The sequence below is a fragment of the Symphalangus syndactylus genome, chromosome 18, assembly GCF_028878055.3.
Source record: "Symphalangus syndactylus isolate Jambi chromosome 18, NHGRI_mSymSyn1-v2.1_pri, whole genome shotgun sequence".
NCBI lineage: Eukaryota > Metazoa > Chordata > Mammalia > Primates > Hylobatidae > Symphalangus > Symphalangus syndactylus.
In genome coordinates this window covers 71602307-71848272 of record NC_072440.2, presented here as the reverse complement: position 1 = coordinate 71848272, position 245966 = coordinate 71602307, and the positions used below count along the sequence as shown (strand labels likewise).

The 245966-nt window shown below is 41.7% G+C and overlaps 2 long non-coding RNA genes across 3 annotated transcripts; one reads left to right on the top strand and one right to left on the bottom strand.

Moving 5' to 3' along the window:
- Nucleotides 1–68082: 68082 nt before the first annotated feature.
- On the bottom strand, nucleotides 68083–222561 carry LOC134733594 (uncharacterized). Of its 2 annotated transcripts, none has more exons than XR_010117223.1 (5): nucleotides 222430–222561; nucleotides 113138–113259; nucleotides 103205–103289; nucleotides 100310–100445; nucleotides 68083–68311 (listed from the first exon to the last, which is right to left on the bottom strand). It is a non-coding gene; the product is annotated as an uncharacterized lncRNA (long non-coding RNA). The 2 variants fall into 2 exon arrangements; XR_010117224.1 differs by lacking the exon at nucleotides 68083–68311 and adding an exon at nucleotides 93198–93225.
- On the top strand, nucleotides 107432–111187 carry LOC134733597 (uncharacterized). Its single transcript, XR_010117227.1, has 2 exons — nucleotides 107432–107533; nucleotides 108807–111187. It is a non-coding gene; the product is annotated as an uncharacterized lncRNA (long non-coding RNA).
- Nucleotides 222562–245966: the final 23405 nt, after the last annotated feature.

Sequence of the window (245966 nt, the reverse complement as noted above, 5' to 3'; positions counted from 1 at the left end):
GGAGGTTGTGGGGAGAGATGCAACATGATCTGACTTATGCTTTAAAAGGATAATTCTGGGTGATATTTGTAGTAAACTCTGAAAGCTGGGAAGATAAAAGCAGAGTGAGCATTTAGAAAGCTCCTGTGATAATCCAGGAGAGAAAGATGGTGGCTTAGACCAGGGCCATTGCAGTGAAGCTGGTGAGCAGTGATTAAATTCTGGATATATTTTTAAGGTTAAATTGACAAGGCATACTGATGGGGTCTGAGAGAAAGAGACCAGTCATGTATGAGTCCAGTGTTTGCCATTTCCTGAGAGTGTATGCTCTCTCTATTAGAATGTAAACTTACAGGGTCTGAGTTCTTCATCTGTTTTATTCAATCCCAAGTGCCTAGAACACTGCATAATACATAGAGGAACATATATATTTAATGAATATGAGAGAAACTGGCTTGAGAGTGGGACTCAAGAGTTTATCTGTCCTTTTTTTGAAAAAAAATAGAGCCTTGTTAAGGTAAGGAGATTAGATTTTTGTGTGAGTGCCACAGGAAGCCATTGATAAGTTTAAACAGCAGAAGATCATCTAAGTCTTCTTAAAAATTGAGATATAATTCATACAACATAAACTTTACTGTTTAAAAATGTACTATTAATCGGTATTAGCATTTCACAATGTGTGCAGCCATCACCACAAATTCCAGAACATTTTCATCATCCCCCAGCAAAAAACTCCATGTTTGCTAAAAGTTACTCCCCATTCTCCCTTCCCCTCAACCTCTGGCAGCCACTAATTTACTTTTGTTCTCTGTGGATTTGCCCATCATGGTGTTATGTCATTTTAAAATATATTCTCCCAGTCTGTAGCTTGTCTTTTCATTCTCCTAAGAGTGTCTTTTGAAAATAAATATTACTAATTTTGATAAAGTTTAATTGATCGATTTTTAAAATGGATCATGCTTTTGGTGTTGTAGCTAAGAAACCTTTCCTTAACCCAAGGTCACAAAGATGTTTTGTCTATATTTTCTTCTAGAATTTATATATTTCACATTTAGGTTTGTGATTCATTCTGATTTCATCTTTTCATATGGTATGAGGTATAGATCAAAGTTCTCCTTTTGCATATGGATGGTCAGTTGTTCCAGAACCATTTGTTGATCTGAGTTGGTTTTGAAGAATAACTAGAATGTCATCAACTAGATAAATGAGGGCAGAAGCAGCAGCAGGGACACAATCATGGTGGTGGGAAGGGGCAGAGATTGTGATTAAGGGACTATAAGTTTTGTGGCTGGCTGGCGAGTTACATGTGAAATGAGAATGGTGGGATTTACGACTTCTGAGGGATACAAAGTCCAGACCATGGAGAACCTAGTACACCCTGGTATTTTTCTGAAGTGTTAGACTTGGAAATGTTCTTGGAGATTACCAATTTACTTTCCTTCCCATTTAAGCTATGATCTTAAAGGGGGGTGACTCATGTTCTATTTTTGTACAGGACTAAGCCCTACCCAGAGGGTGTTGACTAATAGATCAATGCCGTCCTGGAGAGAGGACTCTAATGGCATGGTGCCCTGTCTGACCCAGTATTTTCATCAGTGCCTGGGATGAGGTTAGGGGAGGCACTTTCATCAAATGTGTGAAAGACCTGGATTTAGGAGTGAAGAAAATGTGTTGAGTGAGATAGTCAAGATCCCAGAAGATGTCAGCAGCTTAGAATTTTCATCAAATTTAACAAGAAGGCATTTAAAAAGGCTAATTGTTAAGTTTTATGCTTGGATTTACAAAGCAGCTGAATAAACAAAGGATTGGGGAGTCAAAGCTGAGCAACCCATCACAGTGAAAACATCACAGAGGGAGGAGCATCTAAATGGATGAAAGCCCACATGAGGAAAACTAGGATAATTTTGCTCACCACTGGGAGAAGGCCAGGGTCCTGATCTGCTATTAAGTTTATGTATTAGTCTGTTCTCCCCCTGCTAATAAAGACCTACCCGAGACTGGGTAATTTATAAAGGAAAGAGGTTTAATTGACTCAGAGTTCCACAGGGCTGGGGAGGTCTCAGGAAACTTACAATCATGATGGAAGGGGAAGCAGACACATCCTTCTTCACATAGTGGCAGCAAGGAGAAATGCTGAGCAAAAGGGGGAAATGCCCCTTATAAAGCTATCAGATCTTGTGAGAACTCACTATCGCAAGAACAGCAGCATGTGAGTAACCACCCCCATGATCCAATTACCTCCACTGGGTCCCTGTTATAACACGTGAGGATTATGGGAACTACAATTCAAGATGAGATTTGTGTAGGGACACAGCCAAACCATATCAGCTTAGATCTGACAACACCTGAAAAGCATTCTATTTTAGGGACCACAGTTTAAGATACATGGCTGCCAAATATAGACTCTGGAGCTAGACTGTCTAGGTTCAAGTCCCAGTTCTGTTTCCTGGTGGCTGTGCAACCTTGGGCAAGGTCCTTAACTTCTCTGTACATCAGTTACCTCATCTATAAAATAGGAATAACAACAATGTCATGGCTTGCTGTGAAGTGGCAATGAGTTAATGTATAAAGTGCTTAGTATGAGCTATGTAGAAATTAGCTAGAATTATTATTTGGTTACCATTTACCAAAAACTCAATTGTGCTGGACTCTATAATAAATATTCTTTATATATTAGGTCTATCAATCATCACAATAATCTTACAAAGTAGAGATTTTAACCATATTCTATAGATGAGGATGTTGAAGTTCAAAGGCCTAAGCATGTAGCCCATTCACAGACAGCCTTGAAATTATACTCCCAGAACTCAACTCCAGGTTTGCCTGGCTTCCAAACTGATGCTTCCCACTACTACATTGCATTGTCCCTTGAAGTTGATTCCAAGGAGAATGATCAGAATATTGAAGGGTTCAGAGCCATATCATAAGGAGAAGTTGATGTGAAGAAGGTGGCTAAACGTGGAGAGTAGATGCCATGTGTAGGAGGAATCAGACTTGTTTGGGGTTTAAAAAGTCATTATCTACTGAAGATAAATTCCAGATCAATTTAACAATCATATCCTCTAGAGATGGAATGAGTAGCTTCATGCATTAATGAGTTCCCCATTGCTGGAGGTGTTCAAGAAAAGGTAAGTAGAATTCAAGCACAGGATAGATGGTTGGAGTTAATGTCTTTTGAAGCTCTTAGAATGCTGTGATTGTCCATCCCTGTCTTGGAACCCTAGTAGAGGGCATTGTGAGGGTTAAGAAAAAAGTGCTCGTTAAGCATGCCAAGATCTGAAGAAGAAGTGCACTATTTTAAGATAAACTATTATTATAACTCTATATGTAATTGCCAAGTAGATAATGGAACCAAGAATTTGCTAAATTCATGTACATAGCAAACTGTGATAATTTCTTAGACCAAAGTGTTTATTGCAAGTGCCCATGTATTGCAGTTGATAATTGCTATTAGATTCTATGCCTTAATACATAGCAAATTCTCAAATTATTTGGGAGTTTCAGAAACAAAGTAGAACACAAACAAAAGCAATCTTGCTATGCATTTGGAACCTCCCTCAAGAATTTCCCAACATATAAATGCTGAAATTCCTAGTGATTAAGCAGAAATTTAATTACGAGATCTGGAAAAGGGACCAAGTTGTGGCCTCATGGGGATTGGTGATGCTCCTATTGGAAGTTCTGGTTTGGGAGAATGGACTACGGTTCTTGTCCGTTTCTAGTTTGCTTCTCTAGCCAGTGACGTATTGGCATATTTTTGTCCAGTTGGGCCAATGAGGCTTAATTGCTTGCTAATTTTGTACTGAATTGAATTAATTTCAAGACCAAATTAATTAAAACAGATGAAGCTCCCTTCATCTATTATTCATGAGCTTGTTAGAACAGGAGGAAGCACATTAGTTGCATTAAGGATACTACATTGTTTTAATGAACTTCTTTTTGGTGCCCATTAATGGGAATTTTGAGGAACCCAACATGGTTTCTTTAATGTGTGGCTGTGAAGTGCTCTGGTTTGCTTTGGTAAGTAACAGATGCATGTGGAAATGGGTGCTTTGAAAGCCTCGTGGACTTTAGAAGGTAAGATGTAGGTGTGTATGGAGTGTGGGTGGCAGAACTAAATACCAAAGGAAAGTATCTCTGCTGCAAATGAAACTTTTTAGCTGGTCAGTTTCTCTGTGCAGTTGGCAAATTACTAAACAGTGTACAGAGGCTTGCAAGATAGTTGCAGAGGCAGGGAGCAAGGAATGGATTATGTTAGTGAGAAGGAGAAGGTCTGGTTTATTAAATTCACCATTTTAATGTTTGCTGGACGCATGATTCTTGGTTAAGTCTAACATGCAGTAAATGCTGAACTTGATTAAGGTTGTATTCTGATGACTGATGTGGCCCATTCTTGCTACCAAAATCTTGCCTCTAGGTGGTTGGGTACACCCTGTTGAGATGCCTATTTAGAAATTCACCCAGAGGTGGCCTTTTAAAAGTCAGATTTTAATAAAACAAAATAAAATGGCATATTGGGAATGACTGAATGCCTATCCTGTAATGAGGAGGCTATGGTGAGGTTTATGTAGTTAATATTAGTAGGCTTCTATACCACAGACTGTAAATGTTCTGTCAGACGCTCCTTGTTATTCCTCACCAAGGATGCAGCAAAGACCCAAGGAATTCGTCTCTGTCCTGGGTGATAACCACACAGCCTAGTTGCAAAGTCTGAAATGAGGGTCATGATCTATTCTAGCGAACTGCGGAGGTACCAGTCAGCCTTGGGATGGTCTTGCGAAAATATTCTTTGGAGTGCTGGGTACCTGTCAGGCACTGGGCCAGGTACAAAGTTGAGCATGACAAGGTTCCTGTCCTTGGGAAGACTAGTCTCATCACAGGATTTTCCTAAGGCTGGGTGAAAGGGGAGGAGGTAGGGAGAGTGGCTCAGCAGTGTGTCATGGGATGGATGCCACTCCACATCCTCTTTCCTGCCAGAACCATAGGTGGCTGACGTCTGGACAGATTCTGCAGATGAGCCCTGATTTCAAATATTCTATTCCTTCGTCAGGCATAATTAGTAGATTATGATTTAGAAAATATGCACAAAGTAAGAGCAATGGGAGTCGACGTTTTCTGAACATCTACTGTGTGCCAGACATTATCTTATTTCTGGCCGGGCGCGGTGGCTCACGCCTGTAATCCCAGCACTTTGGGAGGCCAAGGCGGGTGGATCACAAGGTCAGGAGATCGAGACCATTCTGGCTAACACAGTGAAACCCCGTCTCTACAAAAAAATACAAAAAAATTAGCCAGGCGTGGTGGCGAGCGCCTGCAGTCCCAGCTACTTGGGAGGCTGAGGCAGGAGAATGGCGTGAACCTGGGAGGCAGAGCTTGCAGTGAGCTGAGATTGTGCCACTGCACTCCAGCCTGGGCGACAGAGGGAGACTCCGTCTCAAAACAAACAAACGAACAAAAAAAGCCACATTATCTTATTTCTTTCTCATGAATACAGTGCGAAGAGCCAATTCAGTTTTTCTAGCAGCCTGTGTTGCAGATGAGCAAACTGAGGTCCCTTGAGAAGTCACTTGTTACCCACATGCCTTTTCCACATTGATGTAGAATTCTGAAGTTCAAAGCAGCAGTAAGGAATGAATGATGTCGAGGTGAAACGGTGCAGGCTGGTGAAAAGGAAGGAGGGAAAACGAAGAGGAGTGTAGCCGTGTGTCTTTGGTGGAGGTGGAAATGCTGCTCCAGATTTTGAAGCAAGGGGGCTATTTCTGTCCTACTCCTGGGGAGTTGAGAGCCTTCAGGAAAGGATGTGCCTAATTGGTAGAGGCGTGGGTAGTGAGGAAGAAGGAGATTGGGGAAGATGAGACTCTGTGGAATGATTCTGAAGGCTCGTCTCCCACCTTCATTAGCTAGACAGATTCAGTTGCTAAGCAAGGACCTGAGAGGTGGGGAACCTGGCTGGAAGAGGGGGAATGTGGCCGGGAGAGGGGCAGAGACAAGGGCGAGGAGAGTGAGACCACAAGGAAGGTGGAATCCTGAGGAAGCATGGAGTCAGGATTCCAAGGTGACATAAGTGCATGGCTGTCATTTACTCTGAACTTTAGGAGGATTTTACCAGTATTTAGAGAAAAGGTTTCCATAGTCCTATCTGCTTATTAAGCAAAATGATCCTTTGCTATGTCTATCTTGATACATTCTCATAATAACCACAATGGCTAGGACTTTGGAGCACTTGCTATCTGCCAGGCACACAATCATGTAGTTCTCCCAATGTCTTACTGAGTATTATTATGACTATTATTAATGTGGTTGCTATTGTTATCCCTCTTTTACAGATATTGAAACCCAAGCTCAGTAATAACACAGAGAGTAAGCAACCCTGGACATTTGATGTAACCACTGAGAGTTACTGTCTTCCTCCTGGGACCTGACCTATCCATTCTCCTCACTCTGATTGGCCTATGAATCTGTCATTCATGCCGAACAACAGATTACAGTAATTGGAAAACCCCAAACAAGAGTGCCATTTATTTATTCATTCAGTAAATACTTATTAAACTTCTCATGTGCACCAGGTAGAGTGAGAAGCAAACAATCCATGGTCACTTCCTTCACGCTGCTTACAACCTGAAGGAGGAGACAGACACATTGCCAATAATCATCATCACATAAATACATCCCCACAGGAAATGCTCTACATATCACATAATGAACAGGTGTACTAGGGAGACTGAACCAGTCAGAGATTCAAGGGAGATGTCCTTGAGTCAGTGATACATGCTGAAGGCAGCAGGTGGACAGGAGATTTTTAGGTGACGGGAGCCAGGGGAAGGTCTGGTGGTCAAGATGGTGATTCCACATAGAAGCTACAGCAAGGGTAGAGGCCTGAGTCGGGGGGAGGCAGCAAATGTGAAGATTTAAGACAGGTTCCAGTGGCCTGAGAGCAGAGAGTGAAGGGGAAGGTGGTGAGAAGTGTGGCTGCAATGTAGAGAGGAACCAGCCCACCTGGGGTTTCAGGGCCACACCAAGACATTTTACTTTTATTCTCAGAGTAGAAAGCCACTGGAAGGCTGTAAACAGAGGCAAGATAGAGATGCTGTGCCTGCTTGTGGGGAGTGGGAGTTGAAAGGGGAGCTAAGTGGGTGAGGAGTGACCATTGAGTCCAGATTTAAGATGGTGGCATCACAATAAGGATGGTGATAGTAGGGTGGAAAGAAAGGGTTGGATCCAAGAGATGTGGGCATCATGGATGCCTGGCAAGGAACCACAAGGCCACACTTAGGGTCCATAAGAGATGGTTGTGTTGAATGCATTTAACATGCAATGGTGGTACTCTCTATTGGATGGAAAGTTAACTTGGACCCACTAGCTTTAAAATACTTTGGTGACATAGAGGTGCCGGGTATTTGTTGTCAGAAGGAATTTCAAGGAAACAGATAATTTCTGCTGGGTGGAGGGAGAGGAAAAAGGAGACTGCTTAGAGTACTTCAGTATTGGCCATTGGTCCTCTGGTTGCCTCTGCTTGCTTTGGAAAGTAAAATGAAAGAATGGCAAGACTCACCTTCCATAAAAGACCTGGCTTTTGGTGTAATCTGCTGGTAAGTGGCAGAAGTCACTGGGTAGCTTTGGGTACATTATTGCCCATTTCTTGCCTTCTGCTTCTCCATTTGTGCTGTGAAGCAGACTGATGATATGATCTCCAGTGAGTCTTACCTTTCTTAAGAGTCAGAGGTTTCCTAAGATCCACCTCATCCCACCAGTACATGTCATGTGACAAAGTGTCACAGCCTCAACCTAGAGATTGGAGGTGGTGGAAGATATTGAGTCAATAGTATACAGACAATATCACTATTTTTGTGAGTCTAACTTTTTATAGTAATAGGCATGTGAACACCCCAAATAAATGGCATAGTGTACCAAATGTTAGGTTTAACCCAATTTTGTGCACTAAGGTACAAAATGGAACAGAACAAATAAATAACACAGAAAAAGACACCACAAGAAGTGTAAAGCAACAGAGAAGAATGAATAGTCACTGCTAATAATGACTTATGGTTTAAAAAGAACATCAACTTCTCTGAGTTTTGATTTCTCCAACTGTAAAATTGGGATGAAAATGTTTACCTTGCATGGTTCCTGCATAGATTACATGAGATAATGAGAATAAAGTGCTTAACTTGGAGCCTGGCATATGGCATGACTCAGTAAATTCATCCTTTATACAAATCTTTATTGAGCACTTACTATGAATTGGGAAGCATCTTAGACCCTGAGACAATGAAAAAGATAGAGGAGGTCCTTATTCTCATGGTGCTTCCATTTTAAGTGGGGAAAGAGAAAGAACAAACAGATATGCAAGGACACATAAGAGAATATAATAATGCTATAAAGAAAATGAAGCAAGATGATGGGGCTTTAAGTTGGGTAGTCATCTCTGACTTGAGTTTAAGTCAAAACTCAAAAGACAAGAAGGAGGCAGTCAGGCAGGTGTGAAGGAAGTCACCACCATCTCCCCCACCAAGGCAGTCAGAAAAGTCAGGCCTTAGACCCAAAGCCTGGGCGAGGGAGACCTATTGGAAGAGCAGAGGAAGCGCGGGGAGGATGAACAGAGTGAACAAGCAGAATGAATGGAGAGAAGACAGACAGTGCACCTTGCAAGGTCACACTAGGGAATCTGTGTCTTATTCTGAAAGCAATGGGAAGCCATGGAGGGTTTTAGGCAGAAGGGTAATCTAATCTGTTTATATTTTTAAAAGATCACTCTGGCTCTTGTGCAGACCCTGGAGTGCAGCAACAGTAAAGGTACAACAGGGAGACCAGTGAGGAGGCTGTGGTCAATAATTTGCACAAAAGGGCATGATTATTCTTCTTCCAGTCTCCGTGTCACTTACAGAGTGACTTTTCAGCCATTCTTGTCAAAGGATAGAGTCTGTTTCTCCATGGCTTGAATTTGTACTTGCCTTGTTACTTTCTTTCTTCAATGGAATGGGGCAGAAGTCACAGTATACTCAAGTGTAGAACTCAAGAGACCTTGCATGCCTTCTAGGAACTGACTCATCCACCAGATGTACAAGCCTGGGCTGACCTGCTAGAGCAAGGAAAACCAGGTGGAGAGAGGAGATATCTCAGCAGAGGCCGTCTGAGACCACCCAGCCCCAGCCTTACCCAGAAGCCACATGAGTGAGCCCAGCAGAGACCAGAAGAACCATCCAGCTGAGCTCAGCCCTGATTACTGACTCACAAAACTGTGAGCTACATAATTGGTTTTGTTCTAAACCAATAAGTTTTGGCTGGCTTGTTACATAGCAAAAGCTTGCTGACATAGGCTGCTGAGATTGCCCAGGTCTAAGATGATGATAACTTGGATTACAGAAATAGTGACTATGGAGGGATGTAACATGATTTGGCATATGTTTTGGAGTTAGTGTTGAAAGGATTAGATACTTGATTGCCTTTGAAAGTGAGAGAAGAAGATAAAAAGAACAGTTTAGATGAAGAGAGCAGCAACCAATGATAACATGGTCTTCAGGATGAGAGTTGGAGGGTGACCCTAGATGGTTTTCTAATTTGCTAATTTTCCAGAGGCATAAATCAAGATAGAATGGTTCAATATCAAACATATCCACTGAGTACCTACTATCTGCTAGGGCCTAGTGATATTAACAATAATGGTCAACAGTTATATAGTACATTCTGAGTATTAGGCACTATAATAAGAAATTTACATCTAACTAATTTAATACTCGTAATAAGCATATGAAGTGGGTATCACTGCTATCTGCATTTAATTAAGAAACAGGAAAGGAAAGGTTTAGTAACTTGCTCAGTATCTCATAACGAGTAATTAACAAAGCCAGAATACCAACTCTAACAGTCTGACTTCAGACTCAGACTATTAACCACCATGTTTTGCTAAGAAATAAATAGGCTGAGATTTTCAACTCAAGAAGGTATATTCTAGTGTAGGGGTGGATATGTAAAGAAAGTGATTCCATATAATGTAGTGTGTGCTATGATATGGTGCTTTAGAATGGGAGTGGGCACATTTTGTCTGCAAAGGGTCAGAGAGGAAATACTTTAGGGATTGTCTGCAAAGGGTCAGAAAGGAAATAATTTAGGGATTGTCTGCAAAGCTTCAGAGAGGAAATACTTTAGGGATTGCCAGACATATGGTCTCAGTTACAAATAAACTTTGCTGTTATAGCATGAAGCAGTTAGACAGAAGGCAAACAAATGAGTGTGTCTGTGTTTCAATAAAACATTATTTATAGAGACAGATGGCAGCCCAATTTGGCCTACAGGCCATAGTTCATTGACCTCTGCTTTAGTGAAGAAAAAAAAAAAAAAAAAAAGAAGCCCCAATCCAGATTAAGGGAAAGGAATGAGGTCAGACAAGGCTCACTCGAATTTCTACTTAAAAGGCAAGTAATAGTAATCCACGCAAAAAAGTACCTTGAGTAATTTGCTGAGTATTTCACAGTGAGTAAGTAACAAAGCCTTTTGAGGCAGATGGCAGTACCAGGCTGAGGGCATAGCACATGGAAGTGCACAGAGGGGTACTGGGAAGTCCATGGCAGGAAAGGTAGTATTACTGAAGCACAGAGTGTCAAGTGGAGCACTGGGGACTTGAGTCTGTAGGAGGAAGTGGGACCCAATTGTTGGATCCTCTGGTGAGGCTTAGGGGGAGGGTGGTGAGGATCGCCATGTACCAGGAGAGTGATACTCTCAGGTTTTCATTTCTTAGAAAGTATTCCATGTAATAATATGGGCTGTGGATGGGGACAAATCTGCAGAGGAAGCAGAAAGACCAGGACCCACATACATGAGTGGAGGAGGGAGGATTAGGTGGGTGACATCACATAAGAAAAGGGAGAAAGGAGAGAGAGAACATTAAAAGAGAGAGAGAATATGAAAGGGAGAAAGCAAGGGGAGAACATTAAAAAATGCAAAAAGGGTAGGGGGAGGGGAGAATGAAAAATCACTCAAATCAAACCCACTTTCCCTCACCCTCCTACTTCTCTCTGTGTAAACAGCAGGCACTGCTAGGAGAAGGCATTTGGCGGAAGAGAAATGCCCAATTGTAAAGGGGTCCTGATTTGCCTGTAACTTAAACATTTGGTTTTATTTCTTTTTCTGTGGGTGGAAAAGCAAACACCAAGGCCCTACTGTGGCCTGAGGAAGCAGGCAGGCTTTAGGGAAGAAAATGCTCTCCGGAGGGGCTGTGAGCTGGAAGAATATGCAAGGGCCCGTCTGTAGGCCCAGCCTTGCTCAAGCTGAGAAACTGAAGGGACCTCTAGGATCTGCCGCCAAAGGGCAACATTATCCCCAATATTTTAATTTGTCTGCATGGGAAATAACATTGTCAGCAGCCATGTGTTCAGCTGTAAAGGACAATTGTAACTATACATATCTACATATCTAAGTACTGCCAATGGGGTCATAAAAAGTAACCAGGCATCCTGGTTTTAACAGTTGCTGAAGAAGAGCTCCCTGTGGAAAGTACCTCTGTGGCTGCTGGCTGTCTCTGACCGGAAGCACACACGGACATATGCACACCCACCATCATTTTCCAACCACTTGCATTATTTGAAATCTGATTGCCTCCTGTTTGCCAGAAAACCCACACAACTTGGGTCAGGAAAAGAAATTTTTTTTTTGTCTTTTTTTTTTTCGAGACGGAGTCTCGCTCTGTCACCCAGGCTGGAGTGCAGTGGCACGATCTCAGCACACTGCAAGCTCCACCTCCTGGGTTCACGCCATTCTTCTGACTCAGCCTCCCGAGTAGCTGGGAGTACAGGCGCCCCCCACCACGCCCTGCTAATTTTTGTATTTTTAGTAGAGACAGGGTTTCACCGCATTAGCCAGGATGGTCTCGATCTCCTGACCTCGTGATCCACCCGCCTCGGCCTCCCAAAGTGCCGGGATTACAGGCGTGAGCCACCGCACCTGGCTGAAAATATTTTATTATTATTTTTTTCTTAAAGGTCCTAGATTGGGTGAAAGTTGTATGTGTTGGGAAGAAAAATCAGCTACTTCTCTTCCCTGTAGACTGAGTATTTTGTTTGTTTTGGGGAGTGTGATTTCTGTTTGTGAGTTCTGGGATTGACAAACCCCATAGCAGAAATGAAGGCTTGGCATTTAAGGGAATTGGCATCTGATCCACCACAGGTTGCAGGAAAAGATGATAGCTACACGCCCTTCGATTTACAAATGCCCCTCTCCTGCACCAGATACTGAGGCTACATGGGTTTGCAGTTATATGTCACTCAGCTTCTCTTTGGCTCATAAGAAATCTGTAGGTGTTCAGCAGAAAAGAAAAGGTTAAGCAGTGCAGCATGTTTAAATTACCCAAAGCACTAGAGTTATACTTGCAGAAGGCCCCAGAACCCCAGCGATAAAATTCAGAAAGGGAAATCTCTGATTCTGATAAGCTGTACAACTTTCCCATAACAAGCGAGGGGTGGGCAAGAGAATGGGTGGGCAGAGAGCATCCTTCAGGAGCTGAGTGCTCAGCAGAGGTCTGAACCAGGAACTTGTGGGGCAAGTTCCAGACCAGTCCTCTGAGCTGGACCAGGGTAGGCCATGGCTTCTGCCTTGGCAGGCAGTTCTTGAGGCTCCCCTGATGATCTCAGGAGCTCTAAGGAGGGGGCTGAAGTGAGCAAGCACAGGGTCTACCAGGATTTATTGGAGGCTTCCTGGATGTCCAGTACTTTGTCTCTTTCATTTTGTTGAGTCTTAATTTATCCCATTGTACAGCTGAATAAACTAAGACTTGGAGAAAGCAAACGGCTTGCTCAATAGTACGGAAGAAAAGGAACTGTTTTACATATTGTTTATGGGGAGGGAGGAAATATGCTTTTTATTTTAGACCCATCTTTGACTAAACCCTGCCCTCAGGCTGAGAAATAGGCACTGGGAAGGCCAGTTAGCCAACACTGGCTCTTTGAACTGGTTCCAGCCCCTGGCATCCAGGGGAGGTGAAAAACAGTCATTACCAACTGTTGGGTACTAGCTCTGTGACTATCCCGCTATAAACACTGTGGGCATTAGCTCATTTAATGAATCCCCATTGTATAGATGAGGAAACCTGGTTCACAAGTGTTAGATGTGTCCTTGAACAGTGCTCAGTAAAAATACAATAGAACTTCTAAAAATAAAAAACATCATTATTTCATGATCATTGGCTAGATCCATTAATGATATGCATATTTTAATTTTATTTTTAAAATTACCATACAGTAAAATTGACCTTTTTTCTCATACAATTCTATGTATGACATACATACATCTAAAGTTATATACTTCTATGACTTCTAGCAAATATACAGATTTGTGTAACCACCACCACAATCAGGTTACAGAACAATTCCACCAGCCTCAAAACCTCCCTTCCGCTATTCCTTTCTAGTCACACCCTTTCCTATCTATAACGTTTGTCAAATACAAATCTGTTCTCCATCAGTATAGTTTTGTCTTTTCAAGAATGTCATATAAAAGAAATCATAGTTATCTTTGAGGCTGACTTCTATCATTCAGCATAATACTTCTGAGATTCATCTAAATCATTGTATGCATTAGCAGTTCATTTATTTTTATCTGAGTAATGCTCCATTGTGTGGATAAACCACAGTATGTTTGTTCATCCACTGAATGGCATTGGGATTGCCTCTAGTTTGGAGGCGATTATGAATAGAGAAGCTATACACACTTTCTTTATGAACTTTTGAATCAGTTTATTTATGCTCAGAATTGTCTGAGCATAAATTTTCATTTCTCTAGGGTGTGTAGAGAGGAGTTGGATTACTGGGCCATATGGTAATATATGTTTAAGTTTATAAGAAACTGGCAAACCATTTTCCAGAATGGATGTGCCATTTTGCATTCTAACTAGTAATGTTTCAAATGTCTAGCTTCTCTGCATCATCACCAGTACTTGGTGTTGTCAGTATTTTTAAAATACTAGCTGTTATAATAGATATATAGTGCTATCTTCTTGTGGTATTGTATTTCCCTTATGGCTAATGATGTTGAACATCGTTGATGAAGTGTCATTCTAGTCTTTTGCCCATTTTAAAATTGGGTTTGTTGTTGAGTTTCACAAGTTCTTCATGTATGCTTCATGCTACTTCTTTGCCAGATAACATCACTTGCAAAGATTTTCTTCCAGTCTACAGAGTGCCTTTTCAATCTTTTAGCAATGCCTTTTGCAGAGTAAAAGTTTTAAATTTTGATAAAGTTCAATTTGTCTTTTTTTTCTTTTATGGATCATGCTTTTGGTGTCATATCTAAGAACTCTTTGCCCAACCCAGCACACAAATATTTTCTGCTATGTTTTATTCTAAAGGTTTTATGGTCTTATGTCTTATATTTAGATCTGTGATCCATTCTGAGCTAAGTTTTGCATATAATGGGAGGTATGAATTGAAGTTCTTTTTTGCATATGGATATTTGGAGTACCATTGAATTATCTTTATACATTTGTTGAAAATCCATTTGCTATATTTGTATGGGTCTACTTCACAATTCTGTATTCTAGTCCATTGATCTATATGTCTATTCCTCCACAAATACTATACTGTCTTGATTACTGTAGCTTTATTAGAAGTCTTAAAATCAGGTAAGGTTACTACTCAACTTCTTCCTTCATTTTAAAAATTGTTTTAACCATTCTAGTTTTATTGCCTTTCTCTGTGAGTTTTTGAATCGGCTTATCTATCTACAAAAGGTCCTGCTGGGATTTTGGTTGAATTTGTGTTAAGTTTATAGATCAATTTGAAGTTAAATGACATCTTGACTATGCTGAATCTTCCAGTCCATGAACACAATATGTCTCTCCATTTATTTAGGACTTTGATTTATTTTACCAGCACTTTGTAGTTTTCAGCATACAGGTCATATATGCGCTTTGGTAGATTTATAATTATATACATTTTTAGTTTTCTTCAATAGCGCCCCCAAAGACTGTACTAATTTATCTGTCTACTAGTGGTTGAGAGTATCTATTTCTCTACATTCGTACCCACAGTGGATATTGTTAAAAGTTTTAAAAATTGTTTTGTTTATTACATATCTATTTTAAAGTGATTTATTTTGTTGGGTAGACAGAATTGTCTTCCTCTAACTTTCTTTAGATCTATCCTGCTGAACTTAGAGTGAGTGTCCTGAACACAGAGCAAGTGGCAGTACCGTATTACACAGTTAACTCCTACCTCTTCCCACCTCAAAAGAAAGGCTGCTCTGAGCCTAGCTTACCATCTTTTTAACTTTATAAGGAATGAAACTGACTAGTTTTGAGATGAGCACTTTGGCTCTGAGGTTCCCTGAGATAGTTCAGAATACATGAGCTATGAATTGATTACTGGAATCAATCAAGTTGAATTTCTAGCTCTGCCATTGACTTAAGACATGAACTTGAGGAAAAAGCCTTGCTATCCAGGCCTCAGATTCTTGTAAATTTAATAAGACTGAAGATCCAAAGATTGTTCTAGTCTGTGGTTCTAATTTATATAAATGACCAATTACACTTCTCATGTGAAAAATAAAGAAATAGAGGAATGAAGAAAAATTAAAAATAAAGAGAGTAGAGGAAATTCCTTAAAGGATAAGCAGCATACAAGGTCTGATTTCTGTGTTCCTAGGAAGTGACTGGTTGTCCAAATCAGCAGTCACCCCTAGGGAGCCTTCCTGGGAGGGAGTGGATGACGTCAGTCAGCTCAGAACAAGTCCAAGTGTCTGATGACCTCCTGATTGTGCGTCAGAAACCCTATTTGCACACTCAAAGATAGCTGTGGTTAAAAAACTTTCTTAGCCATCTTTTCAGTATTGTGATTATACTTCCTTTGCACAATAGACCAATAAATGTGTTAATCTTGTTGATTTCATATGTAAACGTGGCTTTTGAAAATGCCAGTTTACTGCAGGCAGCAGGTGGTAAATAGAAAATAGAAGAAAAAGATAGTAATTTTTCAGTAGAAGGATTGGAGGTTCAGAAAGGTAAAGACACTTGCAATCCCACAATTATTAATTGAGGCCTGATTAAGTGGAAGGTGCTGTCCTGGGTGCTGAGGAGTCAGAGATGAGCAAGTCATCTTTGTCGCTACCATTAGTGACATAAGAAATGTACAAAGAGATAAAGTGGGGAAACTTTTATGCACACTCGGGTCTGTCAGCCTCTAGCATCACTTTAGAGCCTACTTAGCCGTGTTGCTTTCAGTATCTATGACGTGTGGCTGAGAACAGGAATTTACCATTCTGCTTCTAGTGAACCCCAATATTTCCTAACCTAGTAGAAAAGTAGCTTTGTCCTTTTCACTGACGACTAGGCATTTTATTATAAAACTGTTGCTGTTATAATAACACTACATTTATCAAAGGCATTTCACATACTAAAAAATATTGATTGTTTGACAGTCTCTAGTTTAACTTTTCATTTTGAAATAATCATAAATCTGCAGGAAGTTGTGAAGACAGTAGATCAGTTCCTGTGCTCTTCACCCAGTTTCATAAGCATATACATATATATATATATACACACACACACACATAAAGGTATGCATTACTACAGTACATCAAAGTCAGGAAACTCACATCGGTACAGCATGTGTGTATAGTTCTGACATTTAATCAACTGTGTAGATTTGTGTAACTACCACTGAAATCAAGAGACGGCATAATTCCATTACTGTAACTGAGTAGTTTAGCTTCTAAACACATTTTTTTTTTTTTTTTTTGAGATGGAGCCTCACTCTGTCACCAGGCTAGAGTGCAGTGTCGTGATCTTGGCTCACTGTAACCTCCGCCTCGTGGGTTCAAGCGATTCTCTTGCCTCAGCCTCCTAAGTAGCTGGGACTACAGGTGGGTGCCACCGCGCCCAGCTAATTTTTGTATTTTTAGTAGAGGTGGGGTTTCACCATGTTGGCCAGGATGGTCTTGATCTCTTGACCTCGTGATCTGCCCGCCTTGGCCTCCCAAAGTCTTAGGAATACCGGTGTGAGCCACCGCGCCCAGCCCAAAACACACTTTAAAACCTTTTTTCTTTTATCCTTTCTTTTTACTCTCAAGATGTAACCTTGAAACAAAATCCTTTTCTTTAGTCTTAAAACGTAGCCTTGAAACTTCACTCCCTTCCCTTTCTCACTGTGTACTCCTTTTACCCCAGGCATATGTATCTAATTGCATCTTTGTACCTAATTCTGTGCTTACGTAAAAGTTCCAGGGGCTAATCTTGAGACAGACCAAGCATGGAGACAAAGCTGAAAAACTGCAGAGATTACCCCAAGGTGGTGAGTCAACAACCCGGTCATTGTTACTGATCCCAGCCTATGCTCCAGGTGGACTAGGGCTCAAGGTGGCCACTGGAAATAGACACACGTTACAGGAAAGGGGTCAGTATCCAGACCCCAAGAGAAGGTTCTTGGATCTTGCACAAGAAAGAATTCAGGGCGAGTTCATAAAGTGAAAGCAAATTTATTAGGAAAGTAACGGAATAAAAGAATGGCTACTCCATACACAGAGCAGCCCTGAGGGCTGCTGGTTGCCCATTTTTTTTATGGTTATTTCTTGATTATTTGCTAAAGAAGGGGTGGATTGTTTATGCCTCCCCTTTATAGACCATATAGGGTAACGTTTAGACCATAAAGGGCAGTTGATGTTGTCATGGCGTTTGCAAACTGTCATGGCACTGGTGGGAATGTAGCAGTGAGGACAACCAGAGGTCACCCTTGCCTTCTTGATTTTGGTGGGTTTTAGCTGGCTTTTTTTTTTTTTTTTTTTTTTCTGCAAGCGTTTTATTAAAAAGGTCTTTATGATCTTGTGCTGACCTCGTATCTCATCCTATGACTTAGAATGCCTAACTGTCTGAGAATGCAGCCCAGTAGGTCTCAGCCTCATTTTACCCAGCCCCTATTCAAGATGGAGTTGCTGTGGTTCAAATGCCTCTGACACAGAGACCTTGTACTCAGTACCCCTACAGCATACCTCTCATTCCAAGTTCCTATTTTTAATCTCCTCTCCCCAGCCTAAAGTTTGAAGTGGTTTCTCAGCCATTCCTTACTATCAGCTTTGGAAATAAAGTCACTTTCCTTTTACTGAACTTCATCCTTGTTACCGGCTTTGCAAGCGGCAAGCAGCCAAGCCTACTCTTGATTACATTACCACAAAGACCTCATGCTCTCCTTTGATGGTGACCCCACCTTCTTCCCCACACCATGCCTACCCCCTGGAAACCCTTAATTTGTGTTCTAACTGTAATTTTGTCATTTTGAGATTGCCATGTAAATACAATCACATAGCATATGCTATTTTTAGATTGGCTATTTTTCATTAAACATAATGCCCTGAGATCCAGCCAAGTTGTGTGTATCAATAGTTCTCTTTTTATTTCTGAGTAATATTCTATGACATCGATGTACTGCATTGGTTTAACTGTTTTCTTATGGAGGGACGTTTTGGTTGTTTCTGGTTTTTGGCTATTATAAACAAAGCTGCTATGAACACTTGTGTACATGTTTTTGTATAAACATATATTTTCATTTATTCTGAGATAAACATCCAATGAGTGTAACTGTTGGGTCACATGGTAAATGTATGTTTAGCTTTGAAAAGAAACTGCCAAAGTATTTTCTTAAGTGGCTGCACCATTTTACACTTCCACCAGCAATGCATGAGGGATCCAGTTTCCTCATATCCTTGTCAACATTTGGGACTATCACTACTTTTAATTTTAGCTGTGGCTAGTGATAGTGAACATCTGTGTTTGTTCATGTTGTTTGCTTGCTTGATTACTTGCTTTCTTCCTTTTTTTTTTTTTTTTTTTTTGACAGAGTCTCACTCTGTCACTCAGACTGGAGTACAGGGGCAGGGGGATCTTGGCTCACCTCAACCTCCTCCTCCAAGGCTCAAGCGATTCTTGTGCCTCAGCCTCCCGAGTAGCTGGGATTACAGGCATGCGCCACTACCACCTGGCTAACTTTTGTATTTTTAGTAGAAACGGCATTTCACCATGTTGGCCAGGCTGGTCTTGAACTCCTGACCTCAGGTAATCCACATGCCTCAGTCTCCCAAAGTACTGGGATTACTGGCGTGAGCCACCGCATCCGGCCTCCCTCCCTCCCTCCCTCCCTTCCTCCCTTCCTTCCTCTTTTTTTTCTTTTTTTTTTTTTTTTGTTTTTGAGACAAGTTCTTGCTCTGTCGCCCAGGCTGGAGTGCAGTGACCTGATCAGGGCTCACTGCAGACTTTACTTGGGATTTTTAAATTATTGTGGAAAGTTTTTAAAAATATGTTCTTGATAATAGTCTCTTGTCAGATGTGTAGTTTGCAAATATTTTCTTCCACTCCATAGCTTATTTTTTATCCTCTTAATAGGTCTATCTCAGAGAAAATGTTTTTTATTTTGATGAGATCAAATGTATCAATATTTCCTTTTATGGGTTGTGCCTTTGATGGTATGTGTAAGAACTCTTAACCAAGCCCTAAATCCTGAAGATTTTCTTCCATGTCGTCTTCTCAGAGTTTTATAGTTTTATGTCTTACATGTAAATCTATGATCCATTTTGAGTTAATTTTTTATAAGATGTGAACTTTAGGTTCTTTAGGTTCAAGCTCATTTTGTTTCGCTGTCATTGAATTACTTTTGAACCTTTGTCGAAAAGTAGTTGGCCTTCCTTATGTGAGGTTATATCTGGGTCCTCTAATATATTCCATTGATCTGTATGTCTTTCCTTCTCTCAGGACCACACAACTTTGATTACTGTGGCTATATAATACATCTTGAAATTAGGTAAAGTAAATCCTCCCACTTTATTCATTCTTTCAAAATTGTCTTAGCTATCTTGGCTCCTTTGTATTTCAATTTCAGTTTCAATGGAGGAATAAGTTTTTTTCAACAAATGGTGCTCGAGAAACTGGATGTTGATAGGCAAAAACAACAACAACAACAACAACAAAACCCAAAAAAACCAAAACCTTGACTTAAACCTCATAATTTACACGAAAGTTCACTCAAAATGTCAAAATGTGTCACAGACTTAAATGGAAAATATAAAACTTTAAGAGGAAAACATAGGAAAAAAGTCTTCAGAACCAAGAGTTGGTGGAGAATTTCTAAAATTTGACACCATAAACATGATCCATAAAAATAAAATTTGAAAAATTGAACCTTATCAAAATTAAAAACTTCTGCTCTGCAACAGATGTGTTAAAGGGATGAAAATACAAGTTACAGAATAGGATAAAATATTTGCAAACCACATATTCAAAAAAGGCTAGTGTCTGTGATATATAAGGAGCTCTCAGAAATCGACTGTAAAACAAACAATTCAACTAGAAAATGGATAAAACATATCAACAGACATTTCCTCAAAGAGGATGAACAACAAAGAAGCACATGAAAAAATATTCAACATCACTGGCTTTTAGGGAAATGGAAATTAAAACCTTAGTAAGATGTAACTACACACCTATCAGAATGAGCAGAATAAAAAAATAGTGACAACATCAGATGCTGGCCAGGATGCAAAGAAACTGGATCAGGCGGGCATTATTGATATAAAATGTATATCACTCTGTAAAGTATCTTGGCAGTTTATTATAAAATTAAACATGGAAATTCCATTTTTTGCATGTTGACCTTATAGCCAGCATTGTTGCTGAATTCTAATGAGCTTTAATAACATGGCTGTAGGTTATTTTGGCTATTCTACGTAGAAAATTATTTCTTCAAATTATTATTCTTTGTGCATTTCTTTCCCATTCCTTCATCTGGCACTTATTTTTTTCTTTACATTGTGTTAGGTAAGACCTCCAGGACATGGTTGGACTGGGCAGAGTTACATTTCAAGACCTGAAGAGGAGCTTTCAGGGTGGAATGTGTTAGTCAGCTTCCCACTTTCAGATGAGTCAGGAAGGAAGGGGAGAGTTTGTTGAATTTCTTTATTGCAGAACTTAGAGAGAATCTTCTAATGTTTCATCATTAACTTGGAGATTTGCTGTAGGGCTTTGCATATACCTTTTAAGAGTGTAAGAAAGTTTTCTACTCCTAGTTTTCCAAGACTTATTTGTTCTTTCGTAAATTGGTGTTGAATGTAGCGATTTTTAAAAACCATCTATCATGATGATCAAGTTTTTTCACCTTTAACTTGTTAATGTGGTAAAATAGATTGTTAGATTTTGTTATGTTTTTGTGTTTTGTTTCATATTTTGGTGGGACTACCTTGTGTTCTGGGCTATGAAAGTATTCTTATAGAATAGTCTTACGTTTGTTTCTTCCAAGACTCAGAGGCTTCACTGTTTCTAAACTAGAAATTTTCTAAGCTAGAAAATTTTCCATGAAATTCCGACTTTGGGATTCCCTTACCTTGTGACAAGTATAAAATCTGACCCTCTCTTCACTTGTGGAGTAAACTTAGACTTTTGACTTCAAGGGGGATTCTTTAGTTCTCTATTCAGACAGGTAGAAGACAGTCTTCCTTGTAGAAGACAGTCTTCCTTGCTGCTTTCTTGAGCTTATTCTAAGCCCTATTCTTCTAATCCTTGTGTATTTATTCTCAAGTCCCTAGACCTTACTCCTATATCTGGAGTGAATGATGCTGTACCACTATGGCATCAATTCAAACTCTAATTGATACCTAATTCAAACTCTAAATACTTGGACCTTGAGCTATCTCTTTGTTTCTAGAACAAGGAATTTCCTATAGGAGGAACTAAGTCAGCTCACTCTAACACATTCATAGAAACACTCTTCTTACAATATTTTTTTCCTGGAGGAAATATTTTTTGATTTCCAAATTGCTGCCATATCATAAGAAAAATATAATGTAAATATAAGGTGAATCCCTCTTTAGAGGTCCTACTAGCTACATTATTGGGATATTAGTGCGTACCTGGTGGAGTGATTGGGATGATTAAATAAAATAATGCCAGGTAATAAGTTTATTTCAGTTTCTGGGCATGGTAGTACTCAGTAATTGTTAATTAGTATTACAATGATTCAAATTGTTCAGTCTATCTAGAGGCACCTACTGCTCCATTAGAATAATGTTTATTTAAATAAACTTGTAGTTTTAGGATAGTTTTAAATTTAAAAAATAGTTGCAAAAATAGTAAAGAGAGTTCCCAAATACTCCTCACCCAGTTTTTCCCATTGTCCTATCCCATTCCCATTTTCCCATCTCACATTACCATTGCACATTTCTTACAACTAAGGAACACAGTGGAGCAGTACTAAACTCAATATTTGATTTAGACTTTACTGGTTTTAACTTCATGCCCTTGTTCTGCTCCAGGATCACATCCATGGTACCATCTAACATTTAGTTGACAAATTTCTCTGGTCTGTGAAACTTGCTCAGTCTTTTCTTGTTTTCGATGACCTTGGTGGCTTGAAGAATACTTATTAGGTGTTTTATAAAATGCCCCTCAATTTCAATCTGGGTTTGTCTGATGTTTTGCTCATGGTTGGACTAGGCAGGGTTACATTTTAAGACTGGAAGAGGAGCTATCAGGATGAAATGTGTTAGTCAGCGCTTCACTTTCAGATGAGTCAGGAAGAAAGGAGAGAGTTTGTTGAATGTTACCCCCAGGGTAATAACATAGGGAGGTCATCCAGTTAATTTTCCAAGGATAAAAATAGAAATAGCTACCACATATTTAACTCCTATTGTGTTATGTGTATGATTGATATATCTATATATAGATGTATAGATATCTATGTTTGTGTTTATATTTATATCTATATCATTTCTATATATCTATATATACACATAAATGAATATACATACATTTATATCTACATTTATATATACATAAATGTGTACATATAATATACATATATATAAAAATAAAATAATTCTAAGTCCTAAAAAAAAACTCATCCTGGTAAATGCTATTTTCATCTTACAGAAAAAAATGAGTATATTTGTACATTCTTGCATGACTATAAAGAAATACCCAAGACTGGGTAATTTATTAAGGAAAGAGGTTTAATTGACTCACAGTTCTACATAGCTGAGGAGGCCTCAGGAAACTTACATTCAAGGAGGAAGGTGAAGGGGAAGCAAAAACCTTCTTCACATGGCAGCAGGAGAGAGATATCTTGTGAGAACTCACTCACCATCAGATCTCATGAGAACTCACTCATTATCATGAGAGCAACATGGAGGAGACTGTCCCCATGATCCAATAACCTGTCATCACTGTTTTTCTGTCAACACCTGAGGATTACAATTCAAGATGAGATTGGGGTGGGGACACAAGGCGTAACCATATCATTCTGCCCGGGCCCCTCTGAAATCTCATGCCCCTTTCACATTTCAAAACCAATCCTGCCTTCCCAATAGCCTTCTAAAGTTGTAATTCATTCCAGTATTAACCCAAAACTTCAAGTCAAAAGTCTCATCTGCGACAAGGAAAGTCCCTTCTGCCTAGGAGCCTGTAAAATCAAAAGCAAGTTAGTTACTTCCAAGATAAAATGTGGGTACAGGCATTGGATAAATGCTCACATTCCAATGGGAGAAATTGTCCCAAACAAAGAAGAAATAGGCCCCACGCAAGTCTGAAATCCAGCAGGGCAGTCATTAAATCTTAAAGCTCTGAAATAATCTCCCTTTACACCGTATCTCACATCCAGGTCATGCTGATGCAAGAGGTGGGTTCCCACAGCCTTGTACAGCTCCACCCCTATGGCTTTGCAGGGTTCATCCCCACCCCTGATGCCCACCCTGACTGCTTTCATGGGCTGGCATTGAGTGTCTGCCACTTTTCCAGGGGCATGGTGCAAGCTGTCAGTGGATCTACCATCCTGGGGTCCTGAAGGAGGGTAGCCCTCTTCTTAAAGCTCCACTAGGTAGTGCCTGTGTGGGAACTCTGTGTGGGGGCTCCAACCCCATATTTTCTTTCCACACTGCTCTAGCAGAGGTTCTCCATGAAGGCTCTGCCCCTGCAGCACACCTCTGCCTTGACATCCAGGCATTTCCATACATCCTTTGAAATCTAGGCAGAAGTTCCCAAACTTCAATTCTTGTTTTTTGTATACCTGCAGGATCAACACCACATGGAAGCTGCCAAGGTTTGGGGCTTTTACTCTCTGAAGCAACAACCTGAGCTGTATCTTCCTTTTTAGCCAAAGCTGGAGCAACTGGGATGTAGGGCACCAAGTCCTGAGGCTGCACACAGCAGAGGGCCGTGGACCTAGTCCATGAAACCATTTTTCTCTCCTAGACCTCTGGGCCTGTGATGGTAGGGGCTGCCAAGAAGGTCTCTGACATGCCCTGGAGACCATTGTCTTGGTAATTAACATTCAGCTCCTCATTACTTATGCAAATTTCTGCAGCTGGCTTGAATTTCTCCCCAGAAAATGGGTTTTTCTTTTCTATCAAATCGTTGGGCTGTAAATTTCCCAAGCTTTTGGGCTGTACTTTCCTTTTAAACATAAGTTCCAATTTCAGACCATCTCTCTCAAGTTCAAAGTTCCACAAATCTCTAGGGCAGTGGCAAAATGCTGCCAGTTCTCTTTGCTAAAGCATAGCAAGAGTGACCTTCGCTCCAGTTCTTAAGAAGTTCCTCATCTCCATCTGAGACCACCTCAGCCTGGACTTCATTGTCCATATCACTATGAGCATTTTGGTCAAAACCATTCAACAAGGCTCTAGGAAGTTCCAAACTTTCCCAAATCCTTCTGTCTTCTGAGCCCTCCAAACTGTTCCAACCTCTGCCCATTACCCAGTTCCAAAGTTGCTTCCACATTTTCAGGTGCCCCAATTTTCAGCAGTGCCCCACTCTCTGTGGTACCAATTTATTGTATTAGTCCATTCTCACACCACTATAAAGAAATACCCAAGCCTGGGCAATTTATAAAGGAAGGAGGTTTAATTGACTCACAGTTCCACATGGCTGGAAACTTACAGGGAAACTCACAATCATGGCAGAAGGGGAAGCAAGGACTTCTTCACATGGTGGCAAGAGAGAGAAGAGTGAGCAAAGGAAGAACTTGTCAAACACTTATAAAACTATCAGATCTCATGAGAACTCACTCACTATCCAGAGAACAGCATGGGTGAAACTGCCCCTAGGATCTAATCATCTACCACCAGGTTCCTCAACACTTGGGGATTACAATTCAAGATGAGATTTGGGTGGGGACGCAAAGCCTAACCATATCAACGAGGCTCAGGATTTTTAAGTGATATCCCTGAGGCAGCCCCACTAACAGGTGCTTGAGTTGGGATTCAAACCCTCTCCAGCTGGCCTCAGAGCCGGAGCTTCTTGAACTGCGCTGCACTGCCCCCTACTGGCTCCATTCTCTCATCATTGTTGATTAAGGATCACAGAGGTAAGAACTCTGTAAGAGGTATTTGTACTTAAGTTTTTTATTTTTTCTCCTGTTTTTCCTTTGGTGGTCAGTGGTAAGACTCCTAAAACAACGAAAAAAGAGCCTATGAGGTGCTTTTAGAGGCAGTCTGCAGGGAGAGTGCAACTAGACCTTAGCATATCTATTCCCCCTGGGGAAAGAGTGGGAACTTGCAGCTTTACGGGTGGAGGGAAAGTATTTGAGTCCCTGGAGACAAACGGGCACCAAGCCTGGGACTGAAAAGGGACCCGGGAGCATCTATATTTCTCAGCCACTTACCAAGGTGCTTTTTGGAATACAACTGCTCATAAGTGTTTGATTATAAAATAATGATAATATTAATAATAACGGTGAACTTAATCTTTTCCCCAGTGAATCTATACTCATTCTGCTCATTTTCCTTTCTTTGTTTATCTCCTCTGGGATTGCTTTAGTGACAGTCCCTACCTCTCTTTACTGACAGTCCCTACCCGTCTCAGGATGGATGGAGTGCTGGGCAGGACCGAAACATTTACGATTATCCACTTATTGATTCGCTTCCTTAAAATTTGCTCAATCTGATGTCCTGATGACTCCCTTATTAGGTTCTGCTTTGGACAGAATTACTCAACCAAATTGGAATTCATGGTTATTATGAACCATTTCCAAGACATCACTGAAAAGCAAGTCAAGAGCTGATTCTTGCCTGCTTCTGCCTGTTAGATTTTGGATCAAGATTCGCATCCCATGTCATGCCCATTACTGTGAGGTCGTTGCTTTATTTATGACCTTTGCTTGGTGTGTTGCAGTCTATTTCTATTGTTGTATTTTCACCAACTCATACAAAATTCTTACTCTCACCTTGCACGGGGGTGGAAACTGCATGTCTGTGTTACTTTATTTAGCAGATGCCTGCACCAATTACAATTCCACTGGCTTTTCCTTCCCCCTTGGACAAGGTGGAGGAGAGTGAGTAAAATCAGGACTTTGTGTTTATTTTTAACCAAAGCCTCCTTAAAGCTTAAAAGATATCATCTCCTTTCTCAGGAAGCTGGCAGCTGTCTGGCCCAGGGACACAATTACAGCTTTGTCATTAAGACTAGAAGCCCTGAATTGATACCTCTTTCTCCTCTATTCAGCTTATGCTGATGCAAACTCATTTACTAGATCAGCATGGAGGAGAGCATAACCTCTTTTGAGTGCTGAGAAGTGGGAGTTCAGGAATGCACTTATGTCAATAGGGAATCACTCTGCATTGCTTTCCCCAGAAGTTCCTGGATTTTTATCTTGCTTGTCACCTGCAAAAGAATCCTGACCCCTACAGACACTTAGTTGTGTGGATGTCAGTTAATGTGGTTTGCTTCCGGGCAATGAGAAGGCAGTTCTCTAGAGTGGAAACGACATAGGGACTGATCGTCCTAAATCCTAGGTCAGCACCATCACTGGCTGGCTGTGTGGGCAAACTACATTATATTTTGGAACTTTCATTTTCTCACCTATAAACTGGAAGTTAGAATATTCAATTCCCAGTGAAAAATACTCAGTATACTGCTTGAGCATATCCATTGCTATCTTAAGATGATTTAAAACAAAAAACTATAAACTTTTGTGTCAGGCCTCTGAGCCCAAGCTAAGCCATCGCATCCCTTGCGACCTGCACGTATACATCCAGATGGCCTGAAGTAACTGAAGAATCACAAAAGAAGTGATATTTAAATGGCCCGCTCCTGCCTTAACTGATGACATTCCACCACAAAAGAAGTGAAAGTGGCCAGGCCTTGCCCTAACTGATGACATTACCTTGTGAAATTCCTTCTCCTGGCTCATCCTGGCTCAAAAAGCTCCCCCACTGAACACCTTGTGACCCCCACCCCTGCCTGCCAGAGAATAACCTCCCTTTGACTGCAATTTTCCTTCACCTACCCAAATCTTATAAAATGGTCCCACCCCTCTCTCCCTTCGCTGGCTCTTTTTGGACTCAGCCCGCCTGCACCCAGGTGATTAAAAAGCTTTATTGCTCACACAAAGCCTGTTTAGTGGTCTTCACATGGACACGAGTGAAACTTTGGACTATGCTGAGGCACAGACATTTGGGGAACAGGCTTGGACCTTGGAGTTAGACAGACCTGGTCCAAGATCTGATTCTACCACTTATTAGCTTTATGACCTAAACAAATTGCAAAAATGTTGAGACTCAGTATCCTTACTTGTAAAAAACGAAGAATTTTATGGAATACATAGCATATGTACAAAAACTATTAATGGTTTCCCCTTTGTTTGACCAGGACCCTGACCTTGACTATCACTTGTACAGGTCATTTAACATGGCTGATGTTTGGTCATTTGAGAAGGTGGTCATGTGGCTTGGTATTCTTAAGATAACCAGGCACCTGGAGATATTTTTTCCTTTTCTAAGTTGTTTGTGTGTGTGTGTGTGTGTGTGTGTGTGTGTGAGACACACATATATACAAATGAATATATACATTTATGCATATGTATGTGCATGTGCAGATATTTGTATGTGCTTTTCCTTTTTCTTCCAAAACTTTTTTCCCTTTTCTTCTTTCCATCTGTGATCCACTATTGGCCATGTCACAGGTCTTCTAGGGACCTCAGGGTCAGCTCTACCATTTGTAACTATGAAGATTGCCATCCAGTGCATTGAATAGGTGGGCTAAGTTTGGGATGTGCGTCTCTCCACTGCCCCTCCAAAGACTCTAAATGCTCTGGAGATTTTGAAATCCCTACTTCTTCTATCATTACTTTCATGCGCATCCGTGTGAAGAGACCACCAAACAGTCTTTGTGTGAGCAACATGGCTGTTTATTTCACCTGGATGCAGGCGGGCTGAGTCCGAAAAGAGAGTCAGCGAAGGGAGATGGGGTGGGGCCGTTTTATAAGATTTGGGTAGGTAAAGGAAAATTACAGTCAAAGGGAGGTTGTTCTCTGGTGGGCAAGAGTGGGGGGGTCACAAGGTGCTCAGTAGGGGAGCTTTTGAGCCAGGAGAAGGAATTTCACAAGATAATGTCATCAGTTAAGGCAGGAACAGGCCATTTTCACTTCTTTTGGGGTGGAGTGTCATCAGTTAAGGCAGGAACCAGCCATCTGGATGTGTACGTGCAGGTCACAGGGAATATGATGGCTTAGCTTGGGCTCAGAGGCCTGACATTCCTGTCTTCTTATATTAAGAAAAATAAAACGAAATAGTGGTAAAGGGTTGGGATGGCGAAAATTTTTGGGGGTGGTATGGAGAGATAATGGGCGATGTTTCTCAGGGCTGCTTCGAGCGGGATTAGGTGCGGCGTGGGAACCTAGAGTGGGAGAGATTAAGCTGAAGGAAGATTTTGTGGTAAGGGCTGATATTGTGGGGTTGTTAGAAGAAACATTTGTTATTTAGAATTATTGGTGATGGCCTGGATATGGTTTTGTATGAATTGAAAAACTAAACAGAATAAGAGAAGGAGAAAAACAGGTATTAAAGGACTAAGAATTGGGAGGAGCCAGGACATCTAATTAGAGAGTGCCTAAGGAGATTCAGCATAGTCCTGCCAGCGAAGATTATTTATTTAAGAGTTAAGAGTGGCAGTTTGGGGATAGCACCAGGACATATCAGCCGTGATGGCTTGGAGAAACAGTGTAAACCGGCAGTGTAAACAAGAGCCGGGCATGTATGAGTAGTTGAGAACAGTGAATAGAAGTATGACTAGACAGAAGATAGTAGGGATGACAAGTTTTTTTGGGCACAGTCCCTGTTGGTCTGGCATCTGGAAGGAGACTGGGGCCTAATGAAAAAGGGCATCCATACAGGAGCTCAAATGGGCTGTACCCTGTAGCATTCTGAGGACAGGCCTGAATTCTGAGAAGGGAAAGTGGTAAAAGTATTGTCCAGTCCTTTTTAAGTTGGTGGCTGAGCTTGGTGAGGTGTGTTTTTAAAAGACCATTAGTCCGTTCTACCTTTCCTGAAGACTGAAGACCGTGAGGGATATAAAGGTTTCACTGAATACCAAGAGCCTGAAAAAATGCTTGGCTGATTTGACTAGTAAAGGCTGGTCCGTTATCAGACTGTATAGATGTGGGAAGGCCAAACTGAGGAATTATATCTGACAGAAGGGAAGAAATGACTGCGGTGGCCTTCTTAGACCCTGTGGGAAAGGCCTCTCTACTCATCCAGTGAAAATGTCTACCCAGACTAAAAGGTATTTTAGTTTTTGACTCAGGGCATGTGAGTAAAGTCAATTTGCCAGTCCTGGCAGGGGCAAATCCCTGAGCTTGATGTGTAGGGAAGGGAGGGGGCCTGAATAATCCCTGAGGAGTAGTAGAATAGCAGATGGAACACTGAGAAGTTTTTTCCTTGAGGATAGATTTCCACGATGGAAAGGAAATGAGAGGTTCTAAGAGGTGGGCTGGTGGCTGGTACTACAGCATAGCCTGCCTTTCCTGGTGTGTGGCGATTAGGCCTGCTGGAACTACTATCAATAAACCAAGTGTGTTCAGGGTGAGGAACAGGAAAGAAGGAAATATAGGGAAATGGGGTGAATGTCAGGTGGATGAGAGAGATACAGTCATAGGGGTCAGGTGTGGTATCAGGAATAATGTGGGAGGCCGGATTGAAGTCTGGGCCAGGAACAATGGTAATTGTGGGAGACTCAACAAAGAGTGAGTACAGCTGAAGGAGCCGGGGAGCAGAAAGTATATGCATCAGGTGGGAGAAAGAAAATAGATTCTGGAAGTTATGAGAACCGTAGAGAGTGAGTTGAGCATAGTTTGTGATTTTTTGGGCCTCTAAAAGTATTAAAGCAGCAGCAGCCGCTGCATGCAGACATGAGGGTTAGGCTAAAACAGTAAGGTCAAGTTGTTCGGACAGAAAGGCTACAGGACGTGGTCCCGGCTCTTGTGTAAGAATTTTGACCTTACTAACCATGCCTAGGAAGGAAAGGAGTTGTTGTTTTTTAGAAGGGATTGGGGTTTGGGAGATTAGCCGGACACAATCAGCAGGGAGAGCACGTGGGTTTTTATGATAATTATGCCGAGATAGGTAACAGATGAGGAAGAAATTTGGGCTTGATTGAAGTAATGGGGGCTGCCTGTGAAGCCTTGCGGCAGTACAGCCCAGGTAATTTGCTGAGCCTGATGGGTGTCAGGGTCAGTCCAAGTGAAAGCGAAGAGAGGCTGGGATGAAAGGTGCAAAGGAATAGTAAAGAAAGCATGTTTGAGATCCAGAAGAGAGTAATGGGTTGTGGAGGGAGGTATTGAGGATAGGAGAGTATTTGGGTTTGGCACCATGGGGTGGATAGACAAGACAATTTGGTTGATAAGGCGCAGATCCTGAACTAACCTGTAAGCCTTGTCTGGTTTTAGGACAGGTAAAATGGGGGAATTGCAAGGGGAGTTTATAGGCTTTAAAAGGCCATGCTGTAGCAGGTGAGTGATAATAGACTTTAATCCTTTTAAAGCGTGCTGTGGGATGGGATATTGGCATTGAGTGGGGTAAGGGTGATTAGGTTTTAATGGGATGGTAAGGGGTGCATGAGCGGTTGCTAAGGAGGGAGTAGAGGTGTCCTATACTTGTGGGTTAAGGTGGGGAGATACAAGGGGAGGATGTGAAGGAGACTTTGAACTGGGGGAAAAGGTGGCAATGATGTGTGGCTGTAGCCCAGGAATAGTCAGGGAAGCAGATAATAAAGTGTCTCGGCCTAATAAGGGAACTGGGCAGGTGGGGCTAACTAAAAAGAAGTGCTTAAAAGAGTTTTGTGTAATTTGGCACCAGATTTGGGGAGTTTTAAGGGGTTTAGAAGCCTGGCCATCAGTATCCACAACAGTTATGGAGGCAAGGGAAACAGGCCCTTGAAAAGAAGGTAATGTGGAGTGGGTAGCCTCCATATTGATTAAGAAGGGGACGGACTTACCCTCCACTGTGAGAGTTACCTAGAGCATCTGTGATGGTCCTATAGGCTTCCGAGGTGACTGGGCAGCGTCAGTCTTCAGCTGCTAAGCCGAGAAGATCTGGAAGGCGTCAGTCAGAGAACCTTGGGCCAGAGTTCCAGGGGCTCTGGGAGTGGCTGCCAGGTGAGTTGAACAGTCCGATTTTCAGTGGGGTCCTGCACAGATGGGACGTGGCTTAGGAGGAATCCCGGGCTGCGGGCATTCCTTGGCCCGGTGGCCAGATTTCCAGCACTTGTAGCAAGCTTCTGGAGGAGAAGGTTCTGGAGGAATGCCTGGCTGCTGCGGTTCAGGCGTTTGGAAGTTCTTGTGTGCTGGAGATGTGGCTGGGGTTTGTTTCACAGTGGAGGCAAGGAATTGCAACTTTTTTCTATTGTACACCTTGAAGGTGAGGTTAATTAAGTCCTGTTGTGGGGTTTGAGGGCCAGAATTTAATTTTTGGAGCTTTATTTAAAGTCGGGAGCAGATTGGGTAATAAAATGTATATTGAGAATAAGACGGCCTTTTGACCTTTTAGGGTCTAGGGCTGTAAAGCGTCTCAGGGTTGCTGCCAAATGAGCAATGAACTGGGCTGGGTTTTTCATATTTGATGAAAAAGAGCCTAAACCCTAACTGATTTGGGAGAGGTCAGATAAAGAAAAAGGAGCATTAACCTTGACTATGCCTTTAGCTCTAGACACATTTTTAAGAGGAAATTGCTGGGCAGGTGGGGGAGGGCTAGTCACGGAACAAAACTGTAAGCTGGACCGGGTGTGAGGAGGGGAGGTGATAAAAAGATTATAGGGTGGAGGAATGGAGGCTGAGGAAGAATTGGGACCTAGCTCGGCCTGGCGAGGATCAGCCTGGGGAGGAGGGGAGAGGTCAGATGGGTCCGTAGAAAAGGAAGATTAGAAAGACTCAGCGACGCTTGGGGTTGGGACTGAGGGGACAGGCGAGAGGGAAAGAAGGATTTGGGAAGATTCGCACTGGGAACAGAGACTAGGGAGGAAACTGTGTAAAAGAATGCCTGGATGTCAGGCACCTCAGACCATTTGCCCATTTTTCGACAAAAATTGTTTAGGTCTTGTAGGATGGAGAAATCATAAGTGCCGTTTTCTGTCCACTTAGAGCCATTGTCAAGTTTGTACTGGAGCCAAGCAGTGTTGCAGAAGAAAATAAGACGCTTAGATTTTAGGTCAGGCGAGAGTTGAAGCGGTTTTAAATTCTTAGAACACAGGCTAAGGGAGAAGAAGGAGGAATGGAGGGTGGAAGTTTGCCTATAGTGAAGGGGGCAAGTTTAAAGAGAAGGGTAGAGACATGGAGAAGGGGGTGGGGAGCAGCGTTGGGGCTGCAACGTGGGTGAGCAGCGAAAGTAGGCGTCTCCGCAATTGACTTGCCACCAAGGGAACGTGGGTGAATGATCAAGGCAGGTGTCCTCATGGAGATCAGAAACCAATGGAACGTGGGTGAATAATCAGAGAGGCGTCCCCGCAATGATTAGACACCAAGGGCAGGCTGCCTTCCAATTCCGTGACCAGAGTTTTGGGTCGAAGGATAAAATGTGTCTCCTTTGTCTCTACCAGAAAATGAAAGGAATTGAAATTAAGAGAAGGGAGAGATTGAAGTGTGGCGCCAAGATTGAAACGAGAAAGAGGTTGAGAGATAGAAAGGTTGGAGAAGAGAGTAAAAAGAGGCCACTTACTGGATTTGAAATTGGTGAGATGTTCCTTGGGCTGGTCGGTCTGAGGACCCGAGGTCGTAGGTGGATCTTTCTCATGGAGCGAAGAGGAGGACAGGGGATTGATCTCCCAAGGGAGGTCCCCCGATCCGAGTCACGGCACCAAATTTCATGCACGTTCATATGAAGAGACCACCAAACAGGCTTAGTGTGAGCAACAAGGCTGTTTATTTCACCTGGGCTGAGTCTGAAATGAGTGCAGGTGGGCTGAGTCCGAAAAGAGTCAGCAAAGGGAGATAGGGATGGGGCCGTTTTATAAGATTTGGGTAGGTAAGGGAAAATTACAGTCAAAGGGGGGTTGTTCTCTGTTGGGCAGGAGTGGGGGGGGGTCACAAGATGCTCAGTAGGGGAGCTTTAGAGCCTGGACGAGCAAGGAGAAGGAATTTCACAAGATAATGTCATCAGTTAAGGCAGGAACAGGCCATTTTCACTTCTTTTGGGGTGGAATGTCATCAGTTAAGGTAGGAACCGGCCATCTGGATGTGTACGTGCAAGTCACAGGGGATATGATGGCTTAGCTTGGGCTCAGAGGCCTGACAATTACCAAAGGATGAAAATGTAACCTTTGCAATTCTGGAGCAAGGATGTGAGAGAAAAACTCAACTTCCTCTAATTTCTTGTTCTCCAAAAACCTCCTTACGTGCATTTACCTGCTCCCGCCTCCCATCTCTGTATGAACCTGGCTCAGTCTTGTCACCACGATGCCCTCAGTTAAAACCAGGGGATAATATGGTCTCTTATTCCACATGAGGATGTTGGGCGGTACCAAATGCGATGTTACATACACGGGGCTTTCAGTGTGTGTCATGTGTTATGTGTGGAGCAAGTGATGACTCCTTACCCCTTCCTTTATTGTTCTTGGCTTTCCAAGGACCTATGGAGTGAAAACAAAGACAGTTTCATTGCGTGGCTCTTCTGCACTAAGCACTTTCTCACAACAGGGCCTCTCATAGCAGCTGTGTGAAGCAGGCATTGCTCTCCCAAGGTTATAGATGAAGAAACTGAAGCTCTGCTGGGCGACTTGGCCGAGATCACACAGTTCACACAATTACAACGTGGCAGAGTTGATGTCTCCATTAGGTACTCTGAGCATGGGGCCTGTAGCACACAAGCTGTTAAAGAGCACTTAAAAATGTGAGACCTGAGAAACAATGACTAGCTCGAAAATAGCAAAAGAGCGCTGTACAATCAGAAGCAATATTCATTTAGTTAAATATTTATGTCAAATGACATTAGGTCAACTTGCCCATTGCAACTTTACTGTTCAGTAGTTTAGGTCTATGTGAATTATATTCATGTGGAATATGGGTGCATATTACTGGTTTGTTAAGCTGTGAGATACAGGAGACAGGGCCTTCAAAAGCAAAGGAGCTGAAAGCCTGGGAAAAGACCGAAACAGCCTGAAGTGAGACTCAATCCTCCAGCCTCATCCTTCCCCTCTGTTTCTGCCTCTTCTGGAGTTGAGCTAAGTCACTGCTCTGGGTTTTGTCTGGTCTGTGGAATGAGTAAAGGTGTTTTCAGGTTTCTTTCTAGGGCTCACAGGTGAGTTTGGACAGTTCTTCATCTGTCCACAAAGCAGTGACCATTTTCATTTTTTCTTTATCCATGTACGTCGAATGCCTGTTCATCAGGACACATGCTATGCTAATTAAGTGCCGCTGTGTGCTTCTGCTTTGAGAAATTGTGATTGTCAGTGGGACTCACTGGATTTCTGCCTCCTCCTCACAAGAGGTTGTGGACCTCCAGCTCCCACTGTTGGGAGACCTAGTTGCTCTCTGTGTTCCACGCCACTCTACATTGCAAACAAACCCAAGGACTCCTGCCTACTTTGCCCACCAGTGACAACCTCCTTGCTTTTCTGGCTAGTTTTATTGGCAGAAACGTGCAATTTATTCCCCAGCCTGGGCACCGCCATCTGTCATAGTGTCTTGTACCCCAGCAGGGGACTGAATAGCTCACTGGCTCACAACAAAAATTAGGTAAATAGAGAGCCCTGAGTGGGTGAGGTGGAACATTTCTGCACACATGGAGCTGCACTGAGGATAGGAGCTCTTCACACACTTGTGGGGCCCATGGACATGTGATGGTTGCACTGTATTTCCTCACTGAGTGTGTTCTTCCCCCATATTGTTCTAACTATGTCTACATCCCTTTCTAGAGCCTTCTATGTCACCACATTAAAATACACCATAGCCGGCCAGGTGCAGTGGCTCACGCCTGTAATCCCAGCACTTTGGGAGGCCGAGGTGGGCATATCACGAGGTCAGGAGATCGAGGCCATCCTGGCTAACACATTGAAACCCAGTCTCTACTAAAAATACAAAAAAATTAACTGGGTGTGGTAGCAGGTGCCTATAGTCTAGCTACTCGGGAGGCTGAGGCAGGAGAATGGCATGAATCCGGAGACGGAGCTTGGAGTAAGCTGAGATCACACCACTGCACTCCAGCCTGGGCGACAGAGCAAGACTCTGTCTCAAAAAAAAAAAAAAAAAATACACCATAGCCTTCCTGCAGCAGAACCTGTGGAATTCCTTGGTGTGATCTTCAGTCTGCCATTATCCATGGATCCCACGGAAGACACATTTATCATAAGCTTTGACATTAGGAAGATCCATGTCCAATTATACCTTCCTACCTAATACCTATGTGACTTCAGGCAATTTTACGTCTCTGGGTCTCAGTTTGTCCCTAGAATGAGGATAATGGAACCAATTGATGGGGATAGTGAGATAATTTATTCACTCATAAGACATATTTTGAATGGCTACCATGTAGGAGTTAGTGTTTCCATTTTGCCCATGAGGAAATTAAGCCTTACTTAGATGTTCTGCCTCGGACACGTGGCTAGTAAGTGAGGGAATCTATCTGGGCTGATTTATCCATTAGCATTTTACTCAGTACTGGGGACTCAGTGGGATGCTGGGATGTGGTTTTTGCCCTGATAAAACCTATAGACTAAATAGGGGCAGCTTCTGTACAAATAAGCTGATTAAAACCTATAATGTATGTAAGGAACCTGGTTCTATCCTGATTCAAAGTAGGTATTATTACTTTCTATTCCCTTCCTCTGCTCTGCCTGGATGTCACACTGTGCTTTTTCTTTTTCTTTTTTTTTGTTTTTTTTTTGAGACGGAGTCTCGCTGTGTCACCCAGGCTGAAGTGCATGAAGTGCAGTGGTGTGATCTCTGCTCATTGCAAGCTCCACCTCCTGGGTTCACACCATTCTCCTGCCTCAGCCTCCAGAGTAGCTGGGACTACAGACGCCCACCACCATGCCCAGATAATTTTTTGTATATTTAGTAGAGACGAGGTTTCACCATGTTAGGATGGTCTCGATCTCCTGACCTCGTGATCCACCCGCCTCAGCCTCCCAAAGTGCTGGGATTATGGGCGTGAGCCACCGCGCCTAGCCCATTGTGCTTTTTCTTAATCTTTTGTGCTTTTGAATTTTGCTTATGCTATTATTCCTTCATCTTCAGAGGCTCTCTATTGTGGTTTGATTCATCCTTCAAGGCCTGTTCAAATGTACGTCTGTGAAGTTGTTCCTAAATTGCTTGCTCAGGATGAAGCCATCTGGAAGGTTCTGTCACATAGTTAAAAGAGCATGAGCTTTGGACTCAGATGGGCCATATCAGATCTCAGCTCTACCTGTCTGTGTGATCTTAGGCTTCTTGCTTGACCTCTCTGGCCTCAATTCCTTTTCATAAAATAGGAGTAACAATGGTGGCCTCATAGGATTTTTGTGAATAATAAGTGAAATAAGGCTTACTATGTGCCTGGCATTATGGATGGGGTACATAAATGATTTACTCCCTTCCCTTCCCTTCCCTTCCCGTCCCTTCCCGTCCCATCCCATCCCGTCCCGTCCCGTCCTGTGTGAATATAGCTCACTGCGGCCTCAAACTCCTGACCTCAAGCGATCCTCCCACCTCAGCCTCCTGACTAGCTGGGACTACAGGCAAGCACCACCATGCCCAACTAATTTATTTTTATTTTCTTTTTTAAATTTTTTGTAGAGATGGCATCTTGCCATGTTGCCCATGCTGGTCTCAAAGTCCTGACCTCAAGTAATACTCCTACCTCAGCCTCCCAAAGTGTTGGGATTACAGGCATAAACCACAACACCTGTCCCTTTTCTTTAACATATATTTATTTTATTATTCTTTGATTTATAATGACATCACAACATCCCATTTCTACTTCTAACTAGGGTCAGGGTGATCAAACATCAATATACCACGAAGTGTGAAAGTCAGACGGCTTCCTCAGTAGCACGTAAAGCTACTGTCTTCTTTTTTTTTTTCTATAGTAGGAGGGCAGAAAAAGGTGAGAATTGAGCCTAGGACTTAATTACTAGAAAAACAGAGCCCCAGGGAAGAATGTCTTCTCAGTCCAGGCAAGGCTGTTTTACCAAGGTCAGGCCCTGACTGAGAAAGAGTGAGACACCAAGACTGGAATGGGAAAGTCTTCAGGATATCACACATAACCTCCATATGAAAAAACCTTGATTCTAAGCAGAACAGATGAGCAAAAAGTGGCATGTATGTTGGAGGTTATGTCAAGACAAATGCACCCTAGAGGTTGAGATTATCCCAACTAAGTTTCAGGGGATTCCTACATCAGGGAACTCTTTAGGAACATAATGATCTGGTGCGTGAAGGACACCCTCTTCAAAATAAAGGTTAAACTGTTGCATTATGTCTTTCCCACTATTAGGGAGCAAGCATAATGCCTGATAGGCTTTTTTTTTTTGCTTCTGGAGGCAGTATGCTTTACTCCTGGGAACACCGTTTTAGTGAAACCCTGCCAGTCTTGTGTTAGTCCACAACATTCTTGTGTTAGCATTTACCACTGAAGAGCCATGGCACAACCAGGTAGACAGAATGACATGGCCAGGAGTCGCTGGCCAGGTAGTCACTGTCCTTTCAATACTGGCACAGTGAACACAGAGATGGAGAAGCCATGATGGCTCGGATGGAGGCTACAAACGGGCTCCCACTTCAACGTCAAGGTTGATCCAGCCCTTGTCATGACTGAATGTTCACTCTATCAGCAATAGAGGTCAATGCTGACTACCTGATATGGCACCAGTTTTGGAGGAGATCAACCAGCAACTTTCTGGCCAGTTGATTACATTGGACTCCTTTCACCTTGGGAAGGGCTGTGATTCACTTTGACTGGAATTTACACTTGTCTATGTTTGCCTTTCCTGCCTCCATGACCTCAGCTAGCACTGCTGTCTGAGAGCTTGCAGAGTATTCTGCCTATCGTTAGGAGATTCCTGTAAGCAACCCGCTTATGGCAATGGAAGTGTAGCAGTGGTAGAATGACCATGGGATACACTGACCATGTGACATGATACACTGCCCCAAATTTGCCCATCAGTTAGATTGCTGACATGGCCTTTTCAAATAACCACTGATGAAATGGCTTGGACATGATATACAAAGATGGAACATAATCCTTCAGCATGCACTATATACCCTAAACCATAGATCATTGTATTGTGTTGCATCCCCAGTGGGCTGAAGACATGGGTCTGAGAACTAAAGGGTGAAAGTAGAAGTGACCCCATTTAACATCACACCCAGTTACCCACTTGGCGGTTTTGTGTCTCCCATTCCCATAACTCTGGGGTATGTGGGTTTAGAGGTTCTGTCAAAGAGCAGGAGAATTTCCACCAAGGCACAGAGAAAGAGTTCCATTAAATTTTAAGCTTTGGCTGTCACTTGGTCATTTTAGGCTCCTCATGCCAGGAAGCTGACCGACAGGTAAAGACATCACCTTCCTGGTGAGATTTTACTTTGGTGATCAGCAGGAAGTAGGTCTACTGTTTCACCATGGAGGCAGAGAAGGACATGCGTGGTAGCAGGTGCTCCACTGGGGCATCTCTTTGTACTCCCTTGTTCAACTTTGATGGCAAATGGACAAATGCACCAGCCATGACCTGAGGACACAGTGAGGCCACTAGACCAGAAGAGGTGCTGGCCAGAGGTGAGGGCAATCTTCAATGAGTAGTAGTTAAAGGAAATGATAGGTGTCAATTGCAGCAAAAGCTCCAGATTCAACAGTAGGTTCTGTAGTTTCTCCCACTAACCTTCTTGTGATGGTTAATTGTATGTGTCAACTTGACCAGGATGTGGAGTGCTGAGACATTTGGCTAAACATTATTCTATATGTCTGTGAGGAAATTTCTGGACAAGACTAGCATCTGAATTGGTAGGCTGATTGCCCTCCTTGATGTAGATGGGCATCACCCAATCAATTGAAGACCTGAGTAGAAGAAAAAGACTGAGATGGAGCTCTGCCTGCCTGATGGCTGAGCTCAGCCAGGAAAACTGGCATTTTCCTGCCTTTGGACTTGGACTGAAACATCCGCTCTTCTTAGGACTAGAGCTTGATGGCTTTCAGACTGGGACTACACATTGGCTTTCTTTGGGTCTCCAGCCAATTGCAGATCTTGGGACTTCTTAGCCACCATAATTATGTGAGCAAATTCCTTATAATAAATCTCTCATTCTCTGTCTCTCTCTCTGTACACACACACACACACACACACACACTCATATAAGTATATACATGTATATACTATATAAAAAATATATATATGCTTTTAAACAACAGATCTACAACTATATCTCTATAACTTATCTAGAACCAAGATAAATGGCAATTTAATGTTGTAGATTGAATGTTATTGTCACCCCAAAATTCAAATGTTGAACCCAATGTGATGATATTTGGAGATGGGGCCTTTGAGAGGTAATTAGAGTTAGAGGAGGTCATGAGAGGCCCTAGTCTGATGAGATCAGTATCCTCATAAGAAGAGACACCGGAGAGCTTTCTTGATTTTCTCTCTCTCTCTCTCTCTCTCACACACACACACACACACACACACACACACACACACACACACACACAAAGGTAATGTGAGCACACAATGAGATGATAGCCACACACAAGCCAAGAGAAGAGGCCTCAATAAAACCTGCCTTGCCAGCACCTTAATGTGGGAAGTCTCACCCTCCAGAAAAGTGACAAATTTCTGTCATTTAAGCCACCCAATCTGTAATATTTTATTGCAGCAGCCTGAGTATATTAACACATTTCTTTTAAGTTTCTCCAGAGAAGAGAACCACCAGAACCATGCAGAAGCTGTTTCCAGAACTTATTATACTAAGCATGTGTATCTCATCTGAGCAAGGGTGGACTGTAGTGGATACTGTGGTGTGCTGCCCAGGGCCTTTTTCAAGACTGAGGCCATCAATTAGCCAGTTGCCAAGAATGTTGAAAGAGCTCAGCTGAGTTTCTCTTCAAAAATTGCCCTCACCAGAAGTTCATGTCCTCACTTAAGTTTATGTCCTTTCCCCAGGGGCGTCCTTTATCCAATGATCATCCCAGGACCAGAGCTCCCTGTGGGAAGGGCTATGCCTCTGTTGTAACTGTTCCAGCTCAGCTTCTCCCTCAGACCCATCCTACCTCCTTGGTCCCCCACAGTTGATCCCAGGGGCACCCTCCCGTATGCTTTCTGCATACAGACTTCCATCTTAGAGTTTGGTTACTGAGAAACCGGGCTTAGAATATAAATATTACAGATATTTTATTATGTTTTCTTTATATGAAATTTATAGATAATATGCCTACCTCAACACACAAAAAAACTTTTTAAAATGTTCCCTAACTATAACAAAGAAATAAAAGTAAAGCCACGTTTAATAAAATCATAATGCATTTAGTATTTAATAAAGAAATAATGTCTCAGGTAAAGCTATATCAGAAGATGAGAAGCTCGAGCCATGAAATCACCATGAATTTGAGGGAACTGCGATTCAGAGATACTGTTTTGCTAACACCTTGAGAACACTGCCAACAGTCCTGCTATTGGGGATATTTTGTGAATTAGCTATCAACTCTTGGAAAGTTCTGAACAAACTAATGTTATAAAATATTCTCTTGATTTACATGTAATTGTACTGGATAGTTCAGTGTAAAAATAGGGCAGAAATAGCTATGTTTTTATGTAAAACCAAGAAAGGTTTTCAGCTAATTATAAACTTTTTTCCTTGTGCAGGATTGTCTGCCAGGAAATTTGGAGGTTGTGAGAGTTGTGGGGCAATTCTTGGTGGATGGAGCCAATGTGAGCTCCGCAGAGCACCTAGCAGACCAAGTCCTTGCCTAAAAGTGCACCCATCATTGAGACAACAAGAACCACTCCCATACATTTCACCTATGTCCTCCATATGCTCTGCTGCAAAGGAAGGCCAGTAGGGAAAAGGAAAGGAAGTAAATTTTGAATAGTAGCCCCTAAACTGCGGACTTGTACTACGACCTTATGATGGTCAGTGGCAGGACTCAAACTTGAACCCAGGCCTGTGGGATCCAGCCCTAGTGCTTCTTCTACCATGCCACTCTCCTATTTGAACTTCCTTAGGGAAGGTTAGGATGAGGAAATGGCATGCAAATGTGGTGCTTTTTAGAGCGAACCCTTCCCAGTGAGCCTCAGGGGTCACACCAAGGCCGTTTGAAAGGCTGCCACATGATCTCTGCTAAATTAATAGCTTCTATTTTGAGCATCATGATTGAGGGGCTTTGGCACCAGCCTCCTTTTTTTTTCCTGCTTTTAAAGACAGGCAGCCAGGGTGCGCAAGTTTAACTTTTATGGTTTGATAGCCTTGTAATTGGTAATTAGTTGACTAAGGCTGTGTTTTAACAGTTGCAGAGGCCATTTATGGGACCATTATTCTTTGAAGACATACATCTCCTCCCCTCTATTTTCTTTCCTCTTTCCTGTTCTTCTGAGATTCCCTCCTTTCCTTCTGCACTTTTCTTAATTAGACTGCCCTACTTATCATGTGAAGATGTAGACCATAAGGAAAAAGAGAAAGAGAGAATGCACTTCCTGAAACTGTGCCTCCTTTCTAGTTCTTGCTTCTTGCCACGTTGACACTACAGTCCACGTCTGGGGTATGCAGATAATCCCCTTTACCCTGTGGTATCTCTTTGGTAGGGGAACAGGGGGCCATATTAGGCTATGGATTGCAAAGTTAGTCATAGAACTAATAAACAAATCCTCTCTACAAGAGTTTTTCCTTTGTAAGAAAGTTTTCACTTGCCTACTAGTTTAAGTAATGGAAGGGCTTATTCAAAGGCTATTGAGTAACTCAGAATATTAAAGTATTTGCTGAACAAACAGCTAGCAGAAAGGACAGGAACTAGGGGACGCTAGGACACTTCAGCATTAGAAACACATGAACTGGTTCCAAGGGTGGCTGACGTCAGATTACCAATGTCAAGCACCTTCTGACTTTGTGCACCTTTGCTTAAGACTCAAATTCCACCTCATTAAGAGATGCTGATTTTCCTAGCTACTGTCAAGCCCACTGCTCCAGGGGTAGGGATGAAGGTGTGAGGCATGGAGTGCAGCCTTGTAATTGGAAACCTCACCAAAACCACCTGGAGGAAGGAGGGGCAGTTCTTGAAAAGGAGGCATGTGCCAGACTAAAACCACAAGTATCCACCAGAGAAACCTAGAACTTAAAGATTATCTTTTCTACTTGTCCATTTGATGCTCAAGAGCCCACTATGTGATCTTGTACTAGATCACACCAGTGATAGACAATGCAATCATATTTGAGGCCACCCTCAAATGAAGCAGCATGGGAGAAACTGCTCTAAAAGAGAACCGAACTGAAATTCACCTCCATGTAACTTGTTCCTGTTGCTCTTAGCACATTTTCCTGGAGCCCCACGGATCAAGTCAATTCAGTCATTCTCGAGATGATGCTTTAAATATTTGATGGCAGAAATCACATCTCTGTGGGTTCTTTCCCAAGCTTAAACATCCTTAGTTCCTTCAACCATCTTAGTGGGTTTTGGCCACTGGATATGTGCATTATTCAATTCCAGAACTACACATCTTTCTTTATATAGTTGCTTAATGCAGATTCCAATTTGCAGAGAATACATTCAACAAAGATTTACAGAGTCCCTGCTTTGGGTCAGAAATTGTACTAGATGCTGGGGATATACATTGAGCAAACATAGACCTCTCCTCTCTCCCATTATCTGGATCCTGGTCTAGTGTTGACCACCTTTCCCCCTCACATGTTCTTTCCTTCTGTGAGTTGGGCTGGGTGGGAAAAATGCAAAAGGTAACAGGATTATTAATTATCTTCACCTCTCTTTTTCCCCAATGCTAGAACATGCCAATTTATCTCCTTGGTTTTCAATAAAAATGGAATTCTTTATTTTACAAATATAATGTGTAACTAATATTTGTTGAGCATCTGCCATGTGTTGGACATGAGGCTGGAAAATTTCATGTATTTTATCACTCATCAGAAGCCCCTTGGGAGTAAGTATACTGGCCTACGTTTTATAGATGAAGTAACTGAGACCCTCAAAGGGTAAGTCAATTGCCTAATGACAAGCTGATATGTGGGCACAACCATATCTCTCTGATTTATCAAATAGGAAAAAATCCTTTGTTTTATGCTGCTGGAATACCAGCTTAGATGACGAGACTGTAAACCTCTGGAAGGAAGACACTGGCTTATTCATCTCTGAACTCCTACTACCTGGCACACATTATCCTGTGTGATTGGATAATCATCAGATTCTTGGAATCAGAACAGACTTCTGAGGACTTGGAGTCTATTCTGTATTTTATATGCATTCCAAAAATATGGCCTCACTACACCTGTCTTAAATATGTGTAGTTCTTTCCATAGGACAGGCTCCCTTATTCCATTCTTGTTCCTTCTTAGGTAATCTATTCCTACTCCTGGAAGGTCAGTTCCCTATCTCTAGTTTTGCCTAGCAAATACCCATTCATCTCTTCAGCTTCACATCAAATGCCACCTCCCCGTGAAGGCTTCCTCAGCTCTCTGGTTTAGAGTTCCTGATCTCTGCTTCCCACAGTGTTTTTCACAGTCCTCCAAGGTACAAATCATCTTGCTGTGCTGAATTGTCTTTTGGTTTGACTGTCACTCCAATAGGCTGGAAGTATTTTGAGGACAGGAGCCATTTCTTCTTCTTTGTATATTCAGCACCCAACATAATGGGTGTCACATGGCGGATGGTCAATTAATATTTGTTGAATGAATAAATGAGTAATATGTCTTGGAATTGATAAAAAAAAATCCAAGAACCATAATATTGTAACTGCAAACTTCATTAAGTTCTCAGTGTCAAAAATCAAGAAAACAAGAACTTATTATTTTGATTAATTTCCAGGAAAACAGAAATCATTTTATTAAACAATTCTGTACAGTAAGAATGGAGATCAGTAAAACTATCACTCTCCTCCAGAAGCAGATACTGTACAACGAGCTTTTGGGGCTCTGAAGAAAATTCTTCTATAGAAAAAAGCGTGATTAGTACTGCTGATAAGATTTATAATCATACTGTCACTGTTTATGACTTAAATAATTATCTAACAGTGTTTCAAAAACCTGAAACTACCAAGCAAAGGGGTCCTAATGTGAATCGTCTCTTAGAGAAAGACAAAGTCCAAGGCCAAAAGGACTGTTTGGTTGTCTGGTTGTTACGGTTTTCCTCCTTGGATGTCGAGAAGTTTAAGGAGTTAGAAAGACGAGCATGAAGTAGAAATTCAATCTGATTTGAAACTTGTTATTCTTAGCAAGACAATTCCAGATAGCAAAGCAATGAATCAATCAAAGCCAGCTCCCTCCCTAAAAGGGGAAGCTCATATCGTGTTATTTTACATTTTTCTCTAGAAAGAGAATCTTGTGTATTTTTGTTTTTCTTACTCATGTAAGCTGTGCATGTGAAGCTGTGCAAAGAAAATCTGAATAACATATGTCCAGTTTTCTAGAAGTTTCATTCTTTCACATAATAAAGTCTGCCTACAGATCATTGGGATTGGAACAAGTGTGAAAATGATATCTTTTTCCCTGCAAAAGGATCTATATAATAATAGTTGTCATTTACCACACCCTACTGTGTGCCAGGTGCTTTCCAGACATTGCGTATTTAATTCTCACCAGCCAGCCCCTGTCAGTAGTGTTAATCCTACACTGCTACCACCAACATAGAACACTATTATCTTACGCCTGATAGAAGGCAAACCCTCATCTCTCAAAGGTCTACTCACTGCATAACAATCAAGACAAGTCTCTCTCTCTCTCTCTCTCTCTCTATATATATATATAGTATTTTTTTAATTATACTTTAAGTTCTAGGGTACAAGTGCACAACGTGCAGGTTTGTTACATATGTATACATGTGCCATGTTGGTGAGCTGCACCCATTAACTTGTCATTTACATTAGGTATATCTCCTAATGCTATCCCTCCCCCCACCCCACAACAAGCCCTGGTGTGTGGTGTTCCCCTTCCTGTATCCAAGTGTTCTCATTGTTCTATTCCCACCTATGAGTGAGAACCTAAGAGTGTTTGGTTTTTTGTCCTTGCAATAGTATGCTGAGAATGATGGTTTCCAGCTTCATCCGTGTCCCTACAAAGGACCTGAACTCATCATTTTTTATGGCTGCAAAGTATTCCATGGTGTATATGTGCCACATTTTCTTAATCCAGTCTATCATTGTTGGACATTTGGGTTGGTTCCAAGTCTTTGCTATTGTGAGTAGTGCTGCAATAGACATACGTGTCTGTGTCTTTATAGCAGCATGATTTATAATCCTTTGGGTATATACCCAGTAATGGGATGGCTGGGTCAAATGGTATTTCTAGTTCTAGATCCCTGAGGAATCGCCACACTCTCTTCCACAATGGTTGAACTAGTTTACAGTCCACCAACAGTGTAAAAGTATTCCTATTTCTCCACATCCTCTCCAGCACCTGTTGTTTCCTGACTTTTTAATGATCGCCATTCTAACTGGTGTGAGATGGTATCTCATTGTGGTTTTGATTTGCATTTCTCTGATGGCCAGTAATGATGAGCATTTTTTCATGTGTCTGTTGGCTGCAGAAATGTCTTGAGAAGTGTCTGTTCATATCCTTCGCCCACTTGTTGATGGGGTTGTTTTTTTCTTGTAAATTGATTTGAGTTCTTTGTAGATTCTGGATATTAGCCCTTTGTCAGATGAGTAGATTGCAAAAATTTTCTCCCATTCTGTAGGTTGCATGTTCACTCTGGTGGTAGTTTCTTTTGCTGTGCAGAAGCTCTTTAGTTTAATTAGATCCCATTTGTCAATTTTGGCTTTTGTTGCCATTTCTTTTGGTGTTTTAGACATGAAGTCTTTGCCTATGCCTATGTCCTGAATGATATTGCCTAGGTTTTCTTCGAGAGTTTTTATGGTTTTAGGGCTACATGTAAGTCTTTAATCCATCTTGAATTAATTTTTGTATAAGGGGTAAGGAAGGGATCCAGTTTCAGCTTTCTACTTATGGCTAGCCAGTTTTCCCAGCACCATTTGTTAAATAGGGAATCCTTTCCCCATTTCTTGTTTTTGTCAGGTTTGTCAAAGATCAGATAGTTGTAGATGTGCGGTATTATATCTTTCTTTTTTTTTTTTTTTTTGAGACGGAGTCTCACTCTGTCACCCAGGCTGGAGTGCAGTGGCACAATCCCGGCTCACTGCAAGCTCCGCCTCCTGGGTTCACGCCATTCTCCTGCCTCAGCCTCTCCGAGTAGCTGGGACTACAGGCACCTGCCACCACGCCTGGCTAATTTTTTTGTATTTTTAGTAGAGATGGGGTTTCACCATGGTCTCGATCTCCTGACCTTGTGATCCACCCGCCTTGGCCTCCCAAAGTGCTGGGATTACAAGTGTGAGCCACCGCGCCCGGCCGATGCGTGGTATTATTTCTGAGGGCTCTGTTCTGTTCCATTGGTCTATATCTCTGTTTTGGTACCAGTACCATGCTGTTTTGGTTACTGTAGCCTTGTAGTATAGTTTGAAGTCAGGTAGCATGATGCCTCCAGCATTATTCTTTTGGCTTAGGATTGACTTGGCGATGCAGGCTCTTTTTTGGTTCCATATGAACTTTAAAGTAGTTTTTTCCAATTCTGTGAAGAAAGTCATTGGTAGCTTGATGGGGATGGCATTGAATCTATAAATTACCTTGGGCAGTATGGCCATTTTCATGATATTGATTCTTCCTACCCATGAGCATGGAATGTCCTTCCATTTGTTTGTGTCCTCTTTTATTTTGTTGAGCAGTGGTTTGTAGTTCTCCTTGAAGAGGTCCTTCACATCCCTTGTAAGTTGGATTCCTAGGTATTTTATTCTCTTTGAAGCAATTGTGAATGAGAGTTCACTGATGATTTGGCTCTCTGTTTGTCTGTTATTGGTGTATAAGAATGCTGTTGATTTTTGCACATTGATTTTGTATCCTGAGACTTTGCTGAAGTTGCTTATCAGCTTAAGGAGATTTTGGGCTGAGACAATGGGGTTTTCTAGATATACAATCATGTCATCTGCAAACAGGGACAATTTGAATTCCTCTTTTCCTGACTGAATACCCTTTATTTCTTTCTCCTGCCTGATTGCCCTGGCCAGAACTTCCAGCACTATGTTGAATAGGAGTGGTGAGAGAGGGCATCCCTGTCTTGTGCCAGTTTTCAAAGGGAATGCTTCCAGTTTTTGCCCATTCAGTATGATATTGGCTGTAGGATTGTCATAAATAGCTCTTATTATTTTGAGATACGTCCCATCAATACCTAATTTATTGAGAGTTTTTAGCATGAAGGGCTAACAATTTTGTCAAAGGCCTTTTCTGTGTCTATTGAGATAATCATGTGGTTTTTGTCGTTGGTTCTGTTCATATGCTGGGTTACATTTATTGATTTGCATATGTTGAACCAGCCTTGCATCCCAGGGATGAAGCCCACTTGATAATGGTGGATAAGCTTTTTGATGTGCTGCTGGATTCGGTTTGCCAGCATTTTACTGAGGATTTTTGCACGATGTTCATCAGGGATATTGGTCTAAAATTCTCTTTTCTTGTTGTGTCTCTGCCAGGCTTTGGTATCAGGATGATGCTGGCCTCATAAAATGAGTTAGGGAGGATTCCCTCTTTTTCTGTTGATTGGAATAGTTTCAGAAGGAATGGTACCAGCTCCTCCTTGTACCTCTGGTAGAATTCGGCTGTGAATCCATCTGGTCCTGGACTTTTTTTGGTTGGTAAGCTATTATTGCCTCAAATTCAGAGCCTGTTATTGGTCTATTCAGAGATTCAACTTCTTCCTGGTTTAGTCTTGGGAGGGTGTGTGTGTCCAGGAATTTATCCATTTCTTCTAGATTTTCTAGTTTATTTGCGTAGCGGTGTTTATAGTATTCTCTGATGGTAGTTTGTGTTTCTGTGGGATCGGTGCTGATATCCCCTTTATCATTTTTTATCGCGTCTATTTGATTCTTCTCTCTTTTCTTCTTTATTAGTCTTGCTAGTGGTCTATCAGTTTTGTTGATCTTTTCAAAAAACCAACTCCTGGATTCATTGATTTTTTGAAGGGTTTTTTGTGTCTCTATCTCCTTCAGTTCTGCTCTGATCTTAGTTATTTCTTGCCTTCCGCTAGCTTTTGAATGTGTTTGCTCTTGCTTCTCTAGTTCTTTTAATTGTGAAGTTAGGGTGTCAATTTTAGATCTTTCCTGCTTTCTCTTGTGGGCATTTAGTGTTATAAATTTCCCTCTACATACTGCTTTAAATGTGTTCCAGAGATTCTGGTATGTTGTGTCTTTGTTCTCGTTGGTTTCAAAGAACTTTATTTCTGCCTTCATTTCGTTATGTACCCAGTAGTCATTCAGGAGCAGGTTGTTCAGTTTCCATGTAGTTGAGCAGTTTTGAGTGAGTTTCTTAATCCTGAGTTCTAGTTTGATTGCACTGTGGTCTGAGAGACAGTTTGTTATAATTTCTGTTCTTTTACATTTGCTGAGGAGTGCTTTACTTCCAACTATGTGGTCAGTTTTGGAATAGGTGTGATGTGGTGCTAAGGACAATGTATATTCTGTTGATTTGGGGTGGAGAGTTCTGTAGATGTCTATTAGGTCTGCGTAGTGCAAAGCTGAATTCAATTCCTGGATATCCTTGTTAACTTTCTTTCTGGTTGATCTGTCTAATGTTGACAGTAGGGTGTTAAAGTCTCCCATTATTATTGTGTGGGAGTCTAAGTCTCTTTGTAGGTCTCTAAGGACTCGCTTTATGAATCTGGGTGCTCCTGTATTGGGTGCATATATATTTAGTATAGTTAGCTCTTTTATGTAATGACATTCTTTGTCTCTTGTGATCTTTGTTGGTTTAAAGTCTGTTTTATCAGAGACTAGGATTGCAACCCCTGCCTTTTTTTGTTTTCCATTTGCTTGGTAGATCTTCCTCCATTCCTTTATTTTGAACCTATGTGTGTCTCTGCATGTGAGATGGGTTTCCTGAATACAGCACACTGATGGGTCTTGACTCTTTATCCAATTTGCCAGTCTGTGTCTTTTAATTGGAGCATTTAGCCCATTTACATTTAAGGTTAATATTGTTATGTGTGAATTTGATACTGTCATTATGATGTTAGCTGGTGATTTTTCCCGTTAGTTGATGCAGTTTCTTCCTGGCATCGATGGTCTTTACAATTTGGCATGTTTTTGCAGTGGCTGGTACTGGTTGTTTCTTTCCATGTTTAGTGCTTCCTTCTGGAGCTCTTGTAGGGCAGGCCTGGTGGTGACAAAATCTCTCAGCATTTGCTTGTCTGTAAAGTATTTTATTTCTTCTTCACTTATGAAGCTTAGTTTGGCTGGATATGAAATTCTGGGTTGAAAATTCTTTTCTTTCATAATGTTGAATATTGGCCCCCACTCTCTTCTGGCTTGAAGAGTTTCTGCCAAGAGATCCGCTGTTAGTCTGATGGGCTTCCCTTTGTGGGTAACCCGACCTTTCTCTTTGGGTGCCCTTAACATTTTTTCTTTCATTTCAACTTTGGTGAATCTGACAATTATGTGTGTTGGAGTTGCTCTTCTTGAGGAGCATCTTTGTGGCGTTCTCTGTATTTCCTGAATTTGAATGTTGGCCTGCCTTGCTAAGTTGGGGAAGTTCTCCTGGATAATATCCTGCAGAGTGTGTTTCAACTTGGTTCCATTCTCCTCATCACTTTTAGGTGCACCAATCAGATGTAGATTTGGTCTTTTCACATAGTCCCATATTTCTTGGAGGCTTTGTTCATTTTTATTCTTTTTTCTCTAAACTTCTGTTCTCGCTACATTTCATTGATTTGATCTTCAATCACTGATAACCTTTCTTCCAGTTGATCAAATCGGCTGTTGAAGCTTGTGCATTCGTCACATAGGTCTCTTGCCGTGGTTTTCAGCTCCATCAGGTCCTTTAAGGACTTCTCTGCATTTGTTATTCTAGTTAGCCATTTCTGTAATCTTTTTTCAAGGTTTTTAACTTCTTTGCGATGGGTTCGAACTTCCTCCTTTAGCTTGGAGAAGTTTGATTGCCTGAAGCCTTCTTCTCTCAAGTCATCAAAGTCATTCTCTGTCCAGCTTTGTCCCGTTGCTGTTGAGAAGCTGTATTCCTTTGGAGAAGAGGTGCTCTGATTTTTAGAATTTTCAGTTTTTCTGTTCTGTTTTTTTTCCCATCTTTGTGGTTTTGTCTACCTTTGATCTTTGATGATGGTGATGTACAGATGGGGTTTTGGTGTGGATGTCCTTTCTGTTTGTTAATTTTCCTTTTAACAGTCGGGACCCTCAGCTGCAGGTTTGTTGGAGTTTGCTGGAGGTCCACTCCAGACCCTCTTTGCCTGAGTATCAACAGCGGAGGCTGTAGAACAGTGAATATTGCTGAATAGCAAATGTTGCTGTCTGATCGTTCCTCTGGATGTTTCATCTCAGAGGGGTATGTGGCCATGAGAGGTATCAGTCTGCCCCTACTGGGGGGTGTCTCCCAGATAGGCTACTCAGGGGTCAGGGACCCACTTGAGGAGGCAGTCTGTCTGTTCTCAGATCTCAAACTTTGTGCTGGGAGAACCACTACTCTCTTCAAAGCTGTCAGACAGGGACATTTAAGTCTGCAGAGGTTTCTGCTGCCTTTTGTTTGGCTATGCCCTGCCTCCAGAGGTGGAGTCTACAGAGGCACCAGGCCTCCTTGTGCTGCGGTGGGCTCCACCCAGTTCGAGCTTCCCAGCCACTTTGTTTACCTACTCAAGCCTCAGCAATGGCTGGTGCCTCTCCCCCAGCCTCCCTGCTGCCTTGCAGTTTGATCTCAGACTGCTGTGCTAGCAATGAGCAAGGCTCCCTGGGCGTGGGACCCTCCGAGCCAGGTGCGGGATATAATCTCCTGGTGTGCTGTTTGCTAAGACCATTGGAAAAGCACAGTATTAGGGTGGGAGTGACCCAATTTTCCAGGTGCCATGTGTCACAGCTTTGCTTGGCTATGAAAGGGAACTTCCTGACCCCTTGCACTTCCCAGGTGAGGTGATGCCTCGCCCTGCTTTGGCTCACGCTCGGTGCACCGCACCCACTGTATGGCACCAACTGTCTGACAAGCCCCAGTGAGATGAACCCATTACCTCAGTTGGAAATGCAGAAATCACCCGTCTTCTGCATCACTCATGCTGGGATCTGTAGACTGGAGCTGTTCCTATTCGGCCATCTTGGAACCACAAGACAAGTCTTAAAACCTAAGACTGCTCATGCTGCTTCTCTGCTAAAAACCCTCCAGGGGCTCCCCATCTCACACATTAAGAATGGCTCCCTTTACTAGGGAAGTTCTGCAGGACCTTCCCCCTGCACCACATCACCTTTCTGGTCTCATCTCCTGCCACCTCCTCCCTCTCACTCTCTTTGCTCCAGCCTTTCTGGCCTCATTGATTCTCCTCAAACATACCAGGTAACCTCTTATCATCTTGCATGTCTTCATCTCAGGGTCTTTGTGCCTGTTCTTCCCTCTGTTTGGAATCCTCCCCAAGATCTCCACATAGTTGGCTCCTGACTCCTTCAATCTGTGTTCAAATATTCACATCTTCATGATACTTTTTTGATGACTACATTTAAAACTGGACCCCTGTGGTACATATTCCTTCAACTCTTTCTCCTTTCCTTATAGTTTGTATGATTTTCTTATTTATTTTGCTCATAGCAATCTTACTCCCCACCTCCACTGTCTATTCATTATATGCACTAGAATGTAAGCTCCTTGAGGGCAGGCACACTTGTGTTTGTTTTCTTTACCTCAGTTGCTCAGCAGATGACAGTTGCTCAGTAAGTATATGTGCAATGGATCAATAGGGAAAACAGGCTGAATGGGGTTAAATAACTTGGCCTATGTCACACAGCTATTAATATGGTTTGGATTTGTGTCCCCACCCAAATCATGTTGAATTTAATCCCGAATGTTGGAGGAGGTACCTGGCAGTAGGTGATTGGATCATGGTGGCAGATTTCTCCCTTCCTGTTTTCATGATAGTGAGTGAATTCCCACGAGATTTGGTTGTTTCACACTGTGTAGCACCTCCCCCCCCCTTTCTCCTGCTCCAGCCATGTAGGACGTGACTCCTTCCTCTTCACCTTCCGCCACAATTGTAAGTTTTTTGAAGCTTCCACAGCCATGCTTTCTGTAGAGCCTGCAGAGCTGTGAGCCAATGAAACCTCTTTTCTTTATAAATTACCCCATCTCAGGTAGTTCTTTATAGCAATGTGAGAATGAATTAATACAGCTATTAAACAAGGGTGCAAGGAGTCTAGCCCCAGTCTGTCACAATCTGGAGCTAATGCTGTTCCCCTTCTGCAACACTAAGTCTGCATCTCTTTGTGGTCAAAAAGAAAGAAGATTTAAAGGTTTGGACATATTTGAACTGCTGGAAACTCTTGTGGGCCTGGTGGTGTATATCAGGCTTGGTGAAAAAAAACACAATGGTAAAGACAGGCCTGTGTCTCCACTTTCTAGCTGTGTGACCACAGCCAAATTGTTGCACTTCTCTGAAGTGCAGTTTCCTCATCTACAACGTGAGGATGGTTGATGGTACCTGGAAAATGAGGTCATTATAAGAATGAAATTATACATTCAGTGTATACAGAACAGGTAGAATCAAGGTAAGAGTACCATAGTTTTAGGTTATTACATTGTGAAATGATAAAAGTTATTAGTGCTTGAGTGTTCTCAGATTTTCTACCCCTTTCTGGTTATTAAAAGGAATGCTAATTTGGTCCAGTTCACTCTTTCTCTTCTCCCCATATCACTCAATGAAAGAGACATCCAATGTGTGTATTTAAGTTATATGTTTCTTGCATGGGGTTCAAGACATACAAGCAAGTGCTACTTGAAATTACAATTGACCCCTGAACAATGTTAGGATTAGGCGTATCAACCCCCTGTGCAGTCAGAAATCTACATGTATATATTTTGTTTTCACCAAAAGTTAACTGCTAACAGCCTACTGTTGACTGGAAGCCTTGCTGATAACATAAATAGTTGAGTGACACATATTTTGTATGTCATATGTATTTTATACTGTATTCTTACAATAAAGTAAGAGAAAAAATGTTGTTAGAGAAAATAATGAGAAAACTATTCATTAAGAGGAAGTACATCATCCTATAGGTCTTCATCCTTGTCGTTCTCACACTGAGTAAGCAGAGTGGATGAGGAAGAGTTTGTCTTGCTGTCTCAGAGGTGGCAGATGTGGAAGAAAATCTGCATATCAATGGACCTACACAGTTCAAACCTGTGTTGTTCAAGAGTCAATGTATTTTTAGCTGTTTGAACTCTGCTCTTTCACTGTTACACTGCCCCAGAGTCTAAGCCCAATAGGATTTAGCTCTATAAGAAGGACACTATATTATTAAATTTTTTCACTGCCATCTTCTCTGACAGAGCCTGGTCTCCTTTATCCCTAACACATTCCCCATTCTCCATCCAGATTGTGTTAGATTTCACATTCCATCAGTTTTGTAAATAATTAACCACTTCCCTTCACAGCAAGCTCACTGCCTATTACTGTGAATTATTTACAGAAGAAATTCTGACTTGAGAAACCAAGATAATGGCACAAGTTATTTATGTAAAAAGAATGTGAGTTTTCTCAGACTTCACTTCTGCTTTCCATCTTCCCTTATTGCAATTCTTGGTACTTGCCCAGCACTTTGGAAGCATTAACCAAGTCAGTTTCACAGTTAATCTCTCATAAAAATGGGAGAAGTTACTGTCCCCATTGAACAGAGGGATAAAGGGATTAACCAGACATAGAATCTTGAGAGGATGCCCTTTCAAGACCCGTGACCAGAGGAATCCCTGGAGGGGAAGACCAATTTCCTCTATAACTTCTTAAGGTGTAGTGCAAATGTACCTTATATTTCAATTTAGTTATCATTCAGGACAACAGAAAAGATATAAAGAAATTTTCTGCTTGCCTTATACATGCTACTCATAATGACAAGAGGAATTTATTCTTGTCAAGCTAGTTCTTGACCCCTCTTATAGTTTTAAAAGACTACCCTTAGCATTTTTCTGTCCACACACACAGGAGAAGAGTTATATAAGGACCACAAAATGACTTCCATTGTCGAAATCCTTCCACGTCTCTAAGTATTGTTCTCCATAGTCTATCCCTCATCCTCATTCTGTTGCCGAGATTTGAGAGGTAGAAATTAATTACACTCTTTTTTCAAACTGAGTTCAGAACAGGATGAGAAATAGATGTCAGACAACTAAAGGGGAAAATACCACTTTCATTATGGATAATGGTAAATTGGAGACTGTGTCTTGGATCTGCAGCAACCTTCAGGCATTCTAGTTTTTACCCCTGATTTGAGACTTCAGGATGGTGCATTCAAGGGAAAGTTGGGGTCTGTGAAGCTGTCAGTCTTACCCAGAATAGCTGCCTTAAGCCTACAGAGGCTGAAGAGTGAGACCAAAAGAAAATGAGCTTTGAGAACTGCCACTAGAATGCAGGTGTGCGTCCATGCCCCATGCTGGCTGCAGTGCAGTAGAACATATCCAGTTTGCAGGCAGGTAGGTTAAAGAGGGGGACCCCAATGGGACAGATCCATATATACTTATTTATTTTTACTGATGTCACCTATCAGATAGTCATCACTGCACCCAGAAAGGAGGGGTAGAAGAGTTACTTAAATCCCGGTTCACTACAGGAGCAGAAGTTTCTTCATGGAAACATGGAGGCTAAGAAGAAAGGTGACCTCTAATGTCCCTCTTAAAGATTCTGGCCCCAGACCATAATGCTCAGACCAACTGTTTTGGTCAAGACTTTTGTGGTTGCAATTGACAGAAACCCCAACTCAAACTTGTTTAAGCAAAAGGGACTATAGTAGCTCATCAAACTGCCAAATCCACTCACTGTGAACATTAGGAGATGAAAGGCTGTCATTGGAACTCTGGTTTTTTCCTTCTCTCTTGACTGTTTTCCTTTATTGTGGCACCATTCTCAGGCAAGATGTTGGCTTGTGGTAACTGGATGGCTGCCAGCTTCCATCCCCTGAGTGATCCTGGTGGGGCGTGGGGTGGGGGAGTCTGTCTTCTTCAACTGCTCCAACAAACAAACTGGAGATGGGTTTCATGGGCCTGGGTTGGGGCATGTGCCCACTCCTGAGCCAATCACAGTGGCCATGGAGATGAAATGCTTTGTGTGTTAGTCAGTTCTTTCATGGCTATAAAGAAATGCCCGTGACTGGGTAATTTATAAAGAAAGGAGTTTTAACTGGTTCACAGTTCTACAGGCTGTTTAGGAAACATGACAGCATCTGCTTCTGGGGAGGCCTCAGGGAGCTTTGACTCATGGCAGAAGGCAAAGCAGGAGCAGGCTGTCTTCATGTGACCAGAGCAGAAAGAAGAGAGAGGTAGGGGAGGTGACACACACTTTTAAACTACCATATCTCACGAGAACTCACTATCACCAGAACAGTCCCAACTGGGGGAATCTACTCCCACGATTCAGTCACCTCCCACCCAGGCCCCACCTCCAGTATTGGGCATTACAATTTGACATGAGATTTGGGCAGGAACACAATCCAAACCATATCACTGGTTGGCTGATCCTGGATCGTATGCTACCCCTCCATTGGAATAAGGATGTAGGAAAAAGCTTTATCCAAATCACATGGACTAAGATTAGGGGAAGTGAGGAGTCCTCAAGAAATATGGGGTGCTATGACCAGGAGACTCAGAAAAAAAATCACAGCCCTTTTGTCTTTTCCCTGATCCCTTTGGATTTTTTTTAAAAATAAACTTAATTTTAGTGTAGTTTAGATTTACAGAGTAATTGTAAAGATATATTCCATGCTCAGTTTCCTCTTTCATTAACATCTTGCATTACTATGGTACATTTGTCACACTTAATGAACCAATACTGATACATTATTATTCACTGATGTCCATATGTAGTCCGATTTCCTTAGTTTTTAGTTAATGTCCTTTCTCTGTTCTAGGATTCCATCTATGATTTCATATTGCACTGAGGCATCCTATCTCCTTAGATTCCTCTTGGCTGTCAAAATTTCTAAGGTTTTTCTTTGTTTTTGGTGACCTTGACAGTTTTGAAGAATGCTAGTCAGGTATTTTGTAGACTCTCCCTCAGTTGGGATTTGTCTGATGTTTTTCTCTTAATTAGGTTAGGGTTATGGGTTTTTTGGAGGAAGACCACAAAGGTAAAGAACATTTCTTATCACATCCTATCAGGAGTACATGCTATCAACATGTCTTGTCGCTGTTGATGTTTACTTTGATGTGACATAAGGCAGCTTTTATCAGGTTTTCCAGCTGTAAAGGCACTCATTTTTCTATCTTTTCATACTGCACTCTTTGGCAAAATGTCACTACACATAGTCGGCACATAAAGAATGGGAATTATGCTCTAACTCCTTAAAGATGCAGCATCTGCATTAATTATGGAAGACGTGGAATCCTCTGTGCAGGAGACTTGTCTATTCTCCATTTATTTATTAGGTTGGTGCAAAAGTAATTGCCGTTTTTGCCATTTATAACTGCAATTACTTTTGCACCAACCTCATTTTTATTCAGTCACTTATTTATATCACTATGGACTCATGGTTTTTTTTTTTTATACTTTGGGTTATAACCCAATTCATGTTGTTTTTACTTTTTGCTCAAATCATCTCAGCTTTGGTCACTTGGGGCTCTTCTTTTTTTTTTTTTTTAAATTGGCTCCTGTGTCCCTATGGTCTACTCCATCATTGTATGTGTTTATTCACTTCTTTGCATCCTGGTATGGCAAGATGCTCCAGTCTCATCTTACATATTTACGTATTTCTTACCCGAATCCTACAGTCAATGAATTCCCTAGAAGGCCCTGGTTCCTTTTATGGTAGAATGGTTTTAGAGACCAAGATAGAGGTTTGATATGTGCTTGTTGCTTCTAGGCCCTTGCAGCTGACAGAGCAAGGAAATATATACGTATGTACTAACCAGTGTATATATGCATATCGTTAACTATGTCTTTATGTAACCTTATATTAAGCTAAAATACTCATGTGTAGGACACTGGTCTGGGACCAGATGAATCATTCTAGCCTTCTCCCCTTGCTTGTCTATAACCTTTCGCTCCAACAATAAAAAAACTTGGCTTCCACCATTTGCCACCCATTTATTAAATTGTTCAATTCCCGTATGAATAGACAGTGGTTTCATAATTGTTAACCCACCCTCCCTTTGGGTTTGATGCTTTGCTTATATTCCTATTTACCTTGCCTTTCCACTAGCTGCACTATCCAATCAGGTAGCCACTAACCACTTGTAACTATTTGAACACAAATTTGAATGAATTAAAATGAAATACAATGAAAAGTTCAGTTCCTCAGTTATACTAGCCATATTCAAGTGCTTTATTGCTACCTGTGGCTAATGGACAGCATAAATATAGTACATTTCCATCATTGCCTAAGATGCCATTGCACAGTCTAGAACTTGCCTAATGCTGTGTTCTTCTGCTGCATGCCTGGCAGCCAAAAGCCAGTTCTGTTTTCTTTTTCTTTTTTCTTTTTTGGTGAGACAGAGTCTTGCCCTGTTGCCCAGGCTGGAGTGCAGTGGCATGATCTTGGTTCACTGCAACCTCCGCTTCCCAGGTTCAAGCGATTCTCCTGCCTCAGCCTCCTGAGTGGCTGGGATCACAGGCATGTGCCACCATGCTCGGCTAATTTTTTGTACTTTTAGTAGAGACGGGGTTTCACCGTGTTAGCCAGGATGGTCTCAATCTCCTGACCTCATGATCCGCCCGCCTCGGCCTCTCAAAGTTCTGGGACTACAGGTGTGAACCACCGCACCCGGCCCCCAGTTCTGTTTTCTTAGCTTTGGCTCTTAGGTCAGATCTGAGACCTCCTACATATCCAAGGAGGGGAGCTGAGACACCATATGCTGAGAGCTGCATGATGAAGATACAGGCTCTGCCCTAAAGAGCACAGCACTGTATGATGGAGGCATATACAAGCTGTCAAAGCTCATAGCGAAGCCCGAGAATGAGGCTGGGAGTTTGAGAGAAAGCATCTCAAGGGAGACTTGAGCTAGGTCTTGAAGATTGCGGCTGAGATTGAAAACCTGCCAAGGGCAGGCCTGGGGAACGGAGTAGTGTGTGCAGTGTATGGGGGGTACGGGTGCTGTCAGTGCCATATTTGCGGAATGCGGCGTTGGAGAGTCAGTAGGTTTGGAAAGGTGAGCATGTTTTGGAACATGGAGAAAGTGGCAGGGCATAGACTTGGAAGGTTATCTGTGGGTAGATTATGTCTTGCAAGCAATTTGGGACTTTATAATGAAGGTTGTGGGAGTTAGTAGAGAATTTTAAGCTGGAGAATGATGTGTTTTTATCTCTATTTTAGAAATATCACCCCGGTGGCTGTAGGATATTGTTTTGGGAGGTGGAGCTGGAAATAGAAGATATGGTTAGCATGCAGGGAGAAGAGGATCCAGGTTTTTTTTTCTTTCCAGTTCTCATCTCCTTCAACCTTCTTGTCATTCTTGCCACCTCCTACTTCTTGAAACTCTAACCTTCTTGGATTTTCTTGACAATCTTCTCTCCTAGTCTTCTCACTTTCCCTTCTGTTTTTCTTGAGTATATTAGTTTTCCGCTGCTGCCATAACAAATCACCAAAAATTTAGTGGTTTTAAACAATACAAACTTATCATATTAAAGTTCTGTAGTGTAGAAGGTCTGACCCATGCCTCAGGGAGCTAAAATCAAAGTGTCAGTATCATTATTTCCTTCTGGAGGCTGAGGGCAGAATCTGTTTCCTTGCCTTTTCCAGCTTTAGAGGCTGCCCACATTCCTTGGCTGGCCCCCTCTTTCTTCCTCAAATCCACTAATGAAGGATCAAATTCCTCCCAGATTGCATCACTCTGACTTCTCTTCTGCCTTCTTTTTCCACTTTTAAGGGTGCTGTGACTGCCTTGGCTCACCCATATAATCCCAAACAATCTTGTAATCCCATCTGCAAAGTCCCTTTTGCCATGTAAGGTGACAGAGTCACAGGTTCCAGGGACCAGGGCATGGGCATCTTTGGTGGGGGCACTATTCCACCAACCACACTGAGCATTTCACAGACTGTATTAGTCCATTCTCACATTGCTATAAAGACATACCTGAGACTGGATAATTTATAAAGAAAAGAGGTTTAATTGACTCACAGTTTCACAGGCTATAAGGAATCATGGTTGGGGAGGCCTCAGGAAAATTACAATCAAGGCAGAAGCCAAAGGGGAACCAAAGCACATCTTCACGTGACTAGAGCAAGGGGAAGAGAGAGCAAAGGAGAAGGCGCTACACACTTTCAAACAACCAGATTTCGTGAGAACTCTATCACATGATGGCAGTAGGGGGACGGTGCTAAATCACCAGAAACCACCCCCGTGATCCAATTATCTCCCACCAGGCCCCACCTCTAACACTGGGGGATTATAATTCAACACGAGATTTGGCTGAGGACACAGAGCCAAACCATATCGCAGACATTTCTGGAGTTCTTCTCTAAGTTCACATCCATCCTTGGCTTTTTACACTGGTCCAGCTACTGGACTCACATTTAGAATCTGTTTGTATCTCTGTGTTCAATATTTGGAAAAATTCCTTGTGAGGAAAGGGAAAGTTTGTTCTGTAGAGCTACCAAGGATAGAAGGAGCATACAAATGGTGGTAGGATTGGTCCCAGCATTGGAGAGCCCCCACATTGCCTGGGCTAGGGAACATTGTCAAGTTAACGGTCCAGCTTTGTGAGGGAGAAGAATAATACCTAGAAGTCCACACCAGGCAGAGTCCATTGTGCATCTCAAAGGAGTCAGGGAGGTGGCAGGAGGTCAAGGGAAAAATACCAGTATCAGAGGAATGGGTGTGAGCAGACAGAGCTGCTCACAGGAGCCAGAGCAGAATGAGCACAGAGAGAGCCATGCAACTTAGAAGGACAGTTTGTAATTGGATATAGACCTCAGTTGGGGCAAATTAGGACCCCACTTTTCCCAGAAACAGAGATTGTCAATTTTTTTATGGGAACAGACACGGGGAGAATTTTGGCAGAGTGAAGCTTGCTTTGCAGACTGATTTCCTGCGAGATCAGACTTCATTAACAGAGGTGGCTACCTAGAACGATAAAGATAACTATTACTTCTTTTTTTTTTTTTTTTTTTTGAGACGGAGTCTTGCTCTGTCGCCCAGGCTGGGGCATAATCTCGGCTCACTGCAAGCTCCGTGTCCCGGGTTCACGCCATTCTCCTGCCTCAGCCTCTCCTGAGTAGCTGGGACTACAGGCGCCCGCCACCACGCCCGGCTAATTTTTTGTATTTTTTAGTAGAGACGGGGTTTCACCGTGGTCTCGATCTCCTGACCTTGTGATCCGCCCGCCTCGGCCTCCCAAAGTGCTGGGATTACAAGCGTGAGCCACCGCGCCCGGCCCAACTATTACTTCTTGAGCATTTACCATGTCCTGGGCCCCTTATGACCATTATCTCCAGTCTTCACAGCAATCCTTTAGGCTATATTTAAACAATGAGGGAATTGAGACTCAGAGAGATAGAAAAAGGGGAGCCAAGATTTATATAAAGGTCTATATAATGCGCAAACCATAGCTCTTTCAAACACAGTGCATTGGAGGGAAGCAGCTGGAAAGAGACACAGGGAGGTAGTGATCCACTGAAGACTAAAATCCTTGGACCCCCAAGGCTCTCTTCTGCTGTCATCCAGGAGATGAAAACTCACACACAGGAGTGTGCCTGAAGGAGGCTGGTGATGATGGGAGAGGGCCTGAGAACTGTATACGGGAACTGTTCTGTGCGAATTCAGTTTGGTATAGAGACAACTTGGGAAGAAACTGTTTTCTTTTTCTCAAAAACCTACAGGGAAGTAGATTTCTGTCTCTTAGCGGGAGGGCTCTCGCTATCCTGTCTCTTCAACTCTGGGTGAAACACTGATGCTGATGGCATATTGCATGGGGTGTCTGCCCTCTTTTCGAGAGTTCTGCAGGGCTTGTCTGAACAGTTATCTGTTCAGGTGTGATCCAGTGAGGATTCAATCCTGAAGGCAAACTGCACGGGTGCACAGGTGCCTGGAAGATTCCTATAAGTCTAGGATTCTGTGAGTATGGGATTTTCCTTTCTTTGTTTGCCTCTCCATTACTTGTCCACTTCTTAGAGCTCTTCAAACCCTTTTTTCCAGGGAGCTTTCCCAGATCACTGCAGTAAACAAGATATAGCCTCCTTTGAAGGTATATATATTTTTTAAATAGATGAGGGGCCAGTACACTTTGTAAAGGGTCAGGTAGTAAGTGTTTTAGGTTTTGTGAAATAAGTGGTTTATTTTGCATCTACCTAGCTCTGCCACAGTAGTATGAGAATAGCCATAGGCAATACTCAACAATGAGATGGTTGTGTTCCAATAAAACTGTATTTATAAAATACAGAGGGACTAAATTTAGCTTCTGCAGAGTCATTTGCTGACCTCTGATCAAGACCATTTGTTCTGGGAAAAATGATGTCTTGTTTAGAATTGTCTCTAGCCATAAAGCAATGCATTATTATTTGAGTCTTTAATTACTCTTTATTACTTTTTTCATGTTGGGTAAGCCCTATTTCCTTCATCAGATTAGAAAACAATTTAGGGCAGAGGCTCATGATCTTTCAGTAGCCTCACAAATCTACCATGATGACTCCAGCTCCAATGCAACTTAACAAGATTTATGACTTTGAACAAAGAGTCACAGAATCATTAACATTTATGTAGACTGGCATGAACTACAGAAATGAATGGGCTCCAAACCCACTTTCTTAGATGGAAACCCTAAAGCCTGGGCGAGGGCTCCATCTTTCCCAACATCTCATGACACGTTAGAACCTGATCTGCTGATGTGTAGGCCAGGGGTCTCATTCTGCACTGTTGGGGAACCCTGGCAGTTTATTCTGCACCAGGAAATCACTCACTGTGGGCCTGCTATTTTCTAGGCAGAGAGCCAGGATCTGGAGATCCAGGGCTGAGGGAAGCTCTGCATTCCCTCTCAAGACATATGTGAAGTTGAAATGGGGGAGTCAGACATGCCATATGCATCATGCCCCTCTCTGTATGTGCAGCCTTCCATGAATTCTACCATGCAGTTTGTTTCATTGAACAGTACTGCGCACAGAGTTCTCTTAACAATAATGGTCACACTGTTGGTAGGAGTGTAAATTAGTTAAACCATTGTGGAAGACAGTGTGGTGATTCCTCAAGGATCTAGAACAAGAAATACCATTTGACCCAGCAATCCCATTACTGGGTATATGCCCAAAGGATTATAAATCATTCCCCTATAAAGACACATGCACATGTATGTTTATTGCAACACTATATACAATAGCAAAGACTTGGAACCAACCCAAATGCACGTCAATGATAGACTAAATAAACAAAATGTGGCACATATACACCATGGAATACTATGCAGCCATAAAAAATGAGTTCATGTCATTTGCAGGGACATGGATAAAGCTGGGATCCATCACTCTCAGCAAACTCACACAGGAACAGAAAACCAAACTGCATATTCTCACTCATAAGTGGGAGTTGAACAGTGAGAACACATGGACACAGGGAGGGGAACATCACACACCAGGGCCTGTCAGGGAGTAGGGGACAAGGAGAGGGAGGGCATTAGGACAAATACCTAATGCATGCAGGGCTTAAAACCTAGATGATGGGTTGATAGGTGCAGCAAACCACCATGGCACATGTATACCTATGTAACAAACCTACATGTTCTGCACATGTATCCCAGAACTTAAAGTAAAATATAAATAAATAATGGCTGCTATTGATTAGGAATTTCCACATACCTGGCACTGTATTAATTCCTTAGAATGCATTTAATTTTCTTTCTTTAGATGACCTCAAGCCCTCTTACCACAAACATATTAAAATGTTAATTAAGAGAACACACCGTGACACACACATATTCTCCATTAAGTGTGTGGCTTCATTTTTTTTTTTTTTTTTTTTTTGAGACAGAATCTCGCTGTTGCCCAGGCTGGAGTGCAGTGGCACGATCTTGGCTCACTGCAGGCTCCGCCCCCCGGGGTTCACGCCATTCTCCTGCCTCAGCCTCCCGAGTAGCTGGGACTACAGGCGCCGGCCACCTCGCCTGGCTAATTTTTTGTGTTTTTAGTAGAGACAGGGTTTCACTGTGTTAGCCAGGATGATCTCGATCTCCTGACCTCCTGATCTGCCCGCCTCGGCCTCCCAAAGTGCTGGGATTACAGGCGTGAGCCACCGTGCCCGGCCATGTGTTGCTTCATTAACTATTTTATGGCTTACAGGCAATGGGAATTTCTGGGTGACCTCAGTCAGCTAAAAATTATTTACCTTAATGACGGGAAAAGTGAGGCTTTTTCAAGAGTGATGCCTCTAGGCTTCACAGTGTTCTGGCAGCTGAGACCCCTGAGGGCATACTCTCTGTAGTGCCCTCAGGCGATGGGTTTTGGAGAGACACACTCTTGCTTCTACGGAAACAAAGTCCGCTCCTCACCTCTCAGAGCTGAGCGCACATACTAATTTCTGCTATTCACACAGCCCCATCTTCTGATGAAATCATGTATTAGTGATATGATTTTAGCCATTGCCAGACCAAATTCCCATTGTAGCTTGGTAGATGAACAAAAAAATATTAAGTAAACTCTTTTAAACTATCAGCTCCACTTACATGGTCTGGCGTGATAGGCACTTTAGTGACTGATCATTTATTTTTCCATAAATAAGTCTTCCCATGGTGTTTGTAACACAATATGCATACAACTGATTTTCTGTAAACTCCTCAGTCACCATGCCTAGATTCAAGCCAACCGTTTTCCTGTGTCCACTGGGATGCCCATAAGTTAGCATCTGAGCAGAGAGAACAGAGGGGGAAGAATCGGTGACATCAACCAAGAGTCTGTTTCCTAGAAGCTGCATACAAAACTGAGTTGAAGTCTGTTACAACGCAAGTTCTAGGGAAAATATGACATTCATCCAGCATGACAGCATGGTGCATTTTATAAAAGTACAATCACATTGAGCTTGCTGGGGTTGACCTAATCAGACTAGGCAGAGACATGTGAGGCAGAGAATTGGAGGTGTGTTTATTTCACTACGGAGAGCAGTGGAAAAATACAAGGAGAAAGAACTAGATGCGGAGGGCCAGATTCTCGGCTCAGATTTGCTGCTCCAAGTAGAGTAATTTGGGGCAGATTATTTAATTTCTCACAGGAAAGATGAAGGAGCAGTCGAGAGAGAGAGGCAAGCATTAGATACTTTCTCTGATATTCAGGGATTCTCTGGAATCAAGAAACATCTCCTTGATTCTGAATCAGACCATGAGACATCCTGCAGTGGATTCAATAATGCCCCTGCCTGCTAAAAGATATGTCTCTGTCCTAATCCCTGGAAACTGTGAATGGGATTTTATTTGGAAAAAGGTGTAATTAAGGGTTTTTTTTCACAGATATAATTAAGAATCTTGTGATGGGAATATCATACTTAATTACTTGGGTGGACTCTAAATCCGGCGACAAGCATCCTTACAAGAGAGAGACACATGGGGGAGAGGCAATGTGAAGATAGAGGCAGAGGTTGGTGTGATGTGGCCACAAGCCTGAGGATGCCAGGGCAGGCACCAAAACTTGGTGAGGGCAAGGAAAAGATTCTCCCCAGAGAAACAGAGAGAAAGGCCCTATTGATACCTGGATTTCCAGCTTCTGGCCTTTTGTTTTAATAGCCACCCCAGCATACACCCCAAAGACATGGAGAAGGAGGCACCTGTGCCAGGAATCAACTGAAGCAGTGATTTTTCAAAGTCCATTTTTTTTCTGCTGGAATGTTCTATCCAGTCTGCTTTGGACAAGAGCACTGGATAACTGAGCCCCTGAAACATTTGAGCATCAGAGTGGCTTTGCTGTCTCCCCTTCCAGGCAGAAAAGAATGCCATTGCCCTTTTCCTCCATGGTCCAGAGCAATGGAAAGATAATCGGCTGCCTGCTTCTGCCCCCACAGGCTTCTGCAGCTGCGCAAAGCTATCAGGGGAGGTAGCCTTTCCCACTAAGGCAATATTTTAAATCAAGAGTGTGGCCTCCAGAAAACTCTCCTGACAGGCCTGGTTCCTGACCCAGGTGGGAGCTCTGGATATCGATCCTCTGTGACTCTGCAGGTAACACCGTGACAGATCTGTCCGCGTGCTTTGGTGCTGAATGTCATGTCTTTCTGCTCTTGCTTTCTTGTCCACATGTCTGGTCTTTGGGTATTTTCTTTTTTTTTTTGAAACAGAGTCTCACTCTGTTGCCCAGGCTGGAGTGCAGTGGCGCAGTCTCGGCTCACTGCAACCTCCGCCTCCCAGATTTACACCATTCTCCTGCCTCAGCCTCCTGAGTAGCTGGGGCTACAGGTGCCTGCCACCACGCCTGGCTAATTTTTTGTATTTTTAGTACAGATGGGGTTTCACCATGTTAGCCAGGATGGTCTCAATCTCCTGACCTCGTAATCTGCCTGCCTCGGCCTCCAAAAGTGCTGGGATTACAGGTGTTAGCCACCGCACCAGGCCGTCTTTGGGTATTTTCTTCCTTCCACAGTGGGATGGAAGAATGAGTGTTAGACTCTTGGAGAAGTCAGCTCCCAATCTAGCTCCGCCCCTTCCCAGCTGTGTGCCCATGGGCACCACCCTTAATCCTATGGAGACTTTGTGTCCTCATCTATGACATGCAGGAGAGGAGACTCACTTTGCAGGTCTGTTGATGATTAGGAATATGCTGAAATAATTGAAGTGAATATTTACTGAATGTTTCTTATGTGTCAAGTCTGTGCTAAGTACAAGAATTATTTTGTTTAATTCTTACAAGGATATTGAGTTAGATTTGACTGTTATCTCCGGTTAATGTGAGAGGAGACACGGCCTAAAATAGGTTGAGTAATTTGACGCAGCTTAACCAACCAGTGTGGGGGCAAAGTCAGACTCATACTCAGGACCGTCTTACATAAAACTTACGCCCTAACCCTTATGCCATATCGCCAGCGGTTGTGTGAGTAAATTTGCTTTAGTTGCATGTGTTATAATCTTAAGATGGCTTCCCCCAACGAGTCTCTGCAATGTCCTGTTTTTCCCTTTTTGTATTAGTGTAGGGCAGGGGTTGGCAAATTATGACCCATGAGACAAATTTGGCTCACCACCTGTGCTTGTAAATAAAGTTTTATTGGAACACAGCCATGTTCACTTGTTTACAAATGGCTGCTTTTAGACTACAACAGCAGAGTTGCGTATTTACAGCTGAGACTCTCTGGTTTGCAGACCTGAAAATCTGGCACTTTACAGAAAAAGTTTGCCAACCCCTGGTGAAATGGGAGAAGTTCCTTTGTCCCCCTCGCAGGGCATGCGATAGGGGTGTGAGGCGCTTCTTTGGTGCCCCACTGCTCAAACTTCTATGGGGAGCATGCACACGGACAGGCTGTGGGGCTCCGATCCCATGGCAGCGTCTAGGGTGAATGCTTACAGCTCCTGAAGCCCTCGTGGGCGTTTGCTACAGGGTGCTCTTTTAGCCGTCAGTAAGCAGCTTGTGTTAGCTCAGTTAGACCCTCTGCTTATCGGAAGGACAGAGGGCTTTCTGTATCTCAGGGTTCTTGCTTAGATGTACCCGAAGAATTGGATCACACGTGGGCTTGGAAAATGGGTGCAAGATTTTATTAACTGGAAGTGGCTCTCAGCAGATGGAGCAGCCAGAAAGGAGGTGGTTTTCCCCTGGAGTCAGGCCGCTCAGTTGCCCAGTTTCTCCTCTGACACCCCCTGCCTGGCCCCGCCGGCCAAACTCCCGAGTTGTTCCGCTGGTCAATGGCCTGCAGGCCTACAGATGTCGTCGGTGTGCTCTTCTGCCGGCGTGCTCCCCTTGATGTTCACCCCTTTTGTCTTCTGCTTATGTGTTCCTCTCAACATCCAGCCGCTTGTGTCTCTGCCTGCTAGGGTCTTGGGGTTTTTATAGGCACAGGATGGGGGTGTGGTGGGCCAGGGTGGTCTTGGAAAATGCAACATTTGGGCATGAAGGCAGGCGTGCCTGTCCTCACCTAGGTCCGTGGGCACTGGCCCCTGGGGTGGAGTCCTTGCCAGGGATCATGCCCTTCCCTTCTCAGCACTTCCCTGTCCCCCTTCCGTATCACTGGGGTAGGGGAGAGAGCATGAGCTTGGAAGTTAGGAGGAACTGGGTTCAAATGCTGACTCTTACCATTTCCAGCTCTATGACAGTGGGCAGGCTCCTTGAGCTCTCTGCTCCTCAGTTTCCTCCTCTGGGAAGCAGGTAGGCTGGTGGCCATCTCAGGGAGTTGAATGAGAATGCCCAGCAGAGGGTCGGAACAGAGGATGGCAATTCCTTTCTGTGTCTCCTTCCTTCTCCTCTCCCTCACTGTTGTGTCAAATGTAACCAAGATCACTTCCTGGCAGCCTCCTCTGCAGCCTTCTCAGGCTGTTCTCCAGCTCCCTGAAGGAGCCTGCTTCATAGCTTCCTGGTCCTGGGTGGTCTGCAGGCTTCCCCACCCAAACCCTGCCCTGCCTGTGCGTGACTCCTGTTCACATGGACAGACCTGCCCCTGACCTTAGGCTTCCAAATCTCTGAAAGGTCCAGGGCCCTTCTCTAATGGAGAATTGGACCTGTCCAGCCTGGTCCAGACGTCCCTCCTTCCGAGCTGTGCAGAAATCTGGCTTCCCCACAGTGAACAGGCTTCAGATTCTTTAAAACATACCGCAGCTTGGCCCCTGTTTTCCTTGACTCTCTGCCAAACCTATTACATGTGTCTGAGCAGCAAGGGACTGGAAGAATTACGATTTCCATTTGGCTTCTGCGGCCGCTTAGTCTAATTTGTGCTGGCTTTGAAGTATAGCGATCGCTGTTTTAGTTGTTTGGACTTGGGGGCTGTTTTAAGTCCTGTTTCTTTCCTCCCCCTTTCTCTTAGCTCTTTCTCTTTCCGGGATGGGGCTGCGGGAGAAGAAATAAAAAGTGAAAAAAATTGAAGCTTAGCTGCCACCATCAGACACCCCTCTCCTGCACAGACTCATTTGCTCCAGCACCGGATTTCATTAACTGAAGGGCTACATTGCAAGCCAAGGCACAATAATGAGTTTGTAGCCACTCAGAACATATGGAATGTTTTTGCCATTAGCTCCAATTCTTGACTTGAAAGGGGGTGTGAGCAGGGCAGTTTAAACAGCATTCTATCATCAGCATGGGGATGCATGAAGGAGCCTGGATCTCTTCTCTTCCCCATCACCTCCCTCCATGCTGCAGTCTCTGCCAGCCCTCCCATGGGAGAACACAGCCATGGGAATGAATGCAAGTTCATGGAATCAAGAACCAAAGGAAGTTGCCAATCACCTCTTGGCTGCCAATTCCACTCGGATCTCTTCCATCCTTTTCTACTTGACTTCTTGGCAGCATGTGACACTAGCGACTACTCTTCCATAACCTAGAATGGGTTCTGAGATGTTGGTTTCTCTTGCTTTTCTTCTTACCTTTCTGGCAGATTCTTCCTCTGTCTATATTTGCAGGTTCGTTTGTACATGTTTAGAAGCATTCTCATTGCTATCTAAGTTGAGGGGATTGGGGAAATCAAAATAAGATAACTACCACAGGACTTTCCAGTTGCTTTCCTAGCTCCCGTGTCTCTCTTCTTTTGCTCTACCTCCCTCTCTTTCTTCACATAGACTTTAAATGCCAGTTGCTGGTTGGGCATTGGAGGATGAGGGGCTATAGCTGCTGGCCTGGAGGACCTCATGGTCTATGGGATCACTTCACTTCCCTCTCACACTCCACTCCTAAATTTTCCAGCAAACACATGTTTCTGGGCTCCCAAATAGCAGAGACTAATGCGTTTTCCAAGTTATCATCTTTGGTTATGGAAACTCTCCAATAGAATGGTGTGAACCCGGGAGGTGGAGCTTGCAGTGAGCCCAGATCCTGCCACTGCACTCCAGCCTGGGCAACAGAGCGAGACTCTGTCTCAAGAGAAAAAAAAAAAAAAAAAAGAAACTCTCCAATAGACTCTAACCTAATTGGAGTTTAGGATTCATGTCAGAAATGTAGAGACAAGAAGTATTTTATAACCAGTAACTCACTTACTAGGAGGTCACAGGGATTCACAGAGGGGATGTTACTTATTCAAGAACACGCAGTATGGGAGTGGCTGGTTCACAGCATTTCCCTCGGAACATCCTCCCGAACCACCATCCTCATCACAAATGCATACTTTAAGAAGTGGAAAGAATTCTCTAGCAGATGCTCTTGGTGCCCTATGCAGGTCCCATCTGCTTGGCCAGTGCACTCACCCTCCTCCCCCAGCTACTGCAGCTGTTGGTAGCTAAGGGCTTTCAGCTGCTGTGTTCTGTGGAGGCTTAATCTTGGCTGATGGAGCCCTTTCCCTAGGGATGCCTGGGAGCTCAAGCTCCCCAGTCACCATGAAGTGCAGCCCATGACCAGGGACTTTTCGTGGGAATAAAGGCCCAGCTGTCTTGCATTTGGGCAGGAAAACCTCCTTGCTGCAGTTTATGCTTAGGCTTCCAGAGGAATCAGGCTGTCCAGACTTCTACTGAAGCCACGTTGCTCCTCCCTACCTTGTCCTGCTTCCCTCGCTTCTCTCCAGGTTCCTCCCCCATCTCAGGCCCAGCTTCTAGGAAACCTGCTCTATGACGATCACCACCACCTCAACTTATTGGGTGGGCCTCATCTCTGAAGTGATAGGGTTGGCCAGCAGCATGGCTGCTGAGTTGGTGCGAGCAAAATACATGTTATCATGGTCATCTGCATGGCCCAAGAAGTCCACATGAAGAGGTGGACTCCAGCCCTATCTTCTGAACTGAGAAAGCACCATAGGTCCTTAAAAGATACAAGAGGAAGAAGTGGGGGTTATTTCCCTGGCAGCCAGAGGAGGAAGAGCAAGTGGAAGCGGTTATAAAAAGATGGGATACCACTGCAGGAACATGAAGCACTGTCTCTTTTCTGCCAAGTGTTACACTGCATGGACAAGGCAGTTTAATTTCCTCCAGGCAGACATAGTTTGGATGGCATGAGGCAGGTTAAGTTGCCTTTATCTGAGAATCACTCAGAATTAAATGACAAGAAGGATCTATATTACAGAAGAGAAAAAATAGTCTGGATTGGATTCAAGCGTTTTTCTTTCTCATACTTCTCAACTCACATCTATCCAAGAACGCAGGGATGCTCACTGCTGGTACATTCCAGCTAGAGTCAGTGTGAAGAAACAACGTTTACGGGGGACTTCTTTATGTGCAAGGGGCTAGGCTAGGGAGTGAAAACGTAGTTTAATGAGAAAGACGCATTCACACACATGGTTTCCAACATTGTTTAAATGGGAAAGATTTTTTATTGGAAGGATCTTGTATTTCACTAGCATCTGTCCTTTGAGTAGTTCCATCTCCATTGCTGACTCCTAGGTCCAAGCTTCATCCTTTCTTCCCTGAACCAGAGCAATATTCTCCTCACTGGAGAATATTGCTCTGGTTCAGAGCCTTGGCACATCCAGTTCGCCTCTTTTCCCTTCCATTCCAACACAGTGAGATTTTACAAATGTCAACCCCATGATGGTGCTTCTTTGTTCTGAGCTCTTTACTGGTCCTCATTGTCTGGATTTCTCACCATCACATATAGGGCCCTACTTTTATCTCTCTCCACTGTTGCCGTTCCTGTCTTGACTCCACCACATTGGCCTTTAGGAGCATGCTCCTTCCTGCCTGTGGGCCTTCCTCACGTGCTCTTCCCTCTTCCTGGAACTCCTACTCAACTTCAGCTCTCAACTCACCACACTTCCTCAGGAAAGCCTTCTCTGCCCTTCCAGAGCAGGTCAGCCTCCCCTTTATAAGCCCTTATGTTCCCCAAACTTCTTTGTCACATGGGTGAACATTACTTATTGACTAAGAAATGTGTATTTGGGGCCGGGCGCGGTGGCTCACACCTGTAATGCCAGCACTTTGGGAGGCTGAGGTGGGCAGATCACCTGAGGTCAGGAGTTTGAGACCAGCCTGACCAACGTGGAGAAACCCTGTCTCTACTAAAAATACAAAAAATAAATCAGGCGTGGCAGTGCATGCCTGTAATCTCAGCTACTGGGGAGGCTGAGGCAGGAGAATCGCTTGAATCTGGGAGGCGGAGGTTGTGGTGAGCCGAGATGGCGCTATTGCATGCCAGACTGGGGAACAAGAGTGAAACTCTGTCTGAAAAAAAAATGTGTAATTAATTGGTGGTTTGTCTGTCTTATTTACTGCTATATTCCCAGAGTCTGTCACAGTGCCATGCATGCTATAGGCTGTCAATTTATTTGATCAATTATTGATTTAAAATTGATGTTAAATCAGACAAAATGATCCTATGGCACCTATATTTGAGCTCTCTCCCTCACTTTCTGTCTCTTTTTTTTTCCTATAAAATCCTTGGGCTAGTATGTCATACATAGCCTGATAATAACAGTAGCACCAACCATAAATAACATTTGTTAAATTCTTTTAAGTTTCATAAAATACCTTTGCATGCATTTCAAAAAGCCTGTGAGGTAGTTAGTATGTCCACGTTACAGATGGGAAAATCAACACCCGGTAGAATATAGGTAGTTGGCAGATGCTGAAGGTAGCTGTGCCATGTATTAGCTGTGGGGCCTTAGACAAGTCAGGGAAATTTTCTAAGCCCTAGTTCCTTCAGGGGCAAATCAATCTTTTCCTGAGTATCTCCATAGCACCTCTGCCTATCCCCATCATGGTGAGTTTCATATTGTATTTTAATTTTTCAAAACATTGATCTCTCTCCTACGCCAGACTCAAAGCACTCTGAGGCCAAGGATTATGTATTATTCAATGTTGCATCCTGGATTCCATACAGTGTCTGGCATACTGTAGGTCCTCAAAGTGTTTACTGAATAGGAATCTAATAAGATGACATGGGGAAAGCACTCCAAATCATGATACTAACATGGTGACCACTGAATCATCAGCATGGGGCAGGAAAAGATCTTCAGCTTTGGATTCAGGCAGACCTGAGATGGACACAGACTGCTCCTCTGATCTGCTGCCAGGGCTGCTCTGATGGTGAAACCTCATCGCTTGGCACATGAGAGGGACTCAATATGGTGTGGCTCTATTATCTAAAATTGCTGCTTAAACTTAACTTGCAAGGTCCAGTGGCACAGTATGTCTCTGTGATTTGTATGGAAACTTCTAGGTCCTCGATTCATTAAGAATCACTCAGAATTGCTATTGATGGTTGCTGTTACTGTTATTACCAGGCTTTGACATACCAGTCCAAGGATTTTGTAGGGAAACAAGGAGACAGGGATGCCTTTGAAGGCTGTAATTGCAAACTTGAGTCACCAGATCATCCCCTGATTGGTTTGTCTCTTAATTTTGACTGTGTATGTCGAGTCATTTTCACTTTCCATTGAGCTACTCAATTAAACCCTCATATTTTCTCACCCAAGAGATGGGCAGTGATTGAAAGCTGGCGACAAGCCCATATTTCTCTGCCTGTTATTTTCTCATGTATCTCCTAGGAAATACTATTCGATCTGAAGAAGTACTTAAGGAAATATTAATGTTTTTCTAACAGTTATTTATCTGTCAGTATCTTTCTCCATTTCTGTGTACTTGGTTAGGATAGCCTTATGGGGTCATTTGTCTCTCAAGCAACCATGGTGTGTGTGTGTGTGTCTGTGTGTGTATGTGTGTATATAGATGTCTCTGTGGGCATGCATATATGTATGTGTTTCTGTGTGTGCATGTCTGTATGTGTAGGTTTGGGGGCAGTCAAGAGTGAGTGACCGTGGGTCATGACATAAACAAGAATCAAGTAATGGCACAGTATTATTAGTATTTTTTAAGTCTAATTTCAATTGGTTCATGTGTCTGGGCGACATTTGTTTACACAGCCTTGTTATTTATGGCACATGGTGAAACTGGGCTAAGAAATGAATTTACAGCCTGGAATGAGACAAACAAATCTTGGTAATAACGTCTCCCCTAACAGTCCCATTAAGGGCCCTCACATCTATGGCTTAGCTATGTTTTGCTCAAAACACATTCTGGGGTCTTAAAAAGCCCAAGCTTCATGGGAGGCACTTTTCTTTCCACACAAACTCTCCTTTAAATGGAGTTCATCTCCCAGGCCACTGTCAGTAACCCTCTCAGTATACGCCATCTAAAACTCCTAAATCAAAGGGGTAAATGGTATGAACAGAACATTCATATATGAAGAAATGCAAGTAGAAATTGCACACCCTGGAAAATACTCAACCTTGCTGGTTATCAAAATAAAATATGGACATTCCATTTTATCTCTATTTTTTTATATATATTTTTATTATACTTTTAAGTTCAAGGGTACATGTGCACAACGTGCAGGTTTGTTACATATGTATACATGTGCCATGTTGGTGTGTTGCACCCATTAACTTGTCATTTACATTAGGTATATCTCCTAATGCTATCCCTCCCTCCCTCCCTCCCCCAACCCCACAACAGGCCCTGGTGTGTGATGTTCCCTTTCCTGTGTCCAAGTGTTCTCATTGATCAACTCCCACCTATGAGTGAGAACATGCGGTGTTTGGTTTTTTGTCCTTGCAATAGTATGCTGAGAATGATGGTTTCCAGCTTCATCCATGTCCCTACAAAGGACATGAACTCATCATTTTTTATGGCTGCATAGTATTTCATGGTGTATATGTGCCACATTTTCTTAATCCAGTCTATCATTGATCAATATTTGGGTTGGTTCCAAGTCTTTGCTATTGTGAGTAGTGCCTCAATAAACATATGTGTGCATGTGTCTTTATAGCAACATGATTTATATTCCTTTGGGTATATACCCAGTAATGGGATGGCTGGGTCAAATGGTATTTCTAGTTCTAGATCCCTGAGAAATCGCCACACTGACTTCCACAATGGTTGAATTAGTTTACAGTCCCACCAACAGTGTAAAAGTGTTCCTATTTCTCCACATCCTCTCCAGCACCTGTTGTTTCCTGACTTTTTAATGTTTGCCATTCTAACTGGTGTGAGATGGTATCTCATTGTCGTTTTGATTTGCATTTCTCTGATGGCCAGTGATGATGAGCATTTTTTCATGTGTCTGTTGGCTGCATAAATGTCTTCTTTTGAGAAGTGTCTGTTCATATCCTTCGCCCACTTGTTGATGGGGTTGTTTTTTTGTTTTCTTGTAAATTGATTTGAGTTCTTTGTAGATTTTGGATATTAGCCCTTTGTCAGATGAGTAGATTGCAAAAATTTTCTCCCGTTCTGTAGGTTGCCTGTTCACTCTGGTTTTAGTTTCTTTTGCTGTGCAGAAGCTCTTTAGTTTAATTAGATCCCATTTGTCAATTTTGGCTTTTGTTGCCATTGCTTTTGATGTTTTAGACATGAAGTCCTTGCCCATGCCTATGTCCTGAATGGTATTGCCTAGGTTTTCTTCTAGGGTTTTTATGGTTTTAGGTCTAACATGTAAGTCTTTAATCCATCTTGAATTAATTTTTGTATAAAGTGTAAGGAAGGGATCCAGTTTCAGCTTTCTACATATGGCTAGCCAGTTTTCCCAGCACCATTTGTTAAATAGGGAATCCTTTCCCCATTTCTTGTTTTTGTCAGGTTTGTCAAAGATCAGATAGTTGTAGATATGTGGCATTATTTCTGAGGGCTCTGTTCTGTTCCATTGGTCTATATCTCTGTTTTGGTACCAGTACCATGCTGTTTTGATTACTGTAGCCTTGTAGTATAGTTTGAAGCCAGGTAGCGTGATGCCTCCAGCTTTGTTCTTTTGGCTTAGGATTGACTTTGCAATGTGGGCTCTTTTATGGTTCCATATGAACTTTAAAGTAGTTTTTTCCAATTCTGTGAAGAAAGTCATTGGTAGCTTGATGGGGATGGCATTGAATCTATCAATTACTTTGGGCAGTATGGCCATTTTCACGATATTGATTCTTCCTATCCAAGAGCATGGGATGTTCTTCCATCTGTTTGTGTTCTCTTTTATTTCATTGAGCAGTGGTTTGTAGTTCTCCTTGAAGAGGTCCTTCACATCCCTTGTAAGTTGGATTCCTAGGTATTTTATTCTCTTTGAAGCAATTGTGAATGGGAGTTCACTCATGATTTGGCTCTCTGTTTGTCTGTTATTGGTGTATAAGAATGCTTGTGATTTTTGCACATTGATTTTGTATCCTGAGACTTTGCTGAAAAGTTGCTTATCAGCTTAAGGAGATTTTGGGCTGAGACGATGGGGTTTCCTAGATATACAATCATGTCATCTGCAAACAGGGACAATTTGACTTCCTCTTTTCCTAATTGAATACCCTTTATTTCTTTCTCCTGCCTGATTGCCCTGGCCAGAACTTCCAGCACTATGTTGAATAGAAGTGGTGAGAGAAGGCATCCCTGTCTTGTGCCAGTTTTCAAAGGGAATGCTTCCAGTTTTTGCCCATTCATTATGATATTGGCTGTGGGTTTGTCATAAAAAGCTCTTACTATTTTTAGATACGTCCCATCAATACCTAAGTTTTTGAGAGTTTTTAGCATGAAGGGCTAATAATTTTGTCAAAGGCCTTTTCTGTATCCATTGAGATAATCATGTGGTTTTTGTCATTGGTTCTGTTTATATGCTGCATTACGTTTATTGATTTGCATATGTTGAACCAGCCTTGCATCCCAGGGATGAAGCCCACTTGATCATGGTAGATAAGCTTTTGCATGTGCTGCTGGATTTGGTTTGCCAGTATTTTATTGAGGATTTTTGCATCGATGTTCATCAGGGATATTGTTCTAAAATTCTCTTTTTTTGTTGTTTCTCTGCCAGGCTTTGGTATCAGGATGATGCTGGCCTCATAAAATGAGTTAGGGAGGATTCCCTCTTTTTCTGTTGATTGGAATAGTTTCAGAAGGAATGGTACCAGCTCCTCCTTATACCTGTGGTAGAATTCGGCTGTGAATCCATCTGGTCCTGGACTTTTTTTGGTTGATAAGCTATTAATCATTGCCTTAATTTCAGAGCCTGTTATTGGTCTATTCAGAGATTCAACTTCTGCCTGGTTTAGTGTCTTGGGAGGGTGTATGTGTCGAGGAATTTATCCATTTCTTGTAGATTTTCTAGTATATTTGTGTAGAGGTGTTTATAGTATTCTCTGATGGTAGTTTGTATTTCTGTGGGATCGGTGGTGATATTCCCTTTATCATTTTTTATTGCATCTATTTGATTCTTCTCTCTTTTCTGCTTTGTTAGTCTTGCTAGTGGTCTATCAATTTTGTTGATCTTTTCAAAAAACCAGCTCCTGGATTCATTGATTTTTTGAAGGGTTTTTTGTGTCTCTATCTCCTTCAGTTCTGCTCTGATCTTAGTTATTTCTTGCCTTCCACTAGCTTTTGAATGTGTTTGCTCTTGTTCCTCTAGTTCTTTTAATTGTGACGTGAGGGTGTCAATTTTAGATCTTTCCTGCTTTCTTTTTTTTTTTTTTTTTTTTTTTATTATACTTTAGGGTTTTAGGGTACATGTGCACAATGTGCAGGTTTGTTATATATGTATCCATGTGCCATGTTGATTTCCTGCACCCATTAACTCGTCATTTAGCATTAGGTGTATCTCCTAATGCTGTCCCTCCCCCCTCCCCCCACCCCACAACAGTCCCCGGAGCGTGATGTTCCCCTTCCTGTGTCCATGAGTTCTCATTGTTCAATTCCCACCTATGAGTGAGAACATGCGGTGTTTGGTTTTTTGTCCTTGAGATAGATCCTGCTTTCTTTTGTGGGCATTTAGTGCTATAAATTTCCCTCTGCACACTGCTTTGAATGTGTCCCAGAGATTCTGGTATGTTGTGTCTTTGTTCTCATTGGTTTCAAAGAACATCTTTATTTCTGCCTTCATTTCGTTATGTACCCAGTAGTCATTCAGGAGCAGGTTGTTCAGTTTCCATGTAGTTGAGCGGTTTTGAGTGAGTTTCTTAATCCTGAGTTCTAGTTTGATTGCACTGTGGTCTGAGAGACAGTTCGTTATAATTTCTGTTCTTTTACATTTGCTGAGGAGTGCTTTATTTCCAGCTATGTGGTCAATTTTGGAATAGGTGCATTGCGGAGCTGAGAAGAATGTATATTCTGTTGATTTGGGGTGGAGAGTTCTGTAGATGTCTATTAGGTCTGCTTGGTGCAGAGCTGAGTTCAATTCCTGGATATCCTTGTTAACTTTCTGTCTTGTTGATCTGTCTAATGTTGACAGTGGGGTGTTAAAGTCTCCCATTATTATTGTGTGGGATTCTAAGTCTCTTTGTAGGTCTCTAAGGACTTGCTTTATGAATTTGGGTGCTCCTGTATTGGGTGCATATATATTTAGGATAGTTAGCTCTTCTTGTTGAATTGATTCCTTTACCATTATGTAATGGTCTTCTTTGTCTTTTCTGATCTTTGTTGGCTTAAAGTCTGTTTTATCAGAGACTAGGATTGCAACCCCTGCCTTTTTTTTGTTTTCTATTTGCTTGATAGATCTTCCTCCATCCCTTTATTTTGAGCCTATGTGTGTCTCTGCACGTGAGATGGGTTTCCTGAATACAGCACACTGATGGGTCTTGACTCTTTATCCAATTTGCCAGTCTGTGTCTTTTAATTGGAGAATTTGGCCCATTTACATTTAAGGTTAATATTGTTATGTGTGAATTTGATCCTGTCATTATGATGTTAGGTGGTTATTTTGCTCGTTAGTTGATGCAGTTTCTTCCTAGCCTCTATGGTCTTTACAATTTGGCATGTTTTTGCAGTGGCTGGTACCAGTTGTTTCTTTCCATGTTTAGTGCTTCCTTCAGGAGCTCTTGTAGGGCAGGCCTGGTGATGACAAAATCTCTCAGCATTTGCTTGTCTGTAAAGTATTTTATTTCTCCTTCACTTAAGAAGCTTAGTTTGGCTAGATATGAAATTCTGGGTTGAAAATTCTTGAAGAATGTTGAATATCGGCCCCCACTGTCTTCTGGCTTGTAGAGTTTCTGCCAAGAAATCAGCTGTTAGTCTGATGGGCTTCCCTTTATGGGTAACCTGACCTTTCTCTCTGGCTGCCCTTAACATTTTTTCCTTCATTTCAACTTTGGTGAATCTGACAATTATGTATGTTGGAGTTGCTCTTCTCAAGGAGTATCTTTGTGGCATTCTCTCTATTTCCTGAATTTGAATGTTGGCCTGCCTTGCTAGGTTGGGGATTTTCTCCTTGATAATATCCTGCAGAGTGTTTTCCAACTTGGTTCCCTTCTCTCTGTCACTTTCAGGTACACCAATCAGACGTAGATTTGGTCTTTTCACATAGTCCCATATTTCTTGGAGGCTTTGTTCATTTACTTTTATTCTTTTTTCTCTAAACTTCTCTTCTTGCTCCATTTCATTCATTTGATCTTCAGTCACTGATACCCTTTCTTCCAGTTGATCGAATCAGCTACTGAAGCTAGTGCATTTGTCACATAGTTCTCGTGCCATGGTTTTCAACTCCATCAGGTCCTTTAAGGACTTCTCTGCATTGGTTGTTCTAGTTAGCCATTCGTCTAATCTTTTTTCAAGGTTTTTAACTTCTTTGCGATGGGTTCGAACATCCTCCTTTAGCTTGAAGAAGTTCGACCATCTGAAGCTTTCTTCTCTTGTCAAAGTCATACTCCATCCATCTTTGTTCCATTGCTGGTGAGGAGCTGTGTTCCTTTGGAGGTGAAGAGGTGCTCTGAATTTTAGAATTTTCAGTTTTTCTGTTCTGTTTTTTCTGCATCTTTGTGGTTTTATCTACCCTTTGTCTTTGATGATAGTGACATACAGATGGGGTTTTGTTGTGGATGTCCTTTCTGTTTGTTAGTTTTCCTTTTAACAGTCAGGACCCTCAGCTGCAGGTTTGTTGGAGTTTGCTGGAGGTCCACTCTGGACGCTGTTTGCCTCGGTATCGGCAGTGGAGACTGCAGGACAGCGAATATTACTGAACAGCAAATGTTGCTGTCTGATTATTCCTCTGGAGGTTTCGTCTCAGAGGGGTACCCGGCAGTGTGAGGTGTCAGTCTGCCCCTATTGGGGATCACCTCCCAGATAGGCTACTCGGGGGTCAGGGACCAACTAGAGGAGGCAGTTTGTCCGTTTTCAGATGTCAAACTCCATGCTGGTAGAACCACTACTCCCTTCAAAGCTGTCAGAGAGGGACACTTAGGTCTGCAGAGGTTTCTGCTGCCTTTTTTTTTTTTTTTTTGGCTATGCCGTGACCCCAGAGGTGGAGTCTATAGAGGCAGGCAGGCCTCCTTGAGCTGTGGTGGGCTCCACCCAGTTTGAGCTTCCCTGCTGCTTTGTTTTCCTACTCAAGCCTCAGCAATGGCAGGCGCCCATCCCCCAGCCTCACTGCCGCCTTGCAGTTTGATCTTAGACTGCTGTGCTAGCAATGAGCAAGGCTCCCTGGGCGTGGCACCCTCCAAGCCAGGTGTGGGATGTAATCTCCTGGTGTGATGTTTGCTAAGACCATTGGAAAAGTGCAGTAGTAGGGTGTGAGTGACCTGATTTTCCAGGTGCCATCTATCACAGCTTTGCTTGGCTATGAAAGGGAATTCCCTGACCCCTTGTGCTTCCCGGGTGAAGTGATCCTCGCCCTGCTTTGGCTCACACTCGGTGCGCTGCACCCACTGTCCTGCACCCACTGTCTGACAAGCCCCAGTGAGATGAACCCGGTACCTCAGTTGGAAATGCAGAAATCACCCGTCTTCTGCATCGCTCATGGTGGGAGCTCAAACTGGAGCTGTTCCTATTCGGCCATCTTGGAACCACCCATCAAATGTCTTATTTTGAGAAGTGTCTGTTTGCACACTTTTTGATGGGGTTGTTTGTTTTTTTCTTGTAAATTTCTTTGAGTTCTTTGTAGCTTCTGGATATTAGCCCTTTGTCAGATGAGTAGATCGCAAAAATTTTCTCCCATTGTGTAGGTTGCCTGTTCACTCTGTTGGTAGTTTCTTTTGCTTTGCAGAAGCTCTTTAGTTTAATTACCATTTTATCTCTATTATATAATAAAAAATAGTAGCCATTCAGATGACCAGTGCTGGCTGGATAGTTACTTTAATGGCATATTTATAGACTATACAGCAATGCAAATTAGTAAAACATTTTTTCAGGGTAATTTGGCAGGAAATATCCAGAACTATAACCTGCTTCATACCTGTTGGCCCAACATTTCTCCTCATCGGCATGGAAAATGAACAAATAATTCAACGAAAGAGGACAAATTCCTGACGTGCCTGAAACTCTTTCGGGCAACATTATCTACATTATGTAAAACTGAAAATGCCTTCCGACAGTGAGAGAATCATTAAGTAAGTTTATGTAATCATTGTGTAGTCACTCACTGAACTATTATAAGGTTATTAAAAAAGAGATTATAACGACTAGAGAAACAATAAAAATGTACACAACATAGTGTTCAGAGGAAAAAGAGGAGACTAATCTATGATCACAAATATGTTAATGCATATGACAAAACTAGAGGGGATAATTCAAAGTGAGTATCTTTACAAAAAGATTATTGTATAAATATGTGTTTTCTGTGCTAGTGTGCTGTTTAGAGGTGTACATGTCTGTGTCAAAATAACACATTTTCTTTTCAAACATTATTTTTGATATTAAAAATACTGGCAATGCTGAAAAAGGCGGAATAGCATGGTTGTTAATAGTTGTGGAATTAAACAAGTAATGAAATCTTAGGCACATACTGGTGTTGCAACCTTGAGAAAATTATTTGACTTCTCTGAGCCTCAGTGTCTGCATTAGTAAAATGGAAATAAAAATACAACTTGCATTTGTGGACTCTGGTGGGGATTAAATGAGGCAATGTGCATAAAAAATTTACTGCAATACTTGACATAGCTAACTTGCAATACCTTTTTATTGTTACATGTATGTGATGAATCTCTCTGTCTCTCAAGTTTTGAAAAACATAGAGATTGACTACATGACTTCCATTTCATCACAGATCATTAATTAAAACCAATCATGGTCATCCCATCTTCTTGCCAGTAATTGATCCAGGCATTGATATGTGAGCTAATCCTAGTCACTGGGGCTTGAGGGGAAAATCATAAAAATAGTTGGTCTATTTTCTTCTTTTGGCCATTATCACATCTAGAGGTAACACTTGGACCTGTGGCCTCATTCATCTTCTGAGGATGGAGCCAACACTAAGAATGGTAAAGCAGAGGGTTAAGAAGAATCTGGGCTCTAGATGACATCAACGACCCTTTGGAACAGCAACACTAAAGTCCACCCTACTATGAGTCTTCCAAAGATATATGATGTGTTTTCTTTATTAATCAGTTTGAATTAAGGCATTTATATACTTGTAGTCAAAAGTATCCTGATATAATCATGATACAATGGATATCTTTTTTGGGGAGTCCTAGTCCTGAACTTTAATGATCAGAAAATTAATTAACCTAATAATGTCATCCTGCTACTGTAATGCCTGCCTTTCATTTCTATTATCACTGAACTCCAGACCTCTCTATGAACTTCAGACCTTTCTATGTACTGTCAATTTGACAGCAACTCTTGGATGTTTGAAAAGACACAGCCCAAACTTAACATGTTCAAAACTGGACTCAGGATCTATGTGCTCTCTTTCTCTCCCTCTCTCTCACTCTGTCTCTCTCACTCTGTCTCTCTCACTCTCTCTCTCTCTCACACACACACACACACACACACACACACACACACACACACACACACACACACCTTTCTCCCATCATTCCTTGTTTCAGGGAACATAACCACCATCTATCCAAATACACAAGCCAGACCTCATGGTCCTGACAGATTCCTTTCTCTTATTTGTTGTATTCAATCTGTCACCAAATCCCAATCCATTACACTTCCTAAATGTTCTTGAATCTGTCCACTTCTCTTTGTTTCCCCCATTGCTACCCCAGTCGAGCCTGCAATCATCTTTTACTTGGCCATGAAAAGAGCCTTATGATAAGTTTCTCCCCATTGACTATTTCTCCCTTCCAATCTATTCTCTAATCAGGCCAGATATATATTTTTTTGAAATGCAAATCCAATCATGTCACCTTTCTGCTTAAAGTTATTTACTGTCTTCTATTTGCTGTTAGAATAAAGGCAAAAAGGTTGAGCATAGTCTCAGGGACCCTACACGGGCATAGAGAGAGGTCCAGCCTCACTTTGATTCAAATATCCACCCATCATTTTTTCCCAGCCTTGGGAAAAAATTTTTTCTAATTTCTATATGCCATGTTTCTATCTTCAGAGGACTTGTACGTGTTGTTTTCTCAGCAGAGAAAGATTTTTCTTCCTTTTTATGCCAACCTAACTTGTATTAATATTTTAGATCTTGGCTCAACTGTCATTCTTTTTATGAAGAATTTCAAGATCAAGTCAAATCTCCCTGTTATACACACCCATGTGGCTCCCAATTGGCAAGTAAAGGTCACTGCAATTTTGCATTTATTTGCACGATTGTGTGATCAAGGTCTGTTTTTTCTTTGGTAGACTGTAAATTTTTATTGCTTACCATACTCTCTACAACAAGTATTTGCTGAATGATCAGTGGATGAATGAACATTGTCCCAATCCAGACCCTTCATATTCATATTAGGAGGTTAACAGCCATAGCCTCATGTATTAGTTCATTTCCATGCTGCTGATAAAGAAATGCCCGATGTGGTGGTGCATGCCTGTAATTGCAGCTACTCAGGAAGCTGAGGCAGGAGAATCACTTGAACCTGGGAGGTGGAGGTTGCAGTAAGCTGAGATTGTGCCATTGTACTCCAGCCTGGGCAACAAGAGTGAAACTCCATCTCAAAAAAAAAAAAAAAAAAAAAAAAAAAAGAAAAAAAATGCCTGAAACTGGGAAGAAAAAGAGGTTTAATGGACTTACACTTCCACATGGCTGAGGAGGCCTCACAATCATGGTGGAAGGCAAGGAGGAGCAAATCATGTCTTAAATGGATGGCCACAGGCAAAGAGAAGAGAGCTTGTGCAGGGAAACCTCCTCTTTGTAAAACCATCAGATCTCATGACACTTATTCACTGTCACGAGAACAGCATGAGAAAGAACCGTCTCTATGATTCAATTACCTCCCACCAGGTCCCTCCCATTACACATGGGAACTGTGGGAGTTACAATTCAAAATGAGATTTGGGTGGGGGCACAGCCAAACCATATCACCTTATAAAATGGTCTTTGTTTCTCCTATACTTTGACCCTTCTATGCTGTACCAGTTAACTCTGAACCATTACTCTGATTGCAGGTTTTTTTCTGCATAAAATTACCCATTGGTTCTCCATTGCCTAGAGAACAAAGTGTGTTTTATTCCCAGCCCACGTTTTCAACCCTATCTCCTAATTCTACTCTTCCTACTGCCCCAGTGCTTTTGTTCTTTAACATGTGGTCACACCAAACTACTTGCTATTTCTGACACTGTTGTCCTTCCTAGCCTTGTTCATGCTGTTCCCTCCAATCAGAACCCCATTCTACCATCACTCCCTATCAAAATGTTATCCACTTCTAAAGTCAGAATATGGGCCTTCGGCTTAAATTTTCATGTAATTCCTTTGATTAGTATTAACTTCCCCTTTCTCAGTACTCTGTCTATGAGATATCAGGCACAAAATTGGCTGATACTGATAATATGTCTTAACTACTACACCCAGAGGTATCTTGCATGACACTAAAAGAAAACAGATGTATGATCCATGATTCTGTGCAATAAAGAATCTTATTTTTAACTTCAATCCTGGGATAGGCTGTATTGGTGTTCAGATAATTGCTACTCTCCCCTGGGAGCCTGAGTCAGTGTAGGGCTCTGGAATTTGGGATAGTAGAGAGACAGGAAGGTGGGAAAGAGGAACAGCCATGCATGGAGATGTGAAGTCAGCCGCAGGCACATACTCTTGTACTGTTGTGTTGCTCAGCTGTATCTCCCAGCCACTTTCCTCCACTACAGGACTCTTTGGGTCCCTCCCAAAATTCAATGTTCTGTAATCCCCTTTAGGCACAGAGGAAGGAGTTCTTGTCCTTGACACACAGTTATTCTTCAAAACACATTTACCTAAGTGAAAATAAATGCATCAATGTAAAGAAAGATAATACCAAGTAAATGGTTGTTCGTGTTGGCAGTGGGCAGATGACCGAGGTCTGAGAAACAGGGCCACACTCTGTAGAGCTGCCCACAGATAATTCTGTCTGTCAGCCCTCAAGCAGACCTCCTCCAGGCCGCCTGGCTAGGAAGCGTTTGAAAGAAAATTAAAGCAGCCACTTGCCATTTTGTTGTTCACTTCTTTTTAATGGTTCTTGAGTTGTTGACTTTTCTCCCTTATAAATAAGTGGAAAATGTCCTGAGCTGATGGATAAGACTTGATTTCCTCTCCTGGGAATTTACTAGACAAACAGGCACTGGTTGGAGACTTGGAAAGATAGAAGAAAGGTAACTTTTGAAAACAGGGAAGTAGAGATACTGCTGAGAATGAAATGCGAAGAAAGCAAGTCAACAAAGCAACCCCTCTCTTCCTCAGACCTTCTTTGCACAGCAGAAAAATGTAAATCATGCCACTGTCTTTTCAAATTAGTCTTTTAGATCTTTGCTTTTAAAAAAAGAAAAATCCTGTAGTTCTCCACTAGGGAATGTAATGCTTTGGACAAAACCTTTCAGCCTTGAGCAGAGAGAGGAGTGCCTCTATCTATTTCTGGGGGAGAGCAGCACTGTTTGCAGAACCAGCATTGAGCCCAGTGAGGGGGGCTGGCGAGGGTCTGGAGCAAATTACAGTGTGTGGACAAGCCTGCGGCCACCTGGATCTCTGGATAATAAGCACTGTGCCAGGGTCTTTAATTGCTTTCTGGACCTGAAACAAAAGCTTCAACCATCAATCTGGCTATCACCCCAACACCTCATGGTGCTAACCCTTCAATTACCCTGTCGCTATGTGCTACCCACCAGATCATTAACTCCCATGCGGCTTCATGCTGCATATTAGGTAAATTCCCTGTGATCCTATTCCAGTGTTTCTCGGGTGAAACTGGAGCGTGGCTCTCATTTTGGGAGGGATGCATTAATTGCATCCTGGGAATGATGATGAAGGCTGCCTGTCTCCAGCCAGGCTCTGCTACTGAATGTCCGGGGCTCCTGATTCACGGCATTATCTGTCTATAATTGAAGGGCTTACTACCCACTCTGCCTATCCACAGAATATAATGAGATGCTGTGGAAAACTACTGAACATTTAAAAGATGTGCACCAATGCAAGGTTGTGGGCCCGTTGAGAGATCAGAATTCTTTGTTGTGTTTCCTACCCCTCTCCTCGTACTGTCTCCGAAGGAGACTGAAGTTCAAGGTCACTTTTTGGGAGAAAGTGTAGAAAGAAGGACACATGACAAAGCCATTAACACTTTGAGCTCAGCATCAGGCTGTTCTTTTCTTCTTTCTCTTTCAATTCTTCTTTTTTCTCACAAAGCAAGTACTATACAATGAACCCGGGTTTGCTCTTTCGGGGGCAGTTCTTCACCCTGAGAACCCCAGGACTACCAAGAACGGCGGCATTAGTGATCCAGGTAACCCGGTGTTGCACTAGTAAATGTTTCACAATGGCTCTCAGGAAAATAAAACAAAACAAAATGTCCTGATTTGTAATGTTTTTACAAATTTCTGTATTTGTGAATACTCCCTTTAAGGCCAATTTCTTGCTGCCAATGTGATGTCACTTATCAAGGGCTGAATTGTGTTCCCCCCAAATTCACGTGAAGTCTAAACCCCTAGTACCCTAGAATGTGGTACTAGGGGGTTGAAGATAGGGCCTTAAAAGAGGTAATTAAGGTAAAATGAGGTCATATGGGTAAACTCCAATCCAGCATGACTGGTGTCATTGTAAGAAGATTAGGGGCCGGGAATGGTGGCACATGCCTGTAATCCCAGCACTTTGAGAGGCCGATGCGGGTGGATCACCTGAGGTCAGGAGTTCGAGACCAGCCTGACCAACATGGTGAAATCCCGTCTCTACTAAATACAAAAAAATTAGTCAGGCATGGTGGTACATGCCTGTAATCCCAGCTACTTGGGAGGGTATGATGCAGGGGAATCGCTTGAACCCAGGAGGTGGAGGTTGCAGTGAGCCGATATCACACCATTGTGCTTCAGCCTGGGCAACAAGCACGAAACTCTGTCTCAAAAAAAAAAAAAAAATTAAGACACAAACACACAGAGGGAAGACCACTTGGAGGCATATGGAGAAGATGGCCACCTGCAAGCCAAGGAAAGAGACCTCAGAAGAAACCAACCCTGCCCGACACCCTGATCAAGGACTTCTATCCTCTTGCATGGTGAGAAAGTAAGTCCCTATTGTTTCAGCCACCCAGTCTATAGCATTTTGTTATGGCAGCCCTGGTAGACTAAAACATCACCAAATGCAGAATTGGGAAAAGATGGGCTCCCTGGTTCTCTTGGACCATAGGAGCTGGCTCAGGCACTCCAGCCAGGCCAGCTCTCTTACCCTTTTGTTTCCTGGCATTCTTTTCCTCAAGCTCATCTTTCCTGTCCACTGAAGTGGAAAGACAGAGAGCAGAAAATTGTGAGTGCATCCAGAGAGAGAAATGGGCAAAAAGACAGCTTGATCTGCTCTGGTCCTGGCCTTGGGCCCATAGCCTTAGGGCTTTCTGCAGGCTGGCCCAGCTCACCAGGATTGGGGTTTGACTTAAGGTTTTGGCTCAAAGTCCCAGTGGTGCTTTGCTTGAAACAGCACAGGTGGGTAGTTGTGGAAGGACAGGATTTAAGCTCAGGATACAGGGTCCCATCCCCACAGGGTCACTTACAGAAGTGGGGTTTTTAATAGGTGCAGTGATGTACTTCAATTACCAGGACAATAATTGCGGGGGAGTTTATGTTCCCTTCCTCTCATTCATTTCTACTTATAATATGAGCCTCAGCTGCCCAATACTGTCACACAAAGGGACATGTGGAGTACTCCACACAAGAGCCCAGGATCATACTGTGATGCTAATATTCCCATTAGGATAAAAGTAACAAGCTGGTCAATACATATAGATTAGGGGATCCTCCAAACAGCACTGATACAGGGGGACTTTGTCGCCATCAGGACAGCCTGAGCCTCACATGCCTGGGGGCTGCTGGGTAACTCCCCAAGTCAGTCTCTTTATTTAGACACCCAGTCTAAGATTTACAGCTGTGACAGGTTGTTCAAGAAATGTCTGTGTTCACACTCACATTAGCGTATGTTTCTTCTCACATGAGAGACCTGGGAATTTGGGAATTAATTTAGGTATACCTAGATTAAGAATTATTTTAAAAATGTATACATATTCTTATATATACACATACATATATTCATATATATTCTTATATATGTATAAGCATATATGTATGTAAGAATGTATATATACACATAGGTGCATACACATTCACACACCTATACATTAAGGATCATATATATAATCCCATGTATTTATGAATTATATTTAAAATATAATTAAAGTGAAATATTCTTAATCTTGGTATGCCAAAATGAGTATATATGTTTGGCAAGGAAGTGAGTTCCTTTGAATTTTGGCACCTGACTCAGTTTCCCTCTATTCTCCATGACTAGATTTTATCCTGGTGACTTCAACCCCCAACTTTTCCACCTGATAGACCCTGGATCTCTTCCATTTCAATGACCTTGACCTTCAAAAGGCTCTAACTACCCACACTTATGGCAACATTCTGGATATTTTTTTTCACATTTTCTTATTGAGATGTAATAATTCACATGTAAAAATTTTACCTTTCTTGGAGTACAGTTGTGAGTTTTGACAAGCAAACATGGTCAAATAACCACCACTGCCATCAAGATATTGGAACAATTTCATTATCTCAAAACATTTCCCCTGTACCTCTTTGTAGGTAACATCTCCTCCTCTGGACTCTGGCAACCAGTAATCTGTGTTCTGCGCCTGTGGTTTTGCCTTTTTAAGGATGTCATACAGATGGAATCAGACAGTATGTCGCTTTTTAATGCTGCCTTCTTTCTCTTAGTGTGATGCATTTGAGATTCATTCATGTTACTGCATTTATTTTATGGCCGAGTTGTATTCCCTTGTATGGATATACTATAGTTTGCTTATCTGCTCACCAGTTGAAGGACATTTGTGTTCTTTCTAGTCTTTGGGAAATAATGATCTCAGAGCTCTGACTGTTAACATACTTTTATTTTAAGTTGCCTTTTTATTATTTTTTAACTTTTAAGTTCGGGGTATATGTGCAGGCTTGTTACATAGGTAAACTTGTGTCATGTGGGTTTGTTGTACAGATTATTTCATCACCCAGGTATTAAGCCTAGTATTCATTCGTTATTTTCCCTGATTCTCTCTCTTCTCTCACCCTCCATCCTCTGATAAGCCCCAGTGTGTGTTCTTCTCCTGTATATGTCCATGTGGTCTCATCATCTAGCTCCTGCCTGTAAGTGATAACATACAGTATTTGGTTGTCTGTTCCTGGGTTAGTTTGCTAAGGATAATGGCTTCCAGCTCAATTCATGTTCCGGCAAAGGACATGATCTCATTCTTTTTTAAGGCTGCATAGTATTCCATGGTATATATGTGCCACGTTTTCTTTATCTGGTCTATCATTGATGGACATTTAAGTTCATTCTATGTCTTTGCTATTGTGAATAGTGTTGCAATGAACATATGTGTGCATGTGTCTTCATGATAGAATGATTTATATTTCTTTGGATGTATACCCAGCAATGGGATTGCTGGGTGGAATAGTATTTCTTTTTTTAGGTCTTTGAGAAATTGCCACACTGTCTTTCACAATAGTTGAACTAATTTACACTCCCACCACCAGTATATAAGCATTCTTTTTTCTCCACAACCTCACCAGCATCTGTTGTTGTTTTGACATTTCTGTTATTTTTCTGACATTTTAGTAATAGCCATTCTGATTGGTGTGAGATGTCATCTCCTTGTGGTTTTGTTGGTGGATCTACCATTCTGGGATATGGAGGACGGCAGACCTCTTCTCAAAGCTCCATTAGGCAGTGCCCCAGTGGGGACTCTGGGTGGGGGCTCCAACCCCACATTTCCCTTTCACATGGCCCTAACAGAGGTTCTCCATGAGGGCCCCACCCCTGCAGCAGACCTCTGCCTCTGTACATCCAGGCATTTCCATACATCCTCTGAAATCTAGGCAGAGGTTCCGTTCCCAAACCTCAATTCTTGACTTCTGCACACCCATAGGCCCAACATCACGTGGAAGCCACCAAGGCTTGTGGCTTGCACCCTCAAAAGCAATGGCCTGAGCTGTATGTTGGCCCCTTTTAGCCACACTAGGATGCAGGGCACCAAGTCTGGAGACTGCACAAAGTAGAAAGGCCCTGGCCCTGGCCTGGCCCATGAAACCATTTTTTTCTCCTAGGCCTCTGGGCCTGTGATGGGAGGGGCTGCCATGAAGACCTCTGACATCCCCTGGGGACATTTTCCCCATTGTCTTGTTGATTATCATCTGGCTCCTACTTATGCAAATATCTGCATCTGGCTTGAATTTCTCCCATAAAATGGGGGTTTCTTTTCTATTGCATCGTCAGATGCAAATTTTCCAAACTTTTATGCTGTGCTCCCTTTTAAACATAATTTTCGATTTCAGATTATCTCTCTCAAGTTCAAAATTCTATAGATCTCTAGGGCAGGGACAAAATGCTGCCAGCCTCTTTGCTAAAGCTAGCAAGAGTAACTTTTGTTCCAGTTCCCAATAAGTTCCTTATCTGCATCTGAGACCACCTCAGCCTGGACTTCATTGTCCATATCACTGTCAGTAGTTTGGTCAAAACCATTCAAGTCTCTAGGAAGCTCCAAACTTTCCCACATTTTTCTGTCTTTTTCTGACCCCTCCAAACTGTTTCAACCTCTGCCCGTTACCCAGTTCCAAAGTCACTTCCACAATTTTTGGTATCTTTATAGCAGTACCTCAGTCTCAGGAAACTTACAATCATGGTGGATAGGGAAGAGGCACGTCTTACGTGGAGGCAGGTGAGAGAAAGTGAGCAAGAGCAGGGAAACTGCCTTATAAAACCATCAGCTCTCATGAGAACTCACTCACTACCATGAGAACAGCATGGAGGAAGCTGCTCCCACAATCCCATCACCTCCCACCTGGTCCCTCCCTCAACACCTGGGGTTTATATGGATTCCAATTCAAGGTGAGATTTGTGTGAGGTCACAGCCAAACCATATCACCTTCTAAGCCCTTCACTTTTCTTACTCTAGCACACTCTTTAGGCTGTTTCATCCCTGCTCCCATGTCTAACCACCGTCTCCAGGCTGATGACTCACAGATCTCTGTTCTTTTCACACAGAACTCTCCCATGAGCTTCAGACCTATAAAATCCACTGCTTATTAATAACCACCACTTGTGAGTTTTATGGGCATCTAAAATGCAACATGTCAAAAAATTAACTTCTGTCTTTCTCTCCAAACTGTCTCTGCCTTTTCATGCTCCTCGTTTCAGTGATAACACCCATTTAACTGTCAGCCAAGCACAAAATATAGCAATCATTCTTAACTTCGTCTTTTCCTTTCTTTTCCACATGCAATTAGTTACCATCTCCCATAAATTCTTCTTCTGAATATCTTTAAATCCTATACTTTCTGTGTCTAGTTAGTTAAGGCTCTCATCACTTCTTGGCTAGATTATTACAATTACCTGTAACCAATTAACCTCCAGATCATCTTCCACACAGTAGCGAAAGGGATTTTTCAAAAACACAAATCAGATCTAGTCAGTTCTTTTCCTAAAAATCGTTACTGGCCTCCCGCTTACCCTAACTGTTATGCAAGACCAACAACCCCATTCCCTGACCATCACTCTTTGCCTATCCAGCCCCATCTCTTTCTAACCACACTCTAGAACTATACTTTAGCTACAATGAGCCATTCCATGTGTCTTAGCCCTATACAGTCAAGTTCCCATTGTTGGAGTTTTTCCACATGCTACATCCAGAACCTGGATTACTCCCCTAGTCTCATCTTTCCTTCCTTCTATTCCACTCTTTCCCAATGCTCAGCCAATGTGTCTCTCCTCCAGGAAGTCCTCTTGGAATCCCACTCAGCCTGGTTAGTGGGCCTCTCCTGTTGCTCCCGTGACACTCCATGCTTTCTTCTACTGCAGCACACATCACATTATGTTATAATAGTCTTGTTTCATGATAGACACCCCTGTCCAACTCTTTAAAACCTGAGTCATTTGTCTTATTTTGCTTTATTTGTCTTAATCCTAATTCGGTGAGAACGACTGAAATACATCCATAATTCCCTTGGCACCATGAGTTGAAAACCTATTAAAATTAAAACATAAAGGTTGCCACATCTATACTGTCAGTGGGTGGGATGACTTCATTCATTTCATAAGCGATGATTATTGCATCTTCACTATGTGCAGCGTTTTTATGGAACAGGCACAGGTTTTGTCTTATCTCTGTGCCAACTGTGCTAATGTCTCCTCTACTTTCACCATTTTTATGTCCTTGCAACTTTTCTTCAAAAATTCAACCCCAGAAGTTTCTCAGCACTTCATTCATTCATGCATTCATTCCTAACTCTCCTTTCCTGCAAAGAAGTCATTTAGTATGCAGTTGCTGACACTCTTCTTGGTAATGAGAATATGAGGATATAGGATCTAACAGAAATCTGGTCTTATAGAACTCAGCAGGGAAGACCAGTTTTTTTCCAGCCACAGGATAACCTTCCTCAGACTTGGGAGGCCATGCCGAAGAGAAGCATAATTCGTGCTCAGTGTATCAATAATGGCTTAATAATTAATACTTCCACATACATTTTTTTCTTTTCTTAGAATTTCAGCCAGTAAAGGTGCTTTAAGGAGAAACAGAGTGTTTGTAGTTTAGAGGTCTAGAGAAGTATTTCATTTGGTTAAATACATAAATAAAATAAGTGTAAAAAAGGAATGCTTAGTCAATGGTGTGAAGAAGTATTAACATCACAGAGTGAAAGCATTGTGACTTGAGCAAGTCTGGACTATGACTCTATCACAGAAAGTTCAATCACAGAGGTCCTATAGCTCAGCATCTTTTTGTAAAAGGTTAAGTGACTTGCCCAAGGTGGTACAGACAGTATAACTGGTTAGTGATAATGCTATCAAGTGGGAATAAAAGACTGATAAGAAACAGCTTCCTGTAATAATAAGCTAGCTCCTCCAACCCACCTTGGAGCCCTTTCTACAAACTGCTCAACGTTGGCATTTGGGGCATGAGACTTCACAACACTCTCCAGAATCCTTCCACAAACTTTTGCCTCCTGATGGATAGGAAGGCCTGGTTTGCCTCAGAGAGAGCCTTAGTTGTTGGCCGGGTCTGACTTGTCTGCACCACATGTACACAGCACTTCTCAAAGCATGTTCCTAAGACCACTAGCATCAGAATTCCATGAGATGCTTACTGCAACTTCAGATCCTGCGCCCTAACCAAGGTCGGATAAATCAGAACTCTGGGATGAAGTTCTGGAGTCTGTAATGTTTTAAAACACAAAAGTTTGAGAAACTTTGCATTCTAAAAGGCAGGCGATAAGCCTGCCTTTCCCATGCAATCATTCGTAGTGGATTCAGGCAGAACTGATTCTTAACTATACCATCTGGGAAGCCTTGGACAAAGAATTTAGTCTCTTTGAGTCTCAGTGTCCTCATCTGTAAAACCAGGGGAATGGCCATACCCATTTATTCGTCATTCAGTGAGACAATGCACATAAAGTGCTTAGCACAGAGTTGGCCACACTCTGAGTGTGGAATAAACTTTTGTATTCTGCAGAATGCAGAATCCATTTATTTATGAATGATCCCCGGAGTGGTGGCTTGATCCTTACCTAAAATAGAAAAAAAATCCTTAGGTTACTGGAGTCTAGGTCTCCTACTTAGTCAGGAAGGGTAACCTCTAGAGAGTCAATATGATATTGGGAGAAGGGCATAAGGTTTGAAATAAGAGAGACTTGATTTCAAATCTTGACTTTGTCAATTACTAGGAATGATTATGAAGGTCAAATGATACAGTAATTACAAAATGTCTCATAGAGCGTCTTACATTTAGGAGGCACTCTCTTAAATGGTCATTATTATCTTGTTATTATATTATCTTGCCTGTGATCCTTGGCAAATTGCTTAGCTTTTGGGATTGTTTTCTTCATCTGTAAGGTGGGAATTATAATGTATCTAATCAAACAGATACATGGGATTCTCATTCCTTTTCAGGGGGAATAGAAACCAAGTAAATGCGAATTAAAACCACAGTGAGCTATCACCTCACATCTCTTAGATTGGCTATTATCCAAAAGCTAAAAGAGAACAAGTGTTGATGAGGATGTGGAGAAAATGGAATTCTTGCACACTGGTGGTAGGAATGCAAATTAATATTATCATTATGAGAAACAATATGGAGGTTCCTGAAAAAACTAAAAATAGAACTACCATATGACCCAGCAATCTCATTCCTGGGTGTATATCACAGGAATGAAATCAGTATGTATATAAGGAAATGAAATCAGTATGTCGAAGAGATATTCGCACTCTCATGTTTCTATTCCTGAACGACCCCCTACGGTGTGTCTACATTTTCTCTCAAACATCTCCTCTTCATTAATATTCCTTCTTCTTCCTGGCTTATGGGAAGACATGCCTGCATTGAACTGTTTGTTTATGCTGAGCTGGTTTGATACCCTAGCTATGACCTGATGGTATTAGGGAATGGGAATACTTTGATATGCTACACACATGTATTTATTTTTCTTTTTCCTCCTTAAAAAATTGACAAATTAAAAAAAGTATATACTTATGGAGTGCAACATGATGTTTTGAAATATGCATACATTGTGGAATAACCGAATTGAGCTACTTAACATATGCATTACCTCATACACACCATTTTTTTTCGAGGGAGAATATTTAAAATTTGCTTTCCTAGCAATTTTTTATTTCAATTACAATACATTGTTATTAACTATAGTCACCATGTTATAGAAGAGATCTCTTGAACTTATTCCTCCTATGTAATTGAAATTTTGTGTTTTTTGACCAATGTCTCCCCAATGTCCCCGCCCTCAGCCCCAGTAACCATCATTCTACTCTCTGCTGCTGTGAGTGCAATTTTTTTAGATTCCACACATATGTAAGATCATTCAACATTTGTCTTTCCATGTCTGGCTTATTTCTCTTAACATAATCTCCCCCAGATTTACCCGTGTTCACAAATAACAGGATTTCCTTCTTTTTAAGGCTGAGTTATATTCCATTGTGTATATAGATCACATTTTCTGTATCCATTTATCTGTTGATGGACACTTAGGTTGAGTCTACATGGTGACTATTGTGAATAATGCTGCAACAAACACGGGAGTGCAAATATCTCTTTGACATACTGATTTCATTTCCTTTAGATATATACCCAGGAATGGGATTGCTGAGTCATATGGTAGTTCTATTTTTAGCTTTTCAGGAACCTCCATATTGTTTCTCATAATGATTATATTAATTGGCATTCCCACCACCAGTGTGCAAGAATTCCATTTTCTCCACATCCTCATCAACACTTGTTCTCTTTTAGCTTTTGGATAATAGCCAATCTAAGAGATGTGACATCTCACTCGGGTTTTAATGCACACTAACTTGGTGATTAGTGATGTTGAGCAAGAATGCTCTTATTTAATACAAAGTCACCAAAGATGAAGAAATAAAAAGAGATTAAAATATATCTGGAAACCAGGAAGTAAGCAGAGAGGTAGGCAATGTCTTCAAGGGCTCAAATCCAGCAAATTTCCACTGACAAATCTCTCTCTCTGGATCTCAGGTTTTTCATCTGTAAAATGAGACTATTCTACTTGGAGGTCCTAAGGGACCTATTTTTCTAAGTTCTGATCTTTGAGGTACCAAGCTGCTCCATATGGTTCTGGAGTGCTTGCTGCCAGGAGGGCAGAAAGGAGAATCACCTGCCGCCTGGCAGGGTCTACATTCACATTCAGCTACTCTAGGGGCTTCACCAGAGACTCGGCAGCAAACCGGGAGGAGACTAGGAAGGCCGAGGGAGCTAATTAAGAGCTCTTTGATTGATGAGGAGCAGGGGTGGGCCCAGGGGGTGTCATGCATTTTGCTTTTCAGACTTAGAATTGGCTCTAATGAGAGACCTATTGGATCTGAAGTGTAGCTTCTCACTATCCTCTAGATTGTCATGGGAAGATCTCCTAGGAGCTCACAGAGAAGGCTGGGGAAGAGATTATGTGTGCAGAGCTTCAGGCTGATAGAAGAACAGCAAGTTAGCATTAGCTGAATGGTTCTGCGTAGCAAATGCACCTCGGTCTCTGGCGGTTGGGTGGGCACTCCTCCCAGACTCTGATTCAGTTACGAAAGACTGGCGTCTCCATCCTTGTAGCAGCTACAGGTCTAGGACAGGATGTGCCTGGGGTGAGAGGGCTAGCCAGGGCACCCGTCTGAGCATCAAGTCATAGCCTTCCCTTCAACTGGCTGTGCTCGCCCAGTCTCATAGACAGGCTACCTGCTTCCATTTCCTATTCAACACATCACTTCTCAGCTACAGTAGCTACTGGAGCTACTGGAGCTCTATCGCGAATCTCAGGCTCCCAACTCTTTTACTGCCTCTTAACAGTCCCTGGGTGACCTGGCCCTGCCGCTGGTATCTTTGCTGATGACTGTCGTAAAGGCATGGCATACTCACTGGCTCTGAGTATCACACATCCAAGGGATCAGACCCATTGGCCTAAGTTGTTGAGCTCCTGCAGATAAGGTGTATTAGACCACAGGATGCCAAGGGGGCTGACTCCATGCTCTGCTCCTTCCTAGACGTCTTCCTCCCCTTCCCCACTGGGGTGTGCTGTGCTCTTTCCCACACTGACTGTTGCTGGTCTGAGCTACGAGGGTATTCGGTGCTGGGTGCAAGGGCTACAATGCTGATGAGAACAAGGCCCTTAGCTTCACTGGGCTACAGTCCACTGGGGGACTGATATGTTCACAATTGACCAGAGTGTGACTTGAGGCAGAATGGCAGATGTAAAAACAAATGTCCTGGGGGTCATGGCGAGAATGTGGAGGGCAGAGAGTGGTATATTCTGGTCAGGGATAGTGGGGCTTCTGCTCCGTTTGCCACCGTCTCTGCCCACTCTTCCTCCTGCTCACCTTGCCCCAGGTGTGCCCCTTCCCTGCTGTTTCTTGAGTACACCCAGCAGGATTTGCATCCCTAGTGTCTGTGTGCGTCCCTCCTTTGTTTCATTCAAGTCTCTATGCAAATGTCAACCCTCTTATCAAAGAAGTCTCCCTTCACCTCTCTGTCTACAGGAGTTCTGTTCTATCTCTGTTATGTTCTGTCACCATACACTGCTTATTCTTTCTAGCACATTTCACTATTTGACATATGATGGATGTTTATTTGTATATTTATTTTTTGTTTCTTCCAACTAGAATGTGAGCTCCATCAAGGCAGGAATTTAATATCATTTTCTGCTGAATCCCCAGCACCTGGAAGGGGACCTGACACATTCTAGGGGCTAAATTGATACTTGGTCAATGAATGGGTGAACAATACAAAGGCTCCAAGCAGATAGTAGACGCTAGGCTGACCTTGACAAGTGGGTGGGATTGAGTTGGGTAGGCATTCCAGGAGGAAGCATTAGCCTAGGCACAAGCATGGGAGCCAAGTGCAGGAGAAATACAGCTGGTGAAAGGTAATTGAAGGAGGAAGAAATGAGGGTTGGTGGCCAAATAAGGAAAAGAAACTCTCACTCACTTTGTGATTGTTTTGGTCGCCCACCCATCCACCTCTCTCACCTCCTCTTCTCCTCCATTCCAAACACTGCATGTCCCTCAAGGCTCAGCCAGAGTCTTACCTCTGTAATAAACCATCAGGCACATGCTTTGACATCTCATACATTTTGGTGACAGTCCTGCCTTTGTCACTGACAAGCTGTGTGACCTTGCAGGCAGTATTTCTTCTTATAGCCTGTGTGACTCTTACAAGCTGTGCCACTCATGTAACTGCTACCTGCTCTCAGCATTTCAGGTTTACTTCATTGATCATGAACTTTTTTAGGACTTGGCCCCAGTTTTACATCAGCATTATGAAAAAGCAATTAAAAACAACCCCCAGGATTAGGAGAAATGCAGGGGTGAATCTGATTTCTGGTTCTACCCCCTGTCTAGCTATGTGCTTGGGCAAATCACTTAAACTTGCTAGACCTCAGTGTACTTATCCATAAAACTGGAGTTAAAATACTGTCTTTGTGGGGTTGTTGTGAGGATTAAATACAGTTCCATTTAAAGTGCTTAGCACAGGGAGGTGCTCAAAATAATGAGATCTTGCCTCCCTCATTGTTAGTTCTCATTCTTAACCCTCCCCCCTGCCAAAGGTATCCGAGCTCCCAGCAGCGTGAATCTTCCCAAATGGCCAACTCTACAACTCCCCATAGGACCTATACCAACCCAGGCATCCAGGGTTCTTGATAATTAATGGGTTGAATTTTCAAGCAAACTTAACCTCTCAGAGGAGATCATAAGCCCCATTAATAAGAGGAGGCCTTCTCAGGTCTCTCTCTTATAAAGCAGCCTCGAGTGTCATGCAGAATTCATCATGACAATCCAAATGAGATGGCAAAAGTATGTTTCCATTTGAAAACCCCGATTATCCATTTGCTAATGCAAGCTGGTGCTGAGGCAGGGGTGATATTTTTATTTATTTGTGGTTCAGTGTTTGTTCTTGTGATGAGGTGCTTATCCTTCTTCCAAGGGCTTTTTGGAGCCCATGGCACATTGCAGTTTTTCTAGTCTGCCTTTCTTCCAAAGCACTTGGGAAGGTGGATGGAAGAGAAATGTGATAAAGCAAGTGTCTCTGTTTAGCTGGTAAATGAGGACCAGAGGTTGTGAGTGGGGCCACTTTGAGGGTGAAAAAGGCCTAAATCATCCTTTTCAGTTACTTGCCATGAAAATACCTCACCTTCTGATCACGTAGGTCAATGGGAATTCTGTATCTGCAGGTATACCCTGAAGAAAGTACTTCTTTCTTTCTATATTCACATAGTAATAAATCATAATACTTACTGAGCTCCTTTTATATTTCAGGTACTGTTCTAAGCACATTACTTGCATTACTTCATTTGAACGTCATAAAAATATTTTTAGATAAGTATCTTTGTTATCACCATGTAACAGATACAGAAATGGGAGCATACAGAGGTTAACTTGCTCATGGTCAGTTACTAAATGGTGGAGTTAGGTGTCATAACCAGGCAGAATGGCTTTAAAGCAGTGCTTTGAACTGTAGTAATTTATTAATATTAATACAACATATTGATATTTATTATTAATATAGTAATAGATGTATAAACAATTGACAGATAGTTTAATTGATAGATGATTGTGGCCAAGTGTGCGTTTAAAGAATTTTTTTATTGATATATAATAGTTGTACATATTTTTGGGGTATACGTGATATTCGGATACCTACATGCAATGTGTAATAATCAAATCAGGGTAATTGGGATGTCCATCACAAGTCTGCCATGGGATTCTCAATTCATTTTTTTTCTTCCTGGCTGCTTGGCTCAGACTACACTTCCCAGCATCCCTTGCAGTGAAATGTAGTCAAGAGACCAGATAAACCAATGGAACAGGAGTAGAAGTAATGCGTGCAGGCCGGGCGTGGTGGCTCAAGCCTGTAATCCCAGCACTTTGGGAGGCCGAGGCGGGCAGATCACGAGGTCAGGAGATCGAGATCATCCTGGCTAACACGGTGAAACCCCGTCTCTACTAAAAATACGCACACAAAAAAATTAGTCGGGCGTGTTGGCGGACACCTGTAGTCCCAGCTACTCAGGAGCCTGAGGCAGGAGAATGGCGTGAACCCGGGAGGCGGAGCTTGCAGTGAGCCGAGATCGCGCCACTGCACTCCAGCCTGGCGGACAGAGCGAGTCTCAAAAAAAAAAAAAAGTAATGCGTGCAACTTCTGTATTCCATGGTTAATAAGCAGTATTCAGTCCTGGACTTCGCCTGTTTCCTCCCACTGATTGGATATGGTTCACAACCGGGTTTGCCTCAGAAGCCTCACGTTGAGGTTCTCCCACCCCAGCCTGGTTCCCATGCTGCTGCCTACCTGCCTTGCAGTGTTCTGGGAGAGAGTCGTCAATTTCCTGGCCCTTTACGTGATTGAATTGTTGAGTCTCTGTTATGGAGCCCTTACTCCAACTAATATAGTGACTTTTTTCCCCCTTTCATAGAATGAAATAATTTTTGCCTTTAAAGGTAATCCAGACTAACTTTTGAATCTGTCACCTGATAGAGCACATGCTGAAGACCTTTACTTGTAGATGGCTGACTTCCTACTGAGTCTGCCTATTCTATATTTAAAAGCTCTATTATTAGAATGTTTTCTAAAGTTTAAATTCTAAGCTAAAATGCAATTCACATGCATGGCTCCAGTGCTCCTTGAGGCCATATAAAACAATTGTGATTCCCTGCCCTACATCAAGAGCCTTCTATTTTCTGAAAACAATAGTCATGTTCCATAGATGCTCTCCTGGGCTAAGTGTTCTCCATTCCTTCAAGCTTTCTTATAACATTGTTTTGAGGTCCATGTACCTACTTCTGACCATACTCCTGGGTGTCTGTGGTCCTTGAAACATAGTGATTCAGGACAAATGCCAACCTTGCTACACATGTGGTTTGCCCAGCTTGGAAAACAACAGAATAATCACCTCTTGTTTTCTTTGCCTGCTTGTTTTCATTCTTCTTGATATAAATTCAACAAACTTTCCATGTGTTCCATGATCTTCAGAACTTGCAGACATGGTTTCGGTATATGCTAGGCATGGCTGATTTACTTTGATCTTTCTGAGGCCTGCACTGTCTTATTGTCCTGTCTGAGGAAAACTGATTTTGGGACACAGGTTCAGGACTTACCAAATATCCCTCTTTAATCCCATACTGTGCCATTTACTTCCCACACTGTCCAGGCAACACTGCTCCCTCTTGATCCTGCCATCTGATATTTTTTCCCAGGAAGATGATTGAGCAGTAGAAAGAGTTTTGACAGCCTCTAGAAAATAATAAATAAGCTTTAATTTGTCATTCACCAACCCCAACACTGGCAAGCCCCATACCACATCATTTATCACCAACCTAGTATTTAGTTTATGTGCATAAAAAGAACATTTTTAATACCAGAGATGACTTACTTGACCTTGCAAACTGTGTTACTTAGACTATTATTGTATTTAGTGATGGGTTATTAAAAAAATCATGCCTTATACAATAGAACACCTTTAAGTCTCTAACTTAGGTTTGAATAATTTCCTGATAGGTAGTAAAGGAAACAGTTCAGTTAATCAAAATTAAAGATACTTTAGACAGTCTGAATGGAATAAACGGATGTGGCATATGAGGGTATTAAAAGTGTCCACAGAAGAAAGAACACTTTGAGATTTCTCTTGGAAACACTAATTTCCTGTATACTCTCCCTCTTCAAGTTTATCTCTATAATCTATTTCATCCCACTGTATGTTACTCTTTCTCTCCATCTCCCGTTTCCCATCTCCTAGCTTTCTCTCCCTCTCTCTCTCTCTCTCACACACACACAGACATAAGGATGGCCAGAAGGTTGTTCTGCATGGCTACTTTCTCCATACATTTTCAGCTTTGCTTTTAGGTGTCCTTGGTGTTTCTGGTTAGGTATTCCCTGGTAACTCTTGTGACCACTGCCTGTTCAGATCTGACCCTGATGATTCTCATCCCTGGCCAGGTCATTTCTTGGCTTCCTAGTAGAGTAGAGGGTGACGTCTTCATTTCTGACATGCACAGACGTTTTATAAACTTGTCACCTTCCCTGGAACTACTTGGGAGTCAAGAAGATTCAGTAGCTCAGTTACCAAGACTGAGGATGCACAAGAAATAGATAAAAAGACCCAATATTCTATTATTTCCAGGAAAACTGAAGAGCGATTGGTATAGGAACAGGGTGAGATAGGTGCTTTTGGTCAGGGGCTGCAGGCATATATGTTCTGCGAGGACAAGTGTCAGTTGGCTGAAGCTGCTGTAACAAAATACCATAAACTGTGTGGCTTCAACAACAGCCATTTATTTCTCCCAGTTCTAGAGACTGGGAAGCACATTTGGTTCCTGGTGAGGGCTCTCTTCCTAGCTTGCAGATGGGCACTTTCTTGCTGTGTCCTCTTGTGGTGGAGAAAGACACAGCTCTAGCCTTTTCCTCTTCTTGGGCACTAATCCTATCATAGGGCTTCCACCCTCATGGCCTCATTTGACCCTATTCCCAAAGGCCACACCTCTTAGTAGCCTCACAGTGAAGTTACAGCTGCAACGTAAATTTTTGGGACCACAAACATTCAGTCCATAAACACAAGAAAAATAGACCTGCTCTTTTTACATCCCAACTTGGAGTCCCAGCTCTGCCACTTACTAGCAAGAAACATTAATCCTCCAAACCTCAATTTCTCCCTCTATAAAATGGGACTCCAAGAATTTATGTTGGAGGTCTTTGTGATGTATAAATGCTCAGGACATGTCACTTCCTATCTATCTATCTCCTTCCCTTAGAAGCTAGATCACACTTCTGTTCATCATTTGCTTTTGAGTAATAAGATATACTTTGCCAGGTTAGGCTTATCAGTAAAGTTTGCATTAAACTGGAAGAGTTTTGAGGCCAAGTGTGTGGATAAAAAAAAACAACAACAAGATCTTCCCAGTGAAGCTAATTAGAAAAGAGGGCAGCGAGCCCATTTCCTCTGTAAATGCAGTCTCTCAGTATCCACTCAGTATCCTCTTAAGTCTTACCAGTGATTTCATAAATTTAAGAAATCAGTGATTAGAAAATTTGAGTGCAGTTTCCCCACCACCGCCCCCCCGGCCCCACTACTAACAAGTTGGGTGTGAATGAAAACTGGGCTTTGTAAATGCCAGGAACAGTCCATGATGACTATGTGATGTCCTTAGTAAAGATTTGTCTGTTGAACATATATTTACTTAGAACCTCCATGTGTTGCATTTTAATGTGGAGGCTGGACAGTCACAATTTCAATGGTGAGTAACATAGGGTGCCGTGGCTTCATTCATGCTGTTCTCTCTGCCTTGAATATCCTTCCTCCTGACCCCCTTGTCTGCCTAGAAAACTGCTATTCATTCAAAATTGTTTATACATCATATTCTGTCTGATGCCTTCCTCATTCCTCCTAAGTATAATTACTCCCTCCTCTGGGTTCTCATGGTGTTTGCTCATAGTTTCATTTTAACATTTATCACACAGGTCTCTAGGCTTTTGTACAGCAGGGACTGTACCTTAATAATTATAATTTTGAGACCTTGTATGAGTCTCAATAAACATAGTGCTCAGTGAATGAATGAGTGAAAGAATGACAAATCTCTGTCCTAGAGAACTCAGGTTCTGGTAGGGAAAGAGCATTTATATTTCATATAGATTCTACAACAAAAATAAATGGCAAGTTTTATTATGCACATTTTACAGATGGGAAAACTGAGTCTTGCAGAGGTTAAAAAACTTGCTAAGGTCACACAATGAGTAATTAGAGGATTGGGGATTAAAACTGAAGCCATTATTCTTCCCACTTCTCCATGGACACAATTAACTGTGATAAACTGATCTGAGGATTCTGGGAGCCATGTGACCTAAGAAGAAATCCACATTCTGCAGAATTGAGAGTGTCATAAGAAGGTTGTAGGTTCTTCCAGGACTGGGATAGATGGAGGAGGCTCAGAATGGAAATTAAGGAGGTGATGGCCTCTCACTGATCAGAAAATTGAGACTCAAATGGGACTTGGGATTACCTGAAGCAAGGCCATCCACCTCCTGAGGCCAGCTCTGCCAAATTCATCCCCCCCTTCCCCCAGGGGTGAGGGCAGCCTGAGAGACCTGAGAAGGAAGGAGAGATCATATTAAATCCAGAATATCTATTTGGTAGAGTGGAAATGCCCTGATGTTTGATCCCATTTACTTGAGTAAGACTTTATATCCAGGCATCGCAGGTTTTAAATTACATGTCAGAGGCAGTTTTGCTCTCTGGATGTGACAGGTGGGGTTGTCCTTCAGGCAAGCCAATATGAGCTTAGTGCTCAGCCTCTCCCCGTCTCCACGAAGGGAGGCTTCTTGGTTTCATTCATTCAGTAAACCTTTGCTGAGCATCTCAGCATGGCCAGGCCCTATAGTAAGGGTTGGGCATATAGACAGGAATAAGACCTCTTGGTCTTAAGAGGCTCTTAACATGATCATACTAACGGCTACTATTAATATGTTGATTCCTTCAACATGTATTTGTGGTGTGCTTCCTCTGTGCAAGGCACTGGATCAGGCACTTGGGATCTATCAGGGAACAGGATAGACAAAAAGCCCTGCCCTGTAGCAGCTTATATCCTAACGGGGAGAGAGAGAGACAATAAATAATAAACATGATAAATAAGTTAGATTAAGAATGTGATAAATGCTAATGAAAATGGGAAATAAATAAAAGGACAGGGTTGTAGAAATTGGAGTGCTGAGAGTGAGAGAGGGTTGCAATTGTGAATAATAGGGTGGTAGGATGACACCTTGTAGCTGATGGCATTAGATGAAAAATGTGAAGGGGGCAGAATGAACCACAGTGATATCTGGGGAAAGTGAAGCAGAGGGAATAGCTCTCACAAAAGAGCTTGGATGGAGTGTGCCTGGTGTGTGTTGAGACACAGCAAGGAGCTCCCTGTGGCTAGAGCAGAGTGAGTGAAGGAGAGAGTAAGAAAGGAGATTAAGAGGAAATGGGGGTGGGCACAGCCTGTGAGGCTCTGTGCACCACTTCCAGGCTGTGGCTTTGATTCTGGGTGAAATGGGGAACTGTATAGAGACATAGATGTGCTCTTCCTTACAAGGGGAGAGCTTCACTCTCAAATTCCTCCACAGATTGGGGCAGAGAGACCAGGAAAGAGGCTGTTGTATACTCCAGGTGAGAGACGACAGTGACTAGGTTAGCTTGGAGCTGTGGAGGTGGTGAGAGGTGGTCAGACTGGGGACTGCAGGCATCATGCTGTGCAATTGATCTCAAAAATGCATTTCTTCTAACTGAAATTTTGTAGTCTTTGATGTTGGTCATTGAATTCTTAATATAACCCCAGGAGATAATATTTTTCTTTGTTACTGATGAGGAAACTGAGGCTTAGTTTCAGGCCACTTGCCCAACCAAGGTCATGCTACTAATCAATTGTAGAGCTGGATCTCAAACTCAGTGTCCTTCTGGGATGAACAGTACCATTGGTGCCATTGGTTGACCAGCCTGCGTTGTACTGTATCAACTGCTAAGCTGTGTTGGGACAGAATTTTGGGGGCAGAGGCAGGATTTTTCTGGTAGTGACAGTGCATTTGAAATCTGGAGGGTTAAAGAAGCACATCCCATTAGTGTGGGTGGGTGAGCATGAGTACTCGATTCCAAAGGAAGCCCAGGCTCTACATCAGAGTTAAGGAGAGTTGGAATCAGAACCAGAGAGTGACAGAGGCAGGAAAGGAAACCAAGGTGTGTCGATGCCTCCAGAATATTCTGGTCTTCATAGCCCAGCCTCTTCCCCGTCTGTCCTCAAAAACCTTCCAGGGCTACATTGGTGAGTCTGACGCACAGAGTTAGACATCTTATTTTAAATTATCTTCTATATAATCCCATTGGGAGGTCAGCAAAATAGTTTTTGCAGGTTTGGGAAGATTTCCCAGAAGGAAGGGTGTTTTCCAAAGCCCACTGTATGCAACAGGCAGTTAATAGGAACCCAGTGGGACTCTGAGGGCCCCTGAGCGCCCTAGCCCAGAGCAGGTAAGTAATAAAAGGTAAAATAAATGTCCTGTCCACATCTCCGTGCCTTTCTCAGCTTTGGCTATTTGTTTCCATGGAAGGGAACTTTTTGTTTTGATCTTACTTCTGAACACGAGGAATTGAGCGGAGCAAGGATGGAGCAACCCAGAAGGCTTTCGTGGCCAGTCCTATTTATAGAATTTTCAAGGTAAAAGGACACTAAATTACAGTTCTCAGCTGATGCATTAATCTCTCCTAGCAATCCTGACATATAGCCTCTTCTTGCATGCTTTCAGTGATAGAGAACTTCTTAGACTACTGATCGTGAAGAGACAGTTTACAGTTAAAAGCAAATAGGCTTTGGAATTAGATATGGGAAAAAATCCTACTGCCATTCAATACCTGAATCTCTTAATTTTTTAGCAAGTTCCTTGATTTTTGGAGCCTTAAATCTCCCATCTGTGAAACAGAAATGGCTTCCCTTTCTAGTAGGTGGTTGTGAGGATCAAGCCAGGCAGGATAGTTTTATGGTCAAAAAGCCTGAGCTGAAGGCAGACTGCCTGAGTTCAAATCTCTCTTCTGCTCAAAACCTGAGTATTTCTGAGCGATTTACCTAAACTCTCTTAGGTCTCATGTTGTTTAACTCTAAAATGAAAGTCAGAATACGGTATTACCAAATTCATAAGCAGGCTGGGCTGCTGCCAGTTAATACATCACCTGGATGTGCATTAGCAAAAGGTTTTCCTTCCTCTGGGTGGACACAGCTCCACACCTGCACTCATGATTTGTCAAGAAGCATGCCTCTCAGCCAAGTGGACCCTTTCTGCAGAACATGCCTGCATAACAGTTCACAGTGACCCTGCCCATGGTGTTAATTCCTGTGAGCCACCCAGAACATTGATTCCTGTAATAAACATTCAACATTAGTAGTTATAATCATGTAAAAGTAAAGTATCATCTCCTAAGACAGTCCATTTTATTGTTGGAGAGCTTGGACTATTTTGTCCTATATTGTGAGACGAAATCCATTTTCTAACCAGCAGATTTCCAGATTTCCACACCATACTCTGTGGCTTCATAGATGAAGTCTAAGCTCTCTTCTGCAACATCACCAGCGGCACTGTTCTTCTTGTTCTTGTAGAAAATTGTTGTTAAAAGGTCCCCAATTCTCCACCTCTCTCTGTGGCCTTGGCCATTGGACTTTGCATCTCCTTTGGTCAAGAGTTAGAATCCACTTTCTCATCTCTTGAATCTGGGTTGGCGTTGTGACTTAGCCTTTTGTGCTTCCATTCTTTCTTGGAACTTTGCCACCACCATGTGAACAAGCCCAGGCTAGTCTCCCGGGTGATGGTGGACCCATGAGCCACATATCTCCATTGCTTCATTGATAGCCAGGCAGATGCCAGACATGTGAGTGAAAGCATTCCAGACCAGCTGTTCCCCCAAATGACTCACTAGATGACCACAGATACAACAGCAAGGCCAGCTGAGATTAGCCAAGCCTGGCTCACAGACTTGTGAATGAAAATCAATGCTTACTGTTGCATGCCTCTGAAGTTTGGGGGTTATTTGTTATGCTGAAATGTTGGGGCACTAGATAACTGATACAGGTCTGGACTTATTGGTGGTTGTGTCCAAACTATGTCCTTACTGCAGATGGAATTCAATCTAGTCCCTGTGATTAATATTTTCCTTTCTCTATGTCCCGCTGCCCACCTAGCTCTGCCCTATCCCTGCAGCTAAAGTGATTATTTGCTCCCCACAATTCTTTCCCTGCCACCTCCTGGATGAGACAGTGGGGGAAAGACATGTTCTAGAGAAACACAGCACTGGCCCTGGGGCTTTCTGTCGGCTGGTCTCAATTTCAAAGGACATCTTGATTCTGGCACCACCACACACAGTGCTGGGCTTAATGACATCTCAGTGCTCCCACTGGAAAAACCCTGGTTTTTCCAAGGGTATATAACTTAGCTATTATGACTCAGTCTAGGGTAAAACTGGGTGAACAAGCCTTCCTGCCTGAAGGTGATTTTGATTTATAAATTATGAAATAAATCATCCTGAGCTTTTATGTTTTTGGGGGGTTGGTTTGTGTTTTTCTCTTTTGCTCCAAACTTCCACTGTAGCTTTCTGGCCTTGGGATTATTTTTCACTTGGCTGTCTTCTCACCCGAACTGTATTTGTTTTGTAAAATGACAAATCACCCCTGTATGCTCCAGGCCAGAACCTGTGCTGGAAGAGCATATGAGCACAGAAGAAGTCAGAAGTAAAGCAACAGAGGTTGGCTTCACTTCAACAGTGGAGCTCAGGGTTCAGCAGGTAGAAGAAAAGGAAGAATTCTCAAGCCATGTAGGTATGAGGACCGGGTTTGAATACACACTTGCCTGATGCTTAAGTCCCTGCTGTAGTTGATGTATTTTTCTTATTATGCCTGGGTATTGGTTTCCTCATTTAAAAAATCCCTCTAGAGTTGTGAAGACCAAACGTCTTAAACCTGCAGTTCCCAACCTGTGGGTCAGACACTTCTCCATGGCTATGGGTTTATTGTTTGGCGGTCTACAGTTGTCTGTAGAATAGATAGATCTGATGTCTCACAAATTCATATGTTCATTTTTAAAAAAATATATAAAGAATCACCAATGCACATGTGAAATGCTTATGTAATTAATAGGCATAATTTCCTTTAAAGCATCTCCACCTTCATCATAGATTGTAGCCATTAAATACCTTAACAATTAGTGAGTATTAAGTACATCACATCTATCATGGAGGAGGAGATTGGTTACATTTTATTCTAGATTATGTGTGAAGGAGTCTCTGCACATGAAACCTTCAGGAAGCAATGTTCAGATATGAAAAGAGTAAGGGTGCCTGAACATTTGGGCATGGGGAATGTATGTAGGACAAAGTATTTTCCTCTTGGGGATATTGACCAGGTTTGTGGATAGGAATTAAGGTGGGTGCAAAGGCTGCAAGCCTAGGAAAGCACTACCAATATAGTCAATGGCAGGATCCTGATTGACTGGGAACCACAGCCTCCAACCATAATTATGGTGACAGCTATCCACGTTAAGGAAGACAAGTTATCAGTCCAAAACAGGACACAGAACTGGGAGAAGGTGACAGTCTAGCTACTCATTGGAAATTGCCTGTACTGAAGGAGGGACACAGTTCCCAGAGGGCTATGGTTTAAGCAGACATCTCTGCAGAATGTGCATCCTCAGCCAGCCTGCTGTCACCTCACTCATCAACACCTTGAACCTCCCTCTCCACATCCTTCCATGATCCCAGCAAGTCATCAGCATGCTGATCTCTCACACCCGCTGCTTCCTAGTCTCCGGGGATCCTTTCGTCACCCAATGTCAGCCATCCACCATTATGGCCCTGCTGTTTCCTGAAGCAGAAATTTAAAATTTTAACACCTCACTTCCCAACCACAACCTCCAGTCATTTCCGTTCTCATTCACATTCTTTTCTCAGAGCCTTCTAATCTTTGACCTTCCACTTTCTTCCTATCCATCAACCTCATCTTGCCTTTCTCTCCTTTTCAAGCCTAACCCCCATGACCCTTCGCTTTGATCTCTCTTGCCAATATTTTTAATTTCCTATCCTCATTCTCTTCCTAGCTCATCAGCTTATCAAGACCTCCACCTGGGATCACCCATCATTCTGCCCTTTCGAATTCTGAGCTGACATCACCTCTGGGTATATCAATGAACCACACAGACTCAGCCAACAGAAAACCATGGAGAAGAGATCTTGTTATCACTACTGAAATTTTGATTTTAAATGGAAAGTTTGTTTTGAGCCAAGAAAAAGCTGGTGAGAGAGAAGCAAATGAACCAAGTATTTGTTTATGTACTTCACATTACAAGGCTGGTTAAATGATTTTATTCATTAGTAATTAGTCTATTCAACAGCACTGTGAAGTAGGTATTATTGCTCTCATTGTTTATATTAATCAGAGTGACACTAGGAATACTGCTAATAATGGTAACTTGCATTTCTTGGGCATTTTCCAGGTGCTAGGATCTGTGAACACCAATGTAAATTTCACTCAGATTTGATTTTCAAGTACAGATGAGGAAATTAATGCTCAGTAAGTCCATGTGACTTGCTATTGTCAGACAGCCTGGGCTTGGTCAGCTGATTGAAAAAACAGTGGGCTTTGCATAATGCTATGCTGCTATAGGTCATGGGGCTCAGATTGTAGAAGAAATATGAAATATTTACAAATGTGAACCTGAAAGAGCCAGTTCTTCAAGATGAATCCCAAGAGCCTGAGCCGAAATTTAAAATAGTCAAGCAGTCATTTGCTAATTAGAGGTCACACATATCTTTTAGTTCCCAGATAACTCATTCCTCCGGTTTAACCCTGGGACCTTCAGAACTCCCAAATGTCTAATTTGGGAACCAACCAATCATAGCTCACCTGCCTTGGCCAATCAGGGATCAGCTATATCAACCAATCAGAACTAAGCAAGTTTGAATGCTTCATTTGCATAAATGAAGCTGATTGGGAACCTGGGTATGAATTTTCTCTATAAAAGCAAAACTCTCCCTTTGTTCTCTGAAAGGCACCTTTCTTTTACATTGAAGGTTGTATCTTCCCAGTTCGTAACCAATTCTCTGGAATAAAGTCTCTTTCCTCAAAATTTCTTTTTAGAGAACTTTTGTTCACATGTGCCCAGGGTAACAAAGCTAGGAAGTAGTAAGCTTGGGAGTTAACCCAGATTGGTTTAGTCTCATATTGCTTATGTGGTCAGATTCACCAAATTGTCTATTGTTTCTTCAGATTTTCCTTTTGCTTTTACCAAAGTTACACTGTAGTAAAGTAACTGCTTCCCTTTCTCTCAGAGTAAACTTTTATACGGCCCCGATATTTATTGGTGCTTCCAACACATCCTATTATATTCTGCAAATCACTATTTGGTGGATATTTATGAATTCTCTACAAATGGCTTGTATGTGAAGACCTCAGTCATGACCTCAGCCTGGTGGGCACCAGTTCCACTTTCTCAGAGCAGCGGATTCAGGGGCCAGCGTGGCCTCTGTTTGCATCTGAGGGTGGGTGGCCTTGAGACAGATACCTGGGGTGACAGTGACTGCTGTGGTTTCAGTCCATTTCTTGGAATATATCCTGCCTTCTCCAACCAGTGGACTCCTTGTCCTTCCCTAACAACCCTGTCTCTAATATTTGTGTGACTCTGGGTCATAGTTCCTTCCGTTTCATGTATCATGAATGCTGTTTCTTGACTCTTTGCATGTAAAAACTCACTCAAAACCTGGCTCAAATGTTACATATATTTTCTGGGTTTTTATAGTCCTTTGACTAACTCTTCACCTTTCTTCATGTGGGCACAGTTTTTTTGAAGCATACAGTTAGTTGAGGAGTGTTTGTGTCAGTCTCTCAACTTCAAATCTGCTACTAGCTATGCAATACTGAGAAGGCCACTTAATCCTTCCATGCTTATGTTTCTGTGTTGATAATTTTGGAGATGATATTTACTTAATGGCTAAGAATGTTATGCAGCAATGTTGGTTGTGAAAGTGCTTGGCAGATTAGAAGGTGTGGTAGTCACTGTTGGGTGGCTGATCCAACCTTTATTCCCAATTCTTTCCTCCCTGGCTTCCTTTTACCCTATAGGCTAGAAATGCTAAATACTCACTCTCCAGATTCCTTTGCAGCTAAGGCTGGCTATGGAACCTAGGAAGAACCAAAGGAGCACACACGGAAGTCCTCTGGGAGGCTCTGCACAGTTCTTGAAGTGAAAGCAGTTATATGACAGCAATGCAACAAGTTAACACAAAAACAATGATCTCTAGCCTTTTTGTCATGTGAGATAACTAACGTCTTTATCATGTAGGCCACTATTATTTGTGTATTCCATTACTTGTAGTTAAAAGCATTCCTGAGAGTGTAGATTCCCAATAAGTGTTTACTGAATATGAACCTGTATTGCATTGTGAGTCTTGGGGGCAAAATTCAATAAAATTATCAATCATCTCTGCTCTCCACAGTTTTTGGTGTTTGTGTCAGTTTCTCAATGTCAAATCTCTGGTACTAGCCAGAGTACCAAATCTCTGGTATTGAGATGGGCATTTAATCCTTCCATGCCTCTGGATTGTTACACAGTTGGGCTCAAAACATGTTGAGTGGAATTATATTCTCTTTCTTCTTCCCAGTTACAAAACCTGAGTACATCTAACCAATCTCCCTCCTTCTAGTCTTTGCTCCAATCTATCTTTTGTACAGACACCAGACTGATGACAACATTTTCTTTTCTCTAAATTCTTCAATAATTCCCCATGGGTTTCACATTAAAGTAAAAAACACATGTATAAGGTAATCAAGTTTCTCAACAACTTAATTCTGATCTACATTTTCAACCTCACCTCGCATCGCATCTTTACCTCCTCAGTGCCACACACGCTTGTTTTTTTTTAATTGTCCTTTCTTTAAGCAGGCATATTCCCACATTTTTCCCCCCAACTTAGAATACCTCTGCCTCTTCTCTATTCATCCCAACTACTTCCTTTAAGGTAGAATGAAGCTCTACGATCATATCTATTCATCCTGACCAGCGGGAACACAGGCTTGCTTTAAAAGGGTAAGATGGATAGGAGAGACATTAAAAGAGAAAATCAATGGGATGTGGAGGCTGATAATTGAGCCAAAACGAGAATTCAGCCTGATGAAATAGAAAGGGCCAGTGAATCAGAAAGGGGCCAGTGAATAAGTTCATACATTTGCAAGAATTTTTAAAAGGCTACCACTAAATCTACTCACTCATTCCAGCAGGAATAAATCACCAATCACCACCATGGACTTATATCTTGCAAAGCTATGGAATCAGAAGCTTTTTGTTTTTTGGAAATACACATCTCAGATTACTAAACTGTAACTGTTGTGCTGAGTTTCCACCTGGCCAGAGCCCTTCCTCCCACATGGCTCCAGAAAAACATGATGAAGAACCATATCATCCCTAATTGAAAAGTTGTTCTTGCACCTGCGAGTTGTAAACTTTCTGCTTCAATGGGGGCCATGTGCCCGTTTATGTGAGGGCTGCTAGAAATACACAGGCACACAGGGCCAGCCCTTGGCTCCTGCAGTGTGTTGGTTGTTTACTGTCATTGCTCAGAGGGGTGTGAGTGAACATATGCACATTTTTGCTTCTTTCTTTCTTTGGGGAAAGGAAGTGAAGGCACCTGAGCACATAAAACTGCAGTCCAAGTTCACATACAGAGAGCGAGGGAAAGTTCACCTAAAGCAATTCATGTCTTTTGTGGTCAGAAATTCATTTGGAAGGGAAAATTTCAGGAACATCAAACTGCCAAGCAATTGCTCTTCTGTCCAAAAAATGTGTGAAAATGGCATTAAGTGTGTTAACAATGGGAAATGGAAAGCACCAATACTTAATAAACAACTGTGTGCAAGGTGCTTTGCATACTTTCTGCTATGGTTTGAATATCTGTCTCCTCCAAAATTCATGTTGAAATTTAATCCCCAATGTGGCAGTATTGAGAAGTGGGACCTTTAAGAGGTGATTGGAACATGAGGGCTCTGCCCATATAAGTGGGTTAATCCATTAATGGATTAACAGGTTATCATGGAAGGGAAAGACACACTTGAGCTCATATGCTCAGCCCCCTCACCATGTGATGCCTAGGGCCACCTTGGGACTCTTCAGAAGAGTCCCCACCAGCAAGGAGGTCCTCACTGGATGTGGCCCGTCAACTTTACACCTTTCAGCCTTTAGGACTATAAGAAATTTGTTTTCTTATGAATTACCCCATTTTAGATATTCCATTATAAGCAACAGAAAATGGACTAAGGCACTTTAACTGAGAAAGTTTGTGATAAGCTTATCTTTGTGATAAACTGAGAGGAGAGGAAAGCATTATACTTCCCATTTCATAGATTTAAAAAGCGAGGCACTGTGAGCTGAAGTCTTACCTGGAGCAAGCTGGTAGAGAATGGTGAAGCTGGCTTTCATACCCATGACAGGCAGATGCCCCAGTCACTTTCAGTCACCCAACTGGTAGACATTGAGGGCCCATAATGTGCCAGGCACCAATCTACAACACATCCAGAAACATATGAGACTGATCACAATGTGTATAACCTTAGGAAATCAAAGACAACCTGTACAAGTATTTGGCATTTGACTGTGCGGTTCTTTAGGCAGAGATCATGGTCCAGAGGGGTTAATTAACTTTCCCAAGGTCACAGAGCTAGTAAGCAACAGCATTTGAACTCTAGTTTATTCTGGCTTCAACTCCATGCCCCTTTATTGGATGCAGGACTCAACCTGCCTGCTCCTCAGCCAGTAGACTTGTGTCTCATTTCTGTACCACACAGCCCTTTCCCTCAAGGCTCTCCCAAGTCTAAGCTATATTTTCCCATGTTTCAGCCCTTCACTGCCTACTGGGTGGTTATTAACTGATTCAATAAATTACTCTGTGCCAAGGTTTTAATGGGTACCTTAATGTCATGTGGAGCCCAGATAGCATATTTGCATTTTAACAGCGGCTTTTAATTCAGACCCATTCACCGTAGCTTAATTCAACAAATGCAATCAGGGTAGCTGTGTACAAGGCACTTTGCTTTGTGCTATGGGGATGTAAAATAGAAAAGGCTCGGAGTTTCCCTTCAAAGAAACCCCAGGCTTTAGGGCAGGGGTGGGAGGGAATGTAATAAGAAACCTGAATACACAGAAAAATAATGCCAAGTAAAATTTTAGAAGCATGTTTTAGGAGCACAAGGAGGATACATTTTGGCTTAACCCAAATAAATGACTAAAGGATTTGGATTAAAAAAATAAGGGCCCTTGTCTCATAACCCATGAAAAAAGAAACCAAAATCCAAGTTCAAAAGCATAAGACAGGAGTAATCTAGCCTCACAGAACATGTGTCAATGGGACCTAGGGACCAGAGGTTCCCAGCGAACTACCATCAAGAACACTACAACGGCCTCCTAATTGGTTTTTGGCCTTCAGCCTTGACTCTTCTGATCTATTTGCTCCTCTGGAGCGACCTTAGAGAAACTCAGTTCTGATCATTATCCTTCTGTTTAAAACCCTGCAGTTACTTTCTGTTTTTGTTAGAATAACACTGAACCCTCTGGACAAATGTGAAGTGGTTGCACAAGTAAGTAACTAAAGCTTCAGTGTGGGGTTCTGTTCTGGCTCATCCATGCACAGTTACATGACACCTAGAATATTGTGTCCATCGTGGGTCCTGTGCTGTAAGAGGGATAGAGACAATCTGAGTACATGCAGAAGATTCTGCTAGGATGTTGAAAGTGCTTAATTTAACTGGTGTCATAGGAGGAGAGATAAACAACCAGTAGATGTTTGAATGAGAAGACTAAGAGATGGGACAGTGTGAGGGAGTGCAAAGACTGAAGGGTTAAATTAGGCCTTCAATTAGGCCTGAAAGAAGAAGGGAGAGTCTTGTCCTTGCTCATCTTAGAAAGAAGTACCAAGGTCAAATGATAAAGGTTAGAGAGAGTAAGACTGTGGCTTCATCCAAGAATGTCCCAGAGATCAGAGCTGCTCCAATATGTGCAGAGAAGAGTATTTTGAGACAGCAGTTGAGGGTTCTTTTTCTGATACCCCAGACTCACCTTGCACAACCAGACTTGCTTTCCTACTGCTATTGCGAATGTGGCCTAGAACCAAGGACACAACTGAGATCCTGAATGGATCTGAACTTCCAGAAGAGCCAGCAGTCTTGAAAAACAAGACTTTTATTATTGTTGTTGTTTTAAGAAATAAAGTTTAAAAAAAAATTCTGAACGCTTAGCTTTGAATATCAACAAGAAAGTCTTTCTCATGGAATTTATGCCAGAATCAATAGTTTGGGAAGAAAACATGATGGCATAAGAGCTAATCTTACCATAGTTCATTAATACATTTATTCAGGAAATATTTACAGAGCACTTACTATTTGCTAGGCTTTATTCTAGACACTTGGAAAATAGAAATAAATAAAGATTCTTACCCTCATGGAACTAGCAACTGGTAGGGTGGACAGACAGCAAAAAATAAACTTAAATCCTAAGTTAATAATGTGCTGTTTAGAAGCTGAGAAGATCTATGGGGAAAATGCAGTTGAGTGAAAGGATCAGGAATACTGCCTGGAAGGGAGTTGCAAGTTAAGAAATGGTGGTCAGCGTGGCATTCATTGTGAAGCTGAGATCTGAGCCACAGCTTGAAGATGTGGGGGTCAGTTGTTTGGATAATTGAAGGAGGAGTGTTTCAGGTGGAGGAAATAGCTGGTAGAAAGGCTGAAATGCAAGAGTGTGGTCAGCACGTTTGTATTAAAGAGGAGCGAGGAGGCCCCTGTGGCTGGAAGGAGCAAGTGAGGAGGAGAGCGAAGGAGATGAGGTCAGAGAGGTAAGCAGGGGCCAGGGGAGGTTTATTAAGGGCCTTATAGGTTAGCAAAAGGACTTGGCTCTTTCTCTGAGGGACATGGGGAACTACTGGAGGGTTTAGATCTGAGGAGTGATGTAATCTAACTTAGGCTTTAATAGTGTCACTCTGGCTGCAGTTGAGCATAAACTGTAAGAGACAGAGAATAACTGTGGGGAAGCCAGTTAGGTACAATTGCAATAAACCAAGCAAGAGATGGGCTGGGCATGGTGGCTCACACCGGTAATCCCAACACTGGAAGGCTGAGATGGGTGGATCACCTGAGGTCAGGAGTTCAAGACAAGCCTGGCCAACATGGCAAAATCCCCTCTGCACTAAAAATACAAAAATTAGCTGGGTGTGATGGCGTGTGCCTGTAATCCCAGCTACTTGGGAGGCTGAGGTAGGAGAATCGCTTGAACCTGGGAGGCAGAGGTTGCATTGCACTCCAGCCTGGGTGACAGAGTGGGACTCCGCTATGGAGATGGGAAGATGAGGTCAGAGCCTGGAGGTATTTTGGTCGTAGAGCCATGAGGATTCCCTGATGAACTGGGCAGATGTTGTGAGAAAAAAATTAGAGGAGTTGAGGATAATTGAAAGGTTTTGACCTTAAAGTCACTCTCCATGGAGATGGGGAAGACTGAGTGGAGGTGAAGTTAGAGGGGAGAGATTAGCAGTCCAGATTTGGACAATTTAGGTTTGAGTTGCTCATTAGACCTCCACATGGAGATGTTGAACATACAGAAGTCAGGATTTCAGGACAGAAGTCTGGTCTGAAGGCATGAATATGGACTGGGTTTACAGAGAAGTCTTCCTTCACCTTACCCTGTAGTTGCATTCCTAGAAAACCCAATGTATAATAAAGCAATGTTAAAAAAGGTATTTATTTGGAGTTAGACTATCTAAGCTCAGATCTTTATAAACAGTGAGAGAGTAACACAGGACAGAGAAGGATTCTTTGTGTGGGACTATCTCCAACATTGCAGGGCAACCTGTATCCCTGGCTCCCACCCAGTAGAAGCCAGCTATTGCCCCCAGTCATAGTGACAACTACAAAATGCTTGTGTACATCTCCAAAATATACCCTGAAGGGGTTGTGGCATTTCCCTGGTTGAAAATCTCTGCTCTGCATACTCTTCTCCAGGCTTTAAAAACAATGTGTACACTGGTGGCTCCCAAATCCATATTTCCAGGCTGGATCTTTCTTGCATGTTAGAGCCAGTAGAATTCTAGACACTTCTGCTTGAATGTCTTGCAGGCAACTCAAGCTCAACATGTCCAAAGCTGCATTTATCTTATCATTCTGTGTCCCTACCAAATCTGATTCTTTTTCATTTTTCCTTAATGTTGTGCACCCAGCCACCTAGTTGCCCAAATCAGAAATTAAGGCACTGTATTCTTGGCTATTCCTTCTCCCTCAGCTCTAACCCCTAAATCAGTCAATCACCAAGTCTCATCATTTCTACCCTCTATAGCTCACCAAAGCACCCACTTTCCTCCAACCCTGCTGTCATTATCCAGGTCTAGCTTACCATCTGGAACACCACAACAGCCTTCTAACTAGTTTCTTGTCTTTAGTCTTGATTCCTTCTATTCATTCTCTCCTCTGGAGAACTGGGGTGAGCTTTGGGAGGTTCAGGTTGAATCATTATTGTTCTGCTTAAGAGCCAGAAGTTGCTCTTCATTAGCTTTAGGATGAACCGCAAACCTTTGGACAGTTGTACATTCTTTCATCTACTCTTCCGCCTGCATTGTATTTGGGTAACTCCCAGTTATCCATTATTCTCAGCTATACATATTTTTCTTCAGAAGGTATTCCTGATTGCCTGATTTCAAGTACGGGTTAAAATTCTATTTTAAACACTTACACACTGTTCATACGAGTGTAAATTAGTTCAACCATTGTGGAAAACACTGTGACAATTCATCAAAGACCTAAAAAAGAAATACCATTTGACCCAGCAATCCCACTACTTGGTATATACCCAAAGAAATAGACGTTATTGTATTGTAAAACAGGATATTATCCAGGAGAACTTCCCCAATCTGGCAAGGCAGGCCAACATTCAAATTCAGGAAATACAGAGAAAGCCACAAAGATACTCCTCGAGAAGAGCAACTCCAATGCACATAATTGTCAGAAACACCAAAGTTGAAATGAAGGAAAAAATGTTAAGGGCAGCCAGAGAGAAAGGTCGGGTTAACCACAAAGGGAAGCCCATCAGACTAACAGCTGATCTCTTGGCAGAAACTCTACAAGCCAGAAGAGAGTGGAGGCCAACATTCAACATTCTGAAGGAAAAGAATTTCCAACCCAGAATTTCATATCCAGCCAAACTGAGCTTCATAAGTGAATGAGAAATAAAATCCTTTACAGACAAGCAAATGCTGAAAGATTTTGTCATCACCAGGCCTGCCCTACAAGAGCTCCAGAAGGAAGCAGTAAACATGGAAAGGAAAAACTGGTACCAGCCACTGCAAAAACATGCCAAATTGTAAAGACCATAGAGGCTAGGAAGAAACTGCATCAACTAACGAGTAAAATAACCAGCTAACATCGTAATGACAGGATCAAATTCACACATAACAATATTAACCTTAAATGTAAATGGGCTAAATGCTCCAGTGAAAAGACACAGACTGGCAAATTGGATAAAGAGTCAAGACTCATCAGTGTGCTGTATCCTGGAAACCCATCTCATGTGCAGAGACACACATAGGCTCAAAATAAAGGGATGGAGGAAGATCTACCAAGCAAATGGAAAACAAAAAAAGGCAGGGGTTGCAATCCTAGTCTCTGATAAAACAGACTTTAAACCAACAACCGTCAAAAGAGACAAAGAAGGCCATTACATAATGATAAAGGGATCAATTCAACAAGAAGAGCTAACTATCCTAAATATATATGCACTCAATACAGGAGCACCCGGATTCATAAAGCAAGTCCTTAGAGACCTACAAAGAGACTTAGACTCCCACACAATAATGATGGGAGACTTTAACAACCCACTGTCAACATTAGACAGATCAACAGGAAAGAAAGTTAACAAGGATATCCAGGAATTGAACTCAGCTCTGCACCAAGTGGACCTAACAGACATCTACAGAACTCTCCACTCCAAATCAACAGAATATACATTCTTCTCAGCACCACACCGCACCTATTCCAAAATTGACCACATAGTTGGAAGTAAAGCACTACTCAGCAAATGTAAAACAGCAGAAATTATAACAAACTGTCTCTCAGACCACAGTGCAATCAAACTAGAACTCAGGATTAAGAAACAATCGCTCAACTACATGGAAACTGAACAACCTGCTCCTGAATGACTACTGGGTACATAACAAAATGAAGGCAGAAATAAAGATGTTCTTTGAAACCAACGAGAACAAAGACACAACATACCAGAATCTCTGGGACACACTTAAAGCAGTGTATAGAGGGAAATTTATAGCACTAAATGCCCACAAGAGAAAGCAGATCTAAAATTGACACCCTACCTTCGCAATTAAAAGAACAAGAGAAGCAAGAGCAAACACATTCAAAAGCTAGCAGAAGGCAAGAAATAACTAAGATCAGAGCAGAACTGGAGATAGAGACACAAAAAACCCTTCAAAAAATCCATGAATCCAGGAGCTGGTTTTTTGAAAAGATCAACAAAATTGATAGACCGCTAGCAAGACTAACAAAGAAGAAAAGAGAGAAGAATCAAATAGATGCAATAAAAAATGATAAAGGGGATATCACCACCGATCCCACAGAAATACAAACTACCATCAGAGAATACCATAAACACCTCTATGAAAATAAACTAGAAAATCTAGAAGAAATGGATTAATTCCTTGACACATACACCCTCCCAAGACTAAACCGGGAAGAGGTTGACTCTCTGAATAGATCAATAACAGGCTCTGAAATTGAGGCAATAATTAACAGCTTACCAACCAAAAAATATCCAGGACCAGATGGATTCACAGCCGAATTCTACCAGAGGTACAAGGAGGAGCTGGTACCATTCCTTCTGAAACTATTCCAATCAATAGAAAAAGAGGGAATCCTCCCTAACTCATTTTATGAGGCCAGCATCAACCTGATACCAAAGCCTAGCAGAGAAACAACAAAAAGAGAGAATTTTAGACCAATATCCCTGACAAACATCATACAAAAGTCCTCAATAAAATACTGGCAAACCAAATCCAGCAGCACATCCAAAAGCTTATCCACCATGATCAAGTGGGCTTCATCCCTGGGATGTAAGGCTGGTTCAACATACGCAAATCAATAAACACAATCCAGCAAATAAAAAGAACCAATGACAAAAACCATATGATTATCTCAACAGATGCAGAAAAGGCCTTTGACAAAATTATTAGCCCTTCATGCTAAAAAATCTCAATAAATTAGGTATTGATGGGACGTATCTCAAAATAATAAGAGCTATCTATGACAAACCTACAGCCAATATCATACTGAATGGGCAAAAACTGGAAGCATTCCCTTTGAAAACTAGCACAAGACAGGGATGCCCTTTCTCACCACTCTTATTCAACATAGTGTTGGAAGTTCTTGCCAGGGTAATCAGGCAGGAGAAGGAAATAGAGGGTATTCAATTAGGAAAAGAGGAAGTCAAATTGTCCCTGTTTGCAGATGACATGATTGTATATCTAGAAAACCCCATCATCTCAGCCCAAAATCTCCTTAAGCTGATAAGCAACTTCAGCAAAGTCTCAGGATATAAAATCAATGTGCAAAAATCACAAGCATTCTTATACACCAATAACAGACAAACAGAGAGCCAAATCATCAGTGAACTCCCATTCACAATTGCTTCAAAGAGAATAAAATACCTAGGAATCCAACTTACAAGGGATGTGAAGGACCTCTTCAGGGAGAACTACAAACCACTGCTCAGTGAAATAAAAGAGGATACAAACAGATGGAAGAACATTCCATGCTCATGGATAGGAAGAATCAATATCATGAAAATGGCCTTACTGCCCAAGGTAATTGACAGATTCAATGCCATCCCCATCAAGCTACCAATGACTTTTTTCACAGAATTGGAAAAAACTACTTTAAAGTTCATATGGAACCAAAAAACAGCCTGCATTGCCAAGTCAATCCTAAGCCAAAAGAACAAAGCTGGAGGCATCACGCTACCTGACTTCAAACTATACTACAAGGCTACAGTAACCAGAACAGCATGGTACTGGTACCAAAACAGAGATATAGACCAATGGAACAGAACAGAGCCCTCAGAAATAATGCCGCATATCTACAACTGTCTGATCTTTGACAAACCTGACAAAAACAAGAAATGGGGAAAGGATTTCCTACTTAATAAATGGTGCTGGGAAAACTGGCTAGCCATGTGTAGAAAGCTGAAACTGGATCCCTTCCTTACACCTTATACAAAAATTAATTCAAGATGGATTAAAGAATTAAATGTTAGACCTAAAACCATAAAAACCCAAGAAGAAAACCTAGGCAATACCATTCAGGATATAGGCATGGGTAAGGACTTCATGTCTAAAACACCAAAAGCAATGGCAACAAAAGCCAAAATTGACAAATGGGATCTAATTAAACCAAAGAGCTTCTGCACAGCAAAAGAAACTACCATCAGAGTGAACAGGCAACCTACAGAATGGGAGAAAATTTTTGCAATCTACTCATCTGACAAAGGGCTAATATCCAGAATCTACAATGAACTCAAACAAATTTACAAGAAAAAAACAAACAACCCCATCAACAAGTGGGCAAAGGATATGAACAGACACTTCTCAGAAGAAGACATTTATGCAGCCAAAAGACACATGAAAAAATGCTCATCAACACTGGCCATCAGAGAAATGCAAATCAAAACCACAATGAGTTACCGTCTCACACCAGTTAGAATGGCGATCATTAAAAGGTCAGGAAACAACAGGTGCTGGAGAGGATGTGGAGAAATAGGAACACTTTTACACTGTTGGTGGGACTGTAAACTAGTTCAACCATTGTGGAAGTCAGTGTGGCGATTCCTCAGGGATCTAGAACTAGAAATACCATTTGACCCAGCCATCCCATTACTGGGTATATACCCAAAGGATTATAAATCATGCTGCTATAAAGACACATGCACATGTATGTTTATTGTGGCACTATTCCCAATAGCAAAGACTTGGAACCAACCCAAATGTCCAACAGTGACAGACTGGATTAAGAAAATGTGGCACATATACACCATGGAATACTTTGCAGCCATAAAAAATGATGAGTTCGTGTCCTTTATAGGGATGTGGATGAAGCTGGAAACCATCATTCTCCACAAACTATCACAAGGACAAAAAACCAAACACCGCATGTTCTCACTCATAGGTGAGAATTGAACAATGAGTACACATGGACACAGGGAGGGGAACACCACACACCGGGGCGGCCTGTTGTGGGGTTGGGGGAGGAGGGAGGGATAGCATTAGGAGATACACCTAATGCTAAATGACGAGTTAATGGGTGCAACACACCAACATGGCACATGTATACATATGTAACAAACCTGCACGTTGTGCACATGTCCCCTAAAACTTAAAGTATAATAAAAAAAGACATATGCACATATATGTTTATTGCAGCACTATTCACAATAGCAAAGACATAGAATCAACCTAAATGCTCATCAATGGTAGACTGGATAAAGAAAATGTGGAGTATATACATCATGGAACACTATGCAGCCATAAAAAGAACAATATCATGTCCTTTGCAGGAACAGGGATACAGCTAGAGGCCGTTATCCTTAGCAAACTAACGCAGGAACAGAAAACCAAATACCACACATTCTGACTTGTAAGTGGGAGCTAAATGATGAGAACACATGGATACAAAGAGGGGAACAACAGACACTGGGGCCTATTGGAGGGTGAAGGGTGGGAAGAGGGAGAGGCTGAGGAAAAAAACTAATGGGTAGTAGCCTTAATAATTGGGTGATGGAATCATCTGTACAACAAATCCTTATGACACAAGTTTACCTATGTAACAAACCCACACATGAACCTATGAACTTAAAATTTAAAAAAAATTAAAAACGTTTATATATTTTCAAAGTGTCCTGATTGTCTCTAGAACATTTATGTCTTTACATTATAATTGCTTTTATTTGTCCATCTTTTCACTCAATTGTCAATAACATGAAGGCAGAAAATCTTGGTCTTTTTTCCTGCTGTCTCTCCAGTCCCTGGAGTATGGAAGGGTTTTTTTTTTTTTTTTTGACTGAGTGGGAATAAATGGTTGGATAGCAGGATCTGTAGATGCATGGATGAATGATGAATTCAGAGACAGTATTATTCAAAATAACCCTATGGGACATGGGTACCTCCCAATCAGAATGGATGCTGGCTTCTAAAAGAAAAAATACAACCCAAACCATAATCTACTTACTGAATATCAGACCTAGAGGGATGGATGAATGGAACACAGACCTGGGAAATAGAGAAAAGTGAAAATACTGACAAATGAGATCAGAAAGACTCATTGGGGTCCTTCAGAGAAGACTTGGAAAAGACATACTGATGCGCACATCTGGCTATAATAGTATAGTAGGAATTCTTATCCTATGGTCTATGGTGGTGTTCAGTGTCTACAAGCCCTCTGCATTTGCAGGCAACTTTCTCATCAAGCTTTTATATTTTCATGGCATGTGGCTCCATAGCTTTTATTAGGTTTCCAGAGGGGCCTATGACCTAGAAGAAGGTTAAGACCACTGCTTTGAAAACACCAGCTCTTCAAAGCTAACCCTGCCCTGTCTTTGAAGCTTTGCCCACCATGGTGGCTTTGAAGCTGAAAAGGCCATTCTCAAAGGTTTTCATGTTAAAGCAGGGGTCCTGAGCTTCTTCTGATGAGGAGTTATTTTTGACTTTTCTGAAGTCTCCTGAGAATGAACCTAGCAGGTGTAGCGGTGAGGCGGGGGCTGGTTCTGAGCATGCAAGTCAGTGAGGGGTGGTGGGGGGCAGGTGCAATGGCACCACTGATCATGGTCTGCTCTCTATCAGGAATCCTTATGAATCCTGGAGAAGTGGAAAGCATGTGAGAGCAGCATCCAACAGGCAGATCAAGTCTGTTAAACTTTGAATGTATTGGCCGGAAGTGGTGGTTCATACCTGTAATCCCTGCACTTTGGGAGGCCAAGGCGGGTGGATCACCTGAGGTCAGGAGTTCGAGACCAGCCTGGCCAACATGGTGAAACCCTATCTCTACTAAAAATACAGAAAATGAGTTGGGTGTGGTGGTGGGTGCCTTTAATCCCAGCTTCTTGGGAGTCTGAGGCAGGAGAATCGCTTGAACCCAGGAGGCGGAGGTTGCAGTGAGCCGAGATCGCGTCACTGGACTCTAGCCTGGACAACAAGAGTGAAAGTCCTTCTCAAAAAAAAAAAAAAAAAAAAGAAAGAAAAAAGAGAAGCAAAAAAACCTTTTAATACATTGAAGATTCTGTAAGTCATTTTAGAAAAGATCATCTGGAGGCCCCAGTTCCAGTCTAGAGCAGGCACAAAAGGGTGCCACACCCAAAAAAGTAGATGTTAAGACAGTTGACAAGGTCCCTCACAGAATAGTATTGGTGATTGGACTGACTTGGTAGTGATGAGCTGGTGGTTTGGGGGAGGAGGAGGTGCCTTTTCTGCTACTGACATTGTGAATTAAAAATTCTGCTATGATGTCTAGCCTCAGCCTTCCTCCAGAACGATTTGATACAATATAAACATATGTACATATTCATATATGCATTTCTTTTTCAAGGAATGGCAGAACTAATTATCGTTTTATAAATACACTTGTTTCTATACAATTTTAAATGAAATCAGACTTGCACAGCTCACCCATGGCCTCAGGGTGCCTTGGAATAACCAATCTGGAAAAGCCAGATCAGCCCTATAAGGTGCAGCCTTCCTTGGTTCCAAGGCAAATGCTTGGCATTCTCTAGCCATTGTTCTATACCCATTCACATCCCTCAGGTTAAGTTATTCAGTCATTTATGCACATGCTAACACTACATGCATGCACGCTCACACACACACACACACACACACACACAAGCACACACACGGGAAATGATTCTCTCCGTTAATTTTTCATCAAGACAATAACCCTTTGCTTTGAGAGGACCCAAAATGGAAGTTTTCAAGCAGATCAAATGCTGTCCTTTTAAGAAATGATATCAGGTTCCTGTAGCTGGTTGGAGGGAGGGGAGGGCAAAGGCTGGGCTCCCTGGATGTTTACAACTGTGACCTGCAGCTGCTGAGATTTCTTTTTGAAAACACAGGGCCATGGACTTCAGTTAACTTCCTTGATTTAACCTGGTTATAGATAATGAAGCAACTAAGTCTTCAGCATAGGTGAGTCTTTCTGGTGTGGTCTGGCCATCCAATATCCCACGGTACTTGGGATCCTCCTCTGCCCCTCAGTCTCTCACCTATTTTAATTCTTTGTGTCTCCCTTTCGCACGGTGGCTTTCTTGGCATTGGAGAAATTTTTCTTTAATGTCATCTTGGCAGGGATCTCAGCCCTCTGACCAGGGTAAACTCCAGAGGCCCTCCTTTGTGTGCTTGTGTATGTGAGGATCCGATTTAATAGTCATTCTGTAACCATCCCTCTGGAGTTTACAGCACACATAGGGTGAGGAGGATAGATAAGATTGCTTACATAGTATTCTTTTTTCCCTTTTTTTATGTTTTTTTGAGATGGGTTCTTGCTCTGTTGCCCAGGCTGGAGTGCAGTGGCGCGATCTCAGCTCTCTGCAACCTCCGCCTCCTGGGCTCAAGCGATTCTCCTGCCTCAGCCTCCCAAGTAGCTGGGAGTACAGGCACGTTCCACCACGCCCAGCTAATTTTTTTTATTTTTAGTAGAGACAGGAGTTTCACCATATTGGCCAGGCTGGTCTCGAACTCCTGACCTCATGATCCGCCCACCTCGACCTTCCAAAGTGCTGGGATTACAGGTGTGAGCCACTGCGCCCGACCTAGTATTCTTTAAGAGACAAAGAAAGGCTCTCCAAATCCCTAACCACAACTCTTGTAGAACTTCCTGAGGTGTCTTTTAGGGTTCAGAGTCCCTCATTCCACAGGAAGGAATAAGAGTAAAGATGGAAATGTACCCCATGTAAATTTATTTTTGAAACATACACAAAGAAGGGAATGGGTTGTTTATCTGACAAGGGGAAGATGCAGTGATGTCTGGGAGTGTTAAAATCGCTGTTAGGAGTTGGCAGGAGTGGTGCCAGTCTGTGTGGCCTGGGGGAGCTGGGTTGCACAAAGCAGAATAAGTACAAAAAGCCATTTCCAGACAGAGCAGAGTTGGCACTTCTCCAGGATAGGAGTGTCACAGAAGGGCAATGGAGAAAGTTGAGATGTTCTCCAGGCAAAGCAGGGAACCAGCTGCTGAAGTGCCAGGGGCAGCATTCCTGCTTCTGGTGGGAGCTTTGAAAAGATAATCTTTGAAAGCTCCACCACATGTGAGATTTTATAAGAATCCCTGATACCTACCTGAGAGCTATGAGGTTCTGAAAAAGAAGCTGGGGTACCATGAGCACACAAGGAGGGTGGCAGGAAGGGTTCTGGGCACTGGAGCTGAGCTTTGCTTGCTATACTTCCCAAAGGGCTAAGAGTGCACTCTCTGCAGACAGACAGGGCTGGGATCAGATCCCCACGTCTCCTTCATGGTGATATAGAGAAGACTCAGGGTAGCAGGAATGGTATGCTCGGTTTAATAACCAAAATGAGGAGAGGACTCCAAAGGAGCAGCATGGGTAAATTTTATTTACAAGCAAGCATTATTGTTGTTATCAAATCCAATAATCTAACCTTTACAACTCTGCACCAACATTTCCCAACAGCGGTGCTAGGTTTCATGATCTGTCTTTTAGATAGAAATCGATCACTTTAACTTCCCAACAGACCAACATTGATGAATGTGTGATCTCACCCATGTATGAATGGAACACATAATAAATGAGCACACCTCAACACCACTCAAGTGACTTGGGGATGTCACCCAAAGTCTCCCAGTTTGCTTCCTTGTCTCTAACATGCAAATCATATATATGGTGGTTATAAGTGTCAGGGGTTCAAGTGTGTTTCAACTATTCTAAAATGATCTCTTCATTCTTCTGGGAAGGAGGGTACAGACATGAAGCAAGAACCAAAGAAGAGAGCCAAGCAGCTGTTTTATTGAGCAACATTGAGAACTAGAACCCATGTTCAGGAGATACAAAAGTAAGAGTCCTTCTGACTTGGGAAAACAATCCAGAACATACAGCTCTGAGTCATTCTCACACCTGTCTATGAGGACAGAGGTAAAATGATGTTCATTAGTGGATTGTTTGTGCTATCTGGGAGATGGAAGCCACCATGAAGGGAATAGCTAAATAAAAGGAATGTATATTAACTATGGAATAGTAGTTAGCAGTAGTTAGAAGCAGCCAACTAGTTATACACACAGCAACATGAATAAGAAGCACTTATAAATACAGTGCTGCATTACAAAGGCAAGAATCAGAAAAAGCTCTACAGTGCAGTACCATTCTGGCAAATTAATGATGCCAGTATTAGTCAGGGTTCTACAGAGAAACAGAACCAATGGGAAATATACACGCACGCACGCGTGCACACACATACACACACACACACATAATTTATTATAAGGAATTGGTTCACTTGATCATGGAAGCTGACAGGTCCTAAGACTTGTTGGTAGTGAGACCCAGGAGAGTTGATGGTGTAGTTCCAGTCTGAATGCCAGCAGGCTCCAGATTCAGGAAGAGCAAATGCTTCAGCTCAAATTCGAACACATGAAAAAACATCGATGTCTCAGTTTGAAGGCCACAGGCAGGAGGGGGTCCCTTTTACTTGAGGAAGGTCCAGTCTTTTTGTCCTTTCAGATGGGATGAGGCCCACCCACATCATGGAGGGCAATCTGCTTTACTCAGCCTGCAGATTCCAATGCTAATCTCATCCAGAAACACTCTTGTGGGTACACCCAGAATAATGTTGGACTATATACCTGGGTAACTTGTGGCCCAGTCAAGTTGACACATAAAGTTAACCATCATGATATATATGCTTACAAGACAAAATTACATGTTTACAAGGGTATATGTGAATTCAAGGATAGATGATAAACACATCAGAGTGGTGATGAGGAAGGTAGATATAGTAAGCTGGGAAAAGAAATTTTAAAAGGATAAAAAAAATCAAGAAAAAGAAATTAATAAGAACAACACTAGCAAAGCTAAGGGTCTTACCAAATATCCTAATCAGGTCCTCAACCTGAATAAAGTGATGATCAATTCAGGAGGTGTGGAGAACATCCAGGTAGAAAATAAGATTTGAATGTGAGTCATGGTGCTAGAAATTTTCTGTGGGGTCCTCAAGATATGTTCCACTCTTCTACACCTGCTCTGAGCCCCAGGAGGCTGGCTTTTAGGAACATCATTTGGCTTCCTTGTTCCTGGCTTCCCGATAGTTCTGTCCAGTGGGAGACAATGGCAGGAGATGGGTGGATTGCAGGAGAGAGAGGATGGAGCGTTAACTTCCCTGGATTCCTCTGTACCAGGCCTCCACTTAGCAATGCCTGCACTTCATGAAAGTTACAGCTCCAATGGATCAGATCTCTCCTAGAGCTTCAACTCTTGCCAGGTCTGGTCTGCTAACTCTTCCTATCCCTGGTCCTTTCTCAACCTAGGAATGGTTATCACTTCCTGCTGGGGATGGTCCTGGGTGCTTCATCCTACTTTGTTGCTGCTCTTCACCTCTGCCCATGCATTTGTAAATAGTTCCTTCTTTAAACTCTTAGTCAGGGCCCTAGCTGATACAGTGACTGCACAAGCATCAGTCAAAAAAGATTCAGGGGCTGGGTTGCTTACATATCTGATGAGTTCTCTGATATCCTCCTCGCTGGGGGAAATGAGACACTGGTAATCCGTAGCATGTGTTGGCATCAATTACTTAAATTATTGCCAGTGGTAGCATGGGAGAGAGTGCTGGTGGAAGCCAAGACTTGGGGAGATCAAAGGACAGAGATACTTAGTCACTATGGCAACAATAAAGATTTTAGAGATGTGATGTGGGCAGATCATGTCTGGTGGCACTAGAGATTATACACAGAGAAAAAGACAAATGGCAAGACTTGAATGTCCTTGAAGGGGTGCAGGGGTAAAATCGAAAGCCCCTATAGTCATTTTGAATGAATCTCTTTTGTCTAGTAGTAGCTGCTGAGGATCAAGCTCTGTCCAGATTGTAAGAAGTATGATGTTGCAGAGCCAACAGCAGCTATATTTCTTATGCTAAGCAAGAGCACCATAGAACAGAATGAGACCCTGAGACATATGGGATGGGGGTTTTGGACTGACATAGCTGGAGCTAAGAACTCTCTCTGAATATTCTGGCTGAGGGGTTGACTTCCCATGCATAAAATCCTTCCAATAACTTCACCCTAAGCAACTGCTAAATTCTCCTCAAGACCCGTCTCCACTATCTCATTGCCTCCAGGCCCATGACAAAAGTCAGAGTCCTGTGCAGCCAGACAGAGAAGTACAAAGGTTACTCCAGAAGTAGTTAGCCTGCTATTTTGGTTCAGTGTAGGGTAATTACAAACCACCCTAAAACTTAATGGCTCGAACTAATCACCATATACTCTCAAGATTCTACAGGTTGGCTAGAGCTCAACTGTGCAGCTCTTCAGCTTGGAGAGTAGAGGGAGCTGGAACATCAAACATAGCTTTGAGCTTCCCTCCACTTGACTTCTCTCTTTAGCAGTAGTGGGCACATCACCTCTGGTGGCACTAGAGAGAAAAGGACAAATGGCAAGATTTGTCCTTACCTAGTAAGTGGTTCTGAAGGGGAGAGTGGTCCTAGGTCAAGAAGGAAGCAGTGTATTTTTTAAAGCCCAGCCTTGAAAGTTATACAGTATTATTTCTACCACATGTTACTGTTCAAAACAGATTGCAGGGTCAGCTGATATTCAACGGGGGAATGATCAATTTCACTTATATTATGGGGAGAATAGTGTTACAGGCTGAAGTGTGTTCTTCCCAAATTCATAGGTTGAAGTCTTAACCTCCTGTACCCCAGAATGTGATGGTATTTGGAGACGTCATCTTTAAAGAGGATAATTAAAATTAAATGAGGTTATGAGGGTGGGCCCTAATCCAATATGATGTGTCTTTATTGTGAGAAGAGATTAGGACACAGATACGCACAGAGAGAAGATCAAGTGGAGACACAAAAAGATGTCCAAGCCAAGAAGAGAGGTTTTTATAAGAAACTAACCCTGCCAACCCTTTAGTCTCAGACTTCTAGCCTTCAGAACTGTAAGAAAATACACTTCTGTTGTTTAAGCCACCCAATTTGTAGTGCTTAGTTATGGCAGACCTTGCAAACTAATACAAATAGCAAAGCATATGCAGTCATCTTCACCATACCTATAAACTGCTATATTTGCAGTGTCTTGCTAATTTTTATTAGCAGAATCTCAGAAAAAGATATGGGAGTTGGTTCAAAGAGTAATAGGCCAAGAAGATCAAAATATAAGATTAAATCAGAACAAATTTGTCAATGAGGGTATTCATTTAGGATTTGAGATTTAATGTATTGCCATAGCAGCTAAGAATGGCATTAACAATCTACTAGATTGGATAATTAAAGCCTGGCCTCAACAGCACCCTATAGTCAAGGATATTTGAATCCTAGAACTTTCCTGGCAAAGAGGAAGGATTCCTTGAAAAAGTCTGTGATGGCTGTGCTAGCTACACCCATGATAATGGTGGGAGATGCTGCAGTGAAATTAGGTTCACAGGTTTCATTGGGAATAATGGGATCCAGGCACTGTGGAGGTCCAGTGGCGTAGATTAATTGTCAGAGATAAGTGGATGCAATTACTGAATTAAGCCCCAGGGATAGAGTGGTAATCAGAGTGTTTTGACCCACAGCAAACTATGTTGATGGCTAATTGATTAATGAGTCCCTGGTAATAAAATAGATGTGCAGCCTACTAAGGTGATGCTTGACATATAAGTAGAAAAGTTTTAGCTCTCTTGGGTACAAGCCTGACTCAAGTTGCCATAGTAGAGATTTATAACCTCATTCCCAGTTCCCAGACTCATGATAGTTTGTTCATCCAGAGTCTATCAATTAATGGGGAGGTTAGGTCCATTTGAGAAAAGACTCTTGAAAATCTTACATGCTGAATTCTCGGCAAAACCATCCTCTGAGTCTGAGGGATATGTTGCCACTTGCAAGGGTGTCTGCAAATTAGGGGACAAGAAGTATCTGGGCTTCCCCACAAGTGGCTAGATACTGGCTCTGACCTAATGTTTAATTCTCAGAAACATAAACTAATTCCTAATCCTCCTATTACCACATGTTCTGGTCATTCAGAGTGGAGGCCTGTGAAAGTCAGGTGATCAATTAAGTCTTGGTATGAGTCTACCTTATGGGGACTAGAGGGTTGTGAACCCATACTGTGGTTATTTTCCCACCATAAATGTAATTGATATGGTAGGTAGAAGTCTAATAATGGCACCCAATGACTCTTGCCCTTGCCTTTGTACAGTGTTTTCCCTTGAGTATGGAACCCGTGAATATGATGAGCTGTCCCTCTCATGATTATTTTATGTTATGTGGAAGAAAGATATCTGAATGGGCCTAATCTACATTCATGTGATTACATGTGATTACACGAACCCTTTAAAAGCTGAAAGTTTTTATTCCAGCTACTGGCAAAAGAGTGAGTCAGAGATTTGAAGCACAGTAGGGATTCCAGGTGCCATTGCTGGCTTTGAAGATGGAGGCAACCACATGCGAAAGAATGCAGGGGGTCTTTAAAAACAGAGAGAAGTCCCCAGCTGGCAAGCGAAGTAATGAAGACCTCAGTCCTACAATCACAAAGCACTGAATTCTGCCAACAATCTGAATTAGCTTGGAAGTGGATTCTTCCCCAGAGCCTCCAGATAAGAGCCCATCCCAGCTAACACCTTGACTTTGAACTTGTGAGACCCCAGGCAGATAGCCCAGTTCAGCCTGCCTGGAATTCTTATCTGCAGAACTGTAAGATAACAAATAGAAGTTGTTTAAAGCTGCTAAATTTATGGTAATGTTACTCAGCAACAGAAAATTGAGAATACAATTGGGAATAGATATACTTAGCAATTGGAAGAATCCCTCTATGACTCTCCGACCCAATAGGTAAGGAGTATTTTGATAGGAAGGAGTTATCTACCACTTGTTTCAAATAAAGAAGCAATACTGTATCCCAAAGAGATATTGTGGATATAAATGCCACCATAAAAGACTTGAAAGATTCAAGGATGGTGATTCTCTGTTTAACTTAATTCTTTGTCCAGTACAAAATCCAGATAGCCTTGGAAAGTGACTGTGGATTATCACAAATATAATTAGGTAGTAATGCCAATTGCAGCATGGTTCAAAATGAGGGATGTTTACTGGAAGAAATCAACACAGTCCCTGGCATCCAATATACAGTGGTTCATTTAGCAAATGCTTTATTATTTACCAACCTTCATTGATAAAGGTAACTGTAAGCATTTTGCCTTCATTTGTCCAGGACAAGAACCCATTGTCTTATCACAGGATGATGTCAGCTCTCCTGGTCTTAAGGAAACTGATTATCTTGATGTCCTACAGAACATCATTCTAATCCATTATATTAAAGATATAATGCTAATTGGACTCAGTGAGCCAAGTATCAAGCAACTTATATAGTTTATGAGACACATGCATGCCAGAGGATGAGAGAAAATCTAAAAAGTCAGGAGCCTGACATATTGGTAAAGTTTTCATGAGTCTGGAAAGAAAATTCCCCTCTGAGTGAGATACAAGTAGCTGCTTCTTGCACTTTCCTATAACAAAGAGAAAGGCACACTATTAGGGGTGTATCTTTACATTTTGAATGCTTAGGCTCAATAACAAGAACTTACTCTCAAGAAGGCTTATTTTGTTACTGCCATTGCTGAGTGCTCAATTTGCCAGCAACAGAGGCTGCTGCTGAAACTTTTATACGGCACACAGTTATTCTTGGGGAACAAACCAACTACCTTAATGTAAGTTGATTACATTAGACTTCTCTCCTTGTGTAGGAGATACCAATTTGTCTTCAAGGTAACATGTGTGTGTTTGTGTGTGTAGATAGATATAGATATACAGATATTCTGAAAACTTGTCTTCGCTGCTTGCAATACTTCTGGTGGCATCACCAGTCAAGGATTTATAAATATTTTATCTATTGCCATGCTGTCTCATACTTCATGCCTCTGAACAAGGAACTTATGGTAAAAGAAATATACCAATGGGTTCACATCTATTGCGACCCATCACTGAGAAGAAGCTTGCTTGATAAACTTATAGAATGCCCTGTTGAAGATTCACTTATGGTGCCAGCTGGGAGACAACACCGTATGAGATCAGAACTTAAAGGATAAAGTACATGCCTTAAATCAGTGGCCCTAAGTGGTGCTGCCTCCCCTCAAGCCAGAATGCATAGGCCCAAGATTAATGAAATGGACATTAAAGTATACTTAAGGAACTTTTGCTGCCTTCTTCTACAACCTTACCTTAATGGGTTTGGAGGTCCTTGTGCCCAAGAGAAGAATACTTTTTAACAGGAATTATAGACATGGTTCTATTAAATTTGAAGCTTGGAATTGCCCCTGCCATTTTAGGGTCCTTTTGCTGTTGATCCAACAGGCAGAGATGGCTGTCACCATAAAGATCAGGTCCTGATTACCAATAAGAAAGTTTGTTGCCTTATCTATTACCATGATAGATCACATTACATCATCTCTTACATTATTTACTATTACTGTATGACAAATTATCCTGAACCTTAGTGGTTTAAAATAACAGGCATTTATTAACTAAGTCTCTGTTTTAGGTCTCTCACAAGGCTGCAATCAAGGTATCTGCTGGGATTGCAGTCTCATCTGAAGATTAGACTGGGGAAGAATCCATATCGAAATTTACTCATGTGGTTGTTAGCAGAATTCAGTTCCATGATGGCTCTTGGACTGGGGACCTCAGTTCCTCACTGGGCTTCCTTGCCAAATGGCCTTCTTCACAGGGCTCCTAACAACACGTTAGCATGCTTCATCAGGGCAAGAACTCCAGAATAGCCAAAGGGACAGAGACAGAGATAGAAGACAGATGTCAAATCCCTTAATGACCTCATCTCAAAAGTAAAGTGCCATCATTTTTGCCATATTCTGTACATTAGATTCAAGTCACTAAGACCAGCTCACACACATAAGCATGGGAAGGGGAGTCACAGAAGGGTATCAATACCAAGAGATAGAGATTATTGGGGGCCATTTTAGAAGGTAAAATTGAGTACCACAAAGCACTTATTTTATGAAGAAATAATTTAAGCAGTAGGCTTATATTTGTTGTGCCCTATCACACAGAAGGACTAAATTAAGACTAATCTGGGACCCGTGGGAATTCTCTGGGTCTCTCTTAGTACTTCCTTGTCCAATAGTCCTAGTCAATGAAAAGCTGTTGCAGTTCAATAAAAAAGGATAGCTGATGACTAAGACCCTAAAGAAATGAGGGCTTGAGTCACCCCATCTCAAGAACATGCAGAAGCTACTCTGCAGCTATTAAATGTAACATATGTGTGGAAGAAAGAAGAAATGATTACCAATTAATTTCTTGTGACCACTTATAGCAATGAAAACTGTAGCAGCTAAATTCTAGGTGAATTAATTATTTTTTGTCTTCTTCCTCCCACCCCAACTGCCTTATATGAAGAGCACTCCTGGTGTTAATATTTTAGGTTTAAGGTGAAACTGAATTGACATTATCAGGTGATGATATAAAGCTACTAAAATTCTATGTGTTCCACCTGTTAAGATCATGAGCTTTCCATCCAAAGCATAAGAGTGAATGCAAAGGGAGAAAGTGGGGTAGTGGTGAACAGGCTATGCTGGGTGTTCTTCATTTACTTTCCCAGATCCACTCCTCAGACCTTTCTGTCATTCTTCTGTGCCACCAAAAGCTAACCTCTAAGGACAGTTGGGCTCCTGTTGGGTTCAGTCAATGAGAATCATTGGCAGAAGACTGAAGAGTGGAAAGGGAGAGTACTTGAGTATTTATCCCTCTGTGTCCCTTCTGGTCACAGTCTGGCAATGGCTACTTTCTTCCCTTGAAAATCCCAGCACCAATTGGGAAGCCCCATCCTCCTAGAGCTAAGGGTCTCACTGGTTCTAGCAACAGCTTCTTCTGTCTTTTGGTTGAGGACAGGTAAAAGCTTCCCATTGTTGCTGGCTCTAGGGTGCTTCACTGTCCCTAGCGGGTTTCTCTTCACCCTGCCAACATATTTATAAATAGTCCTTTTCTTAAACTCTATCCCTTTTGTGTGAATCATCTGTTTCATGTTAGAGGTATAATTGATTAAGTGATTCATTAGGAGTCTTTGTGAACAAGTTTGGTTTCCATTTCCATTCAGGAAATACATACAATGCATGTTATTCTCATGAATGATTTAATATAGTTTATCACAAAATTTGCCTTGTGTTTCATAAAAGGTGCCCAATAAACACATGTTGAGTTGAATGCATGAGTTGTGACATAAAATCTATCCTGACCATTCCTTTTTTCGTAAAGACAAAATCTAAGAAACTTTCAAATATAACAATCCAGAATCCAAAAGGATTTACATGATTGGCCAGAGTTTATTTAATGACTTAGAGAACTCACGTCCTGGGACTGAGTTTTCGTCCCATGGAGTTTTGGTCCCATGGAGAGTTTTCATCCCATGGAGAACTGACAAATCTAGCCCTCTATAGAACTTATTTTGCTGGGCAGGGTTTGGGGAGAGACATGGATGAGAACTTTTTCTGGTGAGGTGCTTTTAGGATGCAAAGAGATTAGGAATGCCAAATATAACTTTCTGCAAGCAGTAGCTTTTTTGTTTTTTGTTTTTAAGATAGAGTCTCACTCTGTCATCCAAGCTGGAGCTCAGTGATACTGACTCACTGCAACCTGCACTTCCTGGCTTCAAGCACTCCTCCCACCACAGCCTCTGGAGTAGCTGGGACTACAGGAATGCGCCACCACACCTGGCTTTTTTTTTTTTTTTTTTTTTTTTTTTACTTTTAGTAGAGTTGGGGTTTCACCATGTTGCCCAGGCTGTTCTGGAACTCCTGGCCTCAAGTAATCCACCCACCTCAGCCTCCCAAAGTGCTGGGATTACAGGCATGAGCCACCACTCCCAGTCCCAAGCAATAGCTCTTTCTAAAAGCTGTCTCTGAACATCACCTCTGGTTTCCATACAGCAGGTCAGTGAATAGGGTGGCTGTTTGTCACCCTGAGCTCCATAAAAGCCTGGCCCTCCACTGGCTGCAGCTTACCGGTGGGTTATTCTACTCCACCTCTCCCTACTTCTAGTCTGCCAAATGCAGGTAGATGGTACTCAATGCACCCCAGAGCATCTCAGAGGAGACTAAGTAGATTTGTAAAATGCCTCCTGCTATTTTTAAAGTTTGACTTTCAGTTGACATTAAAGCAAAATATTTGGATAAAATGCTATCCTTGGCTTTGAGAAGCTGGCATGAGTTGGCCCAGTGAGGTGCTTTTTGATCCAGCTTTCCTCAAATAGAGAGTGCTGGACCACGGTGAGTTCCAGATTTCGTGAAGATCAATCCTAAGTCCTTTCAAGACTTGCACTCTGACTCAGAAAATACCTGCCAAAATATAGGTTTCAAACCTTCTATCTGTATATGTGTTTTCCCTCTTTTAATCTTTTCCAGAAAGATAGGCCCTGGAGTTTTTCATTCATTTTCAGCTGTCTTTGGCTTTTCCCTGAGTTCCCTAAGATTCGCTCATGTCTTTCTTGATGATATCTATGGAAAACCTACTTAGCATGGCATTGACAAAGAATTTGTAGAACAAAAAAAGGAACTTGTATCATATTGTTATATTAAGAAGTATACAAAGCCATATATACAGTGTGATCACAACCACTTAAAATACACTCAAGAAATACAACATTTATGCCTTTGGGTGGTGGCAAAAATAGTTTGTTTTTACATATTTTAGAAATAATTTGTATAAACATTATCACATCTAAGGTGAAAATATTAAGTTTATTTAAAATAAACAAAATATATTTGGGGCCACTGTTTACAATGGCACAGTTTATAACTAGCCAGGGCATGTGGCTGAATGCGGTTAAAATCTAGACCAAGCTCAGTGTGGCCTGGAGGTACACCTGTCCAGGAGGCTATCTCTTTCTAATTTATCTGCATAGAGTGGGGAGGGTCTTTTCTAATTCCCATAGAGGCTTCATAAAAACTAGCTGAGTCTCAGAATATGGAGCTTATGAGTAAGCTGATTAGTTTCATGATGATGACATTGGGGTCCTTGCTAATTTCTCTAAGTGGGACAATTGTGTTTTCCATGTTCCCCATCCTCTGACATCATTAGAAGCCCAGAACAACTGTTGTATAATTGTGCTTTGTTGGTTCCAAATAGAGCTGAGCGATTCAAATCCAATACCCTCTGCTGGAAAGACGTGCCAACTTTGCAGCCCAAAGTTTGATTTCAGCAAAACACTGTAGGTGTTTTGGATCATTCAGCCTAAGACTTTCTGAGCAAGTGTTGTTCTCAGAAGGAAGTTGGGCTAACTTCTGTCTAATGCAAGTTAATCAGAAATGCGTTAGCCCAGATTTTCCAAACTGAGTTCTGCAAGATGTTAGTGTGGTTTTATATCCACACATCCACACAAGTGCACATATATGATGTAACAATAATTTGTTCTACAGTTATATAAAAGAGTATTCAGTGAGATGCTTTCTGTTTTCTCAGAGACCTCAAAGGTCAAGAACAACACAGCAGTCCCTACTACTCACTCATGCTACAGAAGCACACTTCCAGGGCTTGCTCTAATCCTATGCCCTTCTAGGTTCAGTATTAGGAAAGGTGGATGGAATAAAAGACTTTGGAGATATTAAAAAGTAGGGACTCGTTAGAGAAGGAGCTGTCAGAAAGCTGTGAGTCCTCACTCCCTTCTCCACCACAGAACATGGGTTGCCTGCCCTACAACTCCAGTCATGCATGGAGAGCCTCCGGAAGACATTTGAAGAACTTGACATGGTTTCCCTAGAGTTGAGAAGTACAGAACTTGGTATCTGATGAACATTTGAAAAGTCTGAAGACAAGAGCTGGAACTGAAGCTTCCCAGTTGGCATAGAAGCAAGGAGAGCTGCTCTGGGAAGGGCCTCTCTCTCTCTCTCTCTCTATTGTTGTTGACATGTGGAAAACTATACACAATTAATGTATACAACTTGATGAGTTTGGAGATATGTATTTATGAAACCATAATCACAATCAATGCTGTAAACCCATTCAACACCTCCAAAAGTTTCCTCTCATCCTCTTATTTCTTTTTTTTTGTGATAAGAACACTTAACAAGAGATCTATAATTTCAGCCAATTTTTAAGTATACAGAATAGTATTAACTATTATAAGCACTATGCTGTACAGTAAACCTATATGACTTATTCTTTTTTGTAACTGAAACTTTGTACCCTTTGATTAATACCCCCTCTTTTTCGTCTCCTGCCAACCTCTGTAACCACCATCTCACTCTCTACTTTGATGAATTTGACTCTTTTAGATTCATCTTATAAATGGTATTATGTGATAATTTTCCTTCTGTGTCTGACTTGCTTCAATTAGCATAGTATTTTTCAAGTTCACCATGTTGTCAAAAATGGCAGAGTTTCCTTCTCTTTTGGGGCTAATATTCTATTATATGTATAAACCACAGTTTATTCATTCATCAATGGACATTTAAATTGCTTATATGTCTTAGCTATCATGAATAATGTTGTAATGAACATAGGAATGCATACATCTTTATTTTTTTTTAACTTTTAAGTTCTGGGATACATGTGCAGAATGTGCAGGTTTGTTACATAGGTATACTATACTATAGTGGTTTTCTGCACCTATCAACCTGTCATCTAGGTTTTGAGCTCCACATACATTAGGTATTTGTCCTAGTGCTCTCCCTCCCCTTGCCTCCCACCCCCAGACAGGCCCTGGTGTGTGATGTTCCCCTCCCTGTGTCCATGTGTTCCCATTATTCACCTCCCACTTGTGAGTGAGAACATGCAGTGTTTGGTTTTCTCTTCCTGTGTTAGTTTGCTGAGGATGATGGTTTTCAGGTTTATCCATGTCCCTGCAAAGGATATGAACTCGGGAATGCATATATCTTTTTGAGATCCTGGTTTCAATTCCTTTGGACAAATGCCCAGAAGTTGGATTGCTGGATAAAATGATAGTTCTATGTTTAGTTTGTGAGTAATTGCCATATTGTTTTTGATAGTAGATACACCAATTTACTTTCCCACCAATAGTGTACAAGGATTCTATTTTCCCCACGTCTTCTCCAATATTTGTTTTCTTGTTTGTCATTCAGTATTGCTATATATGTATATAAAAATAGCTGTCATATGTGAAATAATATGACATTGTGGTTTTGACTTGCATTTTTCTGATGGTTAGTGATGTTGAATGCCTTTTTGTATACCTGCTGGGCATTCGTATATCTTCTTTGGAGAAATACCTATTCAGTACCTTTTCCCATGTCTTAATATTTTTTCTATTAATTTGTAGAAGTTCCTTATATATTTTAAATATTAGCCCTTTATCAGCTGGTGTATGGTTTTCCAATATTTTCTTTGATTTCATAGGTTGCCTTTCATTTTGTTGATTGTTTCCTTTCCTGTGCAGAAGCTTTTTAGTTTAATGTAATACTACTTGTCTATTTTTGCTTTTGCTGCCCAAGCTTTTTGTGTCATATCCAAAAAATTATTGCCAAGACCAATATCCAAAAGCTTTTTTCCTATGTTTTTTTTCTAGAAGATTTATGGTTTCAGGTCCTATGTTTAAATATTTCATCAATTTTGAGGGTTTTTTGTATGGTATGAGGTAAGGGTCCAATTTTGTCCTTTTGTTTGTGGATATCCAGTTTTTCTATCACCTTGCATTATTGAAGAAAATATTCTTTCTCCCCTTTCCTCTCCTTTCCTTTTTCTCCCTCCTCCTCCTCCTCCTTCTTCTCCTTCTTCCTCTTCTTCATCATCTTCTTACCCCCGACTCTCTCTCTCTCTTTTCTTTTTTTTCAGAGTCTCACTCTGTTGCCCAGGGTAGAGTGCAGTGGTGCAATTTTACCCCAACCTCTACCTTCTGTGTTCAAGTGATTCTCGTGCCTCAGCCTCTCGAGTAGCTGAGATTTTACAATTGTCAAATATCAGTTGACTGTAAATACATGAGTTTATTTGAGGTTCACTATTCTGTTCCATTGGCCTATCTGTTTGTTTCTATGTCAGGATCATACTGTTTTTATTACTAAAGCTTTGAAATATACTTTGAAATCAGAAAGTATGTTATTTCTTAAGATTTTTTTTAGCTGCTCAGGATCTTTTATGGTTCTATGTTAATTTTAGGATGTTTTTCTTTTTCTATAAAATTGCCATTATAATTTTGATAGGAACTGCATTGAATCTGTAGATTGCTTTGGGTAGTATGGACATTTTAACAATATTAATTCTTCCAATCCATGAACACAGGGTGTCTTTTTATTCTCTTGTGTGTAACAAGTATTTTATGTTTTTTTATTGTTTATTCCTAATTATTTTAGGTTTTTGATGCTATTGCAAATGAGATTTTTCTTAACTTCTTTCCAGATTATTCTGTTAGTTTATAAAAATTTATTTTTGTATATTGATTTTACACCTTGCAGTTTTGTTAAATTCATTTATTGGTCCTAAGTATTTTTGTGGTGTCTTTAGTGTCTGCTCTTTCCTGTTGGCTTTCTATCTGGATGATCTTTTCATTATTGCAAGTGAGGTTTTGAAGTTTCCTAGTGTTATTGTATTTCTGGCTATTTATCCTTCAGCTCTGTTAATATTTTCCTTATAAATTTAAGTGTTCCAATGTGGAAACATTTAATTTCCTTATAATGCTTATTTTCCTTATAAATTTAAGTGTTCCAAAATTTAAGTGTTCCAATATTGGGTGCATATAATTTTAATTGTTACATGTCAAATTGACAATGTTATCTTATGTAATGAATTTCTTTTTCTGTTGTGACAGTTTATTAAAGTATATTTTGTCTAATATAAGTATAGCTACCCATTCCCTGTTTTAGTTACCATTTGTATGGAATATCTTTTCTCTTCGTTTCACTTTTAACCTATATGTGCTCTTAAATCTAAAGTGGGTCTCTTATAGACAGAATATAGTTGGATTTCATTTTTTGTTTCCATTTAGCTACTATGTGTCTTTTGATTGATTAACCTATTTACATTTGGAGTAAGTATTGGTAAGTTAGGATCTACTATTGCCATTTTGTTAGTTTTTTTTTTTTTTCTGTTTTGCAGTTCTTTTGTTCCCCTCTTGCTGTTTCCTTTGTAATTTGATCATTTTTGTAGGCATATATTTTGATTCTTTTTTCTTTTTTTTTTTGTTTCTGCTATATTCTTTCTTAGTGGTCACTATGAGAATTGCATAAAATTTCTTATTGTTGTTAACAGTCTCTTTTGAGCTGATATCAACTTCAATTGCATACAAAACATGATGCTACACCCTCCCAATAATTTATGTTATTGATATCAGAATTTACTTTCTAAATATTTTATACTTGATACAAATGAATTTTGGGGGTTGTATTTATTCTCGATACTTTTGTCTTTTAACTTTTATACTAGGAATAAAAGTGATTATTTATCACCCTTATCCTACTACATAACTCCGTATTGGCCTATATGCTTATCTTTACCAGTAAGATTTATACTTTTATATGCTTTGTTTTGCTTGCCAGTGTCCTTTTGTTTAAACTCGAAGAACTCCCTTTAGAACTTTTTGTAAGGCAGGTCTAGTTATGACAAATTCCTTCAGTTTTTGTTTGTCTGGGAAAGTTTTTGTATTTCATTTCTACAGACAGTTTTGCTGATATAATATTACTAGTTTGTAGGTTTTTTCTTTCAGCACTTTAAATATCTCATCACACTGTTTCCTAGCCTGCAAGATTTCTGCTGAAAAATCCTTTGAAAGTATTATAGCAGTTTCTTTGTATATGATGAGTCAGTTTTCTCTTGTTGCTTTCACAATTTTCTCTTTGTCTTTGAGTTTTGACAATTTAATTATAATGTGTCTCAATGTAGACTTTTTGAGATTAAACTCATTGGAGTTCTTTAAGATTCAGAAATTTGTATGCCCATTTCCTCCCCAGATTTGGGAAGTTTTCAGCCATTATTTCTTTAAATAAGCTTTTTCTTTCTTTCTCTTTCTCTTTTGCTTCTAGGACTCCAATAATGCATATATTGATGGTGGCCTATAACTCCTGTAGTTTCTCCTTACCCTTTTTTTAAAAAATATTTTTTTTCTTTTATTTTATCTGACTGCATAATTTCAAATGGCCTGTACCTGGGCTTACTGATGTTTTCTTCTGCTTGATTGAGTTTGCTTTTGGTACTCTCTATTAAAATTTTTCATTCCAGTCATTGTATTATTCAGCTCAAGAATTTATACTTGCTTCTTTATGGTTTCTGTCTTTTTATTGAACTTCTTATTTTGTCATGTATTATTTTTCTGATATCATTTAGTTATCTTTTTGCATTATCTTTTAGCTCAGTGAGGTTTTTTTGTTATTAAATTCTGGGGTACAGGTGCAGAACATGCAGTTTTGTTACAGAAGGTGGTTTGCTGCACCCATCAACCCATCACCTACATTAGGTATTTCTCTTCATGTTATTTCTCCCCTAGGCCCCCCAACACCCCCTGACAGGCCCCAGTGTGTGATTTTCCCCTTCCTAAGTCCATGTGTTCTCACTGTTCAACTCCCAATTATGAGTAAGAACATGCGATGTTTGGTTTTCTGTTTTTGATCACTGAGTTTTAAAAGGAGATTACATTCTTTGTCAGACAGTTCATAGATCTTAATTTTTATAGGGCTGGTTACTGGACATTTATTTTGTTCTTTTGGAAATGCTAAATCTCCCTGAAACTTAGTGATCCTTGTGGCCTTGTGTTGGTATGTGCACATTTGAAGTAGTCACTTTTACCAATCTTTGCAGGACTGGACTCAACAAGGAAAGCCTTTCACCAGGTAGCTTGACAAAAGATTCTATGTAGGCATGCTGTTGGGGTATGTGGATGGGTGATGGTACAACAGCCTGGGTCTTCATGGGAAAACCTGGAGCCTGGATCTATGAGGGCAGACCCACAACAAGTTTGAGAGGCAGGTCTTTTTGCTAGGATCTGTGGAGAAGTTGGACACTCCCTTTTCTCTCTTTTCCCCACAGGAGACTTCAGGCCTGAAGGTTTCTCTCTATACACTGCACTGCATGGGCTTGTGAGAGGAGTGCTGTGGGTAATGTGAAACTATCCTTCCTACTCTTTTTATTATATCTTTTCTCATTTTTGGGCTGCACCCAGGTGCTGTAATCTCTCACCTGGATTCCAGAGCTCTTTTGAAGATATTTTCCTTTATGAATGGTTATAAAATTAGTATTTCTGTAGGAGGATGAGGGCTGTCACCTTACATATTATTATCTTTCTGACATCATTCTAAAGTATTATTATAGAATTAGCCCCTGCCATCCTACTTATTAAATATTATTTCACATCAAAGTGTTCTCTGCAGTCATTTCTGAGTTTTCCTGTGGTGTTGCAATACTCATATGGAAGAGCAAGATTCTCTGACCCCTCAGTTCCAATTTTCTTGTTACAATTTTGCTCCCTCATCTGTTTATTCTATTGCTTCCACTGGAACTGATGCTGATTTCTCCCCAGACCCAGTGAGAATACACTGCTTCTCTCATGTCCAAAATGTCCATCTTGCCCACTCTCTTGGATTCTCTGGAATGAGAAATCAGATCTGCCCCCTTGAAACGGGTTGTCCAACATTGACTGTTTCAGAAGCCAGCCACTTCTTTGTGCTTCTGCTGCCAGTGCTGCTTCCAGTTGAGAGTTCCTTCAAGAACAGAATGCTCAGTGGTACCACTTATACCTTGTTGTCTCTACATGTCCAGAAGTCATTTGCCTCAAACATCTGGGCTACTCCTGCCCTCTCCACATGTCTAGAGTCTTTTCTGTCCCATAAAGGAGAAGTTTCTCTTTCCTCTATTCCAAAATCCCACTCCACTTTCTAACCTGGATTAACTACTTCTCCAGTATGACTGGCAAAGCAAATGTTAATTTCCTTTAGGGGGATGCTCTATCACCAACCACAATTTTAGCCTGATGAACCTAGCAAGACAATAACAAAATTACTTTGTCTTGTGCTGAAATGATCTTTGATCCCTTTTTCACATTAGAAACTGAATACATTTATGCAATTGTCTTAACAATTATGTGATAAACTATTTTTAAAATATGTTCTGTGACACCAATTGACCACATAAGTGACATATTTGTTATGCAGATTGTCTTATAATTTCAGCATACTTTTGTCATTGTATTCAAATTTTATTCCATGGTAAATATTTATATGATTCCAACTTATTCCCAAAGGACATATGACAGAAAAAAAAAGAATACGTGGAGTCTCATGTTCCTCACGCTGTGTCTGAATAAAACAAACAAAAAGTCAGAAAGCAATTCCAAGTAAAGACAAATAATTGCACTTTATAACACATGAACCCCTGACTCTCTTGTCATTCCACTGACACATAAGAGTGGTGATAGTATTCAAACTGTTAAATGGCTTAATAAGCTTGGTAAATACTGCATTATCAGATGAATTGAGGTTGGCAAGTAGGGAAAGTGAGGATGAAGCAGTTCCTGTCTGGATGGGAGACTTAACTCATTAAGGTCGTCAGAAAAAAAAAGAAAAAGAAATTCAGAGGAGACAGGAGAGGAATTAAAACTAGTGTCATGAGGCTGGCCAGAAGAAGAATGAAGTTCAGAAGAGAAAGGGACAGGCAAAGCTTTGAAGCTGGAGCACAGGCATGTCTGAGGCTCTGCCTACAGAAGGTAAAGCTGTACCCTCTGAGACAGGTACTACAGTTCATGCTTGGAAAGCAGTATAGGAGCAGGTGTAAGGAGTCTTGCGACTACAGGTCCAGGATAAAAAGATGCCAGGGGTGGCTGGGGAGTCTGCTGAGCTGTATGGGGGTGGCTGCACACAGATTGAATATGCCTGATCTGGTGGAGAGCTGACTTCCTGCAGTGACTGAGCGCCTGCCAAGATGCATCAAATCTAGCAATCACTACCCACTTCTTTTAGGATGTGTGGGTAAAATTGATGCAACCTTAAGCAGCTTGAAATTTGTCTCTAGTATTAATAGTTTGATGTCTGGGAAAGAAGACTGAGGGCCTCAAGACACAAGATATTGACACTTCTTTTTATTCTCCCACTCAAGGATGATAACTTAGAGGTGAAAGGAAGGTGTGTGAAGTGAACCTTGTAGAAAATTTAAAAGAAACAGGTCATGGTCCTGTGGACTGTGTTTTGAGATACTAGAATAATAAGCTTGCTTCTGCTAGAGCCTACTCTTCAGAAAGGGTTTTGTTAAGAGTGAACTTACTCTCTTGATCAAGAGGGATTTAAACTGAAAGTCGAGAGAGATAGAAGAAGCATTCAGATAAAACAATACATCAGGAAACTGTGGAGGACGAAGGGCATGGTCTAGAACAGCTATTCACAAATGCGAGACACTTCAGTTCCCTATGAGGTTAACTGGTATTCAGCTAAGAATGGTTCTGCAATCAAGTAAGAGTGAGAAACCTCAGGTTACACAAAGCTAATCAGGTTTCTTTAGAGAAACCTAACCTCTCACACCAATATGCATGGTGACTTTGAGAGGGGGTTAAAGAACAAAGGGTTCTATAACTTGTTTAACCATAGAATTTTTTTTTCCCACTGACACTTCCTTAGGTATCATAAATAAGCTAGTGACCCACGGCAACTCAACTGGGAAACACTGATTTAGAAGAATGTAGCTCTACAGAATCCCTTTTACCTCCTTCCACAATTCTACAAACCTCTGAGAAGATTGATTGGTATTTGAAAGGGCTCAATAAATGAAGGTCTATTCCCTACTATGGGAGCCAGTTTAGAGACGAACAGTGAAGTCAGAAAGAATATCTAGGTGATCTTTCTTATTAATCAAAGCCAGATGGAGAACTAATAAATAAAATAAATTTTATTTACTTTTAAAAATTTAGTTTTTTTTTCTTTTTTTTGAGATGGAGTCTCACTGTGTCACCAGGCTGGAGTGCAGTGGTGCAATCTCGACTCACTGCAACCTCCGCCTCCCATGTTCAAGCAATTCTCCTGCTTCAGCCTCCGGAGTAGCTGGGACTACAGGCGTCCATCACCACGCCCGGGCTAATTTTTGTATTTTTAGTAGAGACGGAGTTTCACCATGTTGGCCAGGATGGTCTCAATCTCTTGACTTTGTGATCTGCCCACCTCGGCCTCCCAAAGTGCTGGGATTACAGGCATGAGCCACTGCACTGGCCTGTTTCTAATTTTTTTAAGAGATGGGTCTCACCATGTTGCCTAGGCTGGTCTTGAACTCCTGGGCTCAAGTGGTCCTCCCACCTTGGCCTTCCAAAGTGTTGGGATTACAGGCATGAGCCACCATGCCTGGCTCTAGATCTTCTAGTCATGAGGTGCCATGGACTGAATTATGTTCCTATGTGGAAGCCTTCACTCCCATAGTGATTGTATTTGGAGATGCAGCTTCTGGGAAATAATTAGGTTCAGATGGAGTCATAAGGGTGGAGCTCTCATAATGTGATTAGTTCCCTTGTAAGAAGAGAGACCAGAAAGATTCCCCTAGCCCCCTTCCTTGTGAAGACTCAGCAAGAAGATGACCATCTGCAATCCAGGAAGAGGGCCCCCACCAGAACTTGACTATGCTAGCACTCTGATCTTGGATTCTACCCTCCAGGACAGTGAAAAAATAAATTTCTGTCGTTTAAGCCACCCTGTCAATGGTATTTTGTTATAGCAGCCTAAGCTAATGAAGACATGTGGTCGCTTCCTAAAGTAAACTCAATCCATTCAGTCAGAAGCAGCTCTGGAAAAAATGTAGCCCTTTGCAATGGTGCAGTTTAGTGATTGGCTAAGAACTTATCACATCCACGCAAGTGAGCATATCTGCCCTGTAGGGCAACTGTGTTCTCCCAGACTCATCAATTACCTATGTCATGCCTTCTCCTTCAGGGAGGGCATTGGAGGCAAAAGCAGGTAGAAGAAAATGTGTTATTCCCTCACAAGTTTCCCAGTTTACCCACAAAGAAGCTAAATTACTAAGGAAGAATTTGGAATAGTATTTACATAAATATAGTATCTTATATACTATCTTGTATGTATATTTGAAATATTTATATACATATAAGTATATAAGATACTATATTTATATAAATATTTATATATACGTATTTTATACTTATATACATATATACTCATAAGATACTATATATATGATACATCCAAATATACATATGATAGTATATAAGATACTATATTTATATAAATACTATTTCAAATTCTTCCTCAGTAATTTAGCTTCTTCTTTGGGTAAACTGAGGAAGAATTTGGAAGTGTATTTATATATATGATACTATATTGATATGTATATAAAATATAAATACATATAATACATATCTTACATACATATAAGATACTATATATGTATATATGTACACAATAGGTATATAAATATATGTATATAATACATATATCTATGACATCTATATAATAGATATATGTATATAATAGATATACACATATATCTTATATGTATATAAGATACTATATATAAATACTCAGATATACTGTCATATATAAGTATATATACTTATTTCTATATTTATATATAATATAGTATTATATATAAATACTATAATTTATATACTATCTTATATATGTATTTAAGATATATTTACACAATTACATAAATACTATAATTAATGTAAATGCCATTCTAAATTCTTCCTCAGTAATTTAGCATCTTTTTTGAGTAAACTAGGAACCTTGTGAGGCAATAACACATTTTGTTCTATCTGCTTTTGCCTCCTATGACCATGGGATAAACAAAGAGCAGTGCTCAGTGAATATTTGCCAAATAGGTAAATCTGTGAGATTCATCTTTGTCTCCCCTAGTCCGGTCACAGAAATTCCAGTTATCTCAGTAATACCAATAAACACGTCAGTGTACACTAGGTCACACCTGTGGGTCCACCTTGCTGGCTTATACAGGACTACAAGCAGAGAAAAGAAAAAAAAAAAAGAAAAGAAAAGATTTGGGGAGTGAGTATATTCTTAGGAACTAAAGAGGAGATCAAAAGTTTATTGTGGGTTCTAAGGACTACCTTGGCAAAGAAGTTGTGAACTGAAGACCATGATTTTGAGACCTGAAAAACTTGGGGATTTTTGCAATATTCTTCTATAATGTCTTATTCCTTGAATATTTCCATTTGTTTTCATTTCCATCATGACTAAGAATCGTAAAGGCAAATGCCTGTGAGTTTTTCTTCGGAAGCACCCAGAAGAGGAACTGGAGAGATTCAATCAGGCTTGAGGGGAGGGACCCCCATAGATAGAGGGGACCGTGGGATTAGTGGCAAGGGAAAGAGTCGACTGCAAGAGCTAGTTTGGGACAGAAAAGGGGCCCTGCCCTTCAATGGTCATTGGGCTTCACAAGGGTGGAGCTCATGACTAATTGTAAAATGTGAGGATGTACCTTGTTTAAATAAAATAGACCTACAAAATGGACTTGTGGAATAACAGTTCCCAACTAGATAATATACACCGGTGTGGAGAAGTTTAATGGTCACGGGGCTTCACAAGGGTGGGACTCATGACTAATAATGTGAGAATGTACCTCATTTAAATAAAACGGACCTGCAAAATGGACTTGTGGAATAGCAGTTCCATCTAGATAATGTACACCAGTGTGGAGAAGTTCAAATCTGCACATTGAAGCAAGGGTACTATCATACTGAATTCTAGTCTCATACAACAGACATTGTCAAGATGCAAATTGGCTGTAAAACCATTAATTAATTAATTAATGAGATACACAGTTTGCATTACATAGACCCCTATGGTTATCATACACGTAGGAGTTAGTAACACATAGTAAAAATAAAAATTACTGAGTTTCCTTTTTTAAACTCTGTTTTGATCTTCAATTTACTCAGGTATATGCTACATGCAAAACTGCAAGTTCATGGTCAAGGGTGATAATAGAGCCTATATGTCAACTGAAGGGCAAACAGCTGTGTTGAGTTTTGGTTTTCAAACACTTTTTTAACCAGTTTACTATTTTTAGCTTGTTAATACAAGAACAACTTTAGGTTATTTAAAACATCTTTATTTCTAAAAATTTTGAAGAAAATGTAGCTTCGTTATTTTGAGTTTGAAATTCTCTACTCAAATTCTTTCACTCCCAAGGAAGCAATTGTTTCTCTAGCCTGAAACATTGCTCAAATTGTTTGTCAGATCTAGGAGCTTTGGGGGCAGAGATTACAGGATTTTCTAGGTATAGAATCATATCATCTGAAAATGGAAATAGTTTGTCTTTTCTTCCTATTTGGATGCCATTTATTTCTTTCTCTTGCCTGATTGCTCTGCCTAGGACTTCCAGGACTATGAATAGGAGTGGTGAAAGTGGGCATCCTTCTCTTGTTTTGGTTCTCAAGGAGAATGCCACCAGCTTTTGCTCATTCAGTATGATGTGGGCTGTGGGTTTGTTATAGATGACTCTTATTATTTTGAGGTATGTTCCTTCAACGCCTAGGTTATTTTAACGGTTTTTAACATGCGGGGATGTTGAATTTTATCAAAAGCCTTTTCTGCATCTATTGAGATGATCATGTGGTTTTTTAAAAATTCTGTTTATATGATTAATCACATTTATTAATTTCTGTATGTTGAACCAACCTTGCATCCCAGGGATAAAGCCTACTTGATCATGGTGGATAAGCTTTTTGATGTGCTGCAGGATTCAATTTGCCAGTATTTTGCTGAAGTTTTTGCATCTACATTAATCAAAGATATTGGCCTAAAATTTTCTCTTTTTGTTGTGTCTCTGCCAGGTTTTGGTATCAGGATGATGTTTGCCTCATAGAATGAGTTAGGGAGGAGTCCCTCCTCCTCAATATTTTCAAACAGTTTCAGTAGGAATGGTACCCGCTCTTCTTTGTATGTCTGGTAGAATTCAGCAGTTAATCTATCTGGTCCTGGGCTTTTTCTGGTCGCTAGGCTTTTTATTACTGATTCAATTTTGGAATTTGTTATTGATCTGTTCAGGGATTCAATTTATTCCTGGTTCAGTCTTGAGAGGTTGCATGTTTCCAGGAATTCATCCATTTCTTCTAGGTTTTCTACTTTGTTTGCATGAAGATGTTTGTAGTAGTCTCTGACAATTTTCTGTATTTTTGTGGATTTGGTGGTAAAGTCCTCTTTGTCCTTTCTGATTGTGTTTATTTGGCTCTTCTCTTTTTTTTCCCCTCTATTATTCTAGTTAGCAGTCGATCTATCTTATTTATTCCTTCAAAGAACCAACACTTGGATTCATGGATCTTTTGTATGTTTTTTTGCATCTCAATTTCCTTCAGTTCAGCTCTGATTTTGGTTATTTCTTGCCTTCTGCCAGCTTTGGGGTTGATTTGTACTTGTTTCTCTAGTTTCTCTAGGTGTGAAGTTAGGCAGTAAATTTGAGATCTTTCTACATTTTTGATGTGGGCATTTAGGGCTATTAACTTATCTCTTATACTGCTTTAGCTGTGTCCCAGAGATTGTTATGTTATATCTTTGTTTTCAATAGTTTCAAAGAATTTCTTGATTTCTGCTTTAATTTTATTGTTTATCCAAAAGTAATTCAGGAGAAGGTTGTTGAATTTTCAGTCCAAGTTGGGAGCCAAATCAATAATGCAATCTCATTCACAATAGCCACAAAACAATAAAATACCTAGGAATTCAGCTAAACAGAAAGGTAAAAGATCTCTACAATTAGAGGTACAAAACACTGCTCAAAAAATCAGAGATTACACAAATAAATTTTAAAAGTTCCATGCTTATGGCTAGGAAGAATAAATATTGTTAAAATGGCCATACTGGCCAAAGCAATTTACAGATTCAATGCTATTCCTATCAAACTCCCAACGACATTCTTCACAGAATTAGAAAAAACAATTTAAACTTCACATGGAACCAAAAGAAAGCCTGAATAGCCAAGGCAATCTTAAGCAAAAAAGAGCAAAACTGGAGGCATCGGTTAACTGACTTCATACTATATTAGAAGGCTATAGTAACAAAAACAGCACGATACTGGTACAAAAACAGATACATAGACTAATGGAACAGGGTAGTGATAAGAAAGTGGAGGGCCTTCCTCTCTTCCTTACCTCCCTTTCTTCTATCTTCCCTCCACACTTACTGTATGTTCAGTGCCAGAGATACAAAATAAAGATTAATAGCATTTCATTCATTTATGTTCTCAAGGAGTTCACAGGAGGGAGAAAATAGCTAACAAAATATAACTAAAAAGTAACATAAGAATTTATATTTATGTGTTCAAATTGTGAAGTTATATATAGAGAGAGTTATGTGTGCATGGTGGCATTAGCTAGAGGGCTGGTTCCACTTGGATATGGTCTGTTAGAATGTATAGGAGTTTGTACTTCAACCAAGTGAGATATACAAGAAATTTTCCAAGAATTCCAAGCAGAGAGGCCAGCTTTAGGAGAGGCATGGGGACATGTAAAAGTGTCATGGTATATTTAGGGGAATGATGAACTACTTGGTGAAGCTGAATTAAGAGAGATAAAGGAAGAACCCCAAGATAAGGATGAAAATGTAAACCTGTAGAGTGTCTGCCTTCATATATGTGGCATGTGTTAGACAAATGTTAGTTATAAAATCAAATAAAGAGAATAATTTTAAGTGGAGGAATCAAATTATTAGATTTGCCTTTTAGCAAATAGAAATTACTGAGTGTTTAATGGTATGGCCAGGAACACTGAACATGAGGAAATACAACCTACCTTACATAGCCTTGAAAACATTACATTTTGAAAGGTTCAGAGAAAAGAATGATCGTATAGCTTCAGATGTGAAAAGATATAACTTGTTAAGAGACACCACAAGATGAAACCCTTAACATATTGATTTTTCATATATTCAATAAGGTTTTATCAACTAACAAGTATGTGTCAGGGACTGCACTAGGTTCTAGGAATAGAGGTGTGAACAACACAATTGTGACTTCTGCTCCCATGGAGCTTTTAGTCCAGAACTTGCAATCACAGCCCATTGGTTGGCTGTGAAGTGAATGTAATGTTTTCTGTGCAACAGCAGCAGCAAAAGGAGGAGGAGAAGGAGAAGGAGGAGGAGGAGGAGGAGAAGGAGGAGGAGGAGGAGAAGGAGAAGGAGGAGGAGGAGGAGGAGGAGGAGGAGAAGAAGGAGGAGGAGGAGAAGGAGAAGAAGAAGGAGAAGGAGGAAAAGGAGAAGAAGAAGGAGGAGGAGGAGAAGGAGAAGGAGGAGGAGGAGGAGAAAAAGGAGGAGGAGGAGAAGAAGAAGGAGGAGAAGAAGAAGGAGGACGAGGAGAAGGAGGAGGAGGAGAAGAAGGAGAAGGAGGAGGAGAAGGAGGAGAAGAAGGAGGAGAAGGAGGAGGAGGAGAAGGAGGAACAGGAGGAGGAGGAGGAGAGGAAGAAAGACATAGCAAGGCACAGAACAGAGTAGAACAGAAAGCAATGGGGCACATTCACATAGTAGGAGTAAGAACTCCTTCATTAAACTACTCTTTCATGAAATCCTTCTATTAATACATGCACTGGGTCATGACTAAGATGTATGTCTTACTGGGGTCATGGTTAAAAGAGTTTGAAAAGCTACTGTTTTTAGGCACATGTCTTTGAGTCTTCACTGAAATCCACTTAAGATACAATAATGCAAGTCTCCTAATTTCTCAGAACCTTCTCTGTTAATTTCATACTATCAGGTTCTCTCTTTTCTGCTCCTGTTCCCACCTTTCTCTTCCATTCTTTTGGCACTTAATGTATTTCTTGTGGTTATTCACATTTGTAGGGACAGAATGATAATTATTTAATGAATAGACTTACATTTATTGAGAACCTCCATCATGTTAAGCTCTGATGATTTGAGGGTGGTTTAAAACAAATAAGATTCCCTACCAAAAATAGAGTTTATAATTTAGTAGAAGAGACAATGAAAAAATTACACAAATAACTATATAATTACAAACTTTAAGAAGGGATATCTGGGAGAAGTTCAGATTGCCAGAAGAGTATAAAAGTGGTGTGTGCGAATATGGACAGAGGTGGAATGTTTCTGAACAAGCTTGCGGGGGGGGGATGGCATGGGTCAGGGAAAGAGGTATTCATTTTCTAAGTCTCTTATAACAAACTACCACAAACCTGATGGCTTACAACATCCAAAATGTATAGTCTCACAGTTCCAAAGGCTAGAAGTGAAAAATCAAGGTGTTGGCAGGACCATGCTCCCTTCGAGGCTCCAGGGGAGATGCCTCTTCCTAACTCCTGGTAATTGCCAGCCAGCTTTGCTGTTTCTTGCCTTGTAGCTGCATCACTTAGATCTCTGCCTCTGCTGTCACTTGTCATTTGTCCCTGTGTGTATCTTGTGCATTCTGTACTCTTTTTTTATAAGGGCATCAATCATTTGATTTAGGGCATATTCTAATTTAGTATGATCTTAATTACATCTGCAAAGACCCCATTTCCAAGTGAGATCTCATTCTGAGGTTTCAGATGGACAATGAGTTTTGGGGGACATGATTCAACCCACTACAAATGGCTCTCCTGAGCTAAGAGCTGGAGAGTGAAAAGGGAGATTAGGCAGAGAGAGTGGTCCAGAGAGGGGGAAGAGTGTGACTGGGAAGGTGTGTGGGAGAGGAAAGCAAGTGAGGTCAAAGCCTCAGGGATGGGGAGGTCGCATGTGGTATAACTGTGGGCCCCCTTATGGGGACCAGATAGTGCAGGGTCTGATCTGCTGTGTTAAGGGGTTGGGTCTTAGGATGAGAAGCAGTGGGAGGCCAATGACAGCTTTATATCTTATTTGTACAGCTGGCCTTGACCACGAAAAATGCTTTGCCTCATGGATACTGAGGATTATTTCTGTATTCTTGACAAATATCCGCTGTTCTTTTAAGTCCTACCTGAACAGGCCTTCTGAGAAAATTCCTCCCTGAAATCCCTGTTCTCTGGAGCACTCCATCCTTGGGAGGTGGATAAAATTCATTACGTCCCAAATTAAGAGATGAAAATGAATTGTGTTATCACTGTCTTGCTTCTTACTCTTCAGCCACCTGGATTGGGTGTCCCATCACAGTATCTCTATAGAACTCTGTTCCCTCCATCTCAAAACCTGTTACATTGCAATGAAATGGACTGTTGACTTGTCTCTTTCTCTACATGTGAGTGGGAATGTCCCCAGGACAGATAGTTGCTAAGCCCTGATGCCTAGAACATTGTTTAGCAATAAATATTTGGTGAGAGAATGAAGGAAGGAAGGAATTGGAGAGGGCAAAATTTTCTCTGTCAAGGAGGCAAAGACATCACTCCCCAAAGCAAGAAAATGGCCAAAGAAATCTTGCATGTGTTTCAATGTTGTCTCTGTAGACCGTTTCCTCCTGTCTTCCAGAAAAACTGTGGCCAAAATGGTCTTTTGCCTCCATCCCGGAGCTATCTCTCAGGTTACACTGAATACACTCCATAAGTGTGGCATGAACACTAAGGGAAGAAGGGCACTTCTGATAGAGCCACTTATTCCACTCTGTGGGCCAATACATGCCCCATGCAGCTTGGGAGGTGAATAAAGTTCATCACTGCCCCATTAGGAGTTGAAAATGAATTGTGTTATCACTGTCTGGCTTCTTACTTTTCACCCACACACCTGCTTGGGAATTTTTAGCTTTAATTTTGTAAGATCCACACTTAGGATATATAAGCTGGACTCGCTGTCCTGCTTGGATTTTATTGATGTGCAGAATTACTGAATTTTCCTCCAGAAATCCTCTGACATTGCCTCCTCAGTACCCACCTTCCTTCCAGGCTAGATGAAAACAATGTTTCGTTTCATCCACAGATGGAAGGAAATCAATTAGATGCCAATGTCAGTGTGATTCAGTGGGCACTAGGCAGGGGCTGGGGGATTGTTACTGGCTCTGTGGGTGGATAGGAAAGCAAAAGGCTGAGAAATAAGAATTACCAGGATGGAAGCTGTGAAAGTGTTTTTTAAGATGATGGCACATAGCACACCAGAGCTATTAGCAGAGGGAGAGTCTGGCATCTTGTGAAGACACAAGTAAAAATATCCTTTTGGCATCCAGGAGTCCTAGAGATCTGATTCTACCCTAGCAATTCTGGCTTGGCCCCCAGGTCCCCTCTGAGGCTCCTAGCAATGGATGCTGGGAAGGTGACTGAAGCTGAGAGCCAACTCTTCGTGAAGTACTTCAGGCTTTTTTCATCTGCAGGCTCAGCTAACCCTCTCAACAGCTCTTTGAGAAAGGCCAGGTTATGTCACAGACAGATCAGGGCTCTGAGGGTCCAAGAGGTAAGTAGCTTGAACAAGGTCTTTTATTCATTCTACAAGTAAGTGTTGTCATCTTTTCAGTGCCAGGCTCTGCAATGGGCATGAGGTCACAGAGGTTAAGAAGATAAGTAAAATCCCTGCCCTCAAAAAGCTTCTGAAGATAGAGAACTAGCAATTATACAAACAAAAATGTAATTTTAGAGAGTGATCAGTGCCATGGAAACAATAAATGGTGCAATGTGATTAAGAATGACTACAGGTTTATTTTAGATGCTGTGGTCAGAGAAAGACACATGGTAGAGGTGACATTTGAGCTGAGAACGCTTGATGAGAAGGGGCCAGGCATGAGGCTAGCTGGGAAAGAGGCTTCAGGCATGGGAATTGTAAATGTTAATTGTCCTTGGTTGGAATAAGCTTGGCATGCTCTGGGGGTAGAAAGAAGGCCAATGTTAGGGGAGCATCATGAGAAAGGGGTCACTTAGGCCCCCAAGTTAGGGTTGGATCAGAGAAGCTGAAACACTGCAAATTATATAGGCAAGGCATTTATTCTGAGGGCTTGACCTTGCCCAAGTGTGAGAACTAGTTAAGCTGTCTATTTAAGATTGTTGCTTCCATATCTGAATTCAGCAGAACAGGCAATTGGGAAGAAAGATGGACGTGGAGTCAGAGAGAGCAATGACATTTGTGACCAGCAGGAGAAGCTGGCACCTTTTGCCATGAAGTTGCACACACTGGCCCCAAATCTGAAGTAACTAAAGAAGGAGATCCAATAGGAGTGAGAGTTGCTGCTTCCATGTCATCAGAGTGAGCTAGCAGGACAGTGGCAGCGTGTGTGTGAGTGGTAATAGCACTTGGGCTCTATATCAAACATCAGGAAGAAGAAAAAAAAAGGTGCTATTTTTTTCCCTACCACCTTCCTAATCTCATTCAAAATGTCTCTTATGGCCAATGTATCCTGAAGCTATACAGGGAATTCTGGAAATTCTGAGAAGCCTAGTACCAGCTTAGCTAGGTCAACACAGTTCAAAGCCCACATACTCCACTCTTTGACAACTTGCATCCATTTATATGTCCTTTAGCCATTTTGAACTTCTCAACAAAAATAATGCAGACTATTTTTTCACCTAATGTAAAAGCAAATATCCTTTATATTTAACCAAAAAAAACTCATAACTATTACAGTTTTTGTTGCTGTAACTTGTTGTATGCTTGTAGCTCTTATTTTTAACTTCCTTTTACTACATAAATTTTATATTCCCTTTGCGCTCCGCAAGCAGATTGGCTTCTTTTGGTTCTGTGCCTGGTGTGTTACCCTAAAGTTTATTCCTGAAAGGTCTGGGTCATTGGCAGTTCTACAGGTATTGGGTTGTAGTTTTTCATTTGACTTTAATCACAGGACATGAGAGTGCTCAGAGGCACTTCAGGGTATCATCTCCTTCTGGACGTACTCCTCCTTATACTGACTGTGTAACAACAATCTAATTTCCTCTGAATAGTCAGGATCAATCACCCGGGCTGGTAGAGTAAACCCTTTCTTTGCCTGTTGAGCACAGACATGAGAGACTTAAAGTGGCTGAATGGAAGTCTTGACTTTCAGTTTAATCAAATCATCACTGTGTCCCAATGGCAGCACCTATCCCTCCCTAAGACCTCTAGACCAAAGTTGCAAGGATGAAAAGCAAAAGTATCACTGGTGGATTGCTAGGTACTATGAGGCAAGAAGCCACTCTCATTTCTATCTCTTGATTCTCAGATCTGTGATCCAGGCTATGGGAAACATACCATATGTTGGATAGTGATTGAAGGCATGCACTATAACATTTTGGGGGACATTACCCCAGCCTGCAAGATTTAACCAGGTTAGTGTCATAGCTGAGTCTTCTCACAAAATCTGTTCCAGTTGTTTATTGCTGAGTAATGAGTCATCCCAAAGTATGGTGGTTTATAGCAATAACAACCATTTAATTCTTATTATCTTTTGCAGGTCTGGGGGATGATTTGGCTAGGTGGTTCTAGCTCAGGGTTTCTCATGTGGTTATAGTCAGCACAGAGAATGAAGCTATCTCAAAGGATCTCACACTCCCATGTCTAGTGTTAATTTTGGCTGTTGACTTAGACTTCGGCTGAGACACTCAGTCCAAAACATCTACTTATGGGCTCTCCATGTGGCTTGGGCTTCCTCAGAACATGGTGGCTGGCTCCAGGAATAAGTGTACCAAGATATAGGAAGTGGACCAGTTTTTAAGGTCTGGACCCGGAAACTGGAACAGCAACACTTGCACCACATTCAATTGAGAAAGTCACAGAGCATAGAAGAAAAGGGAGAAAACCCGGACTCACCTCTTATTGAGAGGAGCATCAAAAATTTTTGTGGCCATGTTTTACAACCGTTACCAGAAAGGTCCCAATCCAGACCCCAAGGAGGTTCTTGGATCTTGTTTGTGCAGGACAGCATTCGGGGCGAGTCCATAAAGTGAAAGCAAGTTTATTAAGAAAGTAAAAGAATAAAAGTATGGCTACTCCATAGACAGAGTAGCAGTGTGAACTGCTCGACTGAGTATACTTTTAGGCATTTCTTGTTTATGCTAAACAATGAGGTGGATATTCATGACTTTTTAAAGAAAGGGGTGGGCAATTCCTGGAACTGAGGGTTCCTCCCACTTTTAGACCATATAGTGTAACTTTGGGACATTGGCATGGCATTTGTAAACTGTCAAGGTGCTGGTGAAAGTGTCTTTTAGCATGCCAATGCCTTGTAATTAGCATATAATGAGCAGTGAGGACAACCAGAAGTCACTTTCATCACCATCTTGGTTTTTATGGGTTTTGGCTGGCTTCTTTTCTGCCTCCTGTCTTATCAGCAGGATCTTCATGACTTGTGTCTTGTGACACCAATCCTGCCAACCTCCTATCTCATCCTGTGACTAAGAATGCCTCACCTCTGGCTCCCATTTTGCCTTTGCCAGAACTCACTTTTTGAGACGGGTCAAGTCATGCCATCTTCTCTAGGCCTTGACCGTTCCATCAATAAAATGGGGTAGGGAGGAAAGGGTTGGGTAAGGTGATGTCTAAGGCTGCTTTGACTGGTTTCTCAAAGGTATATATAGGATAGTTTAGGTGAACGGGGACATGACTGATCCTTTTACATCTTAGAGCTTTGCATATAGAAAGAGTTTAATGTATTTGTCCTCTTGATATGGGGATTTCTTTCGTCTTATAGATATTTCCCATGTCTGTCTGGTATCCTCAGTAAGGTTATGGGCTCCTTAAGAAGAAGGACACAAAAAACTGATACTTATTGCGTACTTGCTGAATTGACACTGAGAATTTAGAAATAGCTGAACATTCAATTTGGACTAAGATGAGGGGATCATAAGAAATATCACCCAAAACACACTGTGATTACTTTAGCTCGATGTGTTAGCCTCTCCTGGGTGCCTCCTCTGATCAGGCATCATTCCAGCCACTCTGTGCACCCTGTGATATAGAAGAAGTGGTCCTTGGCCATCAGAACCTTCTGTGAAGTGTAGAAAATTTAAGTGGAACTGTGACAGATGTTAAACTATAAGTCAAGAATGACTTGAAATATAGACAATAGGGAAGATTAATTCTATACGTGGAGATAATCAACAAGGTAGGATCAGATTAGTGATTTGAAGGGCAGCATTGATTCTAAGGGAAGAGGTGGGTAAAAGACATCATAGGCCAGATAAAACAAGACAAAAAGAACACAGGTGGGAAGTACTGAGAATGTTTAAAGAAAGGAGAGAAGCACAGCCTACCTGTTGTTTATGTACATGCAGTGGGAGAGGAGCACAGAGGGTAAGAAGAGTGACAATGGTATTTGAGGCCACTCCACGGATGCACAGGACACTCTTGGGAATATGAATCTTCATCATGCATGTGATGAGGAGCCATGGTTGATCTCATGGAAGTGTACTATGATCAGACCTACATTTGGGATATTTCTCCTTCCCCGTACATAGGAAATTTTCATGTGCCAGTCAACATGGGGGATAGAGAGGTAAATAACACGTGGTCCCTGCCCACAAGGAGCTCATAGTGTATATACAAAAAACAAAATAGAAGAGAATAAAAAATTATGGTTAAAGTCTTAAGGACCAGAGGAAAGGGCAAGTAATTATACCTAGGGAGAAGGTAGGCGTCCATTCTAGAATAGAATGCAGAGGAGGAAAATGGAGGCAGAGGGAAGACTTAGAAGGACTATTCCTCCATTTATCTGATAAACATCAGTGGAGTGCTAACAACATGTCAGATCCTTTTGTGGATGCTGGAGACAGAGGTGCACAAGGCAGGCAGGATCCTCTGTCTTCAGGGAAATTACATGAGAGTGGAAAGAGACAACTTAGAATATGAAAACCAAACAATGACAATATCTAACATTTACTGAGCTCTTAACAATGTGCCAGGCACTGTTCTAAAGGCTTCTGATGAGTTAACTTAATCTTCAGGCCCAGCTTGGGAGGTAGGTGTTGTTATTTTTGCCCCTTTTGTAGATGGGAAGCTGAGATAGAGATTGAGGTCGGATAACTTTCTTGAGATTACCTAGTTAACAAGTAGTGGAAGCAGGATTTAAACCTAGATAGCCTGGGCAGGACAGTTCTCTGGTGGTCTTGGACTGATCCAATTTCTTCCTCCTTTCTCTTGTAGTTCTCAAGAATAACTATAGAATATACTGGGAATGCAATATCCAGAAATAGGGAGGGACTGGCTGGAACAACTCAGGCTCTGTTCCAGTCCTCTCCTAGAAACAGGATGTACTTCAATGCATTCATCTCAGTGAGTCGTGTGACCCTGGGATATATAATCAAGGGTGGGCTGCCTTTTAGGTCCCTCAGCTGCACAGTGTAATTGGGCCATATGCAGTTAAAACTCCATCCACCCTAGGCATATTTTTTGGGTCTTGAGGATTGGCTCACCTTCAACTGTAGCTTTCTATTGTCCCTTGCTTCTTATCTGTAAGAAATACATCTGATTTATGTAACTTGTGTGGGTGTTTTATCTCACTGGATTCAGACGAGTTGGTAACCAGTGAGGAGTGAGCCTGATTCACTGACCCCAGATACTAAGATCCTAACAACAGAACTGCATCACCTCTTCACACACAGGGTCAAGAAATTTCAGAGAGTGAGAAGTGACATGAAGAAATGGAACTAAGGCAATGGGGTAGAGAGTGACCAAGTAGGGCGAGGCTGGCGCCACTTTTTCAGAAGTATCCTGTTACAGTGATGCTTGAAGGATATCTGAATAATATTTGAAGGATATCTGAATGATGGGGAAGATTTGACCATGAAATGACCCCAGCAGAGGGTCTAATGGCTGTCACTGAAGCATTGAGAGTGCAGAGGCCGGGCGCAGTGGCTCACGCTTGTAATCCCAGCACTTTGGGAGGCCGAGGCGGGTGGATCACGAGGTCAGGAGATCGAGACCACGGTGAAACCCCATCTCTACTAAAAATACAAAAAATTAGCCGGGCGTGGTGGCGGGCGCCTGTAGTCCCAGCTACTCGGAGAGGCTGAGGCAGGAGAATGGCGTGAACCCGGGAGGCGGAGCTTCCAGTGAGCCGAGATTGCGCCACTGCACTCCAGCCTGGGTGACAGAGCGAGACTCCGTCTCAAAAAAAAAAAAAAAAAAAAAAAAAAAAGAGTGCAGAGAAAAGCAACAAATAGGCAATTTGTCTCTTGGCTGAATGTATGAGTCAAGAGAGGTTGGGCTGGAGATGCTTTCCAAGGACAATGGTACCCAGATGGCATTGGGAAGGATGCCAGCATTTACCTGCTTCCCAGCCTCTCCCAGAAGCCTCCCCCTCACTGTGTAGCTGTCCTGGATCCCAGCCCGCTACTACTCTCCCCAAGTCCCAACCATTTCTGGGCAATGGTCATTGGCCCAGGGCTCCTACCGAAAGTTTAATGATACAGACAGGCAATTTGGGCTTCGAGCAGGTAAACGTGTACTTCTTAGTTCTGCCAGAGCCGGAAGCCAAGTCTCAGGGAGCAAATATGTAAACCAGGTGTCTTTGGAGTGGGCAAGACATTAAGGCTCACAGCAGAAGGCTGAAGGGCTCTCTGCTGGTCAGAAGACCAGAAGTCTCTTCTAGAAGCTTGTGAGGGAGGCCAGGTCTTTCGAAAGAACTCTGGCTAACTTTCTGGCAAGCCAGATGGAAAAACAAAATTGCAGTTAGAACCCTGGATCAGGAACTTGGAGATCTGACTATTTGTACTGTTCCAGCTGCCAGATTATGGTGTGATCTTGGCCAAGTCATTCTCTCTCTCTGGGCCTTATTCTCCTTTGTGAGAGAAAGGCATGGATTTGAGTGAGCTCCAAGATTCCTGGCAGGTGCTTTATTGCTGGAGATACAGCATCCAACATGTGGGGTAAACTCCACATACGGAAGCCACAAAGCAGGGGGAGCAATAAAAAAATTGTTTTTCCAAATAATTTGATACTTCAATATTTCAGCAAATGCATCTAAGTCCCTATCATGGAGAAAAGCCAAAACTTTGTTGGACTGCTGTATTTTTATTTTGAGATTGTGAATTTTTTAAGGTGGGAAATACAGGCAGATCAGGAAGCATCATCACTGTCATCTTTCAGTGCCGATCATCTCTGAAGGTGCTAAGTCAGGCTCATTCAGTCCTGCTCCTGCCCTGACTCATGTCTGAGGTTGGAGAGGAGGGTTCTACCTGCCTTGCCAGATTGCTGTTTTTAATAGAGAACTCATGTTTTTGCCAACAGGTTTAAAAACATGGCACTTAGGGATGGTACCTGCCTGTGTCATTGGGCTTGAGGAATCCCCACCAAATGTCTGCTTCCCTTTCTCTCTGAAGCCAGGTTCTGTGCTTAGGACTGAGAATCCACCTTGAAGAATGAACTTGTGAAGTGCAGATGCCCTGGTTCTCAGGGGGATGTGAGAGCAGATGTTTCTACAGATCCTGCGAAGTTTGCTGTATGTGTTCTTCCAACTTATAGGCTTCTACACCATCCCTATTGCAACTACTACTGTGATTTTTTTTTTTTTTTTTTTTTTTTGAGATGGAGTCTCACTCTGTCATCCAGGCTGGAGTACAGTGATGAAATCTTGGCTTACTGCAACCTCTGCCTCCTGGGTTCAAGCGATTCTCCTGCCTCAGCCTCCCGAGTAGCTGGGATTACAGGCACCCGCCACCACACTCAGCTAATTTTTGTATTTTTAGTAGAGACAGGGTTTCACTATGTTGGCTAGGCTGGTCTCGAACCCCTGACCTCAAGTGATCTGCCCACCTCGGCCTCCCAAAGTTCTGGGATTACAGATGTGAGCCACCACTGTGATTCTCTAATTATGGAGGCTGATGGCAAATTGGCCACTGGGCTAATTAGCCTTAGACATAGCAGGCTGAGGGGAGGTCAGTGCCCCTGTTAATGTATTATTTCTCAGAGACATGGACTTGGTGTTTCAAATTTGGATGCTACTTTCTTGAACAGGGTGATTTGTCTTCTTAGTACTTTTCTTGCCTTTTTAAATTTTATTTTATTTAAAAAGAGTTTCAGGGTTACCTGCTTCTGCCAGAGAGATGGGGACAGATTGCCTCCAGCAGGGGCACAGTGGACAAAAGTCACAAACTGTCCTGGGCAGCCCTTGCTAGGCACCCAAGCTATGAAATCACAGCTGACTGGCACCAGCCCAAGCCTCTCTCTGACCTTGGGCTCATAACCAGAGGTGGGTTATGACCTTGAAGGCAACAGATGAAGCTGAAGATAGAGGAGTCCCACTTGCACAATGTCCTTTTGAGAGATAGGGTATGCCCTAGCAATATGTCCACATGAGGATATCATGTTAAACTGGCAAAGCTAAGATGTCTTCACCACAATAAGTTCAGACCAATGTCCCTTAATGCTGGATGGCTGTTGCTTTGCAGTGACCCTGACCACCTTTGGTATCTGGCAAAGGGGATATTGAGATAGAGAACACTCCGTTTGGGATTAGTGAGATGTATTTGTATGGCTGCAACCATTTCTGTTTGTGTTAGTAATTATGCTATTGCTAGTAATCTCAATATAGGTTGGCTTCCAGTGGGCAACTGACTACCTGCTGTGCCAATTCTTTTTGCATTGTGATCTGCAGATGGGCCTGGGGCCTACTATGATGTGAAAATGTCCTACAGTACCTGGCCTTGGAGGTGTATGGGTAGTGGGAGAAAAACAAGGTTTGAAATCTACAGAGTCTGAAAGTAGGTCATGGAGCATTCCTCCCATCATTAGAGGGTGTACATTTGTTGGTAAAGGATTGATTCATCTCCCATCAACACCTTGTCAGCCTGAAAGTTCCTTTGTCAGAAATATACTTGATAATGGGGTATATACAATTATAAGCAACTGCATTCTATTTTCGGGGGGAGGCAAGCAGTGTCTTTTGAGAAGCGAATTGTGGGAAAGAGAGTTTATCATAATTCCCACTTTTAAGGCACAAACTTGTAGCTATTACCACAAACAGTAAGGGCATCTGTCACAGCTCATTCATGAAGTGCATGTGAGAGAAGATTTAACAAATTTTGACTATAATCCTAAACATTTATATGACATTACCAAAATTGATTGTGAAGCTAAAAGAAATGTCTTCTCTCTCTATAAACCATTAATAAAATTGTTGTGATCAATTAGACAGAAACAAGATAATTTATTACTTAATTATCTTGTTTAATTAAACCTGGTCATCTCCTTCTCTTTTGACAGCAGGGAGGCTGTTATTATCTAATTATTCTTTCTACCCTTTTAATTATCTTTCTATTCTTTCTATAGGATAATAGTGCAAAATTCTTGTCATGTGGAGAACTTATCAAAGACTATGCTGCCAAAACTTTAAGACAAAAAATGTATTGTAGAAGTGTTTCATTAATAAAAATATGGTGTTAGTTTTCTGATATTGTGGTGCGTTTTATTTAACTTTTTTCACATTTTAAAATATCATTTTAAAACTAATTTTGTATTTTCTTTCTTAAAGAGGGTCCAAATTGCATATGTGTCATATCCTATAAAACATGGATCCATCCCATCCTCTGTTGTGGCCACAAATGCCTTCCACAGTAACCTGCAGCCGACCTACTACTGAACAAATCCCAGCAAATGTGTGGTAGTCACTTCCCTTCCTCGGGTCTGCAGGGACTCAGGGTGCAGCACTGTTCTCAGATTTGGGCTGGAGCTCAATATGACTGTTGGGGTCTCCTGCTGCCCCTGGAGCCTCCATGTGCTCCACTCGGGTCGGGATCCAGCAGTGCAGAGGTGAACTCTGAGCACTTGGAAGGCAGCAGCCTCTCCTCCAGCCACTCCTGCAGCCCCCTACTCTACTCTCTGATCTCCCACCAGAGTCACTCTGTTCAAGAGTATGGGTCTCTGTCCAAGCTTGATCTAATTCAGGCCAAAGCACACACTTGGGTCAGGCTCAGTGGGATGGTAGAGTGAGTAAAAATGAATAGCAATGAGTAAAAGAGCCCTTCCCGACTGCCAGATGAAGGAAGACAGTAACATGCAATGGAAAGTAGGCACTTTTGGAGGCTGAGTGGAGGGAACAGAGGGCATGGAGACCTTCTTAATTATTTATAATAAAGATGACAGTCACACTACACCCACCGCTAATAATACTCCTCCATAAGAAGAACAACTGTTATTTCCATTTGTGCAGAAAACAAACTGGTGTGCAAACTTGTGCATTTTGCAGCATTTAGTCCAGTACTTGGTGTACAGCAGGTACTCAACAGATTGCAGTTAAATGAATGAAATGTGCTCACTTTGTGTCCGACACTGTAGAAAATGCTCTTCATACACCGTTTCATTTAAAACAAACAATAATCTTATGGCAGAGGCAATAAAAGTATCCAGTTTCCCAGATGAGAAAACTGAAGTGGGTGTAAGTTACATTGCCAAAGTCCCACAGGAAGTAGAGGCAAGTTCTGAATGGTATGGTTTTCTTGCCTCATGCTAAGTCTGGCAAATTGCCTTCCCTTACTTCCTCCTCATTTCTAGCAAAATCCCAGCCCAGTTGGTTGGAACCTGGGAGCTCCAACTGCCAGTCTTTGGGCTGCTCCTGGAGCTTGCTGCCTGCAGAGACAGGTGTTCTGAAATGAGACTAGAACTGACAGCTCTCAGGTGTTCAGCCATTGGCTGGCCTTGCTACCTGGCCTGCTTCATCGATTGGCTGGATATGGTCTGCTTCTGAAATTAGGGCTCATGTGGCTGCTAATACTAAATCCACAGAGTGTGGCCAAGTTGTCCTGCATAACAGGTCTAGGCTCATGCCTCCCTGCCACCTGTGCAAGCGATTCTGCTCGTTTAGCTTTCCCTTCCATCCTGCCTACCACTGCATCTTTTTTTTTTTTTTTTTTTTTTTTTTTTTTTTTTTGAGAAGGAGTTTTGCTCTTGTTGCCCAGGCTGGAGTGCAATGGTGTGATCTCAACTCACTGCAACCTCCACTTCCCAGGCTCAAGTGATTCTCCTGCTTCAGCCTCCTGAGTAGTTGGGATTACAGGTGCCTGCCACCATGCCCAGCTTTTTTTTTTTTTTTAAGTAGAGATGGGGTTTCACTATGTTTGTCAGGCTGGTCTCGAACTCCTGACCTCAGGTGATCCACCCGCCTCAACCTTCCACAGTGCTGGGATTACAGGCATGAGCCACCGTGCCCAGCCTGCATCTTTTTATTTATACTAGTTATTAGTATTCTCAGTGTTTTGTACCTGCCTCCTCCACGAGACTGTAAACTCCCAGAGGTAGGGACCTCATGATATGTCTCCCTGGATCCCTGTGCCCTGTATGGAATACCATATGTCTAGATAGGATGGGAGTTTCACAGGGTAGTTCCAATATAGGTTCTGCCCTTTACTGGCCATCTTAGGCCAATAACCTGTTTCTTCAGTTTTCTCATCTGTAAAGAAGTAGGGGGTAAAAATAGGTTGTATCTGATTAACTTAGTTAATATATGTAAGGACTTAAAGTGGTGCCCAGTACAGAGAAGCTGTGTCAGTGTGAGTCATTATTTGTAGTGACCACAGAGCACTTTTCCTTTGTTCCATTTTTAGGGTGTTGATAGTCTACATGATACATTTTCACACCCAGCCATCGGCTTCTTGGTGTTTTCCTCTGATTGTTTCTTATGCAGAAGTAATCGGTTTTTTTGTTTCAGTTACATTTTGTAAACTGTCACATTATGGATAGGTAAGATCCTTGTAGCTTTTAACCTGGTTTGAGTTACAGACCTCTTCACAATTATCTGATGAAAATTATGTCAGCCTCTGCCCTGCAAATGCACATGGGCTCATACATGCAAAGTATTACTTACTGATGTTAGAGGTTTCACAGACTCACTGCCAGCAATAGCTCTGTGGTCAAGAATACCAGGCTTGACTCCAGATACAGCTCTGTCACCAATGTGCTGTATGTTACTGAGCAACAACTGTCCCTCTCTGCGTTTCTGCACAATAAGCAACAATAGAATCTCTATGGACTCTTCTAGCAGGGGACATTCCATGCTTTCCATTCTCTGCTTTGCCAAGCAATAACTCTCTTCTAAATCCCATTAGATCAGATGGGAGGGGAACAAAACAAAAACAGCCCAACTACATTGCAACTAAAAGCTTTGTCTTCTCTTCATAGAGCCTTTTAGATGTGATAGACAGGGAGAAAGCTTCGTAAATCCCTAGTAAGCCAGGAGCTTGACTAAAATGACTGTGAAGTGGGATGGGAAGCGCAGTTTGCCTCCTTACCTGCCATGCCTGGAATCAGGCTCGTCGAAAGTCAATAGGATGGCACTCTGCAAAACACCCTATCCCAAAACAGAGGTGGAGGGCTCAATGGCTGCAAGTGTGATGGCAAACAAGCCTCAGGGGCCTGCTCTCCCCACCCCCTGTTCCTTGAGCCCCTTGAGAATTATGGACAGCTGGGGGCTTGGGGGCATGTTTCAATGTAAAAGAAAGTAAGGCCAAATGCTTACAAAAGGTCAAATATTTTATGTCCTTTCTCCCCAGTACCAATGTATACCTGGAAGGTGGAGAAGACAGAATGACAAGTTTAGAAAATGGAGAAAGAGGAATGGATTTATATAGAAAGCTGACCCCTGAAAATAAATCCTTAGGCTCATGCAGCTGAGCTGGCTTCTGCTAAGCAAGCAGTGTGTCAGTAGACACGTAGCCAGCGTTTACCATCTGCTTTGTATATGCAAGCTCAGGCCCGATGGGCTCCTTGAAAATAATAAGGGCAAAACCAATAATGGCCAATATTTATTAAGTATTTATGTGCCAAGCCCTAAATGAAATGTGTTATCTCATTTATTCTCTCAACAATCCTGGGAGGCTGGTTCTGTTATGGGCCTGATTTTGCAGACAAAGAAACTGAGAAAAAGAGTGAGTTAGTTTGCCTAAGGTCATATAGCTAGCAGGTAGTGGAGCCAGAATTTGACCCACATCTCTCTGATTTCAGAACCCTTTACTAAAGTAGTTAATATTAGCCTCCAGATGAGGAGATTAAGGATCAGAGAAGTAACACAAGGAAAGAGAGAATCAACCTTTATTTAGAACCTATTTGAATGCAGCCCTTTACTTGGCATTTGACATCTGTTATGGCATGTATTCCCAGAAAGCCACATGAAGGAGGTATTGATATTTTGACTTCACAGATGAGACTCCTAAGGCTCAGACAGGTTAAGTAAGTTTACCAGAGTCACACAGTAATTGTTCTAGATGGGATTCTTACTAAGGGCAAAGTTGCTTTGCTGCAACTTCTTTACTTTAGAGCCAGATTGATAGGCATAGAAAAGGTAGGGGAGTCAGGGAAGTTAAAGTTGCAAAAGTGACATAAGAGGGCTCAGTGTGGAGCTGAGAGCTCACTGGGTAGGGAGATAAGACAGGAAGGAGGGGCAAGGACCCAACCAACTAGGCCAACAGAGCCTGAAGTGAAGTGTACACCTGTTCAGTGTCAACAGCCTCCCTGCTGTCACAAGAAAAGGAGCTGACCATGGTTAAGCATGGCAAAGGGCATTCTAGGGTGGGGACACATGCATACTCAGGATGGACGGGCTCCAGCTACAGGAGAGTTCTGTCATGCAGTTTGCTCCGTCACTTATTCATTTACCCATTCATTCCTCAGCTATTTTCTGAGTGTCTGATGTGGGTTAGGCACTGTACTGCCCTGAGGATGTAATGGTGAGTGAAACTGACATTGTTTCTGCTCTCTGGAACTGGCAGTCGATTGGGAGGGGCAAGAATCAAATAATGACTCAATTATTATTAATTGAGTGACTATATAAATGAATTTAGCATTGTAATTGAGATAAGTGACATAAAAAGGGACACAATTCCATGAGCACACCATGCTTCCATCCAGCTGTATCCTAGTGTATTCGTCCATTCTCACACTGCTATAAAGAACTACTGGAGACTGGGTAATTTATAAAGAAAAGAAGTTTAGTTGACTCATAGTTCCACATGGCTGGGGACATCTCAAGAAACTTACCATCATGGTGGAAGGCGAAGGATAAAAAAGCACCTTCTTCACAAGGTGGCAGGAGAGACAGAGAGCAAAGGGGGAAGAGCCACACACTCATCCAAAAAAACCAGATCTCATGAGAACTCACTCACTATCTCTAGAACAGCATGGGAGAAACTGCCCCCATGATCCAATCACCCCCCACCAGGCCCCTCTCCCAACATGTGGGGATTACAATTTGAGATGAGATTTGGGTGGGGCCACAGGGCCAAACCATATACCTAGGAACTGGTGCTTCAGAGTTGGAAAAGATTTGTAGGTGTTTTCCTGGTAAGGCTCTATCAAAGGGACCATGATGTGCAAAGGTCCTGTGGTGGGGGGTGCTCTCTAGGAGCTAAAAGAAGATCAGAGCAGCTGCTCATTGAAGGGTGGGGAGTGAGATGTGGTGGTAAGCAGGGGTCAATTCTGGCAGGACTTTGAGCTTCCCATGTAGTCATTTAGTAATTTGGAAGCCTACTGACAAGTTTCAAGCCACGGTAGGGATGGGGATGGTGGCTTAAGTTCAATGGCAGGCTACAAAGCAAGATGCCTTAGAGAAGCTGGCACAGGGCAGGTTACCCAGGAAAGGCTCAGGCCTTGGGTAAGAGGCACAAAGGGGAGGTCTGAGACCCAGGAAACAGGCAGAGGCCTCGTTTATACAACTGGGATAGGACTCAAAGTTAGCAGGAAAGGGAGCAGGGACATCTTTAGGTTGTAATTAAACTAGAGATTCTTGAAATCGCATCTCTCCTCCTTCCTAGAAACTGGTTAACTATGGCCTGCACCTGGGCAGGGACAGCTGTGTCTGCAGATGAGGGTCAAGTGATACCCACTGGAAACTGAAGTGCTGCAGGATGGGCCATGGAAAGTTCAGGACGAGCTTGAAATCAGGAAGTGTTCCTGAAGGACCTAGACTTGATCTTGTCTTTGAGAAGCTGTGGAGGGAAAGATGGATAAGGGGGAGGGAGGAATGTAGAGAGTAGCGGGCTGATGGATACGGAGAGAAGCTGTTCTAGGATTATATAAAGAACACCTAGGAGGATGCCCATTTCCTTATCTTTAGTGCATTTCCATTCAGGATCTTCCTAGCGGAGAGCTCACCAAGGTCATTATGATGGGCATATTTTCTTGCAGGGACCTGCCAATTTATCCCATTGTAGCTATGCCTCCCCATTCTCTGAAGTCCTTAACAGACATCTCAATTCATCTTCCTTTAAAGCTCAGCCATGGGAAAGGCCCAGTGAATTATAGGGCCAATACTCTTCTTTCCTTTCCATCCCCCAAATTTTCTACACCCTCAGTTGCCACAGAAGTGCTCACTATCATCACCTGTTCAGAGAAACTCATTAGCTATACAGTACATTAGTGCAGATAGCTTTCTTAGATACATATCTTTAGGAAGCAATTCCACCCAGCCTGGGGTCCTAAAGGTAGGAGGTTGGGAAGATTTGTTTTGGTGGAAGAAGGTGTGGTGTCCTAGAAAAAGATAGAATCCAAGACTCTGATCCTCACTTTGCCATTTCTCATCTCTTTATTTGTATAAAATAAAAAGTTTGTTCTAGTATTTCCTAGGTATCAGACATGGACCCTACTTTCAGGACAATAGTAATGATAACAGTAATGTGTCCAATAGTCATAGTAATAGTAGTGAATCTAATAGCAATGATATAATGGTCATATGGACTTATTTTAGTGCTTCCATTTATTTCATGAAAGGAGTTCAGGGAGTTCGGGGGAAGATAAATTTATTTCATTTTGGGGGTAAATCTAGGAAGGCTTCATGGAAGAGTTAGTGTTTGAAGTAAGCCTTGAAGAATGGAAAGGGACTGAACAGATTTAATTCATCATCTGGAATGTGCTGCGTATCCTTCCTATGTGAAAGTTTCTGTCCAGATCTATTAAATGAAGAAGCTTGAATCTATGAATGTAAATTAATCAACTTTTAGTGAGCACGTATTACAAGGCAGAGACTGAGGGAGACACAAGTAGTAAAATGATGGAGTAGGTGGGATCTCTTAGCAAGCAGCCCCGAAAGACATCACAATATGCAGCATGAGGGCCACTTAGGAAGCCCTCTACTTACCAACTTCTGCCTTTCCCAGATGCGACCAAATCTTATTTCAGGACCAAGGTCAGCACCTCAGTCTGCCTCTTGGAAGTCATCCTAGGTTCGACTACCACTGAGTTGTTTGTCTCCAGACATGTTTGAGGTGTTTCACAGACATGATAAACACCACTGTGTCTGGTAAGGGCAAAATTATAGTGTGGAAAATTCTTGCAAGAAAATGGGCATGATTTTGGAGGGAATAAAAATATGAATAAAAAATTGTGCTGAACAATGATAGATGTTGTGGTCTATATGGGATGATTTGATTGAAGAGATAACTGAAGAGTAGAATGCATACCATATAGACACGCAAGAGGCCATGTCCCCATAGTTGTCACTCAGGAAAAATAACAATATTAATACTATTTGAAACTTGCAAGGCAATTTCTTCATGTTCTATTTATACATTAGCATGTTTATTTCTCACAAAAATATTTGGGATGTAGGTGCTACTATTACCATTATCTCTTTTTTATAGGTACAGAAACTGAGTCACAGAGTGGTTATGCAACTTACTAAAGTATGTGGTTATAAAAAAGCACCCTTCTCCCTCGCCAGTAAATATACAATATTTAACATATATTGAATCTGTCCTGTGTGCCAGGAATTGTTCTAAGCTCCCTCTATTCACTCGTTTCTATGAAACTTCATTTTGTTCTTATCACAGCCCTATGGGATAGGCTCTGATTATGGCTCTCACTCTGAGACTGAGACAAGTAAAGTAACATGTCCAGGGAACTGGGGCTGGGAAATGAATCTAGTTTGCCTAATTCCAGAAGCTTCTTTTATATAGCAGAACATTAAGGCAGTGGCGATGTTTATGGAGAGAACACAACCAATCTGATAAATTCTCAAGAGGTAAAACCCAAATGGTTGTTTGGCTGAAGGCACAGAACAGGGAGAAGCTGAGGTTTCTATACAGTTTCTTCCAGCTTTCTCTCTCTGCCTCAAAGAAGGAAAGCAGATGTGGGGGGCAGGGGGCATTGTTGAGCTGTCTGGGGCTTTCAAAGCAAAGACTGAACCAGCCCAGGATCCCAAAGGCTGGCTCTGGTGTGTGCCCAACTGCTGACTTCAGGCAAATTATTTTTACTTCAATAATTCTTTTTCCTCATCTGGAAAATAGAGGAAATAAGATCTTTCCACTTACTTCATGTCATTGTTTTTCAGATAAAAGACTGAGTTATGCAGAACACCGTGTCTCAATTGCTGCGGGGGAGAGCGCAAGCATGAAAGACTGACATCGGCAAATTCATTCATTCGTTCACTCACACATTCAGTTACGGGATCATAAACTCCTAGAGCTAGAAGGGATCTTTGAGGCTCATTTCACCAACTTCCCCAAATCAAGAATCCCACCTAAGGTATTCTGGGGTTAGCCTTTGTTTGAACACCTCCAGTGATCCCTCTATGCTGGCCTCTCAAAGATACTCTTCCCAATGTTAAAAAAAGCTGTCAATGGGCAAAGTTATCCTCCCATTTAGCTGGAAGTTTCTCTTTCTTCTATTCTTATCGTTTGCTCATTTTAAACATAATTGTTGACTACCTAGCTATGTGCCAGACACTACAGAGGAAGCAACCATTAACATTGCCCTTGGGGATATTCTAACATGGTTGAGAATATAGAATGAATATTCCTAAAGATCTACACAATAACAAAAAAATAAGAGTGATCAGAAGGCTAATCCCTGTAGGGGTCACCTGGAAGGTATGGAGGATAAATGTAAGAGGGAATCAGAGGAGAAAGAGAAGCTGGTGAGTGGCTGGGAAGATCTGCTTGAGGTGAAATTTCAGGGGTGTCTTAAAAGAAGAGTTAAGGCTGGGCACGGGTTGTTCACACCTGTAATCCCAGCACTTTTGGAGGCTGAGGCGGGTGGATCACCTGAGGTCAAGAGTTCAAAACCAGCCTGGCCAACATGGTGAAAACCCGTCTCTACTAAAAATACGAAAATTAGCCAGGCATGGTGGCAGGCGACTGCAATCTCAGCTACTAGGAGGCTGAGGCAGGAGAAGCACTTGAACTTGGGAGGCAGAGGTTGCAGTGAGCCGAGATTGCCCCACTGCACTCCAGCCTGGGCGATGGGTAGCCTAGGCAGGTGGAACAGTGGAAGCAAAATACAGGGACAAGAATGCAGACAGGCTGCATATTCTGTTCTTCAGAGTTATACCTATAGTGTGAGGAGAGAGGTTAGACCCAAGATTGTCTCTACATTTAAGGCAAGAGAGGAAGATAAATGGATTAGATTGTGAGGAGCCTAGAATGGCAGGTGCAGACCGTGGGATTTAGTGGAATGTAATGTGTCCAGTGGTTAAAATCTGGAAACTAAGAGTCACATTGGCTGGAGTGAAGCCCTGCTTTTACTACCTGTAGCCGGTGGCCCGGTGCAAATTCCTTAACATTGCTAAGCCTCATTTTCCCATCTATAGAGTCAATGATGGCACTCACCTCACAAGGCTGTCATGAAGATAAAATGAGATACATGTGCAGGTAAAATGCTCAGCTCAGATGGAGACACATGTTGAGCAGTCAGTGAATATGAACTGCTACTCTTGTTATTGGTGCTTTTGTTATCTGACCTATCCTCTTGGTAATGTGGAGCCACTAATCCTCTGTAAGCTTCAGGTGAGCATGTTTTTCTTCCTAGTGACAGCCATTTATCTAACTAAGACTCCAACTGGTAATTGGGCTATTCTCCTTTGATTGTGTCAGATCCCTTTCTGGCAGGAGATGGTAATGACCCAGGAAATGGCCAAGAGACCTTTTAGTTAAGGGAAAGAGGCAGAAACCAACAGACCAGAGTGAGAAATGTAGCTGTTCATCTCAGCTCTGCCACCAACCATGGGTGAGTCTCCTATCCTCTCTTGCCCCATTTTCCCTATTTGTCAACTGAGGGTCTTTGTCCTGGTAATCACTGAGGTCATCTCCTTCTGCACTCTCTGTGAGTCTGGCTGCAATCCGGCCCAGAAACACAGTCTGTGAATCATTGTGGCTTGTCTCTCTATGAGGCATAATCATTATTTAAATGAACTCTTGTACTTATCTAGCAATTTTTATACTTCATAAAGCTTTCCTGATATTATCTTACCCGTATCTCATCACAGTTCATGAGATAATTAGGGCAGATGCTCCTAATCTCCTTTGAAAGATGGAAAAACTGAGATCTAGAGAGTAGAAGTGAAAGCCTACGGTGCCACAGCCACTGCGTCTCTTGATTTGGGTTTCCCATCCTAGGCTGATTTCATCCAGGAAATCTTTTTTTTTTAAGAAAAAAAACCTGTTATTTTGCAAATTGAAGGTTGTTTTTCTTTTTCCAAGTGAAACAATCTAATTTTCTCTCCGACAGTAATTTTTGTTACTAATTCTTCTAAACCCCTTTGCTTTGCAGTTGCCAACATTTCAGGTTGCTTGCAGTACAAATACTAATTTGACTAATGAGACTTGAAAACTATCTGATCACATTTTCCAGTTATTACAGTAGAAAAGAAATTAAAGAAACATACAAAGAATTCAGTAACAAAGCAGTATCAGATATTTCCTCTTAAAGAAAATTTTGATAATGGCTGAGATCTCTGGGTGGATGGGCAGGTTAGACAGGTATGCACACCCATCTAAGATGGTTGAGTTGCAACACTTGAAAACATGATGAATACATGAACACTTGAAATATTGATACTTGAAAACATAGGGTTTCAAAGTGTGAAGGCTGGAAAACTTGGACTAGATTGTGAGTTGGGTCTTTGTCATTTCCCAGGTGAACGGGATGGGAGAAGTCATTTAACTTCAGTTCTATTATCTTTAAAGTGGTGGTACTAATAGCAGGTACCTCACAGATGTGAGTTGAAGATTAAATTAGGCAATTAGGATAAACTATCCTTCGTAGTGTTTGGAACATACTTAGAGCTCAGAAAGATCAGCCGCCATTACTAGTTTAGGACCTAGGAACCCATGTACCTAAGAATTAAACTTGTATATTAGAGTCCCACAGACCTATGTGTCTCAGCTCAGGCCCCTGGCTGGGCTTCTGACCTGCATAGTTAACTATCTTTTCAACATCTCTTTCCAAAAGTCTTACAGGCACATTGATCTAAACAGATCCAAGAGACAACCCATGATCTTCCTCCCAAACAAGCATATGTCCCGGTCTTCATGTCAGTCAATGGCGCTACTCCCTACTCATCTATTTGTTCAGCCAAAAATCTGAGAAAATCCTAGACCTTTGCCTCTTCACCCTGCTGCTCAATCAGAAATCATCAGTCCTGTTAATTCCACCTCCCGGACATGTCTAAATTCTTTCTTTTTTCTCCTACATCCACTGCTATCCACTAGCTTAATAATTACAGTGTCTCATTTTTCCAAAGAAGACATACAAATAGCCAACAGGTATGTGAAAAGGTGCTCAACATCACTACTCATGAGAAAAGTGTACATTAAATCCACAATGAGCTATCACCTCACACCTGTTAAAATGGCTATTCCAAAAAGACAAGAGGTAGCAAGTGTTGTGAGGGTGTGAAGAAAAGGGAACTCTTGTACACTGTTAGTGGGAAAGTAAATTGGTACATCCATTATGGAAAATAGTATAGACGTTCCTCAAAAAATTAACAATAGAGCTACCATACGAGCCAAAAATCCTTCTGCTGGGTATGTACCCAAAGAAAATGAAATCAGCATCTTGCAGAGATCTCTGCCTTCCCATGTTCATTGCAACATTTTTCACAATAGCCAAAACACCAAAACAACCTAAGTATCCATCAACAGATGAATACATTTTAAAATGTGAAATACACATATATGTAATGGAATATTATTCAACCTTAGAAAAGAAGGAGACGCTGCCATTTGTCACAAGCATGGATGAAGCTAGAGGACATTAGACTAAGTGGAATAAGATACAGAAGGGAGAATACTGCATGATCTCACATATATGTGGAATCTCATGAAAAAGTAGACACAAAGAATGGGATGGTAATTATCAAGAGTGGGGAGAAAGAGAAATGGAGAGAAGTAGGTTAAAGGGTACAAACCTGCAGTTATGTATGATGAGAAAGTCCAGAAACCTAATGCACAGCATGAGAACTGTAGTTAATAATATTGCATAATGTACTGAAAGTGTGCCAAGAAAGTAGATTTTAGGTGCTCTTATCACACACACACACACTCACACACACACACACGATCACACTCACACAAAGTAACTGTGGAAAGTGATAGGTAGATTAATTTGCTTAAATGTACTCATCATTTCACTATATATGCATATTTCAAAACATCATGTTGTTCATCTTAAACATATGCAATACAAAGTTTAAAAAAGGAAACAAGGAAACAGAAGAAAAAAATTACTGTCTCATTTGAAACTATTATGACCTCTCCTCTTCCTTTCTTACCCCTCTCTAATCCATTTTTCTCAATCAACCAGATGGGATTTTGAAGTCTCAGCGTACTTATTTGTCCCCTGAAGTCCCTCCTTACATATTAGCGAATTTCTGACCACAGTTTTATATATTTTAACATCCTCCATGACCTCTTGTTCTTCCACTGTGGTTTCATTGCATGGCTCTGGGTGGAATTTTTGTCTTTTTTTTTGCTTTGTTATATATATTTTTAAATTAGTAAACTTTTAAAGAAAATTTTTATGTTCATAGGAAAATTGAGCATACATTACAGAGAGTTCTCATATACACCCCATTCATTAACACAGTTTCCCCTATCACTGATGTCTTGCATTAGTGAGGTAGATTTGTTAAACTTAATTAACCGATATTAATGTTATTACTAGCTAAAATCCGTACTCTTCATTAAGGATCACTCTTGTATAGGTTTGACAAATGCATTGTGTCATGTAACCACCACTGCAGTATCATAAATAATAGTTTGAGGCCGGGTGTCGTGGCTCACACCTGTAATCCCAGCACTTTGGGAGGCCGAGGAGGGCGGATCACGAGGTTAGGAGTTTGAGACCAGCCTGGCCAACATAGTGAAACCCTGTCTCTATTAAAAATACAAAAAATTAGCCGTGCGTGGTGGCAGACGCCTGTAATCCCAGCTACTCAGGAGTCTGAGGCAGGAGAATTGCTTGAAACCGGAAGGTGGAGGTTGCAGTGGGCTTAGATCACACCATTGCACTCCAGCCTGGGTGACAAGAGAGAAACTCCATTTCAAAAAAAAAAAAAAAGAACAGCTTCACTGCACTAAACTTCTCTGGTGCTGTACCCTTTTCCTCCTCTTGTACCCTAGGGACCACACTGATCTTTTTACTGTCTCTATAGTTTTGCTTTTTTTTTTTTCCAGGATGTTATATAGTTGGAATAATACAGTATGTAGCCTTTTCTGATTGGCTTCTTTAATTTACCAATATGTACTTAAAGTCACTCCCTGGCTTCTCATGCCTTTATGACTCATTTATTTTAATTGCTAAATAATATTCCATTATATGGAGGTACCACCTTCATTTATTCATTCACCTTTTGAAGAATTCTTGCTTGCTTCTAGTTTTTGGCCATTATGAATAAAAAGCCGCTATAGATATTCATTTGCAGGTTTCTGTATGGACATAAGATTTCAATACATTTGCTAAATATCTAGAAGCATTAATGTTGGATTCTATGGTAAGATTGTTTAACTTTGTAAGAAACTACCGTATGGCTTTCAATGTGGTTGTACCATTTTTCAATCCTACCAACAATGAGTGACAGTTCCATGTGCTCCACATCCTTGACAGCATTTGGTGTTGTCCGGGCTTTGGAGTTCAGCCACTCTAAGGGATGTGTAGTGATAGGTCATTATTATTTCAATTTGCAGTTATTTAATAGCATGTGATGTGGAGCATCTTTTCATGTGTCTGTTCACCATTTGTGTATCTCTTTGATGAGGAATATGTTCAAATGTTTTGCCCATATTTAATTTGGCCTTTTCTTTTCTTATTGATGAGTTTTAAGAGTTCTTTGTATATGTTCGTTACAAGTCCTTTATCTGATGTGCATTTTGTAAATATTTTTTCTTTGTCTGTGGGTCTTTGCAATCTCTTAACAATGTCCTTCATATGCAGAAGTTTTTAACTTGTATGAAGTGCAACTTGATTTTTTTCTGTCACAGATCTTACTTTTTACGTTATATCTAGAAAGTCATTGTCAAATCCAAAGCCATCTAGATCTTCTACATAATCTTTTACATTTTTATGATTTTTATATTTTACATTTAGGTCATTTTACATTTTTTTCCATTTTTGGTGAATGAGTAAAGTCTATGTCTAGATTCGTTTTTTGACATGTGAATCTCCAGTTGTTTCAGCATAATTTCTCGAGATTATTCTTCCTCCATTGAATGTATTTTCCTCTTCTGTCTAAGTTGAGTATATTTGTATGGGTCTATTTCTGGGTTCTCTGTTCTGTTTTAGTGATCTATTTGTCTATTATTTCACCAATACTACACTGTTTTAATTACTGTAGGTTTACAATACGTTTTGAAATTGAATAGTGTCAGTCACCTAATTTTGTTATTTTTTGTTGTTGTTCTGGGGTACCTAACAACTCTGATGTACAACTGTCATCTTGAAGGTTGAGTCATAGAATATTTTTATAAGCCTCATAAATGTAAGAGTGGTGAGTGACCCTGGTTAGCTATTCCATAAGAAAACTTTAAACAAGTCCTATTTACTTCCACCCTAGGGAGGGAGCAATATTCTCCCCAACGGTCCCACTCTTACATAAGGTGTCTCAGCCTTCTGCCATCCTGTCACTAGATGGGGGCAGTTTACAAGTGTGTGTGACAATTGGCCAGCCCTGGGATGAGTTAGTGAGAGTGCCCACATTTGTAGATGGCTCATCTTTTGAGTCCATTTACATTCTTAGTTCTTTCTTTCCATTTTTTTCAGTATGGATCAAGTCACCAATTCACTTTCAGAAATCGTAGGTGAGAATTGGTTACTCTCTGTGTATATACACCCCAGGAGTCTCCAGAGTCCTCCAGGGCCCTCCTGCTATCTCTACCCTCATGGCAGCTTTGGGAAGAGATTTCTAATGCCTTCAGCTCAGCTAAGTGTCCCAACTGGAGAGAAAGATGTCAGTTCCCTTCCTGGACTCACATCCAACATCTCAGTGGAGTTCTCTCAGAAATCCTCTCACTTTCCTCTAAGTAGGAGTAATCTCTTTTAATGATGAGGGTAGAGAAAATGCAGACATATGCTGCCATGAGGCCAACAGTTTTCCCAAATGTTTAGTTTTCTCTTCCATGGGCTAGTTAGGATGACAAAGGTAAAGACTGAAGGATCAGGTTTTCTATCTTTCAGCAAAATCTGTGAGAGGAAATTTGGCAGTTTCTAGAAGGTTGGCATACTTTGATCCTGTTGCTTTTGACATTGGGCCTTTAGTCAAATACTGAGATCACAGAGAAACTGTTGGCTAAAATCCAGTTACATGTGAACATGCTCACCTGAGTTCCTTTTTCCAAACTCCCAAATTTCTTACCATGAGTTAGTAAGGGCTCTACAAGTCAGGCCCTGGCTTCCCGTCCAGTCTCAGCACCCAGCATTCCCCTCCAGCACACTCTGTGGTAGCCACACTTGCTCCATGCTGTGGCCATGCACCCAAGCTTGTGCTGCCTTATTCTGTGTCCCCTCTCCCAGGGACACTTCTTCAGACTGTTACATGGCTCCATCACTTCATGCAGTTTCCTGCTCAAATGAGGCCTCTGCAAAGTGGTTGTAGAGGCCACCTTTAGCTATATACCTACTCTCCATCCTCTCATCCTGCATTAGCACTCTCTGTCTTCTCTGTCTCAGCCTCTTTAAATATAAACTCCATAAGGACGGGTACGTGGATGTCTTGTTCATTTCTGTGTCTTTGATGCCTAGAACAGGCCTGGCACACCATAGATGCTCAAGAAATATTTGTTAAATATTGATATTACTAATTACTCTGGCAATATTCGTTACATGCTTGCTATGGGCCTGGTTCTTTGCTATCACTGCTGCATTTTATTTCTAATACTTTGCAAATAATTTCAATTCTCAGACAGAAATGATTACCACATAATTGTCAAAGGACCTAACACACAGCTGGGTACACACTGAAGACGCAGAGATGTTTATGGATAGATTGATCTCTATTGGGCCTTTGCTTTTAAGTTGTGGCTTTGAGCCAAGTAAAGCATGGGCAACATCTACACGGAGGCTATAGAATTAGGGGCCCTAGCAGCATTTATTTATTTATTTTATTATACTTTAAGTTTTAGGGTACATGTGCACAACGTGCAGATTTGTACGTATGTATACATGTGCCACCTAGCAGCATTTAATAAGATGCTCAATACTGTACTAATTTTTCTCAGCTGCTTTTTATTTAAATTCATTCCAACACTTTCTTCTCTTTTGCACTCCCACTGTGGTGACTTTATTGAGCAGATGTCTTCAACTTAGCAGATGTCTTTGCTGAACTTTTCGGGATGACTCTGAACTCCCTCTTGGGAGTCTGTCACTAATTCAACCCATTACAACATGCACAAAGAGTTACCGTTTTCCCTCCAGCATACTCTACCAAGCACTTGCCTATGTTTTATTTTGTTGTCCGCTGTATTTGGTAATTGCCCAATGAAATAAAAATCATAGGGATCCTCATTGTTTTTCCTTTGCCCAAAATCCTTTTTGATACAAATAGGGAATTTTCATCTCCACGTAAGTCTGGATTTTAGGAAGTAGCTTAATGGAAATCACTCTTTTGATCGACCCTACCCATGCGTGTATGGGAAGAATAGAGTCTGTAGAGACTTAGAGGGGTCAAGAATAGGTGCTAGGTGCCACAGGGCAGGAATCAGAGTGAAGAATTCCTAAATGACAGTCAAGGGTACTGAGAACTGGAGAGTCATATAAAACCAGAGTCAGCCTGGGCACGGTGGCTCACGCCTGTAATCCCAGCATTTTGGGAGGCTGAGGCGGGCGGATCACTTTAGGTCAGGAGTTCAAGAGCAGCCTGACCAACATGGCAAAACCCCGTCGCTACTAAAAATACAAAAAATAGCTGGGCATGGTGGTGGGTGTGTGTAATCCCAGCTACTCAGAAGGCTGAGGCAGGAGAATCACTTGAACCTGGGAGGTGGAGGTCACAGTGAGCAGAGATCATGCCGCTGCATTCCAGCCTGGGCAACAGCACTAGACTCCGTCTCAAACAAAACAAAACAAAACAAAAAAACAGAGTCATATAAAATTTAAACATCAGGCACAGCATGTCAGACCCCAAGCCCAGGTTTCCAGAGGCAAGGACAAGGTGAAGCCGGAGATGACAGCTTGGCTTAGATGAGATGGTAGGGGAGAGGAAGTCAGAATGGGACTTGGAGTGTTCCCAAACAGTACTTCTGGTCCTATAGGCTCATGAGGAAAGAAAGGTAGGCCAAAAGCAGGGAGAAGAAGCACTTTTTTAGAAGGATGTTTTAGTTTTTTTATATGGCCACAACAGCAGTCACATTGACATTTGAATCTTGATAGAGTTTGTGAAGAATTTTAACATGTGTTATGGTATGTGACTAATTCCGCGAGCTAGAAAGTGTTGTAATTTCTCCCTTTATAGCTAAGAAACCTAAGACACCAGAGAAGTTATGTGACTTGCCTGAAGTTACACAGCTAGAAAATGGTTGAGCCAGGATTCAAGCAGAGTTGTATCTAATTGAGAAGTTCATTGTCTTTTTGTTTACTCCAGAGACATTTGCTTTGTATTTGCCATATGTCAGATACTGTTCTGGATGCTCAGGAGATATCAGTGAATCAGGCAGACAAGGCATCTGCCATTCTGGGTCTTACATTCCCTCCATTATATCTGCATCTTGCAGACCTTCTTGATAGGATCTTGATCCAATGCATAGAAGGGGGTGGTATCTTGCACAGTAACATAACACATCTGTTCACAAAGGAGATGCTTTCCAACTACAGTTTACAATAACAAGAGTCAGCACTTATTAAAGATTTATTATATGCCAAGCATTGTGAGAGGTGCTTTCTATATAGTACCTATTTTGTCTTCACAATAACCCTCTGAGGCAGGCACTATTGTCATCATTTTACAGATAAAGAAACTGAGGTTTGAGGAAATTTTTTTCAATTGGTTCACATGGCTAGTTTTATCAGAGCTGGATTTGCATCTAGAAGGATCTGACTCCAAAGCTTGTGCCCTTCATCAAAAAGCCTTAGAAACTCAGTGTTACTAGAAATTTTATTGCCTAATGTAGAAAATCAATAAATGATAGACGATATATTCGAGTGGAGTCATAGTTACTGGGCTTCTGTGGAGGCAGCAGCCTTCTTTCTTTTCATCCTGATCAGTAGAATTGGGGCTCTGCAGAATTTGCAGCAACTGTGGGGTATAACCCTACTCCAGAAAAGGTACTGTGAGATTAAAACCAATCAAAAATCAAGTTGACTCAGTGACTTTTTAAAATGTAATTATAAAAAAGAATTCAAATGTAAAAGTATTCACAAAAGGGTAAATAGAAACAAATAAAATAATAATAATAATAATAGTGTAGGACTTATACTCCACATTCTATAAACAATACTAGAAAGTTGACAAAGTATTTTGGAGGAGGGAAGTATGCTTATGTTTTCATTGTAGAGGGGAGTAATCGTGATTTTATTCTTGAAGTTAATAATAAGAAATATAGTTTCAAATAATTTTACAAGAGAGTTAACAGTAGAGATATACTTATCTATTCTTCTCAACATCCCACTCAAAGAAAAATTAAGTATCATTTGCTTTTGCAATATAAGAGTAAACATAAAGATAATAATTATTGACAGTTAAGGGGAGGAGAAAGGATGATTCAAGAAAGGGTAGGTAATATCTGATGCAATAAAAAAGAGATGTTAGCATTTCATTCTGAGTTAAAAGTAACCAATGACAAATTTGCTTGGCATGGTATCTATTCTTGTGTATTATCTTGGCATATGTATCAATGGCACTCCCTCTTTTTCATCTCACAACTATAAAAAAAATAGCAGTAGGTTCATTAGCTGATGAAGGACTTAAGGAAGGAAGAAGTGACAACTAATAAAGCAGGGTGGAAGACTTTAAAGAACACTTAATTGGAAGGAGAAGTTAAAAGACATCAAGAATTGAAAACTTGTTCCAAATATGCAATAATTTAAAAAGGCAGGCAATTAGAAATTCCAGAATAAAAAAGCAGAACCCCATTAAAAATATAATCACAACAATTACTGTCTTGGTAGTGAAAACTATTTACAAAGTTCTAGAAATAATAAAACCAGTTATTGATTTTCATATTTGAGAATTAACCCTCAGGCAAAACATCAAAGATATAAACATGACTTTAAAAATTAGGTATCACTTGCTTTGGCAATTTAAAAGTAAAAATGAAAATAATCATTGACAGTTAAGGGAGGAGAACAGATGATTAAAGAAAGGGTAGGGAATACTTGATGCAATACAAAAATAAAGATATTAGTATCTCCTTCAGAGTTTAAAAGTTACCAATGAGAAATTTGCCTGGCATTGTATCTATTCTTGTCTGTTATCTTGGCATATATATTAATAGTACTCTCTTTCCTCTCAAAAATGTCCTGGTTGGATGACAAATTAGATAGTAACTCTACCAATAGAGCCACTAAAAATAATGATATATAGATCGATAGATAAATACATATATAGACAGACCCATAAATTAGGTATAAAATTTGATACATTAAGAAAGAGCTTTTGGGAGGCCGAGGCAGGCAGATCACGAGGTCAGGAGATCGAGACCATCCTGGCTAACACAGTGAAATCCCATCTCTATTAAAAATACAAAAAATTAGCCAGGCGTGGGCGCCTTTGGTGCCAGCTAATCCAGAGGCTGAGGCAGGAGAATGGTGTGCACCCAGGAGGTGGAGCTTGCAGTGAGCCGAGATTGCGCCACTGCACTCCAGCCTGGGAGACACAGTGAGATTCTGTCTCAAAAAAAAAAAAAAAAAAAAAAACCAGAATCTCTGGCACACATTTAAAGCAGTGTGTAGAGGGAAATTTATAGCACTAAATGCCCAAGAGAGAAAGCAGGAAAGATCTAAAATTGACACCCTAACATCACAATTAAAAGAACTAGAGAAGCAAGAGCAAACACATTCAAAAGCTAGCAGAAGGCAATAAATAACTAAGATCAGAACAGAACTGAAGGAGACAGAGACGCGAAAAACCCTTCAAAAAATCAATGAATCCAGGAGCTGGCTTTTTGAAAAGATCAAGAAAATTGATAGACCGCTAGCAAGACTAATAAAGAAGAAAAGAGAGAAGAATCAAATAGATGCAATAAAAAATGATAAAGAGGATATCACCACCGATCCCACAGAAATACAATCTACCATCAGAGAATACTATAAACACTTCTATGCAAATAAATTAGAAAATCTAGAAAAAAATGGATAAATTCCTCGACACATACACCCTCCCAAGACTAAACTAGGAAGAAGTTGAATCTCTGAATAGACCAATAACAGGCTCTGAAATTGAGGCAATAATTAATAGCTTACCAACCAAAAAAAGTCCAGGACCAGACAGATTTACAGCCGAATTCTACCAGAGGTACAAGGAGGAGCTGGTACCATTCCTTCTGAAACTATTCCAATCAACAGAAAAAGAGAGAATCCTCCCTAGCTCATTTTATGAGGCCAGCATCATCCTGATAGCAAAGCCTGGCAGAGACACAACAACAACAACAAAATTTTAGACCAATATCCCTGATGAACATTGATGTAAAAATCCTCAATAAAATACTGGCAAACCAAATCCAGCAACACATCAAAAAGCTTATCTACCATGATCAAGTGGGCTTCATCCCTGGGATGCAAGGCTGGTTCAACATATGCAAATCAATAAATGTAATCCAACATATAAACAGAACCAATGACAAAAACCATATGATTATCTCAATAGATGCAGAAAAGGCCTTTGACAAAATTATTAGCCCTTCATGCTAAAAGCCCTCAATAAATTAGGTATTGATGGGATGTATCTCAAAATAATAAGAGATATTTATGACAACCCAACAGCCAATATCATACTGAATGGGCAAAAACTGGAAGCAGTCCCTTTGAAAACTGGCACAAGACAGGGATGCCCTCTCTCACCACTCCTATTCAACATAGTGTTGGAAGTTCTGGCCAGGGCAATCAGGGAGGAGATGGAAATAAAGGGTATTCAATTAGGAAAAGAGGAAGTCAAATTGTCCCTGTTTGCAGATGACATGATTGTATATCTAGAAAACCCCATCGTCTCAGCCCAAAATCTCCTTAAGCTGATAAGCAACTTTAGCAAAGTCTCAGGATACAAAATCAATGTGCAAAAATCACAAGCATTCTTATACACCAATAACAGACAAACAGAGAGCCAAATCATGAGTGAACTCCCATTCACAATTGCTTCAAAGAGAATAAAATACCTAGGAATCCAACTTACAAGGGATGTGAAGGACCTCTTCAAGGAGAACTACAAACCACTGCTCAATGAAATAAAAGAGGATACAAATGGAAGAACATTCCATGCTCATGGATGGGAAGAATCAGTATCATGAAAATGGCCATACTGCCCAAGGTAATTTATAGATTCAATGTCATCCCCATCAAGCTACCAATGACTTTCTTCACAGAATTGGAAAAAACTACCTTAAAGTTCATATGGAACCAAAAAAGGGGCCACATTGCCAAGTCAATTCTAAGCCAAAAGAACAAAGCTGGAGTCATCACGCTACCTGACTTCAAACTACACTACAAGGCTACAGTAACCAAAACAGCATGGTACTAGTACCAAAACAGACATATAGACCAATGGACAGAACAGAGCCCTCAGAAATAATGCCACACATCTACAACTATCTGATCTTTGACAAACCTGACAAAAATAAGAAATGCGGAAAGGATTCCCTATTTAATAAATGGTGCTGGGTAAACTGGCTAGCCATATGTAGAAATCTGAAACTGGATCACTTCCTTACCTTATACAAAAATTAATTCAAGATGGATTAAAGACTTACATGTTAGACCTAAAACCATAAAAACCCTAGAAGAAAACCTAGGCAATACCATTCAGGACATAGGCATGGGCAAGGACTTCATGTCTAAAACATCAAAAACAATGACAACAAAAGCCAAAATTGACTAATGGGATCTAATTAAACTAAAGAGCTTCTGCACAGCAAAAGAAACTACCATCAGAGTGAACAGGCAACCTATGGAATGGGAGAAAATTTTTGCAATCTACTTATCTGACAAAGGGCTAATATCCAGAATCTACAATGAACTCAAATAAATGTACAAGAAAAAAACAAACAACCTCATCAACCAGTGGGCAAAGGATATGAACAGACACTTCTCAAAAGAAGACATTTATGCAGCCAAAAGACACATGAAAAAATGCTCATCATCACTGGCCATCAGAGAAATGCAAATCAAAACCACAATGAGATACCATCTCACACCAGTTAGAATGGCGATTAAAAAGTCAGGAAACAACTGGTGCTGGAGAGGACGTGGAGAAATAGAAACACTTTTACACTGTTGGTCGGACTGTAAACTAGTTCAACCATTGTGGAAGTCAGTGTGGTGATTCCTCAGGGATCTAGAACTAGAAATACCATTTGACCCAGCCATCCCATTACTGGGTATATACCCAAAGGATTATAAATCATGCTGCTATAAAGACACATGCACATGTATGTTCACTGAGTCACTATTCACAATAGCAAAGACTTAGAACCAACCCAAATGTCCAAAAATGGTAGACTGGATTAAGAAAATGTGGTGCATATACACCATGGAATACTACACAGCCATAAAAGGGATGAGTTCATGTCCTTTGTAAGGACATGGATAAAGCTGGAAACCATCATTCTCAGCAAACTATCGCAAGGACAAAAAACCAAACACCGCATGTTCTCACTCATAGGTGGGAATTGAACAAGGAGAACACTTGGACCCAGGAAGGGGAACATCACACCCTGGGGACTGTTGTGGGGTAGGGGGAGGGTGGAGGGGGGAGGGATAGCATTAGGAGATATACCTAATGTAAATGACGAGTTAATGGGTGCAGCACCCCAACATGGCACATGTATACATATGTAACAAACCTGCATGTTGTGCACATGTACCCTAAAACTTAAAGTATAATTAAAAAAAAAAATTAGCCAGGCGTGGGCACCTGTGGTCCCAGCTACTCAGGAGGCTGAGGCAGGAGAATGGTGTGAACCCAGGAGGCAGAGCTTGCACTTGCAATGAGCCGAGATCGGGCCGCTGCACTCCAGCCTGGGCGACAGAGTGAGACTCTTGTCTCAAAAAAAAAAAAAAAAAAAAAAAGCTTGCGGTTATGTGGTTTAATAACCAGACACAAATATTAAAGACATTTTGAGGCAGTTTCTACTATAAGGCAAAGTCCACAAGGTTAGGGACTCTATTCAGCACTCTATCCCAATCACCCAGCTGAATGCCTGGCATACAGTAGACATTAAACAAATATTTGTTGAATAAATATGGATATGTGCATGTTAGCAAAAGGTATGGCAGAGGACAGTTACTTTCAATCATGTCTCTATATTATGTAGATATTCTTTTAGTTAAGGAATATTTACTCCAAACTTACAAATTTGTTCAATGCATAGAACTTGGAGAACACAGAATAATCATAAGAATGCAACAAAACTCATTTGTAACTTCATTTTTCCAAAATTAGTAAATTTTAAGTACATATTTATTTTTCTATCATTCATATTTTTTTGAAAATAATACCATACTATTTTGTAGTATGCATTTAAAACAGAGAGAACAGAGTTCGCTTGAAAAAGTTTATTTTGGAGTAACAGCTTTGAAAGGAGGAGAAAGAAGCAGGATTGGACAGAGGAGGAGGGCACTCTGGAGCAAAGATTGCCTGTTAGAGAAGTTTCACATTATGTAAGAATCTCTAGGACATTAGCTATCACTTTGCTTAGTCAATGAATTGAGGCTATCTGAAACAGGTGTGACCTCAGCTTAAAATTTGAGGTGATCCCTAAAGAGCTAAAAGATTGAGGCTTCCAGGCAATCGTTCTCCTAATATAACTATGAAATGAATCTTTTTTTTTTTTTTTTTGAAGGTAGGGAAAATAGCATATCTTGGTGTCTGCCACAGTCCACTCCTTGCCAGACACGGATCCTCCATATATGTTCCAGGAGCAGCTCCTCCAGGGATCTGGCGGAATGACAGGTTTGTGGAATGAAGTACAACTGCATCACTGCAACAGCTCTCAGGACTGCAACTGGTGTCCATTGTCTCCTCTACTATACTTTCTAAATTCCCCTCACCCCCAGCTGCTGCTTCTACTAGTAATATGACCCAAGCCTTCATCACTGAAGTGTCTGAGACCATATGCTTTTCAGGCTGGGGTGACACACTTCTCTCTTGGAGTCACAGTTGGGTATAACACAATTGAGCCACAAGAGGCAACAAAGTGGGTCACCTGAGTTCCATACATGTTTCTTCCTGGCCCCATTTGTTAACAGTAACCCCATGTCCTCTTGCTGATCAACGTTAATTGACCCTGATAAGATAATTTCTCTCACTTGCTAGTTCCTGGACATAAGGATTTCAAAGTACTCAGGAACTACAACCATAGGTTATAGTTCAATAGGACCCTTTGGAAGACAGTGTACCCTTTGGGAACCAGGACCACTAATCCTGAAGACTCCACAATTTCATGGATGAACAGAAAAAAAAAATCCCCTATTGGATTATTGCAAGTGATGATAAATGGAACTGCTCCTGCCTACATCCCTTGGTTCTTAGGTCCCATGCATTTCTCCTACTGGGAACACAGCACTATATAGAGATCTCTGATTCAATTTGTATATCCTGTTTGGTGACACCTCATCCTCGTAGGATATTGCCTCCAAAGTGATGCTACAGGTCATCCAAAATAGCACTTCAGTTGAGACTTTATCATACCATTAAAGAGACAGATAGAGCATCAGCTCTACTTAGCTGGCAGGTTCTTGGTGATACAGCATGTGATAAGACCAGTGAATCCCATAACAATGAGCAATTTCCACACCCTTGCACAATAGATACTATTTTATGTAGGATTCAATGAAGTGGGTCAGGCATTTCATAATCTCCCAGATAATGATGTTGGCTAGGGCTCTGTATGTTGGACAGGCAAGTCTTTACCTGGAATATGTGTCTATTTCTGTGTGAATAAACCATTGGTACCTCCCGGATGAATGGGGAACAATTTAGTGAAAATGACCTGCTGTTCTTCTCAAAAAAAAAAATGGTGCCATACCAGGAGCTCAGCATTGGTCTTTTTCTGGCAGGTTTGATGTTCAGAGACAACAGTAGCTAGATCAGCTTTGGCAAATGAGAGCCCACACAGTTGCCTCATTTATTGCCTCTGACTTTGCCACTATGATCACTCGTTCAGATGTCCTTTATGCCAGCCTGGGGGATAGGCACTGATAAAGACTGGCTCACGCCTCTAATCCTAGCACTTTGGGAGGCCGAGACAGGTGGATCACGAGGTCAAGAGATCGAGACCATCCTGGCCAACATGGTGAAACCCCATCTCTACTAAAACTACACAAATTAGCTGGCCATGGTGGCACACACCTGTAGTCCCAGCTACTTGGGAGGCTGAAGCAGGAGAATTGCTTGAACCCGGGAGGCAGAGGTTGCAGTGAGCCCACATCATGCCACTGCACTCCAGCCTGTTGACAGAGTGAAACTCTGCCTCAAAAAAAAAGAAAAGAAAAAAAAAGATTGGCTGACATCAGCTGGCTGAGTCATTTTGTCTGCTTGGTTGTTTAGTACCTCTTCCATTGTGGATGCTTTCTAGTAGGTATACTGTGTACCTGCTCTCATGTGTCTAACCACAATTCTTCTAACTCAGACCCTTTAGTTTTTTATTTTCAATTGTTTCCATTCCAGGCCCCTGACCAACCTCTGCCCACTTTGCTCAGACCAGTTCTCCTTCCACACAAGTCAATGACAGGCACATCACCTAAAGCCCTACCCATTTCAAAGGTATTCTTTCGCTATTGCCTTTCAAGGCCAGCCCCTGAGTAAGTCTGCAATGAAGCTTTTGTCTGTTTGTGGCTTGTACACACTAAGTTGGCCCATTTAGAAAGCAGACTCATGCTTTTTCTTATTTCTTCAGCTGGCCATACAAGAGTCCTTCCTAGGACCACATGTATGACTAAGGGAGGAGGGGTCCTAGTTCAGCCAGAGTAGGTGACATGAGGGTCTGGGCTACCTCTTTCTGCAGTCTGCTTGTGCTTTCTGACCCTTCTCAAGATTCGACCAAGATACACCATTTTCCTCTTACGATGGATTGCAAAGGGACCCACATAATTTTATGACTTGGTATGGCAGTCTTGATTTTGGATGAATGGTCACTTGATATCCCATAGCCAAGTGTCTGTCTCTACAAGGGCTCAGTAATATAGTAGCAGCTGTTTTTCAGTAATGGTCCACTGAAGATAGTATAACCTTGTTCCAGAACTCTAGAGGCTTGTGATTCTTCTCCTGGAGCTTGCTAACCACAAACTCCATACTTGATTCCTCTCTACTCCTGATAGGTCCAATATCATGAGGTCTGCTGGATCTCATGTGTTCCACTCAAAGTGGATATCCTCCCATGTCAGCTAGTATTAGGGCCAGAGCAATGTTTCCAGGTGTAAAATGTGTTACCTACAGAACTTGAAGAAGCCTAGCAGAAATTGTGCTTCCTTCTTTGTAATAGGATAGGCAAGATGCAGACATTTGTCCTTTATTTTAGACAGGACATCACAGCATGCCCCTGACCACTGGACCACAATAAATGTACTGAAGTGGCAGATTCTGTGTCTTTGTAGGCTTTTTCTTCCATGCTCTGGAGCACAAAGCCTCTAGTCTGCTGACCACCTCTCTCTCACCCTGTCTGAGCAGCATCATGTCTTTGATGTAATGGCTTAATGTGGTATTCTGTGAGATTTCTATACAGTCCAGATCTTTTCAGACTATATTATGACAGAGGGTAGAAAAGTTAATATAGCCCTAAAGCAAAACTGTAAGTAAATATTATTGCTGCTGCATGTGAATCTGAACTGTTTCTGATCCTCTTTCCTGATTGTGTTAGGACAGAACACATTTGCAGGGTCAATGACCACATAACATGTGTCTGAAGCTGCATAAAAATCTACTCTAGCAAAGGTCCCATGTCCTGCAACTGTAATTCAGGCTTAACAATATTTGGCTGAGGTTGTGAGTCTATACAGCCATTCCCCAGGATGCATCTGATTTTTGCCAGAGTGGCAAATTAAACACAGTTATGCTAGGGACATCCTCTGGCTCTCTAAAAGCATCACTAATCTCTGCCACCCCACCTAGGATATGGTACTGGCTTTCAGTGATGTTTTTAGCTGGTGCAGGCAGTTTCTGAGGTTTGCACTTCTCCCTCTCCACCGTACTACATCTTACTATAGAGGTCAGGGACTCAATGTGGGGGTTACTCCAACTGTCAATCCAAATTATACATTCAGAGGACATAATCACTGGGTGGGTCTGTTGACCCAGTGGAATAAAAAGGTTGCATTTTTCTAGGACTCCACTTATTATCTGACACCCACTAATCTTCATTTGAGGAGGGGAGCCATGATGGCAGTTCAGCTCTACAGGTATCAATGTCAATTCAGACTGTGTGTGCAATAGTCCTTGAATGCCTACCCAGACATTTCCTTTCCTCCAGTGCACTGCAGCTACAGTAAATGATATAGGTCCCTTTGGGGCAGGACTAGAGGAGTTTCTACAGTGTGTGCTTGACGTGGATCATTTCATATCGAGGGTCATTTCCTTGGGTTCTAGATCTGAAAACTACCTCAAATCTGAAATCTTGGCAAGGGATTATGATTTTATTATTGGAGTGACCCTCCTCAGCACCCTGCTCATCCATTCTTGCTCTCTTTTGATTATTATATTTTAAGAAGTATCCTATCGATTGTTCATCCAAGTCTCTTAAATCTCCTTTTTCATTCTTGATGTTGGTCATTTGAGCTTTCTCTCCTTTTTTTCTTCATTGACATCTGCAAGAATTTGTTTTTTTCAATTTGAATAGGCTTTTCAATAGATAAACCTTTGGCTTTTTTTCCCCTAAATGCTTACTTGTTATTTCATAAATTTCTGAGTAATTTTTTCAAAAATTATAATTTTATAGATCTAACTATGTTCTATAGTTAGTCTTTTCAGAAAGATATACAGGCCACTGGCTTTTGGGATTTTTTTCTCCCCTAACAGATGCATTTAAGGCTATAAATTTTAAGTATGGAAATTATTTCCATTATCATTCAGTTCAAAGTAGTTTCTAATTTCCACTGTGATTTCTTCTTCGACTCAGGGTTATGTAGAAGCAGACTGCTTCATTTCCAGTCATGTAGGGATTTGCCAGTTGTGTTGTTATTACTAATATCTAACTCATTTCCACTGTGGCCAGGGAACATATTCTATATGGGCTCAGTTCATTAAAATTTGTTGTACTTGCTTTATCATTCAGCAAATTGTCAATTTGGGTAAATATATATTTTTCTGTATGCTCTTGACAAAATGTGTGATTTGAACTTTTTAAATACATGTTTTACATTGTTTATTATTTATAAAAATAAGTACTTGTTATTTCCAAATTATAATACTGGAATCTAGGGACAAAGAATTAAAAGTCATAGTGCCTATTCCTTAAGAGTTTACAATCTAGTTCACATCACAATTTGTAAAATAGGTTTATCAAAGTAATAAAACATCTGTAATCAAACAAAAACCTGGATGTTTCATTTGGTTTATTCTCCCCTGCCCTCCACCAAATATCTATTACTAATGTTAGTCATCTCACTAGGGCAAACATGACTTTTCTGCACTCTCTCAGATACCTTCACTTTGTCCACATCCACTCTCTTTAACCCTGCTCCCATGTCTGGGAGTCTGGAATGGACACACTGACAGTTTCTTTTCCCTCTGTCTCCCAGTTAGCATTTGGCTAATGGGGAGTCCCAGCAGGAGATCAGAAGGAGGGAGGAGAATTATGTTGGGTTTTTTTTTTTTTCTCACTGCTCTCTTGTGGGACTGATTTTTATTCCTCAGCTGAAGATCAAGGGATCCTGTCAAAGAAATCTTCTTCACATGACTTTCTCTTTTTGGGTTCCAGTAACCACCTTTTTCCCACTCCCTTGAGACTTAGGCCTATGTGAGCTCTCTTGGTCTTTGTCATCGTGGTCTGGAGGGGCCAGCATTATAACCTATGGAATGTCATCATGGCCTGTTACTCTGATGATAATATACTAATTGTTATGGTCAGCAAGAAATATGAAACACACCACATACCTTAATAAGACACATCTATGTAAGAAGATAGAAGACAAATGGTGTGAAATTTCAGATGCCAGTTATCCTGATGAAGTTTCTCAGGTCAAATGACCCTATGCTTATGAACATTATGCCATTGAAGTCATAAGCAGGTTGCTGTGCCTTACCTCGTCCACCACAAAGAAATATGCACCACACTTGGTGAGCTTTTTGTGTTTTTCAGGCAAACATACGTCAGATTTCAGCATGCTCCTCTGACCTGTTTATTGAGAAACTCATAATGATGGCAGTTTTTAATGAGGCTCAGAGCAAAGTAAGGCTCTAACAAGTCCAGTCTGTGGTGCAAAATGTTATAGAGCTTTTAAATGCTGTAGACTCATTGGTATTGGAAACATCTATAGCAAAGAGTGATGCCGTATGGAGGCTCTAGCAAGACCCAAAAGGTGCTTGACACCTAGGGTTTGTAATGAGTCCTTCTGCTGGGACTACTATTTTCAATTTGAAAAGCATCCACCGACCCCTGGTAGAGACTGAATATCTAGGCAGGAGATAACAAGTGACTATAAGACCTAAGCTGTTCATGGTGACCTTGATGTTATTTGATACACTGAAGCATAAAATTGGCTCACACGGCAGCATTTTATTATAAAGTATAAATGGAATATATGAGACTGGGCCTGAGTTATTCTGGATAAATGGGATATATGAGACTGGGCCTGAGTTATTCTGGAAGATAGAAGTAAATTGCACTTATGGATGGGACAGACTTCCCTAGAGTTTCATCTGCTGCTTTGCTTCCTCTCCCGCAATGCACACCTTTGGCTTTATGGGGAATTCTCTATGGCTGGTTAATGAAGGAAGAAAAAGCATGGGTCTGGTTTAATGACAGATCTGCAAAGTATAACAGCATAAACTGGAAATGGATGGCTGCTGCATTTCAGCCCCACTCTGGATGTTTTTTTGAAAGGGATCGATGAAGAAAAATATTTAAATGAGCAGAACCTCAGGTTCTGCATCTGCTTACCCAATTCATGGGGAAAGAAGATAGTCTGCACAGCAGATGATGTAAACATCAGATTTTAGCATGCTCCTCATGCTGAAATCCTTACACTGACTCATGAGCAGTGACTAATGGGTTGGCTAGCTGCTTGGGGGGAAAAAAACAAGATCTGAAGATTGGGGACAAAGAGGTCTATAAGGGAGGTATGGACCTGGACTTCCTAGGGTAGATAAAGAGAGTGAGGACCTTTATAGTCTACACACATTCCTACCTGATGCATTCATTGTAGAGGAAGCTCTTATTAATCAGGTGGACCAGAAATAATGTGTTGTGTATATTAGTCAACTTCTTTCCCTAGATACCTTGGGGTTTGCTCAATAGGTTCATATACAAAGGGTCATGGCAGCAGGGATGGAGCCCACTCATGGTTTCAGCATCATGGTCTTCCCCTCATTAGTACTGGTCTGGCTGTGCCAGTGCTGAGGGCTTAACTTGTCAGGATCAGAAGCCAACTCTGAGCTCTGGATATGGCACCATTCAGAGGAAACCAGGCAGCTATCTGTTAAAATGTTGATATCACTGCTCTCCTCCATTCCTGAACAGGGTAACCCTTTGTTCTAATAGTGATATAGGCACAAATTCCAAGTATGAATTTCATTCCATCCCCAAAACTTCTCTGTTAGTACCAACATTCTTGGTACAAAATTACAGAATGCTTTATCCATATTGTGGTATCTGACACACCATCTCCTCTGACCGTGGAAGTCATTTTATAACCAAGAAAGTGTAGCCATGGACACATATCCATGACCTTCACTGACCTAACTAGGTTCTCCACTTGTCAGTAGCAACTGGCTTGATGAAATGATGACATGTTTATTAATGTAGTTTGGATATCTGTCTCCACTCAAATCTCATTTTGAGTAACCCCCAGTGCTGGAGGTGTGGTTAAGTGGGAGGTGTTTGGACCATGGAGGCAGATCCCTCCTGGCTTGGGGCTGTCTTCACAATAGTGAGTGAGTCCTCATGAGAGCTGGTCATTTAAAAGTGTGTAGCACCACAATCAGATACTGTCTCATGTCATTTAGAACGGTGATCATTAAAGTCAGGAAACGACAGATGCTGGAGAGGATGTGGAGAAATAGGAATGATTTTACACTGTTGCAGGGAGTGTGAATTAGTTCAGCTATTGTGGAAGACAGTGTGGCAATTCCTCAAGGATCTAGAACCAGAAATATCATTTGGCCCAGCAATCCCATTACTGGGTATATACCCAAAGGATTATAAATCATTCTACTATAAAGACACATGCACATGTATGTTTATTGCAGCACTATTCGCAATAGCAAAGACTTGGAACCAACCCAAATGCCCATCAGTGATAGACTGGATAGAGAAAATGTGGCACATATACACCATGGAATACTATTCAGCCATAGAAAGGATGAGTTCATGTCCTTTGCAGGGACATGGATGAAGCTGGAAACCATTATTCTCAGCAAACTAACGCAAGAACAGAAAACCAAACAATGCATGTTCTCACTCATAAGTGAGAGTTGAACAATGAGAACACATGGACACAGGGAGGGGAACATCACACACTGGGGCCTGCCAGAAGATGGGGGGCAAGGGGAGGGATAGCATTATGAGAAATACCTAATATAGATGACAGGTTTGTGGGTGCAGCAAACCACCATGGCACGTGCATACCTATGCAACAAACCCGCACGTTCTGCATGTTTCCCAGAACTTATATTAAAAGAAGTATATATTAAAAAAAGTGTGTAGCACCTCAACCCCTACTCTCTCTCTCTCTCACTCCTGCTTTTGCCTTCGCCTCGTGCCTGCTCCTGCTTTGCCTTCCACCGTGAGTAAAAGCCCCCTGAGGCCTCCCCAGAAGCAGATGCTGGATCTATGTTTCCTGTACAGCCTGCAGAACCATAAGCCAATTAAACCTCTTTTCTTATAAATTATCCAGTCTCAGGTATTTCTTTATAACAACGCAAGAACGGCCTAGTATAGTTATTAAAGGCTTGCTTATGGCACCATCTTGGAGCACACTGGGTGGTTGGGGCACTGCCCTATAGGATGTGATAAATACTTAAACACAGTAGCTAAAATGCATAGCCAGAATGTATCAGTTCAGGTGGAGGTGAGAGCGGATGCTCATGTTATTATGACTAATAACTCATTCAAAGAACATTTGCTTCTTGTCTGATAGCCTTAGGATTGGTAGGTTTGGAGGTCTCCTACCTCAGGAGCAGTGCCACCACCAAAGACAGTCGTGGTTCTGATGATTTGTGCACTGAGGTTGCCCTCTGGACTTTTTGGACTCATTATGTTGACAAGGCAACAAAAAGAGGACCAGTCCCTATACTGGCCAACAAGATCGATCTCAATTATCATTGGAGATTGGATTTCTGCTACACAGTAAGGTCATGTGTAGAATCCAGGGTATTCGCTAAGGTGCCTCCTATTACTTTTTTGTGCAACAATCTTGGTTAATTGAAAACTGAGGCAATCCAATAAAGCAAGATCTCTGGAGACTCAGATAACACTAAATGAAAGTTTGGTCAGCATCCCCATCTTCCTGAGGTACTAGAAAAATGTAAGAGAAACAACAGCAAAGAAAGGTGGTGGAAGAAGGTGGCTGTAATCATCAGCTTAAACATTGTGGCCAGCGCAGACGCAGGGAGTGAGATGTTTTCAGTGAATGGTTTCTTTCTTTTATTTACTTCAGCCCTGACCCCAGATACCTTAATGTAAAAGGTGCTAGTGATGGCTAACAATTAAATATTAAGTGAAAGTGAGTTAACACTACTATGCAATGATATGCTAGGGGACAGGGTTTGTGTGTCTCCTGGACTGAGGGACAACTTTCCAACAATATGGCAGAGAAGAGTAGTTGCTGAGGTTCAGAGGACTGATTCTTTAAATTTTATTAAATGCTTGTGATATGCTAAACACCTGTGCTGAAAGTGCAACGTTTAAAGAAAATAGCTCTTGCCTTTTTTTTTTTTTTGACTTGGAGTTTCACTCTTGTTGCCCAGGCTGGCGTGCAACGGCATGATCTCGGCTCACTGCAACCTCCGCCTCCCGGGTTCAAGCTATTCTACTGCCTCAGCTTCCCGAGTAGCTGGGATTACAGACATGCGCCACCACGCCCAGCTAATTTTTGTATTTTTATTAGAGACGGGGTTTCCCCATGTTGGTCAGGCTGGTCACAAACTCCTGACCTCAGGTGATCTGCCCGCCTTGGCCTCCCAAAGTGCTGGGATTACAGGCGTGAGCCACTGCACCCGGCTGCTCTTGCCTTTTTAATAACCCCAAAATTTGGAAAAGAAGAAGAAAAGGAAAAATTTACTAACAATTCTATGACCTTAATCCAAAACTTAGAATTTTATTGTATTTTTTTGATTTCTACTTTTTCTCAAATTTAATATTTTAGATCATACCATAGGAGCAAATTCATAGTTTTTCTCCAGTGTAATGGATGTCTTCCTTCTCTCCCTCCTGATCTATGTGTGCTGCTTTTCCTGTCCTGTGCCTTGGGAGGCTGATGGGTACAAATGAACTCAAATGTGTGCTTGCCCTCCAGCTTTGCCGTGGGGGGGACCTGAGCTGGTTATTGGAGAGGAGAAATGGTATTAGAATATTTATTCTGCTGGATCCCTCCATATGGGGTGGCTTTGAGATGGTGTGTCCCTCGGTTTAAAGAAGTCACAGCCCCTGTCAAGGTTGACTAAGTGTCTCCAAGACACTCTTTTTCCAAGTTCTGGCAATTGCTTTTTTCCCTCACCTCATTAGGCTTAGAGCTAGTGACAGCTCTCCTGTTACTAGCTCTGGGGTACAGCACTATCTCAGATGGTTTCCTATTCTCAGTACACTCTTTGTAAATTGATTATTTCCTGAACCTGTATCAGATTATTCCAGGTTGACTTTATCATCTGTTTCCTTCTAGAACCCTGAATGATATATGTAACAATACAATATAAAGCCTGGATGAATGCATCATAATTGACTCAATTTTTTTCCTATTAGTGTTATTTATAATTATTTATTAGTTTAATGCTATAGCGAACCTTTTGCCAATGGCTCATTCTCTCCTCTTCTGTTTCTTCCTTTTCCTAACATTTAAAAATATTTTTGCCGCTGGGCACGGTGGCTCACACCTGTAATCCCAGCACTTTGGGACACCGAGACAGGAGGATCACTTGAGGTCAGGAGTTCAAGACCAGTCTGGCCAACATGGTGAAACTTCGTCTCTACTAAAAATCTAAAAAAATTAGCTGGGTGTGGTGGCGGGTGCCTGTAATCCCAGCTACTTGGGAGGCTGAGGCAGGAGAATCACTTGAACCCAGGAGGTGGAGGTTGCAGTGATCCGAGATCATGTCATTGCACTCCAGTCTGGGCAACTAGAGTGAGATTCCATCTCAAAAAAAAAATTGCTTATATTCTGAAAATTAGAAATACAGCCCCAAACTAGCTGAAATATTTCCAAGTCTCTTAGTACAAATTATTAAAATGTTCTGTAAAGTATTACACAAATTCATACTACTGCATACAATAGATAGGTGTGGTGTTTTGTCTACATCCTTTCTAATGTTAAATATTCTTAAAAATAATTTTGCCAAATCTATGGTTTTAAGAAATTAATTCTTTATTCTTAAAATGTATTACTCCCTTAATTACTGATGAGCTTAGATCTTCCACCACATGCTTGTTTATCGGGTATCTTTTCCTTATATGTGAATTCCTGTGAATGTTTTTGCCCATTTATTGATCTAGAACTTAGTGTTCTTTTACCCTGACTGATATAAGCCATTTATAAGAAAGAGTTATCACATTGTTTAGATTTGCCAGAACTATTATTTCGAGTCTGACTTTAGCTTTTCTATGTCTTTGTGTTAGGATTTAAAAAATTAAATTCTAAGCTCTTGAATCTGTTGATCTCCTTTGTGTTTTCTTCTATAGCTCTAAGCTTGGAAAGTTCTTACTCCTATGGAGATTGAATTCTTATTGACCTTTTTTCCCGCTAGTTTTTCTTTTTTTTTTTGAGACGGAGTCTTGCTCTGTCGCCCAGGCTGGAGTGCAGTGGTGCAATCTCGGCTCACTGCAAGCTCCGCCTCCCGAGTTCACGCCATTCTCCTGCCTCAGCCTCTCCGAATAGCTGGGACTACAGGCGCCCGCCACCACGCCCGGCTAATTTTTTGTATTTTTAGTAGAGACGGGGTTTCACCATGGTCTTGATCTCCTGACCTCGTGATCCCCCCCCTCGGCCTCCCAAAGTGCTGGGATTACAAGCGTGAGCCACCGCGCCCGGCCCCCGCTAGTTTTTCTAAGATTTGATATTTTTATACTTCTTTAACTCATCTAAAATTGATTTCTCTGCATTATATGAAATAAGGGCTTAAAATAGATTTTTCCCTCTAAATTGTTATCAGGAGGTCCCGGCACCATTTGTTAAATGATCCTTCCTTCTCACATTGGTATGTAATGTCTCCTTTATCATACATTAAATTCTTATACATACTGGAATCTATTTCTGGGCTATCTGTTTTATTTCATTGATCTGTCTGTCTATTCTTGTGCCAGTATCACACTTTCAAAAAGGATTTCATCAGATATGTTTGCAAGAAGACACACAGGAAAGAAATAGACTGACCATTTGAGGCCAATTGTAAAATTTTGGTGTAACAAAGAGAAAACCATATTCTTCGGTTTTTAAAATTTTTCCTCTTTTCTTTCAAGAAAATATCTCATTTTTTAAAAGAAAGCGATTATTCATCAACAGAATATAGAAGCTAAAAGTATGTGAAAAGTTGTAAAAATAAAAAAAATACCTGTTTAAAAGAAGCATAATTCTTCTGCCCTATGTAAGTTACTGACATCTTCTGTAGTCCAGGAATTGTGTCTGAACCTTAAGTAAATACTTTTATTTAACCCTCAGATAATTCTTTTGTGGGACACATGTTATTATTCCTATTTGTCAAGTCCTCAGAATTTCTCAGGGCTTTACAGCTCAACTAGGATTCAAAATAGACCTCCAGTAACAAAGACAAACAACAACAACAACAACAACAACAACAACACCTTCTCGTGCTGCATAATGACACTTTGGTCAATGATGGACCACATATAGGATGGTGGTCCCATAAGATTATAATGGAGCTGAAAAATTCCTATTGCCCACTATAGCCATCATGATGTCACAGTGCAATGCACTACTCATGTTTTTGGTGATGCCGGTATGAACAAACCTACATTGTATCACCAATCATATAAAAGTATCACGCATTCCATTAAGTATAGTACATAATAGTTGATCATGATAATAAATGACTATATTACTGGTTTATGTCTTTACTATCCTATACATTTTATTGTGATTTTAGAGTGCACTCCTTTTATTTCTAAAAACGTTTGCTTTTTTAACTGTGAAACAGTATGCCGTGTTACACGGGCAGCAACCTTACACATCTCTTTACAATCTCTTGATTTCATCATTTCCTGTTGTGCTTGATTTAATCTGGTGTTGTTTTGTTCATTGTGGGACCCTAGGCATGCAAAATTTATGGCTAATGCTGTCAGTAAGAGGACACATCAAGTGACTGACCTGGAAACAAAATTAAAATTGATGACAAACAACGAAGGTGGAAAATCAGTGGTGGTTATTGTTTGCCAGGTAGACAAGTCCCATTCCACCATAGCTACCATCTTGAAGAAAAAGAACAAAGGGACAGAAATTGTTAAAGGATCTGCTTCACTGAAGACAACAAGGCTGACAAAAATTCAGGAGCGGCCCATATCAGATAGGGAGAAACTTCTAATGACCTGGATTGAGGACCAGACTCAGAAGTCTATCCCTCTTAGCATGATGATGATCATGGGCAAAGCAAAAAGTTTGTTGGAGATGTTGAAGGAAAAGGCCGAACCCAACTACCATGCTGCATTTACTGCCAGCCCTGGGTGGTTTAAAGAATCATTATTCATGACATATGTGAAAGTAAGTGGTGAGTCTGTGTGTGCTGATGTGAAGGCAGATGAAATTTTGAAAATTCTAGCAAGCTGATTGTGGAAGAAAATTACTTGCCTGAGCAAATCTTCAATATGAATGAATCCTCCCTATTCTGGAGAGGGATGCCTGAAATGACTTTTATACATCAGGAGGCCAAGTCAATATTTAGTTTCAAGACTTGTAAGGACAGGATAATAGTCTTGCTTGGGAAGAATGGTACAGGCTACAAATTATAACCCTTTGTGATCTGGCACTGTGAGAACCCAAGGGCCTTCAGGCGTATCAATAAGCACACGTGGCCAGTGTACTACAGGAGCACTAAGAAGTCCTTTTCCAAGATGCACTTCCAAATTGCTGTATCAGTGAATTGGAGAATTACTATTTGGAGAATAACAGTCTTCAAGATTTTGCTTATTGTTGATAATGCTCCCACACATCCTCTTTCTTTCCAATATCGAGGTGTTGTTTGTCCTTCCAAACACCACCCCTTTGATCCAACGAATGGATCAAGGAGTAGAAGCTTTTAAGGTCTACTACATGGAGAGGACCTTTGCCCAGGCTATTGCTGCAACTGAGGAGGACACTGGAAGACACTGATGCAATCCTGGAAGGATTACAACATCTATGACTGCATCAAAAATTTTGTTTGGCACATGTTCTCACTTACAAATGGGAGCCGAACAATGAGATCACATGGACACAGGGAGGGGAAAACACACACTGGGGCCAGTCAGCGGGTACGGTGTGGGGAAGGAGAGCATTAGAAAAAATGGCTGATGCATGTTTGCTTAATACCTAGGTGGTGGGTTGATAGGTGCAGCAAACCAACATGGCACATGTTTACCTCTGTAGCCAAACCTGTACATCCTGTACATGTACCCTGGAACTTAAAATAAAAATTAAAGAAAGGAAAGCAAATAAAGAATACATAAATAATAAAGTCTAGATAAAAAAAAGATTTTTTGTTGAGCTTGGAGTGATGCTGTCAAGGAGTGTATGAATGGCATCTGAAAGATAACACTCAAGAAGTTCATCCCTGGCTTCAAAGGATTTGTCAAGGATGAGGAGGTTGCAAAGACCAACAAGGCTGTGGCTGAGATGGCAAACAAGTTTAACCTGGCTGTGGAGAAGGTGATGTTGAGGAAGTCCTAAAGGTCCTGAGGAACTGAATAATGAGAGGCTATTGGAAGTGTAACAAGAACATAGTTGGAGAAGGGGCAAGAGAAAAGGAAACTGCAAGTGAGAGAAAAAAAAAAAAAAAGAACCGCCAAGAAAATTCACAGTGAAGGATTTAGCAGAAGCTTTTGCAGACCCTAATGAGTGCTTTAAAAGATTTGAAAGCATAGACCCCAACAACGAAAGGTTTTCACTAATACAGAGGAATGTTTATGGTGCATTATCTGCTGAACGCAAATTTATAATGGGAAAGAGAATCAAGCCCAGCAAAGCCAACCATCACAGATATCACAGATATATTTGTAAAAAGAGTGACACCTCCTCAAGAAGAGCCTCAGGCAGTTTCTTCCAAAGGGGTTTGTACCCTGAAAGACACAATCTCGAATGCTGTAATCCCAAATATTGAAATCCCAAAAGATTAACATCCCTAAAGTCTAAAACCCCTAGTGTCTAAAATCTCAAAAATTCACAATCACAGGATAGTTGCATCATGTTAGGTAGGAATGCCACCATGTTATTGGCTTTATGCAGAAAAAATTGACTTTAACTGAATCCCCAAACATAATCACAGATTTGTAATTAGGTGAGATCAAGGCTTCTAAAAGTTCAAAGTGTTACCAATAAAGTTTGTGTTTTCCATTTAGCCCAATGCATTTGGCAGAAAATGCAGATGAGTGGATTGGACATGCAATACGGTAACAATGAAAACTTCATCTTAAAAACACATCATTTGCCTGCATTGACATCCTCTCCATCTGACGACATTCCAGGAGGTTTTAACAAATTAAAGCCACATTTACTTGAAGAAGTCAATGAAGTTACTGATTGGTTCAAAATAATGATGTGTATCTTAGCATAAGAAGACACTTAAGCAACAGTGATTCCATTCACTTTCCAATACTGTTTCCACCAAAGTTGTGGTCTGTGTACGGAACGGATTTCCACTTTCCCAAAACAATTTAGAAGCATGGCACAGAAGATGAGAAAATTTGACAGAGAATGCTCACGTTAGTGTATATTGAATCAGAAGACTCAAAAAGAGAAGCACCACATGGAAAATGAATGTGAACATACTATCTGAGGAGAGTCATGCTGTAAAAGAAAAAAAAAAACTCTTCATTGTGATGCAAGACATCAAAATAAAGTTAATTATCATGAAAGTTGGCTAGCTCTTATGAACTATCTCCACACAATTGCCCATAATCTGTCTTTTTCACTTTTTCATATGTCAAATTTTCTTATTTTCTTTTCCGTTTTTTTTACTATTTTAAATTATCAGCATAGTTTTTTACAATCCACTCTGCTGTGTATTTCATCTTCACATCATTTCCAATACCAGAGGTATAAACTGTATAAAGATTTTTGGAGAGTTCTAATTGTTTTACTCATCTTTTGCAAATATTGTTCCACGAAAGTGCATTACCACAACACTGACTTTGTGTGTAAGCATTGCGATGGTGCATAAAAATGTTAAAACTTCTTCACTGTATGAAGAGGTATCCTTTTCATACGTCTGCATTTGTGAAAGACAAAATTTCTCAAGATCATGAGTCTTTGGGCCACTGGTGCGGTGGTGATGCAGTGGTGACCCATCAAGTTTTTGATTGATCTCAAAAGACTTAGTTTGTCCGTCATGGTATTTCAGATGACTGCAGTTATAAAGCTGGGTGCACACAATTACCAACTACAGTGATATGCATTTAAAATTTTGCTTCTTGACCTATTTCTTCATGCATATAGTTCCTTTGCTCATAGCTGTTACACTCATGTGACTGTTGTTAGTATACCTGAGTATACTTTGTGCTTGCCAAAATATGTAGACTATTATTGCCTATTTTATTGTGTAAAGTGGCCTATGATCTGTCATGTTTTCAAATAAATCCTTTTTTAAAAAATGTAAATAAATATACTGAAATACAATTTTAAATTATATTTTCCAGAATTATAGTTTTGAGACTTTGATCTTTCAGGATTTCCACATTTGGGATTATGGCGTTCAGGATTGTGTCTTTTGAGATTATGATCAGCTTCCCCTTCGGAAGGTATTCTGGAAGAAGGCATTGTTATATTAGGAGATGGCAGCTCAATACGTGTTACTGGTGCTGAAGACCGCCCAGTGGGACAAGTTGTGGAGGTAGAAGATAGTGATATGGATGATCCTGACCTTGTGGAGGCCTAGGCTAATGTGTGTTTTTGTGTCTTAGTTTTTAGCAAAAAAGTTTAGAAAGTAAAGTAATACATATATTTTTTTTTTTTTTTTTTTGAGATGGTATTTCACTCTTGTTGCCCAGGCTGGAGTGCAATGGTGTGATCTCGGCTCACTGTAACCTCTGCCTCCCGGATTCAAGGGATTATCCTACCTCAGCCTCCCAAGTAGGTAGGATTACAGGCATGTGCCACCACACTTGGCTAATTTTTGTATTTTTAGTAGATTGGGTTTCACCATGTTGGCCAGGCTGGTCTTGAACTCCTGACCTCACTTGATCTGCCTGCCTTGGCCTCCCAAAGTGCTAAGATTACAGGTGTGAGCCACCATGCCTGCCTAAAATAGAAATTTTCTAAGTAGAAAAAACCTTATGGAATAAGGATACAAAGAAATAAAATATTTTTGTAGAGCTGTACAGTGAGTTTGTGTTTTAAGTTGTGCTATCATAAAAAGTTAAAAAGTTGAAAAAATTAAAAAGTTTATAAGGTAAGAAAGATACAGTAAGCTAAGATTAATTTATTATTGGAAAAAGAAAAACACAGACCAGGCGCAGTGGCTCAAGCCTGTAATCCCAGCACTTTGGGAGGCCAAGGCGGGCAGATCACCTGAGGTCGGGAGTTTGAGACCAGCCTGACCAACATGGAGAAACCCCGTCTCTACTAAAAACATGAAATTAGACAGACATGGTGGCGCATGCCTGTAATCCCAGCTACTCAGGAGGGTGAGGCAGGAGAATCGCTTGAACCCGGGAGGCGGAGGTTGCAGTGAGCTGAGATTGCATCATTGCACTCCAGCTTGGGCAACAAGAGGAAAACAACGACTCAAAAAAAAAATTAATAAAAGAAAAATATTTTAAAAATAAACAGTGTAAACTAAATGTACAGTATTTATAAGGTCTACAGTAGTATACAACAATGCACTGGGCCTTCACATCCACTCACCACTCACTCACTAACTCACTCAAAGCAACTTCCAGTCCTGTAAACTTCATTCATGGTAAGTGCCCTGTAGAGGTGTACCATTTTTTATCTTTTATGCCTTATTTTTACTGTACCTTTTCCATGTAGAGATATGTTTACATACACAAAAGACTTAGCATTGTGTTACAATTGCCTAGAACATTCAGTGCAGTAATGTGCTGTATAGGTTTGGAGCCTAGAAGCAATAGGCTACACCGCATGCCTAGGTATGTAGTAGGCTGTACTACCTAGGTTTGTGTAAGTGCACTCTATTGTGTTCACACAATGACAAAATCACCTAAGGATGCATTTTTCAGAAGGTATCCCTGTCTTTAAGCCATACTTGACTGTATTTATCTGGCTTCATCCCCTACTGCAATGTAGGAATTACCCTTCCATTCTTCACAAGTAAGCCAGTGGAATCTACATGAGTATAATGTCCCCATAATTAGCTCTTGTATCACCATGTGGCATCTTACCGTTGACCTTCTCTCCTGCTCCAGAAGTCTGTGACATACTCTAGCAAAATGCCATTAGTACTGGAGAAACTTACCAACATTCAGCCCAAGGCTGCTGATGCCCAACTAAAGGAAATGGAAGGGGAAGCAGGCAGTCTTACATGGCCGCAGGTAAGAGAGGGATAGAGAGGGGAAACCTCCACCTATAAAACCATCAAATCTTGTGAGAACTCTTTGACTATCACGAGCATAGCATGGGAGAAACCACCCCCATGATCCAGTCACCTCCCAGCAGGTCCTTTTCTGACAGGTGGAGATTATAATTTGGATTACCATTTGAGATGAGATTTAGGTGGGGACACAGCCAAACCATCTCAAAGGACTTGAGGTAATGTTGCTGGTTTGAAGAAGGGGCTATGTGAGAAGGAATGTGAGCAGCCTCTAGGAATAGAGTGGTCCCTGGCAGCAAAGAAATGGGGACCCCAGTTCCACAACCATAAGGAAGTGAATTCTTTCAACAACTTGAATGAGCTCTGGAGAGGATTTTTCTCCAGAGCCTCCAGATAAAGTGCAGCCCAGGCGAGGGGCGGTGGCTCACACCTGTAATCCCAGTACTTTGGGAGGCCGAGGCACGTGGATCACAAGGTCAGGAGTTCAAGACCAGCTGGCCAAGATGGTGAAACCCTGTCTCTACTTAAAATACAAAAATTAGCTGGGCATGGTGGCAGGCGCCTGTAATCCCAGCTACTTGGGAGGCTGAGTCAGAGAATTGCCTGAACCCAGGAGGTGGAGGTTGCAGTAAACCCAGATCGTGCCACTGCACTGCACTCCAGTTTGGGCAACAGAGCGAGACCGTGTCTGAAAAAAAAAAAAAAAAAAGCAACAACGAAAAGCTCAGCCCAGCTGATACTGTGATTTTAGCCTTGTGATATCCTTAGTAAAGAATCTAATTTTTGACCTAAAGAACTATGAGTTAATAAATACGTGTTGCTTTAAGCTGCTAAATTTTTGGTAATTTGTTATAGAAGCAATAGAAAATGAATACACTTGGTAGTGTGCCTTAATATCACAGTATTAATAACAATGTAATAATAATGAAGCATTTATTGCAAGCTTACTATATACCGAGTCCATTATAGGCATTCTGTCAATGAATCCTCATCTCACCTCTATGACCTAGGTTACAAATTGCTCAAAGTAACCTATAAAGTAATGAAACCAGGATTTGAACTTTGCTGAAATCTTCTATTAAAATAAAAAATGATCCCATTCCCCGTATGTTTATGCACTGGTTCATCAACACTCTCCTGGCATGCAATTCCTTTGCAGATTTTCCAAATACAGATGCCACACTACACACATCATTATCACGGTCTCCCCTTTACTAAGCAGCACCGTAAGTCTTGAGGCCTGTGCTCTGGTACTCCCAACATCCTGATGTTCCCACTCAAAACTTCTCTAGCCACCCAAACCTTGGGTCCATCTATCTCCTCTCCATTTCCTTAGCACCAGTTATTAGTATCATTGATTTGGCATTTAGTGCCATGTAACATTATAACAATCCCTCTATATTGTATTTAGTGTATTTCTGTTCTTAGTAGAATATAAATGCTTTCTGTTTTGGTCACTGTTGGGTTCCAAGCACCTAAAATAGTTTCTAACTCACTGGAGATGAAATACTCTTGTTGAATGAATGAACACATGAACTTCGACATTTTCACCACTCTCATTCAAATTATATTTATCTGATTCATTTCAAATCAAGTTCTTCTAGACTTCTGCATGACCGTCTGATTTTTACTGTATCTGCACTTGGTGGGGACCATGCAGAAGATGAAATGTGGGAACTTTTCCTTTAATCCATATTTGTTAGTGCCATAGCCATGGATGAAAAATACTATTTATTCCTTAACTGCTTTGTTCCTGGTCTTTTTGAAGTACTTTACATATATACATTTTCTCATTTAACCTTCACATTACCATATGAGGTAGGTTTAATAGCTCCCATTTAAACAATGAAGAAATTGAAGATCAGAGAGGCCAACCCAGAGCTACATGGCTTACAGAGGTCACGACTGGCATTCAGACATTTCTGAATCCAAAGCCCATATCTTTTAGCATGCCACTATAGCATGCCACTAGAATGAAAGCTCCATGAAAGCAGGATATTGATTTTGTTTTTCCCTGTATCTTTAGTGCCTAGCATATATTTGGAGATTAATGCACAGCTGTTGAATAAATGAATGAATCAAAGAACAAATGAATGAAACACGCCGTCTCTCTAGTTCTGCTTCAGAGGGAAAATTCTCATTTTTCATCCAAGTAACTTTTATTTAGATTCTTCTATACATGTTTTAGCTGAATTGCCACTTTCATCTTGGCCTTACAGAGGTATTAGTGTATCAGAATTGCAGGGTTTCTTAGAAGGTAGTTTATTCAGCTTCCCACCAATGCAGAAATCCTTTCTATGGCATCCTGGACAGATGGCCAGCCAGCCTCTACCTAAACACCTCCAGTCACGGAAGACAAAGGGGGAACAGGAGCCTGTTTTATTTTGGGGGAAGTTCTAATGATTAGAGACACATTCATCTGATTGAACTGGATTCTTCTGTATCAGTATTCTTCATGTTGCAAGAAACAGAAAGCGCATCTGGAGATGCCTTTAAACACAGTGAGAATTGCTCAAGTCAGTACTTGAGTGGTTCAAAGTTAAGGTGAATTTCAGGTACAATTTGAGCCAGAGGTTCATAGTGTCCTCAAGGCTCTGATTCCATTTCCTGGCAATCCTTTATGCCCTGACATCTTCCATGTGTTGGCACTCTCATTTGACTACTTTCTTTTTATAATAGGAAAACGTGTCAACAGCAGTTCCAGAGTCTTCTAGCCACATACCACCATTATCTTAAGAGATTAAGAGCTTTTATTCCAGATAATCAAACTGGAATAAGTGATGATGCTTACTCTAATTAGACAGGATTAAGACCTCATAATTCATGGGGCCAGAATGATAAAACACAGTGATTGACTTAGCCTAAGTCAAGGATTCCAAGGCCATTATGTTATGATGCAAAAGGGGAGTAAAGTGATGTGGAAGTGTTTGAGGGGAAGGGGGTGTAACAAACACTCTCGGCCAAGGGTCCCCAACCCCCAGGCCACAGACTGGTGTGGGCCTATGCCCTGTTAGGAACCAGACTGCACAGCAGGAGGTGAGTGGTGGGTGGGTGGGCATTACTGCCTGAGCTCTGCCTCCTGTCTGATCAGCAGTGCCACTAGATTCTCATAGGAGTGCAAACTCTATTGTGAACTGCACATGAGAGGTTGCATGTTCCTTATGAGACTCTAACTAATGCCTGATGATCTGAGGTAGAATGGTTTCATTCCGAAATCATCCCCGCTCCCAACCCCCACGCTATCCATGGAAATACTGTCTTCCACAAAACTGGTCCCTAGTGCCAAAAAGGTTGGGGACCACTGTTCTTGGCTACCCTGTAATCCTTCTGAATTCTGGCCTTCCAACAGCAATAAAATTTTATTCATGTGTCTACGCTCCTGCCATGCAGTCCATGTGACTCAGAGGCAGCTACCTTATCACTGGGTAGATTCCATGCTTAATTCCTGATTAGCCTCATCTAATCAGTGCATGGAACTCCTCTGGTGACCGTGATTGGTCTGAGGTTAGGCGACAGCTGAAGTTGAACCAATAAAACAAAGGGGAACGATTATATTCTGTGTCCAGGGAAGAGGTTTTCCTCTCTCCTTCACAGAGATAAATGGGAAAGTGTATAGTCTGGATTGCCACCAGAAGAGTTTTTTTTGTAACTAGAAGGGTGTCAGCCTTAGAATGAAGCTGTTGTTACTGACCACAGAATGGAAATGGAAAGGACTCAGTCAACAAAGGTATCACTGAGCTTCTAAGAGGTCCATGTTTGGATCCCTTCCCAACTAGAGCTCACTGATTCCAGCTATGTGAGATAATAATATTATATTGCCTAACCCTGTTTGTCGAATTATCTTTACCCTTGCAGGCAGAATTGTTGTTGGAGAAGCAACCAGGAGGCAAGCACAACCTCATAGGATTCTTCTTCCATCCATCCATTGGCTCAATTTCTACCCCACAAAATTTTAAGGACAGGTGCCTGCCCACATGGTACAATACTTCAGGACAGCTGATGATCTGAGGTGGATCAGGCTATTATTCCTAGCCCTTTGGTAATTCTCCATATGACATGGCATCTGGACTCTTCATCATGGACATTCTATTCTGCAAATATGACAAGGCTTGCACAATTGAACATCATATTCCAAAAATGGCTTGGCCTCCTCTGGGTGCAATGAGAATAATATGTTACATAATATATGATCTAACTTGGTAGAATGCAAAGAAAACTGGAGTAAATGTAAAGGATTCAAGTCCACGATCCACCTACTTCAAGCAAAGCTTCTAACCACACTGAAACTCGGCTTTCTTCTTGATAAAATGGGAATAATCCTGTTTACTTCAAAACATTGGCATGCAAATCAGATGAAATAATGGAAGCAAAATTCCTTGTAAATTGTAAAACTATATGAATGTGAGAAATGATAATTAATGTATCTTAAGACGGGTCAGTTTCCTTAAGCAGTTGAATCACATAGTTTAATTACAACCTGCCTTGTTTCAGAAAGAATTTCAGGCTTTTACAAGAGAACATAAAAAAGACAAGATGGCATAAATTAGAAACAATTTTTTTTTATAAAAAGGAAAAAAAATCAGTAAAGCCAGGAAACAGACATTGAAAGTCTGGCCCAGGGTAGGCACTCAGTCAACGTTTTTCAATGAATATTTGAGTTGATCACAAATTCTCCTCTGGGGTTTCTTGAAGCCAATGTGATTACAGAAATTGTGTCTGTTATGCAGTTCTCAATTCCCATGAAAAAAAAAATAAAATAAATGTAACCTCTCTGGGGTAGCTTTTTTGGATTTCCTAGCTGAGGAGACACATTATCATCACATTTACATTAATATTTCAAAATTCACATCTACATAAATCACATTTGCAGGACCTTAAACCTCTGAGACGGGACTCTACAGGCCCAGGCCACGTAGCCACCCCCAGCCCTGAGACCCTACGTGTCTGGTGGTTCAGAGGGGAGAATTTATCTTCCTACCCAGATGAAGGTCCACCTTCTGGGTCCCCTTTTTCCACTTCGGGATCTGCCTCTTCTCGTCAGATTGGCAGTTTTGTTGTCCCCTACTTTCAAGGAAACCCAATCCCAGCCAGAGAGATGTGACTTTACCCTCTGGTGTCAACGAACAACTATATCTGCATGCAAAATTATTTTAACCTTAGTACAGCTCCCCAGAGCAGAGTTATTCAGGCTTAAATAATGTCTTCCTGTGTTCAGGTTGAACTTTGCTTTTCTAAGCTGCCTCGCATGCTTCTTTCAGTCTGAGGGGAAGATCACATCAGCTCTTCCAACAAAACAGGCTTGTTGAAGGAAAGCATGAATGGTGCAATTCGGAGAAACTCTCTGAGTGGCCTTCATATCATCAAATGCTTAGATCTGTCACAATAAATGTGGTAATCACTGAATTTTTTTTTAGGTTCACTTAATTTTCAAGAAAATGCTATAAATAAATGTATATGTAAGAAACAGGGTTAGAGTAGATAGCAACCCTTCTAGATTGACGGAACCAGTGAGCAGCAGTCTGAAGGTGTGGATTCAGACTTGTTTCATTGTAAATTCTATCACTTAACCTGGCATTATGGCAGCTATGTCAGACCTAAGTAACTAAAGGAATAGAAGAATTAATTCAGCAAACATTCATCAAACTCATTCCTTGGGCTAAGCCTTGTATTTGGCCCTTCTGCACTATTACTTATCTTTCATTAATGTACTCATTAATTCTTCCGGTAATATCTTTGTTCTCTATTTCAAGCAGAGTGGAACTTCTTACCTGGATTTCTCCTTTGAGGCTGTTTTCTGAGACTTGGTACCAAAATGACAGATGCCCCATGAATGTAGGCACATTAAAGAGAGGGAACACAGGACTTTCTTGCTCCCTTTATGTATTATTTCACATTTAATTAGCCTGGGTAATTTCTTCCAAAACCTCTCACATCTGCTGCCAGCCCTGGGAATTCCTGTGGCTCATTTTGTCTTGGGAGCTTCTGTCACCTGCACTTGGGGACCTCCGTCTTTGATTTCACTACCAGGTAAAGCAGTATGATCTGCCCCTGTTTCTCAGTGCTGACTGTAGCCTTTGTTGGAGTCTGGTACTGACATGCGCACAGACAGGGCTATAACTTTAGTTTGCCAGGGCCAGGGAGTGAGTCAGAGAGAGAAGACAGATCCCCAAAGACTGAAGAGTATGCATGAGGATGTGTTTGTTGAAGGTGTGCTGTGGAGAAAAAGTGTAAATCTGCTGGTTAGTGTAAATCTGCCAGTTAGCTGGAAATGAATACAAATCAGCATTCATTTGTATTCATTTATTCCACAAGCAAGAGGGCTTGAGAGGCTGCACAGTGGAGCACACTCCAGATGAGGGAAGAGAAAGCCTGGATTCTGGTTTTGACCTTGTTGCTCACTTGTAAGTGAATTTGGACCTATTATTTCCTGACCGAGCTTCAGAGTCCCTCCCTGTCAGGTGGGTTTATTAATAACTGCCTGTCTATGGAGTAGTCATCTTTTTATGTCCTATTCTTCAGCCCCAGCTCCACCAAAGTAACACAAAACATGTTACTTAAACCTCCAAGCCTCTACTTTCTCATCTGAACAATGGGAATAAGGATAGTACCTAATTCAGAGCACTATTGTGGAGACCGAATGAGGCAGAGTATGGGAGGAATTTATACGAAATACAGTAAGCCCTGAAACCATGTTAGCTACTGATACAGTTTGGATGTGTGTCCCCACCCACATTTCAAATCACATTGTAATCCCCAATATTAGTAGTGGGGCCTGGTGAAAAATGGTTGGATCATGGGGGCAGTTTCTCATGAATAATTTATCAACATTCCCCTTGGCAATTTCCTTGCAATAGTGAGGCCTCATGAGATCTGGACATTCTAAAGTATGTAGCACCTCCCCCTTCTCCCTTGCTCCCGCTCTGGCCAAGCAAAGTGCCTGCTCCCTGTTCGCCTTTGTCATAATTGTAAGTTTCCTGAGGCCTCCCCGGAAGCCAAGTAGATGCCAGCATCATGCTTTCTGTACAGCCTGCAGAACCATGAGCCAATTAAACATCTTTTCTTTATGAATTACCCTGGCTCACATATTTCTTTACAGCAATTGGAGAACAGACTAATACAGCTGCCTTCGTCAATATTATTCTCTCATAGGATTGTTGTAAATAACAAATGAAACTTTATGTATTCCCATTCAATACAACCCCTTGAAGTAATCATAATTATATATGAACAATAAAAACATGTTATGGATTTACAGGACCATTGATATTGAACACTTACCCTGCACCCAGCAATAAACTGATAACAGAAACATAGATCTTTAGGCTAACAGGATTTTACAGATGATCTGATTCTGTTCTCTTGTTTTATAGGCAAACACTGAGGCACAATGAGACAGAATTACTTGCTAATATCCAGAGCTGACTAGAGACAGATAGGAACTGGAAACCAGATCTCCTGGAGCCTTAATATGGTTTTTATTTCCATCTGTTGCATTTTACATATGAAGAAACCAAAGCTGGAGAAGCTGAATGAAAAGCCCTCTGCCGTGTAGGCAAGCAGTGGTACATCTAAGATTCATATTTATAATAGGTCACATTTATGGTGCAATTTATGTATGCCAAACATTATTCTCAGTGCCTTGTGTGTATCATATCGTTTAACCCTCCCAAAAACCTTATGAGTTACTATTGGGATCTCCAGTTTTCAGACCTAGGGATGGAGGCACAGGAAGTCCAGTGAATTGCCAAAAGATGCACAAGAGGTGCCAGGATTAGAACACAGACCATCTGGCATCAGAATCTGCACACTTCACCACTGTGTTTGGAGTCTTTAAACCGCATGCTATTGTCCTCTCCTGGCCCTGGCCTTGGGCACCAATGAGTTTGAGCTCCAGTCAGGGATAAGGCTTAAGGACAAGGAGCAAGGAGCAGCGTCAGTGGCAGTAAACAGGCTGGCCACTGGATGACGAAAGGGCACACTTGTGTGGAGGCTGAGAAGCCTAAGAGTTGCAAAGGGGCCAGCACTTATTTGGAGCCTGTTGCTTTTAAGTTTCAGAGTTGCTGGGTGCAGTGGCTCATGCCTGTAATCTCAGCACTTTGGGAGGCTGAGGCAGGCGGGTCACCTGAGGTCAGGAGTTCGAGACCAGTCTGGCCGACATGGTGAAACCCCGTCTCTACTAAAAATACAGAAAATTAGCCAGGTGTGGTGGCAGGCACCTGTCATCCCAGCTACTCAGGAGGCTGAAGCAGAGGAATCGCTTGAACCCAGGAGGCAGAGGTTGCAGTGAGCTAAGATCATGCCATTGCACTCCAAACTGAGCGACAAGATTGAAACTCCGTCTCAACGACAAAAAAAAGCTTCAGAGTTATTACAACCACTCTGATAAAACAAAACTCTCTTGGCTGAGGAGTGTTGGAAGGAGGGAAGACAAAACTGCCTCTGGGGGTTCACCGGGAAGAGGGAAGACCAGCATGGCCATTTATACCAGCCCCGGTATAAATTGTCATAGAGAGGTGCATTCTGGTGAAGACACTGCCCACCCCTCACTCAGCCATGCAGGCAGATGCACGCTGAGCATGAAAGTAGCAAGCAAAAAGTTGTAATCTAAAAAACCCAAGTTCATGTAAGAACTAACAAAATAAATAAGAACTGGAAATACAGATTCTGACTGTTTCTATTCACAACATAAATAGCCCAAATCTGCTTCTTACCAGTTCAAGTGACTGTAAGTTACTTCACCTCTTCATGCCTGTTTCCTCATAAATAAAATAAGAAAAATGCTAGTAGCTAACTCATTGGGTGGCTATTATGAACTGGATGTTTGTGTCTCCACCAAATTTCAACCTAACCCACAATGTGATGGTATTTGGAGATGAGGCCATTGGAAGGTAATTAGGATTAGATGAGGTCATGGGGGTTGGGCATTCATGATGAGACTGGTGTCCTTGTAAGAGGGCACCAGAGAAAGATCTCTCTCTCTCTCTCTCTCTCTCTCTCATATTTTATTATGGAAGCCCTAGCAGACTAAGACAACAGTTGTGAAAATTAAATGAGATAATCCATGCATCCATGCCTAGTGATTGCTATGGGCGTGTATGTTTGTGTATGCATTTCCTTTATTTATTTATTTATTTTGAAATGGAGTTTCGCTCTTACTGCCCAGGCTGAAGTGCCATGGAGCGATCTCGGCTCACCACAACCTCCTCCTCCCGGGTTCAAGCGATTCTCCTGCCTCAGCCTCCTGAGTAGCTAGGATAACAGGCATGCGCCACCATGCCCAGCTAATTTTGTATTTTTAGTAGAGATGGGGTTTCACCATGTTGGCCAGGATGGTATCGATTTCTTGACCTCGTGATCCACCCACCTCAGCCTCCCAAAGTGCTGGGATTACAGGCGTGAGCCACCATGCCCAGCCGTGTGTATTTCAATGTGTGATATATTTATATATCCACAGTGGAATGCACATCCATAGTCCAGAATGCTACTGTGGGCCTATCCTCTAGGTACAAGGGTGTGTGTGTGTATGTGTATGATGTGTGTGTGTGTGTGTGTGTGTGTGTGTGTGTGTTTTTTCCCTGGCTCAATTAACACTAACCAACTCCAGCCCACACAAAAACCTGTATTAACACCTGCAGTTAAAGTGTTGCTGTACCTGGAAAATGGGCTCACAGTAGCATTCTGGACTACAGACGTATGTTGCTGTGGGGATGAAGAATGCCTTGCCATTCACTTTACGTCCTGGAAAAACTGCTGAACCAGCACTGGCATCTCTGCAGCAGTAGATGGGCCCCATGGCCAATGCAGGCCTAGGTTTCAATGTCAACACTATATGAAGCAACAGCAAAAAAATGGGGCCCACCTGCTGACTGATTCTCCAGCTCTCTGTGAGGCATTTAGAGCAGACTGCCTCCTTCATGCTGATTAAGCATTCTCGGACAATTCAGGAGCAATGGAGAGGTCCCCAGTAAGAACTTCTGGGCTTCTTGGTAATTTGGTCATATGAAAAGCGTGAGAAATTAATTACACTGTTAAGAGAGATGTGACTTTATTTGTTCTGCAACTAGTTACATGAAATAATAGCAGGGACATTTAATGAGCATTTACCATGTTCCAGGCACCCAATATTAAGTAATTTACATAACTCATCTCCTTCATTCTTTGCAAGATGGAGAGGGTAGGTTGTCTTATCCACATATTACACACAAGGTGACTGAGCCTCAAGGACAGAACTCTTGTCCAAAGTCACAAAGGTCTGGTGTGGCAGATCCAGAATTCAGAATCAAGAGTTTTGATAGCAAAGGCCAGATCCTTTCCATGGTGAAATACTGCAGTGCTTGAAATAGGGAGGGAGAACTATTATAATAAATGTGCTATATTATAGGATGTGTATGTGTTTCATGAGTGTTCTGGGCAGGAAATGAACTAAATAATCAATGTGTCTTGCCTTTAAGAGAGAAAGTTTAATCAAAAAGGTGGCATTCAAATGGGAGGACTAGCCCTACCGTGCTTTTGGGTTCACCACGTGAACTTGGCCAAATCAATTTTTTTTTCTTTTAGTTTCAAGAGGAACCCCATCTGGAAAACTAGGCACAGCACAAGGGCCTTTTTCTGTAAACCAAGTCTTGTAACAGAGCCAGGCTTTGTCCCTGAGAAGGAAATTGCCACAAAACGAGAGGCAGGAAGAATCCTCTTCCAATGCAAGAGCCATTCTAGGGCTTGTGCCAGGAGGCAACACAATTAGCAATTCCTGACACCAGCGGCTGCCACTCCCTGGGCAACATCTGTGTTGGAATCAGCATCTGCTGGCTCACCTTTCCTAGCCAGGATGGAGGCTGTGCTCACCCTGCTGACCACACGCTCCATGCCAAGTGCAATTGGCAGAGCCCTGCTATTCCCCTGAGGGTTGACTGGCATGGCCATCTTGAGGAAGGGACAGTTTGAAGGCCCCCACAGGTCATCCCACAATCAATGCTGATACTGCCAACAAAGCACCTTGCCTGTAAATATGGACCATGGCCCAGAGGACAAGGGAAACACAATAAATACGACTGAAATGGATGCTGAACATATTAGAATGTCTGCTGCAAGGTGCCTGCAGAATTTGTTTGTTCAATAGAACTAATAATATTAGCTACCACCAATTTAGCAGTGACTTCCTGCCAGTCCCTTAGGTAAGGGCTTTATGTTCATTATCTCAATTGATCCTGACAACACAGAGAGCAAGGTGCAATCACACACTTCATTTTACAAACAGAGAAACTGAGGCTCAAGGAGACTAAGGAACTGACCAACATCATACTCCACTTGTGAGTAGCAGAGCCCAGGGAGAATTCAAATTAGTACCACCCCTTAAAATGCTCACCCCATACTGCCTTTCTCCCACTTCCAGCCTTGCTAAAATGAATCCTGAAGGACATATCCCAAGGAGGACATCCTTTTTAAAAGGAACACACAACTACATACCCACCTCTTTCATGCATTTTGTGACTCTCTATGTTCATACTCATGACAAGAAACATCACAGTTTCTTGGGGATGATGAATCTAATTTGTAATTTTGATTGAAGAAGTGAAGTAAATGTTTGAATTTTAAACAAGAATCTGTATGTTCTTTTTCTCTCTGGTCCCAAATTTCATCTCTAAAGCCAAAGGGCTGGACGACAGAATATCTAAGGTCTCTTCTACTTCCAAAATGCTGTGGTATCTCAGAAAACCTGCATCTCAGGTGTGCAGAGGGCAAAGTGAGTACAACCGTTCCCAATGCATAGAGATCCTACACCAGCGTTGCCTCCATTCCCCCCTTTCTTTCTCCCTCAACATGGCTTTTTTCTTATTTTCCGTCTGTCCAAATTCCAGCTGGGACTTCTCAGATGGCACAGTCCCAACTCAGGTATCAGCTGGTGCCTGAGGCCTTCCAGGAGTCACTGAGCTAGAGATAGCCTCCTTTTCCTTAAAACCATGTGGGGTCTACCAGCAAATGAATGCCCTGGCTATGCTGTCTTGTAGCGCAACATGGTTGAGAATTCCCTGTTGGCTTCCCTTGGACTGGCCAGCAGGTGGGAGCAAAGCAGGCACTTAGTGGGTGGCTGTGGCTGGGATGGACCAAAGAGGGGCATGGCAGTGAAGAAGCTGCACGTGGGACTTGTGGAGTGGAGAGAGGGGAGACACGTTCTACAGTTGTTATGAGTGTAAGATTTGGGGAGAGAGATGCAAATCTACGTATTAGGAGTTCTTGGCGTTGACTATATTTCTACCCTCTGACATTTTTAAGTATGACACACAGGGAAGATTTGATTGTCGTTAATTCCCTCCTGACAATGAGCAGGGACTGGGCCACGTGGAGCATTGGGATTTATATAGTTTAGAGCAACGTTTGCTGACACTGCTTGTGACTACTTATGGCAATCTCCCCCCAGACTCTAGATCCATCTGCCTCCCACTCCTTGTTTGAGATTCGTCCCATCACAGTACCTATAGTTCTCTTCGTGTCAGCTTGCTTTTGTTCTTTTTTCTGCATGGAATTCCCTTTCTTTCTACCCTCTGGAACCATCTTTCTAGACTAATCTCAAACATCATTTTTTTGAAGCCTCCCCAGACATAACAGCCAAGTAGAATTGCCACTCACTCTCATGCTTGCACTCTATCCTGGAGAGTGTGTACCATAACCAGATACCATAGACTTTTAACTCCATTGATTTTTTTCACTGATCTGTTTCGTCTGCCACACACTGAGCTCCTAGAGGGCTGAAACCATATCGGAATCCTTTATAATCTCCAGCATTCAGTAAATGTTTGTTGAATTAGTGAAGGTAAGAATCTTTAAGGTGCCTAGAGCAGAGTTTTGTACATGAAAAATAAAAAGTAAATTCTGGCCGGGTGCAGTGGTTCATGCCTGTAATCCTAACACTTCGGGAGGCCGAGGCAGGCAGATCATCTGAGGTCAGGAGTTCAAGACCAGTCTGGTCAACATGGTGAAACCCTGTCTCTACTAAAAATTCAAAAATTAGCTGGTTGTGGTGGTGCGTGCCAGTAATCCCAGCTACTTGGTAGGCTAAGGCAGGAGAATCGCTTGAACCCAGGAGGCAGAGGTTGTAGTGAGCTGAGATCACACCACTGCACTTCAGCCTGTGTGACAGAGCGAGACTTTGTCTCAAAAAAAAAAAAAAAAAAATCTCACATTTATTTAGTGTTTACCATGTACCAAAGAGTATGTTAATGCCTTTTTCAAATGATCAGATTTAATCCATTCAACAACTCAATGAATAACCTTGTGAGGTAGGTACCATTATTATCATTATTTTACTTAGAGGAAAAATGAGACTTAAGAAGGGATTAAGTAATTAGCTCAAGTTCCATATTTAGTAAGTGACTGAGCCAGGGATCAAAACTACACTGAGCTCACATATTCAACCTCAGTATTACACTGTATCAGAAAGAAAGTGAAGGAAGGAAGAAATTACGTATCACATGAGAATGGAAGCCAAATATTACCTAGATACAATAATGAAGTGACATGTTTAAATCTAAGTAAACACACTTCACCTTATACATCTCGATGATTATTGATTATACATCCTATTCTTGTTATACTTAGTTGATGACTATCCCTTTCTCAGATAGCCACTTGGCGAAGCTTTGGGAATATTAAACTAATAAATCCATGATTCACAACATTCCCGCTCTCTCTCCTTAAGACTGCTGCAGATCTAAGAGCATATCCGCTTGAATTTATTCAGGAACAGTAACCAACTCAGAGACGTCTTTTTGCACTGAGAGGCTGCCCTTCATGGAAACAGTAGAACGTCACTGAGATCCAAGCCCAAGAGATATGGTAGGCTCTCAGGCTGGAAGGAAAACTCCATTCTCTTAGTTAAGGAAAGGAACATTAATGTTATGGGAAGAGAATGGCCTCTGAGGCCACAGAGCCTTCAGTTCCCTTCTCCTGCTGGACACTTAGAACACGTGAGACTTTGAGACTGCAAAAGTCACTTTACTTTTCTGAGCTTTTATTTTTTTCATTAAAAGAGAAATGAGAATAGCACCTACTTCACAGTGCAATTTGTCATGCAGTTGAAGTAATGCAGGTAAACAACATACCACAGGGCCTGGCACATTGTCAACATGAGATACTATTCTGACAAGTATGGTTTTAAAACCATGAACCTGATTTCAAGGGTACATATGTGTGTATGCTCATCAAGCCCTCCAAGGGGAGTCCAGAAAAGGTCTGAGGCCAGACTGTCCCATGTAAGATCTGCACAGGGTTCCCCTTTGAAGGGAGATATTCATTCCAGCCCATTAATTTGGCTTAGTTTGTGAAATCAACGAACATCATACTTTAGACACACCTCATACAACGCTGTACCCGCCAAGGTACTTTGTGTGCAGTAGCACTGCAACAAATACTTGGCTGATTAATTCATAATTTGAGGACTTGGATGGAACTCGGGGTGGTGGAGGAGTGAATACTGTAGCCTGGCTCCCTCCACATCTGCTGGCAACCTCATTTAAGTATTCTTTCTTTTGCGCTGAAGACATTGGAAAACTGAAAACAGTATTTTCTAGGTTCCTCTGCAGCTAAAGTTTTGGATGTGATCTTGATTTTATAATCAGACACACTTAGTAATATTTGAATCAGGCCTAAGTTACGCAGGGAAGGTTGATTTTTTTTTCTTTTTTTTTTTTTTTGAGATGGAGTCTTGCTCTGTCACCTAGGTTGGAGTGCAATGGTGCGATCTTGGCTCATTGCAACCTCTGCCCCCCGGGTTCAAGAGACTCTCCTGCCTCAGCCTCCCGAGTAGTTGGGACTACAGGTATGTGCCACCACGCCCGGCTAGTTTTTTTTATTTTTAGTAGAAATGAAGTTTCACTGTGTTAGCCACGATGGTCTCAATCTCCTGACCTTGTGATCTGCCCGCCTCGGCCTCCCAAAGTGGCAGAGAAGGTTTTAACCTAAGAGATATTCTGTTGCTGGTATTGACCATGCAGCCTCAACGTGACCCTGGAAACAAGAGTCTCTGTAGTCCTTTCCTGACCACCAGCATTCTTCTTATGGTAGAAGGTCCTTCCTCTGGTAGCCAATTCCACAGTGCTATTCTAGAAATCATTCTTGGAGGTTAATTCTGCAGCCTGCTCCTCAGGCTCCACCAATAATTCCCCGTGTTAATTCTCAAAAATTGTTAAAGGAATAGTCCTATTATCTATAACTAAACCTTAATGGGTACAATATTTAGTACCAGAAATGGTTATAGGCATTAGACTCTCTAGGATAAAAATCTGGTATAGGTTACGTAATCTGGCTGAGTCGAAGGCAGTGAATCCCTGGTTACTATTAGAGAATAGAAAGCTAGTAGCCTAGAGTACCCATTGGTAAACCAGTACTTAAATGAGTCCTATAGTCATCTGGAATGAAGAGTCTATTGAAGGCATAACTTGGCAAATGAAGTTGCCTTAATTATGCCAACACTCAATACTTGGCACCTGTCAAAGGTATAGTGAACTCAGATAGTGAAAGGACCGGTAGTGCCCCCACCCTGACTCTGCCCACCTTTATCTCTCAACAGGACTGAAGATCCACATATTCTCCCATTACTAGCATTTGACATTCACCTGAAATTGGCAAAGGCACCATGACTATGCCACATTATTATTCCAAATGGAATTATTACAGTTTTGGATAAGTGATAAGGTATGTCTTTATACATGCAAGGCAGTAAAATTATTCCCTGAAATAACAAGAATTTTGTTTAGGAAAAATAAGACTGGCTTTATGGTCTTTATGGATAAGCCATACAAACACATTTCAGGCTTTCCCACAAATTGTCCCCTTCCCCCAAATTTTGAGAATCACCAATCTATCAGAGAAAAAAAGAACAGACTACCAGAGATCTCCTCTTTTGCTCTTAATCATCTTCAGACATCAGAGGATGTCTGCTGTCTCTGTTTCAGCCCTTCCCAGGCTGCTCAACGAGCCCCCACAACTGGGAGATTTGGATGGGCCCCACCTCTTCACTGGCTGCAAAGCAAAACAGGATGCTGGCTGTGTGGATGAGGAGCCCCCAGAAGCCCTTCCTCACGATCTGGGATTGTGTTTACTAAAATATGTGTGGAAGTTTCCTGTTCCCTGTGCCAGATAATATTGTCTACACAAGAACAAACTGAATCTATGCCACGCAGTAATTGCCAGGTGCCCCCAAAGTCGATGTGTTTGACTATGCAGTAAAGTTTCTCCAAGGATCAACTCTCAGTATATTTGGCAAATTTAGTTTTGAATTCTTACTTACAAGTTTTTTCCCCTACATTACTCATTAAAAGAAAATAAAAGTGCTGTTACCATTTTTCCTTTGATAAGACTCAGACAGCCACAGCTCGGTTTTCCCTTGGGTCCTCGACAAAGCAGTTGTATCTCTCCACCTCACAGCCACAGACCACTTGGAGATCAAGGCTTCTGCAGGCCCCCCTGTCTTGAATGGAGGAGAAGAGAAGGTGTAAGACTGAGTATGTAAATCCTGCCTGGTAGACAGCCTGTGTTGTTTGTTCTTGGTAAGAGGAGGCTCAATTAAGAGTTAACCTCTAACCCCAGAGCCTCAAAGGCTTAGAAGGAGACTCTGCAAGGTGTTCATGGAGAGATTATTGAAGGTTATAGAAGGAAGCTAAAATGAATCTTAGTGAAAAGCATAGGACTGTGGTGTTTTTTTTTTTTTTTTTTATTTCAAAGGATGAAATGGTGGCCCTGCGTCGAAAGGGAGGGAAGGTATGTTACTGGCAAAATCAACCCTAATGATGGCCAGTTTCTAGAAAGTTTGGGGGCTTAGGGTTCCTCAACCGGGCCAAGCAAGCTGTTATACTCTCCGGGATATTTGACTCTAGACACAGATAACATCAGCCACGATGATCTGCAATACTGAGCCGGTGGTATCTAAGCCAGGCAGAATAGAATAGTGATGAACCCCAATGGACCCATGAGCAGCACCTGGGAGTAGAGCTCTCTTCCCCTGATTCTCACAGTTGAGGTCTTCCTATTCTCTACTTTTCTCCTTCTTAGTTTCTGAAAGACCCTTCAGTGCCTCTGCTGGTATAAAACTCAATCCTGGCCAGGCTCGGTGGCTCACACCTGTAATCCCAGCACTTTGGGAGGCCGAGGAAGGTGGATCACGAGGTCAGGAGACCGAGACAATCCTGGCTAACACGGTGAAACCCCATCTCTACTAAAAATACAGAAAATCAGCCGGGCGTGGTGGTCGGCACCTCTGATCCCAGCTCCTCCCGCCCCCCAGTCCTCAGCCTGATTGATGGGCTTCTGGAAACCTGTTTACTCATGTCTGTCTGTCCAATCATTGTATCTCCCCCTGCATCACAGTGCTCACTCATATTTTTGGAATGCATAAACTGCCGGCTCTTGGCTTAGGAGCTGAGTTGTAGCTCAGCTCTGCCCTCGTCTAAGCTGGCTGGAATTATATTGCTTCTACTTGAGTGACTCCAACTATTGCTTCTTCCTAAGACGTCTGCTGGGGGTCCCACTCACTAGGTTCCACCCCTGGGATAGTGATGTCAGCTCCCGTGAAAGTTGCCGCAAATGTTGAGCACAGTACCACTTTGCCTGAGGCTAAATTACTCTCTGTTCCCTGAGTTCATGCCTCTTTCTCACTCTTACGACTTTGCTTTTCCAGTCCTTCCTCCTGGCATGTCCTTTGCTGCACTTACCTGGCTAACTCCTACCTAATATGACAACTCCACGCCTTGCCTCAGATATCACTTAATCAAGTAAGAATTATCTGACTTCCCACCTCCTGCCATCCCAGGTTTGGGGTTGAATCACCTGCTTCCACTACCCCTGCTTTCTACTGTAACATTTACCAATCTGTAGTTTAATCACCTGTTCATTTCCTTTCTCTACCAGTAAACTCAGGGCTTCTTGAGAGGTTAGGGTACAACTCTCTTGTTTACAGGTGTATCCTAAACATATGGAAGGTACTCAAAAATGTGTGTCGAATAAGTAACTTTAGGCAAAATTTCTAGTTACTAGATAAAAGTCATGGAATGGTCCTTCACTATTCTGTACTCATTGTGTGAGATGTTAGAGTATAATAGAGAAAGAAAAAAATGAAAGGAGAATTGGAAGGAGAAATAAAAGGAAGAAAAATCTGGAAAAAGGGAGGCTCTCTAGAGAGAATTTTTCAGGCTCAGAAGCTTGGAAATAGACCTTGACACTTCTGATTGAACAAGACACAGGGATACAGTGTGTTTTTCTCTAGTCTAGTGCCCTCCATTTATTGTAGTGTATTTCATCCATTAAATATTTCTTAGTGCTGGGAGCTTGGATCGGGATCCAGGAAGGAATAAATGCACGGACCCTGCTTTTGAGAAACTCAGACTCTGCTGGGATAGACGGACATGAAAATAATCAGTTTTTCCAAGTAGTCAGATGTTGCAAAAATAATAACAAGATGGGGGACACATATGCTAGAACATGAACAAATAGAAATTTCATTGACAGAGACAATTCAGAGAGTGTGAACAGCATGCATGAAGACGTCATGTTGTGAAGGACCATGGTGTTTTCAGGTTACAGAGAAAAGTTCTATGTGGCTGGATCAGAGGATGCAGAGGGGATGGGGAGGGATGGGGAGGGACAGAGTGGTCAGCTGGGTGCTGGAGTTCCTATTGTGAAAAGTGCGGGGTCCCATGCTAAGGGAATGGGAACCTCTGAGTGACTCCAAGTCAGGGGTAAACAATGGCCCATGGTCCAAATCTGACCAGCTGCCTGTTTTTGCAAACACAATTTTATTGGAACACAGCCACAACCGCTCATTTACTTACTGTGTCTGGCTGCATTAGCACTACAAGGGCAGAGTTGTGTAGTTGTGACAGAGGCTGTCCGGTCTATAAAATCTAACATATATATCAACTGGCTCTTTATAGAAAGTTTGCAGATGTTTGCTCTAAGCCAAGGAGCGATGTGGTCAGATCGACATTTCAGAAAGATCACTCCAGCAGTTGTGTGAGTTTTTGCATAAGATCTTATTTGGACAAACAAAAGATGGTGTTTCTAGAAGACTTGAAAAATTCCAGCCTGCTTTATAAAACCCCAAATCCCTCAGCTATGTGCTGCACTGTTATGATTTCTTCATCCTTCTTCTCCCAACCTGAGATCTGCACATAAACCATTTAGAGATGGTTTACGTGCCCATCTCTAAACCAGAGTTAATTCCTTTAGGGCAAGGAATTGTAGTATTCTCATTTTCTTCATCTGTATACTGAGCATCTGATTGCCTGCACTCTACAGCTTAATAAATGAATTTAAATCAATTGTTGAAAGATTGCTCAAATGACAATCATTCATTTCATTGACATGAAAAGGTTGACAGCCACTATTACCTCATTCACCTGCTTTGAGTGTCCCCTGTCTGGGTACTCATCTGTAGGTGGGGAGTGCAGAGGGAGAGATCTGGTCCTTTACTCTGCCTGGAACCCTAGGAAGGGCTCTGACTTGAAGACAGCTTTTATCCTAGTGTGTCTATGCCTCGTTTGCCTCCGGGTGCCTTGAGAAGATCTATTTTGAGGTCTTTTCCAGATTCTGTCCCCAGGTAGGCATCTCCTTGACTGAAATCCTAAAGAGAAGAGAGCAAGGTGAGGCCCAGGCTTGCTCCTGGCCACGGGAGTTCTTTATGAGGCTAATCGGCAGTTGCAAATAAAGATTAAGGACCAAGCAAACAACCCAGCAAGTGATAACTGCAAAGCTGGCTTAATCTTAATGAAATCTGCAACATATATTTATATAAATCATAACGACGCTTGCTTGCCTTCTGTGTAATTTGCTCGGATGGGTTTGGAGTGACACAGCCAATTGTTCTGCCACTGCCTTTACCCTGTTTTGAAGCACTCCTCAGCAGCCCACGCCAGACCAACAATGACATCCTGCTGGCCCAGTGGGACCTTAAGCCTGTTGAAAATGCATCATGTTTAACTCCTCATCCTCCTAGGAGAGCAGGAGTTGTCTTCTAATCTGAATCGCAGAGAGGATGTGATGGAGGGAATTGTGGGTGTGATGACTATTATTGGGCTCCCATTAGCAATAATTTCCCTCCATCTCTTAACAATTCTCCATCCTGATGTCCTCAGGTATTCTAGGGTTCCCAGAACTGAGTTCTTCAGCATTCACTAATGTCATAATGACTCAGCTTGCCAGTCTGGGCACAAAGAAGCCAGACACAAGCCAGTCACGGCAAGGTAGAAGCAGATAGCTGATGGTGCCTCACTTCCTCTCTCTGATTCATTCTCCTCCCTGGCACCACATCCCAGCCCACCCCTCCTGTGCCCACTGCTGTCCTTCCTGCTTGAGTCTTTAGTTCAGTGGTGCTCCAAATGTGTCCTGAGGATGATGCCTCAAAATCAACTAAGGTATTTGTCTAAAAATGCTCTTAATTTCTTGGGATGAGACCCAATAATGTGCATTTTTAACAGACTTCCTGGATGATTCTTGTGCTCATTCAAGTTTGAGAACCACTGAGCTTAACGTAGATATTGAGAGACCTCTATTCTTTCTTTCTTTCTTTCTTTCTTTATTTTTTGAGACAGAGTCTCACTCTGTCACCCAGACTGGAGTGCGGTGGTGCAATCTCGGCTCACTGCAACCTCCACCTCCCGGGTTCAAGCAATTCTCCTGCCTCAGCCTCCCGAGTAGCTGGGACTACAGGCGCTCGCCACCACACCTCGCTAATTTTTGTATTTTTAGTGGAGACAGGGTTTCACCATGTTAGCCAGGATGGTCTCGATCTCCTGACCTCATGATCTGCCTGCCTCCACCTCCCAAAATGCTAGGATTACAGGCGTGAGCCGCTGCGCCTGGTGGAGACCTCTGTTCTTTAATCATAGTTCAGATCTGTCCTGTTTTTAATTTGTCCAATGACAAAGACTTCTTCATGAGACCTTCTCATTTCTTTTTATCCATGACTGAGTCTACCCTGGTCATTTTTGAATTTTGTATCTTATTCTTTTATCGCCAGAGACTTATACTTGCAGTTTTGTCTGGCTGAGCCCAGCTTCTCCCATTCCTCTGTGGGGCCAGCTCCATCTCAATTTTTTTTTTTTTTTTTGGAGTGGGGGATCCTCAGCTCAAATGTCACCTCCTGAGAGAAGTCTTCTTTGGCCATCACATTTAAAGTACTTCCTGCAACTTGGTTACAGTTGCAATGTTGCGCTTCATTTCTTCTGAGCATGTGGCACAATTGGTTTATGCTGTTGTTGATTTATTTGTGTTTATTGTGCTACATCCCATGGAAATGGAAGTTTTATGAGGCCAAGAGCCTTGTTCGCCACATTTTCTATAGGCTTCTAGAACCTAGACCAGTGCCTGACATGCTGTAGACACTCAGGAAGCATTTGCTAACAGAATAGATTAATAAACTTTGTAGTATTCAAAGAAGGTGGTAGATTTCAAGAGAAGCCAAGCCATATATGCCACCCTGAGTGGATGGCCTGGGGCCATAAGATGACAGGACAGAGGCAGCAGTGCAATGCCTTACACTGGTACTCATGGCTCTCTACCATGTGGTTCTAATCTATCTTTTTGGCCTCATATCTTATTAATCCTCTTGGAGTACCCTGTGCTCACTTAGCACTCCCCGTTCCTGAACCACACCCTCAATTTTTTTTTTGAATCTAAGACCTCTTATAAACTGGGCCCTCTACTAGAAATTCCTCCTTCCCCACTAATAATTCTATCCTTTTGCTTTTTTTTTTTTTGAGACGTCTCACTTTGTTGCCAGGCTGGAGTGCAGTGGTGCAATCATCTTGGCTCACTTCAACTTCCAACTCCCTGGTTCAAGTGATTCTCATGCCTCAGCCTCCCAAGTAGCTGGGATTACAGGCAAGCACCACCATGCCCAGCTAACTTTTTGTATTTTTAGTAGAGACGGGGTTTCACCAAGTTGGCCAGGATGGTCTCGATCTCCTGACCTTGTGATCTGCCCACCTTGGCCTCCTAAAATGGTGGGATTACAGGCGTAAGCCACAGCACCCAGCCCAATTCTATTCTTTTGAAAAGTGCTGTCTCTAAGGCTTAATAAATACACAAATATTTAGTGAGTGGTTTGTAGGTGTCCAGCACTGGGCTGAAGGATGGAAGCAGCCACTCATACTTCTCTGCATGGTCTTAGAAAGACCTTTCCCTCCAGTGGGTCTCAGTTAACTCATCCATTGCTGTCAGATGTGTTTGGATGGTCTCCACAGGCTCTTCCAGTTCTGAAAGTACTCTGAAATTCATAGTGGAACCACAGGCATTGTATTGAGCCAGAGGAGGGAAGGAATATCTGGGAAGACTTTCTGCATCTCCTCAAATGCTGCCACAAAGAAAAACACTCTATTTTATTGTTTTTTTTTTTTTTTTTCTTAATTCCTCCAGGACAGCTGGGCAACACCAAACTGATGCAGCCAATTTCCATAAAACAAACAAAGAGACCCAATGTCATATTGAGTGATAATAGATTAGCAGCATCTTCAAATCAGAGGCATCATTAAATACTGGGTTCCATGAAGCATGTACAGGAAAGAGTTTCCAAATCCAATGTCAGCCTGCTCCAAGCAGGCAACCTGAGACTCAGGTCTTCTCTCTACAGGAAGAAAAGTGTGTCTGAATGTGAAGCTGTGAAGAGGGTCATGGTTACCAATACAGATGTACTGCCCAACCAGTGTTCCACCTTTCCCACATCAGGCCCCTCTACCGGAACAAAAAAACATTAGAATGAACTTTGCTTGTCCTTATACCCACATCCTTTCAGAACAATTTGAGTTGAGTGAGAAAAGGCTTCTAAGGATTCCCCCAAGAACAATGGCATACATGGGCTTTGGGGACAGACAGACCTGAATTTGAATCCTAAGCCCTCCTTTTATTGGCTACAGGATATTGATCACATAAAATTCTTAGTTTCCTATTCTGTCAAAGGAAGGATCACTGGATAACCCATGTGAAGTGTCTGGCACCATGCTAGGGGATATTGTGGGTGATAAATACATTTTCTTTTCCCTTTTTCTATCATACAGATCACTTTGAGCTTTTATGGCTCCATCTTTGAATATACAAACATCTTACAACCATCCCCTAACAACCTCAGCTTTTAATTGAGGCGTTTGGTGGAAGGTATGAAGCTCTGCCCTCTCCCCAGTTCATCCATCAAGCCTTCTGACTTATGCTTATTACACTGTCTATCTCTCTGGTGGGGTGCTTATCAAAGTTAATCATCTTCCTTCCCAAGGTGGAGAGCTGTACGTTTGAAATTCGAGCTTATAACTTTAGATCAAATGTAACTGGAGACCCTTCAGAAAGTTTCTTACATGGAGCCTGAGACCCCCTTAGGCTCCTGGGTAATGGTTTTCTTCCCTCTCAGTGAAGCAGATAAGACACACAGATTGTGGCTATTATTATTTTTGTGGGTTTTTTGTTTGTTTGTTTTTCGAGACGGAGTCCCGCTCTGTCACCCAGGCTGGAGTGCAGTGGCGCGATCTTGGCTCACTGCAAGCTCCCCCTCCTGGGTTCACGCCATTCTCCTGCCTCAGCCTCCTGAGTAGCTGGGACTATAGGTGCCTGCCACCAAGCCCGGCTAATTTTTTGTATTTTTAGTAGAGACGGGGTTTCACCGTGTTAGCCAGGATGGTCTCGATATCCTGACCTCGTGATCCGCCCGCCTTGGCCTCTCAAAGTGCTGGGATTACAGGCGTGAGCCACTGCGCCCGGCCGGCTATTATTATTTTAAGTGTGGCATCTCAGGATCTGAACTCCCATCTCTGAGATGCATCATCCCTTTGTCACATGGAAGGAAAGCCTGTAGTGTTTGCTGCCTCCTGTTTCCTGCCCCTTTGTTTGCAAGTACACTCACTTGTCTTTTTTTGTTCGTTTCAACAGTAGAAAGAAATGCATGTCCTTTTGGAACTTAAGACGAAAGATAATTGTGATTGGAGTTTTCCCACACCATAAGGTGTGCCTTGTCTCCTGCAGGGCGGGTCATCTGTGGGCTGTCCTCCACTTCCTCTGGGTGCTGAGTGAGCAACAGTGAGCAACAGTAAGCAACAGCAGCTCTGGCTCAGAATTGCTTCAGCTGTTTGGGCTCTTTTTTGGTTTCCCGTGAATTTTAGAAGTTTTTCCTAGTTCTGTGAAAAATGACATTAGTAGCTTGATAAGAATAGCACTGAATCTACAGATTACTTTGAGCAGTATGACCATTTTAATGATGTTGATTCTTCTAATCTATGGGCATGGAGTATTTTTCCACTTGTTTGTGTCATCAATAATTTATTTCAACAGTGTTTTGAAGTTCTACTTGTAGAGATCTTTCACTTCCGTGGTTAAATTCCAAGGTATTTTTTTTTTTTGCAGCTATTGTAAATGTGATTGTGTTGTTGATTTGGCTCTCAGCTTGAACGTTATCAGTGTATAGAAATGCTACCGATTTTTATACATTAATTTTTATCTTGAAACTTTACCAAAGTCATTTATCAGTTCCAGAAGCCTTTTGGTAGAGTCTTTAGGGTTTTCTAGGTATAAAATCATGTCATCTGCAAAGAGAGATAGTTCACCTTCTTTTCTATTTAGATGCCTTTTACTTCTTTCTCTTGCCTGATTGATCCGGAAAAGGCTTCCGGTACTCTGTTGAATAGAAGTGGTGAGAGTGGGCATCTATGCCTTGTTCTTGTTCTCAAGGAAAATGCTTCCAGTTTGCTCATTAGCTGTGGATTTGTCATAGACTGCTCTTATTATTTTGAGGTATGTTTCTTTGATGCCTAGTTTCTTGAGGTGGTTTATTATGAAGGCACATTGGATTTTTCAAAAGCTTTTTCCATACCTATCAAGATGGTAATATGGTTTTTAATTGTTAATGTGGTGAATTATTTGCACGTGTTGAATCAACCTTGCATTCCTGGAATGAAGCCTACTTGATCATGAGGAAGTAACTTCTTGATGTGCTTCTGGAATCATTTTGCTAATATTTTGTTTGATTTTTGCTTGCAACTATCAAAAGAGTAAACAGACAACCTACGGAACAGGAGAAAATATTTGCAAACCATGCATCTGATAAAGGTCTAATGTCAAGAATATATTTATGTCTATATGCATCAGGGATATTGGTCTGTAGTTTTCTTTGTTTTTTACTGTGTCTTTGCCAGGTTATGGTATCAGGGTGATACTGACTTTGAAGAATAAATTAAAGAGGAGTCCTTTCTCCTTGATTTTTTTGGAATAGCTTCAGTAGGATTGGTATTAGCTCTTCTATATCTTGTAGGATTTGCCTGTGAATTCCTATGGTCTGGGATTTTTTTTTTTTTTTTTATTATTACTGATTCAATTTCAGAACTTTATATTGGCCTGTTTAGGTTTTCAATTGCTACCTGATTCAATCTTGGGACATTGTGTGTTTCCAGGAATTTATCCATTTTTCTCTAGATTTTCTGGTTGTGTGCATAGAAGTGTTCGTAATAATCTCTGATAATCTTTTGCGTTTCTATGATAGGTTGTAATGCCACTTTTGTCATTTCTGGTTGTGCTTCTCTAGACCTTCCTCTTTTTTTCTTTGTTAATCTAGCTAGTGGTCTATTGATCTTATCATTTCAAAACACCAACTTCTGGCTTCATTGATTCTTTGTACAAAATTTTGCATCTCAATTTTATTTAGTTCTGCTCTGATTTTAGTTATTTCTTTCTCCTGCTAGCTTTGGGGTTAGTTTGATTTTGTATTTCTAGTTTCTCTAGGTGTGATATTAGATCACTAATTTGAGATCCTTCTAAATTTCTGAGGTAGCCATTTAGTGCCATAAACTTTCCTCTTGGCACTACCTTTGGTGCATCGCAGAGATTTTGGTATGTTATGTCTCTGCTTTCATTTATTTCAAATATGTTTTTGATTTCTGCCTGAATGTCATTGTTTACCCAAAAATCACTCAGAAGCAAGTTTTTACTTTCCATGTAATTGTGTGGTTTTGAGAGATCTTTTTGGTATTGATATCTATTTTTATTCCTCTGTGGTCTGAGAGTATGATTGGTATGATTTTGATTTTTTTAAATGTATTGAGATGCTTTATGGCTGAGCATATGGAAATATATATATTCTGTGGTTGATTGGTGGAGTATTCTGTAGATGTCTGCTAGGTCCAATTGGTCAAGTATCAAATTTAAGTCCAGAATTTCTTGGTTTTTTGCCTCAGGGATCTAACACTGTCAGTGAGGTGTTGAAGTCCCCCACTATTTTTGTGTAGCTCTTTAAGCCTTTTTGTAGATCTAGAAGTATTTGTTTTATGAATCTGAGTGCTGCAATGTTGGGTGCATATATATTCAGGATAGTTAAATCTTCTTATTGAATTGAATCCTTTATCATTATGTAACCTTTTTTCCTTTTTTTTTACCGTGTTAAAGTTTGTTTTATCTGACATAAGAATAGCAATCCCTGTTCTTTTTTTGTGTTCCATTTGAGTGATAGATCTTACTCCAACTTTTTACTTTGAGGCTGTGGGTGCCATTACATGTGAGATGGTTCTCTTGAAGACAGCAAACAGATGGGTCTTGTTTTTTAATCCAATTTGCCATTTTTTGCCTTTTAAGTGGGGTATTTAGGCCATTTACCTTCAAGGTTAATGTTGATATGTGAGGATTGGATCCTATCATCAAGTTGTTGGCTTGTCGAAGTTTCTATTGTGTGGCTGCTTTACAGGGTCTGTGGGCTATGCGCTTAAGTGTGTTTCCTTGATAGCAGGTGTTGTTCTTTTGTTTCCATGTCTAGAACTCCATTAAGGATCTCTTGTAAGGTTGGTCTAGTGGTAATGAATTCCTTTAGTGGTTGCTTGTCTGGAAAATATTGTATTTCTCCCTTGCTCATGAAGCTTAGTTTGGCGGGATATAAAAATTTTGTTTGAAATTTCTTTTCTTTAATAATGTGAAAATATGCCCCCAGTCTCTCCTGGCTTGTAAGATTTCTGCTGAGAAATCTGCTGTTAGCGTGATGGGATTTCCTTCATACATGATCTGACTTTTTCTCTAGCTGCCTTTAAGACTTTTTCTTAGTGTTGACCTTGGACAGTCTGGTGACTGTATTCCTTGATAATGATCAATTTGTATAGTATCTCACAGGCGTTCTCTGGATTTCTTGTATCTAGATGTCTATGTCTCTAGCAAGGTTAGGGACATCTATTTTAATTATTCCCTCAAATATGATTTTCAGCTTGTTTTCCTTTTCTCTATCTCTCTCAGGAATGCCAATAGTTCATAGGTTTGGTTGCTTTACATAATCCTATATTCCTTGATTTTTTTTAATTGAAATAATATCTGGCTCTACCACCCAGACTGGAGTGCAGTGACACAATCTCGGCTGATTTCCCAAGCTCAAGCCATCCTCCCATCTCAGCCTCCTGAGTAGCTGGGACTATAGGTGTGCACCACCATGCCTGGCTATTATTTTGTGTGTGTGTGTGTGTGTATTTTTTGTAGAGACGGGGTTTCACCATGTTGTCCAGGCTGGCCTTGAACTTATGAGCTCAAGTAATCTTCCCCCATCAGCCTCCCAAAATGCTGGGATTACAGGCATGAACTACTGTGCCCAGCCAGACTAACTAGTTTAGTTTGAAAGACCAGTCTTCTAGCTCTGAAATTCCTTCTTCTGCTTGGTCCAATCTATTGACAAAGCTTTCAAATGTATTTTGAAATTTCTTAAGTTTTTCAATTCCGGAAGCTCTGACTGATTTCTGTTTTTTTTTTTTTTTTTTTTTTTTTGAGACAGAGTCTTGCCCTTGTTGCCCAGGCTGGAGTGTAATGGTGCGATTTTGGCTCATTGCAACCTCCACCTCCTGGGTTCAAGTAATTATCCTGCCTCAGCCTCCTGAGTAGCTGGGATTACACACACACACCATCACGCTGAGCTAATTTTTGTATTTTTAGTAGAGATGGAGTTTCAACATGTGGGCCAGGCTGGTCTCGAACTCCTGACCTTATGATCTGCTTGCCTTGGCCTCCCAAAGTGCTAGGATTACAGGCGTGAGCCACTGCACCCAGCCTGATTGATTTCTTTTTAAGATGTTTATGTCTTCCTTTTCTGGATTGCTTTGGAAGTTTCTTTGGGCAGGTTTTTAACCTTGTCTTGGATATCATTGAGCTTCCTTGTAATGCATGTTTTAAATTCTTTATCTGTTATTTCTGAATTTCCATTTCGGTTAGGGACCATTGCTGGAAAGCTAGTGCGATCCTTTGGTGATGTCACTACATTCAGATTTTTCATGGTGCTGGAATTCTTACACTGGTTCCTTCTTATCTGAAGACTTCTAATTTTTATAATTATTTTTGTGTTGGTAGGATTTTTTCTGTACGTTATTATCTTTTCTCCTTTCCCTCACAGCATCTCCAAGCCTCTACCCAAGTTAGCTCCAGGGATTGGGAGCAACAAAGGGCTCTCCCTCCGCCTTGGATCCCCAGTGGAAAGAAGAGTCATAGAGGGAGGCTGTCTGCCTCTTTCACATACTGGGGCTTCACTCACCTTATCAGCCTTATGCCAGCATGGGGGCTTTTTGCCTGCATTCTCCCTCCTGGGATCTGAGGTGTCCTTCACAATTCTTGTGAATTTCCCATTTTTCTTCTTAAAGCTCACAGAGTTTATCTTTACGAATTTCCAAGTGGCTAAGGCATGCTAAAAGCCTCTAATTCACCATCCTGGGAAAAGAGATAGAATAGTTTGAGATATAAAGGTTAGTGCTAAAAAATACACACACACACACACACCTAGAAGAATTGAAAATGCCTTTAGGGGAGGAAATGAATGAGGTTCAGGGCAGGGGCAAGGGCAGGGGCAGGAACTGCTGTTTTTCATGGTAAGTCTTATAGAGCTATTTGGCTTTTCATATAATATTCATGTATATCCTTAATAGAAATTAGAACCACATTTAAAAAACATCTGCAGGCAGAGGCCGGGAATGTGCAGGTCACACCTGGATAATGCTTCGCGTTGTATTTGGTAGAAATGGAAAATCAAACATCGTATGTTCTCACTGATATATGGGAGCTAAGCTATGAGGACACAAAGGCATAAGAATGATACAGTGGACTTTGGGGACTTGGGCGGAAGAGTGGGAGGGGAGCGAGGGATAAAAGACTACAAATATGGTACAGTGTATAGTCTTCAGGTGATGGGTGCGCCAAAATCTCACAAATCACCACCAAAGAACTTACTCATGTAACCAATACCACTTGTACCACGGTAACTTATGGAAAAATAATTTTTTTTGAGACAGAGTCTTACTCTGTCACCCAGCCTGGAGTGGCAGTGGTGCCATCTTGGCTCACCGCAATCTCTGCCTCCCAGGTTCACGACATCCTCCTGCCTCAGCCTCCCAAGTAGCTGGGACTACAGGCACCCACCACCACGCCCGACTAATTTTTTGTATTTTTAGTAGAGACAGGGTTTCACCGTGTTAGCCAGGATGGTATCAATCTCCTGACCCTGTCATCCGCCCACCTCGGCCTCCCAAAGTGCTGGGATTACAGGCGTGAGCCACCACGCCTGGCTGGAAAAATAAAAATTTTAAAAAAGAAGTAAAGGTAGATTAAAGAAAGGGGGAGTAGTTATGCAATTGATCTCTTATGGAAATAAAGTAAGAACTAAAGTTTGGTTTGGATATGAGTGGAGGTGGACAAAGTTTGGCAGACCTTGAAGTAAAATCACTCATAGTGTTTAACTGGATTTTCATGTGAATCCATTATCATTAGAGAGAGATGAGGGTAACAATTTATCTCCATTTTACAAATGAGGATCTGAAACTCTCAGAGATTAAGTGTCTTGGCAAGGGCACCCCACTTATGAGAAGCAGAGCTGGGACATCTAACACCAAATTCATCACTCTTAATTTTGCAGTACCTGTTACCCTAAAGAGTGGAGCCTGAGCTCAAGGATGGATTATTGATACAGATAACAGGCAGCCCAAGAGGTGCATTTCTTTAAACAGTTATTGACTAACCATCCACATTCATTCAGATGATTATGCGGTGCTCAACTAGGTGATCACTATGCATTGTTCACCTGTCCTGAAGCCAATCCCAGAGAAACTGGTAAAATAAGGTGACTCAGGCACAGACAGCTTTGACTCAGAGTAGAGCCTTCCTCAGACATCTTGCTTTCTCTGCTTAGTTCTACTACTGACATTGAGTTTGCAGGTGTTCCCTACCTAGCTGCCTTTGAAAGCACTCCATCCTCACTATGTGGTTTAGAAATTAAATCTGCCTGTGGTCTTGGCAACAGTGACCAATTTATTCCAGTTGTTTTTAAGCACTTGTCCTTGTTTTAAGCACTGAAAGTCTCACAACCTAGGAAACCCTTTAGTCTCAGGCCCAGTGGAATGGCTGGTCCGGTGGGGGAGGTGTTTCTTGGCCACCTTTTTGAATATGACCTAGTTTGGCCCATATGCTCTAAGATGATTCAACAAATTGTGAATGGTTCTTTGAGAATTTTTCACATTAAGTACCTTGGTCCTGGATTCAGCTGATTAGAGAAGCAGGAGACATGCATATATTCCTCTTGTTTGTCATCCCCCCAGTGTTCCCAATTGAACAAAGATCTGGTTATATAATCCAGGGCAAGTTATTTAAACAGCCTCAAGTGCCTCATTGGTACTAATGATGCTTCACAGGGATGAAATAAAGATTATACTATTTATCATATGGTTTCTATATGTCAGAAATTCTGTTCTTTATAGATGTTGTAACTACTTATTTATTTTCTGTCTCCTTTCACTAAAATATGAGGTTCAAGAGATTTTGTCTGGTTTTTTTTGGGGGGATGTGCGGGGACGGTCTCGCTATGTCACCTGGGCTGGAATGCAATAGCACAATCTCAGCTCACTACAACCTCCGCCTCCCGGGTTCAAGCAATTCTCCTGCTTCAGTCTCCTGAGTAAGGATTACAGGTGTGCACCACCACATCTGGCTAATTTTTGGATTTTTTAGTACAGACGACGTTTCACCATGTTGGCCTGGCTGGTCTTGAACTCCTGACCTCGTGATCCACCTGCCTCATCCTTCCAAAGTGCTGGGATTACAGGTGTGGGCCACCATGCCTGGCCTGATTTTGTCCATTTTCTTTACTGTGTTATCCCATTGAATATATTTAGCCCATTGAATGAATATATATATTCAACTAATTAATGTTATTTAATGCTACACAAAACTAGCTATCCTCATCCCAGTTTTACAGATTAAGAAATTGGTATTTATAAGTTTTAAGAAACTTGCTCATGGCCACAAATAAGGTTTGTATCCAATCCCAAAGGTGAGGATCTCGGTCACTCTCCTAAGCTGAGACATGGTAGGTGAGCCACACAGCACAGTAGCTGGTTCATAGCAGGACAATACCTCCCCTCGCTATGGCACTTCTTTTTTAAAATTTATTTATTTATTTATTTATTTATTTATTTAGAGATGGAGTTTTGCTCTGTCACCAGGCTAGAGCCTGTGTGCGATCTCGGCTCACTGCAACCTCTGCCTCCCAGGTTCAAGCGATTCTCCTGCCTCAGCCTCCTGAGTACCTGGGACTACAGGCATGGTGCCACCACACCCAGCTAGTTTTTATATTTTTGTAGAGATGGGGTTTCACCCTGTTGGCCAGGATGATCTTGATCTCCTGACCTCGTGATCCACCCTGCCTGGCCTCCCAAAGTGCTGGGATTACAGGCGTGAGCGACTGCACCGTGCCCAGCCTGGCTCTTCTATATCTCACTCTTAGTTATCATTGCCGCAGACAGCACAGAGACTGTCGCTGATAAACATAAAGGCCTGGAAACTTCTTCCTCCCTGTCTGCCTAGCACATTCAGGTCTGTTCCAGTAGGGAGGCAGGACCAATGGAGTTGCATTAATTGCTGGTGACGACTGTGCACATCTGAACCAGGCAAGTGGCACCTTCCATCAGCGCTTGTCTCTTCATATCATACGGGGAGTAATCTGACCTGACATTCCATCACCATTTGACAGGAATGTCACTGCCTGGAGACACACACACACACACACAAAATAAACAGGAAAGCCCTAGCAGAGTGACAGCCAGAACATCTGTGTGTGACAGTTGTGAATGGTCTGCACGAGTGAGACTGGTTGCACGCGAGTGGTTGCTCACCGCATTGCACAGCCTGGAGTGTCCAATAGCTGCATCAAGGCCTGTCAAAAGTGTAGGGAAGAAGGGTACACTTTCCTGGGTTTGAATCTTGGCTGTGCTCCTCTGTAGCACTATATTCACACCAGTGACTTCCGTGTCACCTACCTTTTCATAATTCTCCTGAGGGTCTCTGTTTGCTTGGATTTTGCATCTATTCTTTTATTCTTTTTTACACTCCCAGCATTTACTTGCACGTGGACATAGCCCCTTGTCTTTACATTTCTCTTCTTTCCCAAATAAGATAAATACAAAGAATGCATGTTTGCCTAAGACAGATTTCACTGGAGACTCTAGAATAATGAGCGTGTTGCACAGTGTCATCAACTCAAAATCTCATACCATCTGGCATTGGCCCCACACCACAGGGGACTCCTCCCATCCTCACGCACTGCTTAGTTTCCACTGTTGCACAGAATTCTCTCTTTTCCCCCTTCTTTCTTTGCCTTTCAATGTCTCCCTCCAGAAACAACCCTGGACCTTCAAATTCTTCTCCTTATGCTACTTAGAACAGAGTAGATTTCCCTGCCTCAAGATATTGAGAGACAAAGGGCCTTAGAAGACAGTGATTAAACTAGAAAGCAAAAAAGAAGAAAAAGACATCCCGTTCCACTGATACCAATATTAAAGACTGCATTATCTTTTGAGACACACCTCCTTTTCCTCTTTGCACCTGCAGCAGATTGTTAGGTTTCTTTTTTTTTTTTTAATTATACTTTAAGTTCTAGGGTAGATGAATTACTGGGTATATACCCAAAGGATTATAAATCGTGCTGCTATAAAGACACATGCACACATGTTTATTGCGGCACTATTCACAATAGCAAAGGTTGTTCAGCTTTCTATTCAGTGCCCCCACTGCTATGCAATGGGTTGCTGCTGTGGTACTTCCCACCTCCAGTTGATGACTGACATCACTCTTCGTGGACTCTAGCCTAACATCCATTCTCCATGCCATGCTCAAACCAGAGTTTCAGTGCCTGTAATCCCAGCTACTCAGGAGACTGAGGCAAAATAATCGCTTGAACCCAGGTGGCGGAGGTTGCAGCGAGCCAAGATTGTGCCACTGCACTCCAGCCTGGGTGACAGAGGCAGGCTCTGGTGCCAGGCTTGAATGCTGTGCCCATTTAAGCTAGTTAGGGTAGGTAAGACCCAAAGTCTTTGAAATGGACCATGCCATATTACCTGATCACAGCGTCACCTGAGTCCCCTCCCTACCACGAGCTCTCACTGATCTTTTCTGTGCTTCCACTGACCCTGATGCTGTGGATGATACTTCTGATGAAAGTGGCTGCTTGCCTGTGGACTAATCCAGTGCATTTTCCCAATTTTTTTTTTTTTTTTGAGACCGAGTCTCATTCTGTCACCAGGCTGGAGTGCAGTGGCACGATCTCGGCTCACCGTAACCTCCGCCTCCTGGGTTCAAGCAATTCTCCTGCCTCAGCCTCCTGAGTAGCTGGGACTACAGGCGCATGCCTCCACTCCCGGCTAATTTTTGTATTTTTAGTAGAGATGGGGTTTTACCATGTTGGCCAGGATGGTCTTGATCTCCTGATCTTGTGATCCACCCACCTTGGCCTCCCAAAGTGCTGGGATTCCAAGTGTTAGCCACCACACCTGACCCCCTCTTGGTGTTTTTAAACCAACCCCTCCATAGTGAAGGTAAAAGGTATATGGCACACTTGAACCACTAGATGCTGCATAATTTATTTGCATTATTATTATTATAGTGTAATAATAACACTATAGTCATGGTTTATTCATTTCTAAGAATTCCCAGCATTTCTTTCTTCCTTCTAACCCTTACCCCTCGCTTAGGAGAATTGTGTCTTTTTTCAATCAATTTCAATCAATCTTTTTTAGAGGATAATTTTTTTCTTTTCTCACTCAACTTTTTCTCCTTTCCCCACCCTTAGGAGAATTCTATGTTTGCCTCAGAGGCCCCCTAACACATTGTGTGCAGAATCAAGAATCTGAGCAATGAGAAAGCAAGGACTGGGGGGCGGGAGAAAGGAGAGGCCAGCTGTGGATTTCAGCTCCCAGGCCCTTCTTTGTTGTGAGCAAATGGCTGGGGCAAGAAGAAAGCTCTGCAGAGGTAAAGCAGACTACACAATAAAGAACTTGATGGAGAGCCAGGCATGGTGGCTCACACCTGTAATCCCAGCACTTTGGGAGGCCCAGGCAGGTGGATCACTTGAGGTCAGGAGTTCGAGATCAGCCTGGCCAACATGGTGAAACCCTGTCTCTACTAAAAATACAAAAACTAGCTAGGCATGGTGGCGCGTGCCTGTAATCCCAGCTACTGAGGAGGCTGAGGCAAAAGAATCGCTTGAACCCAGGAGGCGGGGGTTGCTGTGAGCCAAGATCGTGCCACTGCACTCCAGCCTGGGCGACAGAGGCAGACTCTGTTTCCCCCAAACAACCCCCACCCCACCACCACCAAAAAAAGAGCTTGCTGGAGGAAGTGAAAACTGCAAAAATATGACAGCTGGTGTGAGAGAATGTGGAAGATTAGGGGTAAGTGGCTGTACAGCTGTGCACCCAACACAGCAATCACTAGTTACATCCAACTATGAGATTGAAACCTAAATTAGGTAAAATTAAATACAATGAAAACTTCGTATCCCCAGTTATACGAGCCCATTTCTAGTGCTCAGCAGTCCCATGTGGACAGTGGCTACTATATGGGGCAATGCAGATATAAAGCATTTCCATCATCACGGAAAGTCCTTTTGGATAGCATTGCTCTAGAGCTATTGCAGGGTGTGAAAAAAATTAGAGAAGAGAAGGAATTTTTAAGAAGTATTGCTTTGCATTATAAATCAGATTTTCTTTATTCTTCCACAAGAGATTCAGATAAATATCAAACTTTTTTTTTCAGTGATAAAGATACTTTTGACAGTTGATCTCTATTGTTTTTTGTATGGGACCAGGTATAGAGTCAGTCTCCATGAGTACACCAAATCAGATCTTGTTACAAGTGATTGCAAATGGGATTGTCAATTGCGAGATATCATTATGTAGGAGAAAGACTATTGAAGTTGGCTTCCAAAAATCTCGGTTCAGATCCCAGCTCCTTCACTTACCATGTAAAATCAAAGTATGCTGGCAGATAAGAATGACTCTCTTTCCCATGGTTTCGTCTTGATATTTGGGAAGAGAGATGTCAGGCAGTGAACATTTATAGAGCTCCCACTAAGAACGAAGTCGCCAATGTCTCAGTTCTGACAGCAAATAGAATGTGAACACATGGCTCTTCCAGAGGAGTTCTGATCCTAAAAAAGAGAACAGGCAGGGTGCGGTGGCTCACGCCTGTAATCCTAGTGCTTTGGGAGGCTGAGGTGGGTGGATCATGAGGTCAGGAGATCAAGACCATCCTGGCTAACATGGTGAAACCCCATCTCTACTAAAAATACAAAAAAATTAGCCTGTCGTGGTGGCAGGTGCCTGTAGTCCCAGCTACTGGGGAGGCTGAGGCAGAAGAATGGTGTGAACCCAGGCGGTGGAGCTTGCAGTGAGCTGAGAGTGTGCCACTACACTCCAGCCTGGGTGACAGACCGAGCCTCCATCTCAAAAGAAGAAGAAGAAGAAAAAAAAAGGGAACAAAGGGAAAAAAACAAAGACAAAACTCAGGAAATCTCCCCATGGATGTACACACAGGCACACATGACAATCTCGAAGAATTTGGAATGCTAGTGAGACTTGGTATGATTCAAGTGGAGATGGATTAAGCAGGTCAGTCATCCTTTTGTGCTGGCCTGTCTTCTCAGGGCTATCTATCCACCTCTTAATTACTCTATTATGCTTGCAGGTGATTTTATCTATAACCATTAAGTCAAAACACTCATTGGCATTCAATCTCCCAGACTCTTTACGCATTCATTGGCATAAGTGAGATGAATTCACGTTTGCAAAGAGGCCCATCACTAGATAAGAGTTTACACTTGCAGGCTCCTCAGGTAGGAAAAGGTGTTTAGATTAGCTTTATCAGATAAGAAATTTAGTTGGCCATCCCGCTATCAGTTGTTTGAAAATTTTATGGGTACCTTGGGAAAATAAGGATGGTTGTTTGACAGTTTCCCTTTGAGTTAGTTCTGGGATCCAGAAGCCTTGAATAGAACTGTTTAAAAAACCTTGAATAGAACTGTTTAAAAAACCTTACATCTTTCCCTTGCTTTGAGTGTATCATTGAGCCATGTTTCAGTAAGGCAGCAGAAAAGATGGTGCATTACCATCCTACATGTCTAACCGCCTCCCCAGCCCAGGGCTTCACCAATGCACTGAAGTGTGATTTCTTTTTCCTCCAGTTTTATGACTTAGGTAACTGGGACAATGAAACTGCATGCATTGAAGAGATCCTGACTAGGCAGGCCCTAACGAAATATAACTTAAACATCTTCTACAGAGTCTTTGATAGCAAAACTTAATCATTCCCTTTCAAATACCCATTGCGTTTTTCCTTGCAAACAGAGCCCTTTATGTGCTAAGGAAGGCAATGTGCTCGGTAAATAATTCATATTCCTAGCCTCCCATGCAGTCAGGATTGAGATACGACATAGTTCTCAAAAACAACAGGAATTTTGATATGCTATGTAGGATCTTCCAATTTGCAGTATGCAAATACTTCTACTATGGTTGATTTCAAGGAACCAATGGTTTAACAACTGGAACATACAATCCCTAGAAGTGTAACAATCAACTCTCTCAAGCTGGTACAAACCAGCTTTGGAAGACAATTGGTTCTAGCCAATGAGACAGTAGCTGAATTCTCCTGGAATTTCTAGGAATGTTTTGGCCTTTCTGGCAAAAAAATAAAATAATTTTAAAAATTTAAAAAAAGATAAATGCTGTAATTACCCCAGTGCCTCTATCCTTTCTGTCTTGACCATGATGTGGTGTCTGAAATTTCAGCAGAAATCTTACAATCATGAGACAACAAAGCAAAATGCTAATAGATGAAGTAGAAAGATGATGGATATCTGAACACTTTATGGCACCCAGGAACCAACACTCTAGCCGTGGACTGCCCACCCACAGTCTTCCTGTTGTGAGACTGAAATCAGAACCTATGCTTGTTAGTTACATGTGGAAATACCTCATATATGAAGGGAGACTCTATACTGAGTCTAGGGAGAGAAGCAGAAAAAAGACGGGGAGAGGAAGCTATGCATCATAGTAGAAGGCAGAAGACCAGGTTATAGAAATGGTTGCAGCACCATTTTCCCTCCATACTATTTTCCCTTTTAGTTTGGAGGTTATTTACATTATTCCTTTTATGAAGAATTATCCTTGACATTTTAATATGCATCCTTAATAAGTCTAAAATTAATCAAAATCTTTACTCTCCTCCTGAAATGCGTAAGGACCTCAGAACACCTTAAGTCGTCAGATGATCTCCTTCCTTGTTTGTATGCCTTTGTTATCACTTTATTTCTATTTTTTTTTTTTTTTTTTTTTGAGACAAGTTACTCTGCCAGGCAGGCTGGAACCCAGTGGCTCAATCTTGGGCTCACTGCAACCTCCACCTCCTGGCCTCAAGCCATCCCCATGCCTCAGTCTCCCAAGTAGCTGGGACTATAAGCGTGTGCCACCATGCCCAGCTAATTTTTGCATTTTTTTGTGGAGACAGGGTTTTATCATGTTGCCCAGGCTGGTCTCAAACTTCTGAGCTCAAGCGGTCCTCTTGCTTTGGCCTCCCAAAGGGCTGGGATTACAGGCATGAGGCACCATGCACAGCCCTAACTCCCTAACTTGTTTTTTAACTCTTAAATTATCCTCTCCCCAGTCTCTCGATTAGGTCCTCCGATATCACTCCAATTAACATACAATTAAATGCCTCTCTGTCCTCTATGCTTCTTCACATTTCCTCTATGATTTGTGTTGATTTATCTCTGTGCTACATTCTATTTTATTTCCTCAGATTTATCTTATGATTTTTAAAGTCCCTGTTTTTTTCTTTTCTTTTTTTTTTTTGAGACGAGTCTCTGTCGCCCAGGCTGGAGTGCAGTGGTGCAATCTTGGCTCACTGCAAGCTCTGCCTCCCGCGTTCACGCCATTATCCTGCCTCAGCCTCCCAAGTCGCTGGGACCACAGGTTCTATTTTTTTTAGCATATCAATTTATCTATCTAATCTGCCTATTGAAGTTTTTTACTTTTAATGCAGTCAATGTGTTGCTTAATGATGGGGATTTATTCTGAGAAATGCATTGTTAGGCAATTTTGTTATTGTGCGATCATCATGGAGTGTACTTACACACATCTCGCTGGTAGGCTATACGGTATGGCCTGTTTCTGCTAGGCTACAAACCTGTATGACATGTGACTGTACTGAATACTGTAGGCAGTTGTAACACATGTATCTAAACGTAGAAAAGGTACAATACAAATATGTTATAAGCCATTTTTTTTTTTTTTTTTTTGAGATGGAGTCTTGCTCTGTCACCCAGGCTGGAGTGCAGTGGTGCGATCTCGGCTTACTGCAAGCTCCGCCTCCTGGATTCACGCCATTCTCCTGCCTCAGCCTCCCGAGTGGCTGGGACTACAGGTGCCCGCCACCACGCCTGGCTAATTTTTTTGTATTTTTAGTAGAGACGGGGTTTCACCGTGTTAGCCAGGATGGTCTCAATCTCCTGACCTCCTGATCTACCCGTCTCGCCTCCCAAAGTGCTGGGATTACAGGCGTGAGCCACAGCGCCAGGCATAAACCATTTTTAAAATGGTACATTTATATAGGTCACTTACCATGAGTGGAGATTGCAGGACTGGAAATTGCTCTGGGTGAGTCAGTGAGCGAGTGGTGAGCAGATATGAAGATCTAGGACATTACTGTACACTATTTTAGACTTTATAAACATTGTATATTTAGGCTACGCTAAATTTATTCAAAACTGCTTTTTATTCAATAATAAATTAGGCCAGTTTGGTGGCTCACGCCTGTAATCCCAGCACTTTGGGAGACCGAGACAGGCGGATCATGAGGTCAGGAGTTCGAGACCAGCCTGGCCAACACAGCGAAACCCCATATCTACTAAAAATACAAAAATTAGCCAGGCGTGGTGGCAGGTGCCTGTAATCCCAGCTACTAAGGCAGCTGATCCAGGAGAATTGCTTGAGGAGGCAGAGGTTGCAGTGAGCTGAGATCACGCCATTGCACTCCAGCCTGGGGGACAGAGCGAGATGCTGCCTCAAAATAAATAAATAAATAAATAATAAGTAATTATTATAATAAATTAACCTTAGCTTACCAGAACTCTTTACACACTTTCAAATTTTTTAAACTTTTGACTCTTTTGTTATAACACAGCTAAAAACACATATTGTGCAGGTGTACAAAAATATATTTTTTCTTTAAATCCTTATTATATAAGCTTTTTTTTCTATTTTTCTAACTTTCTAAACTTTTTTTGTTGAAGACTAAAACACAAATACACACATTAGTCTAAGCCTCCACAGGGTCTGGCTCATCAATATCACTGTCTTCCGCCTCCACATCTTGTCCCACTGGAAGGGCTTCAGAGGTGATGACACGCATGGAGCTGTCATCTCCTGTGATAACAGTGCCTTCTTCTGGAATACCCCCTGAAGGACCTACCTGAGGCTGTTTTACAGTTAATGTATTTATTTTGTAATTAGAATGAGTACACTGTAAAATAGTGATAAAAATAGTAAATACATAAACCAGTAAGACAGCCATTTGTTATCATC